The 288,358-nt window shown below is 46.9% G+C and overlaps 2 protein-coding genes across 3 annotated transcripts; one reads left to right on the top strand and one right to left on the bottom strand.

The window, feature by feature from the left end:
* The first annotated feature begins 23,101 nt into the window (after window positions 1–23,101).
* Window positions 23,102–74,212, top strand: SIM2 (SIM bHLH transcription factor 2). Its single transcript, XM_032865349.1, has 11 exons — window positions 23,102–23,734; window positions 32,466–32,548; window positions 35,608–35,697; window positions 42,609–42,717; window positions 46,735–46,820; window positions 48,790–48,989; window positions 53,670–53,776; window positions 67,949–68,096; window positions 69,675–69,843; window positions 70,666–71,074; window positions 73,319–74,212. Exons 1-11 carry the CDS (start codon window positions 23,560–23,562, stop codon window positions 73,774–73,776), a joined length of 2,034 nt encoding a protein of 677 aa, XP_032721240.1. The 5' UTR covers window positions 23,102–23,559; the 3' UTR covers window positions 73,777–74,212.
* Window positions 74,213–78,501: 4,289 nt separating this feature from the next.
* On the bottom strand, window positions 78,502–279,761 carry HLCS (holocarboxylase synthetase). 2 transcript variants are annotated; one of them, XM_032865347.1, is made up of 11 exons: window positions 279,560–279,761; window positions 275,965–276,102; window positions 261,177–261,339; window positions 258,399–259,345; window positions 252,922–253,104; window positions 224,736–225,007; window positions 91,820–91,887; window positions 90,219–90,379; window positions 85,089–85,203; window positions 82,427–82,640; window positions 78,502–80,280 (listed from the first exon to the last, which is right to left on the bottom strand). In XM_032865347.1, the coding sequence occupies exons 1-11, from the start codon at window positions 279,752–279,754 to the stop codon at window positions 80,109–80,111; spliced, it is 2,628 nt and encodes an 875-aa protein (XP_032721238.1). In that variant the 5' UTR covers window positions 279,755–279,761; the 3' UTR covers window positions 78,502–80,108. The 2 variants fall into 2 exon arrangements, with proteins under 2 accessions (XP_032721238.1, XP_032721239.1); XM_032865348.1 differs by lacking the exon at window positions 275,965–276,102.
* Window positions 279,762–288,358: the final 8,597 nt, after the last annotated feature.

Below are 288,358 nucleotides of genomic sequence, written 5' to 3'. Positions count from 1 at the left end.
AGCCTGAGACATCAGAAGTCCTGGCAGGTTCTGCCTTTACATCTTCGGGAGCCTTGAGCTGCCTCACTGGAAGTGCAGCTACCTACCCTGCTGACAAAAGTACATGGAGAAGCCAGAGGAGAGAGAGGGAACCAGGATTCCATGGAAAAAGAAAGGCCCAGCCACCCAGATTCAAGCTGGTCCAGACTTCTAGATGCCCCTGATACCCAACGTTCTGGAAATTAGCCTCCAGCTTTGTCTCCCTCCTTCCCATCCCAGAACCTGGTTCTTCAGTCTAGAGGCCATAGTACCTTCTCAATCCCAGGGCACTCACCCAGAGGCAGCTCTCCTCAAGCAGTCCTGCCAGGGGCTCCTGTCACAGGTGGGTGAGCCGTCTTGGATGTCTCAGCCTGGTCGAGGGCCGAGAGGACTGCAGCCCCAGGCGAGATCACATTGAGCTGAAGAGCCACCCAGCTGATCCCCAGTCTACTCACAGAACCACAAGCAGATGAGGTATCAACCAACCTGAGAAAGATCTCCTTGCAGATATAGGCACTACAGGCAAAACCATGTCGAGTTGCACGGTGGATTATCAGTTCCTGTTCTCAGTAGATGAGCTGACAATAATAAATTATTTAGACAGATATGAGTAGGAGATTTACAGAGCATCCAGACAATAGTTAACTCTTCTTAGGTCTTAGTATCTAGGTTTCCAATTTTGTTAATCACACACAAGGAGTGCTGCTTCTTTTTCTTCTTCTTCACCTTGTTTTACACCTGTGTAAATAAAACTACAAATCAAATAAAGAAAATATCAAGTTAATGAATATGGAAATGAAAATATCATAAAAACAAACCCATGTGGTTAACTGTGTGCCTTAGGGCCAGAAACTTGACCACTAGGTGGAACTGTAGAAACAAAACAACATCTCATTTATGGGTAATCATGGACATCTCAGGCCATGAGGAGAAAAGCACCTCAGATCTGAGACAAACAAACTAAAACAGGGTCAGCAAAATCAAGGGAACCTTGTGACTTCCCTGTAAGGTACTAACTGCCAAGCAGAAATAACTTGATCCCAGACTTTTGTGATGCTGCTGTTTGGAAACTGGTCAGGATTCTTGTGGATGTGAGAATCATGTGAAAAATTTGCTGTTTTTCTTTTTTTTTAAGATTTTATTTATTTATTTATTTATTTGACAGAGAGAGAGATCACAAGTAGGCAGAGAGGCAGGCAGAGGGAGAGGGGGAATCAGATCCCCGTTGAGCAGAGAGCCTGATGCGGGGCTTGAACCCAGGATCCTGGGATCTTGACCTGAGCCAAAGGCAGAGGCTTAACCGACTGAGCCACCCAGGTGCCCAAAAATTTTGCTGTTTTTCTACTGTGCACAAACTAACTGTAATCTCAGTAGCCTTGGTAGTTTTTTTTTTTTTCCTTTAAATTCCTGTTGTATTTTGTATGATAACCTCAGGGAGAAAATATTGACAAGAAAGCAAGAGTAGGACCTAAAAGGAAAATATGAGAATTAAGTGAGTATCTATATGCTGGACAGCCATATTCCTCCCACTCACTCCCCAGAACATTGGATAAAAGGTGTTTTTTCTCCAGGCAAGAAACTGGAAAATTTGTCCCTGAAGAAACTAAATAGGTCCAGTGAAAAGACACAGGTATTAACAATTGGGAACCCCCCCAATGAGAAAACCAGATAACCTCTCAATCACCCTACGATGAAGCCCCACTACCCACATGTCCCACCTACATCTATAGGGCTTCCAATCAGAGTTCTTTTCTGACATGTGGACAAACCAGTATCTCTCCCTTTTGTTTTTGTTCTCCATGTTTTCCTCTGTTCTGTTTTTTTGCTTTGTTTTGTTTTATCGAATAAGACGTCATCCTCTAATATCATGTTAGACACTTTTTTTCTAGCATTCTAACATGAGATGGCAAAAAAAAAACCAGAAAAAAGAAAAAAAAGACAAGTGTGGGAGCAGAAGAAAACATCAAGAATTTATATATCAAAATTCTCCAAGAGAATATAATACATCTATAAAACAAGAACAGGGTGACAGAAAATAAGGCATAGCCAAAGAACAAGAATGAGGCCCTAGAAAGTAATGATATATTAACTAAAATGAAAAATTCAATAGTTGGATGAGGAGAGTTGAAAAAATATCCCAGAAAGTAGGATAAAATATCAAAGAGGTAACTAAGAGAAGAAGGTATGAATGAAAATCAGAAAACCAATGCAGAAGTCAACATGCAACAACAGGAGTTCTGTAAAAGACAGATAATACAAAGAGGAAGAAATCATCAAAGGAAGAATCCCCACAGGGCACCTGGTTGGCTCAGTGAGTTAAGTGTCCAACTCTTGATTTCAACTCAGGTCATGATCTCAGGGTCATGGGATTGAGGCCCACGATGGACTCTGTGCTCAACATGGAGTCTGCTTGAGATTCTCTCCCTCCTTCTGCTCCCCTCCCCTCACTTGCTCTCTCTCTCTCTAAAAAATAAACAAACAGATAAAATCTTTTAAAAAAAGAAGTTTGTAGACCTTAAAAAAAGAAAGAATACCCACAACAATTGTCATCACCAAAGAGCATGATTTTCCAGATTGAACATTCCAGAGAGAATCCAGCACAATGAAGGGTGGGGGAGGCCCCATCAAAGATTAAAAAACAAAAAAACGTAACTTTCAGAGAGGCAAAAACAGTACAATTTTTAGGAATTAGAATGACATCCACTGCTCAATAGCAATGTTAGAAGCTGGAAGACAGTAAAGGAATACACTCACAGTTCTGAAGAAAAATTTCCAATGTAGAATTCTATAATTAGTCAAACTAGCAACTCAAGGAGGAGGGAAGGATGAAGACACAAATATGTGAAATCTTAAAATTATGTCTTCCCATGAATCCTTTCTCAGGAAGCTAATTAGGGTGTGCTTTACTCAATGAGAAACAAGCCAAGTGAGCCAAAGGGGTGAGAAAGAGAGAAAGGCAGAGGGAGAAGGAGAAAGAGAGAGAGAGAGAGGAGACACAAAGTGGAAGAGAGAGAGAGAGAGGAGGAAGAGGGACAGAGAGAGAAGGAGGAAGAGAGACAGGGAGAGAGAGAGAAGAGACAAAGAGTGGGAGAGAGAGGAAGAGTGAGAGAGAGGGAGAGAGAGAAGAAAGAGAGGAAGAGAGAGAAGGAGGAAGAGAGAGAGAGAGAACTAACACATAGGAGACACAGGGTGTCAGAGCCTAGTAGGGTTTGATGAGAAACAAGGTTTTATACGTCCTCAAAGTAGTTCCCTCACAAATACTTACTAATGAAAGAGGGAATAGGATTCTTTTATGGTAGAGAAGCCTTAATCAAATGATTATAATCAAGTATAATTATAAGAAATAAATGATTATATCACCTTAATCAAATTACCAAATTTAGAGTCAACAGGCAATGAAAGTCATGCACCCCTGGGTGGGAGGCAGGGAGCACACAGCCCTCTTGCGGGAGATGTGCTGCCTGGATCTAATCAGGAAAAACAACAGACAGAAAGGTTGAGGGACTGTTTCAGATTAAAGGACACTAATGAGACATGACAGCTAAATGTAACACATGATCCTAGATTAGATCCTGGACCCGGGGTAGGGGTGGTGGTGGGGGGGGTAGTTATAAAGAACATTATTGGGAAAATTGATGAACTATGAATATAAGCTCTGGATTAAATAATAGTACCAGGGTTATAACAGTAAATTCCCTAGTTTTAATCATTGTATTAAAGTTAGGGAAGGCACTACTCTTTTTCTTAGAAAATACACATTGAGTATTTGGGGGGCAAAAGGGCATAAGGTCTCCAATTTATTTTAAAATGATTCAGAGAGAGAGGGAGTGAGTGAGTGAATAATCAAATAGGAGGAGATGAAAACTAGTGGTGCATCTAGGTAAAGGGCTTATGAGGGCTTCTCACAGGATTCTTGTAACACTTTTGTAAGCTCGCAAATCTGTAAAAAGTAAAAGTTACAGAAAGTCTCATTCTTTTCATTTAGAGTTCATGTCCATTAAAGTTTGCATTTTATGGTTAAAAATGTAGCTTTACTAATGGCATAAACTGAAATGTGTTACCTATTTTTTAAAAATAAAGTAAAATGTGTTAACTAGAATCGAATTAAAATGTAAAAACTTAAAAAAATAAATAAATAAAATGCAAAGTACCTGAGAGGTTAAATAGTATCCACCCAGATGTATGCTGCAGGCTAATCAACTTCCCTATGCCTCACTTTTCACAACTGTAAAATGGACTAATAACAGTACATATTAGTTTAGATGACAGGTTTTGAGGACTATGTAAGGTAAAATGTGTAGCATCCACTCCACACACACACGAAAAAGCTCACTCTGAGAAACATACCCTCATAGACAGAACTCCTCCCTTGCTCTGGCATCTCAGACCTCAGCATACAAAGTGATACTCTGTGACTTATTCATGTATATGCCTGATATTAAGAATCCTATACGGGGGCTCCTGGGTGGCTCAGTCAGTTAAGCACTCGCCTTCAGCTCAGGTCATGATCTTAGAGTCCTGGGATTGAGACCCATATCAGACTCCCTGCTTCTCCCTCTCCTCCCCTTTCCTCCCCACTCATGCTCTCTGTCGCTATCTTTGTTTCTCTGTCTCAAATAAATAAAATCTTTAAAAAAAAAAAAAAGAATCCTGTGCAGCAAGAATGTGACAAGAGCCCTGTGTAGTTCTGACATGTTCCACTAGTTCTTTTTCCCCCCATTGATTTCTTTACATTTCTGAAGTGTCCCAAGCAGCCGTTTATACAGAGAACAAAGGCAAGCTTCTAGGCATGTTTCTCTCTAAACACAGTACAAAGGAGCAGGTGGGGTGGGGGGAGACTAAGAGGCACATCCCTCAGTCACTGGGCTTCCAAAAGCGATGCACCTGAGAGAGTCACCTGGTGGTCTGCCGACATGAGCCTCGAATACAGGAAATGCCATATTTGACTTCTATTTATGATAAAGTATCAGAGCAAACTTTGTGCTAAGAACAAGTACAAAAACCGGGTAAGAGACAAGAAGCAACTGTCTGAGAACGCAGAGAGCAGCCCAGACGGACCGGCTTTATCCTGCGGAGATCCTGGAGTAGAGAGAAATGCATGGAGGCAGAAGCCAGACTGACCCTACTTTCTCCCTTGGAACCTTCCAGCTTGAAGTACTGGCTATGCGTGATGAGTGAAAAGTGTTGGGGTCGGCCTGAGGTTTGCATCGGTCTCGTGGAAAAATATAACTGAGTTTAGGACAGCCAAGACAGCCAGTGCTTGAGGATCAAAAATCCCAGGAAAGAGAAAAACAGTGGAGATGAGAACTTGACATTCTACATGGCTTTGGCCTGCAGTATATGCTGTACAGAGGTGACACACAGATCGGGAGGTGGCTTGTAAAGAGGTTAACAATCTAAGTGGAGCTATCAATGGTTTTGTGGATTCAGTAGTATAACTCCCAAAATCATGTCCTCCCAGAACCGCAGCAAGTGACCTTATTTGGACACGTAGTTCAGTTAGTATCTTGGGGTGAAAGTATCCTGATTTAGAACGGGCCCTAAATCCAATGACAGTGTCCTCAGAAGAAGAGACAAGGACACAAGGCAAGGCTGTGTGACGGCAGAGGCAGAGCCTGGAGAGACCCGAGCACAAGCCAACGAACGCCTCGGGTCACCTGAAGCTAGAAGAGGCAAGAAAGGATCTTCCCGCAGACCCTTAGAGGGAGCATGGCCTGATGGCCCTTGATTCCTGGCCTCCAGAACTGGGAGAGAAGACATTTCTGTTGCTTAAGCCACCAAGTGTGTGGTGATCTGTTAGGGCAGCCCCAGAAACCTGCGAGCAAGGGAAAGCAGGTTCAGTGTGAACTCCAGAATAGACCTTCTCAAGGATGAAAATGAGAGAAAAGTCCGTATGAAACGTGTAGAACAGGGATGTCTTGGTGGCCCAATGGGTTGGGCCTCTGCCTTCAACTCAGGTAGCAATCGAGCTCAGGTCCTGAGCAGAAAGCAACAGGCTTTCTGCTCGGAGGGGAACCTGCTTCCCCCCTCCCCTGACTGCCTCTCTGCCTACTTGTGATCTCTCTTTCTCTCTCTCTGTGTCAAATAAATAAATAAAATCTTAAAAAAAAAAAAAGAAAGAAAGAAAGAAAGAAACGTGTAGAACATAGCGTAGGGAGCTAACACAGGTTCCTCGCAGCAGGGAAGACATGATGGAGAGGATGGAGAGAAGCAATACTGGAAGACAGACCAGCTGAGAAGTCCCCCAAATGGACAAAAAACATCAGAGAGGATAAATTATTTGTGGAAAAACCAGTCAAACCGATAAAAACCAAAGACTGACAGGCTAGAGAAAAAACCATCATATTCAAAGGGGGAATAATTATGCGGACAACTGAATTTTCAGAGGAATAACAGAAGCCAAAAGATACTGAAATTGAAAGAACCCTATTCACTCCATGGGAGAAAACAGCCTCTACCAAAACGCCGCAGCAAACATCAGAAATATCCCAAGCTTTCCCCTGGAGACAGAGAATAAGGAAAGGATGTCTGTTCTAAGCACTCCTTTCCAAAATTGTATTGGAGGTCTAGTTACCACAGTGGGCAATCAATAAATAAAAGATACAATGATTGTAAAGCATGAAAATGTAACTATCCGCCCAACATGCCTTTGGGCGACAGAGGAAGTGGCCTGTCTCCAGTCCCTGAGGCAGGTCGCAGGTGTGTCCTGACACGCCTCTGTGGGATGCCCTTAGCTGTGGGTTCCAGCAGCAGGTCCCTGGGAGGAGAGATGGCTGGCTCCATGTAGCCACCTGGGGCCCCAGCGGAGTCTGTGGTTCCGTGGCTGGAAGGAGGAGGGTTGCACGCAGGCTCACTGAGTCCCATAGTGGGGCCCTTGGGCACCTCTGAGGGTCTGTACTCACCCTGAAAATACACACATCCCCAGGGGGAAAGTGACAATAAATAGCAAACAATACACACAAACACATACCATGGTGACAGATGGAAAGACCACAGGAAAGAGGAAAAAGATGTATAGTTTTATTACCTTCAATGTCAGTTTTTCCCGCTTTTTGAACAAGAGGTCTCACATTTTTGTTGTGCACTGGGCCCTGCAAATCTTGTAGATGGCCCTGCGTCCCTTTGTTCCTCAAGGCACAGCCTAGACCAGCTGAAGTCTCAGAGGTAAGAGAAGGGAAGGGGGAGGCCACACCCAAGTGATTGAACCCCGGGGACTATCTTCTTGAGGAGGTCCGGAAGTCACCTCGCAGCCCCGGCTTTGGTCTCTAATGAACTCCTGAAATCGTGCTCAGGGGCCGGACATGAGCAGCTTAACTATCCATGCTCTCCTTCAGATGCGTCTTTAAATTTCCAAGTGGCTTGGTATGCATTTCTTATTTTAAAGATTTTATTTGTTCATTTGAGAGAGAGAGAAAAAAAAAAAGGGGGGCAGAGGGAGAGGGATAAGCAGACTCCCCACTGAACGCAGAGCCCGACATGGGCTCCATCCCATGGCCCTGAGATCATGACCCAAGCCAAAATCAAGAGTCAGTCACTCAACCGACTGAGCCACCCAGGCACCCCAGTTTGGTATGTGTTTCTAAAAGATAAGAACATTTCGAAAGCAGATCGTCACAGTACCATTATCATACCTACAAGACGGACAGCGATACTTTGACAGCATCAAATATGCAGTCTGTGTTCACATTTCCCTGGTTTTCTCCTACATTTTTACCAGGTGATTTTCCTGCGTTCAGATGCCAAGTTTCTAGCTTGCATGTGGGTCGTTTGTCTACGGTCCTTTCATCCTGAAGTTCCCTCCCCGTCCGCACCCCCCCAGCCTTTTATCCTTACCATTTATTTGTCAAATAACCACTCTCCTATAGAACCACTCTCCTATAGTCTTTCACATTCTAGATTTGCTGGTAGCATTCCCTGATGTCTTTTAACGTATTTCTCTGTCCCTGTGTTTCCTGAAAACCGGTAGATGGTCTAGTTAGGGACCGAATCAGATTCAGAGTTGATGTTTCTCGGCAAGGCTCTTTTATAAGGGATGTATATACACCCTCAGGAGGCAGGTAAGTTCTCTGAATTTTCCTCAGTGCAGTCTCCATCTCTTTCCCTCAGCCTCCTCAGACCCCCTTCTGCCCCCACGGTTAGCAGCCACTGACAGGTAGGTGATAGGTGAGGAAATCTGTAACTTAATCCGAAGTTTAAAAAATGGTATCCTAATTCCATCCTCTCTTCTTTTATATTAGCCAGACTGTTTCTATGGAGACAGAATTTCCCCCGTTAACCATTTGTTTACCTGGAGATGTAATTCAGACCTATTTCCAGCATACGTGTTCTTTACTATTATTTTTTTCCTTTACAACTGAATCCACAATTAGTTCCATTTCTTGGGCTGTCTGGTTCAGTCTAAAGACCCACATTATCACGATATCTAATGATTCCTTTCTGAGTCAGATGCACTCACGAATTCTGTGATTTGTCTTCATTTTCCACTAACTTTTCTTTTTTTTAAATATTTTTAAATTTTTTAAGTAATCTCTACTCCCAATGTAGGGCTCGAACCCACAACCCCAAGATCAAGAGTCCCAAGCTCTTCCGACTGAGCCAGCCAGGCGGCCTCACTGACTTTTCTTAATTCATTAGGGAAGGATGCACTAAAATATTCAAAGAATTAAGCAGACCTCGCCGAACAAGCCAAGAGCACAGCATGCTGCGTCTATACCGTGGGCTAGCGTCTATACCGTGTCAAAATCATCTTTCGTCCTCTAAGGCACCGGAGACCAGGTGTGATGGGTTATGCCCAGCATACGAGCACACGATAAGTAAAGTCAGGTGCGTGAGAATCAAGGGCAAGTGTGACCTGGTCATAGAAGAGGCACAGATCCTCTCAGAAGGCTCTCAGATGCTCGCAGGCATCCTGAATGTTGGATTCAGGATGGACATTCAATCATCTGCTGGACCGCCCTGCCCCAGGGACACCAGGGCAGCTGTGAATGACAGCTGGGATATCCCCCCTCAACCTGGAACTTCCTCATTTTCTACCGGGGTACCAGGAGAACTGGGGGATGAGCATGGCTCTGTGGACACGCACTTCCTGAATCCAAGTAATTGATATTCGCCCTGCACGTCTTCCGATTCAGAATATCCAGGGACGTGCAAGTATTTTGTTTATTCTACGGTTATTACTTCAGCCTTTTAGCATTTGACACTGTGAGCCGAACTCATGTTTAATGAATGAACCCTGGGAAAATTTGACTGATGGGACAAATCACTGATTTTTTTTAAGGGAGAGTTCGTAATTTTCAGACTAGACTCAAACTGGCAGAAACAGTCTTCGAGTGAAAGTGGCAGGAGCAAGTCTCTGCAAACTGAGTTAACTCACCAAGGACTGTACGGGAAAGGACACCTCTCTGAGTCAGTAATCTTGGCTCGTGCTCCTCCTGACCCATTAAATTATACAAGGGCATCAGTCACTGAAAGCTAAAAATAACACTTTGCGGGCCTTGCCAGAGAGTTCTGATAGCTCCATTGGGAACTTTCCATGCTCTTGTGACAGACCAGCATCCACTGGTGTAGTCATAAGAAAAAAATAAGAATTGAGTTCCTTGCCTTGGTTTTTCTAGCAATTGCCACGTGGACAGCCTGTTTGGCCTTTGATGATAACCCCACTCTGGTCACATTGATTTGGCAAATATTTACTGGCCATCCACTGCGTGCCTGGTACAGCGCTGGGGGCTAGGGGTAAAGAGGCGCATGTGACAGACAGAACATGGGCCCCAGGGCCATGAGATCTGGCCCCTAGACCAGCCTCGGTACTTACTGGCTGTGTGGTTTGGAACCAAGTCTCAAAAATCATGTCGGCCCTAGGCTTTGGCAGGGTTCCTAGTGAAAGCAGCACTCCGCACTAAGTTAGTAAGAGCTGGATTACATCCCAGCTCTGTCCCTCACCAACTGTACGGCAGGAACCTGTGGTCACTTAGAAACAGAAAGGAAGCAGCAGCAGCTGGAACGGGAGAGCGAAAGGGAGGTAGGAGGGAAATCACATGTTATAATTTCTTCTTCTCTTTACTCAGGGTGTACCTTTCATGTATCAAATATAACAGCGCACGCAAGTCTGAACTACACTGCTCGACGCATTCTTCATACCAATCCCATGCAACTACCACCTAGATCAAGATATGGGACGTTCCCAGCACATATCCCAGGAGATACAACTTTGAAAGTGAAAAGTACCAAAAGTCTAATCTCGGGACTTATGTACGGTTCACGTGTCCATCCTGCGAGCTTCGGAGCCACTTTCCGAGCGGTGGAGATGAGTCTGCAGTCTCTCTTCCCATCCTTCTGCTGACCGACAGTGCTACTTAAGGACTGGTCTGCTGGACATGGGGCTGATTGAGGCTGTGAGTCTGGCTCGGAACAGAGTCGGAATGTGTACTAAGCTAACTGGTCCATCCAGGGACGCAACCCACCATCTTGCCCTCTTCTGAATATAAAACTCAGAGGTACTAGTCGCCCCAGCCAGACTTTCTTTGTTGTAAAATTTGCTAAATATTTATCATAAAATGACTACGTGGTCAGAATAAAGGCTGGAGGGAAATGCCAGTATTATCCACAGCAGCTGAATGGCAAAAACAACTTAAATGTTCATCAACAGATCCATGGAGGAACCAAACGTGGACTATCCCCAGCAGAATATGATTTGCTGGGGGACCCGGGTGGTTCAGTGGGTTAAAGCCTCTGCCCTCAGCTCAGGTCATGATCCCAGGGTCCTGGGATCGAGCCCCGCATCGGGCTCTCTGCTCAGCAGGGAGCCTGCTTCCCCCTCTCTCTCTGCCTCCTCTCTGCCTACTTGTGATCTCTGTCTGTCAAATAAATAAATAAAACCTTTTTTAAAAAAAGAATATGATTTGCTGTAAAAAGGAATGAAATATTCATACACACTACAACACATATGCTACAACTTTGATGCCAAGTGAAAGAAGTCAGACACAGAAGACCACATGCTGTATGATTCTATTCATATGAAAGTCCCAAGCAGGGAAATCCGGAGAGAGAAAGTAGGTTAGTGATGGCTTAGGGCTGGTGGTGGGGGCAGGAAGATAGGGATTTAATAGCCAATGGGTATTTTTTTGGAGAGGAAAATGGAAATGTTCTAAAACTGTGCTGTGAAGATGGCTGTACACATCTCTGAATGGACCAGAAACCACTGAATTGTGTATTGTAAATGGGTGAATAGGATGGTCCATGATTGTATCTCGATGAAGTTGCCTTTTTAAGAAATGAAGGGAATAAAAAGTAAATGGAAAGATTATTCACAGTCTTTCTGCCCAAAGATACTCATGATCAATGCTTTGGGGGATATCTTTCTGGTGCTCGTCTCCCCATAGTTCTATTGTTTTTTGCTGGTGATCACACATTTCATAGTATTGGCACACTTTCCAACATATGCTGGTCAGGATTTAGTTGCCAACGAGAGAAAGTGGTTTAGGCAGAAAGAGATCTGATGGAAGAACTTTGGTGCTTCTGGAACTACTGTTAGTCCTGGAGGAGAGGCTGGCTCTCCAGGGGTGGAGAACACATCAGGAAGGGCTGGCCGAACCCGTCATGCCCGCGTGAGCTATCAGCCAGGGATGAGAAAAACCACCACTGGCACTGCCAGCTTTAGCACAACTCAACTGGGCTCCATGCTGACAGACACACACTCACACATGCGCACACACACACACACCAAAAACATATTCACTGGGGCGCCTGGCTGGCTCAGTCAGTGGAGTGTGCTGACTCTTGATCTAGGGGTTGTGAGTTCGAGCCCCAAGTTGGGTGCAGATAGACCTTCAAAATAAAATCTTAAAAACGTATGTATTTATTTTAGAGAGAGAGAGAGAGAACAGGGAGAGAGGCAGAGGGAGGGAATCTCAAGCAGACTCCCTGCTGACCCGGGAGTCCGACGTGGGGCTTGATCTCATGAACTATGAGATCATGACTTGAGTCAAAATCAGGAGTCAGATGCTCCACCAACTGAGCCACTCGGGCGCCCCTAAAAGTAAGATCTTAAAATAAAACCAAACAACCATATTCACTGATCGTGCCGACCAGCAGAAACCACAGAGGTGCCAGAAGTGTGACTTCCACTTTACTTCTCAAAGAAGTGCATTTCATGGTCACACTTAATTCACACCAGGAACCCTAGCTGCCAGGCAGCCTGAGAAATATGACTGCGTGCTAGGATCCATACTCTAGGAAGGTACTTACCATGCCGTGTTGTTATAAACTTATCATTTTTCATAGCTACATAAGTTTTCATTAACTATATAGATATATATCAATCCATATATAAGGATATCCATGTATACAGTATATAGGATTTTATATTATTGGATCCAATATATCAGATATTCATCTATTTATATACAGATAGATAAGTAGATCTATTATACATACGTATGGATAGACTGTTCATTATTATATATGTTATATAGTATATATATAGACTGTGATTAGATATTAGGATAGACTGTTTCCAGAGCTTAAAATTATCAGTATTAATATTCCAAAGCTTAATAATAAAAATAATGCTGTAATGATAATGCCAGGAGTAGCAGCTATGGTTTACTGAATACGTCCTTTGTCTAGGCAGTGAGCGAGGCCCTTCACATTCGCTGTATGTGTCTTTCTTTTTTTAGTTAAGCTCATAACCTCCTTATGAGGTAGCTCTTAGCCCCATTGTACAGATAACAAAACTGAGGCATGAAGAGAAGTTAAAGCCCAACGTGACACAGCAAAGCTTATGCCCTTAACCATTACACAAATACGCATGAAAAAAGGTCTTTTTCATTTTGGAAATGCTTTCCATATCGCAAATAATCAGAAACAGAATTAGTGGTTCAATACCTGGGGACATGTGGAAGGCCTCTGGCACATAGTAGCAGGTCAGAGTCTTAATCAGAGCATTATGGGGACTGAGAATGACTTCCATGGCAGGAGCTCACTTTTATCATGCAAATGCCTGGCTGGGTGCCTGGCACACTGTGGCCACCCGAGGGATGTTTCCCCAATGAGTAACAGCTTGTGTGCAAGCAGGAGTGGTGAGGGCTCCCCAATTCAAAGAACTGAATTCCTTTCATGGGGTAAAGTACAAGCAGCTTCTAACTCAGTCCAGCTCTAGTCCGCAGTGAATAATGAGTGCCCAGAACACACAGCCCTGATCCGTTTCTTTCAGCCGCCCTCACGCTGAGTCACCGCACAGGCCCGTCACTTTGTTGACTGTGAAGAGTCTAAAATGACCAAATAAGTCACACCACATGCCTCCGACGGACCACGCATGCGGCTGGAAAGTGCATCTGTTCTTTTAGGTATATGCACGGGAGCATTTTTTAACAAGTGCAACCCCTTCCTCGGCTTGGATTATTTAAGAAGTCGACTGTCTTATTAAATGCTGATTCTCCGTGGAAACATTAGCAACCGACATGCATTGTCCCAGTCCCAATGCCCGAATAAGACCGTGAACCCGATACCTTCGCAAGCTGCCTCGCTGGGGGAGGCCACTTAACAGCCCTCAGATGCCCAGCTCTACTCTGCTGTCAGGAAGCAGCTGTACCCACCTAACTAACTACCAGCTTAAGAGGTTCATAATGCTGAAACCTCGGGACCTCCATATACTGTTTTCCCCGGCAGAGCAAAGTTCCATGACAGGATGGTTTGTCTTGAGAGAGTCACTGCAGAGGAGCCAAAAAACCTGCTGGACATCAGCTGACCTATAACCAGGTGGGTTTCTATTCCAAAAGATTCATTCTGTCTTTCCAACTCTGTCCCATGGGATTGCCACCGTCTTTATTTCCCTTAAAAAAAAATCCTAAGATGATGAACGACACTCCTTTTAGTGCTACCTTACCCACTTCTTGGAGTGTACTATTTGGGGGTCTTCGGAGGGATGGAATTATAACTTTCATTATCAATGTAGAAATACCTAGAAGGGCGCCTGGTGGCTCAGTGGGTTAAGCACCTGCTTTCTGCTCAGGTCATGATCCCTGCCTCCCACCTCCCTCCCCCCAACAGGCTCCCTGCTCAGCCAGGAACCTGCTTCTCCTTCTCTCCCTTCCCTCTCCCTTACCCCCTCTCCAGCTCATGCTCTTGCTCTCTCTCTACTCTTTCTCTCTCTCAAATAAATAAATAAAATCTTAAAAAGAAAAGAAAAGAAATACCTGGAGAAAGCAGGGATGTCCTTTGGCTCCTATCCCACTGCCGCTCTCACATCTAGAAGCTCTATCAGGTCCTCCTGGCACAGAGTAGAGCTGGGAGGCAATATGACCCAACCAGACCTTAATGATTTTATTTCTTCCACATGGCCTGAGAACATGTTTGAACATCACTTGCCATAATTTTTCTGGTGATTTCTATGAATCATTTTTTAATTATGAATAATGTCTTTAGAGACACTCCTGAGAAATTTCACCCCAAGTTCCCTTGACAAACATCCCATAAAGCATCTGAAATGAAGCAGCTTCCACGACCAACACAGAAAATCAATGCTAAAGCATGAATTCCTAAAAGATCCATTAGTCAGCTTTGCAGGGAAGGGAGCTCAAGATTCACACACGCAAAAGGTTGCTGAGAAATACAAGAACAAACAAAACCAGAAAAAGACATTTACTGTCAAATAACATTCAAAGGATTTTTGTACAAATGCAGATCTTCTAACTACAGATGGAGTCTTTTTTTTTTTTCTTCTAGCTGGAAATTTTCTGTGTCTAAAATTATTGCCTTTCTACCCTCAGCTGAAGGTTTTCAGCTCTTTCAGGATCTGCTATGGCTATGGCACAAAGGACCCTATCCTCTTGGCTCAATCCAAGCCACTCAGAAATTAAAATATTTGTGTTAGATAGTGAGCGTGAATTTCCATTTCTGGGATTTACTTTCAGAAAACCCAACTGCTGGATCTCAAACAATCAAGCAAGGTCTAAGTACCCTTAAAGGACAGCCGGACTGGGTATTGGCCCTGGGATTCCAGCACTTTCTGCAGGCGCCGCTCTCCTGGCTTCCACTTTCCTTGCCTGTCAGTGTTGACACCTTCTCCAAAAACATGGTGTAGACTACTGGCTAAACAGAGATGCAGATAAGCCCATTAGATTTCAGTGGAGTACCCTTTAGGTTGCTTACCCAGGGAGGTGTTTTCTGGTCAATTATTTTAAGTAGACTTCAATAAACATTAAGATTATTTGTGCATGGGTAATAATGGCACTGATCTATTTCCTCTGTGGCCTCCAACTACCCAGGAAGTAAAGCCGAGTCACTTAGGCGCTTTACTCTACCAGTGCTCACTACCTTGTTTAAAGTGCTTAAAAGGTGTTTGGAGCTGTCGCTCTTCCCACCCACCCCTCAAGGGCTGACAGTTCCCAAACAAGTAGAAAATGGCACCTGTGGCCTCGCCAGGTGCAGCCAGCGTGTACATCGTCACTGAACCGTGCTCCTGGGATGCCGGGCACCTCTGCGCTCTTCCTTACCCCAGGCCTGCTTACATTTGTTCAAAAGTTAGATTTTTCAATAAAATCTTCCAAGTAGCCACCTTTCTGGTGCCCGCATTATCCGGGCAGAAGCTGGAGACTATAGGATCTGTCCACTATTTTTTTTTTTAATCTTTCCACTATTAAAAGCAAGATAGAGGGGCCCCTGACTGACTCAGTCCGTAACGCATGCGGCTCTTGGATCTTGGAATTCTGAGTTCAAGCTCCACGGTGGGCGCAGAGTTTACATTAAAATAACAATAATAATATAAAGAAAAAATAAATAAAATTAAATACAAGGTTAAAACTAGGTCTCTCACACCACCCTAATTAAGCTGTTTAATGGGTTTCGACTTGGGGAGGGGAGTAGCACCTGCACGGTTCCACCGAGCCAGGAGGGCACCCTGACCGCCCTTCCCGTAATGAGAAAAGTTAGGAGAAGGGTCCCCTGAATGTGCAAACTTGGGCATCCGGCGAGGAAGGCGCCGGAGGGCTCACCCCGGAGAGGGGGTGGGGCACAGAGTATTCCTCTGTGAGATTAAATAATGCCTTTGTCGACACCCGCGGGGCGAAAAGAGCGTTAGTGGAATAACCAGAATTATTGTTTCCGCCCTCTCAAAACTGAAGACGGTGCTGGACTTGGGGCATAAAATATTCACAAGTCGCATGATTTGAATCTGCCTTGTAGTTTATCAGCTAACCGCTCCTTTTGCCAGGGAAAATATCCTTGGATTGAGAAGAACTGCTGATTTTTAGTTATTCGTTTTACGCGAAAACGTGTTTTATTTACCCCGTGCCTTCTCTTCCAGGGTATTTGCTTTGGCACATAAAAGGCATTGTCTCAGTTAAAAGAGGACGAGGGACGGTGGAGATCCCCAGTTGAGGACCATACGAGAATTCCCTCCAAGAAGACTGAGCCGCTGACCCTGAGAATTTTGACTCCAGATGCGAGCTAAGTGCGCGTGAGATGGGAGTGGCCCACGGGGCTTTAGAGAGACCCAGATGAAAGCACAATTTCATCTTCAATTTCCTCTAGATAACCGCCCCCCACAGGCACCGGGTTCTGTCGTCTCCCACCGGTGCCGCGCGCACCCCATCTTCCTCTGGTCTCCACTTTCCTCGTGAAAAGAATCTGGGAGGGAGGGGCGCAGCCGAAGCCAAGCAACCCGAGTGGGAAAGGTGGAGGTGGGCACCGGCGGCAAGTGCCAGGGCGAGGACCATGTCCTGACGGCCGCAAGCAGGCACCGGATCTTCACACACACCTCCCGTCCGACGCGCACAACCACTCGCGCCCCAGCGCGCCGCACGCCCCTCGCCCTAGGCGAACCGAGGCCCACCCCCGCGGACGCTGCGCCCTCGCTGTGAGCGCTGAGAGTGCGCGCACTCGTGCGCTTCCCACTCCTTGTGCAGTGCGCCCTCTCCGTGCGCTCGGTGCCCCCCAACCTGCGTGTGTACTGACACCACCCCCCACACCCGGTGTGCTCCGCGCTGCCAATGCTCACTGAGCCTTCCACGCTCCACGCGGACCGAGCCCCTCGGGCGGCCGTGCGCATTGCGCCCCCTTCCGCCAACCCGCGCACGCAGCGTTTCTAACCACGCGGACAGTCCCGGGACTGCGCCCGAAAGAGGCGGGACCACGCGGCAAAGTACGACTGAAACATACCGATCCTGAGCCCGCACGCAGCGCGGGACTCCCGAGTCCCTTCTGCAGAATCAAGACCTCTAGCGTCAGAGAAGCCTGACTCTCGCCCCCCTCCTGCCGCCGGTGTCCCCAAGTGTGGCCTGCAGCTCCCAAAGCTGGGTTTCGGCCCGGGGTGGGGAGGGCTGGAGAGGGGTCCCGCCACAGCCTCCCTGCCTGGCCAGGTGGGGTGCGCTCTCCATGCGGCCGCGGCAGATCTAAAGTCGGGCTTTGGCGCGCGGGGAACCTCCGATGCGGGACTGCTCTCTGCCGTGGGAGTCGCCTCCTTCTCCTCCCCGGAGAGAAGAGGGTGTTCCTGGACACACACCTCTCAGGAAACCCGCCTACCGCGCCGGCCTGTGCAAGAAAGTAAAAAATGAAAACCTTTTCTAACTAGTAAGAGGCTCACGACCCGGGTTGGGGCGGCCTCGCGTCCCAGGCCGGGCTGGAAAGGGCCAACTCAGCCCGCACGCCAGCTTTTCTCTCTCTAACCAACCACAAATGAATTAGCATACCTCTTTTTACAGAATTGTTTAGATTAGGGGGAAGGTTCCCCCATATTCACTTTGCTTTGCAAATAACCCTGTTATATTAATTAAATGAAACGCGTTTGTATCCTCAAAGTACAGTAATAGCCCTATTCTGTAGTTAGCCTTTTGTTAAAGACCTGCTAGGGGCAAAAAAAAAAAAAAAAAAAAAAAAATTAAGCCCATCAGGTTTCTGCTCTTTGATGTGCAGAAATATTTATCTCTGGTGGATATTTTCTTTCGTTTTCTAAAGGAAATTTTTGGTGGATGTTTTTGAAAGACGGTTTCAACGCGGTCGTTAATGAACTAACTGGTTTTCAGATTTCAAGGTGGTATGTAATTGGTATAACCACTGAGGAATTTCAGCGCATGCCGGACTGTTAAGACTCCTCCAGCTCAAAGGTTTCCAGGCACGACCCCCAGCTGGCTGGAGGCGAAAAGCGGGGCTTTGCGGGGAGCCAATGGGCAACCTCTTCCCAGAACTGTGATTTTTGAGGTGCTGTTTCTGTTAAGCGAGGCCAGGAGTCCTCAGGAGGAGGACTGTGGAGGCTTCAGGTGGTCGAGTCCTGGAAGGGTGGCGTTAGGTGGGCGCAGGTCACTCCTTACCCATCTCTCTCTCTCTGCCAAGGATTCCTTTCTGTCCCTGAACTCTGAACTTGGCACAGGCTACTGCCTGAGCTCCAGGGGTAAATCGCCCTCCCTGAAGAACGTTGGGAGTCTGAGTGCATTGGGAAGGGCACGGAGAATGGAGAGAAATTGGGGCCAGTCGTGGGAGAAAGGGAAGGAAAATGCAAAGGACAGGCTACCCTCTCACCTGTAGGTAAAAGTTAGAAGAAACGAGTGGTTCTTTTTTACCCGAAACCAGTGCGGCTTCTGTGGCCCCCTGTGTCCCATGCTCGGGGACTTTGCTAATCACTATAATTAATTAACCTGTGACACTGTTTTTCTTCTCCTAAACGCATCACCCTGAGGGAGGGAGAGAAGTGGGCAGCAGCTATTCCATTCCTAGGTGAAGAGGCATTGCCATGACCCAAGGCCTCCAGACCCCAATCTCAAGACCCAAAATTGTCCTAGGTAACTGAATCCGAAGAAAAGGACCATGCTCTTTTCAGAATCCCAGAGAACTGAGTCAACTGAAAGCAGGCCCAGGTAGGAACCCAGAAGATGGGAATTAGCCCCCATAGCCCCACTCTGGAATGCCCCCTTCTCTTGCCTCCCCACCCCAAAACCATACCTAGGGCACCATGCTGAGGACCAAAGACCGGCAGGAAGAGCTCCCTGGACCCCAAGCTCAAGGGTGGCTCTGCCCTCCTTACTGCATATAATCAGAGATCCTGCCCACCGAGCTGAAAGCTAACAACTTTCTCCAAAGGAGTAACTTCCAGTGAAAGAATTTCTTAAAAACAAAACAAAACAAACAAAAAACAGGTAAAGTTCTCTTTCTCTACTTGGAAATACATGAGCAGAGCCAGTTACTGTCTAGACCTCTGGAGGAATGGACTCACTAAGAAATAGCTCAGGCTACCTTGAATTACTTTTCAACAATGAGCGGTGATATTGGAATTGTCGCCTGATCCTTTCCGGCAGTAGCAATGACTCCAGGAAAAGCTGGTGGTATCTCCATGGGGCTTACCCAAGCAACAGAGTGAAAAATCAGAGTACTCTTTCCGGTAGCTCAGACCCAAAACTCCTCCAAGCCATGGTAGTCATATACGTGATGCCAGAGTCAAGCTAATCTTCTGGAGTAACCATATCTTGCTAGTTGTGTAGGAAAAGGCTTATAAATGGAATGGACTCTAATTTCTCTAGTCCTGGATTTTCTGTTGCCCCGTTTTGCTCCCGCAGTTGGCATTCTCCTTAACTACCACTCAGAGAGGATGCCCACCATCTCCCCCACACTGCTAGGGAGGGGAGGAGTTCTCTCCCTGCCCCCACCTCCTTAGTGATGGTCTCTGACCCCCTTCTGCCACTGCAGCAGCCTCTCCCGGAGCCCATCCCGGGTAGAACATCTGCGCGTTTCCCCCTTGATCTCACTCGAAAGTCGGTTTCCGCGGGGGATGGGCCTCAGGTAGGCGCCGGGCACGGCCTGGGCAAAAACAGTTGCGGAGCATCTGAAGCGGAAAATCCAAGCAGATGTGGGGCGGCCTGGGCCCGCCCCTTTCCTCTTGGGGCCTCAATTTCTTCCAGATCACTTTCCTAATGGAAAATTTCTAATAGGTGGCGGGTATGTAGAGGCGTGCTGGTGCACCTCGGGGTGCGCCAAAGCCTGTGAGGCAGGACTGGCGGGGGGGTTGGGGGGATGGGGGGTGGTGAACAGGCCGTCCTCCCCAAGCTTGCTGACCTCAGTGTGTCGGCCCCCCACTCCTTCCTACAAGCCCTCTTCCTGCCCCCAGCTTCCCTTCATTCTAGATTCTGCAGGCTCCTTCCAGGCCAGCAGGGGAACTACTGTTTTTGGGTGATGCCCCGACTTCAGGGTCTTTCGTGGCTGCTATACTTCTCCCCCGCAGGCTTGTCTCTGTGCTCTGGGGGAGGCACTGGGAGGTAGCGCCAAAGCATAGACCTGGAAGTCCCCTCTGCACAAAGAGCCCTGAGAAAGGGACACGCAGCAGGTGTCCCAACCAGTGGCCACCGCTGACGCCCTTGATCACTCTAATAAGCACGATTAATGCTTTTCCCACATTACACAGCGCCTGTGGGTGTCCCTATAGAGGTCCGAGGATTTCCTTCCGATAGAAAGAGCTCTGGAACAGACCTAACCAGGAACGCACGGGGGAGGGGAGCGTTCTTCTTTCTCTATTCCATGCAGAAGTCACTGTCCTTACCACCCAGGAAACCTCGAGGTCTGCGTCCAAGTGCTTTGGGAACTTTCGATGACGAGGGCGGCGGAGGGAGCCCAGACCCGTACTGGCCTGCGTGTGTGTGTCTCTCTTGAATGAACGTTTTGGGGGTTATACAGTGCCCGTTTTGGCGTCTGCTGAGGCAGACTCTAGGGTTGGAAGTGTCCCACACCCACAATTCTACGAGTCTTCCAAACGCTCCCTTATGCCACCTCTCGAACCCCGCGACTCAGACCGGTCCGGCTGATGCGAGAGCAGCGGCGGTGAAGATGAGATCATGAGATCTCAAATACTCTTTCCCGGAAAATCCGGGAAATTTGGTTTAAGAAAAGTTTCTGTTCTTCTCACTTGTTGGGTCTCTCCCACTTCCACTTAGCCATGTTTCTGCGCTCTGAGTAATCCCTTTCAAGCCTAGGAGGAATTCTCTAGGGTCCATAATTGAGGATCGGAAATCGTGGGGGTGAGGGAAGCGTTAAATCCTCCCGAAGCCAGGAAAGTACCGGAGCACACTCACAGGCGGCCTTCGCAGCCTGCGGCGGGCCCGAGCCCGCATTTCCTTCTTCTTGGAGCCCCTTCTCCGGGTAGCCTGGAGACGACAACTGTCTGCGGAGTCAGGCGCGAGATTCCGGGCAGGGAAGCGGGCCCCGCGCCCTGCGTTTGGGTACTGCGTACCCTCACCTCTCGCGCGCTGTCCAGACCCTTCTGAACGCACCGCAGGAAACACGAAAGTGCTCCTAGATCCAAAACCCCAAGGGAAAGTGCTGCGCTCGGCATGGGGGCGGCGGGGGGGCCACCAACTCCGAAACTCGGGCTGCTCGGGGATTTCGGAGCGCCAGCCCCGGGAGCCAAGGCCACCTCTGAGGGTTCCGCTGGGCGCGGGGCTGCCGGCTCGTGGTTAAGCCGGAGTCTGCGCACACGGTCTCGCCCACCGAGGGAGCTAAGACGCCTCCAACGCTGTCGAACTTGTCCCCTTCAAAGGGATCCCCGAAAAGGTCAGGAGCGCCCGCAGCAGAATTCGTGGTCCATTTCTCGGCCCCCCAGGCGTGAGGGAGGGAGGCGGGTCCCGGGTCAGCCAGAGCGCGGAACAGCAGGCTCGCATCCGACTGGGAGGGAAAGACCGGGCCGCTGAAACGGAGATCCTAGAGCGGAGCACCGCAGCCCCCGCTTCTCTCCTCCTCCCGGAGCCAACCTCAAAATCGGGCGCGCCACAGTCGTACAGTCTGTGCCACTCGGCCGAGGTACCTGCAAGACCCCGTGCCCTGAGTCCACCACAGCTGCCCTCTGACCCCACGCGCGGAGGAAGCCAGCGTCCTCCTAGCGCGCCGGTCCGCACGGTGGCCGTAGTTTTCCAACTGCTACGAGGGTGAGAGTCGGTGCGACCGTCGGGGATTGGAGGAGAGCCGTCCCGGGGGTGGCGTGAGAGTGGGTACGAGGACTCGCGGCCCAGTGTGGACCCGAGGGAAAAGCACCAGGACGCCCTATGGCTGTGTCCCCAAGTGCGCCTTCCTACTCCAACTGCTTCCTGGCCCACCTCCTCGGGCCCTACCAATTCTCACTCCATTATTCCCGCTCGGCCACCCCCGGCCCTGAAGAACCCGCCCCAGCCGCGATTCCCCGCAATTCCGGCAGCACCGAGTCCGGCTGCGGGAGAGGGGACTGTTGTACCCTGTGCCCGCCAACGCCCTGGGCGAGGCCTGGTCTCTAGGCTTGGCTCCCCGGCCCACTCCTTTCGTCCGGCCCGCGTATCCCCGCGGCCTGCAGCCCCTCCGCGAAGGCGCCGATCTTCAGCTCCGCTGTTTCGAGGTGGGAAAGGGCCGGAGGGGCAAAAGGGGCAGAGGCTCTCTCCCGCCCTTTCCTGAGGGAGGGAGTCTTCCCTTCGGGCCTACCCCCTTTCTGCCCTCGGACCTGCAAAGTGGGGAAGGAAGGGCGCGGGACCCGCGCGAGGCTCGGAGGACTGAGTCCTCCCCGGAACGGCACATGCCGGCGGGTCAAGCCGCCTCCTTTCGGCCGCGCGCGCCCAGGACTTGTCCAGGAGCCACCCGGAGGCTTGGGCATCCCTCCCTCCCTTCCGTTCCTCCCCACCGCCCGTCCTAGCGCCCAGGTCCCGCGACCCGCTGGCGGGAGTCGGTCCCCAGGGCGCGCCGTGTGCACTTACCGAGACTTCCTCGAGGCCGGGAGCGCGCGGGCCTCTCCTGGGAGAATCCCTGGAGGCCGCGACGCGGAGGCGCGCCTGCGACTCCTCGGCCGCGGCGGGGTCGGGAGGCGAGATTCGCCGCCCCCCCCCCCCCCCCGGTCCCCCCCCCCCCCCCCCCCCCCCCCCGGCCGCGGTGGCCGAGTGCTCCGCCCGAAGGCGGGTCCGCCATAAACAAACGCGGCTCGGTCGCACGTGGACCGCGGAGCTGCTGCGACTCGCGACAGATCGCGGGCTTCGGGCGCCGCGTCTCCAGGCAAAGGGAGCCGCCAGGGAGGGCAGGAGAGCGCGCCCGGGCCCGGCCCCAGCCGCCTCCGCCCCAGCTCCCCTCCGCTCCCCTCCGCTCCATGGCTCCGCGGCCGCCGCCCATGCCGCCCTCCAGCCCGCAGGGGCCTCGCGGCAGCGGGTACGAACACTCCGTCAAGGACTAAGCGGCACCGCTGCCTCCTCGCTGGCTCCGCTCCGCTTCCTAGGGAAAGCCGAGACGCGAGAGCCGGGAGGGAGAAGGGAAGAGTGAGCAGAAGCGAGCGGAAAGTCGGGCTCTTGGCACCGCGGGACAGCACAGCCGGGAGGAGGCTGCGCCCGGAGCGGCGGGCGGAGCGCGCAGCGGCGCCGCCCGGTTGCGCCGAGCGCCGGGGCCCGGCGGCTGCGGAAAAGCTACTCGGTGCCCCGGGCCTCCCCGCGCACCTGCCCCGGGCGGTGCCCCCGACTCACTTGGCCCCCGGAGTTCCCTTCCCCATCCCCGCCCCTGCAGCCGCAGCGGGGCTCCGCGGACCTGGAGCACAGCCGGGTCTAATATGCCCGGAGCCGAGGCGCGATGAAGGAGAAGTCCAAGAATGCGGCCAAGACCAGGAGGGAGAAGGAAAATGGCGAGTTTTATGAGCTGGCCAAGCTGCTCCCGCTGCCGTCGGCCATCACCTCGCAGCTGGACAAGGCGTCTATCATCCGACTCACCACCAGCTACTTGAAGATGCGGGCCGTCTTCCCCGAAGGTGAGGCCGCAGGTGGGCGGCCGAGAGCCTCGGCCCAAACGGGGAGCTGGAGCTGGATTGGAGCGCCAGTGCAGGGGAGTCTTGGGGAGGCCGCGCCGGGAGCTTCGGCTCCTGTTGGAGAGAGGAGGAAGGGTCTTGGCGCCGTGGGGACTAGACCGTGTTCTGGCCCAAGTGTGGACCCAGCGAATCAGGAATTGTTTTGTGATCGTGCTGCTCCGTTCTGGTTTCCCTCCCTCTTTTCTTTTCTCTTGTTTCTTTTCTCTTTCCTTTGCTTTCCTTTTCTTTTTCTTTCTTCATTTCTTTAACTCCCCCCTTTTATTTTTTCCTTCTTTCATTCCTATCTTTTTTTCTGCGGAAGGGACGCGTGTGCCCCCCAGCCAGAAGTGAGAGGGGCTTGCTGCTCCTGGCCTGGGAGAGAGTGGAGTGCATGAGGAGGCCCAGGCCCTGAAGGCCCTTTGGGGCTGGGGCCTCAGATTTGGGCCTCTCTGCCTGACTCTTCTTTGCTCCCTTGGGGCTGGGCGGGGCAGGTCAGGGTAGGAGAGACCGAAAGTAGGTGAGCAGAAACCTTGCAGGAGAAAGGACTAGTACGAAAATGGCAGGCGGGCCGGCCAGAGCACAGTCTTCTTTTCCTGATCGGAATTATAAACCAGAGGGGCAGGTGCCACGCGGAGCAAGGGTCACCAGGATCCATGGGTCCCGCACACTGCGGTGGTAAGTAATGGCGTGCCGGCCAGCATTCCCTGCTAGCACATGGCCTGCAGAGAACCGTGGCTGCCAGGCTGGGCACTTCTGAGCAACGGGGCTGGGGACGCCTGGTCACCGCAGAGCTCTCTTTGGTGTCCGGGTGTTTCTGAACTGATCACTTTTCAGCGTCTGTCCCCAGCCAGGGTGGCCGCAGCCTGGCCCGCGAGATTCTGACACTCAGCTGGGGCTGGGACGCTGTGAGTGGGGGCCTGCTGGGCACTCCAAGGCTTCTGGGCCGCAGAGCCACTGGAGCCGTGTGGAGCTCCGGAAGCCGGTGGCGGAGTAGAAACAACTTCATCTGCAGGACACCAGACAGTGGCTACACTGTAGGGACAGGTGTCCTTTGGATGCAGGGTGACTCCATTAAGGCGGTGCCTGGTCAGGCCATCGACCAGAAGTCAGTAAGCTTGACCTTTGCGTTGGTTGCTTCTTAAGCCTGTTAGAAGTAATTGGCTCCGGGTTGGAGCTGCGTTTCACACTGCCTCTCCTGGGTGGAGGAGGGCCAGTTACGCTGCTTGACCTGCAGCCCTGCATCTCAGCTGGCCAGAGAATTTAGGGGGGCCCCCTCCCAGAAGCAACTGGTAGCCTAGCTTAGCCTTTGCCTCCCAGCTGGGCCATGCAGCCTCCAGCGCATTCCTCTCTGGTGCAGGAGCCTCGGACCTGAACCTCCACCCCAGCCCCACACCCCTTCTTTCCTCTTCCAACCCCAGTATAAAGCCATGTCCCACTCCAGCCCCTCCTACTGGAAGTTACCAAGCAGATGGTCACTATTAGTGTGCCTAAGGGTGACCCCTTTACCAGAGAAATAGAAAATTAAAATTAGAAGAGAATTGGCTTTTATGAGAGCTGAGTCTCCTTCCCAGTCGGGAAGGAGTGGTGGTGAGCCGGTTTTTGTTTTTCTTTCTTTCTTTTTAAATTTTATCTATTTTCTCCCCTCTCCCCAAAGTGAGTTGTTTCTTAATTTGCATGCCGCAAGCAGGTGGGGAACCAGGACAGGACCCTGGCCTCCTCTCACGTCCCCACTGGAAATAAACACATTAGAAGCCAGAATTGGGATAGTAAATGGTTTGTTACCAATGATTTCCAGTAAGCCAGAAATTAGAAAGGGAGGCCTGGGGAAAGAGGGCTAATTGTAAGCCATTTATTGTTTAGAGAATTTCCAGGAAAGCCTGCTAAAAATTGGGAAGTGTTGGGTATAGGGCAGGTTTTAAAAATTGGAGCTGGGTGCCCTAACTCTGAGAAATGAGTCTCCAAAGCCTTTGAGCCCAGAATTACTTGGCCCTGCGCCCTTTGCAGAGGTGGGCTTGCAGAGGTGGGCTTGCAGAGGTGGTCCAGGACTCGATCACCAGGCCCTTGTGCTTTGTTGGGTAGTGGTCTGGTTGAGGGGTGGCCTGTATGCCTCCTGGGGGTGACTATCACTGTTGGAACTTAGGGTGGAGTAGGGGGCCCAGGACTCCTCATTTCATTCAGAGGCCTGGGGCCTGCAGCTCTGGGTGCTGGCACTGCTCCCCTCAAGTCAGTCCGGGGCACAGAGTTGTAAAGCTGGATGCCTAGGCGGAGAAAGAGGCGTTTAGAGAGACCTCAATTATGCAAAGTAACTGGCTCACCATTCCGGTAGCTCCGCAAAAGGCGGTGTGCGGAAGCTGAGCTGTAATTGATTTAGCCTCTGGTCTGGAGCCCGGGTGTGCGCCGGGGAATGGAATAGGGCCTGGGGGAGCCGCGGGGATCTGGGCGTCAGCATCCGGGAGGTTTAGGGCCAACACAGGCTTGCGCGGCGGTGAGACCTCCCGGATCTGCTCCAACTCTCGGCTGCGGACTGAGAGGTGTCGAGTGAAACGGGTATCTCGAGCTTGGTCTCGCTGATCCGTAGTCACGGAGCAAGAGGGATGTGTGGGTGCAGAAGGGTCTAGAGGCCAAGTTAGGACTTCGGGGGCCAGAAAATGCGTAGCACATTTGGAAGGAACCACAGGCATCGCAGACTAAGCCTCCGGCCCAGAGGAAATTGAGGCCAGAGAAGGATGGGCCTTTTCCAGGGTCCCACAGCAAGGGCAAGAGCAAGCAGTCGCTGCGCGGGGAGGCCACTGGCCATGGCTCTTTTCATCCTGAGACCACCTGGGCCAGAGGAAAGATAGAGGAGCTCGGAGGAGTCCCACACAGGGGCAGAAAGAGGCCAACGTGGACGCTCCCCATGGAGGTCAGACTGCAAGCTTGGGGGTGCTGACAACTTACACAGCCTGTTCAAGGTTCTGCTCCGTTAAGCTGCCCCACCTAGACCTCCCGCTCCTTGTCTGCAAAATGGGCCCATTAAGAACTCCATGCCTGTGCAAGTTTCCTGGAAATAAGTGTGAGGAACCAGGTAGTGAAGGTGGAAATCAAAGGTGTTCTTACTCCACTCACTTTGTCCTGGGAGTGCACGCTGTTTCCGGAGCCAGACATGGCTTAGATGGCAGGGCGCCCCGTCTCTGTGCACCTCTGGGACTCACCGTGTGCAGTTGGAAGTCTGCTATTTTCTGCTCCCCTTAATAGCTAAAAAATGGGAGGTAGACAGGGAAGAGGACAGGCTGGCTTTGGAAGTGTACTCAGAATTGAAAACTCAGTACTTTCACTGGTGGCTGGGAAGGCCTGCGGCACTCAGGGCTCAGAGAAGGGCTGGGGCCACGATTTGCCGGCCCTCTTTGCGCTGTGGCCTTCCCTTCAGGAGAGGGGGCTCTTTGGAAGCACAGAGGCACCGGGTGGGAGGGCGCTGCCGCTCTCTGGCCATAGCTGCATGGTGATGGGCCAAGCGGGACGCAAGACGAGTTTCTCCCTCAGGTGATGTACTCAGGGCCTCAGGACGCCGGAGTCAGAGCCCCAAGAACTCCAAGGCCCATCCGGTTGCTTAGGCTTCTTCCTAGGAGCCAGGACTCTGGATTCGGATTTGACCCCCAGCAGTGGGGTAGGGGGTGGTGTCCCTTTTGGACCCTTGCACGCAGACAGCTGACAGGAGGGACTGGCCTGTGGTCCCAGCTGAGGAATGGAGATGGAAACTGAGGCGGACTGCCCCCCCCACACACAGAACACAGCCCCTCCCCCTCCTTTCCCAGACCTGAAAACTCCGGACAGGTGGGGAGGGAGGGAGAACAGGGGAAGGGAGTGCAACACTGTCAGGCTCACACAAAAATACTGGGGGTTGAGGCCGGAATCACTCCAGCGGTGGAATTGGTCTGGGTTTAGAGCCAGGCAGACCGCTAGAAACTGTTGTCCCGGATGGAAACGCTTTGATTTAGAGGGTCCGGTGAGAAGAAAACCGCCCTTAACCTAAACAGATCCGAGCCCTTTCTCTACCGAAGCCCGAAATCATGTAGATTTTAAAAAGAAAACAAGCGAACTTATTTTTTTGAGTAATGTGACGCTTGACAGCCACACTGGGAGAGCTCCCAGTCCCCGAGCAGGAAGCTGTGAGCTGTGGGCGGCGGCGAAGGGAACTCGGGGTGCAGGGGGCGCCCTAGCCATTGGAGGCGGGAACCGGAGCGCGCTAGAGCCGCGGATTCAGCCGCGGGCGGCCAGAAGCCGGGCCTCGGCCGGGGCGCTCGGAGGCGCGGGCGGAAAGCCGCTCCGGGTGGCGCCGGGCCCCCAGCGCTCCTCCGTGCGGGCCGCGGCCGGGCCTCCGTCCCAACCCCCGAGGACTGGGCGTTAGGCGCTGGGGGCCCGGGCCTTGCGTCTGTTGTCTGAGCACGTACTCTGGCCGGCGGCCAGGCGAGGCCAGGCTGGAAGCCCCCTCCCTTCCCGTCCCGCGGGCCCGGCGAGGGCTTCTTAGGGCGTCCCCACGACCCCGCTTCACACCCCGCTCCGGGCCCGCCGTGCGTGGGTTTGGGAAAAGGCCCAAAGGCCGGGCTTCTCGGGGGCCCCGGACAGAACGAAGCATTCCGAGGCCGGACGCTGAAGTGCTCGGAGGAGCCCCAGAACCGTGACCGTGTAAGGGGCCCTGCAGTCGGGCGAGGAAGGGACGCCAGCTAGGGGCTCCCCCAGGGTGGGAGGCGGCAGCACGGCCCCCGGCTCCAGCGTTACAACCTCGCCCGGGCGCGCTATGCCCCGTAGCCCCGGGCGGAGCCCCTGAGCCGGCCGCCCCGCGGCTGGTAATGCTCCGGAAACCGGGTTGCAAACACCCGCGGGGCGACCCGCAACCCGCGCCCCTGCCCTGGCGTGGGGGTGTCGCGGTGGAGAAGCTGAGCAGCCGCCCGTAGTCCCCGCCTCAGCCCTGCGCGCACCCTTCTCGACTTTGGAGTAGTCTGCGGTCAGCCAGTGTGACCTTGTGTCCTCAGACGGCCCACGATTTTCAAGAGGCCACACTCCCCGATAACACGCTTCCTTCCCCCGCAAGGGCCTAGTAATTTGGGGGAGGGGAGGAGGAGGAGAGGGCCGGAGGCAGGGAAGGAGTGGGAAGGCCAGAGAAGGCTGGACCAATGTGGTGGCCCCACCGCTGCCTTTCAGGGGACCCAGCGCTTTGCTCAGCACCCTCTGGTTTCCTGCGTTTAATCCTACAATATCCTCCCTCACTTTAGAGTTGAGAAATAAATGTTAGAGGTCAGGGCAATAGCTGGAGATCAGACCAGCCAGACTGGCCAAGCCGGGGAGTGGGGGCAGAAGGAAGTGAGATACCCCTGTGTCCCCTGGGGGCTCCAGAAATGTCCTTCCTGGATTTTGGATTTTTCTCAATCTCAGATCCAATTTTTCCATGGACGGGTGGTGGCAGGGTTAGAAGATCCCCTATTAACCCCATTTAGTTTTCAGAAGATCCCTCTGAGGAGTGTTCTTGTCACCATGTCAGATACCCAAGGTTGCGTTCCAGAAACCGCTGTCCATCTCGGGAGTTCTTATCACTCCAGACCCTTTCTCTGGGGCTGGACAGCAGGTATGAAACAGCTGTTTGTTGACTGACTAACTGAGCACCCAGCGAGGAAGGACCACGTTTAGACAGCTTCGGTGGCGGGAGAGCCTGGTAAAGTTTAAACCAGTCAGCCAGTCAGCCAAGTAGTCAAGTTTGCATGCTAAGGTGCGGGTACCCACAAATGGGGGAAAGAGGACTCCTGGTTCCCTTTCTCTTCTGATCCAGTGGCTGACCTCTTCCCCCAGGACCTGGCCGTCTAAATTCCCAGTAGCAGGGAGTGCCCAATGGATTTCCCTGCTGACACATGTAGGGCAATTGGGATAGCAAACCTTTTGGTAGGGGATCGCAGGCCAGGTTTGGGGTGCTTCTGGCCATCCGCCGGCTGCGTCCCCCACAGTCAGTGGAGGGTGGGCACTCCCAGGATCTGGTGAGGCCACAGATGAGCTTGGAAGAGCTTAGCTCAGTCTCACCTGTCTCTCATTTCTCAAACAAATAAAGCCCTTTGTTAAGCCCAGATATGGGTCCGATGCCCAGCGCCTCACTTTTGGGGGGATATCTACGGCTTTACACGTACCAAGACCGATTTTTGGTTCTAGTTACAAACCTTACCTTATTTTGCCTCTGCGTTCAGCCCAAAGTAGATTTTTATGGGCGGAGTGTAAAGGTCTCACCCACATAGGTTTCTAATACAAGTGCTGACGGCACCTTGCCTGGGCTGAGATGGCACGGGGACCAGATGACTGAGGGGAAACCTGGCTGTGACCGCCGCCACTTCAGGCTAGGTCCAGAAGGTGGATTCAGACCAAAGATTTACTGGCAAAGCAGAGGTGTCAGGACATTATAGGAAAAATTACAGTGATATAAGAGAACAGGCTCTCTTGAAGTATCCAGGTATTTGATTTATATGAAAAATTGTCCTGTGTACTCAGTGCAATTTTGCATGTAAGGCCAGAGCCTTCTTCCACAAGGCTTTTGGGAGAGCTGGGCAGGGCAATCCTGGTTTGGGTCTGACCCTTCCCAGAGGTACAGACTTCCCCAGGTCACCTGGCTGTGGACACTACAAGAAGCCTAATCTGGGAGGCCAAGTTCACTTTTCCCACTGAGCCAGGCAAGGCTAGTGTGATGCAAACCAGGGGAAGGACCCAGGAGTTGGGTAGAGGACAGGGCACGGTGGTCCATTTTTGGAAATCAGGATTCCTGGGTCTTTATTAAATTCTTTTTTCATTCAAGTCCCAGGGTTTTAAAATTTTTGTTCTTTCCATTTCTCCTTAATGGAGTAAATGTTGACCCCACCAAGCCATCCTGCCCAGATGGGGGCCCGGGGAAGACCTGCTGGTGAGAGCCAGCGGTGCCCTACTATGGGCACCTTGGAAGTGAAATTGGGCAGACAGTGATTAACTGGGATTAAGAAGACACCTCTGTTCACGTAGTGGTGGCTGAGGGGCTGCGATGGTGTTTGGGGAATCAGGATATGTGGAATTTAGTCACTTCCTTATGGATAAGGATAAACTCCTAATTCCTACAGTTTAGGAGGAGAAATTAAAGGTCATCCCTTTTTTTGCTGAACAGAGTTTGCAAGGAATGATCTCCAAAACCTCTTGGGGCGGGGGAGAGGTGGGCTGGGCCCCCAGGTCCTCTGGGGCCAGGCAGCTCCTTCGTGCTTGGGGTGGAAACCTCCAGAAGCCCAGATTCCAGATACCTGCGAAGACAGCAGGGGAAGACCCAGAGTGTCCAAGCAGCGCCTTTCCAGGCCACCCACTCGCCGCAGCCCTCTTTGGGGAGTTTTGTGGTCTGGAGAATGGTCCCCAAATTCGCTGAGACTAGTGGAGGTTCCCCATCCCGCCCGCCCGTCCTGCTCTGGCTTCGCCACCAGCACTCCCCGGGCGCAGCGGGCAGGGTCCGGTCTTGCGTGCAGTTCTGGGTGAAAGAGAGGAGAACCAATCGACTTACCTGCAGTGGGACCCATAGCTCACCCCGCAGGGGTCGCAGCCACGGGGCAGGGTGGACAGTGCATGAGTGGGCCTGGAGCCTGGGGCCACCTTCTCCGCTGGAGGCAATGGCAGGCTGAGGACAGGAATCCCCGGCCTTTTCCACCTTGCTCCTGGCTGGTCGCTCTAACTGGATGGTTGCTGCTGAGGGTTCTCCCACGTGGCACTTAGTACTGAACCCTTGCCTGGCTTTCCTGCTTTCTTCTGAATATGCAGAGAAGGCTTGGGGTTTCTGGGGGTCACAGCAGTTGAGTCAGGAACACAGAGGAGGAGGCTTCTCTGGGCAGAGCCACCATTCTGCTGGTGTGTCTCCTGAAACACTTGTGACCTTCAGGGAAGTGGTTGGGGGAAGAAGGGGGTGGGGGGGTAGTTAAGAACTGGGGAACCCTAATTATGTGGCAGCAGATCCCTTTCAGTTATCCTCGAGTACCTACAAGACTCCCACCGCCTTCGGCCCATCCCCCACCAGGCCTTGGGTGCGTTTGGAGCTCGCTCTCCGGAAGGTGGCAGGTAACCCGTTGTGAGGCGCCTGCGAGGGCTGCGGGGTCCGAGGGGTTATGTGAGGTTTAAAAATAAAACAAACCTTTTTTTTTTTTTTTTTTTTTTTTTTTTATGCTAGAAAAGCTGCCTCCTGGGCGGCTAGGGCTTTTCGCCTGGGCCTGTCTTTAGGAAAATGCAGTTGCCGGGGACACAGTGAAGGGAGGGAGTGAGGGAGGGTTCTTGGGGAAATATTTACAGGTCAAATCGATATCCCCGTTTGGCTTCGAGGATGGCCGATTTCAAAGCAGATTAGATTACTTTATGGCATTTCAAATAAAACGGCAATTTCAGAGCCGTGAGCACGTGGGCGACCCACGGGAGCGATGGGCCCGGCGAGCTCAGCGCGCCCTGGGGGCGCTGGGACCCAAGGCCTCGGCGGGAACATCTCCTCTGGCCTTTTTTTCTCTTTAATCCAGGGCAAAGGGGCGATGGCAAGAACACAGACGGCGGCCTGCGGGGCCCAGGGGACGGCAGGGGCGACGCTCGGAATTCCAGCCGGCCACCGCGCGCGGTCCCGAAGTTCCGCGTGCTCTGCGGGGCGTGGGGGCCTCTCGATCGGCGCTGCGGTTTACCGATTTGCTTTATTCCCCAGGTTTAGGAGACGCGTGGGGACAGCCAAGCCGCGCCGGGCCCCTGGACAGCGTCGCCAAGGAGCTGGGATCGCACTTGCTTCAGGTAAAGCCTCCTTTGCCGGGAGGGAGGAGCGCAGCCACCGCCTGAGGCGCTGATCCGCGCCGGGTGGGGGCCCCCTTCTGACTCTGCCCTCCCAATCTCCACGTCCTTTCCCAAGGACCCCTGGGTGGATCCCGAGGCCACCATCAGGCTGCAGAAGTCGTCAAGGCGAGAGACAGCTTCTGGACCTCGAGACAATTGGCTACCTCCCCACCCTCTGTCCATGCATGCTCTTTGGAGGTCGGGACTGGGGTGGACTCAGTCCAACCAGAGTAACCTCCGGTCAGCCCCACCCTGACCCCGCATCTCACCGCGTCCCAGCCCTAGTACTCTACAGCTCACGAGACCTAGGCCTAAGGACGCCCGTGGGCGCGCCGTTCTTTCCAACCTTACTTCCTTTAGCAAACTTTTATGGAGCGCTTGCTCTGTGCCAGACGCTGTGCCAGGCGCTTGAGCCAAAGAAGAAGTGATCCGGGTGCTCTGAGCCAGAGTGCGGCAGTCCTAAAGCCTTTGACAATAGTGCATGTTTGGAGGGGATGCAATAAAAGAGATGTAAAATGGTACCTGTAACAGAATATTAAGTTAGCATTTACTGAGAACTTACTACTGATCAGATTCTGTTTTAAATCTTCTTGAATCCGGGTGCGTCATCGTCCACCTAGAGTAGGCTCTATTTTGAGCTCCATTGTCTCAAAGGAGGAAATTGAGGTACAGAGAGCTTAAGCACCTTGCCTGAGGTCACACAGCAAGTGCTGGAGCGCGGTTCAACCCAAGTCCTCCAGTTCTCGAGAGCTCCAGGTCAGGACCTGGTGCGGCCTCCGGGGTCACCTGGCTCAGGGAGGGACCCCTTGCTTGGTTTGTGGTCAGCAACTTACAGCCCTCAGCTCGGAGCTATTTAGCCTTCCGTCGGTAAACCGCTCGTGGCCTGGGGTTTCCCCCGCAGGGTCTGCGGCTCTGGCAGGCAAGGCGAGCGCACGGCAGACCATTTCCAAGTCCGCGGCTGGCGCTGGGTGGGGACCGCAACGCCTCTTGTCTCCGAATCTTTCAGATGCCCTTTACAGAGCCTCATCAACGGCCCGATTCATTCCCCCCGTCCGTCATTTGTCTCTGCCATCGAAAAATGCTTACCAAGAGCTCTTTTGCATTTCCTCCTTCTAGTTTGTGTTTTCTTTAACAGAAAAAAAAAAAAAAGTGTTGGCGGCAGTACGCAGTCAGCCAAGAGCACCGCATTTCGAAAAAAGCGGATCTTTTCAAAACCCCTTTCCCCAAATGTCTAGTATGATTTTTTTTTTTTAAATGCATGCTCGGGGCAAGAGAAGATCCCGAGGAATATTTGAAACCTGAAGCTTTTACAGCATAAAGCAAGCGATGTGGTGGCCAGGCGGGGAAATGGCGCTCTTGGAGTCCTTCCCGCGCCCTGCGCTCACCCGCTTGCTCACTCCCAGCTCCGAGCGCCGCCGCCGCCGTATTTCGCTGGTTTGATACTCCTGCAGGCTAAAAGTGACACTAACATCAGGGACAAGTGAGTGAAAACCTGGCGGGTATAGTCATCACGCCTGGGTTCCTCCACCGTCCATTTCTCTAACTCTGGAATGTTGTGCCAAGGGGCGTGTTTACTGTTAATATACCTTCAAGCGAATCAGGTCATTTGAAGCTATGAAGACATACCCCAAATTTTCCATTAAAGACATTATTTTTTTGGCTACTGCTGGCAACTCTCAGAATTTAATTATGATATATTTTTTTTCTTTTTCTCCCGCATGGCTGTCAGATACCGTTTCAATAAATGTATCTCTTTAACGATTTTGGAGTTGAGCAAGGGTGTAAAATGTGCCAAAACGTTTATAACTGTAGAAATTGCTGTATAGTTTATATTTCTGAAACGGAATTTAGTTGGGAAAATACTTTATAGCTGAGTTAGACAGGAGAAAGTAAGGCTTAAAATCAAGAAGTTGATTCCAATGTCCGTGTAGGTTAGGGTGTTGATAGTTTAGCTGGCAAAGGATTTTCACAGTAAAACTGTATTTGAGACACAGAATGTAAGGATATCTTTCAAGTTTCACTTCTGCTACATTCTTTGTAGGCCCCCCTCCAAAGAGGGGGCAGATTTAGAAAAACCGAAGGTAATCTGGTTTCAATTACATGTTGTAAAAATAGAATTTGTGGCCAGAAATTAATTTGGAATATTTTTTATGGGGGCAGCGTTGTGGGGTGTATGGACCGCTCACCAACTTTATTGCTTTTCTTTGGTTCTGGATCTAAAATATGAATGGGTAAATAAAAATGCAGTTTCCTTTTTCAAAAATAATTTAGCCTTTTCATCCTTGCCACATATAAATATAATCATTACCCTTTTATTTGTCTTAATTAGCTCTTAAAATTTTACTTTATTTTTTTGAGGGCTAGCCAACTTAAGCAATATCATTTAGGTAGTTTTAATTTTTCAGAAATTGATACTTTTTCTCCTCGAATTTTGCAAAAGTTATTTGATCTCTTGCAAATTCTAAGTAGTTAATTCTGTAGACATAGTCTGTTAAAAATAACCGGGTAGTTTATTTTCAGGGGAGTGGTAGTGTTTGGAATTTATTATTCAAATGGTACTTAGGGGGTAACTAGAAAATTGTGGCAAATAAAGTATATGTCCTGGTGGTATAAAGGACTGCCAATTATGACATAAAATGGTCTATATAGTGGTGGGTTTCCCCCTAAGTACCATAGAACTCCGGATTTGCGCTAAGTGCTAAAATAACCCTAAACAATAAAACTACTGCATTTAAACTGAGCACGTTAGGAGTTCTCCAGTGTTTTGCGTGATTTTTGTGATGTGGATGTAAGATTGTTTTTAAAGTTCTTTAAAAGCATTTGAGAGCCTGGCCCCAGGAATTAAACCTTCAGTGTTATAACCTGAAACCCTTTTTAGGGCCCTGGGCTGGTCTTGCATTTGACAAGTATGTATGGATGATAATATGGGATACATTCCTCTACCTCAGTGACAGTACAATTACGAGGTTTCACTCTACTGTGTAACTATCATCTCTTAACCTTGGCACTCTCTTTTACAGACTTTGGATGGATTTGTTTTCGTGGTAGCATCTGATGGCAAAATCATGTATATATCGGAAACAGCTTCTGTGCATTTGGGCTTGTCGCAGGTAGGTATTACCTGGTTTTAGATACAACCAAAATATTAAAGCAAGTGTCGACAGATCTTAACCCAGCCTGTAAGTGATTCTGTTCAAGCGTCTGCTTTTGTGTATGAAATAATCCAAAATTGCAAAATCATCTTCTTAGGCTATCCCGCAGAGCTTTTCTTCATGTTGCATTTCCCAGTTTTACTTTCTTTTTTCCTTTGGGATTAATGAGCGGTGTATCCTTGCAACGGCCAGCTTTGTTCCAAGATCCTGTCTGATAGCCTGGACTCTGCCTATACAGTAACAGTCTGCTGCTAACAAGAGCTTCACAAAGGGAGATTTTTCAGTGCACGCTTGCGGGGCTGCACGTGGTCTTGTGAGTTGCCATGAAAGCGAGAGGAAAACTGATGTCGGACATGGATTTTCTGCAGACTGTGCTTTGGGAGAGAGAGAAGGAGTGGGGGGTAGATTTATGAGTGTTCACATGGAATTCAGGGTAATTTTTCCTGAGTTTTTCCAGTTCAGTGGTCGTTTCAGTAAAGCATTTTATATGCTTGTGATAGAAACTCGTAAAACTCAGTTTACTACTGTTTTGCACAGCGAGGTCCTGTTTTCTCTAGAACATTTAAATATTACTGATTTTTCTGGAACTGTCTCCTAAAAAGGGGTTCATCCCGTCAAGGAAAGAGGTGCGCTTGGCTTTATCTATTCCGATCAAGCCAAAGGTTTTGGGGGGGAAATTCAGCTGCTCTCGGGGCTCCTCGGAATGGAGGGAGGGGAGGAGTCCGATGGTGGCCCTTCACGTTTGCATTTCCGATTTAACAAGCGTGGTCTGAGGTTCTAAAATTCACATTTTTAAAAATACATCTAAGGATTAAATGCTTCTTTATATTGTGACTTATCAGAATGCTTTTTTTTTTTTTTCATCACGACTGAAGACACACTAGAATTAATTAGAGACAGGAAATGGGCTCCTGGGAGGCAGACGATTAATCTGTGTTACACCAGCCCCCTCTGTAGTTAAGCCAAAATAAAACACGTCAATTAACAGGGCTGGAGTTTTTTCATGGAAAAACAAAATTCCCAATTTGGGAAACCTGCATCTGGTGTATTCCTTTTCTTTTTCTGCCAACGCATTTTTTTAAACTTGCCGTTTGTTTACAACCATCTCTTCTAATATGGGTATATCCTTATCCATGCCCAAAGGGGTTTCTGTGCCTCTCTTTCTTATATATAGTCTTTTTCCTTTCCTCCTCTCTTCCTTTACTAAACCAGGTCTCCCAGCTAAGACTTGCTAAGGCTGGGTTCTTACACTTCTATGACTGATGGTGTTAGTACACTAGTGGGAAGGGAAATACTGTTGGGAACATGAAGTCTACTATTTATATGTTTTTCAAGGTTGTTATGCTCTGAATTTCCACGATGCCCTATTTAGAATTGTTTAAACCCCTTTAGTTGTAACCAGTCTGGTGTCTAACCTTCGTTCTATCTGTGGCTGAAAGATTTTGAGCAGATTACTTGATTTTTCAATTGTAATTTATCGAACCTTTAGTTAGTCTTATAAAAATATCACAAAAAAGATAAAGCATCTCACCTCCTTTAAACAGGACTGGACAAAGATAAAACAGGTACAGTCACTATTTTCAGACATTAAATTTAGATCTGAGCTCCCTAGCAGTCAAAGCAAAAAGGGAAATGCCCAGTTATATGTTTTCATTGTCTGGTAGGGCAGGTTCTTAGCCTCTCTGAACCATCACTTAAATAAGAAAATCCTGCCTGATTTTCTCTTTCAGGATTGTGGTAAGAACTATATCAAAGTACCCACTTTATGTGTTTTATAAATAATAGGGAGCTATGCAAAATCCAAGTGTCCCCAGTTTCATTAGAACTGTACTTCCAGTAGCACAAAAGTTGCTTCGGATAGTGTTCTGTGGTGGGCACATATTGGGGCTGACTAGTCCTGTGGAATATTCTGGCTCATCAGAAGACCCTGTGCACGTCCCAGGACTCCAGATGACTCAGGCTACTTCTTCTAGCATCCTACAACTCTCTGTCATTTTCCTCTTTTTATTTGGGAAATGAAATTGACCATTTGTGAGCACAATAATTAAGAATGAACAAAATATTGGAGAGGTGACAAGTTGCCTCCTGTTCCTGAGTGAACTCTACAAAAGGAAATCTAAGGAGAATCCCAATTAAAATTACATTTCCTTTTGGTCATAATGCAGCAATAAAACCTGGTGTCCTCATTTTGAAAGAGGAGGGAGTTCTACGCTCCCGTCATTTTTCAGTTTTTCAAGAATGTCGTAGAGATGCCTTTTGTCTGTATGTTGCCGGCCAGGAAGAAGTGTCAGTTTAAAAAATGATAAACCAAACTGACTGCGTAGAGCGACTGATCCCCCCCCCAACCAACCCAGTCTCTTGGCGGGACTGTCTCACTATCAGTCTCCAGCTACAAAAACACTTTAGTGCAGACACGAGTCCTCGTTTGTGTCTGGGGAGTGTTCCACATTGAACTGTTTAAATAAGCAACAGCAAACCTTTCCTTCCAATCTGCCTCCTGCTCACGATTAACTCTGCAGAAGGAAATCTAGGCAGAATTATGGTGTGTATTTTTTCTGTCTTCTTTACTTAAATAGTAAAATGAAGTATTAAATAGGATGTCAAGAACTTCTCCCCTTAAAAAATTTTTTATACCTTTTAAATTATTTTTTATTAGTAGTAAGAAGTCAGGCAAATATGTCAAACATGAAAACTTTATTAAAATAGGCTTACGGGTTTTTAAAAAAATTTTTTTTAAATCCTCAGAGATGAAAGTGTTAAGAAAATTCTATCCAGTAGGCCCAGTAACCCTTTAAACAGATTTTCTGTTGGAGAACGACAATACTAATACTTATATTTACATAGTGTCCGTCTCTGTTCCAAGAACTTTCAATTACTCTTAGTGACATTATCTCATTAAGTAACAATATCTTTCCCATTAATTCAGGGTTAAACTCTACGTTAGCAGCTCCTGGGGAACCTAAGCTCTTAGGTTTGTCATAACTGTGTGATAATTCACAACAAAGCAATTAAAAAAAAAAATCTGCACTACCTAAATAAGTATCTGAATCATCTATTTGAGACTATAAAAATCATTCTTTGTTTTATAAGTCCGTCCTAATTCTCAAGGCCTTATATTGAACTTTCTTTTTTTAAGATTTTGTTTATTTATTTGACAGACTGATCACAAGTAGGCAGAGAGGCAGGCAGAGAGATTGGCGGGGATGGGAGCAGGCTCCCTGCAGAGCAGAGAGCCCGATGAGGGGCTCGATCCCAGGACCCTGGGACCATGACCTGAGCTGAAGGCAGAGGCTTTTTAACCCCTGAGCCAGCCAGGCGCTTGTTTTATTGAACTTTTTAAAAACAAGTGTGGGAGTAACAAATCTGGCAGTGTTTATTATTTTTGCTTTTAAATGAGTAATCATGGTGATCCTCGCTGTCAGACTTCAGGACCAAAGAGTGAGAGAGAGAACCACAAAATACAAGTTGTGTCCTCAGCTCACGGTCCAAGTGTGGGGAAACAGAGTCAGACTACAGGCTTGAAAATTCTCCCTGGTCTATGTGTACACAATGATACATAATAATTCATGTAGCCAGATTTAGATCTGTTTGGAAGAGGTAGAGTTACGGAAGCACTCTTTACCCACGCAAGTTTATTAGGTGGTTGGTTCCATGGGTTTTGGTTGATGTAATTAACTTACTTATATTGGAAGAAGGGGGGAAAAAGCCCCCTGTATACCCGCTGTGTATTTCCGTGGCCTCTTGGAAGCATCCCTGTGTTGAAATTTCTTCACCAGAGTCACGTATGTTACATAGCATCTAGGTAACTAATGTAAATTTTCAAATAACTGTAGATATGTGTGAAATGGCCGTTTCTGAGACATGTAAAGGAAAATATAATATTGGAGATTGTGGCCGGAACTACAGCCGTAAAAATAGCCATGATATTGTTTGGTGTCATAAGACCTAATCCTTTCACTTTTGAAATAAAGAGAAAGGACAACGTTTTATGTTTGTTGACATAACTTGAACTCTGAAATCCAAACCATCTTTTTTTTTTTTTAATGCTTAATTTACCATAGTCAGCAAAACACCCAAAGCAGAGTAATGTGTGTTTCCAGAGTACTGGGTGACTTTCCCCTTCCAACCCAAAATATATCCATTTAGTGCAGTATTTATCATATGTAGTTTTCTTGGCAGGAAGGAAAGCTATTCAGCAAAACATAAAAACGTTCTTAGTAGGAAAGCAATTCATTTTGTAGTTAGCAGGGTCTTACAAATACTAAACTATCACATTGAGGTTCTGTTTTAATAAGGTTGATATATGAGATCTGGGGAGTTTTATAGCGACAACCATAATTTTTTTTTTTTTTTGGTGAGGTGGTCACATTTCTTCCAACCATTCAAAAGCAGGAATAGATATGTAAATACAGGAAACACCATGTCAACCATAATTTTGAGTCAAGGTCAGCCCTGTTTTATCATTCCAAAATTTGTTCTTTAAAAACATTTCCGTTATGTGAAGACCATTTTACTTCCTGGGCAGGCTTGGAGTTTATAATTGAAGCAAGGATTCAGAAAATCAAGCCTCTTAAATCATGGACCTTCTCTGTCCTCATTCTCCAAATGCATGTGGTGAGAATGGGGTCTTTGAGGACAGATGAAGCTACTCTGGGATTAAAACGCGAATCGAATCCTTGTAAGGACAGTTGCAAATGTTCTTGCGAGTACATAAATATACTTTCTCTGAAGAGACATGGGGTACTTTTTTCTGATGAACTTGGAGCAAACCAGAATGCTCTTTTTTTCCCCCTAAAAATGTGGGTAAGGGAGAAATGATAGGCCCGCACACAAAAAATTCTCTCTCATTACTTTTTCATTTTAAAAATAAGCCATTGAAATTGTGAATCAATTTTTTAAAAGACTCCCTTATTGATTAGCCTCTGTCACTCTCCACATGACAGAGTTTCACAAGGAATTTCTGTCACGGGCTTCAGGAAAAGAGGACATGGTCCTGTCCCGAAGGGCTGACTTAGCACTTGCTGGTTTATCGATATTTTTTAAGGATGAAATGATTTGAAAGACGGCTATGTAGTTCTTAATCCTTACTGTGTTTGATGAACTCACGTAATAACTTTGGTCGTTGGCAAATCCCCTTTAGGGTCAAGTGGGGAGGTAGGGAGGCTTCTCTGTATCTCATGATTCTCTCCGTTCTTCTGTAGGCATAACATTGGCAAGAGAATCCCATGAATAATGCAGAAAACAGAACTGCCAAAGCCCTTTCAGGGACAAGATTACTTAGCAGGCCAGAAGCATAATTTGTTCTGAATAAAATGGTAACTCCTATGTCTTAACAAATGGCAAAACCTGGCCAGAGGACTGGGGTAAATTCCGTCACCTCTCCATGGCCGCTCAGTCCCAGGGAAGGAGCTGGTGGCCCTGATGCTAATTTGGAACCGTGGCTCCCAGGAGAAGCTGGGCCTCACGTTGCCTGGCTGCGGTTGTCCTGCTGCGTGAGGTAGCTGGGTCAGAGCTGCCTCCTGACTGGAGATCGTGTTGTCTCCACTCTGACGGAGACCGGGGAGCCTCCCAACAAAACGCAGGGCACGATGCACTTAAAAATAACAAGGGGGTGCTTGGGGACAAGACTGCCTTTGCTCTTTTAGCTTGCCCTCTCCCTGTGAGGCAGAGCTGAGAAAGAGTCGGAGTCGGACCTGTCCATGGCTCCCTGCCCTCCGAGGGCAGTTTCTCACGCTCTCAGTTTCCATCCCCCTGGGCCGTGGGGATCCTTCAGGCCGCGGTGGAAGACAGATCCCTGCCCTGGGCTCCCGCTGCCTCACTCTTCTTGTCTGTGGCATTGTATCTCTAAGACAGGGCCCGCCCACCACTGCTCAGAAGGCCCTTCTGATGGTCTTAGTCTCTGGAACATTGTCTGGCACCGCCCATCTTGGAATGATGGGCCAGGGCATCCTGGCCATCACATGACATCTAACATCCCCTATCGTGGCATTTATGTTTGGGAGAACAATAGGAAAGTTCTCAAACTTCGGCACTGATTTGCCAGGAATCTCTGTGGAACGATCGCCATGCTGGTGTTGTCCTAGAGAACCCCGTCCCTGCAAAGGGCCTGCCGTCGTGTCCTCTGCAGGGTGTGTACCTGGAAGTAGGTGGTGTCCAAAGGTTGGGGTCACGACCCCTGGAAATAACCACGGTGTCACTTGGCTGTCTGGAGCAGGCCCGAATCCCCACAGGTCACACAGCTGCCCTGCCGCACCCGTGGGCAGGAGCCATTGGATGACCAGTCATCCCAGAGTCAGAGGGCTGGGACACGTTTCTGGCAACGTGAAAGAGGCCTGGCGGTGCCTGAGGGGCGCAGCTTGGAGCTGATGGAGAAAGGGCCCTTGTCGGAAGGCGAGGTCTCCTCGAGGGCAGTGGAGACCCCGCGGGTCACACCTGCTCAGTCTCAGAGAGGACGCGGCTCTCGCAGGGACCACAGTCTGGACTTGGCAGCTGGTGTCCCGGCTGGCCAGGCCCCTCTGGCTCCACCCGGGCCCTGGCTCCGGTCTGCTGTATGTAAGCTGCCTCTTGTGTAAAGGACACTGCCCGGGGCCGTGGCGGGGGCGGTGGGGGCGGGGTCACCCACCTCGATGGCACACCTTTCCATCCTTCCCGTCCCAGTTCCTCCTGCTCAGGACCGTCCCCACGTGGTGGATGGTTCAGAGCGTGGCTCGATAAAAGATCCATGTTTCTGCAGGTGGAGAGGGTGTGGGCTGTGAGCAGAGGTCGGAGCTCTGACGCTGGATGTGTCTCCCTAATGCGCACCTTCCCCTCCCCGACCTGCGTGGAGGTCCCCGGGAGGATTTCTGACCCCTCCCTTCCCTCTGTGGCAGGTGGAGCTCACCGGCAACAGCATCTATGAATACATCCATCCTTCCGACCACGACGAGATGACAGCCGTCCTAGCAGCCCACCAGCCCCTTCACCATCACCTGCTCCAAGGTATTTCCTCCAGACGCGAAGAAACCAGAATGAAAACCATACCACGCTCTTCAGCGTGACTCGAGGGTTTGCTTCCCGTGCTGCCAGGGGGAAACGTGACTGGGACTGCCCCAATGGGCCTCTCCAGCACACACGCAGCGTGGGGGGTTTGCTTTCATGTCTCTATCCTTTGAAGCAACACTACTGATCCCATGTCTTGTGCCAGAGACCAGGACAGGCGCTGGTGGGAGGTAAAGTGAAGCGATCAAGATGTGCTCTTGGTTCAGAATTCCAGGAACGCACGTCTGTCCCTGGGCTTCCTGACCAGAGGGTCCCTGGTAGAACTCAGGGGGTCTGTGAAACGGTGTGGGGAGAATTACATCTTTATTCTGTCTGGTTGGAATGTAGCATTTCCTTTGCTTATGGATTATGGGCAGTATGCCATCTCTCTCACTCTGCCGGTGGCTTCGCCAACGAGTCACACACATTTTTCATTTCACTTCATAGTTCTCCCAGGTGTTTAAACTTATCACTTACGCTCATCGAGACTTCAAAATTCCAGGAGTTACGAGGCCGGCTGCTGGCTGTTGTTATTTAATGTGTGAATAAAGCAGCACATTTATAACAAAATCACCACTTGTTTTATTACCAAAAAATATTACCAAAAATACTTTGGTAACTGTTTTAATACAGTTGAGTTGGTTCCATTTGTGATCTCCTATACTTTTATCTTCTGCATTTAAAAACATTATTCTGGGGACGCCTGCGCGCTTCAGTTGGTTAACCCTCTGCCTTCGGCTCAGGTCATGATCCTAGGGTCCTGGGATCGAGCCCAGCATCGGGCTCCCTGCTCTGCGGGAAGCCTGCTTCTCCCTCTCCTACTCCCCCTGCTTGTGTTCCCTCTCACTCTCTCTCTCTCAAATAAATAAATTTAAAAATCTTTTTAAAAAAGATTTTATTTATTTATTTGACAGACAAAGATCACAATTAAGCAGAGAGGCAGGCAGAGAGAGAGGAAGGGAAGCAGGCTCTCTGCTCAGCAGAGAGCCCGATGTGGGGCTCGATCCCAGGATGCTGGGATCATGACCTGAGCCGAAGGCAGAGGCTTTAACCCACTGAACCACCCAGGTGCCCCTAAAAAATATTTTTTTAAAAGGTTTTATTTATTTGACACACAGATAGAGATCACAAGCAGGCAGAGCATCAGGCAGAGGGAGAGGGAGAAGTAGGCTCCCCGCTAAGCGGAGAGTCCGATGTGGGGCTGGATCCCAGGACCCTCAGATCATGACCTGCGCCGAAGGCAGACGCTTAACTGACTGAGCCACCCAGTTGCCCCTAAATTTAAAAATCTTAAAAAAAAAAGTTACTCTGGTTAGGAACCTAACCAGAGTAACTTTTGTGCCATGGCACGAATGAGTTAAGAAGCTCCTGTCCAGATGGAGGCAGGTCCACCTCCCTGGCCTGACACCACGTGGGGACACGATCCCCCACCTGATGTTCCCATTACTGAACACGGATGGATTGGGGTCCTACCGCCATAAGCGCGTGTAAGGACATAATGTGTGATTGTTCAGGGGAGGATGTGGAGCACATTGTTACACAGATGACTCCCTAAATTACAGTCGCCGTGCATGCTAGGAAAACGACCTTGTTCTGGGGTGCTGGCCCTTTAACTCCCTCTCTCTGACAAGCCAATGACACCAACCAGCATGATGCTCAGTGGGTCTCTTGTCTGCTGTGGATTATGGTATCCCAGCTGGGCCAAAATTCCCCACAGAAAAGAATGCAAAAGCAGAGACCTCAAGCGTGGGGTGGGGTGGCCCACAGGTGAAAACGGCCTCCTCCTAGGAGGGGCTGTTCTAAGGCTAGAAGGAGGGACTGCAGAAGAGTGCGCTCGGCTTGAAAATCACTTCGGGTACAGCTCTGTGGCTCCCGTGTTCTCAGCCCCAGACATAGTCATTGAGCGTCTTTTCCTTACCAAGGAGAGAGATTTCTGTGCTGGTTTCTGAAATGAGGTGGGGGCTTCCTTGTAGCTATGGTCCGTAACTCTCTCTCTTTTTTAAAGATTTATTTTATTTTATTTTATTTATTATTTATATTATATATAATATAAATATTTATTTATTTTTATTTTATTTCAAAATTTATTTATTTATTTATTTGAGAGAGAAAAAGAGAGTGTGAGCATGCGCTGGGGGGGGTGCAGAGGGAGAGGGATAAGTAGACGCCCCACTGAGCAGTGATCCTGATGTGGGGCTCAATCCGGGGGCTTGATCCCAGGACCCTGGGACCATGACCTGAGCAGAAGGCAGACATTTAACCAACTGAGCCACCCAGGCACCCCACTATGGTCTGTAACTCTTAAGTCCTTGCAAACAGTCTGGCCAGCTCAGTGCACACAGATAAGCTCGGAAGAAGTAATTTCTAGCAAAATGAGGGCTGGCCAGGAATAGAGTACCTGAGTCTCATTCTTTCACTACGGGGTTGTTTAACGCTGGAAAAGGCTGCAGGAGTCTTAGAGAATTCCTAAAAACATTCTGTTGTTATTGTTCTAGAAAGTTCCACAGTGTTAGTACGCAGGAATGGAATTTCTCCCACGAGCTCTGGTTTCATGTCAGCCTTCCATGTCATAGCTATAAATTGTTTATAAAATGACAGCAAACGGTATCTTGGAAATACCATAAGACCCTTCCAATCCCAGTCCCCGTGTGGTTTATGTCTGAGGTGTAGCAACCACACAAGAGAAGCACGACGCTCCAGGAAAGATGGGGATGCCACCCGACTATGCAAGGTCTGAGGTTCACGGACACTGGGACTGGTCCCCGGCTTCTTGTCCACAGAGCTGGTTTTCTGCCTCTGAGCTCCTCCCCTTCCCCGCTGCTTCCTGGTTGTTGTGCTGTTGGCTTTTTCCATACTGGATGTTTCATTACTGGGTGAAGGTGTTTAGCCCCGAGTGTCCACACCTCAGTGCATAGCTGGAAATGGTGCAGACAGGCAGGCGTGTTCCCGAAAAGCCTTTATGCCTCACAGATCCTGGCCCGCTGCAGAGGAATTGTGGATAAATGTGGCTGCCCCTCCAATGGGGGGCGGGGCGGGGGGACAAGGAGCCTCACAGGCCATTCCCTTGCTCCCCCTGGGTAGGGGCAGGGGGCACTGCCTCCACTCCTAATGGTAACCTTTCTTTAAAAATTAATTTATTAACTGCCACCAAGTAGCTGTTCATTAGGAGTGGACTGACCTCACCCTTACCAGGGGCGTGGATGCATCATTCCGGAGAATGGGCGTCTGTTCACTGAAGTATAGGGTGTTTCCTTAGGGAACTCACTTGTATTTGCAATAGTGAGGTTAAAGATGGGTGGGTGAGGCCTTCGGGCCAGCCAGGGAAAGACTGAATGGGGAGGGTCAGAGCCGTCAAGAAAGGAGGGGTGGTCAGACTGGGGCTATAGATGAGGGCAAAAGCTTTGATCTGGTCGACTGAGTGGGTCTGTTGGGTTCTTTTCCCCATTCCCTGGCAATCTCGGGCAGGATCGGTGCCCACGGGCTGCCTCCCTCTGCCGGAGAGAGGGCTGTGCCTGTGAGCCCTGACCCAGCATCCTCATCCCTGAGGAAGTCAGATGCCTCTGGGCCTTCCTGGCCAACTCAGACATCCTCCCCACGACTGGCCAAGGTGGTTCATTTGGCACCAGCCCTCTGCACACCTGCCCGGAGGGGACCACGGACGTGTGAGCAGGGCTGGGCCCGCTGCACTTAGAGTTCTCAACGCCGGCCCTGGGCTGGTGTCTCCCGAGTTCCCACCATGGCCACATTTCCGGCTGCCTACCTCTGGAGCACGTAGAAGCCACACCGGGACAGGGCCGGTCTCCCCACCCCACCCGGGGCCCAGCCGCAGGCGGAAGTCCCTGGGTTAGGGGCTGGGCGTTCTGGGATGGGGCCTCTGGCTGCCTGGTCTGGTCCTGAGGGTTGACTGAGGTCATGGGGACAAAATTGGGGCAAGCATCACAGGACAGTTGGCCCATCTAATGCCACTCCTGCTTTCAGAGTATGAGATAGAGAGGTCATTTTTCCTGCGGATGAAGTGTGTCTTGGCGAAAAGAAACGCGGGCCTGACATGCAGTGGATACAAGGTACGAGGAGCCTGGCGTGGCGGGAGGGAAGCGGGAGTTGGCGGTGGGTCTTCACGGCTTTAAGGGTTGCTTCCCTCGCAAGAGCATCTGCAGACAGCACGCACCGGGACCCAGACATCTCGTCCTGCCCCAGGCAGAACTTTCTAGGGAGGCTGCCCGCCCCAGCTCCTACAGCAGGTACGAGGATTGGTGTCCCGCAAGGATATACCAGGAGGACTGGATTTCATCGCATGAGACCAGGAATAAGTGTGGGCAAGGGTAGAACTTTCCTTTCCTGCAGTTTCCTCTTTGCTCGGGTCAGTGCCCCTGGAGCCTCCGCCCTCTAGTTACCGAGAACCCATGTGGTGGGGTCGCAGTGAACATGCAGAGAACAGAGGCGGTGCTCCTGCCCTGGAGCCTTTGACCAAACCCAGCGATGGCTGGGAGGTGCCTAATGGCAGAACCTGTTCTGAGGGCAAAGAGCTTTGGTCAGCCGACCCTCATCTCGTTAATTACCGGTCATCGCGGCCCGCAGAGGGGAGTCTTCCTGGCCCCACTTTATGATCATCAGGGACGCAAGCAGAGAAGGGACGAGACCGGTAGAAGGCCCTTGCGCTAAGGGGCAGAGCTCCTCCTGGCTGCCTTTCTTCACCAGACCTGGCCGCCTGTTCTGGCTCGCTCCAGAACCCAGGAGTCGGTCCCCTGACGAGTCCAGGGGATGGCGTGGTGCCTCCGTACCCGAGTCAGCCTCTCCCGGGTGGACGGGCAGGTTGGGAGACGTCAGGGCTGAGCATCGCCTTCCGAGCTTCTGAGTCCTCTCTGGAGCCTGAAGTGGCTGTTTCTCCCACCTTTGTCCTCTCTTTCTGGAATGCCCCTCCCGCCCTCCTCCCTACCACAGAAGCCTCCCTTTCAGCTTCTCCTCAGCACCCCCCCCCTTTGAACCCCACACTGAGCTCTTTCCTTTGACTTTCCCTTGCTCTGTTTGATAGTTTGGGGACACATTTCTTATTTGCTGGCCCAGACTCGAAGCCTATTTCGACCAAGGGTGGAGAACCCCCGGCGCTGTCCTCTACCCAACAGACTTGGGTCTTGAGTTATGTCTGCCACTTTTTAACCGTCTAATCTTAAGCAAAACAGATCACCTACCTTGTCCTTAGTTTCCTCATCAGTAAGATGCGACAGTGGACTGGACGGATTTTAAGATTTGTTGGGGCTCTAAAGAGTGAACGCATCCAGGAGTCCCGGAGGAACGTTTTGGAAAAGAGAATTTAAGATTTTAGCTGTTCGTTGCTGCTGTCATGGTGATCAGGATCCTTTCAAGATTTTACTGACTCTTAACTCATACAAATGCTGGCAACAGTGAGGCTGAAGGTTGCACCAGTGTTTCTGTCGGCCATTTGAAACCCTCTACATTCTCTCCTGCATGGTTTTTGGCTATAACAATCAGAGGTTTCCATATAGCCATTCCAGCTTAGTGTTCATTACAAGGGGATAGAATCTTGAGTTACAAATAAACAAAACAAAATAAAAATACGTTAAAGGAAGACCCTTGATTCTACTGAAAGAATTCTTCATTTACTGGTGGAATGGTGTAGCTTGTCGAGTGATGTAAGTGTCAAGTTAACATGTTGTCAAATCGAGTCGCACCGGGAGGCGATGAGCATCGTGGAGCCAACGGTCAGCTTCCCATGGTGCTTTCGTTGTGCCTCTGATAGTGACTTGGTGATGAGTTAATTATAGATAAACGCATTACAATTGGGGTCTTACCTTGTGGAGTTACTTGAGCAGAGTCAATTAGGTGAGACAACCCTGACATTCCATCATGATAGTTTCCTGAGAAAGAAGCACGTTGGCCTGACCGCTCAGTAGAGGCTGGGCGGGGCACTGTCCAGCACACTCGAGAAGGCAGGCAGGCCCCAAGCCAGGAGGAGTGGGTGTCAGTCTGACCCCTGGTCTGCCGGCAGCTGACTCTGCCCTCTGCTTTCCCCAGGTCATCCACTGCAGTGGCTACTTGAAGATCAGGCAGTATATGCTGGACATGTCCCAGTATGACTCTTGCTACCAGATCGTGGGGCTGGTGGCCGTGGGCCAGTCGCTGCCGCCCAGCGCTGTCACAGAGATCAAGCTGCACAGTAACATGTTCATGTTCAGGGCCAGCCTCGACCTGAAGCTGATCTTCCTGGATTCCAGGTGAGTTTGGCACCTGCTGTTCCTGCAGAGTTCCAGAAGACCCCGACGGTGGAAACTGCCCCGAGAGCTACCCTGTTAAGCCAAAATGTAATGAGGAATAAGTCATACTAAGAATGCAAGTGAGAGAAGTGCCTGGGTGGCTTGGTCAGTTGAGTGTCTGCCTTTGGCTCAGGTCATGATCCCGGGGTCCGGGGATCGAGCCCCACATTGGGCTGCCCGCTCAGCGGGGAGCCTGCTTCTCCCTCCCCCTTTGCTGCTCCCCCTACTCGTGCTCTTTCTCTCTCTCAAGAATGTGAGTTAGAAAGCGATTTAGTGGAACCAGGTCATGAGTTGAAAGACCTGCTATCAGCCGTAGGCCTCAGGGCATAGCTGCTTCTCCAGGTATCAGGTTTTAAATTATTTTATATTATTGACGTCTCCCTTCATCATCTCACTGGAGTAGGAACTGGAAATACGTGTTGTGGACACAAGTTTTTGAAGGCCCACGAGGTCGGGATTGTCTTGTATCTCCATGAAGTAGGTAGAACCTTACGATCGAAAGAACGTAGTAGTGTGTGTGGTGGGGTGGGGGGCTGCCCACGCAGGCTGGTGGGAGGCCATCCGAGCTGTGGTGGCCACCAGAGCTGAGGCTGCGAGCAGGCAGGCAGCCTTCCCTGGGGAAAGCTGTGGCCGCGACCTCATTGGGGGCCCCCGGCTGGCCCTGGCCTGGGAGGGCACCCCCGGCGGGCGGGGAGGGTCAAGATGCAGTGGCTCCAGACCCGGCTCTCTCAACCGTCGTTTCCCTTCTTACTTGAGGATGCCTGCCAGTCGGAAGGTCTGATCCCTGAGAGAGAAGGGAGCGTGAACGAGGCAGAAGAACTGATTTGTGTTCGCTGGGCCCACGGCAGCCTGCACGGGGGAGGGGGTTGCTGGAGCAGCCCAGCTGTCCCCCAGGGCAGCCCGCGGGCTTCACATGCCTGGAGGCCTGGGGCTTCTCTGGGCTTCCCTTGTCTGTGAAACAAGTCAGCCCTGCCCTGCCCACTGGGGTACCCACAGGCTGTTTAGGGCAAGTGAATTCTGAACCCAGACAGGAAGCATTTGTAAAAGTAAAAAGCCTGATGGGCCTGCAAGGTGAGTCATGCTGCCGCCTCACAGTCCCCTAGAGGAGGACTCGATGTTCAGAGACCCCACTTCTGCTTTTTGGTGTGTGTGGCTAAGCTTTCTGGGAGAGAGGAGATAGATACAGCTATATGTAAATACACACACACACACACACACACACACACATATATAGTTGTTAAGATTTGTAGATTTTTTTCCCCATCTTTTTAACTGTGGTAAAATATACATGCCATAAAATTGGTCATTTTAACCAGTTATGGGAGAAAACCACACATATTTGCTTAGGGCTGGGAAGAGAAGACACCAGTTAGCTTAGTTCGTCGTTAGCACACCTCAGAACCTCAGAACCCTGGAAAGGTAGAGAAGTGACAAGGTTGACATGACAGACTTGGCCTTTGTGCTCCTAGGAGCTCCAAGCAGAGTACGCATAACTCTTTGGGGGAAGGAGGACAGCCCCTTTGGGCCGGCAGACGCTGACAAATGCTGTTTCCTGCAGGGAAGACAGGCACCTGCCTGGAGGGGCCCAGGGTGGGTGGGCTGCCTGGGGTGTGGCAGAAGTGACAGCAGGCAGTGGTGGGAAGGGGTTCTTTCTGGATTCAGGAGGCACTTTTAAAAGTGAACTGAAAAGAGTTCCAGTCCTCCAGGTTCATTATTTTAGACACTTGGGGGAGGTTCTCCCTTGTTATGTCTGTCTCCTCCTAGTTTTCCTTTGAGGGTTCCAGGAAAAGCCTCTGAGGCTCAGTGAATTCTCTAGAAGATGAAAGAGGGAGGTCTCCCCGGAGAAGAGACTTCACGTCTTCTCAAATGGTTCAGTGCATGCAGCTTTGAAACAAGAAGGACAAGCGGAGGGCTTTGCGGAAGAGGGCATACAACGTGAGCTGACAGGCCAGACTGCTCGGGGAGGGAGCCTCAGGCATGGGCTTTCTTGAATGCCAGCATCCTTCCACCTCAGTGTGGGGGCCAGACCCCTGAGGTGAGTAGGAAAGAAAGACTGTGAACTTGCAGAAGACATCCTGTCTCTGCAGAAGTCCCCATGGTTCTCCCAGCTAAGTACCAGGAAGCTTCTAGCAAAGCATCTGAACTCCAGTCATCTAAGAGATGCTTAAGAGAGAGATGAGCTGGAGAATTCTTCACCCCACTCTGGTCTCTGGTCCATTGTAGCTCGGCTCTGAGAGGTCTCTGGGCTGGGGGATGTAAGCTCCTACATCCAAACCCCAGAGGCCACTGTGTGGGCTTGGCTTGAAGCCCAGCAGCCCTAGAGTCACAGGGGCCTGGGGGGTGGCCACTGGGCCCCCCACCCAGTGTAATCCCAGACACAACTGAACTCAGCGTAACCTGAAATTTGGTTCATAGGGGTTTTGTGGTATTTCACTTTGAAACTGTAGCTGGTGCTTTTGCTAAGGATGGGTGAACCCAGCCATGTTTGGGGTTTGGCAAATCCCTCTGACAGGTCTTCAGACACTGGAGGTTTGGAAAAAACCAGGAGGGCATGCTGCCAGACCCTTCTCTTTCCCTTTAATTTTTAAAACCAGCGTGCACTTTGATGAGAAACTTAATACATGTGTTTCTGATTCATTTACACGTTCGAGGCCGTTGTTCTGTAACTTTGCTTCCAAAGGGTCTGGGAAGCCTCTTTCATCCCCACACCATAGAGATGCCTGGTTTTCTTTCTGGGGGGATGCCAGGTCTCAGTTTTCCTGCCACACAGTTCGACTCCAGTGGGGCCTGAAGTCCTAGGTGGCCCTTAGACACATCCCCCGAGCCCTGAAAGGCTGTGGCAAGTTCCCTTTTCCACCTACCTCCAGCCCCATCTCCTTCCCACCCTGGAGGAACACCATGGAAATGTGTACACCAAATAGTGAGTAATTCCAGGGAAATATGAGGCTCCCGGAGATTTACAACCCGAAGCCCGCACAGAACTCAACAGAAAGGGGAGCAGGTTACAGAATGAAAGTGAGGTCAAGTTTCCCCATTTCATTTCTAGCCAACATTTCAGACAGAAATCAGGAGGACCTCCAGTCCTGGCCCAGCCTCAGGCCCCACCTCTGCCCCCCAGAACCGCCTCCCTTCCCTTAGAATCCTTCTTGTCCTCCTCTTTCATCTGTTCTTGAATATCTATCACCAAGACATTTGGGCCATCTCCTCCAAGGGCACAGCTCCCAGCTCAGTTGCCCAGGGCCTGAGGAACAACACCGTTGCCGCCTGCCCCTTTCACCTCTGGAGGGAGTGATCCGAAGGCCAGTGATGATGTGGGCTTGGACCTTGAGAGCTGCTTTTCTTCACAGAGCTGTTGTGGGGCCTCTTGAAGAGAATCTTCATTCCTGGGGTTTGATGAGAACAGAGAGGTGATAATGGCAAGAAAGCCCGGGGACATGCTGCCCTTTCGTCAGCAGACTGAAGGTTTACCTTGCAGTCATGCTATTTGTGGGGGCTGTTCTACTGGTTTCTGGGGGCTGCACCACGATGCTCCACTCATAGGAGGGGTCATTGGCTCCAGCTAGTCTGAATAAGCCACCGCCCAACCAGAGCGTCCTGAAACCACGGCATCCAGTGAGACATCAGGGCTCACACACTCCGTGTGAGGTTTCCGGATGTGGAACCCTCCTAGGTGGCCGTCAGTGGGTGAACAGACAAACGTAATATGATATCTACATGCGATAGAACATTACCCAACCATGAAAACGAACCACATCTATCACACGCCACAGCATGGGCAAACCCTGAAAACATGATGCCAGGTGAAAGAAGCCAGACAAAAGGACGTATGCCACATCATTTCACCCCTCTGCGATACCTGCTTTTTAAAATTTTTATTTATTTGTTTGTCAGAGAGAGAGTGATCGCACAAGCAGGGGGAGTGGCAGGCAGAGGCAGAGGAAGAAGCAGGCTTCCCACTGAGCAAGGAGCCGAATGTGGGGGACTCAATCCCAGGACCCCAGGATCATGACCTGAGCCAAAGGCAGCCGCTTAACCGACTGAGCCAGCCAGGCACCCCACTTGTAAGATATCTAGAATAGAAAGATTCATAGAGACAGAGGGAGAGTGAAGGTTACCTGGGTGCAGTGGGGAGTTCTGGAGCTGGAAAGGGTGCTGGTCCGACAACGTTGTGGATGTAGTTATTACACTAAATGTACACTTAAAAATGGTTAAAATGGCAAAGGTTTTCTACTATGCATATTTTACCATAACAAAAAAAACTAAAGGTTTCCATTGGACTGTTACCCAAAAGCCCCAGGAGAGTGGGTCTTTCTCCCACTATCAGCATCAAAGTTCAGGTGTAAGCGCCCCTGGAGAAGCTTCACCCCCAAAAAGGAAAACATGTTAAGCCATCAGATGTTCTTCTAGCCGGTGGTTTCAGAAGAACATTCCCGCTCACAAACCCTGCTACATCCTGCACAGGGCTAGAGTTCAAAGACTATCTTCTTGCAAAAAAGATCACTCAGTTTCCAAAACCAACATCAGCCCCCCTTCCCCTGAGCCTTTTAGCACTTGATTCGTAGGCCAGACCAGTATTAGTTTAAATGAAAGGCGATCTGCAGAGCCGCGTAACCCACGGAGCCACTGTCCGCCTCCCCCCAGGGTGACCGAGCTGACCGGGTATGAGCCGCAGGACCTGATCGAGAAGACCCTCTACCATCACGTGCACGGCTGTGACGTCTTCCACCTCCGCTACGCGCACCACCTCCGTGAGTACCGCTCCCTGGAGCCGCCGCTGGGCTGTGGGCGGGGCTCGCTGTGGGCGGGGCTCGCCGTGGGCGGGGCTCGCCGTGGGCGGGGCTCGCCGGGGCTTGGGCAGAGCGGGGAGGAGGCCCTTGTCGCGTACCATGGTCACCCGCTGTGCACACGTGGATTTTAAAAGTCCTGCGCACTCCATCCACCCCTCCATTAAGCACAGCTATTGGTCTGTTCTCAGCCGTCCGAGCTCACCTTCCGGTGATGTGGCGGGGGTGGGATGGTGCGGAAGCTCCTGGATTGGAGATGGTGGATTTACAACCTGAACGTCTCTATGACATCTGGACACCGGCTGCAAATGAGGGCAACCAGCAAAAGAACCAGCGCATACAGAGTCCTTACTATTGTCGGGCACTGGTTTAAGTGGTTAAATATGTTGCCAGCCCGGTGAGGGAGCTTCTCCTGTTCATAGCTTTCTTTTACTGCTGAGGAGGAGCTGAGGTTCAGAAAGGTTCTGCCACTTGCCTGGGGTCACACTGTGAGAGGCAGCAGGCGGTCTCTGACCGCTGTCCACCACCTGGTTGGCAAGCTCAGGGGAGACCCCAGGTTCCCAGGATGGGAGAAGTCAGCATGGAAAGAGGGAATAATCAGTATTCGATTCGCCAAAGCAGACAGTTGGATGAACATCTGCATGGCATGGGGGTGGGCCTCAAGTCACTGAAATGTTTAAAGAAGTGACACTTTTCTTCCGGAATCCAACTTGAGGCAGTAAAGAATTGGCATGGAGCAGGATACCTCATCTTCTCACGGTCCAGCCTTCCTGCCAATGGCCGGCTCAGGGGTGCTTGGTAAGGGGGTGGAGAAGGTTGGAGGAGCCGGATCTTCTCCTGCCCCCATTCTCCCTTTGCTTTGTGTTGATGAGAAGGCGTTTGAGGATAAGTGGCTGGTGTCAGGCTGAGGGTGGACGGCAGGTCAAGGACTGCTCGCTCTGGCCACATTGTCTGCCTGCCCAGCCGTCTCTCATCCCAGTGGGCATGGCAGTCACTAGGGTGTCGCTAGGCAGACTCACACAGCTTCTTCCTGCTCCCTTTTGATTCACAACAGCGAGGAGAGGTCGCCGTGCATGGACAGACTCAGAGTTGTGAGCCGCCTTTGTATTTCTTGTGTTTCAATAACCAAATCGTGATACAAACATCCCTGTCGTTCTTGAAAGCAGCTTGGTCAGGAAGCAACTGCTGACCATTTGGACGGGATCTATAGGTTGGCCTCGATCCTATGGGGGCTGGTACAGGGGTAGGGAGTGTCGATTACAGAATGAGTTATTGGGGAGACTTGCTTGGCAGAGAGTAAGCTGAGAGTATGTGCTCTAGAGTCACGAGAGTGGTCGGGAGATGAAGAGGCATCTGCTTTGAGGGTGTGGAGCAGCAGCATCACCACGGAACAATCTAGAAGGGAAGAGAGGCGTGAGGGTCCTCATCTCCACACCACCTGGGGTATACCCTGGGAGGGACATTCCCAGTCACCACCACTACAGGTGGGGAAGGCAGGCAGCTGCTCTGAAAGCCTCCACCCCACAGGTCCCCAGCCCCCTTCTATGGAGGCAGGAGCTCGTCAGGACCCCTGATACCCAGCAAGCCCTGATATCCCCTCAAATTACCTGCAGGAAGAGTTGCTCCTCAAAGTGGGGCTGTACTGGAGGACATTAGGTCTCTAAGCCCGGAGAATGAAAACTTATGGAATTAAAAGTCTTCATTTTAAATCTCATTTTTAAAAAAAGATTTTATTTATTTATTTGACAGACAGAGATCACAAGTAGGCAGAGAGGCAGGCAGAGAGAGAGGAGGAAGCAGGCTCCCTGCTGAGCAGAGAGCCCGATGCGGGGCTTGATCCCAGGACCTTAGACCATACCTGAGCCAAAGGCAGAGGCTTTAATCCACTGAACCACCCAGGCGCTCTCATTTCTTTTTTTTTTTTTTTTAAGATTTTATTTATTTGTCAGAGAGAGAGAGAGAGAATGCACAGCAAGGGGAGCACAGGCAGACGGAGAAGCACGCTTCCCACTGAGCAAGGAGCCTGACGTGGGGCTCGATCCCAGAACCTGGGATCATGACCTGAGCCAAAGGCAGACGCTTAACTGACTGAGCCACCCCGGCGTCCCTTAAATCTCATTTCTTATCTCTGTGCTACCTGGCTCATAGAGGGGAGCAGGGATTTTTTTTTCCCCCAGGGGAAATAAATATAATTTGCACTTTGGAAATGTAATGAAAGCCACAGTGATGATCAGCATGAGGCTCTTGTGACCCCGACACAGTCTAGATGCTTTGCATGTGTCCATTCTGACCTTTCGTCATTGAGGGGAGCTGGGCGGCCCTTATGCCCATTGCCCAGCAGAGCAGATGAGCCCCAGGGGTGGAGGCCTGTGGCCGGACAGCAGCTGAGCCAGACAGGACCGGGGTCCAGGCTTGTTTGGCTCTCAAGCCTTGAGCGGTTTCCGCCACAAGGTGGCTCTTAGACGTGGAGACATGGGCCCGTCTTTGCTGCATCAGGAACCCCAATCTTCCCAAACTCACCCGGCTTATGAAGGGACTTTATTTATTTGAGAGGTCCTCTGCAGTTTGTATGACAAATTCACCTTATCCCACTTAGAATTTGGTATTTCTAGATATCTCGACAAGGGAGCCCTGAAAGGGAACACATTCACAGGCTTCCAGGAGACACAAGGAAAAGACAGAAGCATTTAGAAACCAGAGGGAGCACGGTGGTTTTTAAATTTTCCCCAAATGCACTAGAATTGGTAAATCAAAGAAAATTAAAAATAGCAATACTGACAATGATTGCCATTGTGCAGTGACCTTTGCGACAGTGGAGAAACCACCACGGGGACAGGAGGTAGAGAGCATATCGCAGCCAGGCTGAGGGGAGATGGGGCGTGGCCGGGGGATCCGCCATGAGCCCCATGTCTGTCTCAGACTCCCTTGCCCAGCTTTTCCTGACATAAACTAGAGCACCTTCAACAGTGAGAAATAGCAGAGGCTCTTACCACAAATAGGGGCGGGAATTAGTCTTCCAGAGCTCACACCTTGGCTCCAGGATTGGAACATTCTTTGGATATCCCCTTCAGGAAAGCCATTAATTTTGCCTTCAAAGCTGGGACTCTCAGACGAAGAAAGGGGACGTATTCAACATGCGGAGCGTGGTTTTTGGAAGCCGGGTCTTTGTGGGTGTGGAGCTGGGGCGGTTTTGAAATCTCTGTGTTGTGAGGTAGCTGGGGCTCTGAGTCTCCTTCCCACGCACAGAACTGGGGCCAGAGGGGCCAACTCCGGGAGCCGACCCTGAGCCTAGAGTTCAAGGACAGCAGTTTATTTGGACAGTGGCCAAAACATGGTCAAGGGAGAGAGAAGTAAGTCACGGAGGGGAAGGAGTCTTAAGAGGGACTTGTCTGTCTGGGACTCAGTCATGGCGCCAAGGCGGGTGGGCTGAGGCATTTACGTTCCTGTTTCTGCCAGTCATCGGCTGATGGCCGCTCTCGGGGCTGTTAACCCCCAGCTCCCCCACATCTGTCAGCGTGGGCTCTGCCAGAGAAAGGCCTCAGGGGGGAGATGGGGCCGTCAGAAGTCGCTGGGTGCACTCCCTGGTGAGGGATGCGATGAGGCATCTGTCAGAGCGAACGTCCAAAGGGCTGTGTCTCGTCAGCCTACCCCCCGCCCCCCCGCGTTGGTCTCTAGGCTTCGAGAAGGTGTTCTCCGTCCAGCCCTCCCTCCACAAGCTGCTCCTCACCTCCCAGCCCAGGTGGTCATCTTGTCCTCGCAGGCACTGGTCACCTCTCTCTGAGGGGCCCTGTCACCCCCACAGCCCAGGGGCCCAGTTGGTCAGTTTGAGTGTTGTCCACACCCAGACTCCTGCCCCGTGGGAGCTGGGGGAAGCCAAGCCTCACCCCACTCTTTCCAGTTCTGTTTTCACTCCTCGTATGGTGTCATCTGCTATCACCTCTCCTCCAGGAGGATGTGTCCGGCTCCTTCCAGCCCTGCCTGCTTTCACCTCACGCTGTTCGGATCCTTATGGAGACTGTACTGGTCTGCTTGGGCCGCCATGACAAAATACCCCAGGCTTAAATCACAGAAATGTGTTTCCTCACAGTTCTGGAAGCTTGAAACTGAGATCAAGGTGTTGGCAGGGCTGGGTTCTCCGGAGGCCTCTGTCCTTGTCCTGTAGATGAGCGTCTTGTTCCTGTGGCCTCACGTGATCGTCCCTCTGTGTGTATCTGCGTCCTCATCTCTTTTAATTATAAGAACACCGGCCATATTGGATTAGGGTTCCCTCCCCCACCCCCGTCATTACTTCATTTTATTTCTGTTACTTCTTTAAAGCTCCTATCTCTAAATACAGTGACATTCTGAGGTACTGTGGGATGGGGCTTCAACATACGAATCTGGGTAGGACACAGTTCAGTGCATGACGGGGACTTTCTCTCAGAGCTCTGTGTCCTTTAGTAGACCCAGCTGGACAGGCCGGCTTCAGGGGGACGGGTGAGAGAAGTCTGAGAAGGCAGGATTCATCATTTGGAAACGTGACTTTTCAGTCCTGTCCCGTGGTGCTTCAGTAACTGATGGCAGAGCTCTGGGCCGGGCACCAGCCTCCTGCCGTCCAGGCTTCACCTAGATCCTGGATCCACACTGGGCCATGCCAACCTAGGACTCAAGTCCTTCATTCTCATCACAGCTGGAGCTGGCTTGTTGTTTGCCCCAGGAGGGCAGGCACGCCACTTCCTTTCTGCCACGACAGAAGGAGGCCAGAGATAGCCAGGACTATGGCGACCCTCAGAACTCCAAGGCCTTGGGGGGGGGCACTGGCCTCCTCTCCCAGGGGAACACACAGACACATCCGTCTTCGTAGTTGATGAGGTCACCGAGCACAGGAAACATCTGCCAGCACCCAGGGAAGTCACTGTCCAATTTTCCAAGGCCAGATTTTCTCCACACTGGCGTCCCAAACCCAGGAATCCCGGGAGATGGGGGCGAAGGCCTCTGCCAGCAGCAGGGTTAGACATAAGGCCGTGGTGGCTCTGGAGGAGCACAGTCAGCCAAATGGTTTTCACACATTGTTCAAAATATTATCTTAACCCAGAGCAGGGACCCACAGGGTCCAAAGAAAGCACAGCCCCTAAAGAAAGAGAATTCAACACCTTCCAGAAAGTTAGTTTCCTGAGGAGAAGCAGAACACGGGTTTCGTGAGATCAGAAAGACGGGGCTGGCATGGCCCTGGCACCTCGGCCTCTGTGTCCTTGTGGACCTGGGCCTTCCCTGCCAGTCAGACTGGGCCAGCACTTTCCCCTGAAGCTTCTGCAAGGACAAACAAACCCAGATCCTCTAGGGAATGTATTTGACCCACCCCAGCCCCCAAGCCTTCTCCTGACCACCATCCCGAGGTGGCTCTGCTGAATGTGGGCCCCAGCACAGGCCTGACAATCATGCGGCCTCAGGCCAATACACAGCTTGGGAAGGGACTGACATCTACGAACCTGATGATTTCTGTTGAGGGACACTGGACAGATTTCTCGTGGACACAGTAGTTCGGAAGAACTAGGATATCCACAAAGCTATTTGTACAAGATGGGCAGAGAATGTCCCCCTAGCTTTCTAGTTAGGCCCCTCTTCACAGTGGGCCCAGATCACAGAGAACACAGGCCATGTCCTATTGTCAAGACATTTCGATATCCCAGAAAGGCTTCAAAGTCTGAATGTGTGGTCTACAGAGTTCAAGAAATAACTGTTATAACAATATGATAGGACAGCTGGTAGACACCCATAGAGAACGTACCTTAAATGGCACATAGCCCAAATGTTTATGGGGCCAGGCCGGTGACATGTATGAATGGGCAGCTGGAGGGCAGTAGGGAGTGGCAGAGCCTGTGGCTAACGCCTGACCAGCCAAAGGCACCCAGAGTAACAACAGCACTGGGCCACCAGCAGAGCCCACCCATGAGCTTATGTGGTACATGGGACACCAGTTTGCCTAACTCTATGGAACAGGAGACAGAGGTCTTCAAATGAAAGATAAAGTTGAAAGGAGTTTCTAATCTACTGTGACCATTGCATTTTAAGTGACACTAGCCTCTGCTGCTAGCCTTGCTTGTCTCTGGACTGGGAATGGATGACTACGTTTAATTCATACTCAGATCCTTTTTTAGATCGTATCCTCCAAACAGAGTCTGGAGGTGGTAGTGCCTTGGTCCTGCAGGTGACGGTGTGGGGAGCCTGTGCATGAAGGGGGAACCACGAGCGATGGAGCAGTACAGAATCCTAGAAAGTGCAGCGTGATCCACGCGTCATCCTGATCCCTGGAAGCAGTTTGGGACATCTAGACATGTAGACTGTACCTTCGGGATACAGATGGGTCAGACTCAGCCCAGCTTCGGTGGTCGGTGCCACGATGTGACTCTTGGGGACATTCTTCCTGAAGGTGCTTCCGTGTCATCCTACCCATCCTACCCTCAGCGTGGAGCAGGGTATTGTGTGGGGAGCGTGCACGCCCCCTTCATGGGGCTTTCTTGAGTCTCACCGACCACCCCCTCGAGGCCGAGCCAGCCCAGAGGATAAGAGCAGGAGAAGCACGGGGATCGCACTCACCCATTTTCCCATGGAGGGTGTTATCCTGGCGGGGGCTGAACACAACGGAAATGCACTCGTGCACAGTTCTGGGGACCAGAAGTCTGAAGTGAACGTGTTGGCAGGGCTGGGCTCCCTTTGGGGCCTCGAGAGAGGATCCTTCCTGCCTCTTTCAGCATCTGCTGCTGCGGGTCCATCCCTCCAGTCTCTGCCTTGGCTGCTTTCCCCCACGACCCCTCCGCCGGCGTATGTCTTCTCCTCTTCTGTCTTAGAGGGGCATTTGTGTCAAGTAAAGCCCACCCCATTCCAGAACAATGTCGTCTTGAGATCTTTAACAATGACACCTGCAGAGACCCTTTTCCCAAATATGGTCACATTTGTAGGTTCCTTGGGTCAGAAGGCAGAACATATCTTTTGTGACAGGCATTTCTGGTGTCCTCTTCAGCTCTTCATATTCAAAACCAAATAGAAATTGTGCTCCAGGCCAAGGCTTACTGTCCTCTCAGAGGCCGAGAGGCCTAGTTGTGCCTTCACGAGGAATTCCAGAGGAACCGGGCAGGCCACCTGCTTTTCTGGATAGCAAATTTACGGAACCAGAATCTCTACCCCAAAGTGGCCTCAGAAAATCACGACCACTGGCCTCCATGCCAGCATGGGCCACCCTGATTTCGGAAATATCTTGGACCATGATGTTGGGGATATTATGTTTTGGAAGCTCCAGAGCCAAGACCTCTGCCCCCAGAGCTCACAGCTTAGGGGAGTCTCCAGCCTGGCCCTGTCCCTCACCTCCAGGCAGGGCCTTAGCTCATAGCCCTCCACCTCAGGATCGTTTCAGGCAGCCAATTAAGAATGACGGACTTGAGGGGGAGCTAGAGCAAACCAAGGAATGTTGTGACTAAGCATCTAAGATTTCAACTTGGATTGATACGTGGACTATCACCATGGGTCATAGAGAAGAACAAAATTCAGTGTCTATGTTTGTTTGGTCTCCGTATCTAAGCCCCATCCCAGCAGAGGCAGGAAGGGTCAGAAATAAAATCTCGGCAACTTCTCCCATTGGAATCCTAATATGAAATATTTGGGATAAGCTGGCTTTATTGTATCTGGCTTAGATGATTACGGATAGGTTTTAGTAATGTTGTAAGAAGTAAGGGAAGTATGGGGGTGCCTGGGTGGCTCATTTGGTTAAGTGTCCGGCTCTTGATTTCAGCCCAGGTCCCAATCTCCGGGTCGTGGGATTGAGCCCCACACTGGGCTCCACGCTCAGCATGGAGTCCGCTTGGGATTCTCTCTCCTTCTCCCTCTGCCCCTTCCTGCTGCACATGCGCGCTCGCTCTTTCTCGAAGGGGGAAAAAAAAAGAAAAGAAAGAAGGAAAGTATGAAGTACAAGGTAGGAAAAAGGAAAAGCATATAGTCTTATTGCCGGGGGCGCTATGGATACCACTAGGAACAGACTTCAAAGTTGAGGAGCCTCATAAGCATTTCTGTTGAGGTAGGAATGGCCACTTGGGAAATCCACATGTGGGACCCTTGTTGGATCTTACCGAATCTCTTTTGGGGCCAAAGGCAAATTGGTTGAGTCTTCCTTAACCTTCCACCTCTCCTTTCACATATAGCTACAGAGAACCTTCTGGAGGCTGCAGCCTTCTCCTCCCACAGGGGTCACTTGGAGGAAAGGGAGTCAGGACACCCAGCCTGGGGTTCAAGCTGTGCCCTCAAGATTTTTTGGCCCCACTTTCCAGTGATGCCTGGATCCCACAGTGGCATTCATGCAATGCATGCAAACCTGAGCTGGAAATAGAAACCATGGATTTTGCTGTTAAAAAAGCAAACCCCCAGGGCTGCCTGGGTGGCTCAGTGGGTTGAGCCTCTGCCTTCAGCTCAGGTCATGATCTCAGGGTCCTGGGATTGAGTCCCACATCGGGCTCTCTGCTAGGCAGGGAGCCTGCCTCTTCCTCCTCTCTCTCTCTCTCTCTCCTTGGGATCTCTCTCTGTCAAAATAAATTAAAAAAAAAAAATCCTAAAAAAAAAAAAAAAAAAAGCAAACCCCCAGGGGCGCCTGAGTGGCTCAGCAGGTTAAGCCTCTGCCTTCAGCTCAGGTCATGATCTCAGGGTCCTGGGTTCAAGCCCCACATCGGGCTCTCTGCTCAGTGGGGCCCCTGCTTCCCCCTCTCTCACTGCTTGCCTCTCTGCCTACTTGTGATCTTTCTCTGTCAAATAAATAAATAAAATCTTAAAAAAAAAAAAAGCAAACCCCAAGAGGAGAAACATTAGAAAGATAGCTCTTTGCTGCTACCTCTGTCTGTATTTTTCAGCATGGAATCTCACTCCTGTCAAGGGAGCCCACGCAAGTGCACATGCCAAGCCTGGGAAGAAGAGAGCTCGTGTCTGCCCTGTCGCAGAGAGCCCTGCCCCTCGTCTGGGTGGGATGGAGGTCCTGGGGCTAAGTAGGGAGCCTGTGGCCTGATTCGTGCTGCATTTCCACTTCCCGACCCCCACAAAAACGACTTAATCATGGGAAAAATAAGTGTTCACTTTCATTAAAAAATGAATACCTCCTTATTGTTGGAAATGTAGGCTATCAAGAAAAGCTGAGAAGAAAATGAAACTTACTTGTAATTTGACCAGTAGGTAATGAGAGTTAATATGTATCAAATCCTTGCTGTGGGTCTTTGCCACTGTTCTAAAGCTTCAAACAGGTTATCTATCCTCTCAGCAGCCAGGTGAGGTGGGGAGTATGATTATCCTCTTGTTCTAAATGGGAAACTGAGCCACAGCGGGTTAGTAACTTGTCCAACATCACACAGTTAGCTGGGGTGTATGTGTGTGTGTGCGTGTGTGTGCAATTTTTCCTACAGGTACTCTCTGCCCTTCTGAATCTTGTCTTTTTTTTTTTAATGAGACATAATTGACATGTAACATTACATATGTTTCAGGTGTACAACATAATGATTTGACATCTGTATGTGCTGCTACATGACCACAATGAATCTAGTTAACATCCATTACAGTATATAGTTATAATTTTTTTTCTTGTCTTGAGAGCTTGTAAGATCTACTCCCTTAACAACTTTCCATACATAATACAGTGTTATTAACTAAAGTCCCCATGCTAGACAGTACATACCCAGACTTATTTACTTTATTTTTTTAAAGATTTTATTTATTTGAGAGAGAGATCAAGAACACTAGTGGGGAGAGAGGCAGAGGGAGAAGCAGACTCTCTCCTGCACATGGAGCCCGACTCCAGGTTTGATCCTAGGACTCTGAGATCATGACCTGAGCTGAAGTCAGATGCTTAACTGAGCCACCCAGGCGTCCCTCCAAGACTGAAATAAACATTTCATAACTGGAAGTTTGTACCTCTTAACCCCTTTCACCCATTTCACTCGCCTGCCACCCCTCACCTTGGCAACCACCAACCACCGGTCTGTTCTCTGCATCTATGAACTTTTTTTTTTTTTTTTTTTTTTAGATTGCACATGTAAGTGCGGTGACATGGTATTTGTCTTGGACTTATCTTACTGAGGATAATACCTTCCGGGTCCACCCATGTTGTCCCGAATGGCAGGATTTCCTTCTTTTTTTAGTGTGTGTACATATATACACCACAATTTCTTTATCCGTTCATCCACAGATGGACACTTAGGGTGCTTTCGGTTTTTGTCTTTTGTAAATAATGCTGCAATGAACATGCAGGCACAGATGTCTTTTCAAGTTAGTATCTGTTTCCTTCAGAGAAATACCCAGAAGTGGAATTTCTGGATCAGATGGTAGTTCTGTCTTAAATTTTCTGAAGAATCTCCTTACTGTTTTCCATAGAGACTACACCAATTTACATTCCTACTGATAGGGCATAGGGGTTCCCTTTTCCCTACATCCTTGCCAACACTTGTCAAATCTTGTCTTTTTGATAGTAGTCATTCTAACAGGTGCGGGGTGATGTCTCCTATGATTCTGATCTGCATTTCCCTGACAATTAGTAATGTGATGAACTTTCTTGTGTACCTGTTGCCCACCTGTATGTCTTTGGGAAAATGTCAATTCAGACCCTCTGCCCAGTTTTCAGTTGGGCTGTTTTATTTATTTATTTTTGCTACTGAGTTGTGTGAGTTCTTTGTATATATTGGATATTGACCCCTTATCACATATATGATTTGCAAATATTTTCTCCCATTCGGTAGGTTGTTGATGGTTTCCTTTGCTGTGCAGAAGCTTTTCATTATGATGTAATGCTACTTTTTATTTTTGCTTTTCATATTTCAGGGAATTTTGGGGGGTTCCATACAAATTTTAGGGTTGTTTGTTCTGTTTTTTCGAAGGATGACACTGGAATTTTGATAAGGATTGCATTAAGTCTGTAGATTGCTCCAGGTGGTATGGGCATTTTATATGAATTCTTCCACTCCATGAACATGGGATACCTTTGCATTAATTTCTGTCTCCTTCAGTTTCTTTCATTAATGTCTGTAGTTTTTAGGGTCTTTCATCTCCTCAGTTAAGTTTATTCTTAGGTATTTTATTCTGTTTGATGTAATTTGTAAATGGGACTTTTTTTCTTAATTTCTCTTTCTAACAGTTCATTATTAATGTATAGAAACTCAACAGATTTTTGTATATTGATTTTATATCCTGCAGCTCTACTCAATTCATTTATTAGTTGTAAGAGTTTTTTGATGGAGTCTTTAGGGTCTTCTGTATATGTTGTATCATCTGCAAATAGTGACAATTTTACTTCTTCCTTTTCAGCTGGGTTGCCATTTATTTCTTCTTCTTCTTACCTAAGTGCTCGGCTAGCACTTCTGATTCTGTTGAATAAAAGTGGTGAGAGTGTTCCCCTGTTGAGTGTGGTGTTAGCTGTGAACTTGTCATGAATGGCTTTTATTATGTACAGTGGGCATTTATATCCCCACTTTGTTGAGAGGGTTTTTTTTTTTTTTAATCATAAATGGGTGTTGAATTTTCAAATGATTTTTCTGCACCTATTTTTATCCTTCACCTAGTTAGTGCGGTGTATCCTACCAATTGATTTGCAGATATTGAACCATCCTTGCATCCTGGACATAAATCCCGTTTGATCTTGGTGTGTGATCCTTTTAATGTATCATTGAATTCAGCTTGTTAATATTTTGTTGAGGATTTTTGCACCTATGTTCATCAGAGATATTGGCTGTAATTTCCCCTTTTTTGTGGTACCCTTGTCTGGTTTTGGTATCAGGGAATTGCTGGCCTCATAGATATGTCTGAAAGTATTCCCTCCTCCTCTGATTTTCCGAAGAGTTTGAAAAGGATTGATATTAACTCTCCTTTAAGCATTCGGTGAATTCACCAGTGAAGTCATCTGATCCTGCACTTTTGTTTGTTGGGAGGTTTGGATCACTGATTCAGTCTCCTTAATAGTAATCATTCCTGTTCAGAATTTCTGTTTCTTCATCTTTAGTCTTCATAGATTGTATGTTTCTAGCAGATTATCCATTTCTTCTAAGTTGTTCAATTTGTGGGCATGTAATTGTTCACAGCAGTCTCATATGATTTTCTTATTTCTGTGGTCTTGAATGTCTTATTTTCACTTATCATTATACCATACACATTCCCCATAATATTACAAAATTCATATTAATCAGTATTCCAATAGCTGCATAGTACTCCAAAATGTATTTACCATCTTCCCTAATTCTTAGGCAGTCAAGTCTCCCCCTCACTTTTTTCCCAGAATTATAAACAGAACTGCTTATAACAAGATCAATTATTAGAAGTGAAGTCATTATGTCAGTGGATATGAGCCATCAAACTGCTTCCCAGATGGACTATACCAATCCATGCTTCTCTCAATGCATGACAATGCCTCCCACCATACATTAGCTGACATCACCCATTGTCAGTTCATTATTTTCTTTGAGATACAATCCACATAGTATGAAACTCACCATTTTAACCATTTTCAGAGGTTTTCTGAATATTTACAGTGTCATGCAACTGTCACACTGAACTCTTTACTGAGTTCTAGAACATTTCCTTCATTCCAAGAAGAACCCTGGTACCCATCAGCAGTCACTCCTGGTGCTCCTCAACCCCCAAGTTCTGTCAACCACTAAGCTGCTTTTGGTCTCTACAGATGTGCCTGTTGTGGACATTTCACATAAATGGAACCATATAATATTTGTTTCTTTTTAAATGTCTGCTAATTTAATGAATGTTATCTAGCTTTGAACTAAGCAAATACATTGAACATTTGTTTCTCATTTATCTTTATTCTTTGGTGAATTGTTTTTTCAGGTCCTTTTCTCATATTACTTTTAGGGTCTTAATGTTTTCATTGATCCATGTGAACTCTTTATATATTAAGGCTTGTAGCTCTTTGACTATCATATTTGCAGTATTTTTTCTTCTGCACCAGAATACTTTACAGCAGGTGTTAAAATGGATGATAAAGAGGCACCCTTAATATGAAAAGCCACAAAAGGCAGTGGAGAACCCCAGGAGTGTTTGGGCAGATGGTGAGGAGGCTCTGCCTAGTGGCACAAGACGAGGGCTGAATTTCTGTGTCTGTGAGCCCCCAGGAGGTCCCTTCAGTGCCAACTAGTGCAAGCACAGAATTTGGCCACCTCCCCAAATCCCTGTTCAGATGGCTGCTAGTTAGGGCCCTAGGGCCAGCCCTGCTTTGAGAAGCAGGAATGCTCTATAGCCATGACCTGGGCATCAAGGGATGCATTTTAGATTTGTGCTGGCCTCCCCCTCCCTGGAGAAAGCTAACTGGGACTTTCTCCTCTCAACTGCCCACCCAGAGCTTCTGGCACTTTCCTTCCCCTCCAGCCTGTGCTCTCCAGGCCCTGAGAGAAATGAGTAGAGAGATTTTGGATGGGAGTGTGGCTTAGCAGTATGGAGTTTGCGCCCATGCGTGGAAGGTGGGCCTATAGGCCCAGTGTTAAGAAACTAGCCAAGCAGAGTTCTTTCCTACATATGCAACATAGGAAATTAACAGGCCCGGGGAAAAGTGGGGCTGACGGGAAGAAAATATAAAAGGCATCAGAACAGTAGTCTCTCTGTGAATACACACATGTTCTGGAGAGTAGCAAATACCAACAACAATTGACACTTGGTTGAATGTACTTATTATTTTGTTTAAATAACTACACCACCCCTCCCCCTGGTGCCTATTAAGGGTTTGGGGGATTAAGGGTTTGGGGGATTATAACATAATCATGGCATTTGGGAAACCGAAATGCAGAACCAATTTTATCGCTCTGCCAAGTGTAAATGTTGTATGGGGACTAATTGTTTTTCCCAATGAAATCAGTGACTATTACTTTTGATGGGGGAGGGGAGTGCTACTGAGACCCCTGGAAGCCATAGGTAAAAAAATCTTGCCTGCGTGCGTGTGTGCATGTGCGTGTGCGTGTGTGCGCATCCAAGCATGCACCTTCCTGTGGAGAAAGCCCATTCCTTTGTCAAGTTCTCAGAAGCGTCCTTGACCCCGAAAAGCTCCAGAACCGGGACTATGGGTTATTCGTGGGGGGCGATGTCCCTGAAGCTGGGGCCTGCTAACTGCCCCTCGGGACTCATGTCATCTTGTGCTTGCAGTGCTGGTGAAGGGCCAGGTCACCACCAAGTACTACCGGCTGCTGTCCAAGCTGGGCGGCTGGGTGTGGGTGCAGAGCTACGCCACCGTCGTGCACAACAGCCGCTCGTCCCGGCCGCACTGCATCGTGAGTGTCAATTATGTCCTCACGTAAGTCAGACGTATTTGTTTCCTTGCTCTCTCCTCCTCCCGTCCCTCATCAGTCCGCTCCCACAAGCACCATCGCTCCCTCTCTCTCTCTCTTTCCAAAACTGTTCATTTGTCTCCTGTTTTGTTTTTATTTGAACAATCTGTTCGTTTGGGAAGGGCCAAACTATTTCTGTACTCAGCACGGAGAGCCAGGCGCTGGGCATTGGGTGAACGCCGGAAAGGGAGCCCTGGCCCAGGCACAGCTGAAGATCAGACCACAGAGACCAGCTGTGGGGGGGGGCAGGGGCAGGGGGCAGGTGCCCTTGCCCTCCATCTTGCACAGAACGTATAGGCGATGTATCTCCAGGACCAGGAATATGAATTTATGCTCTTTGTGTCCACAAATGTCGGGGTCATCTTGTGCGCTCCTGCCATGTGGGACAGGAGCTATCTCACATCTTTTCCTGTCTTTCTAGACAGCCCATTGCAGATAATGATGAGCGTTTGGCCCCTTTAAAAATCCCTGAAGGTCAAGTTCAGTTGCATATACTTTTTTCTAAAAAGATTTTATTTATTTAACAGACAGAGATCACAAGTTGGTAGAGAGGCAGGCAGAGAGAGAGGAGGAAGCAGGCTCCCTGCTGAGCAGAGAGCCCAATGCAGGGCTTGATCCCAGGACCCTGGATCATGACCTGGACCGAAGGAAGAGGCTTTAACCCACTGAGCCATCCAGGCGCCCCATCAGTTGCATATACTTTCAAGACCATTAGGCACAGCAGGACATGGGTCTCCCTGGGACCACACATTACTGTGGACCCACCATGGCTACTGTATGTGAAATCACCTGTACCCAGCTCTGGCCCTGAACTTGATGTCCAGGCTGTCCCCCAGCCCTACCCGGAACAAGGTCCTCGAGTGTCCTCTAGAGCAGGAAGGATTTAGGCTCTCAGATCTTTCATAGAATGACCAGGTCGCTGGTTTCTTGATTTTGTTTTTGATTTTTTAGAACTAGAGGTGATTTTAACAAAACTGTAGGGAGGAAAGCATTTTGGCCCCTTCATGATTCTTCCTAAGCAGCCCAGTGGCTGGTACTCCGGGGAGCTTCCTCACCCCTCCAACCACGAACATGACATTGCCGAGTTAGGTCTTCAGGGCACAAGCTGGCGCCTGTTGTGGAAATGGACGAGGCTGGCAGTCAGGCTCCTGGACCCTTGCTGGTCTCCCACCCACGCCTCCCTGGGTGCTAACTGAATGATAAGTAGTGCTTCTGCCCTTTCCTTCTGCCCTGACACGCTTCCTCATGGCCCATCGTGTCACTGGGAAACGTGTTTGGGAGCTACAGGATGCAAGAGCGCCAAAGTGAAACCCCCCCACCCCGCTATTCCTGCCACATACACTGACCTCACAGCATTGCCCAAGCCTTCAGGGGGGCTTTTCTCACGAGGGTGGGCTGCTCTCTGCTCAAGTCCTGTCCCACCCAACCTCAGTGGTCTGCTGTGCTGGAGGCCCGGGAACGCACCCGCTCAGGGGCTGGGGCCGGGGAAGCCGCCCTTCCCCCGCAGCCCGCTGGACAGGACTTGTCCTGCTCTTGCTTCTCAGGGAGATCGAATACAAGGAGCTGCAGCTGTCCCTGGACCAGGTGTCCACGTCCAAGTGCCAGGACTCCTGGAGGACTGCCTTGTCTACCTCACAAGAAACTAGGAAATCAGCTAAACCCAAAAACACGAAGATGAAGACAAAGCTGAGAACAAACCCTTACCCCTCACAGGTAAGCCCGGGGGGGACTGCTGGGGCTGGATGCAGCAGGCACCCGGCCGGGGGTGGGTGAGGGTGTTCAGGACCACCAGCCCGTCCAAGAACACGGAGCCTCTGACCGCAGAGCGGGTCTCCCGGCCCAGAAGTTTCCCTGTGGCGTGTGGGCAAGTCCCCTGGGGATGTCCCGGGCACTTGGCAGAGACACAGCCTAGAGGCACGTGAAACTAACATCTGGGAGGGCTCGTGAGGTCTAGGAAAAAAAAGACTAAATTAAGAAGGCACATCAGCTTGCTGGGTTCCATGTTAAAGTGGCTTAGCGCATTGTGTTTCCACAGCATTTATTTTTTAACGAGAACCTTCCTTTTTTTTTTTTTTAAAGATTTTATTTATTTATTTGACAGAGAGTGAGCGAGAGAGGGAACACAAGCAGGGGGAGCGGTAGAGGGAGAAGCAGGCTTCCCACTGGACAGAGAGCCCGATGGAGGGCTTGATCCCAGCACCTTGGGATCATGACCTGAGCTGAAGGCAGTCACTTAATGACTGAGTTACCCAGGCTCTCCTTTTTTTTTTTTTTTAAGTGTAGTTTGTAACCTCTAGTAGAAAGTGTGTGTGTGTGTGTGTGTGTGTGTTTGTGGCATGTGGTCAGCTTGGGCTCGGGAGACCTCCTCCCACACAGGGACTGGGTCACTGTGTACTGTTGGCTGTGCACCTGTCCCCAGTGGGGCCTCCCCGCTGTGGCCGCGCCCAGGGATGTAACTAAGTCCTAGAGGGTCAGGTCTGGTGAGGCCGGAGGGGTCTCTCACCGGCCCCTTCATCCGTCTTCCTTCCCATGCAGCAATACAGCTCGTTCCAAATGGACAAACTGGAATGCAGCCAGCTGGGAAACTGGAGAGCCAGCCCCCCGGCAAACACCCCGGCACCCCCAGAACAGCAGCTCCATTCAGAAAGCAGTGACCTTTTGTACGCCCCGTCCTACAGCCTGCCCTTCTCCTACCATTATGGACACTTCCCTCTGGACTCTCACGTCTTTAGCAGCAAAAAACCAATGTTGCCAGCCAAATTTGGGCAGCCCCAAGGATCCCCGTGTGAGGTGGCACGCTTTTTCCTGAGCACCCTGCCAGCCAGTGGTGAATGCCAGTGGCATTACGCCAACCCCCTAGTGCCTAGCAGCCCGACTCCAGCTAAAAGCCTTTCTGAGTCGCCAGTGAACACTGCTCGGCACAGCCTTGTGCCAAACTACGAAGGTGGGTCATGTTTGCACGAGGGGAGGGGGCAGGACTGTAAACAGCGGCGGTGCTGGCGGTGGGTGGCAAATGGAAAAAGGATCCTCACACTTTGGGCCAACTTTTCCTTTTTCTGCTTATAAGTAGGAGTTGCTACACTTTCCTGCTCTCAATGAGAGGAGCTTCACGAGAGGGAGAGAAGCAGGGTGACCGAGTCTGTGTGCCTCTCGTGGCACCGGTGACAGCATAGAGGGCAGAGGAACCCAGGGATTCAGCCACCCTCCATAGAATCCCTGGCCTCATTTGCTCCCCAAGAGGGAGACAAAGTGATTTTCAAACCCAGCTCCTGGGTTTGAGAATGCTGCAACCGCAGTTATTTTACAAGACTACTCTCCCACTCCACCCAAAAATGAATATGGGACGCTGCTGGTTTGCTTCCCAAGCCAGTTTTCAAAGTGTGGAAAAGAGTGGTAAAAATTCCTGAGCTCAAAGACAGAAGTGTCACTCACCAACCCAGGGCAAATTACGTAAACACTCCATGACTCAGTTTCTTCATCTGTAAAATGGGATCATAACCCATGCGATATGCCTACTACCCCAGGGATTGGCCAGCACCAGTGGTTCAACAACAGAGAGAGAGGAATGGCCCCTACCCCAGCCCTTCCTGGTCGCAGACAAGCAAATGTCCTCTGTGGATGTGCCATCAGCATCCCCAGGCCCAGACAGACTCCTGTTTGCTCACTGGACCAACCCCAGGCAGAGGGTAGGTAGGGGTTGAGAGGTAGTTGCGAGAGGTACACTCCTGTTTCATGCAGAACTAACTACTGCTCAGAGGGTAGCCCACGATGGTTCGAATTTCCTGCATTGACTCCTACATTCAGGGTGAATGTGACATACTCAGAAAAGAAACACCTGCCTCAAGAGAAGAGCTTTTTGGAGCCCCCTCCTTCCCCTCTAACTTTCTCTCTTTGGAAGCAGGTAGGGCTCTGTTCCTCCTTGGGTTGCTTGGGGCAATCTCTTGCTCAGACTCTGTCTTTACAAGGCTGAGACACATTTTTTTCTCTAAACCTGAGAAGAGGGGTAGATTGTAGGAGAAAGCAAACCATGTTGGAGATTACTAGGACATGTTTTTCCGAAGTAGGCAGCTTAGAAAAGAACACACCAGCGACTAGGGCAATGCAAACCTGCCTTCTGGTCTGGGCCAGTGCTTGGAGCCACCAGGTCCTCAGTTTTGGACAGACAGCCGACAGCGCACGGGGTCACTCCAATAACCAAGGAAGGGATTTTCCCCAATGACCAGAAAGGCAAAGCTAAGAGGCTTGATAACAGCTGAAAATATTATTCACTTGAGGTTGATCTGAAAGAATTCTTTTTGTTTGGCCAATGATATAACCAACACACAGTATCACATATATTTTTAAATTGCTATTTTGAAAGTGAAAGAGGTTAATAAGGAGCTCATTTGTCATACCCTTGGTAAAAATGGGCCAAATTTGGGGGCAATTCGTGATCTACTTCCTAGTCTTCTTTGATATTAAAGGAAGACAAAGTTTGTCTTAAAGGAAAAAAAAAAAAAAGCAAAAGCAAAAAAAAAAAAACACAACCATAGGGAGCTAACTGATTGCGGGCACCTGATTAGTTTGGGTGGTTATGACCTTTAGTTAGGACATAATACTAAAAGGAGCAGGCGTGATTACCACCCACTGAGGGCTAAGCAGCAAAATAAAAGGTGTGAGAAAGAGGAAAAAAAAACAGGGTTGGCTGGGGTCACCTTACCCGGCAGGCAGTGGAAGCCTCCAAACCAACGCTGTCCAACATGGTAGCCAGTAGCCACGTGCAGCTCTCGCGCACGGAAATGTGGCCCGGGCACCGAGAGGTGCTGCTGTGTGTGCACGGCACTTCGAAGACAGAAACAAAGAATCAAGTATCTCGGGTCTTTGAAGGGTATTGATTCCACATGGGAAGAATCTGTTGGATACGTGGCATTTACACTGAGCAGCGGTTTCCGCGAATTCCACCTGTTTCTCTCCGCGCTGGAGCGCGACCTCCGGAGCGCGGCAATGTGCAGCCTGCACTGGACAGCGCGGGCCTGGGCGCGGAGGGGAAGGGGCCCAGGCGGCCGCGGTGCGGGGGGGGCGGGGGCGGGGCGCGCAGCGGGGGGCCGAGGGGGTAGTGGCGGCGTCCGGATCCGCCGGGTTGGAGCTGCTTTGGGCAGGTCCCCTTCATCCCCCGCGCGGGCGTCTAACGTGTCGCCTGTCCCCGCAGCGCCCGCCGCCGCCGCCGCGCGCAGGTTCGGCGAGGACACCGCGCCGCCGCCGCCACCGCCGCCGCCGCCGCCGCCGAGCTTCCCGAGCTGCGGCCACTACCGCGAGGAGCCCGCGCTGGGCCCGGCCAAGGCCGCCCGCCAGGCCGCCCGGGACGGGGCGCGGCTGGCGCTGACCCGCGCGGCGCCGGACTGCTGCGCGCCGCCGGCCCCCGAGCTCCCGGGCGCGCCTGCGCAGCTGCCCTTCGTGCTGCTCAACTACCACCGCGTGCTGGCCCGGCGCGGGCCGCTGGGGGGCGCTGCGCCCGGCGCACCCGCTCTGGCCGGCGGCCCCGGCGCCCCCGAGACGGCGGCCGGCGCGCTGCGGCCTCGGCCTTCCGGCCCCGCCGCCGCCTCGCCGCCCGGAGCGCCGCTGCCGCACTACCTGGGCGCCTCGGTCATCATCACCAACGGCAGGTGACGTCGCGCTGGGCTGCCCGCAGGGAGAAGCCATAGGCCAGGCCTCGGGCTCCCGTTCTCCAGAGCGCAGCCGAGTGGCGAGGGGCGAGCTGCAGACGCACGGTTTAAATTAATTTATGCAGAGACGACTATTTTACTAGAACTCCGCGGCCGCCTTCTAGATTTTTACGTAGATCCCGCAAACGCCGGTGCAGGGGACTGCGGCGCGGCCCGAGGCCGGGGGAGAAAGGCCCGCCGGACCGTTGTCCTCCCAGAGCCGGGCCCCCAAGGGGCGGGGCTGAGCGCCCCCCGCGTCCCGCGTGTGACCTCAGACTACCCCGTCGGGGGGCGGACTCGGGTGCCCCACCTTGCCATCGGGCTCGCGCGCCTCGCCTCGTCCCCGGTGCTCAGTAGCCGTCCCGCCGGGGGACCGCAGGAGCTCCCACCCCGCGGAGAGCACCCCCGTAGAGCGGAGAGCCCCCCCATGCGGTGAGACACGCCGGGCGGTGGCCCCCCCGGAAGGAGGCGGCCTCGGGAACTCAGCGCTCCTGGCGTCTTAAGGCAGGGTGTGAGGATTGAAGTCCCGCGCGTCGACGACAACTCTGACTTTGCAGGTCATTCACGAGTCTCATTAGAAGTTGTCGTTTTAATTTAAGCCTTTTCTGAGTACAAACATCATCAAGCCGAGACCAAGGGGGTGAAGGCACGTGGGGGTGCCCCACAAGCACGTTCATGAGCTTTCACTTCCTCCCAAGCCCTATGAACTCTCGATACCACCAAGAATAGCACCTTCCGAATAGATGAAATAGGCATTAAATGCAGAGCTAGAGAGAGCCAGGTGTTTTCTGAGAATGACACGTTGGATGATGAGGTGCCCAAGGCGACTGGCTACCCCTGTCGGGTTTGATTACAAGGCAGCATCCCTGTGGCCCACAAAGACCTGTAACTCCCTAGGCTCGGGTTTGCTACAAGTAATGCTAATAAAGTTAGTTAAATTGCATGTGCAATATGGAAAATTGTCAATGGACTGCGCCCTCGTGGAAGAAAGCTCGCTAGAGGGATGGTATAAAAATGGTGTATACATTTTCTTCAGCATTTCTTGCATTTTCTGCATAGCAAAAAACAAAAACAAAAAAAACCCTTCAACATGTCCTGTATGTAACAGGTGAACAGAAATCCTTTTATAAAGCACCAGCAGTGTTTAAAAAACAAACTTCCCTTCATTTTTGTCTTTTATATTTTTTGCTTCAAGATTTCACCATTTAAAAATCCCACCGTGCCTCTGAAATGGATTGGTGCATGGAACCACCGTCTTTCAATCTTTTCCACACTCTAAAACACGCCCTCCTCTCCCTGTTTCCAAAATGGTTTTCTTTCAGGAAACTCTGCGCCTTTCTGAGTGGAAAGAGTTTTCACAAATGTCTTTTTAAGTCCTCGTTGGCGAATCGAAGCGCACCTATATATAATTGACTGTTTGCAAAATCTGAGATGATTGCTTGCCAACCTGGTGTCACACTGAGGGTCTGCCTCATTCTTAGCAGGGCGTCAGGAGCCTTATGTAGGGGGTGACACTTGCAAACTTAGGAACAGGAGTCTGTCCTGCAGCAAAGGGACTGAGTCATAAGCATCCACCTCCCTACTGCACTTAGCGATACCTCATGAGCAGCTCTTTGTGCACACAGAAAATAAGCCTGGGGTATTATTTTTTTATGCTCACAAGTCCTGTCATTAAACCAGGATTCCTGAAAGGTGCGGTTTGATGAGCAGATATCACGTGACATTTTTCAATAAAGTACCACAAAATGCGTTTGTGTCTCCCTTGTTATTAATCATCGGGGGCTGTGTTCACGAGTAAATACAAACCACGAAAGCTTTCGAGCAGTTTAGGTTACTATGAAAAGATAAGACCATGATAGACTTGCAAATGATAACGTAAACAGTCTTAACAATGAGTGTGTGTATACTTGAAAAATGAAATGTGTACTAGGGAAAACTTCCTTGTCTAAACAAACCTAGGGGTTTTCATAGCCTAGAACACGAAGGAAGATTGCTACGCAAGCAAGCCGGCTTCAGGGCAGCTCAGTGCAAAGTTAACAGGAGTTACCATGGCAACCTAATATTGTTACCTCCATCTTTAAGAGTCTGCACATTTAAGCTGGGGATATCATTTCTTGACTTCTGGGAGGCTCTGGCAGGGTAAGAGGAAGCATTTTGACAAATATGACTCTCTTTCACAAAAAAAGAAAAAAAAACTGTAGTGGGTCCTAACCCGTTGACAAAAACGCCAGATCAAAAGGATTTGAGAAATAGACCCAGTTCAAGACTGGCCCGGCCCTCCAAGGGGCCTCCCAGGGAAAGGAATTCCTTTATGTTCATGGAAGCCCTTTCTAGAAAAGCCATTCCATTCATACCTTTGTAGAGAAGGGAACAGGGTGTGAAGAAGGCTGCTCTGGGGAAATCTGCAAGAGCTGGGTATTTTGCACCCCCTCACCTCCTACCCCTTTGTCCTTTTTAAAGTCCTATGGCCAAGCCTTCCCCCATGGACCCTAAGGACGGGAGAGGTTTATACAGTCAATGAATCCTATACAAAGTCTACCTGAAGTTGTAATTTTGTTGTAACTGTAAGACAGTTAAGGTACACTGTGGGGGCTGCTACAAATAATATGGGATAAAAAGAACATTTTCAAATAAATGCCAGAAAATTAGAGTAGTGTAAAATCTTAGTGAATCGTACCCCTTGGGTTATCGAAGATGCATTATTCAAGCTGTTCCTAAACTTAAGTATGATATATAAGGTTAAAACCTTGGGGGGAAAAAAACTCAAAAGCTAAGCGGTTCTTATAAAAAAGAGTAAGAACAATTCTACAAGAACAAAATCTGTTCGTATAGTAAATTTGTTGTTATATTAAATTTTTCAATTTAAAAATTTATATTAAATGGTTATATTAAATTTATTTCTCACTTCAGTTAAAAGGGGTCTTTTTTTTTTTTTTTTTTTTTTTTTACTTTGGGTTTTGCTAACTTTCATTCTTTGGAGTACTAAGATTTCTCTTTTGTATGACACTTAATACATTTGTCAAAAATAAATCAAAAACAACAAAGAAAGCACCCAACTTCTCAATACTTAGAAATACATACATATACCTTACTATGTAAAACTATTTATTTTGTAAAAATGTTTAAATATGAATAAAGATACTGTAACCAAGAGTAGTTGCCTATTTTGAAAAATGAAACTTGTGGTCAAAAGAACAACGAGCCCAAACTGTACAGAAAAATCTTAAAGTTTATTTTGGTAGACTTGCTTTTTATAGGCATTGGCTTAAAGTGATTACTTTTCTGAGACAGTTCTTTGGAAAAGGTAAAAATGCGAAGGTTTAAAATTTCAGATGTGCATAGTAATAAGCCAGGAATGAGGATTCTCCCGTTCTGCCTGTTAAGAGCAAAGAGATCTTCCAGAATGCAAGCCGAAAATGTCCGCCTGTGTATCCTGAAGCTGCTGGATGAGGCTGGCTTCTCTCCTGGTTCCCAGGCTCAAGGGTAGGGGCAAGTACACTGGCCATCCCCGCGGGTGTATGGGGGGGGCACGGACTGGAGGCTGCATGCGCCACCCCCCCACGTTTGTTCCCCACCCACCCCCCATCACCCACTTGATCCCACATCAGGCCAAGTCTGCAGGAGCAAACCCCACTGGCTATTTCAGACCAGACATGAATCCTTCAACTTCGCCCAAGGTCAAGGGGACGCTGCTTCAGCCAGGAAGGCCTTCTGGAAAATAAAATATGAACGAGGGAAAACTTTCTTGTGCATCTTCAGGGGGCGCTTTCCCACAGTTTCCCCTGAAATCTGCAGCCAACCCGCAAGGGAGGAGGTCTTGTTTAGTTTTGTTTTCTTTTTACATAACCAGGTAGATGCTCAAGGGCAGCCTCTAAACTTGGGAGCAAATCCAGTGTCCTGGCGATGCATGCCAATCCTGAGTTCAGTTGCCATGTTTTAAAGACTAGGAAGAAAATGGAACGTTTCTGTTAAGACCTGAAAGTTCCTTGAGATCGGAGATGGCCGGGTGCCCGAAGGCCCCCAATCCATGAGGGTAGTGTAGCAAGTAGATAATTTCCCTAATGCGAAGAGCTCTAAGGAAGATGCTTTTATTCAGCTATTCTCTAGGAAGCAGAATTTCATAAGTCTTTGGTTCACAGGAGGCAAGAGCGGGTTTACGGAAAACGTAGCATCTGCTTCGAGTCTCTATTTTGTCTCCCCCAAGACAACTGCGTGGCGGCACACGTAAGGAACAGTCTTGAAAGCACAGAGGCCAAGCCGTATGCCCGGAACATCTCCCATCTGCACTGACACGGCCACACATCATTAGTTTTAATTTACAGAAAGGAAATTAAATGATAACATTTTTTCCCCAAAGCAGAACTGTCTAGAACGGGACTTCAGCTTAAAACAAAACACAGCATGTTTTTCATTAAAGAACCCCCCAAAAGAAATTCAAACAGTACCAATGGCAGAGCCCTGAGAGACGACTGGCCTTATATTACAAAGTTTGAGAAATGAAACTTGCAACATTAGCCTGGAGATCTTTCCTCCTGACGATATTGTACAGATGCCCTCTCTAGGGTGAGTCCATTTGGTGATCCTGGGGGTGCTGTGGGCTTTGATTGAAACTTGTCACTAGTTCCAAACGAAGACTTGGACACTTAGGAGAGAGCAGTATTTTGGTATTTTTTGTTTTCATTTTTTTTGTGGTTTTTTTTTTTTTTTTTGAGAAAAATAGTTCTAATGGAAGCCTTATTTGCAAAAATTACTTCTGACGTTCTTTTAAAGTTACATTTCCAAAAAAACACATATGGGGTTGGTGTACTTAAGCAAACATGCTGTTTTTCCCCCCTTCCTATGGTGCTGCCTATGCCTAAGGTAGGCACATTTTATACTGAAAACCACAGTTTCTGGAATTAGCCCGACTGGAGGAAGCCGGTACTCGTGAACAATAAGGGGATTCTGTTCAAAGCTGAGAGCTCCATCCAGTTTTCCTTCCACTAATTTCAGTTGGGACTGGCAGGAAGAGAGAAAAGTGGGCAAAAAATCAGCCCTTTAAGGCTGAAAAGTAATGTGTCTGATTCCCAAGTTCAGCAGAGACAGGAGTGACATGGAAAAAGCATGGAGTGCATCTGGAAATCGCAAATGCATATCAAAAGGTTTCCTTTCTTTTGTTCTTCCACGGAGACTTTTAGGGCATCGATCTTGAACATCTTGAACATCTTCTTTTAAAGCTTCACACACACACACACACACACACACCCCCTCCCTCTTAAATGATGGTGCTCAGTATCAGTTGCATTTTGTTTCTCGGCAATTTAGGGAAGGGGGGGCAAAAAAATTATGACTTACAAATAAAATGCCACGTACATGTACATTCTGTACACCAAATGGTCTTTCCGGAATGCTCCAGATTTCAAAGTGAGCCTACAATGGGCTTAAAAGCTCCAAATCCTCCGTGGTGTGTGGGATGAGTGAGTCTTCTCTCCAGCTGCTGGGGCCCAATCATCCACCCCACAAGCACGGGAGGCCTAATCGTGGATCTTGAACTTGATCCCATCCCTTCAGAATCTGCAGTAATTCAAACTTACGAAAAAGAAGCTCATAGATTCTTGTCGAAGTAACTAACTGATTTCCTCTACAAGGTTACTGCAACCACGCCGGGGACACCCATCTCGGGCACCGTTGCTGGACCGCCAAACCCCCGGGCTCAGAGTCAATGCTCAGAAGTCTACCAACTCTTTTCTCATTAACAAAGAAAAATAAAACCACCACCAAGTGCCAACGTGTGTTTCTCTAGGAAAACCCCTCCCTGAATGTTCATAAAGGGTGTCACCAAACCTCTGCTCCATCACCGGTCTGGGCCTGGACGCTATTTTTGATTTGTTTTTTAATAGTCTGGAGTGCAGGTCTTGGCTACTGGGGAAACAGCTGAATTATTCCGTTGCTGTTTTCCAAATAAAAACTTTTTTTTTTTTTTTTTTTTTTTTTTTTGGTCAATAAACACACATCCAAGCCCAAGAGGGGAAAAGGATTTCACACGTGCGGCCGTGCCTCACCTGAAATAAGTCTCCGCTTGCCATCCCTCCGCCCTAGGACGTCTGCGAACGCCAAGGGAAAGGGCAGCAGACAGATCAACATGAAGGAATTACGCGGGTTAATTGGAAGGAGGCCACTCTCGCTCACAACTCTAAAACCGTTTTCCAGATCCTCGGGCTAGGAAAGGGCGGTGGGAATGACCTGGAATACTCACTGGGGCGGCTCTGCAGGCCCTCTCACTGCCCGGGGGCAGCCCCCTGCAGGCCCCCAGGCCCGCTACTGCTGTTTGGGGAGGATGAGGTTTCTCAGCATGTCGAAGGAGTTGCCGTCGGGATGCACGGTCACCACCTTGCCGTCATTCTCCTCGACCTGAAGGAACCCGGAGTCATCCAGGCCGACTATCCACACCTCTGGCCCCTCCAGGCCTCCCAGGCGGACCCGCTGGCCACTGTATGTGAGGAACAGCAGAGAGTCAGCGGGAAAAGTAATGCAGCGTCTGGAGACAGGCGGCTAAGTACTCACCCCTCCCGCGGGGAGGGGGGGATGGGGAGGGGGTGGGTGGGAGAGAGAAAACGCTTTGACTTTCACTGGTCCTGCCTGAACTATTTTGCTAGCTACTAGAAAATCAGGGTGATGGAACTGGGGATGGGAACTTCTACCAATGGGGAGCGTGGCCTTGCTCCTAATTCCCATCATCTGACCATCCGGATGGTGATTTATCCCACTTGCTCCCCCCATCCAGCACTTTTAAGAACCGCTGTGCCATTTTAGGTGTTTGGGTTGAGGCTGGGGAAAAAGCTGAGCTGGAAAGCGGATTTTCTAAAACAAAGCTGGTACCATCAACAGCAAGTTGAACTCACTCTAACGCTGCTGCTTCCTTTTTTTTTTTTAATACAAGGCTGTAATTTTTTTTTTTTAAAGATCTCATCTATTTATTTGACAGACAACGATCACAAGTAGGCAGAGAGGCAGGCAAAGAGAGAGGAGGAAGCAGGCTCCCTGTCAAGCAGAGAGTCCGATGCGGGACTTGATCTCAGGACCCTGGGATCATGACCTGAGCCAAAGTCAGAGGCTTAACCCACTGAGCCACCCAGGCACCCCTAACGCTGCTTCTTTTAATATTTTCCAAATTCACCTGTCAAGTCACATGCCTGTTAATAGTTTCTAAAATAGAGGGTCCACCCCAGTGCTCCCCACCCCCCCTTATTTTCATTTGGAAGAATTTTAAACCTACAGAAAAGTTGAAGACACAGGACAAGGACCCCAGAATCCCCCTTTGCTTATATTCACACCAACTGATAACATTTTCCATATTCGCTTTCTCTCTTCATGCGCACACACACACACACACACACACATGCTTTTTTGCTGACATTTAAAAATAAGTTGCAGGCATCATGACACTTTATACTTAAATACTTCAGCATGTACCTCCTAAGAACAATCTCCCACAAAACCAGAATGCCATTATCACCCTCGAGAAACCTAATCTCCATACAACAACATCTAGCAGATAGTTCATGTTTAAATTTCCCCATTGCCCCATTAATATCATTTGTGGTGATTTCGGCTCATCCAGGAGCTAATTATGAATCACATTTTGCATTTAGTTGTCATGCCTCTTTACTCTCAAACAAACCTCCAACCTTCTTTTTATTTTGTGTGTTTGAAGACCTGGACATTTGTGATGTGTTAGCGGCCTACTGGTATCCACCACGCTTCTCAGGCTCCAAGTGCCCGCAGACCCCCTAAAGCACGTGTTAAAACACGAATGTTCAGCCAGCCTCAGAGTTTCTGATTTAGGCGGTCCATTTCTAACAAGTTCCCAGGTGAGGGTGCTCCCGCCCCCCTGGGGGATCTCACTTTGAAAACGGTTGTTATCTAGAATGTTCTAGAATTTTTTTTTTTTTTTAGAATGTTCTAGAATTTAACAAGTGTTTGTTTCCTCATGTTAGGCTCCACTTAAACATGCCAGAAAACACTCAGGTGAGGCTGTGTCCTGCCCACAGGATCCCACCAGCAGGCACGGGATGCCAGTCCCACCCCCCCCCCCCCCCCCCCCCCGTATTGCTGATGGTAACTCGCTCAACATGGTGGATGCCAGTTTTCTCCATCAGAAAGGTAAAAAATAATTATCTAGGGGTGCCTGGGTGTCTTAGTGGGTTAAAGCCTCTGCTTTTGAGGCCCGCATCGGGCTCTCTGCTCAGCAGGGAGCCTGCTTCCTCCTCTCTCTGCCTGCCTCTCTGCCTACTTGTGATCTCTGTCAAGTATACAAATAAAATCTTTAAAAAAAAATATCTAGGGGCACCTGAGGGGTGCGGTCGGTTAAGCGTCTGACTCTTGCTGTCAGCTCAGGTCGTGATGGTGGGGTCGTGGGATGGAGCCCCGAGCTGAGCTCCAAGCTTGGTGCAGAGTCTGCCTGAGACTCTCCCTTTCCCTCTGTGCCTCCCCCTGCTTGTGCGTGCTCTCTCTCCAAAATAAATAAATCTTTAAAAAAAATTTATCTAGATCTGTGCTTAGTTTCCTGTTTTAGGATACTGAACAAGTCACTTAATGAAGACATTTTAAAAGGAGGAGGATGGGCCAGCACTGACCTGTGTACCCAATACTTATAATAAAGGGGAAGGACACCATTGGGCCCTTTGTCCTGAAAGGTGTCGATCAGTTTCTCTAGCACAGTCACGGTTCTGGCGATGAGACCATCGGTTCTTAAGGGCTTCAACTCTGCCCTGTGTTGCTTATTGTATTCTGTGATGAGATCATTGATGCAGATGGTGGGGTTGCTGTTACTCACGTTAAATCCGCAGCCTACGCAAAAACAGTAGAAAAACATGAGCAGCTCAATGTACTGAGGGCGTCGCACGTTCCTCTCAACCCCCTGGAAGAACTTCCAGCCTTTATAACCGACTCTCTGCTTCCTTTCCCTCATTTCAAATTTACCATCTCTGGCCACTTAAAGAATGACTTATTGGGGCACCTGGGGCGGGGGGTGCCATTGGTTGAGTGCCCAACTCTCAGTCTCAGCTCAGGTCGTGATCTCAGAGTCATGAGATCGAGCCCCGCATGGGGTTCCCCGTTCAACACAGTGTCTGCTTAACATTCTTTCTCCTTCTCCCTGTGCCCCACTCCCTGCATCCTACTCTCGCTCTCTCCAATGAATAAATAAATCTTAAAAAGTAAATGAATGACTTGTGTCTTTGGGACCATCTTCCTTTTCATTGTTCCTTTATTATCCTTGTCCAAGGATTATCCTCGTCCACCCCAACCTTGCTGCAGATCGGTTTGCTGTGAGGGGGGAACCCAGCCAGATTCGATTCAGTTAAACAGAAGCTCTGAACGGGGCAAAGCTCCTTGGAATGGCCTCTGAAACAGTGCTTCCCGGGGTCTTGCTAAGAACTGTGGCTCTGCACTGAGCCCAAGAGAAAGTAAAACCTACCATTTCTTTTCCGACTTGAATAACAAAACACATGCCTGAAAATACAGAATCTCCCTCAGATCTTAAGGCGTAAACTCTGGATTCAGAGATTTCAAACCTTGGTCATGGCATAACCCTAGAACATATCCTTTCCTGCGTGATCCCTGGAAGTCTTTGGTGCTAGGGTTACGCTGCTGGCAGGGGGCCAACCCGTGTTCAGTGGCTCTTTCATAGGGCCCCTAACCCAGAGCTTCAGGAAAGGGAGTCACCGGCAGTGGGTCTGAACGGGCTCGTCTCTGCTGTGACTTAATACTGCCATCCGCTCCAGGAGAGTGGGAGTCTTTGAGAAGCCAAACCTCGGTTTTCAACAGGGCCCTCAATCAACCTCAAAGAGGTCTTCCATAAGAAATGAAATATTGCAGGAACTAAGCAGTGAGACACTCTTGTTTTCAGTGCCTCTGAGACAAAAATTCCCCAAATCCTCGCCTCCGACAGAATGATGACATTTACAAGAACAGGAGAGAACAGTATTCTTCGGAAGATGTTCTGGGCCATTTTCAGTGTGAAGGGAAGGACAGATTGGCCTCAGTGTGGGGGGTGGGGGTTGGTTTTTGTTGTTTTTTTTTAATATGCTGGCTATTAAAATATAAAGCAATGTAAATTACATCTGGAAAAAGAGAGTAAGTAACTCCGGCAACAGGAAAGAATCGGCAATTCTTCATTTGTTCTCCAACAACACACAGTACTGGAGCGTAAGGCATTCAATTAAGCGCATATGGTGCTGGAAAACCTCCCTTCTGTTCAGAAAATTCAGAGTCCTGGGGAAAACAGCCGCACTGACTACTGGCAACTCAGGCCATGTCTTTCCATGGACAAGAGGGCACCCCTCCTGGGGACGGACTCTTTCCCCCTCTCCCCCATCACATCCCATGGCCTTAAGAATTGAAATAAAAAACACGAGTTCCCCCTACAGGACCATGTTTCCTTTCCCCGACACTGACAGAAGCCATCCGCAGACCTCCTCGATATCTCTGGGCACTGCCCTGGAACATTTGCATCTAGCCTAGTGAACGCATTTAAAAATGGGACGCAGAGCTGGAGGCTGAAACAGCTGGCCCAGAGTAACATTGCCAGTTGGTGGCAGAGCTGGAAACCAGCTTTGCACTTTCTGGCTGGTACTTCCCCAAAACACATCATCACACGTTTTCCTGCCCATTACTCATTTCTGAACAGTAAGTTCTCCCGGACATTAGGGAGAAGCTGAGTGTCAGAGGGGCGGGAGCCCAAAAACTTCTGAAACTGTGTCTGCATCCTTCTTGCCTGATGTGGATGTGCTGAGGGGAAATGGGATTCTGTACCCGACCTTGACCAGTCTGGAGCGTCTTCTGAAGGTCAAATAACAAAAAACCAAAAAAAGTCCAAAAACCCACGCAACTTTTTCACGGCTGAAGAAGGTTCAATTGAGAATGCAAAAAGCACCAGCAGCCCCATCCTTGAAGTTAGCTTTCTTTTCTTATTACAAAATGGCATATTAAATGTTTATTTTCACCACTTCTAATTCGACAAGAAGCCGGCGTGTGGAGAGGTGCAGGAAAAAGCCTGTTTGATGTGGTACCGATTTGGTGGTTTCCATGGCCAGAGACAGGAACGCTAAACCTCTGGACGGGGCTTTCAACCAATCTGGCCTGTTTTGCATACATATTGTGCTCCGTAACTCAAGACTCAAAAGAAAAAGTAATCCCATATGATAATCCACTCCCCTCAAGGTAGTCATGTAGAAACCATTTTTATTTTTGTTTTTCTTCATTGAAAAATGTGGACGAAAGGCTTTCACAACTCACCAATGAGTATATAAAATGTTTCTCCCAAAAGCGTCGAGTTAACCAGAACTCCACCAAGCTTCATGAGGTCACTGTAATAAATATCGTTGGGCCATTTCACTCGTAGGTTGATATCCTAAAGGGAAATGTGCACGTTAATCAAGCCATCACGGGACACAAAGGGGCCGAGAGCGGTCATCCAGCTAAAAGGAAGATGAGTGGGAGACTCTGGAATCTTATGGAACATAGGATCTCATCCTTGCCTCTTGTTCTGATGGCCAGTCCCTTCTTTGGGACAATCCAGTGGTCAAGGACCACCTTGGGGCCAGGAGAGAGACCTACAGATGATACCTGGCGTAATAAATCTGGCATTCTCGCCACAGCCCCGCACTCTCCATTATCCCAGGTTGATGGCAGCCCTGAGCCCAGGAAGCCTAGTGGTGCCATTTACCCAATGGTATTTGATCCCTTTGGGTCTCTGTGTCTCGTTTTGGTAATTCTCACATTTCAAACTTTGCAGCCTTTGTATGGTGATCTGTGATCTGTAATGACGACTGGCTGAAGGTTCCAATGATGGTGACCATTTTTTGGCCGTAAAGTATCTTTTAATCAACGTATGTAAGTACACTGTTTTTTGAACAGAATGCTATTACACACTTAATAGACCACGGTGTGGGGTAAATGTGACTTTTATATGCCTCCGGAGACCAAAACTCTATTGTGGTGATTTGGAACCGAACCTGCAATGTCTTCAAGGCATCCCCGTGTCAACAGCCACCCCCACTGAGTGCCTACTGTGTGCGGGGGGCAAGGCGCAGGGAGACCGAAATACATGCAGGGTTCTTTTCCCTTAAGGAGCTCACGCTCAAGAGAGAAAGATGCCCCAAGTTAACCACTGTCACCAAGGGTGGGTAGAAATGTCTCAAGTAAAATCCTAGAGAGATACAGAGAAAGAACCCGGTTCACCAGGTTATCACCAAAGGCCTCAACCAACTGCCTACAGCCAACAGGTAACAGAACAGATTTGTTCTGAGGCTCGCTGCCTCTGTCTAGAGGCAAACCTGGGCAGCCTGGCCTGGGCCTCCCAGTCACGGTCACAGTGGAATGGTCCAAGGGCGGACACTGCCTTGAGCTGGGCCCCCCTGACCTCCACCTCCTGCTGTAACTTTAAGCAGGGACACAGAGACTGGGTGAGACCCAGTGGATGCCAGAGCTGGGGCTGGGAGCCAGGTGGTGCCACGTGTAGGGAGAAGAAGAAAATCTGGAAGAAAGACACTCAGCGGAATAAACCAAAAGACCGCAGAGTATCAGGTGGCCTCCGATCCCACAAAGCTGGCTCTTCCTTCCCTGAGGGCCTGCCCGGCACCGAGCCCCACTTCAGCACTGGTCTGTAGGTTACTTACACCAAATTCACGTGGGAGTACTAGTTTCACTTCTATTTAAACAAGGAAGACACTGAAGCGGGGAGAGACGGCCTGGCTTGCCTGAGGTTACACTTAGAAGCGGCAGAGCTGGGATTCGAACCCGGGGCTTTCTGATACCAGCCCCCCCACACCCCGCCCCTGGTGCTTAACACTAGCTATGTAGCCTGCTGCAAGCAAGACATTCCTTTCTTTTCCTCCAACAAAGCCTTCTTTGCATGGTGGCCAGATGGAATGCGTTTCTGTTCTTCAGAAGCTAGTCTGCCTTAGCAGAACACTCTAGGTGGGAGAAGAAAGCAGAAGCACCAAAGAACAAAAGTGTAAGTAAGCGGAGGGTGTGCACCAGGACCTGTAACCGGCAGGGAGTTTCGTGTTTTTTTCTGTGGTTGAACAGGGATCTCAATGGGATGCATTCTGCCACCTTGTCCCAGGGGACGCCAGGCAATACAGGAGGCATTTCTGGTCACTCTCCCAGGTCCCTTTCTTTGTCCTCTCTTGCCCTTCTGGGTCATCCCCACGCCCAGCACAGTCCCTGCCCAGGCCTGGAAACTGCTCCCTCGGCATGGAAGCGGCAGCTCCGCTCTCCTCTGTGCTGGTCCTGCCCCTGGGCACCTGTTTTATTTCACATTTTTGGACCTAGTTAGTGAATGCTGCAGCTTATGGAATCGTGGGTTCTCGTGCAAGTAAACAATGCCCTCTATTTCAAGACGCAGAGAAAGGCTGTGTGCTTCTGTCTCACTAGCTCAATCATTTGTTCGAACAGCTGCAGCGGGCCTCCCAGGCATACGGCACCGTGGTAGGCCCTTTGGAACAGGCAGAAAACTAATCCTGCGTTCAAGTCGCTGGTTAGTTTACAGGAGATGGCACAGGGACATGAATCACTCTGCTTTCGAGCGATCCGTGCGAGACACTGTAAAAGCAGCTCAGAACTGCAAAATGCCGCAAGGTTACTCAGAGGAGGGAGTTTGTAGCCAGAGGTTTCTGGTAATGGCATCGGAGCTGGGCCTCCCAGGGCAAACAGAACTTGCAGGTGCGGGGAAGACAGCAGAAGCAGGAATGTGGGGGTGGAGGGCTCCAGGCGCCCAGCGGGGACCTTGCGGACAGAAGGAACTGCGGGACAGACAGCAGGCAACGCCACTCGGATTCTGGAAGGAACAGCAGGCGTTCCCGGGACACCAGTTCTGGTCCAGGGAGACGGTCGCGATCTGTGTGCTGACAGGGACATCTGGCCAAGGACGTAAGAAAGGCAAACTATGCAACTGGGGCCTATTCCAACCATCCTGGAGCTTTACTGTGTAGGCCAAACGGCTCTGTCCAAAAGAAACACTAAGGGGGAGGGGAGGCTGGGGATGGGGTAACTGGATGGGCATTAAGGGGGGCATGTGACGGAATGAGCACTGGGTGCTGTAGGCAACTGACGAGTCACTACAATCTACCCCGGAAACTAATAATACAATATATGTTCATTAAATTGAATTTATATAAAAAATTTTAGAAAATACTAAGGAAGTAAATCCTAAAAGTTCTCATTGCAAGGGAAGAAAATGCTTTTTGGGTGACTCTAGGAGGTGAAGGAGGTTAACTTGATGCGGTAATTAGTCCACAATATATGTATGCCAAGTCATTACGCTGCGCACCTCAAATTTACATGGCACAGTTTGTTAATTCTATCTCAGTAAAACTGAAAGTAAAATAAAGCCAGAATAAACTCAATCCCAAACCAAAGTCACACCACACAGGTGAGATTGAGCTGCGCAAATGCAGAAACAGGACAGGAACTTGGGTTGGAGCTCCTCAAGGAGGAGGAGGAGGCGTACCCCCCAGCCACCCCCCTTCCCAGAGGGCAAGCTTCCCACCTCCCATCTCGCTGCCCACAGTGCCTGGCACAGCCTCCCTGCCCAGGAGGTGCTCAGAGAATGCTCGCTCAGTTAACATGCGAGGCTACAAGGTCACGATCAAAGCCAGGAAAAGCCAAACAGACTAACTTAAATTTTAAATTTTATTTATATATTTTTCTTGTTTCCTACCATTTTTTAAATTTCCTTTTTAAAATTTAAATCCAATTAATTAACATGGAGTGTATTATTAGTTTCAGAGATAGAGTTCAGTGATTCATCAGTCTTATTTAACCCCCAGTGCTCATTTCATCACATGCCCTCTTTAATGTCCATCACCCAGTTACCTCTTCCCCCACCCCCTCCCACAATTTTTTTTTAAGAAGATAATAATGCTTTATAATAGTTTACATGAAATGATTAATGCTATTTTTTGCATGCTTTTCTTAATATTCTTCCTTTTTTAGAATATAATGCTTTATGATACATGAAATTGATAAATATTTTTGTGCATGTTTTTCTTAGCATTGTTCTTTTTTAAAAAACCTATTTAAATTCAATTTAGTTAACATATAGTATATTCTTAGCTTCAGGAGTAGAATTTAGTGATTCATCAGTTGCATATAACACTCAGCACTTGAGGGTTGCTGGAGGGGAATGGATGGGGGGATGGGGTAATTGGGTGATGGGCATTAAGGAGGGCACTTGATGTAAACTTTAAATTTTTTAAAAAAATTTTATTTATTTACTGGTCAGAGAGAGTGAGCGAGCATAAGAAGGGGGAATGGCAGGCAGAGAAGCAGGCTCCCCGCTGAGCAGGGAGTCTGATGTGGGACGCGATTCCAGGACCCTGGGATCATGACCTGAGCCTAAGGCAGACGTTCAACCGACTGAGCCACCCAGGCAGCCCGATGTAAATTTTAAATTATTTTCCTAAGACTAATGAACCTGCTGCTAGGATTAAAAATATGTGCCCCACGACAGAACTTTATCTTCTCAACTACCTTCTATGAGGCTGACCTGAGAAGGTGTGTGAGAGCCGGAGGAGCCCAGGCCCCCCGGATATAGAGCGCAAGCATGCTGAACGCTGTTATAAATGTCACATTCCAGCGTGCGTGCCAGGGACTCGACGTGATCTGGGAAACACACACCCTAGTCCTACTCACGGTGACCATGAGGCCACGACCACATTGGATGGGAGGACAGCTTAAACACGAGGTCAGGCCCCTTTGAAAGTCATGATCTTAGCTTCTCGCTTCAGGAATTAATACTATAATTGTGTTCAGTTTGATGCAAGAAATGTAGGTGGGAGGGAGGCTGGGGAGGAACCTCCTTTTGATATTCACATGAAATTCGTCTAAGAAAACTGCATTAATCACCCTCTTCCTTGTCTCCTTACTAACTGATACAGAAGCATCGATGGTAATGATGAAGCAGGCACCTCTGTCCCTACGGTGGGGAGCAGACACCCCAAATGAACCCACATGTTGAACCTGGGCAGCCACAGACCAGAGCTGTTCTGCTGAGCACAGACGGTGCTAAATGAAGATAGGGAGTGAGAAGGCTGTTTAGCTCCATACAATAAGCTTTTTCACCAGGAGACACGACAGTGTGGATGTCAGTCTGATGTGCTTCAGTTAAAGGAGGGTGAAAAAAAGGGGCTTGCCCTAAGATGCTCGAGCAACCTGACAATAGCACAGAAAGGGAATTCTGGGAAATAAACCCATCCCGGTGCCACTCTAAGAGCTGACGATGCTTTTAAAACTCCAGGAGCGAGCACTCTGCTGCCAGCTTGGCCAAGAGCAGCCTGCAACTCTACACGCACCATCCACACACCAACCCCAACTGAGATCTGCACGCAGGGTGGGTTTGCAGGGTGGGCGGATCTCACGTACCTGGTACTCAGGGATGGACCTCACTGCCTCCACCACGGCCAGGGACATCAGATGCTGGACGAATGGGATCCTCTGTCCCAGCTGGGATCTCAGCGGGATGGAGATGAGCAGGGTAGACAGGGCGCACCCCAAGGGGCTCAGCCAAGCGTTCGCTCCCCGCCCTGGAAAACAGAGGTCCCCATCAGGAAAGCGGCCACCTTGCCTCGTGGACAGTCACATGCACGGCGCCCGAAAACGGGCCCCAGACTCAGAGCCCCACGTGTGATCGGCCCGCACTGATGAAGATGCTTGGAGGTTCTGGGGCTGACTCAAGAACAGAGAAGCGTTTTAAAGTCTGGTGCTGTGTTGCTGAACGGTTTCTGGTAAGTCGTGGAGTGTTCTGCCTCCGTAAGCAGATCATTTACGCTTTGATGATTCAAAGTCCTACAGGGTCTAAACATGACTGTCAGCTTAATTGTCACCATCTGGTAATGCCGGCAAAAACAGAGACAGTGGGGAAACTGGGCCGGGTCTGTCCTGGTCCAGGAGAGGTCCTGACACCACAGTTTAGAAGTGACCCATATTGTGGTGATGGTCCCACAACCCTATGAAAATATTAAAGACCTCAGAATTGTATACTTGAATTGGGGGAACTGTATGGTCTGTGAGTTATATCTCACTGTTATATGGGGAGGAAGAAAGGAAGCAGACTTTAGAAAGTAATCTCTGATATTAACTCTCAGAATTATTTTTCCTAAAATAGAAGAAAAGAAAATGCTCAAAACGAGAGGAAGTTCTTCTACATTCTTTTTTTTAACCACCATATTGAGCCCCCCTACCCCACCCCAGCTTTGGATAAAATGAATTTTCTCTTTGAGTTATGTTCAAAAGATGTGTTCAAAGGAAAGAAGTGGAAAACAGTGAATTTCTTATTTCGTTCCTCCTTCTGAGAAAGGCATAAGAGCGTTTGGGTTGGCCTGGCACCCCGGGGGCGGGGGTAGGGGGGCCAAGTGCCTCCGGGAGGACCCCCGAGCACGGAATCTGCTTGCGGTTGGACCCTGGGTGGATTCTGGGAGGATGTGGGCTCTCGTTTCCGAGGGTCAGCAGGTGGCGGAAGCTGGGGGCAGCTGTTGGCTTCTCTGCGGTCACTTAGTGAAGGGGCACTGACCACTGGTCATGGACTTTCCCGTGCGGCTGGGATGGGGGCTGGCAGACGAAAGGGCTCTCCACAGGACACTCAACAGGGACCCAGAAGGCATCTCCCAGAGAACCTTCGGGCAAATAAATGTCTCTGTAACACAGTAACGATTCACACACTTGCAATGCTTACAATGTGTCTGAAAGAATTTACAAGATGTAGGTGACGGAATGTTAAAAGCATCCCCAGCGAATGTCCCGCGATTAATAACCATCCCGGTTCAAAAGAAAGCTTTAATTGTACCAAGACTCAGCCTTTTGATCAGTTTCCCTCCCTCTTCCTCCATTTTCAGGGGTATGAAAACAAGCACTCCTGACTTGAGTCTTCTCCGTGATCAGCACACCCTCCCAATCGGCAATCTGGCCACGAGAGTCGCAGATTTTAGAAAACAGAGCGACAGAAACGATAACAAAAGATGACTGACCTTTGCCCTGCGTTTGGCGGACTGCGATGGCTATTAACCCCATTTCCTGCGGAATCTCAAACATCAACCTGCAAACGGTGGGAAAGACTGGTCAGCCAGAACAGGGACACGACCGCGGAGCTTACGGACCCTGTTTGCACTCATCTGCAGGGGTGCGTGGGGAAGAAAAAGGGCCATTTCCCAGGTCTCAAGGGCTACTGACCCCATTCCCAGCCTCTGATAACATAGGAGAAGAGACTAAAAAAACACCCTTGAAACAAAAAAGAGTGGGGTTGGGGGTGCCCACCTGAGCTGTTAGTTCATTTAAGATGTTTTTGATTTGGGGGCACCTGGGTGGCTCAGTCCTTAAGTGTCTGCCTTTGGCTCAGGTCATGATCCCAGGGTCCTGGGATCGAACCCCACATCGGGTTCCCTGCTCAACAGGAAGCCTGCTTCCCCCTCTCCCACTCCCCCGCTTGTGTTCCCTCTCTCGTGTGTCTCTCTGTCAAATAAATAAATAAAATCCTGGAAAAAAAAAAAAGGATGTTGTTCGATTCTATTTCTTTGGAATATCCTATTGAGACGTTCTTTCTTTCCCCCCTGATGTGGTGTCCCTTCTCCGAGTGACAACTAGCAGTTCCTGACATTTGTTTCTACTTACGGTGTGTTTCTGTCCGAACACTAGAACATAATCATAACAGAAGTTTCTGATTATTCAGAAAGCCAATATGGTGGCAATAAAGCCGTTTAAAAGATACACTATCCCCTGAGAACTAATTATGTTTTAACTATAGTAAATAAATCTACACCTTCTGAGAAGTCCGAGAACCTTGGATCATTTCAGGCTGGAGTTCTGCTTTTAAAATGGTTTCATTTAAAAGAATGCAAACTTCCCTTTGGGGATAGGTAGGAAAGTGCCTTATATCTCCACCAAATGAGTCAACATTAACCATTTTTTTTTTTTTCCAGAAAAGGAAAGTGTGGGGGGCAGGGGGAATCCCTCACACGGAGAATTTCCTCCCAGCTACTTTCTACATATTTTAACTCTGTGTTAGGAAGGCTTTCCTGTGCATTCCCACAAGGTGCTGACCAGGTCCTGAGCGGGCATGGTTCATGGTAGGATTTATGAAACAGAGCAAAAATCAGGTTGGTTCACTGTCTGTGCAGGTGCTGGGACTCTCTGAAATACTTTTGGGGGAGGGAAGAGGCGGGGGAGGGAGGAGAGAGAGACAGAGAGATGGTATCTGTAGGAAGCTTCCAATAAGTTTCCAGGGTTCTACAGCACTCCCCGAGCCGAGGAGAAAGGGCCCTGAACCCCTGATCTGGTGGTTCTTCCGCTGCTCTCAGGGCTCAGGGTAGGGGGTTGGGGGGGTCTACAAGGGATAAGAGGAGAAACACACTTAGAAGCAGGGAGCAACAACACAGTGCCTCCCTGAGCACTGCCGGCCGGCAGAGCTCGGCACCCGCGTGTGCAGACCGTTGTCACAGGGAGCCCAGAGGACCCCCTCGCTTGCTAAGAGGAGCAGGGCCACGTCGGGTGGGGGCGGCGGGTGCCACCGGCAAGGGGCATTCCCAGCGAGCAGGCCGCCCTCCGTACGCGTGCCAAGCCCACTTTCATCGTGCAAGAAGCACAGCTCCAGAAGTATTTCTCTTGGACCCCATGAATAAGCCACTGAGACCGGCCGTTCTTGTACACTCTTGGGCTCCAAGAATAAAGCGTCCTTTTCTTGGGCTGGACCAGCGGGAAACAGAGAAGGAATCTTTGTCCGTGCGGGGACGTAACACTGTCTTCTTGGAACCTCATGCTTTCCAGAAAGTTCCTCAAACCCCTCCCTCACCTGGGCTCCGAAGGCTGCGGGTGGCAGCTCATGCACTTTTCTAGGGGAGCGGGTGGGGGATGACTTAGCACGTGGTGAGCAGATTGCAAAAGCGCTCTCAATGGCAGGCCATCTAGGATGTTCTTTAAATAAACACATAGACAGTAGACAGTCGTGTGCACAGCCAGGGATGGTGATGGTGGAATTAGGCGAGGGGGTGGGGGGGTAGTTTAGAAACCAAACACAGACTTCTAGAACAAAGAGAAATGATTAAGGGAACATATGCAGTCAACTGCCGGAGGTTTGGCATCAGTTAACAGGGCATATTGATGAGAAGACGGAGTTTGTGCAGCTGAAGGCCAAGAGGAAATTTCTGCAAGGAGGGGACAACGGGGGAGGGAGGTAAGCTCAGTCTGAGACAACTGGAGGCCGCCAGATTTATTTGCGCTATCTGAGATAACTCTAGAGCCAAACCACACGGCTCACGGTCAACAAAGAGGCATTTATGAACTTCACGAATTTTGCATTTCTGAAAATGAAGTCGCTTGAGTTTGCTTTAGCAGAAAGGAGACACCAGATATGCCTTCCCATCCTGGCCTGGGAATATTCTCGAAAAAGGAAAAAAGAAAAAAAAAAAAGAAAAGAAAAGAAAAGAAAGGAGGGGGTGACATAGCAATTGGGTCCCTGCTGCTGTGGAGTTTCTTTTCTGGTTTGCGAAGGATGTGGAATGAGAGGTTTCGGAGACCGGCAGATCAGTGCGCTCCCTTGAGTTTTCCAACGGGGCATGCGGGAAAAGGGCTCTGTCACTTTGCCAATGTGACCACTTTGGTTCCTGAGGACTTCACAGCAGCTAGTGGGTGCCCTGCCAACGGGAACACGCTCCATTTCACCAGGTGGTTGGAATAAAGCTTCAAGAATTAAGACTAAGCTAGAAGACAGGCCAGTAGGAACGTGTGTGAAAATTCTGAAGGAACAATTTAAATTCAGACCCAGGCGATCCATTTGGGGGGAATTCAAACCCAAGGAAACAGTCCACATTCCCCACAGTGCTACCAAAGTAAAAATGTGGGAATAACTTAAATGTTCAACAGGGAAACGTTGAGTACGTTGTGGCAGGTGAGGTCAACCGAATAATTCACGGTCATTAAAAATGATAGTTATGAGGAGCGTGTGGGAAGAAAGGCTTGCAACACTCTGCTAAATTAAAAAACCTAAATATACAAAACGACATATACTTTTATTCCAACTACATAAAACTCAGAGAAAAGGGAGGGAAGGAGATTTATTTAAGCTTTATTTATTATTTATTAGGCCTTATTACCATGATTTTTTAATTTTTTATATGTTTATATTTTACTTATTTTTTAAAAAGATTTTATTTATTTGACAGAGAGAGAGAGAGAGAGAGATCACAAGAAGGCAGAGAGGCATCCCGATGATTTTTTATTTTAAAATTTCTTTAAGATGATTGGTTATCCTTAAAAATTATTCCAAAAAATTCTGACAAAAAAAAGCATGGTTTTTAATGTTTAGAGATATTATTAGTAATTAAGTCTTCATAAATATTTCTAAGAAAAGAACTAAAAGATCTGCTTTAAAATTAAATAAGACAGGGGCCCCTGGGTGGCTCAGTGGGTTAAGCCTCTGCCTTCGGCTCAGGTCATGACCTCAGGGTCCTGAGATCCCCCCCCACCCCCGAATCGGGATCTCTGCTCAGCGGGGAGCCTGCTTCCCCCTCTCTCTGCCTGCCTCTCTGCCTACTTGTGATTTCTCTCTCTCTCAAATAAATAAATAAAATCTTTTAAAAAAATTAAATTAAATTAAGTAAGACAGTAAGAGTTATCTATAGCACCCATTTTATTATGAGCAAAAGTGTTTTGATACTTTTAAGGAGTAGAAATTCTTAAAACCAATCTGTTCATTTACTTGCAACCAGAGCCTTAAAAATTTTACACCTTCTGACCCAGTGACCATCTTTCCAGGAATGCATCCGTAGTAGTATTCAGACTGGGAAACAAAATAACTCAGGGGCCCAGCTGTTCATCACAGCCTCACTATGTGAAAAGTTGGAAACAACATGAAAACCTCATAGCATCCTCATATGAACACTATCAACTAGCCATCAGTGATACAGGCAAGAAGCCCACTGGACGCCGACAGGTGATTTAATCAGAAGGCAAAACCCTATACACAGCATGGATCTAATGATGTCTTAAAATACACTTTTTTAAGTTGCTGAGAAATACAGCACAAGGGGCGCCTGGGTGGGTCAGTCGGTTAGGCATCTGCTTTCGGCTCAGGTCTTGATGTCATGATCCCAGGGTCCTGGGATCAAGCCCTATGCTCAGCAGGGAGCCTGCTTCTCCCTCTCCCCCTGCTTGTGCTCTCACTCTCTTGAAAATAAATAAAATCTTAAAAAGAAAATACAGCACAGTATTAGCTCTGGTTATTTTGAGGAGTGTAATTATTTGGAAAAAAAAAAACAACCACCAACAACAGAAAAGTACAAAGCAGAAAATAAGTCCCCCTTCTCACTAAAAGTGTATAATCTTCTAAACTTTCTCCTCTTTTAAACAAATACACAGATACATTTTACAAACTTAGTTTCTGATGATTGGAGCAATTCCTCACTGTGGAGCTATGAAAATGATGCTGTATACCAGGTCCAGTTCCAGACATTCTCATCACACAGACAATAAAGAGGGAACGCTTGGAAGTAGCACGTTTGGTCCCACTTATGTAAGCTGTTTCTTCCCATGTGCATTTCTAGAAGCACACAGGACACACAGCAGCATCCCCAGAAGATGGATGTGGAACCAGCACATCGCGATTTCAGTTTCTTCTTTACGTCGTCCCCTGTCATCTCTGGGCGGGGAGATCTCAAGCGGCTTTTATTTTCTTCTTTATCCTTTTCTGGGTTTCCTAGTATTTCTACACTCGGGGTGCATTCATTTTACAACCAGGAAAAACGTTATTTTAAAAAAGATGTGTTTAAACTCAGCTTTGCTCTAAGTGGGTCAAGCACGCACCCGCCCGCTTCCTGCTTGAACAAGCTCATCTCTTTGGAGAGACTGTAGTTTTGCGACGCAAGGGCAGCCCACCCGCTGGGTTTTTGCCAGGCTCGCTGCATGGACGCCCCCTCCCACCCCCCGAAATGTACACGGTGCAGGTTCACTGGTGCCTGCCCCTCACTCCCCCTCCCTGGGGAGCCTGAGCCCCGAGCACTGCTGACCGGCTGAGTCTGCTCACTGTCCCTGCACAGATGGCCTCTGGGCTGGGGAGGCGGCGTGCCTGAGGCCACCGGCATCCTTGGGCCACAGAGGAGCTTCATCGACTCGTGTTCTTGACGCACAGGCTGTGTCTTTTCTTTGATGTCTTTTCCCCCTGGTAGTTTCAGCTCTGGCATCTCCTTTATTCTTGGTGTTCACAAAGACACACTGTCAGACAGCACCCCCCTACCCACCATGCTTTCTGTAAAAAAGAACCCAGTTAAGGGGGTAGGGATGAGGCAGGAGGAGGACCCAGAAAGTAAGACGTTTATAAGTCCCTATTTCTGATTTTTAAAGACTTTCCTGGAAGATAAATTCCCGCTATTCATAACCCCAGTGACACCTACGTAGTTCAAAGGAAACAGCACTAGACTTCATTTCAGAAACTTTCAAAAATACACGAGACGGCAAACGCCAACCATCATATTCAGGCAGTACTTTTTTTAAAGTTAAAAAGCTAAAATTTCGAAGATATTTTTGTTTTTAAAAGTCGGATTCTATCCATGCAATCGATTTTTTTTTTTTTTAAAGCTGCCTTCAATGTAAGAATGTGCAGCACTGTTTTTAGGGAAAAAAGCACAGCAGTTTTTGTAACACCACGGGAAACGGAGTGAGGAGCGTGGAGGGCTCTGGGATGCCGCGGGGACTTCTGAACGGGCAGCGAGGCGTGTGGGTGCAAAGCTGGGGTTGACAGTCCCAAGGAAGCACGGTGCCACCCAGGGACCTGGAGACGTTGGGGGAGTAGGTGGGGGGGGCGGGACTCCTGGCAGGAAAGGACAGGTTTCCCAGGAACTTTGCAAACACCCCAGCAGAGCAAAGTCACACAGGGAATCAGATCAAGATTCAAATCAAATCCCAGCGTTGGTGAAACTGACATCGAGGAAGGGGCTCCCTCTCTCTAAATCTCTCGGGTCACTCGGGAAACGGAACATTTCTTCTGGTTTCCATAAGAAGGAAACAGAATACAGGCGGGGGCTTGGCACTAGGTGGGTGCTTAAACACAGCGTTTTCTCTTTGTTGCGTGGATCCTAGAACTTCCTGCTGTCAGAAGACCTCCCGTGACTCCTTCCTGGGGTTAAAGAAGACGGTGGTCAGGAAGAGGGGGAAGCAGTGGAATGTGTGCATGTTTTAGGACTCTTCAAAAATGCTAGAGATAATGGCCTCTCCCCTGTACATCCCCCCATTCTTATCTAGACATGCACTGACATCTGCGCACGGGGCTACAAAGCATTTAGACTGACACTGGTAATTGGGGTTGGAAAATACTCCCTTTCAGTTCTCGGGTCTCTGAACCCCCTCAGTGAAGCTATAAACTGTTGGTTGAAATAGCTATTTGGCTGAATTTTACTTATTTATTTATAAGGTGTTTTGTTTTTTTTTTTTAATTTGAAAGAGAGAGAGAGAGAAATCACAAGTAGGGGGAGTGGCAGAGGGAGAGGGAGAAGCAGGCTCCCTGCTGAGCAGGAAGCCCAAGGTGGGGCTCGATCCCAGGACCAGGGGCTCATGACTTGAGCCGAAGGCAGACACTCCACCGACTGAGCCACCCAGTTGTCCCTAACGGGCTGACTTTTTTAAAGACCGCACTTTCAGGCGCCCGCGTGGCTCAGTGGGTTACGCCTCTGCCTTCAGCTCAGGTCATGATCTCAGGGTCCTGGGATCGAGCCCCGCATCAGGCTCTCTGCTCATCAGGGAGCCTGCTTCCTCCTCTCTCTCTCTCTGCCTGCCTCTCTGCCTACTTGTGATCTCTCTCTGTCAAATAAATAAATAAATTCTAAAAAAAAAAAAATGACAGCACTTTTAGGTGATTACTTGCCGTTCATTTTGGCGGCTGACGCACAGAGGCACAGAAATACAGCAGTTCGGTTAACATATTCTTCCCTTATCTTCTGGCTTTGACATTTAAAGCTCTAACAACCTGTTACCAGTCCACTCTTGGAATACGGTAAATAAATACACTTTACATCCTGTTCGCTGTCCTCTGTCTTGGTGTTCAACTGTAGGCGAAATGGGAATTTGGACGACCCCCCCTCCGGGACCCCCCAGAAGCAAAGGCCCCACCCGTACCTCTGTTGAAGGAGGCCGGTGGGTCGGACCCTCTGGTGGAGATGCTGTTTAATTCCGGTATCTCCTAGCATGGCAACCACTCCCGGGTCTTCCGCTAATGTCCCCCCTCCACCACATCATGATTGCACCTCCACTACTAAATAATTTCATGGCTCGCAGGAAGAAGGCCTGTGGATCCAGCATTCAGAAAGGGGCAACTGTCTAGCAGGCCAAGCATTTATCGATGCTGGTCAGTATTATCCAATCCAGATGAACACACGCCACTATTTCTTACCCCAACATTAGACCTGAGCATCACCTCTTTCTACCTTGGATACAGTTACAGAATTTGCAGGTAGACAGGAGGCTATGTATTTGGAGACCATCATGGCACCACCAGCTATGTCAGTGACCGTGTCCAACAGCAGTCCCGACCCTAGATCCTCCCCTCCTGGACGCCAGCCTTCCCTGTACTACCAAACACAGGAACTTAGACAATGTGCTAAGCCCTCCACTAAGAGTTATAGGATCTTCTCAACCCACCACTCAGGCCAATCAGAGTCCATCCCCTGCAGCTGGATGTGGAGGGGCTCCCCACGGAGCGTGTCCACAGCCATCGCCACGAGTCATCTACCCCAACAGAGGGCCTTCTGCTGGGAGGCAGGGCTGCCAGCTCGGGAGACAGATGCTGGTGCTTCTTGAGGACGTGGCGAGCCAACATCTGGGAACTGTTTTCCTGCAGGCACTGGGTAGACTTTCAACCTATGAGGAATTCCTACATGACTCTCCCTTGGCACCCAGATTTCCCAAATATTCACTCCTTACCACATAGGTTGTTCCGTCTGTCTGTCCGTCCCTCTTTTTTCTTCCCTGAACTATGTGAGAGTAGCAGCCATCACATCTCTTTATCCCTCTGTATGTCAGTGTGTCTTTCCTAAAAATTAAGGGCTTATTTTATGTAATCAGAGTACAATGATCAAAATCGGGAACTTCATACTGTGATATAACACTATTATCTAATCTGGGGGTCAGCAAACTTATCCTATGAAAAGTCAGGCAGTAAACAGCTTAATTTTTGCGAGCCACTGGGTTTCTGTAGGAACTGTTCAGCCCCACAGTCCAGGCACAGAAAGCAGCCACAGACGACACATAAATAAGTGTGGCTGTGTTCAGCAAAACTTTATAGACACAGAAATTTAAATTTTGGGGCACCAGGGTGGCTCCATCATTAAGCGTCTGCCTTCAGATAAGGTCATGATCCCGGGGTCCTCGGATCAAGTCCTGCATCAGGCTCCCTGGTCAGCGGGAAACCTGCTTCTCCCTCTCCCACTCCCCGTTTGTGTTCCCTCTCTCCCTATGTCTCTCTCTGTCAAATAAATAAAATCTTAAAACAAAAAGTGATGTAAATTTCATATACTGTTCATGTGTCACAACATAGTGTTTTAAAAAAATTAATAGACTTAATTAAAAAATATTTTTAAAGATTTTATTTATTTATTTGACAGAGAGAGACACAGCGAGAGAGGAAACACAAGCGGGGGAGTGGGAGAGGGAGAAGCAGGCCTCCTGCCACTAAGCAGGGAGCCCGATGCGGGGCTCGATCCCAGGACCCCGAGATCATGACCTGAGCCAAAGGCAGAGGCTTAACCCACTGAGTCACCCAGACGCCCCAGGGCCATGGTTTAATATTAGGTTCACTCTTTGTACGGCACAACCTCACAGGTTTGGACAAACATACACCCCCTAAGTGGAACAGTTCCCGGCACCCCAACCATTCATCCTCCCCCTTTTCCTCCTCCCAACCCCTGATGGCTTCATCGTCTCTGCAGTTCTGCCTTTCCCAGAACGTCGTAGAGATTTTATTCTTTACATTTTGTTCCCAATCATTTAAAAATGTAAAAACCACTCTGAGCTCGTAAGTGGTACAAAGACGGGCAGCCAGCCAGATTTGGCCCGAGGACCACAGTCTGCCAAGTCCTGATCTCATCTACAGAATGTATTCAAATTTCACCCACTGCCCGAACAATGCCCTGGACGGTAAAGCACAACCTTCCTTCTGGTTTGGGATCGAACCCAGATCACTTGGTGAGGTTAGCTGTCACCTCCCTTGACTGGCTTCCATTCTTTAGTCTTTGTCTTTCATGATCCAGACCTTTTTGGAAGAGTGTTTGACATTACGGGTATTTTGTTTTTTTGTTTGTTTTTAAGATTTTATTCATTTATTTGACAGAGATCACAAGTAGGCAGAGAAGCAAGCAGAGAGAGAGAGAGAGGAGGAAGCAGGCTCTCTGCTGAGCAGAGAGCCCGATGTGGGACTCCATCCCAGGACCCTGGGATCATGACCTGAGCCGAGGGCAGAGGCCTTAACCCACTGAGCCACCCAGGCACCCCACGGGTATTTTGTAAAATGCCTCTTGATTTAGACGATCTGGAATCTCCTCCTGATGGGACTCAGGCCAGCATCTTGGGCAAGAACAAAGTTCTTAGCGAGGCTGCATCCTTCCTGGTGCATCATGTCGGGAGGCCCCTGCAGATGCAGGGTTCCGTGTTGGTGAGTTAATCCTCATCCACTCAGTTAAGATGGTATGTGCCAGGTTTTCCACCGCAAAGTTACTATTTTTCCATCGTAATTAACAAGTACTTGTGGAGAGATCAATATCATGTTTCTCATAACATGCAACCTACTAGTTTTAGCATCCGGGGTCCAATCTCACTTGAATAGATTATTCCATGGTTGCCAAATAATGATTTGGTTTCATGAGTTCTTCTGTGTTTACTGGGCGGGATGCTACTGTGAGGAAGACCCCGTTTCTCCCTCACTTATTTATCTATTTATTTATGTCAGAATGGATTTAGGGATTCATATTTGATTTAACAGATTACATGTTTTCCTGTCATTATTTATTTTGATGCTCAAAACTGCCCCAGATTTGGCAGGTGGAAGCTCCTTGAGGCTGGTGCCTGGGTCCTGTTGACATGTCCCTGTCATCTTTCAGCAGTTCCTTACTTTCTGGCATAAGAAGAAGTTCCTGATTCACTTTCAAATTTCTCCGTCCCAGCCTTGGAATCAGCCTTTTTTCCACAGAGCTCTGGTTCCTTCTAGCAAAAAATGACATTTATGTATTTATGTATTTATTTATTTGAGAGACAGGGGTGGGGAAAGCAAGAGGGAGAGAGAGAATCTCAAGCAGACTTCACACTGAGCACAGAGCCCAAGTGGGGCCCTATCCCACGACCCTGAGATAATGACCTGAGCTGAAATCAGGAGTCAGATGCTTAAACTGACTGAGCCACCCAGGCACCCTGCATAATAATGACATTTATAATACAGATCTGGATACTAGGAAATAGCAAAAAAGTGTGTTTCCTTCCTTACTTCCTTTTTTCCTTCCTTCCTCCCTCTGACCCCACCTCCCACCCCATCCATCCATCCATCCATCCATCCATCCATCCACCTTAAAAACCGCTGAAGTCCACTGAAAACTCCAATTCTAATTCAACACTACATGGTCCATTCTATTCTCCATCTTTCTATGTTTGTAACTTCCTTCTCCAATAATGAGAAATCTGGCTCCCATTATCTCAGATATTTTTACTTATTTGCTCAACACTGTAATACACAGAAAGTGGCTTCAGAACTGCAGACCCCATGCTACTGTGAAAAACAAACTCACTAACCAGCCTTCAGTATTTGTCTGAAGTTCTTTTTTGTCTCTAGCCTGAGGGTGCACAGTCGAACTCTGTGTTTACAAATTCCTTGGGCTCCTTCTTCGTGTCTTTCACTTTAGTGTGGTTGCGTTATTCATCTAAAATAAGGTCAGGCTTAATTGTACGTCTGTGTCCCATTATAAGGTCGCTCCTCCCATCCTTGTTTTTTTCCTATTGTAATTTCTTGTTTCTTTCTTATTCTTGGTTCTGAGAATCAGAACTACACAGAAAAGCCTACTGAGAAGTGTCACCTCGTCTATACCCAGAACTCTCCCTCCAACTCCTTTCTGTAAATAACAATTCAACTGATGTCATTAGTTTCTGACTTATTCTTCCAGGTCCTTCCTTCTACACAAACGAATGGATATGTGCACACTATTTCCTTTTCTCCCTTGCAGAAAGTTACCACGTTGCAGATACTCATGGTCTTTTGTGGGTTTGTTTTTTTTCCCCACTCACTATGACCTGGAAACACTCTGAATTCTTAGAGCTCTTCCCCATTCTCTTCCAAAGCTGAGGAGTGTCCCCTGTGTGCATGTAGCACGGCTTATTCAACAACCGTCTTACAGATCGGCATTTAGGTCATCTCCGAGAGACAGCAGACTGAATACCTTCATTCTCACATATTTTTGTTGAAGTGGATCTTCGGGTAAATTCCTAGGACTGGGATGCAGGGTCAGAAGGCGAATGTGTATGTAGCTTTGTGAGATGCTGCGGGAGTCCCTGCATTACGAATGAAACGACAACACGGATGGCACACCTGTGCCCCCACCACCTCACCAGTACAGCATGACGTCACACCTTTTCCATTTTAGCCGTGTGAGCTGGTGTTCAGTGTAGTTGTAATTTGCATTTCTCTTACCTGTGAGCTTTTCCTATGTGTAAGAGCCATTTATAGATATAGTATGTGTGAATTACCTGTTCATGTCTTTTCGCCTATTTTTAAACGGGCATTATCTATCAGGGAATGGTCTTGCTTTATCTGTGGCGTCTTGCCAATATCTTCTCCCAGGTTATTGTCTTCTGATTTTGTTTATGGTGTTTTTGGTTTTTTTTTTACCATGCAAAAATGTTTGATTTTTTTCTTCTATTTATGTAACTGGATGTATCACTCTTTTACTGCCTCTTGTTTTTGTGTTTCTTCAGAGCCTACACCCAAGTTCCATAGGAACTCATCCACTTGTTTCTGATATTTATAGGATTTCACTTTAAGTTTAAATCCCTGATCAATTTGGGGTTTATTTTTATGAATGGTGAAAGGGATGGGTCTGATTTTGTCCTTTCCCCCCAAAAAATATCTGTCAAATTGTCCAGGATCATTTGTTTGAAAGTCTACCTTTGGCCTACAAATTTGAGACGTCACCGTTATCAAATACTACATTTCTCTATGCACTTGGATCCATTTCTAGACTTTCTATTTCTTTCTGCTAGTCTTTCCATTTATTTATTTATTTATTTTACTTTTTTTTTTTTTTTTAAAGACCCCATTTATTTAATTGAGAGAGAGGATGAGAGAGAGAGAGAGAGCATGAGAAGAAGGAGGGTCAGAGGGAGAAGCAGACTCCCTGCCAAGCAGGGAGCCCAATGTAGTACTTGATCCCAGGACTCCAGAATCATGACCTGAGCCAACGGCAGTCGCCCAACCAACTGAGCCACCCAGGTGCTCCTGGTCTTTCCATTTATTCACATGCCAATATCATGCTGCTTTAATTATAGAAGCTTTATAGTGTGTTTTAAGATCCAGCAAGGCTAGTAACTCCTCATGGCTTTTCATTTTCATTATTTTCCTGACTTATTGCATATTTACTTTTCTAAACAAATGTTAGCATCTATTTGCCTAGCTTATTGGTTTTAAAAATGGTATTTTTTGCATAAGTGCATTAAAGGTATAAATTAACTTAGGGAAAGGGGTGCCTGAGTGGCTCAGTCAGTTGAGCATCTGCCTTCGGCTCAGGTCACGATCCCAGTGTCCTGGGATCGAGCCCCGCATCAGGCTCTCTGCTCAGTTGCAGGGAGATGCTTCTCCCTCTCCCACTCCCCCTACTTGTGTTCCCTCTCTCGCTGTGTCTCTCTCTGTCAAATAAATAAATAAAATCTTTTAAAAGAATTAACTTGGGGAGGACTGATATTTTGGTGATCTCAAACTGTCCTATCTACCAGCAGGCAACATCTTACATTTTTTCCAGGTTACTTTTGTGGATTTCAGACATATTTCAAAATCATCTCATGTAAATTTTACACATTATTTTTGGTTAAGTTCATTCATTAGGTATTTTATCTTATCTCTTGCTATTGTGATTGCATACCATAATATCTTTTGCTGGTTACTATTTGTATATACAAAGACTATAGATTCCCACACATTAATTTTATATCTTGCTCTCTCATTGAATTCTTTTATTGTTCGAGTTAGAGAACCAATGATTCTCTAAGGTGTTCCAGGCATACTATTATAACATCTGCAAATAGAGATAGTTGTTCTTCCTTTTCAGTTATGCCTCTATTTGGATTGGCCAATACCTTACAAGCAATGTTAAGTAGAAGTAGAGATAGTGACTACCCTCCTTGCCTTGTTTCTGTCCTTAGTGGAACCCTTAGTTTTTAGGGTTCCTCCACTAAGACCCTATCTTTAGTATTCACACACACATGCAATCACATTAAGAAAAAACCCATTAATTCTTATTTTGGGAATATATTTATCAAGACAGGATGTTGAATTTTATGAAATGCTTTTTCAGCATTTATGGAGACAACCATATGTTTTTCCTCCTCCACTCTATTAACATATTAAAGAACTAACATAGCTATAAATATATTAATTTGTTTTTTCCAATATCAAACCAACCTTGCCCTCCTGGAAAAAAATATTTGATCACGGTATGTTATTTTCTTAATGTGGTGCTGGATTCTGTTTCTTAATATTTTTTACTTCCATATCAAGGGTCAGAAATGATACTCAGAAATGATACAAAAAAAAAGAAATTTTTTTGTGTTGTCTTTAACAGATTTAACATATTATCTACTTCCTTAAAGAGGATCTGAGTTTTTTTCTTCATTTGCTTTGTGGCCATGCTCTCTCTACTGAAGTCTTGCCTATCAGCAAGAATGAAAAAGTTTTGGCTAATGATCCTATAGGACAATTCCTAGAGAAGCCTTTTCTATTTCTTCTTGAAATGGCTTTCATACTCCTGGTCTGCCTCAAATCTCTTTGCGTCTGCAGTTCTGTGTCATTCACAACATGTGGGGATCAACCAGTGAGTCCCATTACCACGGACTAAGTTAAGGAATTTATGCCTATGAATCTGAACTGAGGCTTCCCCCTCACCCGCCAACTGTCAGGCTAGACACGCACTGGACTTTCTCAGGAAGGTATGCACCAGGTCTGGTAGAGATCAGCCAGAATGATCAGGTCTCCTGACATTTCACAGAGCATTCCTCACATTTAACAAGACACAGGTCACAAGTGAAACCATTTGAAGAGTCTCAATCATCTCCATTAAAACTTTAGAAAAAAACTGAGAACATACTTAGATGTTTTGTGCTGCATTTTTCACTCAGTTTTAAAAGAGGACTCAGTCTTTATTAAAAACCACCAAGCTCAACCAAGGTGGGATCCTGACCATAGAGTCAAGGTCATAGAATCAAAGGTGCCTCTAGGGTTAGGTCCTCTAACAAAGACGCACGTCGGAACCTGCTGTGGAGTTTTAAGGAAACAAAAACAAAAACAAAACACATAGATGTTAAGGCCTCATCTTAGACCCATCGAATCCCAAACTCCAGAGAGACTGGCTATGCCCTAAGTAATCAGGATACAGGTGGTCCAGAGGCTGGTGTCCTGAAACCATTGCACCAAAAGCTATTTCTCAATAATTTTTTAAAAAAATTCTATTTCTTGAAAAATCCCCAGAGCTACAACATTAAAGGGTGCCCTTCTCCTCTGGCCATCACAGCTCCTGAAATAAAGTATTGCATTTTTTTTTTCTATCCCCTAAGATAACACAGAAACATGCTCACAAATGAGGAGATTTTATTTTCTAGAGCTAAGGTGGCGATTGGTAGTTAAGGACAAGGGGAAAGAGGGAAAGACATGAGGGACTGGAATCAGACAGAAAGTGTACACCACTGAGTGCCACTGTATACAAGACTGTGACTTGGAAAAGTCTGAGTTCCTTGTTAGTGTTCTGTTCCCCTAGACTGACTTCTTTCACAGGTACCAGAGGTCAAGCCTGAGTAGTTTTCAGCCCCATGAAGCATGTTAAGGGACAGGACAGTCTCAGTCTCTCCTTCTCCCTCTCTGTCTCTCTCTCTCTCACACACACACACACGACATTTGCACTCGTGGTCACTACCTCATTATGACAGGCTTCCAACAGTAAGGACATCAGCCAACACAGCACCGTTTTCCCCCCACTATAAAAATTTCTCCAAGCCCCGGGCACCTGGTTGGCTCAGTTGATTAAGCATCTGACTCTTGATTCCAGCTCAAGTCATGATCTCAGGGTTATGGGATCGAGCCACGCATCAGGCTCTGTGCTCAGTGGGGGGAGTCTGCTATCCTCTTTCCATTTTCCCCTGCCCCTCCCCCACCACTCACAATTTCGCTCTCTCTCTAAAATAAATAAATCTTTAAAAAAAAAGGAATTTCCTCAAGGTCTTGTGAGCTAATTAATTAATGAGCCATGTATCTTCAATCACAGGTAAAGAGTAAGTCTTTAGGTCCTCAGAAAGTATAGCAAGGTTACTGCATAATCCAATGGTATCATTTACTGAGCACCCAACCATGCAATTTTTTTTCACTTCAACAATCCAGTGGCTCTCGTGATGGTCATTGCCACGTGGTCTCATTTTACTCACGAGGAAGTGGAGGCTGCAGAGGTTAATGGCCTGGTGAGGTCCCAGAACAGTTAAAACTTTGCCTGGATCCGAGGCCCACTCTGTGAGTCACTACCAAAAAAAGCAAAACAAAACAAAACAAAAAAACTCTCCTTTTACCACAACAAAATTTGAAGGTAGAAATGCCACCAGTCTCTTAAAATGCATTTTCGAGTTGTGGAAGTCCGGCGATCCTGGGGGTTACATGCTTTCCTGGAAAGTTATGAAAATGTACACCCAACATGGAAAATCAGAATGGGGTTCCCGCATTTTTTTTAAAGAATTAAAATAGAGTCATCTTAAATTTAAAAAAAAAAAAAAAAAAGGAAAACCATTACACTTGCCCCAAAGTCCGTTTGCTGAGCGCTTGCCTGCCTGAGTGGGCGCTTTCCCTACTCTGTGAGCATTCATTCTTGTTTCAAAAATGCCAATCTTTCTTCACCAAATTTACATCAAAACTCGCATTGTTTCTTTACCTACAGAGCCAAGGGGCTGCTGACAGAGCCGGGCACACAAAGCGACGAGAAGGTAATGAATTTCTTCCTCTAGAAAGGGGGGCTCCGCCCTGCCACTCAGGCCCTCACGGGGGCCCCTCTTTCCACCCCAATACCACTGCCGCTTGGAGGATAATTAGGAGCACGAATTTCCTGCCCTGCCAGCTGGTCTCCAAACCATTGCTTCTTTCACCACCTTGCTGCCCCCTATATCACCCTTCCCCTCTCTCTCTCCCGGCCCAGGCCTCTCTCCAGGGCCCTCCTCGCACCCCACCCGGCCGGAGATCAAGCAGCATGTCAGAGCTCGTTCACCAGGAAGCTTAGCACCAGCTTAACTCTCCATTCACTGGGACAAGGGGCCCCTTTCTTTAATGCACGGCTTTGCTCCCAGAGACGCTGGGTTTACGGCCCCTGTGAACTCAACCTGGTTCAGCATCCAATTCTAGAACAGGGTTTCGTGCAAATGGTTATTTTCCAACCCGCCCCGCTCCCCGGCTGCATTTTCGACCCAACCCCGCTGGCCCCCTTGAGGCCAGCTTCTGGGGAGGCTCGGTGCCGGCAGCCCACCTAATATCCTGCTCCTTTGCTCAATTCTTCTATTGTTTCGGCAAATGTTAGCATTAATTCTCCAACATTTCCCAGCTCTACTATCGCATCAACTGCAAAAAGAGCGAGTTTCTCTTCTTTTCCGATTTGTACTCTCGTAGTTGATGTCTGTCGTCTACTGAACGTGGCTGATATCCCTAGGATGATATCCAGCACCGGGGGAGATAGTGGACTTCTGGTCTTGTTCCTGGTCTTTGTGAAAATACACTGAGTGCGTCTCCATCAAGTGGGACACCAGCTCTAGGATCCAGTGGATCTCACTCACTTTCTCCCAACACCGGGTCTCAGCCTCTCCTCTCACAGATCCCCTCATAGGCTCTGGGAAACACTGTTTCAGGCCCAGGAGGGGCAAAGGATCCGCTGAATGGCTGGTCTCTGGAGACACCCTCAACCCAGGTGGGCTCCGACCTCCTACCCTCACCTCCGCAAGCTTTCCCTGCATCTCAGCTGGAGAACGTCTGTCTCCCGGACAGCTGCAGGGAGCGACCATATAGAACATTACAGGACGGGCAATATCCTTGCCCTGATTCCAACAAGATACTTGTGCACACAGAGAAGGAGGAGCAGATGGAAAGTCAGTTTTCCTGGGGTTTCCCGGGAATTTTCTCTCCTGATAACTACCTTCATCCTGCCTTTTGCTGCCCCTTTAAAGAGAAAAGGGCTTCCCACGTGTTAATTGTTGAGCGTTTTTACTGCCCTTTTATTTTGCTTGACATCTGATAATCAATCTTCTGTATATGTTTATATACGCTTTTCTAGTTAAACTTTTTTTTTTTTTTAATCTAAAAAACATAGTACCATACCGCCAAAGGTGTCAGGAAACGCGCTCAAATAAGGACGGGCTCCAAAGACCGCCCTGCCAACGAAATGCCAGTAAAACCTGAAACCCGGTTCAGACACACTGGGAAGGTTCCAACATTTAAGACTTAAAGAACTTCTTTATTCCAGTAAATCAGCTTCCCTGTGAATACCATCAAAATCCTATGCTTTAATGGGTGAGGGGCTATCAGAGGAACGGGTGGAGAAGGAAAGGATTTGGACAAGTACGAAATTTAATTTAAAAACTATTATGAGAAGTTTAATTTCCCCTCCCCCAACCAAATACATAAATCTTTCCCATGAATTTTCTTTGTTTCATTTTTCTTAAAAAAAAAAAAAAAAAAAAACCACTTTTTAAAAGCATCCTGAACCATTAGAAGCCATGAACAGGGTAAGTCAGTGGAATGGAATTTTTAATTACAAATATTTATTTACTGGATTCCTAATCATTAAAACGCCATGTCAGATAGACAGGGGAATGCAAAGGAATTTTGCCTCCCCCTTACCTCCCCACTCCCTCCCCCGCCCCCCCATCCATGAGGGATGAGGCGCCGCTTTGATCTCAATGCAGAAACCGCAATGATGTCCCCATCTTTTGGGGGAGGACTGGGCCACTGACTCGAGCACCGCCACCAGCTTTTTGGTCACAAAAAGCCCAGGGGAGGTGCTTTGCTGGGGGCATCCATGGGGGTACCCTGCTGATGCTGAGCCCCAGTCTCCTCACAGATAAATCTGGACCCTACACTTTAACCCCCCAGGGCCCCTCGAGGAATGAGTGTGTCACACTGCCATGCATGCTGGGGGCATGTAGCTGACGTCAGCTCCTTCCCGCTGGGAAGGGGACATGAAGGAAGGGACACACGGCTCCTTGGCTGTACCTTTTCTAGGAAAGGAGGCGGCTCCACCTTCCAGTTTGAGCCATTTGTACAACAGGGCACACGGTACCCTGGTCGGAGGTGCTCAGAATGTTCTGGAGAAAGAGGAACCATCTGATCTTCCCTTCCCACCCCACTGGACTGAAGGGAAGCTTCAATGAAAAGCCCCATGAGAGCACCTGACCAAGCTCTCAAGGACTTGCTAAACACAGTGTTGTTCCCGGTCTGCAGCTGGTACACAGGGCACAGGGCACCTGTGCTGATGCGCAGGCTGGGGGCGGCCTCTGCTCTCAACCACCCACCCCCCCAAGAAGGGGTGTCAGGGCTCCTTGGGGAAACACCGCTGCCTTGTGCTTATTTCTTTTGCTTTCACCCCTCGGCGTGGCTCCGTTCTGATCCCAGGTATCTTCTGTCTTCATTTTGCTAGACTCACTCCTTTCCCTCAAGCCCCTAGTGGACTGTTCAGTGACCACGTCCCAGAAAAGTCAAAGCCATGGCATTTCGGGGGTGCCCAGGTGGCTCGGTCAGCAAAGCGTCTGCTGTCAGCTGAGGTGATGATCCCAGGGTCCTGAGATCAAGCCCTGCGTCGGGTTCCCTGCTCAGTGGGAAGCCTGCTTCTCCCTTGGCCCTGCCACTCCCCCTGCTTGTGCTCTCTCTCTCTGTCAAATAAATAAATAAAATCTTTTAAAAACAAACAAATAAAACCGTGGCATTTCCTGGAGACGCTACTTTGTCTTCCTGATGCTGTCTGGGTGCAGGCCCCTCTCTGTACCCATGCTCAATGCTTCAAGAAGCAACGTGCAGCAGGTCCCCAAGGAAAACACAGAAATGTCAGAGCTGGGGGCGCGCTGAGCTCACGATGGCTGAGCCACGCGTGGGGCAAAAGTGACACACCACGCCACCCTGTGTCAACAGAGTGGGCCCAAGTGACTTCAGCAGAAACGTGGGGATGGACACACCTCTAGACCTACTGCTAAACGTGGTCCCAGCAAACGACCCTCATAAAACCAAGAACAGTAAACGGAGCTTAACGTTCTAATGAAATCGAGATTGCTGGGTGTGCTTTCACAAAATGAAACTGCCTGGAACTTCTCATAACGCTTTTTACGATAAGCATTAAAATGCAAAGAGGAAGATGGAAGTTCCCGGTCCAGACTCAGTCTGTAATGAGCAGGAGCAGAGGCCTCGCAGGCGGGGTCCGGGAGAGAGGTGTGTGCACTGCATTACAGTCGGAGGTTATTATATAAAATGAGTGTGTTATTAAAAGGATCCTAAAGTCATAAAAAGTCGAAGTTATTTTTAGTGAGGATGAATAACTTCTTTGGTAAAAAATGAATAACTTGTATTATCTTGCTCCAGAGCACGGGGGAGCCCCGGAAGCTGTAACCCCGATTCCTCTACACGAGAGGGCTTTTGTTGCCAGTAGTTGGGTTTTGTCGTTTTTGTACGGCATTTCGTCTTGGAAAGATCGAGAACTCAGTCTTGAAGAAAGTTGGCGTGAAAGAATCCCTCCAATTAGCAAATGTGGACCTTGATTATCCTACTGGGAAAAGTCAACAGAAAGACCCATCTCCTCCCACCACGTCAGCCACGGACATGACGTGTTGTGTCCTTACTCTCAAACACCACACACCACCTCAACCACTTGATGCCACACAGAGAATGAGATCATTGGGTCAGACGACTGTGGTCTGATGCAGTGGGGAAAGAAAAGTTTTTCATGCAGTTCTCCTTTCAAATGCATTCAATTAATTGAACATATGCTAAAGTATGACTCTGGGCTTGAACTCCTCAAGTAATTTAAACATATTCCCCATAATTTTCTTTGTGTCCATAAACCAAGGGAATTCCAATTTAATCTCTGATGGGATAGTCATAAATTCTAAATGAGTGGAGATGAAATAACGTTCTCCTTTACATGGTCAGGAGAATGTAGGATATTTGATTTAGGAACGTACTCATGCTATAGACAGTTCAGAAAACAGCAATAAAAGACGTAATCATTCATCCTAACACAACGAAACCACTTTTCCATATTTCCTGGTCCTTTGTCAGATTTGTGTTTTAAGATTTTCATCTATGGGGCACCTGGGTGGCTCAGTGGGTTAAGCCTCTGCCTTCAGCTCAGGTCATGATCCCAGGGTCCTGGAATGGAGCCCCACATCGGGCTCTCTGCTCAGCAGGGAGCCTGCTTCTCCCCCTCTCTCTGCCTGTCTCTCTGCCTGTGACCTCTGTCAAATAAATAAATAAAATCTTTAAAACAAAACAACAAAAAAAGATTTCAATCTACTACCTCCTTATTTTAACTTACCTTTTAATTGATTTAAGAATTGCTCTATATTGTCTTTCTGTTGATGGTTAGTAATATCCCATTGAGTATGGGTTTCCCCATATATATTGCTATATATTTTCCCATATAATTCTTGAGTGTAGATTGCTACAAAGTAGGGTTATGGGATCCAAGGCTGGGACCTTCTTGTGCTCCCTAATGCTCGTTACCAAATCGCTCTTCAGAACATTTTTCCAAGGTGCACACTCCCATCAAGGTTTAAACTTGGTTTCAGAGTACCTGTCTCATTGTATCTTTGCCGATCTTGAACAGGATCACTAAAAAACAAATAAAAATTAATAAAAAATTTAAAACTCCATGGTTTTTGGTCATTTGTTTTTGTTTTTTTTGTCTTGGTTTGGTTTTTTTGGGCTAATTTAGTGGGTGACAAGCGTGTTCGGTGAATCGTGAAGAACTGTGAGGAAGTAGTGTCCTATGATTTTAGCTCGGCTCCTATATTCCAGAGTAAAGGCATCAAAATAATCACAGAGACATATTGTGTATGTGGCTGCCTTCCTCCGAGTCTTAGGTTTCTGCTCATCTGCAGAGAAAGATCCAGAAGGCAGGAGGAATGCTCCAATCTGTCAAGACTCAGACAGCAAGGTGGGTTGTCTGCCCTGGGAGGTGGGTCCGGCTATGCTGTATTACTGGTCTGGCGTCATTTCGCTCGGCCTGTGCAACACTTGAGTTTCCAGAAGCAGATGACAGAATTTTGGTGTTCTCTCCACTTAGAAAAACCATGAAGTCGGCAGAATTTTCTTCAGTAGTTCTGTTAATCATCATTGCCTATCTGTGTGGATTCGGCACAGATACGGCTTCTGGTTCTTCTTAGAGCTGAGAATTTGGGTGTTGGGCAACTTGCTTTGTATGCAGAATAAAATAAAACAACAAACAGGTGTGCCTTAGTGAGGTCCGGGCTTGCTTGTACTTACAGTGGGTTAAATAGGCCTTATCTAAGATCTTCTGAACATGAATCATTATAGGAAAGATTTTGCACGGGGGAGAAAACAGCAATGGACGTGTCCACAACAAAATCTGCACACATCTCGCTGGGCCTTGGGTGACCCTCTAAAACACTCTCCATTATAAAAAATTTCAAACACTCAGCAAGCAAAAAGAATGGTGTAAGGAGCCCCATGTGTGCGATCACTGTCGACAACCAATAAGGTCTTTAATGAGCGCAGACTGGAAGGAGGCGCCCCCCCCCCCCCGCCCCCGGCCCGGGCCCCGGCCCCGCATCCAGGCTTCCCAGCAGCCGCTGACTCTCCGTGATGCAGCTTCCAGCACTTGCGAGAAGCAGCGCCGCCAGCTGCCAAATTCCTGCTGGGTCGGCCAAGAGGTATGAACCAAAAATGAAAAAACACGAAGGACTTGTTTTTTAAAAGCAATACATCAAACATAAAAAGAGCTCTTTTGTATGAATTTCTGGTGTGGGAGCCAAAGAGAAAATCGTTCTCCCTCCCGGGAGGAAGCGGCTTGACCTCACCTGCAACTTTTCTCTTACAGTGTGGGTTTTTCTCACCCCATTAAATGTAACCTATTCTGGGTGGGTTTGTACCGTGTGGGAGAAAGAGGGAGTGATGGAGAAAATGCCCAAGGGAAGCGAAGTGCCCAAGGACGGGCTGGGGCTGCCACCATCGCTCTAGAAGGTGGGCCCTGGAGCCACATCCATGTGGGGGGGCAGGGCCACATAAGTGTGAGGGCACAAGGCCATGGGGATACGGCTGCTTCAAAGGTCCTGTCAGACACACAAGGGCACAAAGATCATGTTTCCATGGCCTCAGAAGTCATGTACACAACCCCCCACCCCTACCCTACAACACTCTTTACAAAAGGAAAGAGGGAAAAAAAAAAGAACAGAACAGGAAGAAAAACCAGGTTAGGATGGGGCCTCATCCCACCACTTAAAAAGAAACGGCCATTTGGGATGGTGGGAACAGGTTTCACACTGAAACCCGAAGGAAAGGCAGTAGAATCAAACCAGTGTTCTCGAAGGGTAGAGAAACAGGAGCGTGAACCCCTTAAAACCCAGCCGGGGAGCCCCGCCAGCTGTCAGGGCGCTCCAGACTGTGCCGCACGGAGCAGGAAAAGACAATGTCAGTACTGCGTCCCTAAATCCCCATCCCATTAACCAGGTGCCAATAGTGAAACCTACAGAAGGACCCCAGTTAAATCACCTGGCGGCTGCTCAGCCGGTTCCCAGCGCTCATCCCTGGGGACGGGCAGCCTTTTCTTCAGTCACACGGTCACGTGGCAGGAGAAGGAGCTCACTTTGGCATCCGTGTGACAAGGGACAGTGGCCATCTGCCTACACACTGTCCCTGTAGACTTGTTGCAGCAGAAGCCTCAGGGAGAACTGACAATCGGCCGTTTTAGACCTGCGAAAATGGCACTTTCCCGTGACTCAGACCAAGGAGGAGGAGAAGCAGCATCCGCTGATTTTTCTGACATCAGCGCCCAATGGAACTGCGGCATTGCGATCCTGCTGAGCCCTTGGGACAGTGCTGCAAGGTGGGGACCCTGAGACCCCGTGTGTGGATGAGACAACGCAAGGGATTGATCCCGGACCGCAGCTGGTAAGGGGCATGCCTGGTACCCACGACAAGTAACTGTTCCCAAATGAGGAAACCAACAGCCAGTGAACATCTCCTCACAGAGCTGCTGGGACGGGTGGCCGGCTTGGAGCAGCGACACAGCCAGAAGCCAGTGGGGGAGGCTGCAGGGAAAGAAGGCTGTGCAGTGCCAGATCCCGGCCCTTTCAGAGGGACTGAAACCCAAGGGCTATCTCCATCTTAACTGTGACAGTCCCCCTACTGGTTTGCTTTCATTTCCCTTTCCTTTCCTGGCGCAGGCACACGCTAAAACACATCTTTGGTGGGAGCCGCATCTGAGTTCTCCAAAACATCCGTCCGCTTAACCACACTGGGCTTGGAGGGATACGCGTGGCAATGCCCTCTGTTCCTGTTGCCTCATTCCCGAGCTTTGCCCTTGCCTCCCGATCGCACAGACATGCTCACAGTTAGACCTGAGCTCCTAACATACTTCATCTCCGATGAGATGACCTGTTCACAGGCTCGGCTGGTTTCTACAAGAGAAACCTTGACTCTTTAGGAACAAGTAAAAAGTTAAAGTCATTGAGACCTTTAATTACCCTTTCTAATGTTAACGTTCTATTTGCTTCTGGACGTTTCCTTAGGGACAAGCTCCTTTCTCTAGGCCCCTGCTTCTCCCGAGAGCTTGAAGGCCACGCTGAGGCTTGTGTCCCTGGAGACTCAAGGAGACACAGGGTAATGGGGCGCATACTCAGCCGTGCAGCAGTGTTACTCCCTGCGGCAAAAAGCCTGGGTGAGTGGATAGGTTAAAATGTCGTTTTTATATTAAAACAAATACACACCAGATTTACGGAGTAGAATTACCTATGGAGTGGGTGAATTCATAAGGTGACAATACAGTGAAAACAAAATAAAGCAGAGTAAAAGCATAGAGAAGGTCAAGGGAGGGGGTGTCTGTCAACTGTGTGCAGAATGGTCCGGCAGGGCCCCGTGGGTAAGACGTTTGTTCAAAGAGCTCCAGGAAGCCAGAGAGCATGCCATGAAGGTATCAGAGAGAGGAATGTTCCAGGCAGTGGAAACAGCAAGGCCAAAGGCCCCGGGTGGGTATGGGGAAAAACAAGGTGGCCTTGTACATTGTGAATGTGTGTAGGGGACAGCGACGGCTACAGGAATGTGGGTTGGGGATGGGGTGGGGCAGGTTTAGGGCTTTGAAGATCTGGATTCTGGATTTTATACTGAATGAAATAAGAAGCAATGTTGAGGCATTCTAAGCAGAGGGATGATATAATCTTCTTTAAAAAGATTCACCTGGCTCCTGTATGAAAAACACCTGGGAGGGAGTGCAGCGGTGGTGTCAGCGGTCACAGGGAATCGACCAGAAAGCCCTACAACCATGTCGGTGAGAGGCAAGGCTGCGTGGGCTGGCCTGGGAATGCCAGAAGCTGGAGGGGCAGCTGCCTTCTAGATCTTTCTAGATTGAGTTCCTGAAAGAGAGAGAGAGAGAAGGAGGGAGAGAAAGGAAGATAGAAAGGAAGGAAAGAGTCAAGGAGGAGTCCAAGATTTCTGGCCTGCACAACTGGGAGAAAGGGGACATGCCATTTGCGGAAAGGAGGAAGCCAGGTGCCGAGCAGGTGGAGGGTGGATTGGGCACTGGGTTTGGAAGCGGCAAGTATGAGAGGCCCTACTGGACCATCCAGTAGATCTAAGAGGCCGTGTGGACTTGAAGGGAGAAATCTGGACCAGGTTCTTCATTTGGGAGCCATTACTGTGGAGATGGTACACAGAGCCATGGGACCCAGTAAGGAAAGCTAGGTAATGAGTTGGACTGCAGAGGGAGGACGTCCGATTGGACGTCCTTGACTTTGACTTTGCTCTCTGGCAAAGGCTCCAGGCTGAGAATTCAGAACCCACAGCCCTGATTCCTTTCTCAGAAACACAAAGCGTGGTGACCATGTCAGGTCGACACACCTGAGCTGCCAACCCGGAGGAAAGGCGGGAACGCACCCCACCCCCGCTCTGAGACATGGATGGTGCTTGTTAACAAGTGTCCCCCACACACGCAGAGCAGGGCAGGAGGGACACAGGAGTCTGCTCCTGCGTGGCTCCTGCCTACTTTTTAAATACATTCAGAATCGGGAGTAAATGATGACCATATGCATCTTCCAAAATAACAATGACCTCTGACGAAAACTGCTGGAGATGACTTCAGTTTCTGTGCCACACACACTGCCTACATATAGTAGGTGCTCTGTAAATATATGATGTATGAATAACTATGTACATTTCTAACTGAAACCAGAAAATTTGGGACCGTGAATCCTCTGCAGCTCAACAAACATGCAAAATTACTATTTGGTGGCAGACAAATATCTATTTGGTGACAGAAGGACCCCGGGGATCCAACACCCCCGCCCGCATCCCCCTTTCATAGAATGAGACATGCTGCCTTAGGTAAACGAGCTCTGCTTCCCTTCCAGAAAAAATGAGGTTGGAACTCTTGCCATTGATTTCTCCCCTGGTGCCCCGTGCAGAGCAAATGCCCAGTAAATCGTAATGAATGTCCAATGAATGAGTGAATAAATATTCATTAAAAATTAACTGGACAGTTAATTTAGGTCACTCACTGGAAAAAAGAAAAACAGTGAAACTAGAAAAGTATCTTTTTAATTTGAAAGGTTAATTAAGGATAAAATTTTAAAAAAATATTTTGGTGGCTTAAGTAAACCAAACACAACGGGGGTTCTAAACAGTGGCGATCTGTAACTTGGAAAACATTCCATTATGCTCCACAAATGAGAAAAAAGAGAAGTTGCCTGACTTATTTCATGGTTCTAGTACAATTAATCTCAATCCTGAGTTAGTTAAGTAAGAAAACAAAATAACGCTCTCTTCGCTTATAAACGGAGAAGTGAAAATCCTAAATGAAATGCTGGCTAACCGAGTTCAACTACACGTCTTATGTATAATGCATTATTATAATCAAGTCGTGTTGATCCTAGAAATGCAAGGATGGTTTAACATCAGAAAAACCCATCAGTGGAACACACCACGAGGGCGAAACGGGAAAATCACAGGACTGTCCAGTGGATGCAGAAAACAGACGTGATACATGTCAGTGGGTCTGGGTCAATTCTCCAAATGACCTATTAGTCAGATGACTGATTTCCTAATTTACCAAATGTTCTGATTCCCCAAAGCATGTTTGGGTTGACTAAAACGGTACAGTGATTCGTGTTAGATGTATCGGCAGGCCTGTGGGAATGGCAGGGGACTGGAACTCAGACCATCTGCGACACAGGAAAGCCAAAAAGCCAGCAGGCTGCCAAACCAGCAAAGAATCCCAAGCACCAGTATATCCCTTCAGGCTTCCCGCAGAACCCACCAGACTGACCGGGGCCACTCCCAAGCAGGGAAGAAAAACTATTCACGGTTTTCTCCAGAGGACGTGCGTGGGTCCATGCTAACGAGCGGTAACTTCCAGAAGGAAGAATTCAGGAATGAGGAAAAGTAATGACTCATCTACAGAAAGTATCATTGGACCTAAATTAGCAAATTTATTATGTAAAAGTGACTTCTGATCACAGTCTCTCTAAATACCATCCCAATATGATTCATGGCGATGCCACCCAAAGGCAGTATTTTGTGCTATGTCTAAAACCTTCCGATTCGGCTTTAAAACAAACACATCTTTAGCAACACAACAGAGCGAAGTCAGAAAACAGCGTCAGTTCTATGCCCACGGTTTCAATAGCATTTAAGTCCAACATTTCATAAACATTATTACATTTATTTTCTCCTCGTTTTGCCGTATATTTTTGTTTTCATAAAGGGGGGACAGGTGTGCAAAGGAAGACTTACAATCAGCCTAGCATGCATTGGTGAGAAGTTTCCTATGTAAAAAGCCCTCTTTTCATACCTTTGCAAAAATGTCGAGAATTTCCCATTTGAACAGATTAAATGGGGGATTAAATGTGTCAGCACTCGTTTCCGGTGTGTATTTCGTTAGTTCAGTTTCTCAAAGCTCCACAGAGTCCGAGCCTGTTCAGCACACGGATGAATGAGAAGGCTAAGGAAAAGCCGCCAACACAGAATGCAGGCGTATATATCTTTTTTTTTTTTTTTTTTTTTTTTTTAGGATTTTACTTATTTAGGGCACCTGGGTGGTTCAGTGGGTTAAAGCCTCTGCTTTCAGCTCAGGTCATGATCCCAGGGTCCTGGGATCAAGGCCCGCATCGGGCTCTCTGCTCAGCAGGGAGCCTGCTTCCCTCTCTCTCTGCCTGCCTCTCTGCCTACTTGTGATCTCTGTCTGTCAAATAAGTAAAATCTTTAAAAAAAAAATTTTTACTTATTTATTTGACAGAGATCACAAGTAGGCAGAGAGGAGGAAGCAGGCTCCCTCCGGAGGAGAGAGGCCGCTGTGGGGCTCGATCCCAGGACCCTAGGATCATGACCCAAGCCGAAGACATAGGCTTTAACCCACTGAGCCACCCAGGCGCCCCAGCCGTATGTATCTTGACGAAACTCAGGATTCCAGAGGTCTCATCCTAGCCTGCTTCCTGCTTTCCTATTTTTGTGCCCTGACATAAGTTACCCAACGATGATCTACTGGGCAGCTACTACGTAACAGTATTCCAGAGAGCAAGAAACGTAGCGATAGACAAAGCAGGCTTACCTTCTGGCAGGAGGAGGCAGATATGAAACAAATATGCGAATAAATATATTCTATATCAGGCAGGTATGCAGTAATATACAAATAAATAAATATGCAAATAAATATATTCTATGTTGGGTTCGGGGGTGACGGAAGGGGCAGTGTTTGCAAAACGTTTGACATTCTGCAAAGACGGTTCAGGAAGGCCTGTATCACGAGCTGACATGCGAGCAGAGTCCTGAAGGAGTGAGAGTAGGAACAGCATCTGGGAGGAGAATGGTCCAGGCAGGGGAAGGAGAAGCCCGAAGGAGCTGAGGCAGGGAGGGTGCGCTTGCTGTGTCTGAGGCCCAACCCCCACGTGTGTGTGCATGGGTGCGGGTGCATGTAGGTCAGCCAGGCGGGGTTGGCGGTGGGGGTGGGGCGCCATCAGGTAGGGCTCCCGGGCAGGTGAGAACAGTGGATTTTCACGCAGCGTAACACTTCTGAGACGCACCCGTGTTCCTGTAGGTGCTCATCTTCTGCCCCTTGATACTGCTGGGGAGTAGCCCAGCCATTTGTTGGAGATTAGGAATAAAAGGGCTACGAACATCTGCATCCGGGTCTTTGCGTGGACACGTGTTTTCGTTTATCTCGGGTCAACCCCTAGGAGCCGCACTGCTCGGTCACATGGTGACCTACATGCACACACAGGGTGTGTGCCTGCGAGCATCTTGTCACATACTTCCTGGCATTCATCTTTTCTTTCAAGTGTCTGATCAATTCTTTTGCCTTTTTTTTTTTTTTTTTTTAATGGGGCTGTCTTCCTAACACTGAGTTGGAAGGCTTTTTATGTATCCTCGTTGCAACCTCTTTGCCAGGTGTGTGTTTTGCAAATATTTTCTCCCGGTCTGTGGCTTGCCTTTTTGTTTTCGTAACTGTCTTTTTTAGAAAAGGTTTTAGAAGTGTATATACGATGGGATATTACTCAGCCATCAAAAAGAATGAAATCTTGCCATTTGCAACAACAAGGTTGGAACTAGAGGGTATTAGGCTAAGCGAAATAAGTCAGTCAGAGAAAGACAAATACCATGTGATTTCACTCAATGTGGAATTTAAGAACCAAAACAGATGAACACAGGGGAAGGGCAGGGAAAAAAAAAGGACAAAATCAGAGAGCGAGAAAAACCGTAAGAGATCCTTAACTCTAGAAAACCAGCTGAGGGTTGCTGGAGGAGAGGAGGTGGGGGATGGGGTAACTGGGGAATGGGCATTAAGGAGGGTACTTGATGGAATGAGCTCTGGGTGTTCTATGCAACTGATTTCTACCTCTGAAACTAATAATACACTATATGTTAATTAATTGAATTTAAATAAACATTTTTTAAAAAGTTAAATAAAAAATCATTTTTTTTCAGGGCACCTGGGTGGCTCAGTGGCTTAAAGCCTCTGCCTTCGGCTCAGGTCATGGTCTCAGGGTCCTGGGATCGAGCCCCACGTTGGGCTCTCTGCTCTGCGGGGAGCCTGCTTCCCCCTCTCTCTCTGCCTGCCTCTCTGCCTATTGTGATACCTGTCTGTCAAATAAATAAACAAAATCTTTTTAAAAAATCATTTCTTTCCTTTATAATTCATGCTCTTTGTGTCTTGTTTAAGAAATTGTTCCCTACTCCAATGTCACAAAGATTTTCACTAACATTTTCTTCCAGAAGCTTAATAGTTTAGTTCTCATATTTAGGCTATGATCTGTTTTGAGTTCATTTTTTTCATATGGTACCAGGTAAAGGTTGATATTCATTTTCTCTTTTCCACACAGACACCCAGTTGTTGGACTGCGTTTCCCCCACTGAATGACCTTAGCCTCTTTACCAAAAATCAATTAGCCACGTAAATGTACGTGTGTTTCTGGGACTTCTCCTCTTCTGTTAACCTATACCTCGACCCTTCTGCCACTACACACACACACATATCTTGATTACTGGGGCAAGTTAATTTTAAGCTGTCACTTAGATACATAAAAATTAGATCTCTACGTGTAATTATAGTTTATTTACCTATCCAATCAGTGAATAAATCTGAGTATCTGAAGACCAGGAGAGATTGGAGGTGTAAATTTGGAAGCCATCAGTTCTGAGAGGATACTTATTTTATTTTTAAAGATTTCATTTATTTATTTGAGAGACAGAGAGAGAGCATGAGAGGCGGGAGGCCCGACATGGGACTTGATCCCTCGACTCCAGGATCATGACCTGAGCCAAAAGCAATTGCTTAACTGACTGAACCATCAAGATGCCCCTGAGAGGATATGTAAGGCAGGGGACAATCCCCAAGGCAAGGATGTCCCCAAACATGCCCTTTTTATCACACTCTGAGTTGCCCACACTAAGAAAGTGCACGACCTCTCTGATCCGTAAGCAAGGAAGCTCCTATCCCTAGCAATGTCAGCAGGGCCTAACGCCGCACTACCTAATTTGGATCCGCTAGATTTGCACGGAGCAAATCGAGTCCCAGATGTAGCCTGGAGACTTAGGGAGTCACTCCAGTCCCCACAACCTCACTTCTCCAATTTGGCGGGGGGGAGGCAATTCAGTAACAAACCAAAATCACAGGGTTGTGCATGAACAACTAACAACAGTAACATGTACACAAAATCCAGCCATCTTTCATTCTGCGGAAGGGTGTCTGAGAGGCACAGAATTCATTTCCACATTTGCTAACTGTGCTTAGTATCAGCGGCAGAGCACACATGTAAACCATTTCTGGACCATTCACCCCCAGTCTGAAAGAGCCCACAAGCTCTGAGGCCCGCCTGACCCCATCACCGCATCATCAGAGGGGCGTGGGGGGTGTCTGATGTACCAGCTGGGCTCCAGGCTGGTGTGCGGAGGTCAGCCCCGCAGAGCATCTCCTACTGAAAACAGATATCACGGACACAGGCACAGTGCTCAGCACACAGCAGGCACTCCATAAATACTTGGGAAGCAAGTAGACGTACGTGAAAACAATTTGTATCACAAGCTAAGACAAGAGAATCTGTAATCGGCCCCCCCCAGTAAAGTGACCATTGACATTACAGATTACAGATGTGAACAGATGTCATTGTAGCAGTGACGATGACAAGAATAGCTGAGCACCCCATCCCTGTGGGTCCCCATCTCAGCATTTCACACGACATGACTCAATCGTCTTAGCTAGACAGGTCGTACTATCATTAACTGTGTTTTACTGGTGAGGAAACAGGCTGGACGGTACTGGGACTCCTGTGGGAGGTCTGCATGTGTGGGGTCTCCCCAGCCTACGTGTTAGCCTCCAGCTGTCTTCCCAGTGTTTCCTTTACCTCAAACCTCAGATCCTATCTGTGAATTCCATTCCCATCATTCGTTATCTTAACACAACCTAACTCACATGACTTCAGGACACAAGCCCACTGGTTACAGAACCCACTCGGAAGCTTAGGGTTGGCTGCAAGTCTGTACCCTGGGTCGTGAATTTGGTCCACTTAGTTTTGGGGTGGGGAGCAGTGTTGAAATAAAGAGGCACAATTCGAACCTGAGGTCAGTTTATTAGAAAGCACGTGTGGCCACTGGGGCCGTATGGTCATGGCAGTACTTGTCTCCATGGGAGCTGGGACATTTTAGAACTCAGGTTCTTAACATGATTAGTGCCTCGGCTTAATTCACGTGGACCACATACTATTATAACACAGGGGAAGGGAGCGTGACAACCTAGAAAAGGGATAAATACACTTTTGTCTGATAATCCAGTGTTAACAGGTATGAAACCATGTTGAGAGAAAAAGCAAAGGTCTTACTTCCTGTGAGCTCCTGTCATCTCGCAGACTGTATGTCTGACACATCATGGGAAGGGCTTCATCAGCGACCGTTAATCTCCTTTTATGATTATGACTGTTTCCGGATGGAACTCCCCTTTCAGGGAGTCTATTTTCTCTTCTTGGTCAAGCTACGTACAGAAATTTAGTCAATCTTAAAGGACAGATCCAGTTCACCATGAGTAATTATGTTTTATTTGTAAAAACTGCAAACAGGTTGATTTTCACTTGTACTTTGGCAACCGTCTTATATATAAGACTTAAATGACAGTACATTATATTTATGGCGTATATAAAAACACAAGTACTCGGAGCACCTGACCTGGGTGACTCTGTTGGTTAAGCGCCTGACTCTTGGTTTTGGCTCAGGTCATGATCTCGGGGTCGTGAGATCGAGCCCTGTATTGGGCTCCGCACTGGGTGTGGAGCTTGCTTGAGATTCTCTCTCTCCTTCTCCCTCTGCCCCTCCCCCCAACCCTGCTCTCTCTTCCTCTAAAAAACAAAAACAAAAGAACAAGTACTTCCTATGCTAATATGGCAAATAATACTCTTTTCCCAAACTGTGATTATTCAGGGTAGGCTAACATTGGGTCAAACAGCCCCAAGGGCAGTGTGCCAAGACCAAAGCTAGCTAGACAGCTCTCCTCCAAGAGGTGACTCAGGGATGGGCCTCTTCCAGCTGGTAACTCTGCCGTTTTCCCACACGACCTCCAAAATCACAACAGGAGACTCTAATGGCCCAGGTCTGGAAGATGCATACTTGGGTCCATCCTGTCTGTCGTCCATCCGTGCGACACCAGCCCCCGAGAGTGTGGCTGTGTGCCCAGGAGGAAGGAATGTGAAGCAGAGTCGGGAACCACATCATAGAGTCCCTGACACATCTGCCTTGTATTTCACAAACGTTTGCACGGCAAATAAGTTATGTCTTATTTCCTTATCGTTAGAAAAAGCTACAAGGCTGCTGTGGTCACTGCCACTTTACAGAAGAAGAAACGAAGGCCTGGAGAAGTCATTTAGTGTCCAAGCAGATGAGAGTGACGTGGCGAAGACATACGTCCCCACCCCCGGATCCAGATCCCGAGCCCTCGCCACTGCTCGTGGCCCTGTACCAAACACCAAGAAGGCTGGACTGATGGAGCTTCCGAGATAGAACAGACTCACAGGAGAACTGGGGCTCGGTGTGATGTATCCCATGAAACAAGTCACGCGGGCGGGGTGGGCAACACAACGGTGCAGGCTGCCTCCTACGAGTAAGAAGTGGTGTGTCAACTACTGCAGGGAGTGTTTCAAAAATGAAAAAAGAATTACTATGGCAACTACCCCAAAATGCGACCTCTGGTTCTTATTTGGGAAGTTGAAGATACAGGTACAAATATAGAACAGTAAGATTCAAATGGAAGTTAATGATGTGAGGGGCGCCTGGGGGGCTCCGTCAGTGAAGCGTCTGCCTTTGGCGCAGGTCACGATCCCAGGGTCCTGGGATTGAGCCCTGCGTTGCTGGGCTCCCAGCTCAGTGGGGAGCCTGCTTCTCCCTCTGCCTCTGCCCCTCCCCCTGCTGGTGCTTGTGCTCTCTCTCAAATAAATAAAATCTTTAAAAAAAAAAAAAAAAGGAAAAGAAAATTAATGGGAAAGAGGAACTCTGTGCAACTGCAATCAGATTCCCGGCCCTCCATCTTCAACGAAAAGTGAGTCTCAAGAGTCACACTCATTGTCATGGTGACAAGGAGATGACAAGTGCTTGGAGACAGGACAGAACACACACTTTGGGGACTCAAAGCCTGAGGGGATCCGAGCCCGTCAGAGGAGTGGCTGGTCCTCCATGGACAAGATGGCCTTCCTGGTGGGAAGGGGTTCAAAGCACGCGCTTAGAGAACGTGGTCTGTACTGGTTGGCCAGGAGTGGGGCCGATGTACTTTCCACGGCTTCTTTCCCCATGTTCTCTATCCAGCATCAATATTTCCACGTTCGGGATGAAACAGATTTACCTCACATTTAAAGGAATGATTTTCTCCTTTCAAAACAAGAAGGCATGTGCAGTATCAAATCTGGGTTCCAGAAACCCTGGTGGAGGACGACCTGGTGTCCCAAACTTTCTTGCCAAGGTTCCAGTTTATGCCCACGAGGCCCGGAGCAACGTTCCGGATGTGGCGGCAGCCTTTGGCTCTGACGGGTTTTGGCTGCTAGATCTACATGGTGACTGATTTACTTCTCAATTTCAATTCTTTTTCCCTCCATCAAAATAATTCAACAAGAATCATTTCCATGGTTCCAAGGCAAAAATAGAAAAAACGAAAAGCTGTGATTAAAAAAACAAAAAGAGAAAAAGCCTGCAAACAGGTTTTGCTATCCAGCAGATGGCTATCCAACATCCCTTTCAGGAAATCGTCAGGTAGAACCAGGCCATGTAATGGGCAATTTGGTCTCGACTTCCCCATCAGGAAAAACGCCTGTGCACACGTACACACACATCCGCTCCCAGGCGAGCCCCGCACCAGACCATGAGCTTCTAGTGAGAACAAATTCCTGCAGGAGGGCAGTTTCCTTTTTGCTATACCAACATAATGCTTCATTACACCAAGACATAGCTCTCTCCGATCTGCCAGGTAAGCAAAGAACGAAGCTTAAAATTTAGAGTCACTTTTAACATGCTAAGCGTTTCCACCCAAGATCAATGTGTCCTACCAACCCCTTCCCATTCTGCGTTGGATTCCTCCCATGGCTGAGGTGCAAACTGGCCTTCCCAGAGGCCCGCTGGTTCTAGGCCAGTCCCCCAGGCTCAGTGCATGCTCCCAAGTGATACTGTGACAGCCACACAGCCAAACCCCCAGTCATACCCTGAGCTGCTGACACGGGCACAGGGTATGTCTCTACCTTTGTTTTATGGGCGTCACCAGAAAGAACTTCAGGTCACCTGTGGTCAGCAAATCCCGTTATTTATCTGGGTTGGAGAAGAAGCCAGAGGTAAGCCAGTGGACCTGCTCAAGGCCTCTTGAGTGGACCGTCCCCAAGTCCCCCGCCCCGGGCTAGGAACTGACAGACTGACCGAGCCCAGCTTCAGCTTCCCCAGGTGAGTGGGTCTCATGACGAAGCAAGATGTCACAATGAGCTAAGAGACTCTCACCCACCCTCTCCCTACACGCCGATCCCTCTGTCCGCCATGGTCCTCAACAGGCATGGGAGTCCCTTAGCTGGAATTGAGGAAGCATCTGTATTTCTTTTTTATGTATTAAATGCTGCAATATTAGGTAGCCTCTCTGATAAAATGTAAGACATCTCAGGTTCTCTGTGGTTCGTGGTGTTCTTTATGGGATTCCCCTGTGGAGTCAGCGAGACACAAGCCAACCCTGGTGTTGTCATTCCATCTGAGGTTGGCGATGTTTGACAGCTTACGAACCGTTTCTGTATTTTGTCTTCTCAACAGCTCTGCCAGCCAGAGCTGGGGATGATCATCTCCATTTCGCCGTGGAGCGAACCACGACACGGGGACACAAGGGCGGCCAGGGGGTACAGGATGCGGAGTTGACTTCCCACCCCGACAGGCTGGCTCCATACACACAAAGCCAAGCCAGAAACGGGACAACAGGTCAAGGTTTGGAATCGCACAGAGGCAACGCCAGTGGGATGTCCATCTTGAAAAATACAAACTTGGCAAAGATGAAAAAATGCTTCCAAATTTCAAAGGAAAAGACAGAAAACCCCTCATAGCGAACCCTGACTACCCGGTGGAAAAGAAAAGCGATGTGGAGGTAACGCCCCGAAAGGGGCTCAGATCAGCGCTGTCTCCCTGATCCCGGGCCACATGGATGTCCGAGCCCGCCCGGGACTGTGTGTGTACGGGAGGGCGGCAGGGAGGACATGACCACCTCGGCTCCGTGGCGGGTTAAGCAGCCTGATTGAACACTGCTGCTAATTAAGGGCCCCTCTCGTCTGGCAGGACCACCGGGCTACCTTCTGCACTCGTTCATGACCACGGCCCCTCGCTCAGAAATTAACTCTTGATGAGTGCAGACAGGGGCCCAGCTGGTCCTCCTGAGTCCTCCCAAACAGATAAATGAAGTGTGATAAGAAAGCCGCTGGCTGCCAAGGCAAGAAAGGCTCTCCGTGACCTCTTGCTAAAATCCAGAGTATACTTTTACAGTGACTTAATTCTCAGCTCTGGGGCCGCTAAACGCAGCCAGGAAGGATGTGAGTAGGCTGATGGCCACAGGGACAGCGCTGAGAAGTCCATCCCCAAATGTCCACTCATTAAGTACGAGCAGAAAGAATAAAGAGGCAATGGATGAGAAACTAATTTTCAGTTGGCCAGGATTTTCACTGGGGGTGAGGGGCTGTTTCTCTCCGTGACTCTTCACAGGTCTAAGGACAACGGTGGCCTTTATTACAGTCTGCAAATTGTACAATCGTTGCGCTCGGATTTAAAATATTAAACACTCACTTGCTACCACTTACAGAGGAAATCTCTCCCTCCAGCTCTGTTTAAGAAGGGGGAGATGGTGGCCTTTGTTGTCTGGGCATTACAGAAACTAGACAGAAAGACGTGTTCTGGTTCGCACAGCAAAACCACCGGTGTGGATGGGGCCAGAACCCAGAGGTCTCGCCACTCAGTAGGTCAGAGAATTCCCCCTTTTATCTCAGTAAGTCAACGGGTGGTGACTGGAGCGAGGACGCTGGGGACCATGCGTGGTCACTGACAGTCCCACTGCACTGGCCCCCCGTGACCAATGCTGAGTGTGGCCCGTGTGCGACATCCTCCTGGAGATGTGGCAAAGGACAGAGGGTGGGCTGTGAACCACTGCTCTGGGCTCTAGGTCACACTGAAGTCACACTGTCCTGTAACTTTTGACAGGAGCAGGGGCGATCTCCAAAGCAACAGGTGAAATGAGAGCACTAGTCAATTTGGTTTTTTGTTGACACGGCACAAAAGTGGTGACTGGGCCGGAGGCAAGACGGCAAGATGACGGAATGGGCAGGAAAGGCGTCTGATGCCTTGATGTAAAATCTTACCAAGAAAAGGATGCCATGGAGAACGTGCCAGAGTTCCCCAGGGACCGACGTGGAAGGGATGGAAGAAGGTAGGGGAAGTCCGTGAAGACACCTCATTGCTTCAGAGAGTGTATTAGTCATTGACTGCCATGTAACAAATTTACTCCAAACCTGGCAGCTGAAGACACATGTATTACCTCCCAGTTTTGGAAGGTCAGGACCCTGAGAGGTGCTTAGTGGGCTGCTTCTGGCTCAGTATCTCCCACAGGTGGCAAGGGAGGTGTCAGCTGGGCTGTGGTCATTTCAGAGCTTGACACCCACCAGCAGGCCTCAGGTTCTCACAGAATAAAACATCAGTTCCTAGCCACGTGGGCCTCGCCACAAGGTGACTGACCGCATGTCTGCTCGCCTCTCCCAGAGCAACTGCTCCAAGAAGAGGGAGTGAGAGAAGGCCAGTGAGACAGAAGCCACCATCCTCTTCGTAACCAACTCTCAGAAGTGATATCCCATTCCTTTTGCCATATTCTCTTTGTTAGAAGGGGGCCTGTAGGTCCAGCCCATACTCAAGGGGAGGGGCTTACAGAGGACCTGTCTACTGGAAGGCGGACAACACAGGGACCCTCGCGAAGATGGCTTACCAGACATTCCTCCTTCCTTGTTCCTTGGATCAACCCAGATGGATTCTTCCACAGTGAACCTCTACAGAGCATTTGTGGGCCACCATCATCATCTTCCCATTCAACGTCCTTTCAACATAAGTGAGACTATCTTCTCCCAAGGCATGGAGTTTGAAATATTTGGAAAACATAACACACACACCAGCATGATGCCATATTGGAGCACGGCTGCCCAGAGCTGGCAGCCCTGACAACGGACTCTTCGTGGTCACAGTTCCATACACCAGTAGCTGCTTCCCAGGGCTCAGCTCTGCACCCTTCCAGAAGGAAAGTTTGTGCAAAAGATACATCCTCACAGCAGTAACCACTAACATTTGTCGCGAGAGTCTGATGGCCAAGGACCGAGTCAGGACTTTGCACCCATTGGCACATCTAATCCTTATAAGGAGCCTACGCCATAAATGAGAAAGCAGGGATGGACCCCAGACGTGTAATTCCCACTGCTTGGGACCCCCCCCAATTTGTGTGAATAGTGATTAGCTCCTGGAGGCTCCCCATTGTGTTAAGGTGAGCGTCAGACACCAAGAGATCTCATGACTGAATGGTTCTCTTAGATGTCCATCACACAACAATATGCTTAGAAAATCTAAAGGAATTAGTAAAAAGCTATTCGAATAAAAAGAAATTTTAGTGAAGTGTCAAAATAGAGAATGTAGAAAAGCCAAGTGTTAATATGTAACTATGTACTAGTAACAGCTAAAAAATGAATCTTGTGATAACCCTCATTTGCTCATTGTAGAAAATTTGGAGAATGTACCAAAGTTAAGACTAGGATATTACGTCACTTAGGATTCTACCACCAAAAAACATTTTGGTGTATTTCCTTAAACCTTTTTTTCTATAATGTGTGGGTGTGTGAATTTTGTTTTGCTTTGTTTTAGTCATATTACAGTGGCTGAGAATTCTTTTTTTCACTTAGCACAACATCAGGAGAATTTTACTCATATTAAAATGTTCTTCAGGGAGCCTGGCTGGTTCCTTCAGTAGAGCATACAAGTCTTGATCTTGGTATTATAAGCTCAAGCCCTACATTGGGCATAGAGCCTAATTTAAAAAAAAAAAAAGAGAGAGAGAGAGAGAGGAAGAAGAAGAAAAAGAAGAGGAAAGAAAAGAACCAGGGCAAAATAAATGTCTTAAAAATTAGTTCCTCAAAAAATTCAATTTTAAATGGCTACTATCATATTATAACCTAATTTTAAAAATGATTTCCTTTTACTCATTTAATGGGTCACAAAATAAATAAAAATTTTGTTCCTGTTTCTCATTTCCTGCCTTTAACAAAAATTCTTTGAATATCCATTTCAATTCTTATGTTGGTTTTTTAGCTATATTTCTTTGCATTCTTAAGTGGCTGCACCAGGGATTATAATATACATCATAACTTTCATTGCCCACTTATACTTAATATTGTACCACTTCCTGTAAAATACAGAGATCTCAACAATAGAGGTTCATGCCGACCCTCTCGGTTGTTATAGGTACCATAGCTGCAAATGTTATAAGCCCCAAAAGATAGTTACAATTTTTGCTTTTAATAGTTACAGGATTGACAAAGAAATTGAGAGAGAAAAGCACAAAGGAAAAAAACAGTATTTTGTATTTACCCAAATATTTACCATTTTAGTTATTCTTCATTTTCCCCCAAGGGTCCCAAGTTCCGATCTGGTGTCCTTTCCCTCCAGCTTTAGGAAACTCCTCTAGCACTTCTTGAAATTCAGGTCTGCTGAGGATGAATTCTCATCATTTTCTTTATCTAACATGTCCTGATATTCTCTTCATTTTTTTTTTAAGATTTTATTTATTTATTTGACAGACAGAGATCACAAGCAGGCAGAGAGGCAGGCAGAGAGAGAGAGAGAGGAGGAAGCAGGCTCCCTGCAGAGCAGAGAGCCCGATGTGGGGCTCGATCCCAGGACCCTGGGATCATGACCTGAGCCGAAGGCAGAGGCTATAACCCACTGAGCCACCCAGGTGCCCCTCATTTTTTTTTAAGTAGGGGATTGAACATACGACCCTGAGATCAAGACCTGAGCTGAAATCAAGAGTCAGACACACTTAACTGACTGAACCCAGGCACCCACTTCATTATTTAAAAAATTTTTCAAAAAGTGGTAAAATACATACAATGAAATTTACTATTTTAACCATCGTTAAAGGTAAAATTCAGTGGCATGAAAAAATTCATGTTGTTGCACAACCATTACCACCAACCATCTCTGAAACTTTTGATCATCCTAATCCTTCACACTTGAAGGACTTTTTAATAGATGCAGAATTCTGAAATGAAAATGGCTGTCTTTTGGCTCTTTAAAGATGTTGTTCCCTTCTCCCCTGGCCCCGTGGCTCCCGAAGTCATCCCTTAATTGGACTACGGTTCCCTCGCATTGTTTCTCTCTTGTTGCTTTAGAGGTTTGCTTTTAACCTCTGGTTTTCAATAGTGTGAAAAAGTCAGCACAGGCTTCGCTGTATGTACTCAGTGTGACCCTCTTCAACCTCCTTCTATCTGCACATTTCCACTTTTCGTCAAATTTGGAAATGTTCAAGCCATTACTCATTCTAATATGTTTTTGCTGCCCCATCTCTGCTTTCTCTCTGCCATTTCCATTCGACCGTGAAGTCCACGTAAGTGACTATTTTATTTCAGGTACCGTATTTTCAGTTCTAGAATTTCCATTTGGTTCTTCATTGATCATTTCCACTTCTCTGCTGAGACAGCCTTTTTCCTTCATGGTGAGCTTACACTATTTTACTTCATTGAGCACAGTTCTAACAGTCACAGCAACACCCTCCTCGGCTCCTCCCAGTACCTGCTTCAGCTTGGGGCTGGGATCTGTTGATTCTCCTTTCCCCTAAGAGGATATCCTATTTTGGGGTTCTTCAACGGTAGAATATTTTAGCGTCATATTCCAGACATGACAAATGTTAAATTGCATAGATTCTGGATTTTCTTATTTTTCTTTGATGAATGTTTTTCTTTTTCTTTAAAGATTTTATTTACTTTTATTTGACAAAGAGAGACACAGTGAGAGAGGGAGTACAAGCAGGGGGAGGGGCAGAAGGAGAAGCAGGCTTCCTGCTGAGCAAGGAGCCTGATGCAGGGCTCGATCCCAGCACCCTGGGATCATGACCTCAGTCAAAGGCAGATGCTTAACAACTGAGCCCACCCAGGTGCCCTGTTTTCTTTCTTTTCTTTTTTTTTTTAAGATTTATTTATTTTATTGTAGAGAGAGAGAATGTGCATGTGATGGGGGGAGAGGCAGAGAGAGAAGGGGAGGGAGAAGCTCAAGCAGACTCCCCGCTGAATGCAGAGCCCCAGGCAGGGCTCAAATCCAGGACCCTCAGATCATGACCTGAGCCAAAACCAAGATTCAGATGCTTAACTGACTGAGCCACCCAGAACCCCCGAGTGTTGTTTCTTTTGTTTTGGTTGACAACTACCTTGGCTGAGCCAGAAATGCAAACTCTGTCCCTCTGGGCAGCAGCTTTAGTCTTAGTCCCGATCTTCTGTCATTACCTGAGGAGCTTTTAGTCTACTCCATGCATGCATGGTTCAACAGTTGAAGAAGTACATAGAATTTGGAGATGACTTCTCTGACCCCTTCACTGTCCTGCTAGCACCTGGCCTGGGCTTACTTTGGCTGGCTCTAGTCCATCCCTTTCCCAGGAGGGAGTCCCACAGAGCTGCCTGCTTCTGTTCACTGTTCAGTGACTCAGGGTAACTGCTTTTTGTATTATGCTCAGTTTGCCCAGTTATTTTCGGGGTGAGAGGGAAGAGTCTGGCAAGCTCTTGGTGCATCATTCTCAGAAGGAGAAGTTAAAGATCTCCATTTCTGAGTATCATTTGCCACTAAAAATAACCAAATTGGCCAAATCTGGACCAATTCCATAAAGAATAAGAACTGTGATCGATTATAAGATAATAATTCACAAGTCTATAGCACGAGCTGAGAGAGAGAGCCAAGACAGAGAACGAAAAAGAAGTAAATCACTCATTTGCTGCTCCCGGAGCGACGAGTGTATCAACTTCCCACTCTGAAAACAATTCTTTACAGAATAATATCAGTTAATAAATGAAGAAGGAAAAACAGGTAAGAAGAATCTCCAGTTTTGCAAACCTTAGAGAACTGGTTCAAGCAAGGATCGCTAAGGTTACCAGAGAACAGAATATTGTCTGGTGTGCCAATGTGAGGCTCTGTAGATTACTCACAGAAAGAGAACTTAACCGTGGAGAGAACAGGTAGTAAAGCTCCTCGCCAAGAGGCTGAACTTCGTATCAGTGAGAAAGGTACAATATGACGCGACATGAAACATAACACACAGCATCGCCTAGGAAGCTTCCCTTCCCAAAATATTTAACCTGAGTCAGATCAAATTTTTAGACCTAACTTCCAGTTTGCAAGAAATCCAGGGGCCACAGAAACAAAAACGTCACCACAAGGAAAAAAGCCCAATCCAGAATGTGGTGTATCCTTTCAGATAACTGCCCTGGGCTCTCCAAAACCTGGATGTTATTTTTTTTTTTTCTTTTAAGGGACAAAGAAATATAACAAACAAGTGTGATGCAAAATGATGATTGGGTCCTGGTTAGAAATAAACGGTAACATAAGACAATTTTTATGAAATTGAAGAAATTTAAGTATGAACTAGATACTACTGAGCTAGCATTTATATAAGAAATAGTGGTATTGTGCTTATGTAGCAGAAAATCTTTATTGGTAAGAGATGCATGTTGAAGCTTTTAGGGGTGATGCATAAAGAAGTCTACAATGTACTTGCAAATGCTGTATCTCAACAAATAAGCAAACAAAGGAAAAAAAAGACAAACTATAAACAGCTGCTGAAGCTAGGTGTTGGGCATTACTTACTGGTACACAGTGTACTGTTTCTTCAACTTTCCAGTATATTTCAATTTTTCCATCATAAAAATTTGGAGAAAAAGTTCCAGTTGACTCTTTTGGATGGTTCTGACTCCAAATCAGGGATGAAATCCAGAGGAAAGTGAGTTGTGGAGTCAACCTTGAAATGGCATCTAGGTGACCAGCCAACCATAGCCAGTCTCCACTCTGGAAGGAGCAGAGAAGAAGAATGGCTGGTAGGTAATGCCTGTCCCTCCAGGGTCTGTAACTTGCTGACCCATGCCTTTGGGAAAATAACATACAGCACCTCTGAGAATAAGGCTGGTCGGGATCACTGGATAAAAGTGAGGTTTCAGTGCTATTAATTCACATATTCATGATCACGTATTGACCTACAATATGCCAGATGCTGAGGTAAGCCCCAAGGCTATGTCCCAGCCTTCGTGGAACTACAGTCTAGTCAGAGAGAGAAAACAGGCTGTTGCAAACCAGTAGAATAAGCAGGATAATGAGTCCGTTATGGAGTGTTCGGGAATGCAAACATAGAAGGGGCAGCGGGGAGAAGGGGAGCACTACCCTGGCCATGGGGAGAAGACATCAGATCTCCTTCAGGAGAAACTAGTTGATGGACAGCATCCGGCCACTTCCAGGATAAAGTACAGCTCCAGGCCCACTTATGCAGGGTTAGTGTTGAGTAAATGAATTCGTGCATCTCCATCACCCATGCCTTCTTTGGTCCCCACGAGTACGTCAGATACCGTGATGCTCACATAGGTCTCAGTTCCAATAATCTAGTGCTCCCTAACTAACCATCCCAAACATCAGTGGTTTAAATCACTCCGTTATTTATTTGGCTCACAAATCTGCATTTGGGGCAGATGTAGGCAGTCCGGTACAGCTCCACTGGATGCAGAGGATCTGTTTCCAAGATGGCGCACACTCATGGCTAGTAGGTTGGTGCTAGCTGGGAGTTCCCCGAAGCTGGGCCAGAACTCAGTTTTCCACACAGCTATATAGGCTTCCTCTCAGCATGATCATTGGACTCAAGAGCAAGTGTCCCAAGAGACAATAAGTGAAAGACACCATTTCTTAAGGCCTGGGCCCAGAAACAAGCACACTGTCACTTCTACCATTCTATTGGTCAAGGCAGTCACAGAGCCCACCCAAATTCAAGGAGAGGGGACATGGCCCCACTCTACTCATGGAAGGATCAAGCCTAGCCACATCCTCTTCTTCTGAAATGGGCTGTTTAAGAACTAAAAAGGTGTATTTCCCTCAAACCATAGTATAGTGTATATGCATACACACACACACACATATCAATATCCACCCTGTCTGGATTTTTACCTGGAGGTTGGTAATAAATCACGGGCTTCCCTCACCAAGTAAAAGAAGGCTTTGAAAAGAATGCACATTGTCTTAAAGTGTGAGAACAAAACTGATGCAAGTTTCCTTAACTAAATCCGATGTTCATTCACTTACACAACATTTTTTTGAGCAATTACTCTATGTTGTCTTAGGGAATACAAAGATTAACCAAAAATGGCATTTTCAAATTTCTCACAATCAAGCAGGAAAACAAATACACACATTACAATTAACTCCAATGGGATGGAATTCAGGGATGCCAACAATGAGCAAAACCCAAGGAGCCAAAAAGAGAAGGGAAGGAAACACAGAGAAAGCTGACATTCTCCACATTTACCCCAACAGAAGTCAACTTAAATCTTCATCTCTCTCTGTCATCTCCAGCTGGGCTCCCAGCCCTATGAGCTAGCCAGACAGAACTCCAAAATCCAAAAATATTTAACATAGGATCCCTTTAAATTATACATCCTTAATAACATCAATATAATTTGAAAAACGACTGTTAATTTTATATAGTACTTAAAAACATAAAAAATCTATTTGTTGGGTCACCTGGGTGGCTCAGTCATTAAGCATCTGCCTTTGGCTCAGGTCATGATCCCAGGGTCCTGGGATTGAGCCCCGAAATCGGGCTCCCTGCTCGGTGGGAAGTCTGCTTCTCCCGCTCCCACTCCCCCTGCTTGTGTTCCCTCTCTCGCTGTCTCTCTCTCTCTCTCTGTCAGAGAGATGAATAAAACCTTAAAAAAAAAAATCTATTTGCTGAAACAATGTATGTATGAATGAGGTATAAACCCACCCCCCATGCCTACATGCCAGTAACTCTGACTTCTCCCAGTTCCTCACCCTGGTCTTGTCACCTCCAATTACAGACCTGAAACCAGCTCAGAGTATTAACATCTCACTGCCTGCCCCTCAATTATGTTTGGCTCAAATATCAGCTAGAAATTGACATTCATGTGCTGCTGAGACTATTTACTACCCAGGAACTTTGGTTGATTCCAGAAATCAACAAGAAGAATAATATCCTAAAGAATTATTATTATTATAAGCATCAGGAAAGATCAAAGGTTAAAGAATTTACTCCTGAAGATTTAAAGTACTTTATTTTTGTGACTTCTCTTAATCCTATCTCTCTATAAGACCCCCATCAACTCCTTCTGTCATTTAAAGTGTTAGCCATTAGGGAAATTCAAATCAAAACCACACCGAGGGGCACCTGGTGGGCTCAGTTGTTAAGTGTCTGCCTTTGGCTCAGGTCATGATCCCGGGGTCCTGGGATCAAGGCCCACATCAGGCTCCCGGCTCAGCGGGAAGCCTGCTTCTCCCTCTCCCACTCCCCCTGCTTGTATTTCCTCTCTCGCTGTCTCTCTCTCTCTGTCAAATAAATCAATAAAGTTAAAAACAACAACATATTGAGACACCACCTTACACCAGTTAGAAGGGCAAAAATTGACAAGGCAAGAAAAAACGTGTGTTGGAGAGGATGTGGATAAAGGGGAACCCTCTTACACTGTTGGTGGGAATGCAAGTTGGTGCAGCCACTTTGGAAAACAGTGGGGAGATTCCTCAAAAAAGTAAAAATAGAACTACCCTATGACCCTGCAATTACACTAGTGGGTATTTACCCCAAAGATACAGATGTAGTCAAAAGAAGGGTCATATGCACACCAATGTTCATACCAGCAATGGCCACAGTCACAGAACTATGGAAGGAGCCAAGATGTCCTTCAACAGATGAATGGATAAAGAAGATGTGGTCCATATATACAATGGAATATTACTCAGCCATCAGAAAGGATGAAGATCCAACTTTTGCATCAGCATGGATGGGACTGGAGGAGATTATGCTAAGTGAAGTAAGTCAAGCAGAGAAAGCCAATTATCATATGGTTTCCCTTATTTGTGGAATATAAGGAATAGCAAGGAGGACATTAGAAGGAAGGGAAAAATGAAGGGGGGAATTTAGAGGGGGGAGACAAACAATGGACTCCAGGACTCAAACTGAGGGTTTTAGAGGGAAGTGGGGTGGGGGGGATGGGTTAGCCCAGTGATGGGTATTAAGGAGAGCATATATTGCATGGAGCACTGGGTGTTATACATAAACAATGAATGGGGTTGTGGGATCCAGCCCCACGTCAGGCACCCTGCTCAGTGGGGAATCTGCTTCGCCCTCTCCCTCTGAGCTCTCTCAAATAAATAAACTCTCTCTCTCTCTCTCTCTCTCAAGTAAATAAAATCTTAAAAAAAAAAATTACGAAAAACAAAACAAATTTACGAAGCTCTCTTCCCACTTATGACACCAATATATAAATGTGTGAGTAATAATTAATCTCTAAACTTTCAAAATACCTGCTTTTTGTGCTCTCTCATGCTAGTGAACATAGCATTCAGGTCTGAAGAAGGTCAGCAGCAGAAGATGGTATGAGATAGTAGAAAGGGCCCAGGATGGGAGTTGAGATTCACAGCAGCTAGTGTGGACTGGCTGTTGGCCAGATGACTGGAGACACAAGCCAGCCCCTCTCCTGTCTTGGTTTTTTGTTTTTTGTTTTTTAAAAGATTTTATTTCTTCAAGTAATCTTTACACAATGTGGGGCTCAACCTCATAACCTCCAGATCAAGAGTCACATGCTCCACCAACTGAGCCAGCCAGGTGCCGCTCTCTGTCTTGTTCCTTAATGTGTAATACCAGAGGGATGGGGAAGAGCTTGCTAAGTCCCTTCCTCCTCTGAAATTCTGTGATTCTTGATTGTTCTAGGAATGGCCAGCACCAGGAACACTGAACAGCCCCTTCTCACCCTACCATGATCACTCTGCTTTAGTAGCAAATTGCAGGAGACACACTCTAGCGTCATGAACCCAGAGGAAGGTGTCCTACAAAGGACAAGGACAAAGCCAGGTCCAGGTGAAAACTACTGAGGTTTTATGGAATTGACTCTGCATCTAAAATCTACTTAGTAAAATTCTCCTCCCACTGACCTTCTTAGAGTCTGATCAAATTGGGAGATAATGGATTCCCAATGGAAAAATATCTGCCTCCTGTGGCATCATTTATCATTTTTGTAACACACACAGTATGTTAACTAACAACACTTTAAAGTTCCAGATATCCTTTATATCACTCCTGCTATAGTTTATCCTTTGACCTCTGAACACCGTGACTTGCAGGATATGACTGCCTAATACCAAATTATGTCTTAGAATTTTAATTTTTGAAATAAGTTTAAAAATAATTGTTATGTGAGGACTCATAAACTCTAAAATGTGTATCTTATTATCTTGACTCAAACTTTGTTTGTTTAAATGGCTAAGGAAATTATTTCAACAAACAATCTTCATCAAATTTAGTGAGTTTAAAATAAGAAATAACATACAGAAGAGTAAGCCAGAGACCATAAAACCAGGGGGGGGGGGCGGAAAGATGGAGAATGAAAAGTTCTTAAATTTTTCATCTCTGAAATGAGATATACAAGGAGTCTTGGGTTCCTGTTTTCTGGTAGTATTATGCTTCATGTATCTGCAAACATGTAAATGGCACGGGTAACTTTGTTGTAACTAAGAAGATCTCTTTACCAGATTATAAATCTAGCCGGCATTTCCCCACACAACCTCCTTCATGATACTAAGCAACGCAAACACACAGCCAAACAACCAGCATTTTAATATTCAAGTTCCCATTTCTTCCACCACATAATTTCCTGCAATAATCTCATTCATGTCTGAGGTCCAAAGGCATTCTTATTTACACTTTTCAGGTCAGTATGCCAATAGTAAGAAGACTCGTAGACTCGTTCTTGAAAGGCTGAGCTTCTCGAATGAGTCCTGAAAGAATTCTACTAACACTGCATATTTCCTCAAGAGGGATAACGTAAAAAAGCAAAATTTTAAGAAAATGGCTCTAATTCCATTTTCAGTTAAAAGCACTGGGAGATTTACAATGATCAAGTAATATGTCAATTTCTTTCAAATGTTGCCAACATTTGATGCCAACACAATTACAAGTTGGAAAAATGTGTAATGAATAAGGCAGCTCATAATTTCCCTTAGAATATGTATGTACAACTTATTAAGTGGCATAAAAAGCAAAGAGTCATGGCAAATGTTGAAACCCTAAATCTGAGTTTCATTGCTTTGGGGCCTTGGAGTCAAACTCCATCATCTGGAAGTACCTAACAATAAGAAATATTAGGTCACGAGCTGTTTTAGAAACACCTGCAGTACTTACATCTAATGAGGTGAATAAATGAGAGCTTCATGTTCCCCCATCAAATAAGAAAACTTAATAGTTAAATCTGACATAAGAAGCCCAAACTCGAACCCCATAGAAATGAAAACACTCACATGGAGGGCATTTTCTCTTCCAAATTTTGTGGCTCAGCTCTGCCAGCTCCCTTACCTAAAGCCACGTGGCAGAAAAATGTGCCCCCAATTCTAGAGCCGTATGGGTTTTTCCAGAGTAGGGCCTGTTTATCTGACCGTCTTTGGAGGCTCAGAAAGAATGGACAGAGCTTTCTCTCGATGTCTCCTGTCCTCACCCTCACCCCTCAAACATACCTACAGCCTCCATCAGAGGCAACACGCCACTGATATCTCGTTCGAAACCCCAAATCCCACTCCTTTCAAAGTATGAGTCAGGCCAAAGGCAGGACGTGAATGGATGACTCACGAGTCTTCCCCTGGAACCTGCCTGCATATCTTATCTACTAGTTCTTTCTCCCAAAGGGGAGATACTTTTGTTTCCTTCCAATGACAGTTGCCAGATCTCGCAAATAAAAAATACACAATGCCCAGTTAAAGGTGAATTTTAGATAAACAACAGATCATTTAGTAGTTTAAGTAGGTCCAAAAAGACTATTTTCTCTGGCAAACCTATGTAGAATAATCATAATAATAATAAAATGACATCTCGACTTCTTCCTGGAAGTCCAGGAAGTAGAGAAAGGCAGCTAGGAAGAATTAGAGGAGGGAAGTTAGAGGTGAGGAAAGGGAAAACAAAGAGAAAAGAAAGTTTTTAGCAGAATGGCATGTGGTGTTTCTCAGACTTTACTATGCACGCCAATTACCCAGGGATCTTATGAATTTGACGTGTGGACTCTGACCTGGTAGGCTCAGGGGGCCTCAGGTTTTCATCTTTTCTTAGGTGAAGCTGATGCAAAGATCATGCTCTCGGAAACCCAGCCAGACAAGATCGGGGGGCATGCAAATGGTGTGGGTAAGCAGTTGGTGAGGAGGAAGGAGGCCTGTGGTTTAAGCAGCTTTTCCAGCAGTTAAGGTTAAACACAAAGATCTAGTCTCTTCCAAATTCCCTTCTAATTTCCCACTTTGAGAGATAACCACTATCACCATACATACTAAGAAACAGCTTCCAAGCAAAAAACAAAAACACACACAAGACACCAAAAACAAAAGCATCGAACAATTTCAGACACGCACGCTTTCCATATCGTTGTTGAGAAACAAAGCAGCACACTTAAGAATCCAGCACAACAGCCTTGTCACTTTTCACCCCCCCGGGAAAAACAGGGTATATATTGCGCCAAATTTATCAATTCAGTGCTCTTCTCTTCAAGACCAGCTTGAGACCTCAGGCTTTGACCATGGCTTGGCCCTTGGGAGCAGCCTTTTGAGAGCCATCTGGAAAGCTGTCCAAGTCTCTCCCCTCCACGACCTGTTGCAGACACCATCTCCTGTTTCTCTTTTGCCTCCTGGAAGACAGGAGAGGCCTGGCTCGCCAAAGAACATCTCTTGTCGCTGACGGCCATGAGTCTGGTCTGTGTCTATGTTCCAGATGACGCTATCCCCACATGAGCTCAGATCTCAGGAGGCAAGGACTCCGTGGCCCCGTGCTCTAGCCACCCAGAGCTGTGGCCACATGTAAGTGCAGGCTCAGTGCACGCAGAAAAGTGGCTAGAAAAGAGGCAGACATTCTCTAAACTCTCTTTAGGTCTTAACTAGAAGAAAATACTCCAACATGTAAATTTCTCAAGGCCTGACTAGGCAGAGGGGAGCGTTTTTTCCACATGGGCACTTTTTTGCAGATCTGGACCCTGTTCAAAGGTGTTTATATTTGTTTGGTTTCCTGGGGGCGAGGGAGCAGGGCTGCTTCTGTTTTGGAGGTAATAAATGGAAACTACAGAAAAACGGGTGCACCGGGAACTGTCAGAACACGCAGGTAGGCAAGAGAGTGGACACAGCAGTGTGTGCGCCCATGCCGCTTTCTAAGAGTGATTTAGAGAAAAATTTTCCTTCTGGTTCAGCGGCTTAGCATATGGGCCAGGGGTGGACATCTATATTCAGGGACATAGGCCTATGAGATTCTTCTAGTGTCCTTGATGCCTTTGACTCGGAACAAAATAAACCCATTGGGAACCCAAGTAAACCACGGACCAGTCACCTTAGATTACCTTCTCCTATTCAGCTTCTCTAGTCCTAAAGCCAAGTCTCTAGCTAAGTCCAGGGACGGAGAGTTTGTATGTAAGTCGATGCTGCCACGGAAGGGGGTTGATGGAGATACTAACCTATCACAAGTATTTATTCTGGGAAGTGGAGACACACAGCTCTGGTTGGTGCCCACAGAGCCCTGATTCAGTAAGTCCTAAATGCAGGCACATACATTTATTTTATCATAAACACCCTGTTTTCCCCCTCACAAGAATTCATTATTCCAAAACCAACTGATGACCCCTCTCCCAACATTTCGGAAATGGAAATTACTTTTTTCCAGATGATGGAGAGCTCCCTCACTAGCACGTTAGGAGATCATGTCCCAAGAAGAAAAGAAGGTAAGAGACACAAACTGGTTTTATCATCGTCATGCCCACCAATAACAGGAGCAAGAAATACTTCCCAAAGTTCCTTTCTCTAAAGACTCTGCTAATGACAGCTCGATGTCATTTACGATGCTACAAAGGCACGTGCATTCATTAAGAGCCATACTTCACATTTGGAATCTGTATCTTTTCCTGGGCTTGTGATATGGGCTAGGATCCTCCCTTGTGACAGTGGGCAGGGACCCACAGCTCCCAGTCACAAAGTCACAGGGGGACATGACCCATGCGCTTACAACCATTCTGTACCCACACAACCATTCTGTTGTTCACTTTCAGCAGTTTTCAGTAAATTACATGTGCTAGTCAATCCTTCGTTATAAAACAGGCTTTGCGTTAGGCGATTTTGCCCAACTGTGGGCTAACGTTAAATGTTCTGAGCATGATTCAGGGAGGCTAGGTCCCGATGTCACATTCAGTAGGTTAGGTGTTTTAAATGCATTTTGGACTTAGGAGGATATTTTCAACCTACAATGGGTTTAATGGAACAGAACTCCATTGTAAATCAAGTAAGGGCAGAGTTTAACGGAATGTGACCCCAACAGAAGTCAAGGAAGAGCTGTAGTGATGGAAGGGACAGCCTAGCACCAGCACGAGGCTGTCCCCAGAAGAGGGTCAGAACATGACTGCACTCTCATGGAAGAGCAACGATTTCGCCAAAGGTGGGCGGGCCACGGTAACCCGAGCACCCCGCTCCCTGCTTTTTGCTTTATGCTCACAGATGTGAAAGAAGTAGGTGGTAGTGTTTCCTTTTCCATGACCAGTAACCTTTTCTTTCCTTTTTTTTAAAGCCTGACGATGACACTAATTATTTAAGCAAAGGATCACAGAAGTCAGCTGTCCCCATTGCTCAGATCCCAGTAAGATGTCCATGAGCAAAAATTAAAGTTGGCTCTCCTCCTTCCTGGCAATCATTCAGAGCAACCTTGTTTGGCTGTAATACACCATGGCCGTTGTAGCAACTTTCCAGAGCAAAGAGTGAGCATTTGAAAAAGGTTAAAATTAGATTAAAACGACTGAAGAAGCATTAGATAATAGGCTGCGTTACATGCCGTATTATTTTCAAAATGAAAAAAAAAAAAAAAGCCTACTTAATGTGGACTCTCCGGATATAAAGGTAGATTATAAACACGGACACTTTCCTCTTTACTCACATTTGGAACTACTCTGGTCTTCCCATTGTGCCTTTGCTCAGTCCGGACCTCATGGCTTTCCTCTGTCCTTCTCTCTAAAATTGAGTCTTTTTACCACATGACCCCAAATTCACCTTAATTTGATTTTCTGGGTTTACTGTGTTTTCATCTTCTAAGAACCGCTACTTATCTTGTGCCTTCACTGTGATCAGTTCTCCAACATTTGTTTGACAGGGGCTCAAGACTTAAAATTTTTTAAAAAGAAGAAGAATTTAAATCTCTTAATTCTCAAACACTCACCCACTCCGCACCCACGGGGGATTCTCCCTCGCCCCTCTCCTCCACCGCCTTCCCCACCCACGGCACTGGGCCTTCTTGTCTTCGACATCACGCAGTTCCCTGAATAAAGGAGGCGGCAGTTTTGTTACCAATGAAACGAACTTTATATTAGAGACATCCAAATTGGGTGGATTTGGTATAAGCTTCTTTCAAAAAAGTACTACTCCATTATGGGGAATGTTTATGCCTAAAAAGAAGATTCTGTGTCCCATTGTGTCAGAAGCTTTCAGAGCGCAATTGTTCAATTTGCAAACTGCAATTGGTTAACCAAGCTAAACTTAATTAGTCCAACGATCCTAGAGCCCACATCAAACCCCACTGTTTGATGTATTCTGCGAGGTGTCCAAGCCGCCTACAGCTGTCTAAGTGCCACAATGAAAAGGCAGCTAGGCTTAGGTCTGGGAACTGAAATGAGCTGTTCTAAGTGGGGCTTTTCTTCCATTTTCTGAGGCTGCACTGCTCTGACCTTCTCCAAATCAATCCTTTGCGGATTAACATGTAAAGCAGTGTCGAATTAATTTCAGAAAGGGAATATGAGATCAGCCTGGGATCATACAAAACATCTAACTCCTAAACACACTAATGCTTCTCGCCATTCAATGAGAAGCTGTCAATAAAGGGAAAAAAGTCGGGGAGGGGGGCGGCCAGAGGATTTGAAGGTTGGGGCAATCTATCAGACTAGTTAGCGCATTGCCTACTTCTGTGGCATAGCTAATGCATTCCTCTAGAAGTTAATCCTATTTCTAAAGACCATCCCGCTAGGGGCACATAGGCCGTGATGAATGAGAACTAAAATGCATTAAAATTCTCAACAACTTCACCAAAAGGCACACTATTAGATTCTGAGTGTCTACAATAAGATGGTTCATTAAAAGTGCAGGTCTTAAAGAAACCGCTTTTGTCCCGACATACTGGGGAGAGAGGGTCCAGCGTGTCACTCCTGACACCTGCAGCCAAAATATTTTTACATTAGGTTGTCCGAGTAATCACACAAGAAATGCTACAGAAGACACCCAAGGAAGGCCCTTTTCCGAGAGCTGGCTTTAATACCGTTATTATGCGCCTACACTCGGGGGAGGCTGTGTGTTTCCACAGCATTAGCCGCACAACAGTGTCATTAAACCCACTTTTAAAAAATCAGACATGAAAGAGCATTTATTCAATTTCCCTTGAAGAAGCGGCAGTGTTTGAACACGTCCCTTTTTCTCCCATTGTATTTTGCTTGTACTCAATTAAGAGATAATTTAGCCATTTATCATGGTGTAGTTGGGGCTGAGCGCTCATATGGGCATGGAGTCCGGCCTGTCTTACAGGCAGAAATCTGGAACTATCTCCGGAAGAGAGCAGACAGTGGCGGGCCCGAGACTGACTGGAAATTCCATCTCCGAGTTAGGTTTTGGTCCCTGTCAATGGGCATGGGGAAAGGCTGAGAAGCCTCAAGAATGCCCTGAATTATAACGCAGCACTGATTCTAAAATCAGAAATGCCAGTGATGCAACACTGGGGACACTATGGAGCCCAAGGGAAGCAGCAGACGAGGGGACGCCCCAAGATAAAACGGCGGGGTCAGGGGCGCACACCCAGAGATGGGAGGGGCCCCATGCAGAGTATGTGTTGAATGAATGAATGAATGAATGAATGGACCAAGTTGGACTTGGTCCCTGGGCTCAGGACAGTGACAGCAACTCAACTGGCTCAGGTTCTGCAGAAGTTCATCCTCCATGTGAAACACACGGTCTGGAAGAGGGGCTCCCTGCGGAGGGGAGCCGGAGCACGGAGGGTGGGCGAACCACAGAAACGGTTGGGTGACCGTGTCCACTGCGTTTCTGGGCTTCACACCCGAGGCTTATGTCTAATCCTCACACTACTTCAGGAAGCTGGCATCTCTGTTTTACAGATGAAGCCCCTAGAGCTCAGAGAGGGCACGTCGGATGTTAAAGGTCACCCAGCTAGCGGGTGCCGGAGACAGGACTGAACTCAGATCTGTCCGACTCCAAAATCCAAACTCTTTCCACTTCTCTATGAAGAAAAGTCCTGTCCCTTGTAGAAAAAATACAGTATGGACTAACAGAATTCTTTAAAACATCACCGGTAATTCTATCACGTCACATGAGGATGTGAGTGAAACTACACTGAATCCCTTACCCCCAAACATGTGCCCCCCATCAGGTCTTCGATGCTACTCCCGTCTTCCACGCCGTGGTCTGGGCGGCTTTTGTCCTTTGATCACCACGAGAGAGGCAGCCCAAACCGCCCAGGACCCAGAAGGGGGTTTGCGCATGGCTGGCTGCCGGGTGGAGGAGGGGCGGGAGCAACATCAGTGCAAACACAGCACGAGGGGTGCACAGCTGGGAGGTGACCTGGTGGCCAGCCCTGGGCCAGCCCCGGGGCCTGGGACGTGAGGGTGCTCCAGCAAACACGTAAGACGATAAACCGAGTAGCACTCGGGGATGCACGGTCCCCCCATAAGAATGGGGGCAAAAATCCACTGAGCATATCACTTTACAGCAGAAGGGTTGTGAACTGGGACACAGGCCACCTGGGTGGTGGCAAAGCTAATTTCCCTGTAGTCTTACGGCATCCCAGGCAGGTGGGCACCGGGCGGTGGACGGACACACTTCCACTCCCGCAGCTCGGTCCCTCCTTCCGCACACAGTAGGAGTGCACGCAGAACAGAGAAAGAAAGAACAGAGAAAACAACTGTCCATATTTCACCGGTTTTGCTGACCCACGGCCATGCAGACTCGTAACAGTGTGCTGACGAGCTGCTAGATACTCCCGCCTGCGCTCATTCATTCGTTCCCTCAGGCAACTGGCTACGGCGATGACCATCGCCCCCACCAAAATACACTGCCTGGGAGACCGGGCCTTTGCCAGCTCTGCAGAACCTTCCTCCCCAAATGCCGTGGCTTGAGTTTTGCTCTAGCGTGACCTCAAGGTTATGCTACAAAAGCAAGGTTTCTGTACGTCTCTGACCTGGATGCTCACGCTGTCACCTCCTGGGCCCCTCATGGATGGTTTGTATGATGCTTAAGCATTTGCTTAAAACAAACAAACAAACAAAAAAGCCCCTTCAAGAATGTAGTCTGAAGAGACTGATGCCCGAGATTATCCTAAAATTGACATAAGGTTTAAGATATAAAGTCTAGGCTGTAAGAAGAAGACTCAAGAAGAAGGAAATGTATTCTTTGCAGCGGTCCATATACAATGGAATATTACTCAGCCAGCGGAAAGAATGAATATCTACCATTTGCATCAACATGGATGGGACTGGAGGGGATTATGCTGAGTGAAGTAAAGCAAGCAGAGAGATTCAATTACCGTATGGTTTCACTTATTTGTGGAACATAAGGAATAGCATGGAGGACATTAGGAGAAGGGGGGAAATCAGAGGGGGAGACGAACCATGAGAGATTATGGACTCTGGGAAACAAACTGAGGGTTTTAGAGAGGGGAGAGGGGTATGGGGATGGGTGAGCCTGGTGATGGGTGTTGAGGAGGGCTGGGATTGCATGGAGCACCGGGTGTTACATACAAACAGTGAATCATGGAACACGACATCAAAAACTAATGATGTAGTGTGTGGTGATTAACATAACACAATAAAAAGAAAATGTATTCATTACAATAAGAATTATGACCAGGGCACCTGGGTGGCTCAGTGGGTTAAGCCTCTGCCTTCAGCTCAGGTCATGATCTCAGGGTCCTGGGATCAAGGCCTGCATCGGGCTCTCTGCTCAGCCGAGAGCCTGCTTCCCCCTCCCCCATCTCTCTGCCTACTTGTGATCTATCTATCTCTCTCTCTCTCTCTGTCAAATAAATAAATAAATAAATATATTTTTTAAAAAGTTAAAAAAAAGAATTATGACCAACACAAAGGAAGGGAAGGGGAGGGGAGGAGAGGAAGAAGAAAGGGCCAAGAGGGGCAAGGAGGGAGGGGAGACACAAACACATGCGTGCAGGGTGTAGGGTTCCCCAGTATAAGCACCAGACCATCAGCTGGCCACCCTGATAAGCACAGACCCCGGAAGCCGGTGTCCTCACCTTCCCACCCACCAGTGAGCTACTGTCTCGCCATATACAAGTAATTTACAGTACTGCTGCTCCATCTCACGCAGATTAGGTGGTGATAAACGGTCAGTCCTCATCTAATGGGTGAAGCAGGCTTAACACATATCCATCAGACCTGATGTACTTTTTTAAAAAAGTTTTATTTATTTAAGTAATCTTTACACCCAACTTGGGCCCAAAATTCATGACCCTGAGATCAAGAATTAATTGCATGCTCTTCCAACTGATCTAGGCAGACACCTCTGATGGTTTTTCTTTCTTTTTAATAAATTTTTGAGTTTGGAAAAAATTTACATTTACATCGTTTTTAATGATACAGCAACTGCAGCGGTTTTCTTTGTGATGGGTTTAGTGAGTGTGATAGCCAGCAGCACACATACACAGGTTGCCCCAGTCAATCAATCAACAACTCGTTCGGGGATACAGAGACGTAGATACGGAGGGAGTATCTAGCTAATCCTTACCGTGAACTTTACTGCTGTTTTTAAAACATGGTGTTTTAAAAACATGGTTATGTGGGTCAATGACCCACACCTGGCAAGTGCCCAGAAAATGGAAGAATAAGAAAAGGACAAGAATCTAAATGTTTCGGTTTATTCATAGCAGGATAATGACTTAAAAGGCAAGTATTTTTAGAACTATCCTTAAGTATGGAATTTAATTCACAGGAAGGGTAAAAGAAATGAAAATACCCAAGTAAAAGTTAATATATGACTCAAGGATTTACCTGTGCTAGAGGCGAGGGCATAACTACTCAGATTTTCTTCTTCTCTGCTTTTTTCCCCCCTTTCTTTCTTTTTAAGGCACTGCCAAATATACTAGTGACGATAGATTTTTTTATCTAAGCCCCCACTGATTGCAGCATCCATCTCAATTTCAGAAGTGTTAAAATGTATATTTTAGAACTGGTGAAACAGTAATCAAATTAAATCCAAGATAACCCAAACCACGTCTCCTATTTATTTGGATCATAACGCACAATGCCAGGCAGAGAGTGGAAACTGGGTAAATATTTGCCAAATCAATGATGCTCTGGGAGGTAATACTCACGTGTTCAACCACAATTACTTGCATTTTGCTGACACACCACCTTCTCTCTCCTCTGAACTTACCTAGGCCTGGGCTACCCCTCTCCTATCTGTTTCACCATAAGGAATTAGGTCAATCATTACAGATACCTCTTCACTCTTTGTGATAATTTCCATGTCAACTGCAAATACTAATGTGTTAACTTTCTTCCACGACTCAAGAAGACTCACCCAATGCTTTCGGGTGCTCCAGACTTGCAAATATGTGTGTGTGTGTGAACTTGGTCTTCAGATGCATGGGCTGCACGTGTGCTCATCATCTGCGTCTTTCTGCATCTCATCATGGAGAGGGAGACAGCGTGTGTCCCAGTGTGCACCCATGTGCTGCAGGGCGAGGCACGTGCTCTGTCATTTGCTTCCTTGGTCTCCTACCACCGGAGGCACCGAGTCGGGTCGCTTGTGTAAACGAAACTCAACTGGGTTTTTGTGTTTGCGTTATCTAGATAAGTATTTTTCTCTGCATTTGAATTATGTAGACCAGGCCTATTTGGCTATTTCTTCCTCCCATCCACGGAAGACAAAACCTAATTTGTTGTCCTCAGAGGTTCTCTATGTACCTAACACCACAACCTCAAGAGAAATGAAAGAGAAGGCTGATGCCATGCTTGCTGCAATACCAATAAGGAGGATGGGAGACAGTGAATATAATTATTGCCAATTCTCAACAGAAAAAATGGGGGTACTAAGATACTGTCAACTCTCAACAGGAAAGTGGGGGTACTAAATACTAAGTATTTACTAAGTACTTAGTACCTAGTACTAACACATGGTCAATTCTCAACAGAAAATGGGGGTACTAAGTACTAAGTACTGTACTTAGTGCTTAATACTAAGATATTGTTGACTCTCAACAGAAAAGTGGGGGTACTAAATGCTAAGTATTTACTAAGTACTTAGTACCTAGTACTAACATATTGTCAATTCTCAATGGAAAAAAGTCAGGATATCAGAAACTCATGAACAGGCCACTTCACCTACTGGCTCCCAGGCAGCACAGATGGAGAGAGAAACCTTATTGTAGACGTTGTTGATGAACACCCATTAACAAGCCATCAAAGACGCATTTCAGCAAACAACCCATGGACTGCTTGCCTCCTCACCAGGCTTCCCTGCCACGTGACTGGATGCCATCTGGGATGGTCAAGGCCACACAGGATGCCACCTCTGCCACCTCATGTGGAATTTCTGCTTCTCCTAATTTTCTCCTGCCCACACATACATGGAGACTTTCTCCTTCAGGGACTTCACGAGAGCCAGAACCAAAGACAGAACCTGGGTGAGAGGTTCCAGCCCAGCGAAGAGAATACAGACACACGTGTACTCCGCCTAACCAGGACAGCAATGGAAACGACAACAGCAAAGGGCAGCGTTTTCCTCCCATTCCTGGGCCAGATTTAAATCAGTAACTTAGGGCTCGGACATCGAGGTGCGTCCATATGAATGCTGGTTATGTGGTTTTGTTAAAGCTCTTAACCATTGTATCATGTAACCCACGGCAGAGGGGGCAGGGGTCTATCTTATTACCGAGCTCAGACTGGGCTGGGTAGAGCAGCGTTTGTGGAAGCAGGGTACACATACCATGGTGGTTATTTAGGGCCATCTGAAATGACATTGGAAGCCTGGCTGTCAAAGGCCACCAGAACTCATCTGCAGTCAGAGCGGAGACTGTTTGACCTGCTGCGGAAGGGAGTTCACAGAGGAGCTACGGAACACCCTGGTAAGAGGGAGCTGGGAGCCACCTACCACAGACTTCAGGCTTGTGCTGACTGCTTCTATGGGGTCGTTATGGGTGGAACTGTGTCCCCCACCTTAAAAAAAAACATTAGAGTTCTGACCCTCAGGAGCTCAGAAATATGACCCTATTTTTGAAGTCGGGTTTTCACAGAAGTAAGTTAAAATGAGGTCGCTAGGGTAGATCCAAATCCAATTCGACTGATATCCTTATAAAGAGGGGAAATCTGGACAGACACACACAGGGAAGGTGATGTGAAGAACAGAAAGGGGGGTTGTGGGACTGGAGTGACAGAGCCACAGGCCAAGGGAGGCCAAGGACGGCCAGCCGCCACCAAAAGCTGGAAGGCACAAGAAAGGATCCTCACTTAGAGCCTTGAGAGGATACAGGGCCCTGGCAATACCTTGATTTTGAATTTCTAACCTTGAGAACTATGAGACAATAAATCTCCATTGTTGTAAGAAAAAAAAAATTGATCGGCCATTATGAAACTCTGAAAATTATACTGCCTAGATTTCAAATTACTTTAGCTTCCTATGAAAAAAAATAATTACAGGGGCGCCTAGGTGGCTCAGTCAGTTACGCATCTGCCTTCGGCTCAGGTCGTGATCCCAGGGATCGAGCCCCAGTTGGGCTCCCTGCTTAGCAGAGAAACTGCTTCTCCCTCTCCCTCTGCCTGCTGCTTCCCCTGCCTGTGCTCTCTCTCTCTCTCTTAAAAAAAAATATATATATTAGAGCCTGTGTGCCAACAATTCTTGAGATCTGTTTGGTTCTGACATGTGTGTGCACCTACATGCATTTATATTGTTCTAAGTGACTCTTTAGAAAGATAAGCTACTTCCGTTTTGCAAATCAGTTATACTTCTTGACTCAGTTAAAAGTCAGGAAGTGGTTTGGGGTCTCTCAGTGCTGCTCGGGATCTTGTGGATCCCCAGGTTCCTCCCAGTCCCAGGATTCCATCATTCTTTGAGCAGAACTAGCATCGCCGGGAGCACAGATGGGTGACTGTGACCATCACCCGGAGGCTCCATCAGAACATCGGTGATGCCACAGCACAGCTGTGGGGTTTTGGCTACGATGGAACAAGCTACAGGCTGGAAATCAGAACTATTTCAAGGATGAGAGACGCCTGCTTATGCGATATAGCTCGAGACAGTGAAGACAGGACTCGAAATCTGGCATTCTGCCACGCCGTACTTGGAGAGAAGAGGGAACAAGGAGCCAACAGTAAAGTGAGGGGCATCCTCTCCACACCACTGAGGACTCGAATTACCTGGAACTACCGGGAAGGGAGAGGAAAGCTGGTTCAACCACTGCAAGGGGCTAGAATAAATGATATACAAATATGAAGGAAATTGAGAGAATCCTACCAATTTCCATTCTGTTTGTTACGATTTTAATGTGAGAGGGACAGTGATGGGAAACCCATCAAAAATCGTGTTTTTGCATTATACTGCCCAATGAGTGAAATGATGCTTGACAAGTCTAGATGAATTTCAGTTTTTAGGCTGATATTTAAAATATATAATCACCTTTTACTACTAATGGTTTAAATACTTCTTCCAATGAATGAACCTTTTAATCTTTCTACCTCCCACTCCTAGCCCATTCTTTATTTTTCTCACGTGCTTAGAGTTCCAGAAATTGAGATTTCCCGTAAGCAGGTGGGTCACCAGACAGGAAGAGCTTCTCCGATGATCACACAGTGGTTTTTTCTTTATTTTTGTTTTGTTTCATTTTGTTGTTGTTTTGTTTCATGTTGTTCCTACTTCTTGATCTTTAAGATTTGGTGTTGTTTTTGTCAATTCCCTTAATTTCCATTCTACTATGTTGTTGGTGAGTTGTTTGTTCCAAACATACCAAACATCAATTTTAACTTTTTTTTTTTTTTAAGATTTTATTTATTTATTTGACAGGCGGAGATCACAAGTAGGCAGAGGCAGGCGGGGGGTGGGGGAAGCAGGCTCCCCGCTGAGCAGAGAGCCTGATGTGGGGCTCCATCCCAGGACCCTGGGATCATGACCTGAGCTGAAGGCAGAAGCTTTAACCCACTGAGCCACCCAGGTGCCCCTGATTTTAACTTCTTAAGGGACAAGCAAATCAATCCCATGCATGGCTGTTTATAATTTAGCATGAAAATATTCATTAAATGTAACTTAGAATACATACCTCCTCGAGCATAACCCTTCCTGCGGGACAAAAGCATGCCGGTGCTCCTGTAGGAAGGCATCCCTGGGAAAGGGGTTTTGGGAGCTGCAAAGCTGCTTGGGGAGCAGACGAGGAAAGGGCACCCCGGGCGTGCGATGCTGCTGTTTCAACGAGGACATAAAGGCAACAGCAAGGAGACACAAAGAAGGGTTGTCAGGCACTCGGGCCTGAGATGAAAGGAAAAGCCACGCTAAGTGTGGAATGGAAGAAGCACAGGAAATGATGGATCTCCGGTGCCTCCGTCAAGAGCCTTGTAACGCAAAGAGGAGCCTGGATTTGGTCCAGAGTCGGATGAAAATCTCTGCGGCACCTTATGGAGGAACTACCCCAGGAGAAGGGTTAGGGATGGAAGTGAGGCCAATAGGAGAAGCCTCTTCTGAAAATGAACTTTGGGGCCAAGAGGAGAGGCTAGAGGAGGAGGAAGGACCTGATCGCCCGATGACACACAGGGAAACAGGACGACAAAGCAGAGCCAACCCAGAATATGTGCCTTTGGTCCAAAGCCCACCTAAAGAAGACTTTGCTGACCACTGGAACAAAGAAGGAGGCCTGGCACCCCAAATGCTTCCGTCTTCCCTCTAGGTTGACTTCCTGTCCTGCAGCAGCTAAAAAAATTTAAAAAGGCATTCCCAGACTCCCTAAGGTGAGGCTTTGGAAGCAAATGACATAGATTTGCCATAAGATGTGCTCGCACGAGGTTTAGAAGGAAGAAGAGAGGCAGAGCCCCCCCACTGTCCACCTCCTGCCACTTGGGCTGTTGTACATCCAGTCCCCAAGTTGGTGGGAGCAGCCAGATTGAGTGTCCCAAGGCCACAAGGTCCCTGGCTTCCTGGGACCTGCCCCCTGGTCCCAGCCTTGCAGTATACTCCTGAGGTCAGCAGTGCTGGTGGTTCCCCAACCCCTCCCCTTCCTCAGGGTAGGCAACTTAGGTTGAGGTTAATGTAGGGCATGAAATCAGCCATCACACCTGGTTTGCTAAGATTTAACACGGAGCCAATGGGGTGGGGGGGAGGGAAGGTTTCGGAGAAGGGCGTCGGCCTTTGGAATGCCGAGGCCTGTGTGACCACTCTGCGGTAGGAGTGCCACTAGGAGTTGCCTTCCCCAAAGCTTTCTTAGCCCAAAACACCAAACAACCACCCTGTGATCTAAGAGATGTATGCGATGTCCCCCAGGCTATGTTTAGCAGAACTCACAGAACACGCAGATTAGCATATCCTATCCTTCCATAAACAGATCCTCCCGCTTCCAGTAAGACCCCCGTGTCACACATCACATACTTGAGATTTGTGATTATCCTGAAGGACCAATAAAGGTGGGAGCAAAGAAGAGAAGAGGGTCTTCGTCTCTGAGCATTGACCCCCTTGGCTTCTCCTCTCTTTGACAGCAAAGTTTGGAGTAATCTTTTCATCCATCAGTACAGGGATTGCTGGCCATTCCTGGCAGTTTTCTAGGTCATTCTTGGAGCTAGCCCAGAGTCAGTACCTCAAGCCTTCTTACTGAGTCCCCCAAGTACTCAATCACCAGCATCCAGTCCCTTCCCACTCAAGAGACCTAGAACCAAGCCTGACCACCATGTCCCCACTGCGTCCTCCTTCATCTCCAACCAGATAAAGCGTGAAGTTCTATCATGTGACATTTTCCAGAATGGTTACATCCAATTTTACTTTATGTCACACACTGAAAGTAGCCTTTTCACAACAGCATGAATAATACAAATCATTAATACCATTTTACCAAACAAGGAAGCTTGTCCAAGTTTACACGCTCAGCAACAGAGCAGAGGTTACTACCTCCCAGTTGAGGTTTACATGGTGAATACAGAACAGATAATCAAATGAGAGAAAGAGAAGTAATGGACGTAATAAAAGGCCCAGGGTTGGCTTTATAAGTATAAACACAAATTGGGCATGTTTGTAGGCAAGAGGAAAAAAGAAGAGAAGAGGAAGGATAGTCACATGTGTGGCTGAAAAAAATGCTGATGGGAGGTCTATTAACGGAGAGGGGATGGTGTACTCAGGAGGAATGAAGAGATATGGGAGGATCCAGACGTTTGGGGGCAGGCTGAGAAAGGCAGGTGCCTGGTACGAGCCACGGGGGGGTTACGCTCAAACTCTGTTGTGAGGGTGAAAAAAAGATGAGGGGTGAAACATTACGGAGAATATTAAGGTCACCCAGAGCTCTTCGGTGAGCATATTCAACTGGGACGTGTAAAATGCTGCCGCACTGGAAAAGATCAGCAAGTAATCCCCGAGGTAGAAAGAAACTCAGTTGATGAGCGTATGTCTACAGAATTCCCCTGTTCTGAGGACTGAAGAAAGGATACTACATTTTGTTGTCTGTGTGAGCTCCAGGCTAAGGCAGGAGGTTCCGATGGAACTGAGTAAAACCAGATACCAGGACAGAGCATACCACCAAAGGGGGGGAAGTACCTTTACCAAGACTAAATTTCTTGAATCTTTACACATCTGTTTCCCAAGAGCTCAGTGCTTGGGACGCTGGTGGTACTCAGAAGTCTGTGGAATGAAGGAGTGGTTATGCTTTGCTAGGGCACCCAGGACCAACACCGTGCAAATGCTGAAGGATGTGTCGAGGGAAGCTGCTTGAGAGAGACCTTTCTTTCCTTCATTATTCCTTTTTTACAAAGCGGTAATGGCCTATTCAGCAAATTTTTTTTTCTGACTATAACAGGGAATGTAGTACCATATTTTCACTCATAGCAAAAACAATCCACATTAGAAGGGGTCCACCAGAGCTAATTTTTTAAGTGGATAAGCCATTAAAGATACCAAGTAGATTACAATTGATCCCTAGCATAAAAGTTGTGATCAATAAAAAACAATCTGTAAATTTGATTGCAGAAATCCTTTTTACTTAAGTCCACCATGAGTATAATTTTCAGGATCACTCCTTTGATCTCACTTACTGGAAAAGAAAATGTAATGAAAATATGGCCGCAGGGCTGAGTTTTCAAAAAATTACAAAATGCCTCTCTTTAAATGTTGAACCGTTCATGGAAGACAACTCGGTAATCATCAGACCACACTGCTAATCATGGAAAATGTATGATTAAAGAGCCCCTTGGGATCTAGCTGAGCTCCCAGCATGCTTTATTTAACTGGTTCCAACAGACCCTTACTGGTTTTCATGGTTTGGCAAATTTACACGTTGTCCTTTGGCTCCATGCAACGAGGATTTAATTCACCTGGCGTCCATTTCTTCTCCCCTCACATATTATGCATCTGTTGCCAATCCTTGGACTAAACTCCCGTGAAACTCCAGATAACATACCAAACCACACTTACTGCTTTACCTCCTACCACTGTCTGGATGCTCAGTTTGCGAGCAAGGAACATCAGCGCTCACCTTCCCGCTGCACCTCCCCTCCCACTCGGCCACCCATACGTCACCAAATTTCATGACTTAATAGTCTCCGTTAAGTAGCAGCCATTGTATCTTTTGTTATCTGGTCTACAGGTTAATTTTAGAAGCTCAAACATATCAGCTTTTTATGTTATGACACATAATTGACATTAGTACCTACACAGTTATTATTTGTTGCAGAGCCAAAGAGTGAGCTAGAATTACATTTCCTTCTCAATGGGATCACTGTGCCATCTAATGGAGAATGTCTCTCATTTCAAAATAAAAAATATACCTTTTTTTTTTTTTAATATTCCAACAGATACTCTTATGTAGTGGATTGGGAATGGTGGCCTCCCAAAACATATGTCCATGTGTCCTCATCCTTGGAAACTGTGAATGCTACCTTATTCTAAAAAAGTTCTTTTGCTGATGAGATCATGCTGGATTACCCATAAGAGCCCTAAAGCCAATGACTAGTGTCTTTATAAGATGCAGAAGAAGGAAAGACACAAACACACAGAGGAAGAGGAAGGTAGAGACTGGAATGACGTGGCCACAAGCCAAGGAAGCCAGCAACCACCAGAAGCTGAAAGAGGCAAAGACCAGATTCTCCCCCACAGAGGCTCCAGAGAGAGAGAGAGCACAGCCCTTGACAACACCTTGATTTCAGACCTCTGGCCTCCAGAACTGGAAGAGAATAAATTTCTGTTGTTTTAAGCTGCTCCGTTTGTGGTGATTTGTTAGAGCAGCTCTAAGAAACCAGTATACATATCCAGATTTTACTACGCTCCTAACCACAGTACGTACATACACACACCATCAATTTCTTTTTTGTTTCAGAGAATTTTCTCCTGGAGTAGTCTCTCCTGTTGCATTCTGCATGGGCAAATTTAGGCCTCCTGTATCGGACTGTCTTCCCAGAACTGCCTTTTGATGCTTTCATGATTGGACCCTTGGACCCACTATTTTCTGAACCTGATGCTTTCATCTTTCTAGGTTTCCTTTTATGTTTTGCTACGGCATAACTTCAAGTAACTTCCTTAAAAAGGATATACATTAAGCTGACTTTCTGAGTCTTTGAGTGTCCCCAAATCCTTTTACCTACGTTCAAATTCAATTGACTATCTGGACAGAAACAAAACTCTAAACTCAAAACCCGGAGGGTATTATGTTAAGTGAAATAAGTCAGACTGGGAAAGACAAATAGCATATGATTTCACTCATATGTGGAATCTAAAAGAAAAAAAAACCCAAATGAATAAACAAACAAAAAGCAGAATCAGATGTATAAATCCACAGAATAAACAGAGAGCTGCGAGATGGGAGGAGTGATGGAAGTGGGTAAAATGGGTGAAGGGCAGCGGGAGATACAGGCTTCCAGTTACGGAATGAATAAGCTATGGGAATAAAAGGTACAGCACGAAGAGTATTATCTATGATACTGTCATAGTGCTCTGTGGGGACAGACGGCAGCTGCATCTGTGGGGGACATAGTCTAATGTACAAACTTGCCCAATCACTAAGTTGTACACCTGAAACTAATAAAAAAAATTCCAGAGTCAAAATTATTTTATTTTGAAACATTAGCACTACCAATTCTCATTCCCTTGTAGATATTTATATTTATCCTTCTCTGGAAGTTTTTAGAATATTCCTTTTATCCTTGGTTCCTAAAATTTCACACTGATATGTCCAGGTACGTCTTTTTTAAAATCCACTCTGCTTGGTTTTCCAGAAGGCTTCTCGACATGAAGAGTCAAGTCTTCAAGTATTATTTATCTGAAAAGCACCCCACACCTTTTTCTCTAGTCTCCCTCTTTCTTATTGGTTGCCGAGGGCTATCCGATAGAACTTTCTGCAAAAGAAATTTTCTGTACATCTTCACTATCCAATTTTATAGCTGCTAACTATCTATGGTTATTGAGTCATTGAAATGAGGCTAAGGAAGTAAGGAACTGAATTCAAAATTTAGCATTTATTAAATTTAAATGGCCACAAGCAGCTAGTTTTAGCCCTTATCTAGAACATTTTCTGGACTGTATCTTTACTCTGACAGTTGCCATACATTTCCAATATTATAACTCTTTAACAGAATTTTATTACTTTAAGAATGAAATATTCTAAAAAAAAAAAAAGAATGAAATATTCTAGACTATCCATACCCTAATTAGAGGTTTGTAAATTCTGTTCTTTCACTAAATTAGCTCTTTTTCATTGGTAGTCATTTTTCTTCTTTATCCTGGTCTTTTTCATTGTAAGGTTTAGTAACACATTTGGTGATACTTGGTTTTCCATTCATATTCAAATCTGCAGCAATAAAAAGACTCATGGACATTAGAAGACAATTCTCCAAAGATATTTTCACATTTCTGCACAGTCCAGGCATTCACATCAGAGTACTGGCCAACATGATTGACTAGAAAACATTCCTTGGAAGCTACAGACAGTATATTGCTCTGGAGAAATTTAGACATATCTCCCCTGGGGCCATTTGTTTACATTCCAGGGTAGTAAATACCCAGGGATCTTCCATGTTCTTCCCCTCTTCTCCCCGTCCCTCCTCTTCTGAGAGAAGACTTGCTTATATTCTAAAGTCAGTCTCTGTCTCTCTCTCTCTTCCTGCAGAGGGAAGGAGGGGGAGGTCACGCCACCCACCCCATAGAGGTTCCAAGCCTCATAATTCTGGGATTCCTTTCCTGTGGCACAACGCAGCTGCGTATGCAGGATACCATGGACAGAATTGTGTCCCCCACACCAAAATTCATATGCTGAAGTCATAACCACCAGTATCTCAGAATGTGACTTTGTTTGGAGACTGCGTCTTTATAGAGATGATTCAGTTAAAATGAGGACCTTGGGGTGGTCCTTAATCAAATATGACTGGTGTCTACCATCAATCCATACTAAGAAATCTGGACACAGACACTTACAGAGGGGAAACAATGTGAAGACACAGGGGGAACACGGCCATCTACAAGCCAAGGAGAGAGGCCTTCCCTCACAGCCTTCAAAAGGAACCAGTCCAACTGACACTTGATCTCAGACTTCTAGCTTCCAGAATTGTAAGAAAATAAATTTCTGTTATCAAGAGACCTAGTCTGTGGTTCTTTGTTACCACAGCGCTATAAAACAAACACACAGGGGTAATATTAGCCTTGCACTGTGTCATCCTATGGAGACTGGAGCACCAAGAATCTCTGTATTACAAGGTCTGCTCTATGATTCAGAAATCTCACGTTTCCCTTCAAAACAGATCTGTCTACCTGTGTGTTGTGTATGTGTACATATATGTATACATTACATATATTTTATATATATACACAAAAACAGCAGGAAGCTCTGTATGATATACAGGGTTTGTCAACAGACAAGTTTCACTTTATTGAAAGAAGGACACTGGGGACCCTTCAATTCCAGGATGAGGAGGGCTTTACTCTGTGATACTAATGTCATACTAACTGCCCTAGTTATCATCAGAAGGTCATTTCACTTCTTTAAAGATAAGAATTGGATGAATATTTTGCTTGGGATAAAACTACCTGCCATTCGCAGAGGGGGCAGAGGAGAGAGGATATTGACAACTAATACAGCCAGGCCCTGTTTTCAGCCCTCTAAAGCAGATACTCTCCAAGTGCAGAGCTCCCGAGTGCTCTACCAGAGAGATCAACCCCTCCACAGTCACGGGTCTCCACGTGTCCCCTAGGTTTCATCAGCACCAGCTTTCCATCTGCTTTCCATCTTCCAGAAATTGATTTAAATCTCATCTGCTGATAACCACCTTTTACATTCTTTGATATTGTAGATGTTGAACTCATGTACAGTCATTTTAATGGGGGCTCAAGGACAGAAAATAAACGTGCGTGCAGACCGCCATGTTGAAATACAAGTGCCAATAGTTTTTCTTAAATATTGTTTCTTGATATGAAATCAAATATAGGCCCAGTTATCTTAACAACAAATTAATCTTCTCAAGTAGCTAAATGAACACGTGACCTGTTATACAATACCACTTTTTCAAGTGATATGGAAAAATCTTAAGAAAAATAGGAGAATCAGGAGCACCTGGGTGGCTCAGTGGGTTAAGCCTCTGCCTTCGGCTCAGGTCATGATCTCAGGGTCCTGGAATCAAGGCTCACATCGGTTTCTCTGCTCAGTGAGGAGCCTGCTTCTCCCTCTCCCTCTGCCTGCCTCTCTGCCTACTTGTGATCTCTCTCTCTCTGTCAAATAAATAAATAAAATCTTAAAAAAAAAAAAAAAGGAAGAAAAATAGGAGAAACAGAAATCTTCGGGGGTAGCCCGAGGAAGGAAAGCGGTTAAAAGTTTCAGAATACAGGGGCACCTGGGTGGCTCAGTGGGTTCAAGCCTCTGCTTTCGGCTCAGGTCATGATCCCAGGGTCCCGGGATCGAGCCCCGCATCGGGCTCTCTGCTCAGTGGGGAGCTCTTCCTCCTCTCTCTCTCTCTGCCTGCCTCTCTGACTACTTGTGATCTGTCTGTCAAATAATTTTTTTTTTTAAAGTTCCAGAATACAGAAATAAAGCTCTTCCATCAAAAGAGCTATTTTTGTCTGGAAACTGAAAATTATTATATATTATATATATATATATTAGCATTTAGGTATTGAGTAGTTTGGAGTTAGGTGTTTTTTACAGGTATTAGGAAATAACTTTAAATTTTAAAAAAATAGTTTCTTATATTCTCAGTTCCAGAACTGGGTTCTGAATCATCCCCTCTCAGGAAGTTTACTAGTAGTGTTCCACAATGATTTGTCTTCATCTGTGAGCATCAGAATAATTGAGCAGATAGAAGACAAGCCGCCTGGGACACCTGGGTGGCTCAGACAGTTAAGTGGCCACTTCTTGATTTCAACTCAGGTCATGATCTCAGGGTCCTGGGATGGAGCCCTGTGTTGGGCTCTGCGCTCAGCAGGGAGTCTGCTTAAGGATTCTTTCTCTCTCCCTCTCCCTCTGCCCCACTCAAACGTGTGCTCTCTCTCACTCTAAGTAAATAAATCTTAAAAAAAAAAAGACAAGCAGCCTGAGATCTAGAACACAGCTAAGCTCTATAGCTTAGCTGTTCAGCCCTCCAACCGCCATGGTGAAAGGAAAAAAACTCCTCTCAATTCCCCAAGGTATGTGTTCTTGCACATAAACTGACATTTAGGCTCAGGTTGATCCCGAAGGCCTGGTCCTTCGAAGCCAAGCAAGCAAGTCCCAGCCAGGCAGCCAGCAACAGTGCTCACCAGTGCCCTGTCCACTGCTTGGGGAGTGGCCTTCTGGCTTTTGTGTGACCAAACCTATAACCTAATAAAAAGGTGAAAAGGTCAAAGAAATGCCTCAAGAGGAGAAAGAGGATGGAAAGAAAACGCAAGGATTCACCCCACTGTCTACTTGACCGGAACCCCAACAAGCAGAGTATCACGCTAGAAAATCTTGCTGAAGAAGCTAATGGAGATCACAGAAGTGGGAAGTTTTCTCTTCATCATCGGACTCAGTTAATACCTGAACAGAGCCGGTTAGAAATGAAACAACAAAGTCAGCGGATGCCAGAGCTCCTGACTTCACCTGCGGCCAAGACAAGGGTTCCTTTGGACAGAGGTAGACTATTGTACCCCAGGCATGGCTCTGGGCACTTTTTCAGCCACTGCTCACTTAATACTCACAACACATTATCCTCGCTTCACACACAAGGGAAACGAGGCACAGAGAGATGAATAACTCAACTAGCAAGCTAGAAGTCGCACAGCCAGTGAGTGGCAGATCCTCAGACCTGATACGGACAGTCATGCCCTAACTCCTTGCTCATCATTTGCTTTCAACATTACCTCTACTCTCATTTAAAAAATGGATATTAGGGGTGCCTGGGTGGCTCAGTGGGTTAAAGCCTCTGCCTTCGGCTCAGGTCATGATCCCAGGGTCCTGGGATCAAGCCCCGCATCAGGCTCTCTGCTCAGCAGGGAGCCTGCTTCCTCGTCTCTATCTGCCTCTCTGCCTATTTGTGATCTCTGCCTGTCAAATAAATAAATAACATCTTTAACAAAAAAACTTTAAAAAATGGATATTATGCCAACTTTAGTCAGCAAAATGTGTGCTCAAAAGAAGGCGGGGGCAAAAAAAACAAAAAACACTTTCCCTCAAAAAGTAGCCCCCACAGCAGCATGAACCTCGTTAAGAACCGCAAGTAAGTCCCGGATTCACAGCCACCTTCTCTAGCACCGACCTTTGGTCTTCCTGTTTGGATGACTAAGGGAAGGGTAGGACTTCGCTCATTTTCCAGCTTCTGGAACGGCCAAAGACGTGAACTTTTTCCCCTTGGAGGGTGAGTCACAGAGACAGCACAGAACCCCCCGAAAAAGTAGGAAACCTTGTAACAAACCTTTTGAAACAAACATTAAAATACTTGATTCGGACCTGATCCTATAGGGAGATCTCGACATTATAAAATATGATACTCATATTCATGAATATAGTAATATGCTATGAACAGTAAGGAGAGGAGGAGGGGGGAGGAAGGAGAGGGGGAGGATGGGGAAGAGGGAGGAGAGAGAAGGGAGGAAGAGGAGGGGGGAATAGAGCAGCCAAGCTGGAAGGGGAAGCATCAGATAAAACGAAGGGAAAAGTTCCAAAGTAAGAAAGTGGTCGAGGACCCAACCACTCCCACACCAGAGTTATGACCGAAGTAACCGCCCCTCGAAAGTATTTCCAGCTACCCAAATTAGCCCAGAAACTAGGGGCCTGAGTTTTGAGAAGCGAAGATTGTCCTTCCCATGCTTCCCCCGACCGGAGAGATTTGCTGGATTCTCGACTTATCACGGGGCAGAGGGCAGCTCTGCAGGAACACCAGGGGCCCCGCGTTTCTTCACACTGAGGTTATCGCATTCCAAACGCGGAAGTGCATTTTCCTCTTTCCCCTGCGGTTGTGAGACGTGCGAAGGAGGAAGTAACTCAGCGCGCGTGTGCCCCAATCTGACCCGCCGAAGGCCAGAGACCACGCAATTCAAGACAGGGAGCATGCGCAGTGGACTGCAGGAGCAACCAAGTCCAAGCGCGACCTACCATGAGTAAGACCGAGCGTCAGTGACTTATTATCGCGAGAAGACCGAACATCCCTGAAATATCGCGAAAGGACCAAGCGTCAGTGACCTATCGCGAGAGTGCCATGAGCAGGAGCAAGCGGAAGTAGGATTCTGCGAGCCCATCTGTGCGCTGTAGGTGAGCCGGCACCTTGAGGCCGTATAAGGAGACTCTTCCAGTTCGTACTTCTAAGGCTTCACATTCTGCATTCAAAAAGAAGTTGGAAGGCTGAGAAACAAGAGCAAGTTCTTAAGAAATGGGGACTTACCCATCAGGAGCTGCATGACATCGGGAACAGGTGGAGCGCCGGCCCCCAGCGGGCTTGGAAGACTTCTCAAGGAGACGGCGGTGCTCCTGGATGCCCCGAGGAAGGTCTTCAGCCTCCTGTCTGCTGACCGTCAAGAACCCCATTCGGAACCCAAGTACTGGGGAGGAGCTGTTTTCCAGCAGAGCAGGCAACTGCTTCCAAGATGAAAAACCGAGGGATTCCAAGGCGCCTGACTCAGACTATCAGTAAAGCAAATTACGGTTTTGTCTTTTCTAAATATTGTGACAAAGACTTTAATTTCACATTATGTCAAGAGTTTTATGGAGCCAAGAAACTTTCCAGTACTGAATACTCCTTATACGAATCCCGCAGAAATCAGGCGGCAAAAGCAGCAATCATAACTATCACCTTTGGGGTCAAAATTCTGATTAAAACCAACTGACAACTAAAGTGTATTTTATTAGCAGTAAGATTAAATGCAGAGCATATGTCAAAGCTGTAATATGAAGTCACAATTTCTCTAGATTACAGCTGGAAGCAGTAATTTTATAACTCTGCCCCTCACTAGCCCATAAATCCAAATATAGTTGAGACAGCTACTCTGGACTGCAGGGCGCTATCCCTGCTCAGTGCAAGGCCGGGGGAAGGCGCTGCTCTCCGTGGGGCCTCAGTCCCTCAGCAAGGCCATGCCAGGGCTCCCTGCTCCCCTTGTTTATGGACCTGGGCATGTCTCCCAATCCAGGGCTGAGATCAGGTGTCACAGGAGTACAGGGCTTCTGCACGCCCGGATCAGCTGTCCCCAGGCAGGCATGCCACTTGAGTGGTCTAATTAGCCACTATAAAGAGGTCCTGTTTTGCCAGCAATAATGAGCACCAGGACATTTTTAGACACAAAAATATCTGTTCAGGCATATCAGAGAGGTGCGCGCTTTCTGTGGCTTTCCGTGGGCCTCTTCATGCTTTAGTCACAGTGGCAAAGAGCTGATTCCCATCTTTTCAAATCCAACCAGGAGTCACCTGGCTTATATCCATTCTCTAGCTACCTCTACCCATATCGAACTCATCTTCTTACTCAATAATGGCATGCAAATATGCCCGTGGCCTCTCCCAATCCCTATGCCCAATGCCACTGTCTGAATTTCAGGTTTGTTATGGTTTGCTATGATTAGGGAGACAGCCTCCAAAAACTTTCCCTGAGTCAATCAACCACTACTCCCAGCCACTATCACAAGATTGTTCTGGAACACAGCCCTGCTTACATAGCTCCATTCTCAGATGGATGGACAGCACATCACGGTCAGCCCTTCCATCCAGGAGAGTTAGTCTGTTTTTCCACTGTAAGACAGGAACAAGAACCATGCTCACTCTGAGGCTATGACAGGACTGCCCTTTGGTTTACCAGTACAGTGAAAATCTTGATGTTAAAAAAGAAAAAAAGGGGGGGGGCAGTAAGTGTCAAGGAATGATCGACAGTTCTTTCTCATGTAGGAATTATACCAAAGATGTCTGATGACCAACGATCGACGTACACAATCTGGACGGCACCTGATGTTCTTAATACTGAGATCTGACTTTACTGTTCAGAAAGATTCCTATAAGGGTTTTGTGATGTGCTCATTCTGGCAGCACACATACTAAAAGTTTTGTGAAGACCTAAAGCATGACAAAAACTGTGTACTATATTAGATGGGTTTTTATAATCTGAAAACCCCTTTCAATAGAAATCTCTACTAATAGGTAACTCAAAATCTCCCCAAATACACTGGAACAAGTTTTATACCTTTAAAAATACAACACCCAAGACAATATCTTGGCTATGTCCATGCCAAGGAAAAGCCCAAAGAGAATTGAAAGTGGCTGAATCCCAGAGAAAACATTTTCTTAATCAAGAGGGAATTAATGTTTAATTTATCTAGTGGGTGCTGTTACCGTAACCTCTTAATATCAAGCTCCCCAAAGTACCAGCAGGAATGGAATGATAATTTTAAAAAAAAAAATTCTCTTTGCAGTAAGGTTAGTCCATAGAAGAACAAACATGAATAAGATCCACAGTGGTCAAACACGAAGAAATGAGTGGTAATTTTTACACATTGGAAGTGTTGGTTTTTCATAAAAATATAATTTTGGAGAAATGTGCAAGTCAGCTGCAATCAGGAACCCTGTATCAAGCTCAGTAATGAAAGCCACTTTTGTCTCGGTGGACTCAGACCAGCCCAGCCCCTGCTGAAACCCTGATACGCTGTAGAGCTAATATCCAAGTTCTTACAGTGGGGGTTGGGGGTGGGAGGATGGGGAATGGAACAAAATATAAGTTGAAAACAAAATGAATATGTTTCCTGAAACAAAGCCAAAATCTGAATAATCCTTAGGTAATGACCATATGCAGTCGATAGTTTCCCAAGTTTTTCTTTCCCCACTTCTTAAGTAACATGGGACTCTGGGCCAATTTTTCAAGCCAGAGAATACTTGGGAACTATTTTTAGGTCATTTCATCCTCCTTTTAGTTGACTAGTGTAACCTGGGTGGCAGTTGGATTTCAAAGCAGCAAAGGCCGGCATGCCTGGGCTCCCCCTGCCTCCAGCACCAGGGTGTAAGCCTTCACCCTCCCAGGAAATTGGCCGGTGAGATTTCATTGCCCTTCCTGCCATCAGCTTCTTGGTAATGCGAGTTTTCTTTCCTTATGTAGTGGGTTGAATGGTGGTACCTCCTGTCCCCCCATATATATGCTCATGTCCTGATCCCCAGACCCTCTGACTGTTTTCTCATTTGGAAAGAAGGTCTTAGTAGATACAACTAGAGATCTAGAGGTGAGGTCATCCTGAAACCCAAGGGGGGCTCTAAATCCAATAATATTTGTCCTTGTAAGAGACAGGAGAGGAAAAGATACAGACACACGGAGGACAAGCCCACATGAAGACCCAGGCAGAGACGGAATGATGAATCTATGAGGCAGAAAAACTCCAGGAACTGCCAGAAGAAGCTGGAAGGTGCAAAGAACAGATATTCCCCAGGAGATTTCAGAGGGAGTGTGGCCCTGCCAACACCTAGACTTCAGGCTCCTGCCCTCCAGAACTGTGAAAGAATAATTTTCTGTTGTTTTAAGCCACCAGTTATGGTAATTTGTTTCAGCAGCCCCCCAGAAACTAATACATTCCAGATACACAGATAAACTATTCTCATTTCTGAGCAGCCAAGAAATATCACTCCCAACCGTAACAGGAACCAACCTCTCATCTTCATGGCAACCTAAGCATTTGGTCTCTAAAATTAAATGGAAATGAAATGAACACTGCTTTACGGAGTCAACCGCTGTGCAAGTACCCATGGTTGGAAAGACACAAGAGGTCCGTGGACAGCACTAGCGTGTCCCTTCATGAAATAATGACACACTTTTCTGTACTGCTTTAGTAAATACTGGATTAAAAGGGGGGAAAGCTTGTTTCACTCACACATGGATGGCTATCTTTCAGAAATGGGTCGGAAACTGTTGACCATCTTTCTTAGATTCCCATGTGAGGAGGTTGGCCTGAAAGGGGCCCAACACTAAAATCCCTCCACACACATTTTTAATGACTCATTATTTTGTGAGAATTTGCTTTTCTTTCTGTAACAGTCCCCACCTTATCTGCAGTTTTGCTTTCTGTAGTTTCAGTTATCCGTGATCAGCCAGAGTCCAGAAGTGGATTCCCCTTCTCACATGTCATCAGAAGGCCTATAGTAGCCTAACGCTAGGTCAAGTGCCTACATCACTCACCTGCCTCCGTCTCCTCACAGAGGCACTGTATCATCTCCCGTCATTGCAAGACAAAGGGTGAGTGCAGTACAATAACATATCTGGAGAGAGAGACCACATTCATGTAACTTTCAAAGAGTATTGTTACCATTGTTCTATTGTATTATTCATCACTGTTGTCAGTCTCTCTCTGTGTCTAATTTATAAGTTAAACTCTATCACAGGTACGTGTGTACACGAAAAAACACATTACATACAACTGACCCTTGAACAACATGAGTTTGAACCACGCAGGTCCGCTTGTATGTGGATTTTTGTACAGAGCAGCATTATAAACACATTTTTTTCCTTATAGTTTTCTTCTTTTTTAAGATTTTATTTACTTATTTGACAGACAGAGATCACAAATAGGCAGAGAGGCAGGCAGAGAGAGAGGAAGGGAAGCAGGCTCCCTGGCGAGCAGAGAGCCCGATGTGGGGCTCAATCCCAGGACCCTGGGATCATGATCTGAGCTGAAGGCAGAGGCTTTAACCCACTGAGCCACCCAGGTGCCCCTCCTTATAATTTTCTTAATAACGTTTATTACTTTATTCTAAGGATACAGTCTATAGTACAACATACGAAATATGTGTTTATTGTCTATGCTGTTGGTAAGGTGTCAGTCAACATTAGGCTACTAGTAGTTAAGTCTCAAAGACGTCAAAAGTTATGCAGGGATCAGTGCCCCAGTGTCTGCACTGTTTAAGGGCCAACTGGGTAGGGTCTGGTACTATCCACAGTGTCACACATCCACTGGAGGTCTTCGAACATACCCCCATGGGTAAGGAGGGGGATACTATTTTATATACACACACAGGCACACTTTAGTTCAATTAAAAGCGCAATTCTTGGATGGAGGTAGAAGACAGGTAGCAGCCCAGGGAGGAAAGTCCAGCGGGAGGACAGATGGCAGGAGAGGCTTCCAAGTCCCCAAGGAGAAGAGATGTACACAAGATAGAAGAACTTGAAAGTCGATGCTCAAAACGTGCACAAAGGAAACTAACAGGCACATCACAGAAGAAATCCAAGTGGCCAGAAAGCTCACAGGAAGATGGTTCAACTCAGTATTCACATCCTACATGCATGTTTTTGAAAATTCCACAGTGTTTGAAGATACAGGAAAACTCCTCAAACCCAAGTACGGATCTGAAATGATGTTATACGGATGTTTTCCAGCCCAACTGCATTAACATGAGTAAAACTCAAGAGAGCACAATACTGCCTATTAGCTTGATAAATTCTAAAGCTAACATTTATTTCACTGGGTGCCAAAACTACTGAATAACAAAAGTGTTATTTAGCTTATAAATGGTCTCCTTGTAATTTGTTAGCACAAGTGCTTTCCAAGGGAGGAAGAAAAAAACCCTCAAAATATAAACAAACTCTAATATTAGTAAGACCCCCATTACTTACAAAAAAGGTAAAGGATGGATCTGAAATAGCTCATAAACAGAAAAAGTATGTGTGGCTTGATTTACGGAACATATAACACGTTAGAGATTTACTTATCCTGGTAGGAATTTCATGGCTAATTTTTACATAATCACAGAATGAGATGGGCACATTGCCTAACACTTATATTTGGTTTCAGACAAAAATTACTAGTCCCAAATATAAAAATCACCTCTCTCTAGAAAAAGGGAGTGGTTTTTAAGTCCATCTATCTTTACTGGTTTTTTTTTAAAGATTTTATTTATTTGACAGAGAGAGAGATCACAAGTAGGCAGAGAGGCAGGCAGAGAGAGAGGGGGAAGCAGGCTCCCTGCCGAGCAGAGAGCCCGATGTGGGGCTCGATCCCAGGACCCTGAGATCATGACCTGAGCTGAAGGCAGAGGCTTAACCCACTGAGCCACCCAGGGACCCCTATCTTTACTGTTGAAGCAGTTTTGCTTCCATTGCTATCGATAGGAACTAAATTAACAGTGTCCATAGGAACATATTCAAATATCTTAAGAGTCCCCTGCATCTTAATATATTATTATTGATTAAAATGGATAAATTATTTCTTTTGAAGTATTTATAGATTGTTCATGTTAGAATTATGATATGCAAAGATGATAAATTTCTCCCATATTCTTTTTTAAAGACTTTATTTATTAGAGAGAGAGAGGAGCAAGAGAAGGGGTGGGGAGGGGCAGAAGGAGAAGGAAAAGCAGATTTCCTGCTGAGCAGGGAGCCCAAGACTGGAGACTTAGGGCTCAATCCCAGACTCGGAGACCATGACCTGAGCAGAAGGCAGACACCCAGGTGCCCCTCCCATATTTTAAAATTAAAGCTATCATCATGGTAAAGATAAAAGGAGATTATAAAATAATGTTCCTAAAGGATGAGAAGGAAATACATATTATAAATAACAATACTGCCTTTAAATTAAGTTTGTAATCTTTAAAAAAAATCCATTAAGATTTTCATTTTTCTCAGAGGGATGGGGAACTGATATGAAATTACAACTATTTGGGAAGGGTGAATTTTACAGTATGTGAATTATATCTCTATTAAAAAATGAGAAAACCTTAGACACACAAACAAGCACACAGAATGCTCAAGGGATATTTATTTTCCATCTAACTGCTATAAATTAAAGGTATTTCTTAAGTTGCCAAAAATATTTAAACTCATTTGGCTTATACTTAACTGTCCTATCTGCAAACAAAATAAACAACACAAAAGTAAGCCACTGTCTGAATATTAGGAACAACTTGGAATGTGAGTGAAGATAAGACAATAAATTAGTCCCAGACCACCAGCACATTGCTTACTATTACTACAGGAACAGTAAAATGCTATGTACGTTTGAGGCCTGAATAAAGAACAACAATAATGGGCTCCCGTGTTATCTAGAAGTCACATACTGCGAGTTCCTTGGAAGGCAGGAGGATTTAGTCAGGCCCTGAATATAGCAAAGGGCTGCTCAATATGGTAGCTAAGAGCATAGGAGTCAACAGCCTAGGCTGGGATTTGGGTCTGTCCTCAGTCACATACCACCTTGGACAAATTAGATCACCTTAGTTGCAAGTCTTCTGGTCTGTAAAACGGGCATAATATAATTTACAACTCTTGTGAACTAATGCATGTGAAAGTACCAGTCACGATACCCAGCTCACAGCAGACAATTACAAATGCTGGTCGTGTCCCGTGGTTGGACTGGCTCTCCTCCACGGCCACCAGGTTAGGCCGGGCATCCTAGAAATAACACGGGGTCATCAAACAAGAATGCCAGTGGTAACCTTGAAAGTCTCCCGACCCTGAATCACATACACAGCTGGCAGGGAAACTGTTTTTGCAGAATGAGCCCCAAACACTGAGGCTGACGAGTGTATACCTTATAAGCCCAACAATTCCGCTCCTGGAGGGGCGCCTGGGTGACTCAGTCGTTAAGTGTCTGTGGTCAGCTCAGGTCATGATCCCAGAGTCCTGGGATCGAGCCCTGCATTGGGCTCCCTGCTCAGCAGGAAGCCTGCTTCTCCCTCTCCCATTCTCCCTGCTTGTGTTCCCTCTCTCATTCGCTCTGTCAAATAAATAAATAAAATCTTAAAAAAAAAAAAAAAACTTCTGCTCCTGGGTATACAACATACAATTCTATTTATTCACCCAAAGAACAAGACTGTTCATAACTGGTAATAGCTCCAAACCAGAAATGACCTGGGAGCCCATCAGTAGTAGAATGGATAAACAAATTGTGGAATTTTCACCCAGTGGAGTACAAAATAGCAGTTAGGACAAAGTGAGCACGTGTACTGACAGGGAGGAACACAGAGTCCCCGCTGTCCGTTTCCACACCTGTTGAGTACAAAAGCTGGGCAGAACTTAGATGGTGGCAGTGCAGTGCCTCTCAGAGGGGAACAATGACCAGAAGCGACGATGACAGGTGCCTCTGGGATGCCAGACCCTGTTAATTCTTATCTGGTTACATGCATGAGTTCAGTATGTAAAAATTCAAATGCTGCCCCTTAGGATATCCGTATTTTTCTGTATGCATATTACACTTCCGTAAAAAAAAAAAAAATTTTCATCTACCTCTACGGCTGATAAGAACAGAAAATCTGTACCCCACTCAAGGCCACACACCGAGAGCAGCCTGTAACACTCTAGTCCCAGCCCTGAATGCCACTGGCCTACACTAATCAGCCTAACCACCTACTGGGAGGGGACACCTGCCAGATGCAACACTTTCTCCCACCCATTTTTTTTTTAAAGATTTTATTTATTTGGGAGAGAGAGAGATCATAAGTAGGCAGAGAGGCAAGCGGGGGCGGGGGAAAGCAGGCTCCCCACTGAGCAGAGAGCCTGATGTGGGACTCGATCCCAGGACCCCGAGATCATGACCTGAGCCAAAGGCAGCGGCTTAATCCACTGAGCCACCCAGGCGCCCCCCACCCATGATTTCTTCACTCACTTCTAAGCCCGGAATATTCCTGTGGCTTTCCGCATGTTTGAAACCAGGCATTTTTCCCTGCCGTATTTCTTCAGTTCTAGACTTTGGCTATCATCTGTATGGGTCCAATCCTCAGATTAAAAAAAACACAGCTCAGGGGCACCTGGGTGGCTCAGTGGGTTAAGCCGCTGCCTTCGGCTCAGGTCATGATCTCAGGGTCTGGGATCGCATCCCGCATCGGGCTCTTTGCTCAGCTTCCCTCTCTCTCTCTGCCTGCCTCTCCATCTACTTGTGATCTCTCTCTCTCAAATAAATAAATAAAATCTGTAAAAAATACATTAAAAAGTAAAAAAAAAAAAAAAAGCAATGACAGTAATTTTTAAAAAACACACACATACACACACAGCTCAGGATACAGAGCTAAAATGAACCTACTGACACCAAAGATCTTTCCATTAACCACCCCTTACCTCAGGCAAGTCATTCAAAATAAGTATCCATGTTAAAGATACAACTTTAAAGAAATGACTCCTTAAAGGATTAATTTATTTGTAAGCAACTGAAATGAATGCTAGCGATTTACAGAATTTTCTAGTTATCAGGCATACATCACACCGTATCAACCTTAGTAAAATTTATAAATACATGCAAAGTTCTTTTAAAATGGAAAGCGAGTGGAAAAAACAAAGTTCTCTGAAGTTTTGTACCGTCAGTTCTAAAACACCAAAATGACTGTTTCTTCGGGCCTCTATGCATAAGAAAGAGCTTCTTTTTTCAAGGAAATACATCCTCAAGAATACTTTAGTCGTTAAGCATCTGCCTTCAGCTCAGGTGGTGATCTCAGGGTCCTGGGATCGAGCTCCGCATCGGGTTCCCTGCTCTGCGGGGAGCCTGCTTCTCCCTCTCCCACTCTCCCTACTTGTGTTCCCTCTCTGGCTCTCTCTCTCTGTGTGTCAAATAAATAAATAAAATCTTAAAAAAAAAAAATACTTCAGTCAACAATGCCTCCTCCCACAGGTGGAACAAAGGGGATTCTTTAGGGCAAAGGAACTACTGTGCGTGATAGTGTAATAGTGGACGTTTGTACAAACCCAAAGACAAAGAGGGAACAGTAACAATGTAAATGATACTTACAATTAATAATGTCTCAATATAGATTCATCAGCTCTAACAAAGGTACAGCACTAACTTAAGATGTTAATAACAGCAAACTAGAGGCAGGGAGAGAAAAGGGAGGGAATATATGGGAATTCTGTACCTTCTGTTTAATTTTTTTGTAAACCTAAAACCTAAGAAATGAAGTCTATTCATTAAAAATAAATGAATAAATAATGCTCCCTCCCAGCTTTTAAGTTGTTCACATTTCTACCTTGCTGGTTTTTCAGGAAGTGCCTCCTTTAGAACATAGAAATAAAGAACAAAAGCTTTCACACATTGTCAAGGGTTTTTACAGTTGTCCACGCAAACATCTTTCCCCCACGGTTAGTGACTACACAAACGTCATTTTTAAAAATTCACTACAGAGGACGACTGTCTTGGGGTGTTTTGTACCAGGCTGGCATGCCGTTCTTCTGTGTAAGAAAATATAATGCAAAACGTATTCAAATAAAAGCGAGAATAGGGGTCGACTTTAATACCTCAGGGAGAAATCCGATCGATTGGGTCCATAAGAAAAGATGTATGCATTAGGTGCTCCCTAATTACGGCTGCTTTGGTGGGCAGCAGCGTTGGTGAAACAGATGTTGCAGACCTATTAAAGAAGTGGTTTCAAACATCTGCTTACAATTTTAAGGCAATTGTAAATACAGCAGGGAAGGTCAGTTGGGCCAATTAAGGCCAACGTGCAAATCCACCACCGCCGCTCTCTTTTCAAGCTTACGTGGACTTGGTTTTTTATGCTATTTTCAACCACATTCTTTTTTAAAGCATGGGAAATGGGTTTAATAACAACTTCTGTCCATTTTGATTGTGATATATTTTTTTTAATAGCAACAAACTTTCTGTTCCAGGCCTTGGCTGCACACCTTTTTTGTAAGGATGACTCCGTTTTCCTTTCCTTTCCCTTCCACGCTCACAGCTGCTGCTCAGCTCCCGGCCGGCCGCGGGGGTCTGCTGCTACAAGCTCCCAGGGAGGTGAGGAATGAGCAGAATGAACCAGGGCAGGCGTCACTTCCAGAAAAGTCAGCACTGTGACATGCAACGTAGCAGTCTTAGCTCGGCTGACCTTGCGACGGGGAGCGGCTGCTACTTCTACCATGAGCAACCTCACCAGCCCTAGTTAGAAAACCATCATGTGTACAACCAGCGAAACAGGGGCAAACGTTACTCCCTCTAATCTCAGTGAGCAAAAACTGAAACTGCCCTACAGTATGAAAGGCTCAGGCACGTCAGAGGTGATACTGGGAGCTCGCTTCTAGGAAATTCTAGGCCGGTGCTCCAAGGCCCAAGGCTCCCGTGCTGCCCAACAGCGGGCCCCGGAGTGCAGCAAGACTCAGAGGGAGACACAAGTCAGCAAAGAGGAGGGGTGTCCGTCCCCAACTCTACTAGGTGATTTTTCCTAAAGCTGGAAGTTTAGTGGTTTTATTTTTAGGATGGCTAAGTAGGTATAAAAAATAAGCCTGACCCACCTTCTTTTCCATAAGCTGAATGATGGCCCTCAGGCATATTTTACCCCCCTGCCTTTTTTTTGGTGACCCAGACCACTGAATTATTCTCTTTAGAGAGAAGGAAAAAAAGCAAGATTAGACAAACCTGAATTCAAATTCTGCACATTCCAGCTGAGAGACCTTTTGTTTCCTCATCTGTAAAATGGGAGTACAGCCACCTTCTGGAGCATTACAAGCTGATACACAGTAGGCACTCAATAAATGTTCTTCTCCTAAAGTTGTACACAGTAAGCATTCAATAAATGCTAGGTTTCTGCCCTCCTTCTAAGACCCTCAGGACTTCCACCAAGACATCTGCAAGGGACCAGGATGGTTCTCTTGAGTTTCTCTTTGTTCGTCTGAGGGGAAGGGTCTATTCCATTTCTTCTATTGTCAATGTTATTATTATTGTTTGCTCTGCTTTTGATGAAACTAAAAAAGAGACCGGAGAGCGAAAACATGAATGAGTTCTAGAAAAAGATTCCTTCAGGCAGGAGGGATCGGAAGAAATAGCATTAAGAACGACAACAAAAATGCTGAACGAGAGTCAGGATAACCCAGAGAAACTGAAGTTGGGGAAGAACTTTCTCTTCTCATGTGCCCCTTTTTCCTTTTCAACCTTGAGGCTCGGCTCACTCAGGCCTGAGCAAGAATAAAGAGGCCCGCTTGTCTACACAACTGCTAAATCTGAAAGCAAATAGCTCAACTCCGTGTGCTTCTTCAGCAACATTCCTGTCAATAAACCCCGTCTTTGCTCAATCAGTCCGACAATGCGGGACTTAGAGCGGCCGGTCATCTCGCGGCCGGCCGGCCGGCGCGTTTCCACAAGGCCATTCCACGAACAGCCCTCGCGACTTTTGTAGACTTTTCGAAAACACAAAAATCTCATTCCTTTGGCTCACTGTGTTGGATACCCAGCTTAAACTAATTTTAAACCCCCTCCCGCCCCCCGCTTTTAAAACGGTGATAGCTGGAACACCACCCCGACTGCAATGTGACTGTACTTTTCTCTCTTGCAATAAGTCACCGCAGTCCTGTAAGTGAGGAGCTTTGGGCTGGAACGTCAGGGGTGCACCAGATTACCTGGGGTTACAGTGTACGAGTGACATCGGATGCTAGGAATCTTTTAACATCGAAATAAAAAGATTGCCTTAAAGAAAAAAAATCACAGTTTAGCACAGGAGCCGGTATAAAAAGTGATGGGTTAGAAAAAGCTGGTAGTCATAGCAGCGCACTAAATTCAAGATCATCTGAGCTCTAGTCCAGATGCACATCTAGGAATCATTTTTTTAAAAAATGTCATCTGCCAATGGAATCAGCACAGAAAGTTCTAGGCAGCATTAACAGTAGATACAAATTTTAGCATCTTACTATCCAAATAAATTAGTCTCAATTTGTTAGAACTGCAAATAAGTAATGGATATCCAAGGTACCTCAGTAGAAATTCTCAAAAACCATTTTTATTTAGAATATTGCATAGGGTAAACTGCAAAACCCAAAATAATATTTGGGCCAAAACTCCAAAGAGCTGGGACATCCCTGAGCTAGAAGACAAGACCAGCAACTTCCTAACACTCTGCATTGCAAAAACATTGGCTCCCCATTTTCCTTCAACAGGATTTATTATTTTTTCTTCCTGTGTTATACCAACAATATATACTCACAGAAGAAATTTTAGACAATTCAAAAAAATCACAAGGAAGGTGGGGATGTCTCCCATAATCCCATCACCCAAAGAAAACTGCCTTTCACATGCTCTAGCCCACTTTGCTCCTCTTTCAAGGCATGCACAGACCTTTTTATTAAGTAACAGGGTCATACTATGGGTATTGGTTTTTTATCTTTTTTTTTTTTTTTTTTTTTTTTGCTTATGCCCATTATACAACAGTTACATAGATATAAAATCCAACCTCCTATTCCTAGGCACTGAGACAGTCTCTGGGTTTCTGTTCACTAAAAAGTAGAGCAAATGAACGCACGGACTTGTGTGCCTACTTTATCTTCTTGGGTTAAATTCGACAAACAGAATTATTGGGTCAAAATACATGCACCTTCTAAGGCATGCATTACACAAGACACACCAGGAAGGCTGCATTAACTCTGTACCAACAGCGTGGAAATACCAATTTTCCCACACCTTTGCCCAAATACTTCTTAATCTTCACAGTTTAGCATGCAAAAATTATGTATTTTTTCATTTTTATTAATAATGACATTCAGATGTGTTTCCACGCTTTTACTGGTCACCTGATTGCTTCCATTGGGAAGTGACTGATTTACTTCCTTTACCCATTTTCCAATTGTGGAACGTTTTTTGTGTACTGAAAACATTAACCCTTTGATTACTTTTTGTGTTCCAAATATGTTTTCTCCATCAGTCACCCACTTCGTGGTGTTATTTGGCATACGGAATTCTACTACTATAGAGAAATGCACCAACCTTTCCTTTTATCATTTTCCTTGGGTTTTAAAGCTTCAAAAGAGCTTTCCTATCCCAAGAGCAAATAAACAATCTGTTTTACATATTGAACTAATATCGGGAGGGCACGGATTTTGATTGCAATGACTGAGAGGGGCAAAGCAGAGTTAAGGAAAGAAAGAAGAAATCCCAGAGGAGCGAGAAAGAGGTGAGAAGGCTTCTAAAAATAACATTTGGCAGACATCGACTAAATGCAAGTCTAATTTGCTTCTTAGTTAATGAAGGAGAAACCGGAGGTGGTGAAGGAATGAAAGGCCCATTCTAGAATGGAAATAATAAAATCCCCTCTGAAGACAATAACAACATTCTTGTTATACACGGAAAGCTAATCCTAAAATAATAAAGAATATATTGCTATAACAGCCCTGTGAATAAATTCCATTTAAGCGATGTTATTTTAACAATGACCCAGAAAATGTTGAACGAAAGTAGTTTGTTATGTGCCCAGTTTGGGGGGGATAAAATCCCACTCAGAGAACCCCAGGTTCTCAGTAACAAACCTGGAAAAGGCCTCTTTGTCTGCAATCGGTTCATCAATAATTGTGTGCCAGGAGGCTCACTCGTTGCTGTTTGCAAAGAGACTAGCCACAAACGTATGTGCTTATGCTTATAAATGCCACTGATTTCAGAAGGGGAAGGATCTATGAAATGTCATCATTTGATCCAGTTGTTAAACATAATCATAATCTCAGGGCGCCTGGGTGGCTCAGGTTAAGGCGTTGCCTTCGGCTCAGGTCATGGGATCGAGTCCCGCATCGGGCTCTCTGCTCAGTGGGGAGACTGCTTCCCCCTCTCTCTCTCTCTCTCTGCCTGCCTCTCTGCCTACTTGTGATCTCTCTCTGTCAAATAAATAAATAAAATCTTTAAAAAAAAATAATCATAATCTCAGCAGGGTCAAACAGAAAAGAATGACTTTGGCAGCTTTCAACCAAAGCCCTGCACCTCCTTCCTGTGGCTAGAGGAGCCCCTGAGGGCGTCTGGGAGGGAGGAGGACATGGAAGCCAGAGGGCATGGGCAGGAGTGCCCAAGCATCCTCCTGCCCGCCCAAGCTGCTGGATTGTGTCTCCGCCCCCGTTCACTTTCGAACGCACCCCTTCCAGCCTCGTCCTTTGAACTCCCCCATGCTTTTGTCGGCTACCCAAGGTCCAGCTTCCAAGCCATTCTTTTTCTGGCCAAGTGACACAAGGCCATCTGTTTGGCCGGCAATCACCAACCCTGACTTGTACAAACTCTGAAGTCATTTCTGACACAATTTAAAGCTCACGTTGATGCAAAATGTCCTCAGCCCGGAAGTACACACACTCTATTAAAAAGCTACCTTGAGGGCGCCTGGGCGGCTCGGTCGGTGGAGCATGCGACTCTTGATCTCAGCGTTGTGGGTTTGAGCCCCACGCTGGGTGCAGAGATTACTAACATAAATAAATAAAATTTTTTTAAAAATAAAATCAATAAAAAGCTACCTTGTCTCAGCTCTTTCTTTCCCTGTACATCTCACAAGGTTTTACATTCAATTTTGTTCCTTTCGCGGTCTTCTCTTCATGCTCCGCTCCCCTCCCTAAAATGGGTCTGGTGGGAGAGGCGAGGGGAGAGAGCAGAGGTCCTTTTCTGTTCTTTCTCATAAGGTATGGTATGGCTGCAAGCAGCCTTCCTGTAGTACTTCTTTCTTTCCTGCAAGTATGTTAAAGAGTATGTCACACATGGATTTACACCTAGACGTTGCTGTTGACCTTTCCATAAGAATGCACTCTCTCTGCGTGCAATAAAGGACTTGGAACCAAGAGTGGGCAGAAGGCAGACGTGGCGGTGACCCCACGGCAGCTCACCATTCTGGCCTCGGTGCCCCTGTGTGTGGGGAGGTGTTTTCCAGAACTCAGAAGGCTACAGCACAGGTGGGTCCTCAAGCCTGCAGGACCTCCACCCCAGCTGGGGAGTTGGGGAAAATGCGGGAGACCACCCTCTCTGCCCTGCACTTTGGGGCTCCCGTCCCTCCCCAGACGGACTGGGCTGTCCCAGGGAGCCTGCTCCTGGAGGCTGGCCCCGAGATTAGCCCAGAGATGGATCCACTTCCCCCCGGCATAGAGCTGGGGGTGGGGGGCAGTCCTCCAGCTCCGGGGTGACGGGGTGGACTAGAAACCATTCAGTTGAAAACCGGTTGTATTTTCTCCCAGCAGAAGCTTTTCTGTGCACCCCTCTCCTGACCCTCCTCCAAAAACAAGGCTACAGAGTAAAGCAAGATTTTCAACAGTCAGGTTAAGAGCGTTCTACATTTTAGAAACATATATTTGAAAATTTAAAATTGCGAAGACTAGAACCCAATTTACACCATGATTGCGTTGACTCCTAAGCAAAGTTCAGAGAGTTTTTAAGCTAACATTGTGCGCTCTGGAGCCAGTGCGTGAACCTCGTCGTTACTTCTACTGGAAAGATGCTCCTGGGGAGCTGTTCATTCTCATCAGATTTCTGTTATGAAGATCTGGAAGGAATTCCTGTCTGGTCTCACCGCTAAGAATTCTACTTTCACCTAAGTATCTCTATTTTAATCTTCTCACCGCTAAGAATTCTACTTTCACCTAAGTATCTCTATTTTAATCTGCGACATGCTTACAGAGCAGACTTTGTCCTTTACATAAGCTGTTAGCAAATTCAAAGAAAAAATACATGACTCTGATAAGATAACTAAGATTAAGGGAAAATTACCCAGGAATTGCCTCTGGCTTACCTTGACAAGAAGCCACATGGGACTGGGGGTTCATTCCTTCTCTCAACCTCCTGAGAGAAAGGAGGGCCGCAGGAAAGGCCTCCCCAGCTTCCGGTGGGCCCCCAAGTTTCCTGTGCAAGGTAGCTGGATTTCCCAGACAACTAAACAGCTGTCACCTGGGGTCCTGCTGCTTCGTGCCAGGTCATCTGCTGTCCCACTGACAAGGGGGCTCTTACCTGTCCCATGTGAAACAAGAGTTAAGAGGGGAACAGTGTCCCTCCCCAGAACGTATATCCTCTTCATTCCAGCACAGCCAGTATGCCTCTCCCCTAGCGACCAAAAATATCGGGGACCTGATCCTGGGCTAGTAAGTTTCCCTCTACAACCTGATTCTTTTTTTTCTTTTTCTTTTTCTCTTTTTAAAGATTTATTTATTTATTTGCCAGAGAGACAAAGAGACAGACAGCAAGAGAGGTAACATAAGGAGCGGGAGTGGGAGAGGGAGAAGCAGGCTCTCCGGTGAGTAGGGAGCCCAACGTGGGGCTCGATCCCAAGACCCTGGGATCATGAGCCAAAGGCAGACGCTTAACAACTGAGCCACCCAGGCGCCCCTACAACCTGATTCTTAAGCCATACCCTGTGGCCTTAAGGCCCCACCTACATCCTGGTGCACAACACGCACCTTCTGCAAAGGGACCACCCTGCCTCACAACAAGCCTTGGGGACAGATAGCTATGTTGTTATTTTGCCTATAGTTTTTATGCGTTCCTACCACTGCTGCAGTGTCTCCGCAAACACTGTGTGTCTCTACCATTGCTTCTCCTCTCTCCCTCCCAATTGTAGTTCAGGATCTGACAGATTTCAGCATCCTCATAAACTGCCTTAAATAAGTCTCAGGAAAGAGCAGAGCAGAAGAGGGGGAGAGAAAGATAGGAAGAGGGAGAAAAACTATGAATTCTCTAACTTCCAAATGCAAGCCCAACTTTTTACACATTCTTTGGCTTTCTAGGACTCAGTGCACACCATAGTTATGAGATTCTCAAAATCAAAGAGGATGGAAAATGTTCTAAAATACAGCCATCTTTAAACGGGCAAAGTATCTTTCTTTTTTTTACTTTATTTTACTTATTTGACAGAGAGAGATCACAAGTAGGCAGAGAGAGAGGGGAAGCACGCTCCCTGTTGAGCAGAGAGCCTGATGTGGGCCTCGATCCCAGAACCCTGGGATCATGACCTGAGCCGAAGGCAGAGGCTTAACCCACGGAGCCACCCAGGTGCCCAATGGGCAAAGTATCTTTCTAAAAGGGCATGAGGGCACATCAGCTTTAAGGGCAAATATCCCCAGAGCTCCCAACTTGCCATAAGCATTCTCTCTTAACACAAGTCTATTTCAGAATGGGCTTGGAGTCCAGGCACACACAAGCTCTACCTTTAAATCTCCTCTTAAAACCACTGCCTCCCTCCCATGTGACAAGGAAAGGATAACCTCTCATCCTCCCCAGGCCTATTGGAGGGGCACAGCCTGGGATATAAAAACCTCCTAGATGGGTAACAAAGGAGAAATGCAAAATATTGATGACTGTAAAAAGATCCTTTAATCGAACACCACAAACCAGAGATCATTTCTCATCATAGACCCATTTTGGTAAGTGCAAAGTGTGGCATTTAGAAATGAAGTATTTGGATCCATGTTGCATTGTTCCAGATTGAGGAAGGTCCTAGGGTCGGGCAGAGGGTGTGAAGACAGCTTTCACTTTATCCTGCTCCTTCCGTGACCGCGCCGCTATTCAAGAATGCTTTACACCCAGAGAAATGCCAAAGAGAGCTATTTAAGATAGGGCACCTTACTCCATCCAGGGGGCAAACTGCATGCCTCATTTCATCTTCAAATTGGAAAGAAGTGAGATGTGGTCACTGAGGCATAAACGCTAACACGTTCCCCTAAATTGGAAAAGGAAAGTGGACTTTCTAAAGAAAGTCTTGTTCGGCCAAGTGGTTTGTCGGTGAGGACTGGCTTTGCCCATTAGATCTCATGGCAGGTGTCATCTCCCCAAATCAGAAGAAGGCAGTCAGTAGCTCCGAGGTGTTTATGAAAGTATATTTTAAACATGGGATAAAATAAAAGCATTTTGTTTAAAAATGTCTATTGTGTTGATGAAGATGTATTAAAATTATTCCCAGTTTCTCAACTACTATTGAGTAGAGGAAGCAAGGTGTCTTTAAATGAACCAATAACCAGTGAAATGGTAACAATTCGGTAAATAATAGTCGAGTTTCTCGATATCCTTGGTAGATCGGGTAGTTTCCAGTTTTTTTGTATTCAACAAAACTGGCGGCGGACCTTGACAGATGGGTAAAAATAGCCAAGAAGAGAGAAAATTTAATTTGTAGCATACAACTTGAAAACCTTTTAAAAAAAAAACCCGAGTTTTTTAAAGCATTTTGACAATGTTATTCAAGAAGAAGAAAAAATCCTTCCATTCCCATCTACGTTTTTATATGAAGAAAGTTTCTCCTTGGCTGCACATCTAAAAAAGAAGAAAATTAATGCAGAACAGTCTCATTCTGTCAAAAAGTCATGTCCGTCCACAGAAAACGGAACTGAAACCAATGACCCGATCCATTTCATTCAGAACTCTATTCCCACTAAAAACTTAGGTATGTTTAATAAGCATTTGTCAAAATTTACAGTGTATTTGTTCTTTTTATGTTGTATACTATTCATCTTGATAAGGAGAATTCAATCCATAAGAATTTTTTATCTAATTTAAAGCCTGACGTTCACAGAAGATTGCACAGTGTTGTTGCAGAGAAACATACTAGGATGATCAATAAAAGACTTTCAAGCATCTATGTGTACTACATTAAGTATAAAATTCTATAGGGGAAAGGGCACCTGGGTGGCTCAGTGGGTTAAGCCTCTGCCTTCAGCTCAGGTCATGATCTCAGGGTTCTGGGATCGAGCCCCGCATCAGGCTCTCTGCTCAGTGGGGAGCCTGCTTCCCCCTCTCTCTCTGCCTGCCTCTCTGCCTACTTGTGGTGTCTCTCTCTCTCTGTATCAAATAAATAAATAAAATCTTTTTAAAAAATTCTATGGGGGAAGTAGAATGGCAACAGAATTTCAAGGAGATAAAACAACGACATAAAGTTTTGACTAGTAAAGAACAACTCCATATAGTTTTTCACAGATGACAACAGGCCTAAAAGAGGTACGGCATTTAGGTTCATGGATAAATCTTAGAGATGCTACGCTCTTGAACATCAATGTTCATCATATGTGGAAAATCCTATCCTTCGCAATGATTTAAACTTCAGATGAAAACTGTTAGATGTCAAATAAGCCACGTGTAAGGGGATTTACAGATTTTCAAAAGTATTTTGGGGGACACAAATGAGAAAGAGTTTGACAACCACAGTACATCAGTGTCCCATTCACGCCTCCACCACAGCTCCCTCCCACCTGAGGCAGGCGGGTCCTGGGTACAGCGAGGGATGCTTAGGAGGATGTCCCCATCAAGTGTCACAGTAAGCATCGGAAAGAGATGCAGACCGGAGGGCTCGTTGGAGCTCTGCAGGAGTGACTTCTTGGTATTGCTCTGACAACACAATGTTTCAGAACAGAAGTAGAACCTCAGCAGACTCTTGGGGTGGTGGGGACAGGGACAATCCGACCAAGAGCACTCCCTTTTCATCATGCCTGAAGAAGGCACCAGCCTTCCTCCTCTTTGTAAGAGGATGGCCAGTAATTTGAACAAGTTGAGGGAGGAAAAAGCTGAATGAGACATATTCATTGAGGAAACCCACGTCACAAAGCAGTCCCCAGAGCAGAGGTCCTCCATGGGCGGACTGCCCCCTAGGGGACATTTCAGAATGCTATTTTTGGGGGGGTTGTTCTAGTGACTAGAATTTAGTGCTCAGAGGGTGGAGAGACTCCCACTGTCCTGCAGTGCACAATCAGACCCTCCCACCTGCTAAAACAAAAATGCAATGTCCGGCTGGTCACTCACAGATGAAAAACTTGTTCATAATGATCTGCCACGAGAACCTCATTTTATGTTTACCTGTAAACAAAAAGAACCTTCTGTACAGTTGTTATCACAGTCTTAATTTCCCAAGGATGTTACCACCATATAAATCAAGGAGACGTGAGTGAAGTCCAAACAAAGTAGAGAGATGTTTCCCATTATATAAAATCACATCACCTAAGGCAACACCATTTGCAGTGTCTGAACTGCCAAAGGCCACACGCCATCGTGAGCTAGTCTGCAGCTCGGCCATCATACGCCCAATTTCCGTGCAGGTGCATCAAACGACCTCACTGTCTGCTCCAACACTCGCCTGTGAGCATGTATTAAAATGCACATTTCCGGGGGTGCCTCAGTTGGTTAAGCAACTGCCTTCAGCTCAGGTCATGATCCTGGAGTCCCAGGATCGAGTCCCACATTGGGCGCCCTGCTCGGCAGAGAGTCTGCTTCTCCCTGACCCCTCCCCTCTCATTCTCTCTCTCTCTCTCTTGCTCTCAAATAAACAAATAAAATATTGTTTTTTTAAAAAATGCACATTACTGGGGCACCTGGGTGGCTCAGTGGGTTAAAGCCTCTGCCTTCGGCTCAGGTCATGATCTCAGGGTCCTGGGATCGAGCCCCGCATTGGGCTCTCTGCTCAGCAGGGAGCCTGCTTCCTCCTCTCTCTCTCTCTTCCTGCCTCTCTGCCTACTTGTGATCTCTGTCAAATAAATAAATAAAAATCTTTAAAAAAATAAAAATAAAAATGCACATTACTTTTTGTCTGTTTTATTATGTTTAGATTATATTAATTTTTCCTTTTCCTTTTTTCTTTTAAAGTAATCTCTACACCCAACATGGGGCTTGACCTCAAGATGCCAAGATCAAGAGCCAGGCGCTCCTAGGATATTATATTAATGTTTAAAATTATGTGTGTAGATTGGCTAGATGGTCCAAGAATTTAACTTTAAGGGGTTAAATGACAGCAATACAAAATATTGTAGGGTGGGGACAAGATGAACCTTTCACTTAGGCTAAGGGAAAGAAGCCAGGCACAAAGGGCCAAGTGTGATACAATTCCACCCATATGAAACATCCAGATTAGGCAAATCTGTAGGGCTTGCGGAGGGCTGGGAGGAGGACTATGAGGGGGATGGGGTTTCTCTTTGGGGTGAGGAAAACGTTCTCAAATTGACTGTGGTGATGGTTCCACATGTGCAAATATACTAAAAACCACTGAATTATACAGTTTAAATGGTTGAATTATATAATTCACAACCTATTATCTCAAAAAAGCCGGTGGGGGAGAAAAAAAACAAAAGAACGTTGGTATGGATCTAATTTTGTTGGCAACCACGACTTCATTGAGAGTCATTCCCACAGCAAGTTGCCGCTGGAGACAAGGCAGGCCCGAACACTGTGGCGGGATTCCCGCCGGGTTAAAACCGTGCTTGAACTTAAGGAACATTTCTGGTATTTAGACTGTGGACGGCTTCGGTTTTAAAGGATACGCAAATGGCAATAATCCTAGGTGAGATTTTCTAAAATGGGATCTATCTCAGATTAGAAGGAAACTCTGTGGCTTCTCTGGTCGAGAAAGACATAAATAACACACACCGTGCCAACAGCAGCCCTCTGAAACCCTCCAGAGCCAATTAACACTTGGAAAAAGCATTAAAACACAACCTGTTGTAGGAAGTACATCGTCAGGCGACATAATGAAGCCCCCACAGCAACAAAAGGAAAAATAGAAGGAAAAAAAAATACATGAATGCCCAAATAGCACCCACCACCAATAATCACCTAGTTAAGAGAAAACCACATCTAGGGATCGTGTTCCCTCACCTCTAGTTATGAGGTGGGTATGAGCCAGAGCATGAAATGGCTAATGTATTTTGAAATCAGAAAACTAGCTCCAAGGAACTAAGAAACCACACAGACACGCACACACACGGACTCACACATACCGCGTACTTTTCCCGGGTGACGTCATACTTTGCCTGAAATGCACATGTTTGTTAACGCAGGCCGTTCTCCCATCGCGTGCTGCATGTGAGCTGGACCTCACGCAGGTGGGAACCGCGTCCCCGTGAACCCTGACAAAGCAAGGTCATGGCCCCTTCCTAGCCAGGCACCCAAGGCATGACCGTCCTACGTTAGTTGCTTCAACAACATGAACAAACCTTTAGATCCTTTCTCCTTCCCTTTCTTTCTGTCCAGCTCTATCCCAGAGCTGGAGCTGGGAAGGCAGGAGGCAGGTGTAGGGGTAGGAGAAGCACACAGGACCTCCAGCTCCTGGCTCTGCCCTCTCATCACTCGTCCTGTTCCAAAGAGGCCCCCAAGAATTCATGTTGGCATTTTGTCTGCGCACATATGTGACGGAGTCTGGCCCGGCTCTGAGACCAGCCAGCTGGGGCGAGCCCTTGGTAAAACAGTGTGCCATCGTACTGAGGCCTGGCATCGACCCCCACTTTGTTCGCCCACCACAAACCTCCAGGGTCCTCCTGGGGCTCGCTACATGCTCAGAGCTCTGTCCCTGTTGGCATCTCAGGGGCTCAATTTCTACTTGCTTTGTACAAGTTCCCCTTGTCAAAGCGAGGTGGCCCTCTTTACTCCATAGAGGCCCAGCTCTTAGCTTGCCATCACTGAGCTGGGGGCCCTGGTTAGTTTCTAATTTATTATCATACTTGAAACATTTCCACTAAATAGTGAAATTCATTAAAATTTCTATAAAAATCCCATTGGTTCCCCTTACACTTAAGCAACCTCATCTCATCATGGGCATGACTACGTATCCTGTTTGTTGTCTTCTACTCTCTCCCATTTTCACAGTCAATTCTTTAACCCAGCTGGAATCTGTTTGGCTATATCTCCAAAACACAGAAAATTCCAAAAGTAGCTACTAAGCTAAGCACGACTTGAACTATAAAATTGGGACTCTCCCTCCCCACCTTTTCTAAGAGGAGTCACAAGGTTGGTAAAATTGAGGTTGGAAGATCAATCTCATAAAACACAGAGGATTGAGGACTAACCATCCAAACAGCCCTGAGTGTGATTTCTAAATGCATCCGCTCATTCAACAAACATTTGCAGAGTCCCCACCTTGCCCAGGCTCGAGGGACACGGCAGTACACAAATCCCTGATCTTGAGAGCTTTAAGTTTTGGAAAGAGAGGATAAACAAGGACAGGAGGTTAGACAGAAGCGTGGACAGGGGTCTCTGGGGTGGGTTGGCACCTGCTGTCATCAGGGTGGCCTCGGGGACATCTGAGATCCACAGGGAGACAGAGCAGCCAGCATATGCATGGGCAGCGCCTTCCAGCGACCGATCGCATATGCACCACACACTCATAACCTAACACTCACCTCCCAAGTGAATGGGCTCATTAACTCTCCTCTCAATCCTCTCCAGGCTCTGATCTGCTGGGACCGGTTTCCCACGGGGTTTGTGATCGCCCCTTAGCCCCCCACCCCTTTCTGGTGGCTTGAACTTCACCATCTCTCACATCCTTCCTTACCTGACTTGGTTTTCCATCATCTCAGCAAAATGCCCATGAAACTCTCTGGCTTTTCCCAGTTTCTGGGTCTGGACTTGCCCCCACAACTCCCCACCGTGCGCCCCACAGACTCTCGCGTGGTCCACAAGAGGGAAACGAGGGCGGCAGCTGCCATCTGGTTGGTCTGCTTAAGTGGACTGAAACGTCACATAAGCAGAAGGACCGAGGATTTTTTTTCACTCTTTTAAGCTCAAGAGTTTGTCTCAAAACTACAGCCAGTAGGGCCTTACTGCACAGTGCAGGGACCTCTCTGCGGAAGGGCCTAACACCCTTTGCTTTTTATTAACTGCTTGTGATACAGGCTGATCCCTCAGCCTTTTGAATAGAGTTTAGACTGAAATTGTAAGGATGGTGAACAAGGAATATTAAGTATCAAAGTCAGGCTTCGTGAACCACTCTTCCCGCGTGTGTCCATGTGGAAGCCTCTGGCAGCAACGGGGCTTAACTTAACAGCGTGAGGGAAATGGGGAGATAGTCTAGGAATCCTCAGTCAGGCCACGGAGGTGAACGGCTGCCACGAGGACGACACTGACCCAAACCTCATCCTAGAATTGCTCCTTGCAGGTCACATATTTATTGAACCAGCATTTATCCAGAGCCCAGGACTCAGGATTCAGGTCAGAATTAGCAGGACAAGAACACACACCTGTACCCTGTGCGGAGTACATGCTGGAGGACGGGTTAATTTTCATGGAGTACCTGCTCTGTCCCTGGTATCAAATTTTGTGTTTGATTTCATCTTATTCTGTCTGGGTAGGCATTATTATTCCTGATTTTTCAGGTAAGGAAACTAAACAGAGAGAAGTCCTAACAGTTCCCCAAGGTCACCCAGGTAGCACATGGTAGAACAGGCTCCTCAGACTCCAAAACCACGCCCCTCCAGGAAGTCAGGCCCTTCAGGGAGGCCACGCCCCCCCGAAAGCCACGCCCCTCCCAGAAGCAGTGCTCCTTCCCCAAACTGGCCATCTAAGACAAGGTTTGAATTAATGAAGTGGGAAGAACTAGTAGAACCAACGGGCAGGGAAAACCACTGATGCTTCATTGTTAATAAGACCCCGCAACCTCAAGTTTTCTCTGGAGGCGTTCAAATTTTAATTTAAGCTATTTTTAATTGAGAAAAATATGCCATAATGTTCCTGTTAATTTTTGTGTAAGTTAAAAAAAAAAAGCTGAATTACAACTTGAGCTTTATTTTAAAAGGAAAAGTGGCTGAAGAAACAGGTAATAAGTAAAAAAGAAACATATTTCTCTTAGAAATTCACCTGATACAGGGATTAAGGCATTTTTTTAAACCACGTCTAGTTTAGACATGGCACGTCTGGTATGATAGATGCTGTGTATGAATGGAAACAAGTTTAGGGTAATAAATGTTTCCCAGTGTTAAAATAAACACCTCAGCGGTTCAGATTTTGGCCAGGCAATTTCTCCACAGTAGGAGGCACTTATCTACTTTAACACTTCGCTACTTAGAAATTATCACTCAATCAATTACCATCTGCATGGGTTTATTTTTACAGAGAGCTTCAATAAAATGAGTGTGAAAATAAGTTAAACATATTCTATTCATTTTCTCAATTTTTCACCTCTCCCAATGGTAGATATGTTGACAGAAAAATTACTTCATTTTATTTCAGCAGACGTTTATGGAACGCTGACCAGGTTCTGTGCTAAGGGCTTGGAGACAGGATATGACAAAGAGGAATGAAATGCAGTCCCTGGTTGTTAAGGAGAGCGTATAAACCTACCTTATAACATGGCTGTGTCTCCACAGCCCAACTAGAGGCAAATGCAAGGAAATTCTGGACCCATAGCCTCAACAGCGCCCCCTTTATCCCCACGACCCCAAACCCTCTGCGCTCCGCCCAGATAATCTGCCAGTGACTGGTTATTCCCCGTGGGTCGTTAGTCACGCTGCTTGGCTGCTGCTTCCAGATACAGAAATAGTTTTTCGTTAAATAATGTTTACTAGATTTTTAAAGAGTACCTACCTACCTGTTGCATCACTTTTGACGTACACTTCTGAATTTATACACTACTTACTTTAAAAAAAAAATAACAGCTTCGTTGATATATAATTCAAATACCATATATTTACCCTTTTAAAGTGTTAAGATTCAGTGGTTTTAATATAGTCACAGAGCTGGGTGCCTCAGTTAAGCGTCTGGCTTTCTTGATTTCAGCTCAGGTCATGATCTCAGGGTCCTAAGACTGAGCCCCAGGACGGGCTCCACACCCGGTGGGGAGTCTGCTTGAGATTCTCGCTCCCTCTGCCCCTCCCCGACCCTGCTCAAACACGTGCAGACTCTCACTCTCTAAAATACAGATACAGATGTATTTACAGAATTGTGCAATCACCACCACTACCCGAATTCCAGAACATTCTCACACCGCAAAAAGAAAACCCCTACCCATAAGAGGTGCTCACCATTCCCCCACCCCATCCCCTGGCAACCACCCATTTACTTTGTATCTCTATGGATTTGTCTGTTCTGGACATTTCATATAAATAAAACCATACACGATCCGGTCTTTTGTGCCTGGCTTCTTCCAGTTAACATAATGTTATCATGGTTCCTCCATGTACTGTGTATCACAACCTCATTCTTTGTTATGCCTGAATAATATTCCGCTCTACAGACAGACCACATTTTGTTTATCCATTCACCCATGGATACCGATCTGGGTTGTTGGCTATTGTGGACAGTGATGCGTGTGTGCACAGGCAGCCAGACTGTCTCCCAGAGGATCGCCCCACTTTACAATCCCAGTAGCAGCATACGAGGGTTCCAAATTCTCCACCTCCTCTCTCTAATACTTCTGTATTGGAGGGCTGACAGGGTATCCCCCTGTGGGACCACTCGTCTCTAAGGCAGTGACTATCGTCATATCCAGCTGCAGTGGGGAAAGGACAGTCTGTCCTGCTGGAGGGTGAGAGGTCTCCCTCCAAGCTCTAGAAGCTCACACCCAGCCTCCCAACTCTGGTCAGTTACTCTCCCACCAAAGCAATGCTATCTCTGCTCGTATAAGGAATAAAGAGGTGCATGTGTTCAGGTAGGTATTTTCAATAATTTGAAATATTGGTTGTGACCGTCCCAAGAGGTGAAGACTAAATTTTTCTCCCCAGTGCCTTCTACGTAATACCTAAGCTGAGCACGGACAGTATGCCAGACATCGTTCTAAAGCATCACATAGTTCATTTAACCCATGTGACAACAGGAAAGTAGATACTCTTCTTTTTTAAGATTTTATTTATTTATTTATTTATTTATTTATTTATTTAAGAGACGGGGAAGAGAGAGCACAAGCAGGGGGGCGGCAGGCAGAGGGAGAGGGAGAAACTGGCTCCCCATTGAGCAGGGAGCCCCATGCAGGGCTGGATCCCAGGACCTCAAGTTCATGACCTGAGCCGAAGGCTGATGCTTGACAGACTGAGGCACCCAGGCACCCCTGAAAAGTAGGTATTCTTTCTCTAATTGACAATCCAGAAAATGAAAGAGAAAAGTTAGATACTGTCCACCCTGCCACAGTCACCCAGCAGCCACAAAGTCAGCTGTCGATCCTGGGCAGCCCAGCTCCACAGCCCCGAGGAGGGAACGAGCCTTTGACTCTCACTGCTGATTCCAGGGGCAGATGTAACTGTGCCGTTCAAGAGCCAGAAACGGGCATGAGGGAGTGAAAATGCACAGAGTGGGGTAATTCTCCAGCCTTTGCTTGACATCCAAAAAGCTTATAGGATGGAGGCTGGAAAGAGGGTAAGAATAAGATGAAAGAAGATGAGCCACAAGATGGTAACTGCTGATGGCGGGTGATAAACACACAGTTCACTGGAATATTCTGTCTGCTTCTGTACATACTGGAGATTTTCTATGCTAAAAAGTAAACTACGGTCTCAAAATATCTCCCTCAAGATATTCAGTAATCACAAAGGGAAAAACAGTAAGCCTACAGCAGATAATCTTGGCCAACTTAACCCTCACCTGGGGTCAAGGTTAGCCTGACGTAACAGACAGACATTGTGCACCAAGATGATGTACCAAGAAGAGTCCAGCGTCGGGATATTCATCCCCCAAATGCACAAAGTTCAACCTTATCATGAGAAAACCCCAGACAAACCCAAACCGAGAGGACTTCTGTAGATACTGACCAGTACTCTTCAAAAGTGTCAAGGTCGTGAAAGACAAGGAACCACAGAGGAACTGTCACAAACTGAAAGAGACCAAGGAGACATAACAAAAACGCAGGTGACATCTTAGATTGGCTCTCAAACAGAGAAAAGGTATCAGTGGAAAGACCAGTGAGAACCAGTAAGTTCTGCAACACTGGTTAATAGTTGTCCAGAAAGGAGTAGACATAGGACCCTACGCTACCCTTAGAAAGGCCTGCTTGCAAGGTGGTCTTTGCCTGGCTTCTGGGAACTTGGACTTTGGGGTTATTCTCACCATTGCCTGACTTATAGGGTAGCTTACTGTGCCAATGCTGTCCGTTCAAACAACATGGTTTATGCTGAACATTTTCTTTCCCTCTGGGACTCTAAAATGTTGATGTGAACCAGGCAGAGGGGATCTACATGACCCGCCTCCCCAGTAAACATCCTGAGCACTGCCTCTGATGAGCTTCTCTGGTAGATAGCTTCTTTATCTGTTGTCCACTGCTCATTGCTGGAGAAATTAAGTGTGTCCCATGTGAACCCATAGGAGAAGACACTTGAAGCTGGCACCCAGTTTCCTCCAAGCTTCACCCATATACCTTTCCCCTTTTTTTTTGCTCTGTATTTCCCCTGATTTTGCTCTGTATCCTCCCAGTGTAATAAAGGAAAGCCATGAGTAGGACTGCATGTCCTGTGGGTCTCCTGGTCAATCAGCGGGGGCAGTCCTCGGAACCCCCGATACAGTAGCAGTACCAAGAGGAATTTCTTGCATCTGATACACTTTCTGTGGTTTTGTCAGATCTTAACATACGGGGAAGCTATGTAGGGGAAAGCTTTACAGAAATTGTTTTTGCATGATCCATTAATTATCTCAAAAAGTTAATTATACTTTTTCTTACTCCACCAGTAATCCATGTCTGTGATGCAAAATTTGGAAAATACAGGTTGAGCCTAAAGAATAAAATAAGAATTCCTAAGAACCCGCCCTTTCCAAGAAAAGCAGTCAATGGGAAAAACAACGCCTCTTCCCCTGATGGGTTTCTCACCCACCAATCGCTCTCCCCAGAAGGCTACGGAGAAATAGTTTGGGGGATCCAACAGCGACGGCTGTGGGGAAGCGGGTTTTGGTAAAACGAAGTCAGACTTCATGGGTCCCACCAGGTTTAGTCAACACAGTTCAGCTGTGGACAAGCTTCCCCCTTTACCAATAAAAAATTTTGTCTGAAATTAATGATGGAAAAGTGAAATATGAACCAGCAGAGTATATAAAGATGCCACAGCAAACTGGGATCAGTAGTAATATAAAACAACATCTTTTTTTTAAGGTGATTCCTGGGGCGCCTGGGTGGCTCAGTCAGTTGAGTGTCCGACTCTTGATTTCAGCTCAGGTCATGGTCTCAGGTCGTGAGCTCGACCCCCGTGTCAGGCTCCCTGCTGGGCATGGAGTCTGCTTGGGATTCTCTCTCTCCCTCTCCCCGTCCCTTCCCCCACCCCACAAACAAACAAACAAACAAAAGATTGATTTTTGTAACAGAAAATAATAATGTTCAGGGACACCTGGGTGGCTCAGTGGGTTAAAGCCTCTGCCTTCGGCTCAGGTCGTGATCCCAGGGTCCTGGGATTAAGCCCTGCATCGGGCTCCCTGCTGGGCAGAGAGCCAGCTTCCTCCTCTCTCTCTGCCTGCTTCTCTGTCTACTTGTGATCTCTGTCTGTCAAATAAATGATAAAATTAAAAAAAAAAAAAAGAAAGAAAATAACAATGTTTCAAGACATGGTGCACATACATCAAAAAGACACAGGAATTATCTTGAAGCTCGGGAGGCCCTGGGGCAGTCTGGGACAGGGTGTGCACCAAAATAAAAACATCTAATGCATTAAGCCCTTGAACAAAATAAAAATCCACACATTTGTATTGACATAAACAAATGAATAAAGAATAAGAAAAGCTATTTCTTCTTCTTTTTTTTTTTTTAAGATTTTACTTTTAAGTTATCTCTACACCCAGCATGGGGCTCGAACTTACAACCTCAAGATCAAGAGTCACATGTGCCACTCACTGAGCCAGCCAGGCTCCCCAAGAAAAGCTATTTCCTTCACAGAAGGTCAACAAATAAATACCAAAGGAATAAATGAAAAACCATTTTGCTACCTGATTCCTACAAGAATCATAATAAAAATCTGGGGTGGAAGTTTGGAACAAGCCTCGAAGCATCTCCCCCCCCAGATTACTTAATGATTACTAATGGAAAATGGTGATCTGTGGGTTCCCCCTTCAGCAAGGGATGAAAATGAAGCTCGCCAGTGCGGGACGGCGGGGCGTCCTGAGCCCGCTGATGGGCTGCTCTGAGGACAGGACTTCACATGGGTTGTGTTCCTGCCCCAAACACCTGAATCGAATCCTGTGTTCCTCCCGGTGTCCACGCCAGGATGACAAAGGAAGGCTGCGGTAATGCCCCAGGTTGCAGCGGACTCTGGACACACGAGCGTCAGTGCAGCAAGCGATCCTGGGATAGGGCCAGACCACCACAGCGGACACGCCTGAGACGACGGGCAACATGTGAACGCACACCCTTAGCAAACGGCATTGTACCAACACTAAACTGCAGAGTGCGACAGCTGTGCTGTAGTGACGTGAACAGAAGGTCTTGTTCTTCGCATATCGGGGCAAGAGGGCGTGACGGCTCAGAACGGACAAACACACATGTGCGCACACACACACATACACACACGGGTGTGTATTTATTTACTCATTGAGTGCAAAAGAGAAAGCAAATGTGGCAAAATGTTAGCAATGGGTCAATCCTGACACTGACCTTGATTTCAAAGGAGAAAGTTTGAAGTAACACAAAACGGAAAAGGAAAGCAAGTTGCTGCTTGGAGAGGTTCCAGCAGACTCCGCAGTCACACTAAGGTCCCCCGCACAGGCATGGAGCTGAACGGCTCAGACGATGGGGCTGGAGCCGTGTGTACAGCGTGAAGCCACACAACGGAGGATTGAAAGTGTCAAACAGGGTGACAGACCTGGGTGGCTCAGTCGTAGAGCGTCTGCCTTCAGCACAGGTCATGATCCTGGGGTCCTGGGATCGAGCCCCACGTTGGGCTCTCTACTCAGCAGGAAGCCTGCTTCTCCCTCTCCCACTCCCCCTGCTTGTGGTCCCTCTCTCGCTGTGTCTTTCTCTGTCAAATAAATGAATAAAATCTTTTAAAAAATTTTTTAAAAATTAAAGTGTCAAATACAACTGTATGTTAATAACTGGAATTTAAATAAAAACATTAAAAAAAAAACACCACTGTCGAAGACAAAAGGGAAGAGAAGGCTTGGAGCTCCTGCCCCAAGAGGCCAGCACCAGCTGCCACCAAGAGCCACGGTGGCCACTCGGGAGAAGGCGTGGTTGCTGGCGGAAGAGGAGATGACCCCGGCGTTCCACTGGACCAGCAGGGAGGCCCCGACTGGAGACGGCGCTGACGGAGATCCACGTCACAGCTGGACTCTGCGCCCACAGGCAGGAGAGCAGGAGGGAGGGAGGCATGATCACTTGTGAGTGATGAATCTACTGACCTTCTCTGGCCTTGGGTCCCTCACCTGCCCAAGAGGAAGAGGGAGGCCCTGGAAAGCCCCTTAGGACAGCACTGTACTTAATAAAGGTCTCCTGACTTGCTGACTCCTGCAAAACTGGGAATTAAGCCAAAAAGGAGGCTTGGGATCCGTGAAAGAGGGGACCTCACAGAAGAGACACAAAGCTCTGTCCCCAGATGGTGGCAGAGGCGGGGGTCTCCAAAAAACACCAGTGCGGCAGGCCTAGAGGAAGGCTGCAGGAGAGGGGAACGGAAGCCGGCAAACGCAGTATGTGGGAAATAACCTTGGTAAGTTGCGTTAAGTGTTGGGGTGTGTGTGTGTGTATGTGTGTGTGTGTGTACACAATTCAGTGGCTCTTAGCATATCCTAAAAGTTGTACAACCACCATCGTTATATAATTCCAGAATATTTTTATCAACTCCCCCCGCCCAAAATAACCCCATGCCCATCATTAGCATTCAGTCCCTGTATCCCCCAACTGCCAAGCCCTGGCAACTACTAGTCTTCTTTCTGTCTGTAAGGATTAATCTATTCTGGACATTAATGTAAATGGGATCCTACAATGCACAGTCATCCGCATAATGTTTCAGCATAATGTTTTCAAGTCCATCCATGTAGTATCATGGATCGATCAGGGCTTCCTTTCTTTTTATGGCTGAATCATACTCTGTTAATGGACGGACCCCATTTCGCGAATGCATTCATCTACTGATGGGCCTTGGATTGCTTCCGCCAGTTGGCTACTCTGAATAATGTTGCTCTATATATCCACCTACGGGTTTTCATGTGGATGTATGTTTCATTTCTCTTGGGTAGATCCCTAGGAGCCAGATGCTGGGTCATACGGGAACTCTATGTTTAAATTTTGAGGAACCACCCGTGTGTTTCACAAAGCCACTGTCACATTTTCCATTGCTATTAGCAGTGTAGGAGGGTTCCAATTCCTCCACACCCTCACAGACACCTGTCACTGTGCGTGTCTCTTACCATAGCTATGGTGGAGGGTACGAGGTGGTATCTCCTCATCGTTTGGATTCGCAGTTCCCTGATGCCTAATGAAGTCGAGCATTTTTTTGTGTGCTTACACAAGTTTCCAAGATTTTCCATATCCTTTCACATCTCCCATTCTGCCCTACCAGCTCAGAAATGCTCAGTATCCATGTGTCTCACCCTCCTGGTCTCTGGGTCTTCCCGCCTCCCAGGCACCGCCGGGGAGCCCTACAGAACCGGCAATCTCGGCTTGCAGACCCAGACGGGGATCGGAGAACCTGTAATCAATCACGTACGGGTTTGACAGACAGTAGGAGGCAGAGGCAGGGCTAGGTGGCTCGCCAAAGCAAAAGCAACTCATGATGGATGAAGTGAAACCCCAAGGTCTCCGGACAATTCTTTCCGCCAAGCCAAGCCACACCCCTGAGTCAACACCTGCTACAATTCCGCACATCCCACGGGCCAAAAAGGTACACGCAACTGCAACACGAGTGCTCATTCGTCTCCCAGGCCTGATGTGGCACAAACAGAACACAGATCCTGCCCCTGGGCGAGCACGGGGAGCGGCGGCACACAGGAGCCCGTGGGATGTGGAGATGCCTGGAGGTCGAAGGAGAGCGCTCCTGACGCTACCCAGGGACACAGACGAGGCATCCAGAGCAGACCGCAGACCGAGCTTGCCGGGAGGGCACGAATCAGATAGGAAACAGTGGGGAAGACGTTTAGGCAGTGGGAATAGCACATTCAAAGGTCCAGTGTCAGGACATAGCAGGTGTTTTAGTGAGACTGAAAGGAGTAGCAGGGTCACGGGCAGGGACGTAGGCAGACCCCAGGGCTGAAAAGAAAGAGATCGCTGCCTCCCTGAACATCATATAGACTTTTTTTCAGCAAAGTTACGAGAACTGAAAATCACTATAAAACCACTACCTAAACTCATTCAGTATTCTCTTTGTATTATTTCTTCTTGGAGAAGTTTTACTGCTAAAGACCAAAGAATGCACATTAACCCCCTACCACAGGGTTAAGAACTGCTAGGATAACTTGGGGAACGCTGCTGTGTGCCCCAAAGCAGTGGTCTTCAAATCTTCAGCTTGCATATCACCCTAAAAAGTTACAAGAAACTATGTTTCATATATTTTTAAGTTGACATATAAAAGTTTTCAGTAGAAGCTTGGATAGGTGCAAAGAATGGAATTTTTGGCTTGGGGCAGAAACTGGTATTTTAAATAGAACTATTATATCACTCTTTTAAATGTATTCCATGGAATCAAAGTGGTGTGTTTCCCACCATCATCTATTTAAAAAGTACATGAACAGGGGAGCCTGGGTTGCTCAGTTGGTTAAGCATCTGTCTTTGGCTCAGGTCATGGTCTCAGGGTCCTGAGATCCAGCCCTGTATCAGGCTCCCTGCTCAGTGGGGAGTCTGCTTCTCCCACTCCTCGGCTGCTTCCCACCCCCGCTTGTGCTCACTCTCACTTGCTCTCTCTATCAAATAAATGAATAAAATATAAATAAATAAATAAATAGTACATGAACAAATTTTGTCAGTCAGAAATTTTTATTCCTTTTTCTCCATCAACAAAATTCCATTTCCCCTCCAGAATCTCATCCTAATAAAACCATCTTCTGCTTGAAAGTCTTAATCTCCCTGCATTACTTGTCTACAATAAAGATATGTATGCAAAAACTGACATTTTTAATTGTTTTACTTCTGTGACCTATATATTAATTTTTTTTATTCTAGGATGATTTATAGTTTATAATTAGCAATAGCACAGAATTGATCAACACATCAACGCTTCAAATTTTGATAAAAACATAACACATAAAAACTTGGAATCCACTGGAAATACATATGTTAAGAAATGAACGGGTTCTTCTTCTTTACTGCACACCCGGCTGGAGATTACTTACTGCTGATGAGACAGGAAACAACCCCGAGTCCATCCCTACGTTCCATTCTTGTAGATTAAACATTGGGAAACCTTATTCACATAGGTCAGTATGGGGAAATTGGATTGCAGCAAGGTATTGCAGCAAGGTCACTCCACTCTTTAAACTCCTTCCAAAGCATTTGCCCAAAATCACACCCTTGTCTATCATCAAAGAACCTCTTTGAATGAGGTCAGCTGACAGACCGGTTAGGTTCTCCTTCCGCTGGGTCTAAAGGGCTGGAAACCACCGAGGTGGCATTCAATGTCTCACCTCAATATATATTTTTTAAAGATTTTATTATTTATTTGACAGAGAGAGAGATCACAAGTAGGCAGAGAGGCAGATGGGGCGGGTGAGGGGGAGCAGGCTCCCTACAGAGCAGAGAGCCCAATGCGAGGCTCCATCCCAGGACTCAGAGATCATGACCTGGGCCGAAGGCAGAGGCTTAACCCACGGAGCCACCCAGGCGCCCCTCCCCTCAGTATTTCACATGGCACTTGTGTTTGCCTCCCCAGAGGCTGCTGCAGCTGGGGCAAGCCTCCCTCCACAAAAAAAAAGGGTGGGTGGGTGCGTGGGTGGGGGTAAAACACACCTGAGGCCCCACTGCAGGCATGGGTTTCAGGCAGGAGTCTGCACAGAGGCTGCGGGTCTGAAACCTGAACCTCCCCACTCACCCCGAGCCCAGAAAGCGCCACTGCAAGACCACTGCTCCAAGGCACGCGTCTGCAGACGGTCCAACCGTCTGCACCGGTCCAACCTGGAAAGGAGGCTTTGTTCCTGTGGACACCAAGAACAGACGGGGAATTGAGGATGAAGCAAGGACAGAAAAGGGTGATAAAAAGACCAGGAAGGGCTTTAAAAAAAAAAACCAAAAAACAAAAAAACCAAGCCAAGCTGCACACATCCGAATTCCGCTGCCGGCCCGGTGGAAAGTACACGGACCGAAAGCGTTCGCCTTCCTTGGCTGTCTCCTGCCACTGCCACTTCTCCCTCACTGCACCCCGGAATCTCCTGTCTTGGCCCGCCGTGTTCTGCTCTCGTTGTTCTGGAAGCAGAGGGCCATCCTTTCAACCGCAGATTTTCCAAATGAGCAGTAAATGGGATAGAACGTTCTGACTATGCCGTCACCAGCATTCTGATGTGGTCTCATAACTCAAAATTATTCCCTCTCATACGCACTTGATATGACATCAGCTACCACACAAGTTTTTAATACACAGTAAGCAGATGGCCCCAGGAACTTCCCTCGTATCTCACATCTGGTATTGTACTCCATATAAGGTGTGAGTCCGATTTTTTAATAAAAACATGGCCTGAGCTTGTAAAAGTTCAAGTAAAATATACCTCTAAAACTGCTGTATTTAATTTCCAGTCATGAAAGTCTAAAACTATTGTAAAATAATACTCAACCTCTTTCATAGATCTGTTCAACGAAGCTTAAAACTGCTTTCCTTTCAGAAAGGCAAAGAGCTTCATAACCAACAGCTTCTTGAATTCACATGTGCTATCTTACTTTCGTGAGTCTGAACTGCATAGATTTTATAACCTTTCAATCTGGACAAAATTAGTTTGGTTAGTAGCACAGAGTTAATAACGTACTGACGTTTCTGGGGAGTGGGGTTGGGGGCGGGAAGGGACGGGGGAAGGGAAAAGCAGAATCGCTGAAAATGAAATCATGTCGGTCACCTGACACTTGGAAGAAATTAATCTTGCTTTCGAAATGAAATTTAAGAAATTCATGCTAGCAAGATAAAGACATCAACAAACACGCAGGCGACCATAAACACGCTTCTCTGATTAAACGCCCATTTTCGGCTATGTTACCGCACTTACACAGGGTGGTGTGTAAGGAAGTGTGTCTACGAGAAACCTGTGCGAGTTCAAGCTCACAGCCGTGCAGCTGACCAGACGGACCTAAGCGGCTACGCCCGCACTGCGTCTCCTGCTCCGGGCTATGAAAGGCGCAGTTCCTTTAATTAAGACAACTGTTATGATCGGAGCAAATCCACAGCGGAAACACAGGGATCACATTCCTTCGATCATAAATTCCTCAAAAGCAATCTTGCTCTAAAGGCAGCTGGTTCTAAATCAAAAGGTAACTTTCATTTCCTTTAAATAATTCGGTTTCATCTTTAACTAGCATCTTCAACCATAGATTTTTAAATCGTTACTAAATTGGGTAACTAAGTAGAAATAAATGAGTATTAGGCACTGGCTATAAAACAAAGCCAAAAAGTTGAGCAGTTTAAAAAAAAAAAAAGTGTTCTGTTCTAACGAATCAACTCTGTAATAAATATTTCTCCAAAGAACTTTCATCCTAGTGTTTCATTTTTCTTTTGCGGGGGGAGGGGAGGCTGTGGGGCAGGGAGGGTGCCGTTAGCCTCCCTTGTCAGAATTAAAATGCAAGCATCAGCCGACAGGCCACTGTACAGAAACAGGTTCTCTCAAATTCTGAGGGCCAAAGTGTAAACTGGCGTGTGTACTGGGTTTGGGAGGCAGTTTAAGAAAAGCTATCCAGACTAAGACACCGTTGATGACCAGCTCCCACGGGGGAGAGACGTCACCCATGTCCATAACGACAGTGTGATGCAGTGGGCATCGCAACACCCAATCTAAGAGCAAAAGGTAGAAATCAGCTAACTATGCAGTAGGAAGAAATGACTGGACATAAAAGCGGCCTATTCTTGCTGTGGAATATCATGCAGCAGCAAAAAGGAAACACCATAACAAGCGAGTCTCCAAGATACCTGGTGAATGACGGAATATTGCAGCCGGGAAGACAGAGAGCCGTGCACCCAAATCTATTCCCCCTTCTTCCCAGCTCCCCCTGCATCTCCTTTCAGCCGAGCTGGCTCGGACCAGGCTCTTGCCAAAGGATGGCCAGGGCGTGCCACTCTAGGCCTGTTTAAGAGAAAATCTCTGGCCCTCTATTTCCACCCTTCTGCCATTCCCACCAGCTGGACAACGACCAGTCTGACCTAGAAAGCCACATGTTATAAGACACAGCGCCACTGTCAGCCTGGGTCCCCGAATGACTGCAAGGAACGCGGCAGCCCAGTGACCTTGGCTACTTATCCTGGACTCTCGCATGAGGCAGAACTAAATGCCTTTCCTTTAAAGCCAAATTGTTGGATATCTCTGCTATACAGCGACTCAGACTTTTATCTCAGTATAGAAGCATAGCATCAGACACCTCTTATATAATACGATATAGGAAAGCCTTGAAAAAGACAGATCAACCTCCCCACAGTGGTAGGAATGAGGGATGGGAAGTGCCCGGGAGAAAAATGGGAGAAACAGGATTGTGGTGAATTTTAACCTTAGTTGCAATGTTTAATTTTACGAAAGCAACATACATCCGTGTGTAACAGAGATCATTTGAAAAATGAAAACGATCTACACAATTTTACGATTTTCAGTACCGATGACACCGTTCCTCTGCATTCCCCACTGAGCTTATATTTTGAACTCAACATAACTCTAGCAAATACATCTTTCCACAAAGCAGAAAGGAAATGACAACCAAATAACAACTGTAATGGAGAAAAGCATCATGAAAAGATTGCTTGCCTGTCACCCATACCCCCAAAAGGAGTGCCCGGCACAAGCAGAGAACTTTGCCTCGATGGAGTGTGGTCCTGCCTGTCTGGGGTCACCAGACCCTGGAAGCGGCCCATCTCCCCAGGCCAGGAGTGGCCCCAGGCTTCGCCAGGAGCTGGGGAGGAGACATGGAAAGGTTTAGGGCAGCCCCTCCTCCTGCAAGCTGCACTTTTCTTCCCATGAAAAATGGAGAGATTGTGTCTGGGCTCTGACTCCTTGGATTCATGCTTTGGCTGGAATGTTTAAGGGCAAAATTGCAACTTTTTTTTTTTTTTTTTTTTTTTTTTTTAATGATCTGAGTCCATTTTTTCGGGGAGAGAGGTTTAGGTGTAGACGAGTTCCTTCCAGCTATCTCCTGATGTGCCAGAAAAGGGATTTTGATTTCCAAATCCCATTTCTTTTCTACAGATTACCTATGTAAACTGCATTTTGCGTTTTCACAACCCCCTTTGCCATTAAAAAGAAAACACACACACACACACAAAAAAAAACCACTGGGAGAACGAGATGCCACGCTGAAGAAGTTTCATGCTACTCAAAGAAAAACTACCTTGGGTGATTTTTGTCTTTACCAGATGAACTTATTCCTATTAAACCAGCCGCCCCATAAGAAAGTCTTTTTCTGATACCACAGCCTGATTTTGTTAATCCTTCACTCTGAATTTGCTGACATCCTTAATCTCGTGTTTATATCGGAGGAGTTTCACAGGCTGAGAACTTTGGCGTTCCCTTCAAGGAGTACATCAAATCCAAGGCCCCTATTGTTAAAAAAAGAGGGGTCATCCCTTAGAAGGACTTTATGAACGATTAGGGAGCCTGATTTCTTGAGGACTAAAGCAGGGGTAGGAGTAGCAGAGACCCACCTTCAAAATAAAAGCTTTGACCCCAGTTACCTATGGCAACCCCAAACGGCAAGGACTCGGAAGACTGAAAGCTGCTTGCTGCGATTTCCAAATTAATTCCACACCAAGCACGTGCCGTTCCTTTAAGGGACTTCAGAGATTGATCCTGAAGGACTGACAGTGGTGGGATCTGGCTGCTTCATTTGTGAGCAACACAGTGTCTGGCCGCCACCAACCCGGCCACAAGCTCCATCTGACCACCGTGTCCCCTTGGATGTACTCTGAACACCACAGAGGAGCAGAGAGGGGGATAAAAGAGAAATTTCAGAACGTTCTTATCTGTGGGCCTTGTACAGAGTCTCAGCAAACAGTCCCTCTCGGGGTATTAGCCGTTCGCTTATTACCTTTATTAGCTACTACTCACTGGGATCTCCACCCAAATGAGCACACTGCGCCTTCCCATTTCCTCAAATATCTTCCCAGAAAAGAGTTCACGAATAATGTAAAAACTAAACTATCAAGGAGAAAGCAGCAGCATTAGTACCTGGGTCATCATTAATTCAGCCATTGGCAAAGCTGCTCGATTTGGAGATAAAAAGGGTTTTCCTCTCAGTCTCCTCCCAGAGGTCACTGATAAGGAATCAGAGCTGAAAGTGTTCCTTAAAATCATAAGGATGGGGGCGAGGGGGTTTGCTTCACAACAAAACATCACATAAGGAAAAAAAAAATTTTTTTTTAAGATTTATTTGAAAGAGAGAGAGAGCATGCTCGAGTGCAAGGGCAGTGAGAGGCAGAGAGAGAATCTGCAACTTGACCGCAGAGCCTGACTCGGGGCTCGAACCCACAACCCTGAGATCATGACCTGAGCCAAAATCAAGAGTCAGACGCTTCAACAACTAAGTCACCCCCAGCCCCATTATCTTAAAATATCTTAAAATTATCTTATTTTTAATAATAAGATTTAATAAATTATTATCTTAAAATATCTTAAAAGACTAGTTACGAGAAGAATTCCCAATAACATTTTGAGCTAGAGATATCCAACACTAAAATCCGAACACTCCGAGAAGAAGGCCACCTCCTCCCAGGGCTGCCAAGACTGCCTGAAAGGACGTTGGCAGGAGGGTCTGGAAAACAGCATCTGAGGAAGAAGGGAATTCGGCACCTGCCCCCCTCTCCCGCCTCCGGCGAGAGCCTTGGAGAGGCTCTTTTGAGCAACTGTGGAGTAAAATTACCTCAGAATATACATTAATGAGAATATTTGAAATAACGAGAACGCTGCTAATTAGATCTTCTCTTTTTTAACACGAGGCTGAGAGCTTTACGGCAACCCTGAGACCCGCTGTGTGCCCAGCAGGGAGCCTCCCCCATGGCACACACTTGTAAAGGCCATGACAGCAGGCTGGGCGATACGAGGTGTGAGAAATGAAAACTTTATGTGCAGACAAATTTAGATTTTTAAAATATTTTCACGAGGGGCATAAATAAAGAGAAATTAGGCCACTGGGATTTCAGAAAACGAGAATACAGACTGCGATTTTTGTTTTAAATTTTAGTACTCAGAATACCCAATACCTAAGGAGTAAATAATCCGGCAAGTCACCAGAAGGAACACTTCAATGTTAACTTAATACTTTTCATCTACCTTGAGCGATTTTGTTCAAGGAAGGGGCGGGGGGGAGTTGTGCACGATTTAAGTAAATGAAGGACGACAAGGAATGCGGGAAACGACACGCATTTCCTTTTACGATGTGGCTGTCATCTATAACCAAGCGTTTACACAATTGCAATTTTCGCAAATTCATTTTGAGTATACTAGCGTGACTACTTTTACAGTTCTTCCACGGCGAGTCGCTTATTACAAAAAATAAGGACACGTTACGGCAAAGGTAAATTTTGGAGCGAACACGCACGTGCCACCCAGCAACAGTCTACTATTAATACTCTGTTATACTTCGTACGTATCTATCAGCTAGACTAGGTGTCTACTTAACTGTTTTTTGCATTTCAACATCAATTTCAGACAGCCCCCTCTTAAGACTTAAGCCTGCATTTAACTAGAGTTCAATATTTTAGTTCATATGTAAAACTTACCTGCAGTGATATTGTAAGATCTGCTGGTTGGTTGGTTTGTTTGTTTTAAAATTTTATTTACTTATTTTAGAGAAAGAGAGAGAGCATCAGGAAGTGAGGGGTGGAAGGTGGGAGGAGGAGGCAAAGAGAGAGAGTCTGAAACAGACTCCCCACTGAGCATAGAATCCAACACAGGGCTCGATCTCGTGGACCCGAGATCACGAACTGAGCCGAAACCAAGAGTTGGATGCCACCCAGGTGCCCCGAGATCTCTGCTGGGTTTTGACAAATGTATACAGCCCGTTACTAAAAGCTCTATGGAAATGAGAAGCAGTACCATCACTCAAAGGTTCCTCCTGTCCTTCTTGGTTGATCTCCACCCCGATCCCCTAGAGACAAGCCCTCTTCTGGATCTCCTCCCACCGCAGACTGGATCTGCCTGCTCTAGGACCACACGAAATGGAGTAAAACACAAGGTACTAGTTGGCGGAAGGCTCGTTTGTGCATAAAGTTTCTTGAGATTCCCACAAGCTGATGCATGTATCAACTGTCCATCCTTTTTGTTTGCAGAGTGATATTCTTGTATGAATATGCTACAATGTATCCATTCATGTTTGATAGACATTTGGGTTGTTTCCAGGTTTGGGCTAATAAAAATCAAGCTGCTATCAACAATGACATACAAGTCGTTGTAAAGACATATATTTTCAGACGGTGTAGGGCTGTTGGGTCAGTAATGAAGTCCATGTTTACTTTTCTAAAAAACTGTCATGTCGTTTTTCCAAAGTGGGTGCATCACTTTAAATTCCCACCAACAATATGATGTTTAAGAATTGTGGTTGTTCTGCATCCTTACCAATATTTGGTGTGATCAGTCTTTTCTATTTTTAGCTAATCTGATAGGTATGGTGGGCCAGTAGTGATGTGTATCTCATTCTGGCTTTAATTTGCATTTTCCTGAAGACAGAAATTGTTAAGGATCTTCCACGTGCTTACTTGGCTGCTGGCACTCCTATTGGGTCACGTGTTGTTCAAATGTTTTAACTGAGCTGTTGTCTGACTTTTGAGTTGTAGGCGTTCTTTATGTATCAGAGATACCGGGTTTTTGTCAAATGTGTGTTTGTGCAAACATCTCCCAGCATGTGGCTTATCTATTTGTTTTACCACTAGCTTTTCGAAGACCATAGCATTTTCATTTTTATAAAGTCTCACTGTCAATTTTTTTTTCTTTTATGGTACTGCTTTCTGTAACCAGTTTATGAAATCTCTGCCTATCACTAAGTTATGAAGATATTCTCTTTTCCTTTAGAAGTATTATAATTTTAGCTCTTGGTTTAAGGTCTGTGATCAATCTCAAATCAATTTCAGTGTGTGAGGTGAGGTAGGGGTTAAAATTTACTTATTTTCCTATGGACTGTGTTTTTGGTTATGCTAGCACCATTTCCTTTTTCTTTTTTTTTTTTTTTTTTTTTGAAGATTTTTATTTATTTATTTGACAGAGAAAGAACAAGAGAGCACAAGCAGAGGGAAGAGGCAGAGGGAGAGGGAAAAACAGACCCCGGACTGGACAAGGAGCCCAACAGGAAGGGGGTGGTGGGGGCTCCATCCCAGGACCCCGAGATCATAACCTGAGCTGAAAGCAGATGCTTCACCAACTGAGCCACCCAGGCACCCCAGTCGGCATCATTTCTTGAAAGACTTTCCTTCCTCTACTGGATTGCTTTGACAACTATGTCAAAAATCAATGGCCAATTAAGGGCAGGTCTATTTCTGCAATAATCTATTCTATTGATCTATTTCTTGTTAATGCCAATACCATGTACTTCGATTACTACAATTTTACAGTAAGTCTTAGAGTCAGAGAGTAGGATTTATCCAACTTTGTTCCTACTCAAAATTACTTTCTCCATTATAGTGTCCTTGCATATTTTTATGTAAATTATATGCAAATTTTGGCATCAGCTTATACATTTCTACTGAAATGCCTCCTGCGATTTTCATTAAACATATATTGAATCCATAAATCAATTTAAAGCAAACTGGCATCTTAATACTGAGTCTTCTCTTCCAAAATCATGGAATCTCAATTTATTTAGATATTCCTTAACATCAAAAAAGTTTCTAATTTCTATTGTGATTTCTTCCTCGTCCCATAGATTTAGATGTGTGCTGTTTAATTTTAAAATATTTGTGATTTTCCTAGATACATTTTTGTACTAACTTCTCATTTGATTCCATTGTGGACAGAGAAAGTACTTGCTCTATGTGAGTTCAATCACTTTATTTTTATGGAGACTTATTTCATGGCCCAGCATATAATCTACCTTCGTGAATATACCATGTGCACTTGAAGAAACATGCGTTCAGTGGATGTCATGTTCTATAAACACCAATTAGGTAATGAGAGTTGAAAGTGTTATTCAGATCTTTTATGCTTTTCACTATTTTCGGTTAGTTGTTCTACCACCTGTTAAGAAAGTGGTATTAAAATCTCCAACTGAAGGCGAGCCCGGCTAGCTCAGTCGGTAGAGCATGAGACTCTTAAAATCTCCAACTGTGATTGTGAACTTTTCTATTTTTCTCTTTAATTCTGTCATTTTTTTGAAGCTCTGTTATCAGGTAAATACACGTCTATGACTGTTACATCTTCTCAATGAATTGACCCTTTTATCATTACAAAATCCCCCTCTTTATCTCTCCTACTTCTTTGTCCTGAAGTCTGTTATACTGGATGTTAATAAAGTCACTCCAGCCTTCTTAACTTGCTGTTTGCATGTATCTTTTTCCATCCTTTTGCTTTTAACCTCTTTATGTCTTTATAAATAAGTGCGTCTTAAAGACAAGATATAATCAGGTCTTGCTTTTTTTTTTTTTTTTTAATCCATTCTGACACTCTGACTTTTAACCACAGTGCTTAGTCGATTAGCACTTCGCTGAATTAGAAAAATGACTTTGTTCATTTTTGGCTTTTCCTTCTATTTTTCATTCCAATATTCCTTTTTTTGTTGCCTTCTTTTGGATTATTTAGATACTTTAATTTACCTATTGGCTTTTTAGCTATTCCTCTTTGCCTTATGTTTTTAAAGATTTCTTTTAATTAATTTATTTAAAGAGAGAAAGAGGAGGGGCAGAGGGAGAGAGAAAGAAAAGATCTCCCTGTTGAGCCCGGAGCCTGATGTGGGACTTGATCTCATGACCCTGAGATCATGACCTGACCCTTCACTGAATGAGCTACCCAGCTGCCCCTTTGTCTTATATTTTTAGTGGTTACTCCAGGGATTACAATATAAATGCTTAATTTACACACCTACCAAGTTTACACCATTTTGCATCAGATGTAGAAATACTGCCACCACATATTAGTTCCATTTAGCCCCTTTCTAGTGTCCTTTATTGTTTATGTCCTAGTTGTCACACGCACGATTATCAGCATGCACAAGATTACGCAGGACGATGTTATAATTTTTGCTTTGAACAGTCATATATGGCACGCCTGGGTGGCTCAGTTGGTTAAGTGCCTGCCTTTGGCTCAGGTCATGATCCCAGGGTCCTGAGTTCCAGTCCCGCATAGGGCTTCCTGCTCAGCAGGGAGTCTGCTTCTTCCTCTGCCTGCTGCTCCCCCACTGGTGGATATTCTTTCTCTGACAAGTAAAATCTTTGATAGATAAATAAATAAAAATTTTAAAAATAAAGTCGTGTGTGTGTGTATTTAAAGATTTTACTTAATTATTTGAGAAAGTGAGAGCAAGAGGGAGAGAGAGCATGAGCAGGGTGAAGGTCAGAGCTGCAAGCATACAAGCCGCTGAGCAGAGAGCCCGATGCGGGGCTCGATCCCAGGACTTGAGATCATGACCTGAGCTGAAGGCAGAGGCTTCACCTCCTGAGCCACCCAGGCACCACAACAGTCATATGTGTTTTAAAGAAATTAAGTGGAGGAAAGTATTTCAACTTTACTTGGACATTTGCCATTTTGTTCCTTCTCGAAGGATCCAAGTTTCCCTCCGGCATATTTCCCCTTGCCTTCTGGAACTCCCGTTGGCATTCTACCCAGCAGATCTGCACTATAACAAATCGTCTTGGTGTTCTCTTACCTGGGGATGTATTTTGCCTTTGTTGGTGAAGCCTGTTTTTGCTGGGTGTAGAATTTCCAGGTTGATAGGGTTTTTCTTTGAGCCCTTTAAACATACCATTCCACTTTCTTCAGGCTTCCATGATTTCTGATGAGAAATCGTGCACATTCAACTCATCGTTCTTCTGCACGTAAAGTGATGTTTTCCTCAGGCTGCTCTCAGTTTTTTCCCGTTATCTTTGTCTTCACCAGTTTGACTCTGATGTGCCTAGGTATATTTTCGCCAGATTTATCCTGCTCGGAGTTTGCTAACATATTGAGCTTGCCAATTCATGTCTTTTACCAATGTGGGAGATCATTTGGCCATTGTTTGCTCAAATATTTCTTTCTGTCTCATTCTGTCTCTCTTCTCATGGGATGCCAATTACTATACATTGGATATTTTTAGATTATCCCACAGGTTCCTGAGGCTTACTTTTTTTTTTTTTTTTTTTTTAGTCTTTTCCTCTCTTCTTCAAACTGGGTAATTATTATTATTCTATTTTCAAGTTCACAGAACTGGAGAACATGAGGAAGGTCTAATTAAATTCCTATGGCCAATCTTTGAAGGATTACTATAAGCTCGAGAAGTTAAAAGAAACATGCCATTGTAATTTTCAAAGGAAACTGTACTAACCAGAGATGTCCTATCCCTGCTGAAATTCAAGGAAATAAGGAAATTACTACTACAGAGTACTTAGGACTGCTTGAGTACCAGAAACTAAACTGGGACTTTAACATATACCCTTGTATTTAACCCAGATCACAGCCCAGTAATACAGGTATTACTGTCTGTGTTTTACAGATAATGGTACGGAAGAACAAACAAGTTAAGTAAGACGTCCCACTAGTAAGCTCAAGACCTGAGAACTTCAACTTATGACTCCTACTATATCCCTTTCCACAAAAAATCTCCTAACAAACTTAAGAAACTCACCAAGAATTAGATATGTCTGCTAACCTGATTTCCTTTTGCAACAGGATTAGCATTTACAGAGATGCTGGAAGGGTGGAGGATATGGTGTGCTAGCATTTCAGCAAACCACCTGTAGTAATATAGTATTAGGGGCTAAGAATTTAGGCTCTCTAATAAACCTTTTAAATGCTGGTTCTACCATTTAACTCATCATGTGGCCCTAGCCAAGACATTTCAACCCTCTAAGCCATTGCTCCCTCGTTTCTTAAAATGGGAACTATAATATTACCTATCTCCTAGGGTCCTGGTAAAGTGAATGGGAAAAATGCACATAAGACCCAGTACCTGCCACACAGCACATGCCAAGTTAATGTGAGCCGTTGTGAAGGCACAACATCGCTGTGGACGGAAGATGAGCTAATGGGAAATTATTGTACCATCGTGATGAAATAATATGAAACATTATAAACAACAAGTATTATTAGCCTCATCCTGTTCAACTTCTATCAACGTCTACTTTTGTTCTATAATTTTCCAATTATCTTTTGGAAAAGAAATATTATAATGGGGTCACTAAAGAATTATACAGAACCGCTGCTTAAAAAAGAAATATGCTTGTTATTTGGAATAGAAAAACACTGGAAATGACACAAGAACATTCGCTGGAGATTGCCTAAATAAATCATGCTCAAACTGCATCTACAGAACAAAAGCCATGTTTGTAGCAGATGGTCTGATTGCCTGGGAAGTGATCATTTCATAAACAACATAATCACAGTCTCACATGTATCATGTTGGAGGAAAACAGACTAGAAGAAAATATACCAAAAGATTAATATGATTATTTATAGGTAGTGGGGTTATAGATGATTTTCATTTCCTTAGCAGAAATTACTATGTTGTCTAGTTTCCTATAATGGCCAAGAATTCTTTTTATAGCCAAGAAATAGTTTCAGAAAAAATAATTAGTTTTATGTACCTTGACTGGCTTTATTGTCAAGGCTCTTGGTCCTGCAGACCTAAGTTTCCATCTCCAACACGGTGATGGAACTGAATGTTCATTACTGCAGATGCTTAGAGAAAAGGTGATATGGGGATTAACGGACCCAATAACAATCTTCAAATATTTTAAACTCTGAACTAATTAACAGATCCTTTACGTATCATTCGGGAGAAAGCGAAATACATTTTCTCTTCTTGGATCCACGGTCAGATTTCCTTTTTTGGAATGGGATGGGTTTTGAAGGACCCGTCTCAGGAGACAGCACTCACCCTGAGATGCTGGAATGAGCTGCCGGAAGGTCTAACAGCTCAATGAGTATTTGTAAATTGAACAAGGGCCAGAAAGTTGCTCACCATCCAGGACTCAGGACACATCTGAAACAGTGCAGAGGGCACTGAGGCAGCAGAGGGTGACAGGGCACTGGCCTTTCGGGTACGCACCCCGCCCCCCACTGATCTGAGCGACCACGAGAGTTTTGGTATACACCGTTGGTCTGATTTCAGGTTTATAAGAGGTCAAACCCTTCATCCTATCCCAACTATGACCACATTGTGCCGAACAAATCTGGTCTGTTTCATGACAGTTTTCCAGGTGCCACAGCAAAAAAGTAAACCTGCCCCCCCCCAATCTTAACCATGGCCTCTACCTCTACTGGCCCACAGCAGAGCCCCAAGAGGGGCCTCCGAGGACCTTCAACAGTTCGGAGGCACCACACTTTGCAACAAAAGAAGGGAAGGGAACCAAAAGGAACGCCACCTAAGCTGAAAGCTACAGAAAGCCTTTTAACTGAGCTTCTAAACAAAAGCAGAAACAATCCTCTGTAAGCGGAGGTTCACATCAGAGAACCACAATCCTGAGAGGCAACAGGCAAGTGTCCTGCACTACCTTCATGGATAAGAGCGGAGTGTTAAAAATCAAAATTACATTTCATTTTGGTGACGTTTAGAAAAGAGCAGGTGCCATAGGGTATCTTCAGAAGTCAGGAGGATACTGAAGGGGCCCAAACAAAATCTCCAGGAAAGCAGGATGAAAGCCCCTCAAACTCCGCACCATCGTTCAAATACACACAATCCGCACCCCGACTCCAGGGCCGGTTCTAGGCTGTGTTCATGAGCCGAGCGAGCTCCAATGAAAGCTCAAAATCTGAAATGTTGACCAAGACTTCATAGAAGACAACTATGCCCCTGCCCCACCTCCCCCACCCCATTCCCACCACTGCCCCCCACCACTCCCCTCCCCTCTCAGAGCACTGCTAAGGGGTTCAGGAACTGAAGGGCATTCTCCACCAAAGCTGAGATCCCCTCTTGGAGCCTGGGCATCTGAGACCCAAGCTAGTCCAGCGGAAAGGCCCCCTCAGACATCACTCATCTGTAACCGGAGACATCTGAAGAAGCAGTGGATAATCACCCCGAGACAACAGCCACTCAGCTTCACGGGCCAGGGGACCCCCCCAGGTTTCCCTGGGCTCCAGAGGGGGCCACGGCCACTCAGTCCTCATGGTCAGTCTGGGGAAGTCGGGACACTGAATGGTGCTGAGTTTTACGAACGATACGCATATAACATTGACGTGACATATAATAACAACCAAAGAAACACCGTATAATCCCTTCGTCATACAGTTGTACCTACAGGAGGAGAAAGACCTTATCTCGTAGCAGATAAACTAAAATCCCCATTGCCTTAGATCTTCTTGGAACAAGGCAGGGTATAAAAAGAAACAGTCCAGAGGTGCTGGGTGGCTGTGGGTAAAACATCTGACTCTTGATTTTGGCTCAGGTCATGATCTCGGGGTCCTGGGATTGGGCCCGCATCAGGCTCCACGCTCAGCACAGACACTGCTTGAGATTCTCTCTCCCTGTCCCTACCCTGCTCGCACTCCCTCTCTAAATACATAAATAAAATCTTTTTAAATAAATTAATTACTTAAAATTAAAGTTTAAGAGCACTTGGGTGGCTCCGTTGGTTGGGTGACTGCCTTCGGCTTAGGTCATGATCCTGGAGTTCCGGAATCGAGTCCCCAATCGGGCTCCCTGCTCAGCGGAGAGCCTGCTTCTCCCTCTCACCCTCCCCCTTCTCATGCTCTCTCTCTCTCAGTCTTTCTCAAATAAATAAATAAATAAAATAAAGTTTCATCCCTCTGGCATACATACATCTCCTTCTTTAAAAAAAAAAAAATAATTTTTTTTTTAAAAAACAAAGAAGGAAGGAAAGGAAGTCCAGCCAACCAGTCAGCCTGCCACTAATATTTAACTGTCCCCATCAGCTGGGCCCGAGTGTCCAGGTGACAGGAACTTGGGTACTTTCTTGGCTAGTGGTCCCCACACCCGTGCCCTAAGAGACGTGGGCTCTAGAAGGCTCCCCAGCCCCATCCGTACAGGCAGGTAGTTCATGTAAAAACGGGCTTTACTGCTCAACATAGATATACATAAGATTAAGCCACAGATCTAGTATAACCCTCTCGTTTTACAGATAAGGAAACAGATCCAGAGAATTCGGCGGGTTCACCCAACATCGCACAGCTGGTGTGTGGGAACAACACAGATAAATTACAGCCTAAGCTTCCAAGGTGACTGACACTGCCGTCCCACCATGTAGTTCCATTTGGGGGTAACTTCTGTGCACACACATGAGCCAATTTTAACCTGTGAAAACCACAGTAGCATCCAGGTGACCTCCGGAACCAAAGGCTAGAAAAAGAGGTAGGGACAGACCTCATGATAATCCCTTACTCTCCTCTTTGTCTCCCCTGCCCTTCCCACATCCCAACAAAATGCTTCTCTGCCAGGCAATGACTTCATCATTTTCCTTCTCACTCATTTGAATACTCTTGTGGGAGAGCCAAACGAAAAATGAAAATGATGAATGAGCCCTTGTGCAATGCAGAAAAAATGCGGTGTCTGGGTCTCAGGGTGACGGAACGCCCCTCATGCCAAAACAGAACACGCTTCTTTCCAAAACAGAAAGCAGGAACAAGGGCATTTCAGAGCTCCGAGTGTGTTTGGACACATGGTAGGTGTGTAAAAGATTTTAAAGGGGCAGATGAAAGCAAATCAGCCCTCACCTCCAAAGCAGGTAAGTGTTTTTATGTGAAAGGAAAACAGAAATTTTTCTAAGTGAGTCACAAAGCCATGTCGGGGGAGAAATGGGAATGGGGCAGAGGTATGCAGAACTGGGCGAGGGAAAAAGATCGGCTTGATCACCTAACACATTTTTACTAAAACAAATGTTTGACCCCACAGCTCAGCCTCTATCCCCGCTCCCGTGTATTCGGGTAAGTGCCCATACTTGAATGATCACAAACACGAAATCTGAAGAATATTTAAAATTTTTCCACGTAGAAACCAATGTTAATTCATGAACTGAGTTTCACTTTTTTAAACTGAAGTATATTGGACAGAAGACAGTATATAAACCGGAGATGTCGATGTTAATTTGATACAATGATATACTGCAGCATGATTGCTATCGTGGCGATAACTGGCACCTCTAATACATTACTTATCATTTCTGTTTTTTTGTTTTGTTTCGTTTTATTGTCTTAAGTAGGCTCCATGCCCAACACGGGGCTCGAATTCACAACCCTGAGATCAAGACTCAGACGCTTTACTGACTGAGCCACCCAGGTGCCCCTCACATTACTAATCCTTTCTTTTCAGTGGTTGGAGTGGTTAGGTTCTAGTCTTGAAGCGAGTTTGACGATTACAATATGGTACTGTTGTCTCCGTTCACTGTGCTGTGCATTAGGTCATGAGGACTTATTTGAGAGCTTGAGGACTTCTCGTCGCAAACCTGTGCCCTTAAACAACACCTGTTCTGGCCCCCCATCCCCACCATTCTACCTCTGTTCTGGCTTTTTTAGATTCCACACAGAAGTGATAGCACAGAATGCTTAATTTTTCTCCATCTGACTTCTCTCGTTAACAAGATGTCCTGTCCATGTTGTCACATAACCAAGTTTTCAAAATGCTGCTTTCTTGTCATGCATTTTTTTCTGGCACGAGAACATGGGGACACATTCTCAATCTTCATTTCTGCAGTTTCCAAGGAGGCGGCTGTCAGCAGTCCCCATCTGGAGAGAGCACCCCTCACCCACTCCATGTCGGACACCGAGGCAAGGGCTCCCCATTTCACCCCTTCCTCTGACCCTCTCAACGTGAGTGCCATTCCTATGAGGGGGCATCACAACAGTTTGCTTATTTGAAGATGAGAAGTCATGGAATTTGCCAACGATGCTCGGGGGCCTGTGACGCTGTCACTATCCCAGGGTGCCCTGCCCAGTGTAAGCCAGATTTCTCGTCCGCCCACTCTGGGCCCTCCTAGGACATGTCACTAAGAAACCACTCCTCTGCACTCAGTAACTGAGAGTGAACACATTCCCAACCATCACAGGACACGGTTCACGTCTCAACTGCAGCCAGCCCTGGGCTTTCTGGCTAAGACACATCTGAACTGGGGAGAAACAAGTTGGGAATCGGCTATCACCTTCTTTACTGGAGGCCTTTTCCAACCCCAAACCTTACTTTATTTCCCTTTGTGAAATAAAGCATTTATTATTATAATATTATAATGTAATATTATATTCCCCTATTTTATCACTCGTTCGAAATAACAGAGGCATCTGACAAAATGAATGTCAAGTATAGTATCCAGCAAGCCATTCTGCAGAGTAGGAAGCATGTGAGGTGTTTAACGCCACTCAGGACCATCGCGCGACATCAAACACAGGCACTTCCAACCAGTGCGAGAGGTTTGGGGGCTCAAGGAAGATGTGGGACCGATGAAAATGTTCAAAGAGTCAAAATTCTGGCTGTTTCCAAAAGCCTACTGTTATCTGTGCAAACGATAAATTGTGAAGATTTCAAAAAAGAATAAATTTGATTTAAAACGGGGGGTTACTGGCGCCACATATTTTAAGGGTAACACAAACATAGACGACGGACTATGTTTTCTCATCTTTCAAGAAAAGCTGGACTAAAACAACCCATTGCTGGCAAAAAAAGTAACTCGTGATGAGCCTTCATGCTTCTTGCATGACGAGAAAAAGCTCCCAAAACCTTCTGTAAAAACTCCACCCCAAGAAAACACGTATTACAACAGGGGGCAAAGACAATGCTGATCTGTTTCACAGACACTCATGGCACTGCCACCGAAAAGCTCAAAAGAAACAATGAATGACTCTGAAGCTTAAAGAATAGCGATCAGCATGCACTCTCTGTGCTGGGAGCTTTGCAGACAAGTCTCAGTACCTCCTCCCCAGATCCTGGGGCAGATGCAGGCCCCTGGAAGGAAGGTCTCCCGTGTCTGCTGTCTTTCCTCCCCGGGTTCCAGAGCCCACTGCAAAGGCCTGCACACGGCTGGTGCTGAAGAGAAATCAGCTGAGCAACTAAATTTAAAAAGAAAAAATGAAGAAGAAAACAGAGCCTGGGACCAGGGACATCACACAGATGAGGAAATGGTGGCTTGCGTGGTTTCTGATTTACCCAAGGTCACTCAAGTAGTAAAAGGCAGAAGTGGAATTCCAACCCAGGACAGGAATACCGCATCCCAAGATCTAAACCCCTAGGTCAAACCAAGAGTCTATCCTCAGTAATCAGAAGGGAGTGAACCATGGGGAACTAAGTGCTTCTGCAAATACTTCCCACAATGGATACCTTACCATCGTGTCTAGGGATTTTGTTTGTGGTTTTGTCTGATTTTGTTCTGTTTTTTTTCTTTTTTTCCCCTGGAAATCTGGTATACCATCAAGAGATTAAAGCACCACCATCAAGAACACGGAAGGACTGTGCTGTGTGTTTGGGAGAAGGCGCCCGACGAAGAGCTTCTGCTGGGTGGGGTGCGTGGCAGAAACCCCGCCATGGCTGGGCAGCCCGTCCTGTGTGCCCCTGAAACCAGTGATGTTCACCGCTCACATGGCTTCCCTGGACAGTGACCTTCTCCCTCACTCTTCTGAACCGTAAAACCTGGGATGCTTCAGGTTATCCAACTGCTAAATGTGCTTAACGGTAGGAGAGAGACAAAGAAGGTCCAATTCTAATGAAGCTGCCCTCTAGAGCACATGCTGTCACTACTACAAAATGGCACACCGTGCAATGAGTTCACCCTAGTTAAAAAGAAAAAAAATCAGCTACACGACGTGAAAGCCAACATCCTAAAGCACTAGAAATTAATGGGGAGGCATCTCTGGGAAAATAATGGGTCACTTCATAATTCAATTCCAGGAGCGTGGCATGTGAAAGGTTAACTTATTCAGGTGTTGAATTGGGGCAAAAAAAAAAAAAAAGGCATTTGATGGAGAACTTGCCAGAAGAGTCAGCCCTTCAGTCGTGACCTCTGGAGTGAAAGGCTGGAGTTACATTCGAAACCTCAATTTAGAAGTAAACATTAAAATGAAGGTTTCTTTAAAATTCTCCAATAATTTTCACTTTAAAAGTATCAAATTGGCCTATAAAAAAAAAAAAAAGCTCACACTAATTACGCCAAAGCAATCAACTCCTTAAAAACCCTTTATTTCACAATTACACCAACATCCCATTAATTTGGGACACTTGTGCTTTATATTTATTCTTCGCTCATTACCTGTGTGCACATTAAGAGTACACCAATAACACAATACAGGCATTAATATGTAAAACATCAACAAAAGCCATCTGGAAAGCTAATGAATAATCAAGGGATTTCAAATTAAACTACAGAATTTTCCCTTAGAATCTTTAGGACAACACTGTCAAGTTCAATCTATTTACTTCGCCTCCAGAATCAATTTTTCAAACCTTATGACAGGTCTAATCGCTTCCACCTGTGTCTCTCGCTTGACTCTTGACTGGCATGCTACCAGCCAGGGTGGAAATGTAGACAAAGACCCCTATTAGGATCCGGCTGTTTCTCTACTGTGAGGTCACTCAGCCATTAAATTAGTTCCAGCCCAATTTCTGTCTCTCAGGCCTCGACTTCAGGGGAGGAGGGCGCGCAGGAGAGCGGGTTAAGGGAGCAGAACGGGAAGAGCAGAAAAGGGGAGAGAGATGTTTGGGACTGAGCGGACACACATGCAGAGAGGCGAAAAGCGAGCACGGGCCCCAAATTCTGAAACAAAAATACTCTTTCTCAAATGATGGTGGCCATTCTCCCCAGTGCGATTTCCCCCAAAATATTTTCAAAAATGCTGTGCTGGGATTGTTTTTCCTCTTCGTTCCCTTTGCTCGCAGAAGTCCACTGTCTCCCACGCGAAGGGAGCCTAACTGCCAAAACCATTTCAGCCCTCCAGAGGTGCTGGCGAGAGGCTGGCTGCTGAAAGAGGCAGACCCGGGAAGATGACCCGATCATGAGAGCGTCCAGCGCCCCAGATCTCACAGCTGAGGAGAGCAAGGCCCAGGGAAAGGATACTGCCATAGTTACAGAGCCAGATGGTGATAAAATATTCAGTTCCAGCACTTTCCCTACCAGACCGGGAGATTTATGGCATCAGGAATGATGACTGACACACAGTGACGGCTCATAAGAAAGTCACTGACCAGTCTATTTCCTTCCCTATATCACCTTACCGACTGCACACTTCTCTCTGCCCAAACCCCTCGCACTCAGAACAAGAAGCGTGCACACAACGTGTCCGAGCTGAATGTGCACTGTGAGCTGATTCTTCCAATGCACTGTAAGGCCCGGGGCACCCTTCTCCATCATTCTCCCTCAAGAGCCTAACACAGTGCCTGGCATAGAGAAGGTACGCCATAAACGCTTACTCTATGAATGAAGGCAAACTTAAGCCGGAGCAATCAAAGAACTTAAACAATATTTAAAAAAAAAGACAAAAACGTATTTAATAAGGAAATCTATATTACTCTTTACAAATAAAAAAGAGTCCGCCCTTGGTCTGTTTACTGAGGATATATAAGTATGCAGAGGAAATCAGTATAAACAAGTCTGTGGCCATCTGGCTCCCCACAAACCATGGCTTCACATATGCGTTACTTCAATATCTGACAGCGACTCAGTCATCAAAAAAGTCATCAAAAAAGATGATATGCGTCAAAATCTAATAAGGGACAACTCCAAAATTATCACGACTCAGTTATTCCCAAGCTCTCGCTCTACGGCCTAGTCTAATGCCTTCCCCACAGCAGAGACTTGTCACAAGATGGGACAGAAGGTGGTTTCCCAACCACGCCGCATCTCTCCATGCCAGCGATGGACGGTGCTAACCCTTCGCCCCCACTGGTGCAGACCCCCACCATCACCTGTAGCTCACATCTGCAAACAGCTTCCGGGGTACACAGCTGTAGGATGTGACCGGGGGACACAGTAAAGTTCACTGGCCCAGATGCAGTACTGAGCCCATGTCCTTAGGACTCCATCCAACTCGCTGAGCTAACTGGTCACAGGAAAACCTACCAGGAAATTGGGCAGAAGGAAAAAGAAAGGTGTCGAATGGCAATCAAAGCCAGCATCGAATCCAAAACGTTACCATGACGACACAGTAGAAAACATATTTCAGGCTCAGAAACACATGCCAGGGAGCACAACTGGAGCAGGAACATGGGGTGAAATCACGCATCCTCATCAGCCCGGTGGGCAGCTGAGCCAAGTGTGACTACTGGGGGACCAGCGCTCGCTGACATGGTGAGGGGGAGCCCACAGGCCCTTCCAGTGCCTTGATCTAGTTGCTAGCAAGCAGCTCCCTTATGTCCCCTGGTTGCTCCCTTCCCCCCGAGCTCCTGCCCCTCTCCCGGTTTACTAACACCTTTAACATTCCCAGCTCAGGGACAGAGGGGAGGTGGCGCGGGGCTTCAGCCCCTGCCTGCTTTCATACTTGGAGATCAGATGAAAGCTTTCACCGTCTGTCTCAGGGCCACGGTAGCTTAGCCGGGTGTGTAGTCAAAGAAGAACAGACGGTGCCCTCCGAACTGTCTGTCGGGAGAGAAATTTCCAGATCGCCCTAGATTTGCACTAGTGACCTAAGAAAAATACCCCTAATGGCACCGAGTAAGCGGTGAGACAGAATCAGCGTGAGTATTCGAGTAACTGTTTTCAGCCACGACGTTAGATCTTGGAGGCACTGGGGCTATCACGACGTGAATGCTATTTAAAGGTCTCCAGCTATCTTTCTGAACAGTCTGACTAATAAAAAGTACATGCTTGGGACAAAGGCTTCTAATTCTCCTCCATATCTGTTCTCCACTCCTCCCTAGCGTTCAGACCCCGATTTTCAGTGGATTCATGGATGCTGAGTAGAAAGACCACATTTATTTCCCAGCCTTCTTTGTGGGTGGATATGGTCATGTGCTTAAATCCCAGCCTGAGAACATACACAAAAATGTCATGAGCAACTTCTGGAAGGAGTCCTAAGAGTGGAACCACACCCTTCTCACCCCTCCTCCCTAGTGCTGGCTAAGACGAGAACATAAATGTCGGGGTTACCACTTGATGAGGAGGGCCGAGGAACTCAGCTGCATCCTTGACAGGGTGGGCCGCACGCTGGCCGACCCTGGGCTGCCCGTCTTGGCCTCTCTGGTTTATGGGACAGAGAAATAACCCTAAGGCTCAAACCAGTTTGAAACACTTTGACATGGATGGATGCCTGTCTAATCCTAACCGACCTAGAGGCTGGTACCTGGATGGAGTGTATCGAGGCTCTAGTCTCTCGCATGTCACAAGAAATGCAGCCTGAGAGGGAGGGTCATCGGGGCAGGGAACGGTAGACGAGAACATACGTCTCGAAGGTTCGTAAGTAGACACGGCTCCCATCAAACAGCGGCAGAGCACTTGCTAGGAGCCTGGCTTTCTAGAGCTTGGGAGGAAGACCGTGCAGCTGTTAGAAGCGATACCATCACAGGGACCAGCTCGGAACACTCACGAGAACAGTGTTTCTATCCCTGACACTCTCAGCAAAGTTCCCCGTAAGAGACACGACCTCCCCAGGAGCTGGCCGGGCTCAAAGGATGGAAAAGAAAACAGATCTGACAAGCGGCCGGCGACCAGCAGGCTGCACTGGAGCCTCTGGGTGGTGCCGGCAGCACCCACAGGTGGGAAGACGGACGCCTCGCCACAGACAGCCCGCAGCCTCGTGCCAAAGATGCTATCAAGGGATCACCCCTGGCACGGTTTCATTCAGCCAAGGGACCCGCCACCTGACTGAGAGAGGAGTTGGGCAGAGTATCAGGGCCATTAAAAGACCAGAGTTTTTAGGCTAAAAATCTCAACTCCTGGTAAGAGCTTTGTTGGTTATTCACACAGAACCATTCGAGGCCTACCAAAGTTTTCAGAAACTTCTATCTCTTTAGAAACCATAAGGCTGACCAAAAAGGCTGTCATTTCACCCTAAGAACAATAATACTCAGAAACCCTCACTGAGAGTGGGTGTCAGAAGGCCATCCCTCTGATGCACAACTCAATGTGTTAGAGTTCAAGACCCTCCCAAAAGGCAAAGTCACAACCCCAAGGACACCAGGCCCAAGGGCACGACCAGGAAACCTACCTAGCGCCTGTGGAGGGCACCCTTCCTCTCGCTGCCCTGGGAGATTCCACCGTCCCCATCTCAGCCCCTGCAGCCAGGGGCAGAGGACACATCTGTTTTAAGTAGGAGATTGCCAAAGAAGGTTCCATCCCCAGAGATCCTGAATCTGCTCGAGAGGAAGTAAACAAGCAGGCTGGTAGGGCTGCCTTCCTGGAGGAGGGGGTGAGAGTTTTAGATCGGGGGAGTGGGGGGCAGCTACAACACGGATATTTGGGACTGTGGCAGACATTGCTGGCTGTTCCCCATGGCGGACCTCCCACTCCCTTCTTAGGAAAAGAACTCCCAATTTTTAGCTGCCACAAGTCCCCACAGGTGGGTGGGAGAGCCAGAGAAAAAAGATTTTGGAAACTTTATAATAAGATCTATTATCTAACTTAAATTTTACTTCTATTCCAGACCCTGAGGAAAGAGCCACAGAAGTGACAGATACAAAGACAGAAACACACATGGAGTTCAAACCCAGGACATGCTTTTGGAAATTCTTGTTCTGCATAACGGGCCTATGGATGTGGTCGGTTCACAAAATCAATTCCGTATATGGTAAATTCTGATACGTAGCTTTCCACATGCTGGTATGATACTAGAGTTTGACTCTGATGACCCTAGGTACTAAAAATACTGTATGAATCTGGTCAATACATGTAAAGTATATTGAAGCAGTGTCTGGAAGATAAAAGCTTTCAATACATGTTAGCTGCTATTATTATTAACGTCATTATTATTATTATCATTACCACAAGAGACTGTGCTTCCAGGAGGAGAGCCCACTTGGGATCAAATATAATATGAGCTAGAGACATGGTTTTGGTCTGGGGCACGTCGGTGGCTCAGTCAGTTAAGAGTCTGACTCTTGACTTTGGCTCAGGTCATGATCTCAGGGTCCTGGGATCAAGTCCCGCATCAGGACCCCCACTCAGTGCGGAGTTTGCTAGTCTTTCTGCAGTCTCTCTATCTCTCCCCCTGCCCCTCCCCTCTGCTCTCTCACACTCTCTTTCTCTCTCTCAAATATATAAATAAATCTGGGACGCCTGGGTGGCTCAGTTGGTTAAGCAGCTGCCTTCGGCTCAGGTCATGATCCCAGAGTCCTGGGATCGAGTCCCACATCAGGCTCCTTGCTCATCAGGGAGCCTGCTTCTCCCTCTGCCTCTGCCTGCCATTCTGTCTGCCTGTGCTCGCTCTCTCTCTCTCTCTGGCAAATAAATAAATAAAATCTTAAAAAAAAAATATATATATATATATAAATAAATCTTAAAAAAAAAAAAAGAAGAAGAAAAGAAATGGCCTTGGTCTTATTCTTTGAAAGGAATAAGCCCTATGTTTCATTTATCATTTCACGGTCCCTTTGTGGACAACTGAGTTTTCAGCATCAAGGTGACCTCTTCAAGTTCCTTCTCCTAAAAAAGGCTACAGCCCATCCACCCCACCCCACCCCGGGCACTGCTCAGCAGGCTTGCTGACGCACGAAGCTGCAGTGAGTAACTTTATCTCACCGAGTTCGGAAGGAAGCCATGCAAGCCGTGGAAGAGGACATCTGTACGTTTTGGTGAACAGCCACTCTTTATTTAGGTGGGACCAGCTCTGCGCCAAGCGGAAGGATTAATCATTAATCATCAAAGCTATTTCATTCTCCATGCTTTACAGAGACCAGGCAAGAAGAGAGACAAAGACGCTTCCTAAATGCCCTTGGAAAAGCCAAAATATTTTCCTCTTTTGTAAAAATAAAAACTCGTAATCCTACAGAAGGTTCTGACTCTGCTATTGTCCTGCTCAGCTATACACTTTTACAGACTTAAATTGCCTAAGACAGAATGTTTAAAAAAAAAAAAAATTCAGTATCAAAAAGGAACTTACCACTGTTCAAGGGTACTAAAGCAGTATAATTACACAGCATTTTTTTTCTATCCTAAAACAAGTGCTCACCAGCATGTAAGGAAACGCAACCATCTGATAACACAGGGGACGGGCCAGGGGACGGGTCACCCACTCAAGGCTGGCAGCCCGCTTCATAATCACTGCCCACTACACGAGCTCAGAGACCGTCATTCCGGTGGTTCAAGATCGTCACAACATAAAATATTCTTCACTTATTGCCCAAAAACAATGGGCAAGAAGTGACAACGTTTTTCTTTTTTTTTTTTTTTTTAAGATTTTTTTTTTTTATTTATTTGAGAGAAAGAGAGAAATTGAGAGAGCACGAGCTGGGGGAGGGGGAGAAGGAGAAGCAGGTTCCCTGCCGAGCAGAGAGCCTGACGTGGGGCTCAATCCCAGGACCCTGGGACCACGATAAGCCCAAGGCAGACGCTTAACCAACTGAGCCCCCCAGGCGTCCCATGATGTGCCAATATTTCTCCATCAAAATTTAATCTTCCAAAATCTTATGTCAAATGCCACATCTGATTTTTTATTTGGAAAATATGATGATAATAGGTCACCTTTTCAATACAAATGGTGTTCTCCTGGGCAACAACGGATTTCAGAGTTAGCGGCCTCAAGTAATGATTCTTCCATATACAAACGCAGACTTCCTCCTTCTCAGAGGAGGGCAGGGGACCGGGTAGGAGGAGAGGCAGGAGAGGGAGGGAACGCTAAAAAAAAAAGTACCTATGACAACACAAAATAACACAGCAAACAAGAACTGTTCGCGACCATGGCTCCCACTCCCCTCCGCTATACCCACCTCGCTCCACGGACCCTTCTCCACGAATGCCTTCTCTACACACTAGTCACACAAAACCGCTCACTCCATGGCTTTGAGGATAACAGTCAAGAAAATTCTAAGCTGATCTCATCATTCCATGGCAACATATTATCAAATTCCAGAAATTACTAAGAAAGACCAAAATATTTCCCTATGGTGAATTATGTCTGCATCTAATTGTACAGTCCATGAGTGAAAATGCCAGAAACTGTGAATCCAGTGGGGTTTTGCAGGGGGGCGGTGTCTTACATTCCTGAAATTTTAGTCCCATGTTGAAGGAAGATGCTTTTCTTTTTCCCCTAAAGATTTTATTTATTTATCTGATAGAGAGAGACACAGTGAGAGAGGGAACACAAGCATGGGGAGCGGGAGAGGAAGAAGCAGGCTTCCCGCTGAGCAGGAGCCCGATGCGGGGCTCGATCCCAGGACCCTGGGATCACGACCCAAGCTGAAGGCAGACACCCAAAGAGTGAGCCCCCCAGGCATCCCAGGAAGATGCCTTTTTTATTCACTCCCTCTATAAGCCAACTTTTTAAACTATCTCAAAAAGGAATATTGGTTAATACTAATTTAAGACTAAAACAAATTCCTTTCATCTGTTTGCCATTTTTTAAACTTTAACCAAAGTCCATGAAACAGAAAAAATAAGAAAGATAACTCAGAATAAATCTCGAATATTTAAACTGGATTAGAGAGCGCCTGCAAAACGTACTGGATAGGGAACATATCAAAATGGGTTTCCAAAAGTACAAAGTTTCCGATTCGTTTCAGTCGAACACAGCTCGTGTGTTGTTGAAATGACCTGTCCGAATGCCCCCGCAAAACGTCTTCCACTAAGTGTTGAATGCTGATTACGACAACACAAAAATAAAATGATGGCCTGAGTAATAACACCACTGCTTAAAGATATTTTTCCGTAGTTTTCTCCAAGGATCATCTGCAAGGCCAACCACTACGGGAAGAGGTCACAAGACACAAAATCCCCTTGCTTTCAAATACAAACCTGGGATCAAGGAACATTTTTAAGCTTTTCTTCCTACATTTTACCCCTCTAGGACAAGGGTACTCCCCCTTGCTAATGGGCTCACTGAGAGTTCTCCTTCACCTCTACGCCCTTCTCCCCCAGCACTGGCCAGACGGGACAGTCAACGCCACTGGGCTCCTCCAACAGGTGCACAATATCTGGCCAGAACTTACCCGTCTAGAAGGTTCATCGTGGTTGGCGCCACTTCGGCAAACAGAATCACTTTTCCGAGTCGCTTAGTCTGCAGATTCTGTCGGTAGATGTCTAGGTTAAAATTTTCCGAAGAGAAGGCCTGCACGTCAGTCACCACGGGTAGAGCAGATGGCGTGATTTCCATTTCAGACGTGTAGGATGAGAGAAACTTAAGGGAGAGCTTGCTGGATTTTATGACTCCTTCAGGATCTGCGTGCTTCCCCAGCCACCGCCTAAGAGGATCCCAGATTTCCTGTGTTAGAAAGAAATGAAAAGGCTGTAATTCGGCAGTACACGAGGAGATGGTAGCCTTTCCCTAAAACGCCATTTCGGTAATGTAAGTATTTCCTAAGTCGTGATCAGTAAGAGCTGTGGGAACATATTCTGGATGTCTGTGCTATCATACAGCAGACAGTAAGTGTACGCAACAGGCGTTTCTCGATAAATACGGTACAGGGCTGTAAATGTATTTTCTCTTTCTTACCCTTTTCTTCATCACCTTTTCTTTACTCTAGCTTCCCTTCTCGTGAGGATACCGTACAGAATACACAAAGCACACAAAATGCATGTTAATCGACTGTTTATGCCACTGGTAAGGTTTTTGGTCAATAGTCCGCTATGGCTAGTTAAGTTTTCGGGGAGTCAAGGTTATATGTTTTTGGGGAGTCGAGGTTATATGCTGCGGATTTTCGGCAGCACCGGTGGGGGACGGGGTGGAGGGGAGTCCCTTTATCCCCACATTGTTCAAGAGTCAATGGTAAATTGTTCAGAAGCCACAATCCAAAGAAATACACACAGCACCTTATTAAACTTTCTATCTTACATAATACCCCAAATCCTTAAAAGTCTTCTCCAGGTCTGGAGTTCATCAGTAATTCTCTAGTCTGTGCCTTTTGCAGAAAATGTACAGCTTTAAACTTTCACGCCTTAAGGAAATTCATTATACTAGTTGGGGAAATATTATAAAATGCCCGTGACAGGAGTCACAGAAGACAAGGGACTAAGACAGGAGCATTCGCTGTCCCACTCTGGAGGACCTCTACCTCTCCTCCTAGACAAGCTGACCCCCACCAGCCACTGACAGGGCACCAGCAGCGGGAAACGTGACTTTCCCATGGGGAAATGATGGGGAACCCAACAGCTGCTTTCTCTTTGTCCAAATACGGGTCCAGGGGGTTGGGAGGGAGGCAGAACCTACCAGAAACCTTGCCTCGCCCAGAACGGAGCTCTCTATTCTTATCTCTACCACAAGAAGGGGTCCTGGAACCTCCCAGAAGGCTGTAACTTCCTCTTAGGCCCTGGAGGACCTCCCTCCGGAGTAGGCTAGGAGGTGGGAAACCAGGAAACTGTGGGATCAGGGGAGTCATCACCCCAAGAGGCCAACACCAAATGTATTAAGATCAGACAGTCACAGTAGACACAGATCCAGGCTGTTAGGTCACCTCCACGCAAACACCGGGCCTTTCGGAAGACAAAAGGTGCCCTTCTGCTAGCACAAGGGTATGCCCCAAAGGTGCACGTGGCCACAGAGAAGCAGCTTCCAAGATGAAATTTCACTGAGCTAAATTCAACTAGCACACCACTAAAACTCACTTCTTTTTTTTTTTTTAAGATTTTTATTTATTTATTTGACAGAGATCACAAGTAGACAGAGAGGCAGGCAGAGAAAGAGGAGGAAGCAGGCTCCCCGCTAACCAGAGAGCCTGATGCGGCACTCGATCCCAGGACCCTGGGATCATGACCTAGGCTGAAGGCAGAGGCTTTAAGCCACTGAGCCACCCAGGCACCCCTAAAACTCACTTCTGCTTGGCGAAACATACAGAGGACAGAAGAACAAGTTAAATAACGTCGGGAGGAAGGAATCAGAAGAAATCGAGAAGGTGAGACATGGCACAGAACAAACGGGCAAGTCAACATTACAGGGGCCCCAGGAGTAGAAGGGGGGTGCAAGTCTGCAGGAGGAGAGACGGCGAAAGACTCGATCAAATGCAATGAGCGGCTCCTCACCGCACTCTGGTTTGAACAGTGGAGCTGGAAGAGACATTTTGGGACAATAAGACATGTGAATCCAGACAGTGCGGCTCAGACAACAGAGGTTCACTGTCAGGTTCAGCAGGCGTGATCACAGGACCGTGGGGGCTTAGAAACACAGTCTTAATGTCAGAAATGTGTATGTGTCATGGTATCTGTGCTTTACCCCCAGAACAAATAAAGCAAATAAGGCAAAATGCTAATAACCGTTAAATTCAGCCCATGCATATTTGGGATATCTGTTACACTACTCTATTTTTCTCTAGATTTTAAAACTATCGTAATTAAAAGTAAAACAAAACAGGGGCACCTGAGTGGCTTAGTCAGTTAAGCGACCAACTCTTGGGTTTGGCTCAGGTCATGATTTCAGAGTCATGAGATAAAGCCCCGTGTGGGCTCTGTGCTCAGCACAGAGTCTGCTCGTCCTTCTCCCTCCCCTTTGGCTCCTCCCCCCACTCACACACACGCTCAGTCTCTCAAATACATAAAATCTATTAAAAAAATTTTTAAAGGTTAAAAAAAAAAGGTAAAACAAAATACAGAAATGGTAAAATAAACATTAACTGTTATAAAAATATCAGATTCAACCAAAATGTTTTGTCAATCCATTCATGCAACAAATGTTATGATATTCTGGGGTGCCTACCATATGGCAGACATTTTCATAGGTTCTGACGTTCAATAATGAACAAAGGCGCCAAAGTTCCCATCCTCAAAGGGCTTATAGTCTAGCATGGGAGTCAGATCATTTTTTTAAAATTCATCGGCACAAGACATAGAATGCCAGACAGTCACGAGTGCCAAGGAGAGATGATACACAGAGAAGACAGATAAGAAGTGCTGGAGGAAGGCCATCGTGGGGAGGACAGACGAACCCCGGCGGGAGGGAGGAGGGGAGGGTGGGACAACATAACCCATACAAGCCCATGGCTCTTTAGTTATGTAGAGGCTCCAAGGGGTGCATCATGAGGGAGGGAAGTGCCCGGAACACAGAGCAAGCCACAAGGAAGCCAAGGAGCCCAGAGGACAAGCCGGAGGGGCGCCCACGCTGTGCAAGGCCTGAAGGGCCACAGTGGGGACTGGGGTTTCCACTCTGGGGGCAACGAGGGGCCCTGGAGGCTTCGAGAAAGGGAGCGTGGTGACCTCCTGATCAGTCACCACGGGATCACTCACTCCAGTAAACTGCCCTGAGCGCAGATCAAGGGCGGGGGGACGTGGAAGCAGACACCGGCCAGGATGACTGCGGAGCTCCTGGGAGGGAGATGCCAACACCTGGACAGGTGTCACGGTAGCCTGCGACTGACGTAAAGGCTGCAAGACTCGCTGACAGATCACCCTCGGGATGTCAGAGGAAACAGGGAGTCAAAAATGAGCCCAAGCCACCAATTCAGCCAACTTTATATGTAAAACAAGGAAATGCAGGCTTCTCTTTAAAAATAAATAAATAAATAAGCCCAACACTTCAGACCGTAGCACCTGGAAGGAGGGGGACAGCCACCCAAAGCACCGAGACGGGAGGGAAGGAGCAGGCGTGGACGGGAAGAGCCGGTTCTGCGCACGTCACATTCGAGACCCTGGTTAGAAATGCACGGAGGCAGGGAATAAGCAGTAGGACAGAGTCAGGGATTTTGGGGGCGAGGTCCACACCGAGGACATAAATTTGGGGATCTTCAGACTGCAGATGATACTTTGAAGACAGCCCTAGTGACCTCATCTTAACTGGATTAGGCCTGCAAAGACCTTATTTCCAAAGAAGGACACATCAAAGGTTCTGGAGATTAGGACTTCAATGTACCTTTGTGGGGAAATAAAATTCAATCCACAACGGGTGTCAATGTTTAGATGTCAGGGAGACGAGGAGGAGTCTGCAAAGGAAAATCAAGCGTGAGTGTACAGGGTGCAGGAGGGTCTTGGGAATCCCAGGGCCGGGTTCCACAGGTGGCTAGAAGACAGGAAGATGGTGGCAGGGCAGTGAGAAGAGGGCTGAGCAGTTCCCACTGGACTCTGCAAGGCAGAGCCCATCAGGTACAGATAAGCCTGACGTTAACAGCGGGAGGAAAGAAACCACAGACTCCAAGAACTAAAAACTTTGGCAACGAGTTTCCTCTAAGGGAAAAAAAAGACTGGCGTAGTGGCTACAGAGGAAGGGAGCCTCCAAACAGGTATGGTTTGGTTAAATGAGAGAAATAACAGCATGTGTTTTAATGATGATGTGAACGGTCCAACCCAGAAAGGTAACAGGTGAACAGGTGAGTGCTGGATCCCGATGCTGAAGCAGAGAGGTCAGCTTCAGCAGCAGAGCCCTCACACACTGGGTACACAGGGGTCACATCCCCACTGGAGATACCAGGCTGCTTCCCCACTGGGTCGCAGCCCTCCCTCACCCCCGCTGGCTGCACAGCCATCCAAGACAGCCCTGGGAACTCATCTATGCTACCACTGTTCTGCTCCCAGGCGGCAGAGGAGTAGGTAGGAGTCCTGGGCTGAAGGCTGTTGATGTCATCTTCAGATTCCTTCTATTTTTTTCCTCAATAAATAAACAGCAAGATCATCAACTAAGAGTGAAAAGGAAGAAAGAGGTTTGAGAAGGCAAACTGAGAAAATGAGGAGAGCAGGGAAAATAAAAGGAGCAAGTGGAAGTGTCCAGGGTCCACTCCAGGTTAGTGTTTCTGAATTCAGAACGAGCAGGTGACACAATGCTGTGCTTTTATCCAGACACACTCAGCTACAGAGGTGCATGGAACAGATGCGGAGGAATCTGAGGGGCACATGAAGCAGCACAGTAACTGCCCTACTGCAAATGAGGCCCTGGTGGAGATATAAAGAGAAACAATGGGTAATCCTGGCTCAGGAGCTCACACCTCAGTGGGGAAGACAGCAAGAGGAGCACGCCAGGACAAAACAGAAGAGGACGGTTCCAGAGGGGAAAGCAAAGTACCCAGGAGGAGTGCAAACTAGGAAATGATTCTGTCTGAACAGGAAGCAGAAGAGTTGTCAGAAGACGGCAAGCAGAAGTGAGCCACCGGAAGCTACAGCTCTAACTTTCCATCTTTGCATGAAGAACTAAGAGAAATTTTATTTTTTTTTAAGATTTCATTTATTTATTTGAGAGAGAGAGAAAGAGCGCACAAGCAGAGGGAGTGGCAGAGGGTGAAGCAGGCTCCCTGCTTGGCAGGGAGCAGGGCTTGATCCCAGGACCCCGAGATCATGACCTGAGCCAAAGGCAGACGCTTAACCTACTGAGCCACCCAGGCGCCCTTCAAGATAAATTTTAAACCAAATATTCCCGGTTCACGGTTATTTCGTTGATATAAATTCGATTAGAGGAAGAAGACAGAATGAATTCATAATGTACAAAAGTAACTCTCTGTTATGGACTGAACATTTGTGGCCCCCGAGAATTCACAGTGAAACTGAAATCCCCCAGGTGATGGCAGTAGGAGGTGGGGGCCTCTGGCAGGTGATTAGGTCATACAGGTGGAGAGTCTTCCTGAATGGGATATGGGAACGGCCCTTCACAGAAGCAACTCCAGAGAGATCCCCCACCCTCTCCACCAAGCAGGGACGTGGCGAAAAGACAGCTCTCTGCACCCCAACACAGGGTTCTCACCAGAACCGAACATGCCAGCCCCTTGATCTCAGACCTGAAGACTCCAGAAGCGTGAGAAATAAATATCTGTTCTTTAAAAGCCACCTGGTCCACGCTATTAGGTCTTAGCGGCCTGAACTAAGCTACCTCCAAACCTCAAATCTGGCCATTAGTCATAACCAAGGCCTTCAACTCTGGCCAATGCCATTAAGGCATATAGCGAACAGATCTGAATTGCCTTCATCACATTCCCCAGGGCAGTCAGATGTCACAAGGCCACCACAAAGGCTGACGACACATATCGGTGAATAGGTTAAATCACAAAAATAAAGGGAAAATAATCTGGAAAACAAGTATTTCTTAACGAACTGCAGTTCTCATTAACCCAACCAGAGGACTACATGGTTACTCAGCAGCAACAGGCAATGTTAATCTCCATTCAAAGTCCATGAAACCGACAAGAAACAGCTGGTACCGGGTGTCTGGCTGGAGAATGAATGGGAATAAAGAATACGGGAATGGGAATTTCAGAACAGGAAAGAAGCGGGGAATCTCCTCTATGGGGAATTATCCAACGGGCCACCTCTACAGCATTCATCTAAGAAATACGCAAGGAACACCCACTATGTCTCAAAAATAGGGCCACAGCATAGAGACAGGTAGAAGGACGGGTATGCACACACACAACAACCTAGTAGGAGAAGCGCCTCAAAAATGCATTCAAACTAGTCAGATACACACATCCTTTGGCAAAATGGATCAACCTGCCCCGTCAGATTGAACTGCTTCTTCCAATCTGCATACATGTCAGGAGCCAGATTCTCAAGGAATTATATTATCACTGTTACATCTCCTGAGCCCGAAAGGGCTATTCCAAATTGTTTCTGAGAGCAATACTTCCGAGATGCGCGAAGATACAAAATAAAATCGATGAAAGCAAGGCACACGGGGTTTTTTCTTCTTAGCCTCTCTCACATAATCTCTCAAGACTCAACCAGAGCCAAGGAAATTACTCAGAATAAACGTAATCTAAAAGATATAAAAGGAGACCCAGAACCTCTTATGAAAGATAACTGTATACCATCTAAAATTCTCGTATTTTTTTTAAGATTTTATTTATTTATTTGAGAGAGAGAGAATGAGAGAGAGAGAGAGCTTAAGTGGAGAAAAGTCAGCAGGAGAAGCAGACTCCCTGTCAAGCAGGGAGCCCGATGCAGTACTCAATCCCGGGACTCCAAGATCATGACCTGAGTCGAAAGCAGTCACCCAACCAACTAAGCCACCCAGGCACCCTGCATAAGTATTTATATCCGCTATAGTGAAATACAACTTTAAGTCACCAAGTAAAACGGAGTACAGACGATGCACTTGGGCTCCTCCTCCCATCACCCCTGGAGAGGGGAATAAAATTCTGGTTTCCAAAACACATCAAAGCTACTACCTATTTGATGCCAGCCTGCCTGACACATCCTCTCAGATGCACTCAAGTTACGACTTACTACGGAAGTGGCCCCTAACATATGCAGGAAGAAAGAATTAATTCATGATTTTTGACTTAACTCTCCTAATGACCACCAACACCGTATGGAAGTGCTACCCACAAATCTACCTAATTTTTTAAATTAAATTACCAGAGTGTAGCAAAAATGTCACTTCTTTTGGGGAGACTATATATATTCCAAGAGGTAAAATGCAGAAAAGGCACTGATAAGAGATGGTCTTGATACGGATACATGAGCCTCAAAAAGAAATCTGAGATCTTTGAAAGCCACATCAGTCCTTTTGAAAACAAAACAACTGTTATCAAATTTCACCACAATGAAATTCATAAAAGCCTTCTAATTAGTGTTACTTTGTTAACATTTAAACCATAAGAATTTAGTATTTATCCTTCTCTAAGATTTCAAGCTATCTGAATACAATTCAAGTGAAACTAAAAACAGAATGTTTTATGGTCACATAAATGCTGGCCCTCTGAGTTAGCCACAGGAGTAGGGAAACACTAGCCAACCTCAAGAAAGGTGAATATGGCTTTATTTCTTATTGGGGCATGTTGCACGTGACATGAAAACCCCAAGGGATCCACACACAAAAAAGGTAATAGACTAGTAAGCGAGCTTAGCAAGGTTGCAAACTACAAGGTCAATACACAAAAATTGGGTGTGTTTCTATATACTAGCAATGAGTACTTGGAGTCTGAAATTTTATTTATTTATTTTTAAAGATTTTATTTATTTTTCAGAGAGAGCAAGCGCACACACAAGCAGGGGGAGTGGCAGGCAGAGGGAGAAGCAGGGAGCCAAGGATCCCCCCAGTACCCTGGGACCATGACCTGAGCCTTAGTCAGCCACTTAACTGACTGAGCCACCCAGGTGCCCCTGAAATTTCTTTTGTTTTAAATACCATTTTCAATCGCATCAATAGATCTGAAACATTTAGGGATAAATTAAACAAAATGTGTCAGACCCATACATTGAAAACTACAAAACACTCCTGAATTAAAAATTTTAAAAGCCCTAAATAATTGAAGAGATATACCATGTTCGTGAATCAGGAAACACCTTACTGTTAAGAAGGTGTCAATTCTTCTCCAAATTGATTTACAGATTCAATGCAATCCCAATTAAAATCCCAGGCTTTTTTTTGTAGAAATTGATAAGTTGATTCTAAAATTTGCACAGAAATGAAAAAGACCTAAAATGGCCAAACAATTTGGGGAAGCAAAGAGTTGGAAGTCTTACATTATCTGATTTCAAGACATTCAAAACCTGGAGCAATCCAGATAGTATGATATTATCATATAGATACAGATGCTGAAGCAGAACAGAGGCCAGAATCAGATCCTCACATACATATTCAAAATATTTTTGACAAAAGCACCAAGGTAATTCACTTGAAAATGGACCATCTTTCAGGATATGGTGCTGGAACAACTGAACATCCATATGCAAAAAACAAGACAAAACAAAACTGTGACCATTATACCTTCTGGGTACACAAAACTTGAAATGAATTGCAGACCCAAATATAGAACTTCCAAAATAAAATAAATGAGAGAAACTTTCTGACCTCGGGATAGGTAAAGCCCTTCTCAGATAAATCAAAAGCATGGGCCATAAAAGAAAAAAATAATAAATTGGATTTCATTAAAATTAAGAATTGCTGCTCATCGAGAGATATTGTTAAGAGAAAGGAAAAGACGACAGACTGAGAGAAACTATTCTCACTACATGGATCTGACAAAAGATCTGAATCCATACCATGAGAAGAACTCTTACATCAGAATTATAAAAAAACAAACAATCCAACTTAGAATACCAATGAACAGATTTTAACAGACACAACCTAAAACAAAACATCAGCTAGCCAATGAATACATGAGAAACCGCTGGGCATCATTTTCAATCCAAATCAAACCCACAATGAGCTACCACTACACACCCACTAGAAAGGATTAAATTTGAAATTCTGACAGTATCTAGTTTTGGCAAAGAAGTGATAACTGGAACTTTCGGAGATCACTGATGTGAATATAATACGGTACCATGAGGGGTCCTGGCATGGCTCAGTGAGTTAAGCATCCAACTCTTGATTCCGGCTTAGGTCATGATCTCAGGATTGTGGGATGGAGCCACCTAGTGGGCTCCACACTCAGTTGGGGAGTCTGCTTTTCTCCCTCTCCCTCTCTCTTTGCCTCTGTCCCTGCTCAGGCGCGCACGTGCGCGCGTTTTTTTTTTAAAATGGTACAATTCTGGAAAACAATCTGGCAGTTTCTTACCAAATAAAACATACACTTACCATATGACCCAGAAAATCTATTCCTAAGTATTTACCCAAGAGAAATAAAAACACACACCTACACAAAGACTTATACATGAATGGTCATAGCATAACTTCACTCACAATAGCCCAAAATCACAACCCAAATGTCCACTAACAAGTGAATGGGGAATAAAGTCACGGCTTATCTATATGATGCCAACACAATGTGGCAATAAAACGGAACAAACTACCCACATATGCAACAACGTGGGTGAATCTCAAAAACAGAATGCTGTTTAATCTAATTTAATTTATTTATTTGACACAGAGAGAGAGATCACAAGTAGGCAGAGAGGCAGGCAGAGGTGGGGGGAGGGAAGCAGGCTCCCCGCTGAGCAGAAAGCCCGATGTGGGGCTCGATCCCAGGACTCTGAGATCATGACCTGAGCCGAAGGCAGAGGCTTAACCCACTGAGCCACCCAGGCGCCCCTGTAATGCTGGTTTTTAAAAAAGAAAAGACAGAGAAGTATATACGGTATGGTTTAACTCGGATGAAATTTCAAAAAAAGACCAATTTAATCTACATACTGACAGAAAGCAGATCCAAGACTGCTGAAGCTGGTCATGGGGGTGCAGAGTGAGTGAGGGCTGACCGAGGAAGAGAAGGAGGGAATCTTGTAGGATTCTGGAATGTTCTCATTCTTAATTGTGATGGTGATTCCTCAGACATAAGCCCTACACTGAAAAGGGTGCATTTTCTTGAATATAAATCATACCTAAGTTGATTTTTAAAAAATGAATAATGACCAGCTCAAACGACACTAAAAAACTAAAGTCCGTGAGCCTCTCTAGTCACTCACGCCCAAAAAGCCCCATCATCCCAGCTTCTGAAGAAATGAACGCCTCCTTTTCCACTGAGTGCAAATTCACAGGAGTGGGTATCCTAAGGTGGGTTAACATATCACAACATCTGCTACGGGAAGTGCAACTGAGATCGAGGCGTACGGTATTCTGTGTGACATCACATTACAGCATTTCACCCCGTCTCTCGTCCTCTCCGCCACGTCCACCCATCTAACAAGACCCACGGGCTGAAACGCAGCCACACCTCTAACTCAGCGAAGGATTCAAAGCATTTACTGCCAACTGTTTGTGGGGGGCCGGGGGTCTCCTTTTCCCAAGAAATGCCAAATAACCGATCGTAACCAATAAAGGGTTTCTATCTCAGAGAACATTTGCCTCCTTGTAAATAATCGAATTAGTTGTGCTTGCCTCATAACACTGCCCGTTGCTAGGCAACCAGAAGTGGGCAAATCAGAAAACGAATCCACCAAGATATGGGATACAAGCTCTTTTTATGGGTGTCTCATGCTCCGTTAAATACCCTCCAGGAAACGGGAGCAGATCGTCCTCTACTCTCATGGCATTTATATGAAGCAACCCAATTCTTAGTATTTTCCGAACAAAATATTCACAGCCAATTTCACATGGATTCAGCGTCTGCATGCAAGTGACAAAGGCACACAGAACAGCGGATCTTTAAAATCAAAAGATGTCCCTCCTGGAAGGGCAGGACGGCTTCCGGTCCTGACCTCATTTAAGGCAGGGACTGCTCATTCGGCGACTTCTGGGCCGACTTTTATTTTGAGCAGCAGGACCAAGCAGAGGAGGATCTGAGACGCGTGTTCTCCTCCTTACCTGACCGGACCCCTATGCAGGTGCTTCTGTTCCAGCCCCACTGACCCCACTGCAGTTTGATGCCTAACCTGTCCAGATTCCTCTTTGGATAGCACTGCATCCCAGTCTGGATTCCCCAGACCCCTGCTTTCCTGTTCCCCCAAATATGCTCAGCCACCCGTCCCAAGCACTGCCGCCCTGGAATGAGTGGACTGGACCCAGAGGGGCTTCCAGCTTTAGCGACACACCACGAAACCAATCCAACCCCACCGACATCCAGGTCACCCACTGCCAAAAGACACCCACGTGGCCAAAGGAACCTACAGAGGATGCGTTTTCTTTAGGCCACTCATTTTGAACTAGCTGCTAACACTTAAAAATCAGGACATTTCACATCAAATATCCTGTCGCTTTGGAACAAATGCAAACTCTTTCCCACATGGCCATAACTGGCTGGGGCCAAGCGGCACCACCCTCATTACTTGGGGTCACACTCTCAGCTGGACTCTCAGATGCCACCTCTTCTGCCCCATAGACATTCGGGTTCGAGACCAGTCATCTTGGTCCTACATCAAGTGTCACATCAATGAGGCAAGATGTCCCAGGAGACCCTTGGGGATGCTTCTTTCCAGTTAGAGCCATCTCGATTCCTCAGAGTAAGTCTAGTGACAGAAGGACTCCAACTGGGAAGCCCCTCAAAGGCTAAACAGAGTATTGACATGGGGTCCAGCAATTCCATTCCCAGAATATACCCAAAAGAAGTGAAAGCAGGAACACAGAACTTGAACTTGAACACCAGTGTTCACAATAGTGATACTTGAACACCAACGTTCACGGCAACATTGTTCACAACGGCCAAGAGGGAGAAATAGTCCAAGTGTGACAGATGAATCGACAGACAAATGGACAAACGAAATGTGCTTGATACACACCGTAACGGAGTATGAATGAAACCACACAAAGGAATGAAGTTCTGACCGATGCTGTGTCAGGAATGGACCTTAAAACATGAAATAAGCCAGATACAAAGGGACAAATACCATGATTCTATTTATGTGAAATACCTAGCACAGGCAAATGCACAGAAACAGAGAGAAGAAGGGAGGTTCCCAGTAGCTGCGGCGAGAAAGGAATGGGGCGTTATCGATGAATGGGTACAGAGTTTCTGTTTGGGGTGATGACAGGGTTTTGGAAATAGTGGTGATGTTTACACAACCCTGTAGAGAAATCAATGCCACTAAATTCTATACTTAAAAACGGTTAATAGCATATTTGATGTTTCAATTATTTTAGCACAATAAGAAGAAGGGTCTTTGCTCTGCCCCCATCGATCTGCCCAGCATAAGGAGAGGACACGAAGGCGCAGCATGTGTGCTACCCAAGCCCTCAGCATGAATGACGCCCAAAGCACACAGGTGGTAAGTCAGAGCTGAAAGTGAACCCAAGGAGCCCAGTCTGCCTGGTTCCCAAATCCCCATGCTAACTCCTATCTCACAGTCCCCAGCAAGAGGACCTAACCCCAAGTAAAGTGACACAGGACCCGCCTACTTACTGTAAGCAAAATGTTGTTGGTATCACAAAGAAAGACACAATTCAGTATAACGTGGAACTATAAAGTTGTGTTGAAGTAGATATATGTGGCTTGGGGCCAGAATGCATGGGAGGGAGTAGAATGTTTGGCAATAGAAACTTAAATCTGGAGCCACGCGGGTGGCTCAGTGGGTTAAGCCTCTGCCTCGGCTCAGGTCATGATCTAAGGGCTCTGGGATCAAGCCCTGCATCAGGCTCCCTCCTCAACAGGGAGTCTGCTTCTCCCTCACATTCTCCCTCTATGTTCACGCTCTTTCAATATAAATTAATAAAACCCTGAAAAAGAAAATTAAATTTGAGCTTGGATCTACCATTAATTAATTAATTAATTAACTCTCCCCACTCAGGCAAGCCTAGACCAGGACATTTTCACAAAGAAACGAAGTTTTATCATTTCCGTGAGTTATCACTTACTACTCTGCTTTCCACTGGAAACCCTATACCCAGAAGGATTCCCCTGAAGGGCTGCTTAGGGAACTGTGGGCAGTTAAGAGAAGCAAAGAGCTAAGGGAAGGGGAAGGACCTGGGCCAGCACTGGGCCTGAGGGAGCAGGAGGCCAGAGCTGCCCACAGGGGTAGGAAGCCAAGAGGGCAAAGGAAATCTGTCCGCTTGCTCACCTCCTGCTCGTGCAGCCTTGGAACCGAGAGCCACCAGAGCCCGGGAAAGGGCAGAGAACGGGGTGGGGGGCGGGGGAGGGGGTAAACTGGGCAGGGGCCAACACACCTGCAGAGAGAGAACCCAGAGCTGCTCGGAGCCGGCTGGGGTGGGAGCGGGGGGTGACATGGGGGGAGGCCTCTCTCCGAAGTGACTGCCTCTCACAGACCGGCCCTGAGGCCCAGCGGCGAGATGAATTTCCACACGCGCCGATGCTTGGCTAGTGTCGAGACCACACCTGGGACGGTAACTCAGCAACGCCCAAGGACTTAGGACAGTTCCAAGTACCTCAATCCCAGCGACAGGAGTCCCTCGTGGGCTGGACTTGTCGCAGTCATTCCAGGTCCCCAGGCCTGGGACACCGTAGACGCTCAATAAACGTCTGTTGAGCGGCATTCCTTTTATTACGTGAGGGTATCGCCGGGTCGGACTTACTGCATTTTTTGTTACCTGCCAACTAGTGAAGACCACAAAAGGCTCGAGCGAGCAGTGAAACAGAGGTAATGAATCAGGCGTTTCTAACAAGGCTGCTTTTACGGGCATCACACCTCCGCGGGGCCGAACGGGCTCATGGTGGAGGTGCCGTCCATCCCGCAAGGGCGCCCAGCCCAAGGCAGCTGGGCCCAGCACTGACTGGGAGGGAGGCGCTCCGGGCCGGGGCTCCAGCACCGCTTGCACACGACAGCCACTAACTTCCACCGACGGGGCCCACGGGTTGGGGCTCCGCGTCCGCAGGAGCCTCCGGGGCCTTCATTAAGCCCGCCTGTGCGCACCGCCCGCCCTTCGTTCCCGTCCAACACAAACAGGCGGAGCGGGGCCACGGGCTGGAGGGGGAGCCAGGAAAGCCCGGGGCCCGGGGCCCAGCGTGAGTGGGGATGCCCGAGGCGGCCCGTCCTGCCCACACACCCGCAGCAGTGACCCACGACGCCCGGCCAGGCGCCGGCTGACGGCGAGGACCCATCCCCAACTGGACGCATCTCCAGCCAGCCCGGCCTCTGGCCCTCGAGTGCGCTGGGAGGGGAAGCCACAGACCTCGGGCCCTGGTGCAGAATCGGGTTCAGCAGCTCGGCTACCGGCCAGCCGGCTGGCACTGCCTGCTCCAGGCCTCAGTTTCCTCAACTGACCAATGTTGAATGCTCAGTGAAAACCGTGCTGGCATCTTGGGGATTCCAAAAGGAAGAAATACATGGTACCTGGAAAGGAGCGACCAAGCCGGCCTTTGGAGAAGGCCAGAAGCCTCCTGCTCCAGGCCACTCTTAGCAAAGATTCACCTGCTCAAGGGCTGTCACAGGGACAGTTCAGAGAACCCCGAGGCACACCAGCGGGGCCGGGGAGGGGCACAGGACACTGTCCTCGATGCGTTCACAGAAGGTACTCCTAGTTCCCAGCAAGGAGCAGCTGACCCACCAGCATGAACACAGTAGTTTCTAGACGGGAAAGCAGGTTACAGATAAAACCCTTCCGCCGTTCTCCTGAACTCCGCCTTGTCACTGGTCCTCAACAGCCGATTCTTTTAAACGGTTTCACATGGTTGTTTATGAAATGCCCATCATAGCTGAATAAACAGTGATGGAACTAGAGTGGACGGGCAGCCAGTCCGAGCTGGGTGGGCTGTTTGCTGCCAGCCTGTCCCCTGAGGCCCCTCGGGTGTCCCAGACCCCAGAGCAGGGGAAGCATTTCAGGACACATTAGTGGGAGAAGCCAAAACGCTTCGTAAGTGTTCAAACAAAACGCTCTCACTAAATGCCTGCTCTAGGCCAAATACTGGGAAGGGGCATAAAGATTAACAACATATGGGCCTTGCTTTCCAATGATCTTGTGTTACAGTTTAATGGGGCAGACAGATATTCACATAAATAATACAACAACGTTTGTACACTACTTACGGTTTCCCAAAAAGAAAAAAGTTCTTATGGAAGCAAGCAATCAGATCTTAAGTCCCCAAGTCACAATACTTGGCATAGAAAGTTGAAAGAAAAATTGTAAATCCTATACTCATGACGTGGACATCAGTGGAATTTCCCTACATCGAGGGTAGAAAACCTCTGCTGGGCATAAAAGATCAACCAGTTGCCCTCCTAACACGTGGCTCCAAGATGTTTTATGTTCTGTAATTCAGGATTTTTAAGATATCGCGTAAGAATTTTAGACACGCTGGCCCGTGTGAAGATGGGCTGTGCCCACAGCACAGCACAGCCCCGTAGGGTGATGACCAGCCATCCTGAACCACTACAAACCAGTAAGCTACCGGCTTTACGTCAAAGAAAGAAAACAAGCCCAAGGCCAAGTACAAACTAGCACCGCTCTCTTGCCAAGTCCTAGAAGCAACGATGTCAAGGCCTCATGTGCCCACAAATAACTTACAAGTTGTGTGCTTTGTGTTTTACTTAAAGGCAGTAAAGTATACATCTTCCAAAAAAAAACCACCAAAAAACAAAAAAACTTAATTTTATCAAGAAAAATGTAGCAAAATGTTAACAAGGGTGAACCAAGGTGAAGGCTACATGTGGTTTATGTACTGTCCTTTCACCCTTTCTTAGATTTTCTTTCTTCTTTTTTTTTTTTTTAAATAAAAAGCTGAAGTCAAACGAAGGGGGTTGCTCCTGAGGCTCTAAGTGCCCTCTGGCTCCGGCATTCGCCGTGTGTTTTGTTCTGCCATCAATCCTGGGAATCATCGGAGACACAGCCTTTGTAACAAAAAACTAAAAATTTAAAAAAAAAAATTTAAAAAAAACACAAAACCACCACCAAAAACACCTTCTAGCGTTTCACATTTTAGTTGACTCAGCATGACCCCTGCCTTGGGGCAAGGATGCTAAGGCCAATCTGGGTGAGAACACCTCCCCGAAAATCCACATTGCCATCGTCATGGGCCCTTCCTCCAGAGGCCCGGATCTGGAACAGTCCAAACGCAGGACCCGATCTCCCTGAACACAAACCCCAGTACGTTCGTGAAGCTTTTCTGTCGATGTGGAATCAGTGTATTAATAACAGCTTATTGGCACTGAATGAAAAACACACAAGTCTTAATCTTGGGTCTTGAATTGGGTCCAGGCCCTATGTAATACCTGGCTGGAAGGGATACAGCTGTAAGCATGCTTGGTGACTGGAGGCTACGTCGTGAGACCTGAGGTTTGCAACCAGGATTGGTAGCTTAACAAAATTTACTGGTTGTAGAGAAAGTAAACTTGCCTCTGGGGAGGTGAGCTCAGACTCACCATTCTGACAGCAGCCCCTGGTGGCCAGTTTAGTGAAAAGTGTTGGCTCTGATGCTTGAAAGCTCCGACCTTGCCTTAATGAAGGTTGCTGCAAGCAGACAGTCCACTCTAGGTAACAGCTGGGGGGTGATTAGGGAAGCAGCAAAAATTCAAACTACAGTACACCTTCGGGTCACGTAAATCACCAAGTCATTAGGTTACTGGTCACTTGCATTAAAAAAAAAAAAAAAAAGTGGTACTATCTTTCAAAAGTAGAAAAAAAAAAATGAGAATTCATTTTGAAAGGGCAAGGTAATAATACCAGGCAGGTAATACTGACCTTGGTTTGAAAATTAACCTCATTCCTTTATCGTGTAGAAAACCTGTACACAGTCAAGGAGCGCAGACTCCTATGGAAAGTAAAGCGTGTCCTGTCTGCTTCCCAACACAGCATCACCCTAATTTCCACACACCGAAGGCTGGGAATTCTTACGGCAATATAAGGAATTGCTCCGTGTGACAGAAACTTCTAGAAAATGCTATTAGTCCTTCAAAGAATAAAATTAAATAGTCAAGATTATAAGGGAAGCCCGATTTCTCGTGCTGCGGATTTACCGTTTTACTGAACGCAACTCGGAGAATGTTCTTGGGCTGACAGTGAGCTTCAGAGGGCGAGACCCTGTAAGAAGGGGAAGCCACAAGCTCCGAGCCCACCTCTTCGTAAGGTGCACTCCGTCCTCAGCCAGCAGAGAACAATCTGGAAACAATCTGGTGGGCAGCTGCTCTCATCAACAAACTGTTTATTGTAAGAAAGTGGCTGGGTCAAAGGCCAAACATCAACCTGAACCGAGAGCATACGGAGGAAAAATCAATGCCGTCCCCGCCGAAGAAACCAGGGCTTCTCGTGCAGAAGGGAGGGAGAGAGAGAAACTCCTGCCCAGCTCGGAACGCGCGGGCGCCAGACACATCGGCCGTATTTGTAGGCACGGTTGTGTTGCACGCTACTGCAAATGACTGTTTGCTGCTATTTTCAGAACAGCCTCATAACGAGGGCTAAAAAATGGCATTTCAAGCGACACAGAAATCTACTTTCTAAATCACTTCCCCCTAAAAGTTACACAGGCTTGTACCGAGCCGCTTCCTTCTTGCATCTGTCGTATAAGCGAACAAACGTGCCACTACACACTGCACGGACAACACGGCCCGTCTTTAAAGACGTCTCATCTGAAAATGGAGCACCAGCTGGGTACAAGATTACACGAAGGAACAGATTTATTCTAGGTGTATCGGCGGTATTCCGGTTAGGACTTTAAACAGAACTCTCGTCTTTTAGAAACACACACTAAAATATGTACAGGAGAAAGGTCTAATAGAAGTAGGTTTTGCTTCAAAATAATATGGAGAAGGAGTGGGCAGGAGGAGACAAAGACTGGCCAGAACAGAAACCTGTGAAGCAGAGTGATTGTGTTCATGAGTTCACTACATTTTCTGTTGACTTCTGCACATTTGAAATTTTATCTTTTTCTTTTTTTTTAACTTTTTTTTTTTTTACATTTGAAATTTTCTGCAAAACGTTTCCTTTGACGTGTGGGTACAGTCCAACAGTTACTACGAAAAAGAAAAAAAAAAATTTTCTTAAATATGAGGAAAGTATTAACCTCCCAACACAAATGCACGGATCCCCTGTAAGGACACACATGTGGCACAGTTATTACAAGGTGTCTGACAGGACCATTTCGGGGACGTCTGAAACAGAGCTGTTGTGTGCCTAGCCAAACCCTGGAGAGGTGGAAAGAGACCTCCTGTGTGTTCCCAGTGCGTTCGGGATCCGCTAGGACAGCGTCGGACAGCGACAGCGTCACAAGATGGCACTGAATTGTATTGGGGGCGTGAGAACATACGCGGGCTGGTAAGGAAACCCCACGGACACAAATCACCCCGTTTTTAAAAATAGCCAATTCAGGACACAGATTTTGAGACTGTAACTTGGTTGTAAATTTGAGGCTCCTATGCACTGCATTGATAATTCTTAAGTTAACAGCAAAACCAATCTGAGAAAGAACCCGAAGTAAATAAAGCGGAGGGCAAGACAGTCTTTCACTTAAATTAACTGTGCAAAGGCACCTACCAATGATTTCAGATTGAATAAAGATGAAAGATGAAAATGGTAATAACCACAAATTCTTACCAAAAAATGCATCCAAAGGAACTATTTTAAAGTTTTGTTTGTTTGTTTGTTTTTGTTTTGGGGTCTTTTTGTTTGTTTGTTTTGCATCTGATTGTTTTGCTGGGACCAGCATCAATACCGGAGTTCTGGAAAGAATGTGAAAGGTCATCTCATCTGCCCTCCCACAAGAGAACAGAGAAGATTTGGTCATGAGAATCTAGTGACACTGGGCTGTCCTTTAAAAAGCCACCTTGCGGGATAAACTCATTTGGCCAATCTGAGACAGCACGTGTAATCCCATCGGCACCGAAACAAAATACATGCAAAAGAGGAGACTCTTCAAAATCACAGACCTTGAACTTTTAAGACATTTCACAGACTAAAAAAGCCAGAGGAAAAACTTCAATCTTCATGCCTGTAGAAAGCACCAATCTAGACAATTCTAAGGCAGAAAAATCCCTCAAAAAACAAAGCATCGGGGTGCCTGGGTGGTTCAGCTGGTTAAGTGTCTGCTTTTGGCTCAGGTCATGATCTCGGAGTCCCCTGGGATGGGGCCCCGTGTTGGGCTCCCTGCTCAGCGGGGAGTCTGATTCTCCCTCTCCCCATGCCTCTGTTCCTCTCCCAGGCTTGTGCTCACAAGCTCCTTCTCTCAAATAAATAAAATCTTTTTTTTTAAATATTTTCTTTATTTATTTGACAGACAGAGATCACAAGTAGGCAGAGAGGCAGGCAGAGAGAGAGGAGGAAGCAGGCTCCCTGCTGAGCAGAGAGCCCGATGTGGGGCTCGATCCCAGAACCCTGGGATCATGACCTGAGCCAAAGGCAGAGGCTTTAACCCACTGAGCCACCCAGGTGCCCCTCAAATAAATAAAATCTTAAAAAAAAAAAAAAAAAAAAGGAGCATTGTTTTTTAATTTATGGAACCACAATTTGGTGTTTCTTTTAAAACCCCTATTTCCAGGGCGCCTGGGTGGCCCAGTGGGTTAAGCCTCTGCCTTCGGCTCAGGTCATGATCCCAGGGTCCTGGGATCAAGCCCCACATAGGGCTCTCTGCTCGGCGGGGAGCCTTCTTTCTCCTCTCTCTCTGCCTGCCTCTCTGCCTACTTGTAATCTCTGTCTGTCGAATAAATAAATAAATAAATAAATAAAACCTATTTCCTTATTTACTGAGAATAAAAACAGGGAGGCAGGTAAGTGGTGCCATCATCCAATTACTGACTGATAAACAGCTGTGTGGAGGATCTGTTTCTCCTCAAAGACAAGAAAACAACTTGTCAAATACTTTCCTATGGCGTTAGAAAAGGAAAACTTTACAAATTTTCTTAGAAGAATACTCACTTCTAATTTTCCTTTTCATTGCCAAACTTTTACATTGCCTATGGGAGGCAAGTGGGTTTAAACTGCACGTTTCCATAGTTCAGGGCACAGAAAAGCCTCACCCAGTACCAGTCCGCCTTTGCAAGAGATTCCATTTAGAATCTGAATTTAAACCTTGGAGGTAGGAGAGCCGAGTGCCAACACGATCCTTCTCTTGACCCAGAAGCCCTATCTCCCCACACCCAGACACAAGCACAGGAGACACACGTGAGAACTTACACCCACAGCACCAGATTATGTTGTCCATCTCCGTGTGCCAATGGGAAAGTACGTTTCCTTCTTAGCCGGAATCTGTAGATATTTTCACCTAGATCTTTTCTCATCCTCAGGGAAAAAGACCTCTCTGCATGGGAAGGTTCTATTTTAGCAATCTTATAGCATTTTCTAGAAGTTTTAGTTAAGGCAAACACAGGAATATATGCACATATTCAATTTATTCATTCGTTTATAATTTATTTATAGGTTAATTCACATGTTAAAATTGTAAAGACTCAAATACCACTAAAAATATCCATTGAAACAAATATTCTAAAGGCTCATTCAAAGCCACATTCCTCAAGTCACCCAATGGGGTCTGACTTCTAGAATTTTTTATGAGGGCCAGGATTTCCAACAAGCAATAAGAACCAAAATTACAGTCTATACTCCAGCGCTTCCACTGATTAGATAATTAAACCAAAGCCAGAAAATGTTTTAAGAAAGAAAAATATAACACAAGCAGGAGGATAATAGAGAGTTTTTCTAGAAACATCCAGTATCTGGAAGGCTGCGTGTGGTCAACCTCAGCACAGCAGCATCGGGGGAAATGCACCCACTTGTAGGCAGCCACGGGGAGCCAGAACAAGAACTCACGGAGTGATTACAGCATTCTCTTATCTCCGAGAACAGGAGACAGACAGACTAACCTTAGCCGAGTTTTCCTGCTGCCAAGCTGGCCCGCTTTCGCAAGGAAGCCAGAGAGATCTTCGCCTGGACGGCCCCAGCCAGCCTCCCTGCGGAGATCCAGGACCACCACCACCCTGGCACCCGGCTTGTCTCTACCCGCTCAGGCAGGGGAAATGAGATCACACACCATCTGGGGCCACAAATCCCCGTTTTGAAACCCCAAAACGTGATCAACATTTTTTCAAGACAGCACAATTCCCGGAGCGACATTCCCGAATTCTGAGCATGAATGGCAACAGAATGTGCTCCCCGCCTGTCATTCCCACGCCTGAAAACTTCAGGAGGGTTATGGATGGTGCTCAGGTCTCAGTGCCCAGCGCCACAGCAGCCACCACGGGCCCCACGGCTCCGCACCTGAGCTCCAGCGGGCCCCGTGGCCGTGCCCTCCGGCCCGGGGCCAGCATGGGCTCATTCCCTGGGATGCACTTTTTAGGCCTGGGAGACAAAAATCTGCCCCTAAGAATGTTGCAAGACTCCTAGAGACAGCTTCAATCGGCTTCCCCGGGAGGCAAGGCCATAATCCGTACCCGCTCACACATGACAGCTATTAGGGGAGCTGGTGTAGGAGACAGAAAGCATTTGGTCTTGGAGGACTTTTTATTCCAAAAGGGCCTGTTTCCCATCCACGGATCCGTGACTGCATAAGCGGTGGATATAAATAGTCTGAGGAAATAAAAGGGCCCTTCCTAGATAGGGTGCTACCCCCCCAAAGGAAACGGCAGGGATAGACACTCCCTCTCGCCTAACCCTCTTTCCCAGGCCAGCTGGGGAGACCTGAACTAGAACAGCACCCACTCCCAGTGGAAAACACCCAAAGCTGCGCCCACCGGTCTCTCCCATGAGCACCTTATCAGTCCCTGCCTGGGCTGCGGCCCAGACATAGTTATTCTGCAGGAGTCTATTGGAAACATGCTTGTGAAAATAACACGCAAATAACCAGTCGGTCTGTACAGTAGCTGTTTAAAAGCCTCTCCCTGAGAAAGACAGACTTAAACAGAAAGGCAGCTAAGGAAAACACCCCGCGTATTATCTCTTCTGCATGTCAGCATCAAAACCCATCATGTCACCTTTGCCACAGGTATTATGTTCCACAACAGGAAGTCAGTTAACAGAAACAAAACATTTCCAGTTTAGGCGAAGGAAGAAAGAAAGGAGAGAAAGGTGTATGAAAGACTCCTAAACATTCATAGCTATAAAAGCTTTTAAATGTTGGCTTTAATCTGCCAGCTGCTCTCTAGCTCGGGCCGTATTATAAAATAGCTCTCCCACCACCGTCAGCCACATGTCAAACGCCATTCAGGGCACACCTGGAATTCTGAGTTTCTCTCTAATTTGGATCTCGAAAAATTATTTTCTAAGCTGTGTGCTAAAGTAACACTAGAAGTTTCCATCTCATCATACTTATTTGAGATTCAGAACTAAGATTAAAGGCGGAGGGAGGCAGGGTGTCGTGCCAAATACTATGCTAAGACACGAAAAGCAAGTTTTGTTTTCTTTTAAAGAATTTTAATGAACTCCGAAAAATACATGAGATGCTTCCCTGCTCCACAGCCCGGCCTGCTCTCCCAAGGGGTGAGGACCCCTGCCCTGGCTTCCCACCTGTCAGGGCCACCATGAGATCCAGACGAGGCTGTAGACACCTGGGGAGGCACCTGGTTACCTACACCTCGTGCCACGAGATGGGAAAGTGGCTGTTTTCCAGAAACTTCCACAGAAAGGTCTCAAGCACAGTAGGCCCTCAGATGTTTGCTAAATGAGGAGATCAGTTAAAGAAGGAGGAAAAAGGACCATGTGGTATGATTTAGTCTCGGTTTCTTCCTAAAGCAACCAGCATCAGAAAAGCAACTCCCCGGATGGAAGGGACCGCACTCGGAAATTTTAATACATTTACAGATATCGGAACGACTCCTACCTGCTTTCTGGGTGGGGGAGGGGGCATTCCACGGCAAATGATCTGGGGCTGAATCCAAATGAAGAGTGATACTAGTTTTTGTTTTAAAGCATAGAGGACCCATCCCCACAACACCCACACTACCGAAATTACACACGTACACACAACATGACAATCTCTGCATGGCTGCTTTAAAAAGAATCCCAGTTGTCCCTTCTTGTTACGGTTATATCTCAACCCCGAGGCAAAGGAACCGCATACCCTCTCCGCATACCCTCTCTCAGGCAGGACTCCTGCCAACATCCTGCCTGCCTCCGGACGCCTCCGGACCATCAGCTACCAGCCATAAGGAACACCCAAAAGAATGCCAGCTTTGTCGTTTCAAAAAGCCCCAGACCCCAAGCAGTGGTGTCCCAGGGTAAGGGAACATGCCAGGCAGGCTGTGTGCAGTCCCATCCTCTCTCCTCTCCCCGGGATCAGCTTGCAGGATCGAAAGGGACCTACTGAGATCCCATCCCGGCTTGTCCCCATCAACCAGCTACCCCTCCAAGTGCAAACCCTCGAGCTCATGCACACCCTCGCCCGGCAGAGACAAAAATGGGAACAGAGCCCAGAGAAATGGAAGTAAGAGGGCCAGTTTTTCCATGGGACTTTAGGTGCTGCAAGGGAACGAGCTGTGTTTTTCTATCCAATTGGGGTCACACACACACACACAGGTCCCCTACAGGAAGGTGTATTCCTGCTACCTTCCCAGCAGCACCAGCGGCAACACTGGTGGCAGGAGATCAGTGTGGTGGCCGCCCAGAAATCTGCGGTCAGCCATGTGTCCTCTGAGTCTCTCACTCTGATCACACCTCCAGGAAGGAAGTTAATCTGTTTGAGAGGGCTCCCTGTGTAGACGTCAGCACAGCTGTGGTCTTCTCTGAGAAACAGTGCAAGGGGTTCCTTGAAGGAACATCCCAGCAGGGGTGGGGACACTCAACGACAAGCTTCCACCAGGACCCCCAGGACACCCAGAAGCACCTTCCACCCACAGGTGTGAATGCAGTGCTGAGCCCCCGGGGGCACCCACATGGGAAAGAGAGCCACGATTAAACCCAGCAGTATAGCCGTCACTGGCCGTCCACCAGAGTCGGGTCATTACTAACAAAGCTAACACTGTTAGAGTAATTAATACAGACGCTGATTATTAAATAAACTATCAATACCTATACACATCCTTATTTTTTTTTTTAAGTCCTTGCTTCTTAACATTCAAGCTGTGACCGTTTCTGGGATGCCTTCAGAGTCCAATAAGAGTAATCGTGTGCATTTTGAATAACTGGTTTTGCTCGTTACAAAAATGATACACGTACATTACAGAAAATTTAGAAAATACAGAAGTTTAGGGGCACCTGGGTAGCTCAGTGGGTTAAGCCTCTGCCTTCGGCTCAGGTCATGATCCCAGGGTCCTGGGATCAAGCCCCGCATCCGGCTCTCTACTCAGCAGGGAGCCTGCCTCACCCGCCCCATCTGCCTCTCTGCCTACTTGTAATCTCTGTCTGTCAAATAAATAAATAAAATCTTTAAAAAAAATAAAAAAGAAAATACAGAAGTTTAATATCACCACCCCGAACCCACCATCCAGAAATATACCCTAGAATCTGGATTTCCCTCCAGTCCCTTTTCTGTAGACACGTCTGTGGTGTCCACGTGTTGGTGGGTTTTGTTTGCTCAGACAGAGATAATTTTGCTGAGGCCTGAATTTCAATCCTGCCCCTGGGAGTTTTGGTTAAATGGGAAGTCCCTGGTCCCCCAGGGGCCAGCCTCAGCAGAGCCCTGCTTCCTCCTGGTGTCGTGCATGGGGATGCGTATGAGGCCACACGTGACTGGACTTTACAGGGGAAATCACATGCTGCTGTGGCGTGTGGGTGCCGGGAAAGGTCCCAGAACATACCCCCCACCCCACCCCAGCAAACGCTGAGAGTGGACTGTGCTTTGGGGGAGGGTTTATTCCTACCTCGATCACCATCTTATTGTTTTCCATTTGTATGGCAGTAACAGGGAAGCTCCCGGGTACCTCGTAAGTCTTCTGTACTTTGCACTCTAAGAGCGAGGGCCTCCGCACCGAGCTCTGCAAACACAGCTGGTAGGCAGCGAAACCATTCGGGTCACTCGCGTGTTTACTGTGTTCTTTCACGTTCCATCCTCGAACGGCGCTAGGACACAGCAAGATCCCTGAGGAAGGATGACTATTAACTGTGGCGCTGAAAGAAGTCCTGCAGACCCATAAGAAAGTGCCACCAATACAGCGGAATATGCGGAGCTGGTGCCAAGAGGGGAAAAAAAAAGGCTCCAAAGGCTTGCGGTCCAGGGGGTCTGTTCCCCGGGCAGCCTAGCTCAGCAGCGACACCGTGCGGTGAGAGGCGGTGGAGTCCCAACAGCACAGAGTGGGTTCCGGGAGCCCTGAGCCAGCGCAGGCATGGAAACTGCCGGGCCTGTAGGGGACAGATCTAAGGATGGGCCCTGGGGTACAGATGCCGGGAGGCCAACATCCTCTCCACGTGCCTTAATTCCAGGCAGATCCATGAGATCTAGTAGGAAGGCTACAGGAAAGAAAACTAAACAGAACGTACCACCCAGCTCTCTTCCCAGTCTGTCATCCCAAACGCTCTGCAAACGCTGAGCCACCTGCACAATGAAGGGCTAGAAGATGCTCCCAGATGTCTCCAGGTCGGCGTAAGGAGACGACCCCGAGGAATTACGCAGCTGCCTCCAGAAAGGCCATCGAGGGGGGGCTCAGTCTACCTTCACATTCATTGCACGATAAGTGTATTTCAGGAAAACATACTCTAACTCTCTGAATTCTTGTATTTCCTTTAACTGCAGATTCAAAGTCTTCTAGGAGGAGTCGATAAAATGAAGAAACGAGGACATACACAGCAACCGCACATTCACACCCTCGGTGCCTTGGGCTCCCCAAGAGAAAAGGAAGTCGGAGAAGAGCAGTCGGGAGAAAAAGCAAAATCCGCAGGAAAGATCCGAGGGCAACCAGACCAAGGGAAAATCCAAAAATGGGAAGAGAACATTTCTGAAACTTGCTCTTTCCCCAAGTTATTATGTAAAGAGGAACCTGGTAGGCTTGGAGTCTGTGTGGGGCATCTGTGTGTCCACATATAGAACAAATAACTTGCTGTAATCTCGTTCAACACTTCATTCCCAAGGTTTGTGAGTGAGGGTCCCCAATCACTAGGGGAAACGTATCCCCGCACCCACAGGCAGTCTGAAGAATGGAACAGACAAAACTAGGAAGCATCTACTGGTACAGTAATATAAGCAGACACACAACACAAACCCTCTGCTTAGGTGTTTCAGGTCATACCCACCCTAAAGAACCACGGAAATGCCTAGAGTTTCAACCTTGAGAACACGGTTTCCTCCTCACTGATACATCCAGAGGGGCAAGTCCCAAGACCAGTGCGGTCGGAATTCCCAGGAAAGACCACCGAGCACTGCCAAGGGCCAGCCTGGTCTATCTCGCTCCGGGACCTCAGAACAGCAGGCCTTTCCTCACATATCCAGTCTCAGCCCTCTAAGACCAGGAAAGGAAGGAGAGAGAAGATTTAGGAGAATAACAGTCACAGCTCCCCTGGGACCAGTAACCCTTACCCACGAGGCTCTGCCCCATCCCTCCACTGTGGGAGGATGGCAGGTGGGCTATGTATAGGAGGGGAAGTTCTGAGGACCCACTTTATTTTAATACAAGTCACAAGACGGATCTGTTGCTTTTCCTCCTATTAACTGAACATTGAAAATAGAGACAGACGATGTGGAGTTCTGAGTCCCGAGATAAAGGCACAAACCAAAGTCATACCATGAATCCCCAAGAGCACCCATTAAAAAAAGAGTCCTGGGCACCTGGCTGGCTCAGTCAGAAGAACATGGGACTCCTGATCTTGAGGGTTGTAAGTTCGAGTCCCACATTGGGTAAAGAGATTACTAAAATAGATAAACTTGAAAAAAAAATTTTAATAAGAAAATAAAATAAGGAGAGTGCAAACTGGCTAAACACCATAATGAAAATGCAATAAAGGGATACTTCCTAAATGAAAAAAAATCATCCGTTGTAATATCATTCATTTTTAAAATTTAAAACATTACCCGGTATCTTTTTAGGTATCAGGCACTTTTGGGTACATTATACACACGTAACCTATTAAAACTCCAAATTATCTAGTAATATTAATAATTGAACTGTCTTTTAAATAATATAATTTGTACCAAACTTTCACAGATATTATTTCTTGTGAACTTCATACAATCCCATAAGGTATCCTAATCTTTTTTATTTTTTAAGATTTTACTTATTTATTTGAGAGACAGACATCACAAGGAGACAGAGAGGCAGACAGAGAGAGAGCAAGGGAAGCAGGCTCCCTGCTGAGCAGAAAGCCCAATGCGGGGCTCAATCCCAGGACCCTGGGATCATGACCTGAGCTAAAGGCAGAGGCTTTAAGACTGAGCCACCCAGGCGCCCCAAGTTTTTTCTTTTCAAGGGCAAGCAGGTACGTCTGGTGTTTAAATTCAGCGGGATGATCAGGCATTTGCTGAAACTGCAGGGTTATATCACACTAAATTCACAAATTTCCCTATTAGGGGAGATAGGAAGAAGACCTCCGAATAATTTGCCACAATCAGTAAGAAACCGACAGCTTGGCAAAGCAAAGGCATTAGCAGGAGACACCCCAGAGAATCTGGCCAACTGCCCAAACCAGGTAACAACCACAGGCATCAAATGCAGACAAAGTCCAGGAAAACTCCTGAATACCTTCCCAGCTCCGCGGGCATTTTCCTTTCAGACACCACTAAACCCTAGGAACTGAACTCGGAGCCCCTTCTGCCACAAGATGGCAGACATCAGCACGAATGAAACGAAACTTGGGATTTTTCCCATCCAGACATTCCCTGAGAAAGACCCGGATCAAAACAAAGGTCTTTAATCCCAAATGAATCAACTGTGGTTTCCAAATACACTCTTGGCACATGAAAGAGTGACCCTATGCCCCCTAAAGTGGATAGGCCGTGCCCTTTCAGACAGAACAGCTTCTAAACTCCAACAGTCTTCTCTCCTTCCCTTGCACACAAACCCCAAAAATACCAGTTATACTTGGATATCTTTAAGATGGTTCCCGACCCCAAAGGCAAAAGAGAAACAGAAATCAAAATCGAGACCACGGAGAAACAACAGGGACACCACATGGAAGAGAGGCAACCGAGGCGTCCCCTTCCTGCCAGAGCAGACACTCACCTCGGCCGCAGGCAGCAAGTAAAGAGGTGTTAAGGCAGGAACTTGTTTTATGTCACAGTTTAGGCCGAGCGTTGTCAGTATCTCCCTAAGGACTTCATATCTTCTGATATTGCTTGATTTGAGCAGATCAAAGTCTTCCGGGGCTTGCACCGCTGCAGAACTGGGAGGCAGTTCTAAGTGCGCCTGAGGGAAAAAGACACCGCTTCGTAAGTCGTGAATCGGGGACACCTGCCGACCTTAGGAGAAACAGCGTTTCTCCTAACCTGTGTTTCTGAAAACCTCAACAGAAATCCTTCTGATCATCAACAGTATGTAAACGTTGAATTTGACCGTTTGGAGAGTCGTGACAAGCAGTAAAAAGATTCAAAGGAGCCGACTGAAATCGCGGCGGTCGGGCGGAAAGGCGGTGCTGGACACGAGCCTGGAGAGGAATCAGACTCTGTCCGGGTTCTGACTTGCACCACTAACCAGGGGACCCTGGTCAAGTTGCTTAACTTGATTAGTCGACAAACCACAGACCATAAGAGACTCTTAATGCTTACTGAGGGTTGCTGGAGGCGTGGGGTGGCTGGGTGATAGACACTGGAGAGGGTATGTGTTGTGGTGAGTGCTGTGAATTGTGGGAAACTGATGAATCACAGACCTGTGCCCCAGAAATAAGTGATGCATTATGTTAAAAAAAAAAACCAAAAACTTAGAAATAGGATTGTGCTGAGACGCCAACTAAAGTCACTCTTGAAGGGGCGCCTGGGTGGCTCAGTGGGTTAAGCCGCTGCCTTCGGCTCAGGTCATGATCTCAGGGTCCTGGGATCGAGCCCCGCATCGAGCTCTCTGCTCAGCGGGAAGCCTGCTTCTTCCTCTCTCTCTGCCTGCCTCTCTGCCTACTTGTGATCTCGGTCTGTCAAATAAATAAATAAAATCTTTAAAAAAAATAATAATAATAAAGTCGCTCTTGAACCCCAGGAGGCACGATGGGTCATGTGAAAACTCGCACCCTACATGTTAGTCATGACCACCGGGAAACAATACCAGGAAGGAGAGGAACCTCGTTCACCTTTGTAAGCATGTTTGCAGGCATTCAAATCGAAGAAGTGGGGTTTGGGGGACCCCAGAAATGCCCGCCCCACCACCCTCCCTCACCTGGATTGAATTTAAGATTCAGGACTTCATTTATCTAGTTCGGGTTTCGTGGTCCACTTAAAATTAAAACAGCCCCGTCTAGGGGCGCCTGGGTGGCTCAGGTAGTTCAGCAACTGCCTCGGGCTCAGGTCTTGATTTCAGGGTTTCTGGGACCAAGCCCCACATGGGGCTCCCTTCTCAGCAGGAGTCTGCTTATTCCTCTGCCCCTCCCCCTGCTCATGCTCTCTCTCTCTCTAATTAATAAAATCTTTTTAGAAAACAATAATAAATAAAAGAGCCCCACCAATCAACAGTCTGTCTTGTTCTGAAGGAACATGCTAGAACTTCCAGCTCCTTTCAGCTAGAAATTTCCAATCAGTGGTGTGTGCTTTGGTATAAACAAACAGACTAGAACTTCTCGTCCTCTTGAGATCAGATTTTAACCAGCCATTAGAGCCGTGGAAGGTGCCAGAATACTGAGCAACTTAAGCATGTTGGCTTTATTTTATTTCGCTTTTGCCAGGGATGAGCTGTGGATTCCTGTTGTACGCAGGGCTCCTGACCTGATGTTACAGGAACATGATGAAAACAAAAAGCAAGAGGTCAGCCTTCAGGCAATGTAATCTCTTTCAATTCCCACCAAAGACTTAACCAAGTCAAAAACACTGTCCAAATGTCCTGTCCAAAATGGTCCAAATGTGCAAAGTTGATGCCAATCTGAAAAGGTTCATAGAGACGGTCCAGCATGTCCCACGCTATGGCGGGCCAGCTGAGGGCTGCTCCTGTCGTCCAGGGGCAGGAGTGAGTCTGTCCTCCAAACAGCTGTGGAGAGAGACTCAGGCAGAGAAGAGAAATCCTTCAAGGCATCCGAATCCGAGTCCCTTTTATCCCTGCGTTCTCTCCCTAACTGCAGCCTCTCCTCCCCAGCGGACAAAGCCAGTGGTTCTCCTGGAGAGGACCCCTTACAGGTGGCAGAAATAAAACGAGTGACGTTCTTCCCCGACCTCGGCCCAGAGGAGAGGGCGTGAGTGTGAGGAATGACACACGTGCACCCCAGGCTAAGTGAACACAGAAGACCCAAGAAGCACCCAGAGTGAGGTATGTGGAACTCACAGTCACACATGAGTGAGGCCCAGGAGGAAAAGGAGGGCTCACCCTACAAGCAGACCTCCAGAGCTCCAGGAGGTAAGAGAAAGGACAGCCACTGGCGGGCCTGTTGGCTCAGTGGGTTAGGTGTCTACCTTCAGCTCCAGTCAGGATCTCAGGGTCCTGGGATCAAACCCCACATCAGGCTTCCTGCTCAGGGAAACTCTGCTTCTCCCTCTCCCTCTGCCCCTCCTGCTTGTGTTCTCTCTCACTTCTTTCTCAAATAAATAAAATCTTTAAAAAAAAAAAAATTAAGAGGGGCGCCTGGGTGGCTCAGTGGGTTAAAGCCTCCGCCTTCGGCTCAGGTCATGATCCCAGGGTCCTGGGATCGAGACCCGTGTCGGGCTCTCTGCTCACTGGGGAGCCTGCTTCCTCCTCCCTCTCTGTCTCTCTCTGTCTCTCTGCCTGCCTCTCTGCCTACTTGTGATCTCTCTCTGTCAAATAAATAAATAAAATCTTAAAAAAATAAAAATTTTAAAATTTTAAAAAATTAAGAAAGAATGAACAACCACTGGCGTTGTGTGAGGAGGGCTTTTGCAGGCTTTGACAGCTGCTGCTTTGACAACAGAAGCAGCGAGACCTCCTCCTGCTCTATACCTCAGTTCACAGGACAGACAGTGTCTGCTTCGGGATTTGCACTCCTGGTCCTCCGTGGGCCCCAACACGCACCTCATCCCCCAGCTAGAATACTGTTACCATACTGATGGGCCCATTTCTACACCTTGGCTTCTTCTAAAGTTAAGGCCTTTTGAACTAAAATCTCCAATCACAGACGGAGGGAGTGGAGGGCGGTTAGCTGCTTGTGGGCAGTAGCTAGAGGGTAGCAGGCCGCTAACACCCTACAGAGCATGGCCCGGAGGACTCCATGACAAAACGGGATCCACCTGAAACGTCAACAGCACCAGGGATGAGGAAATAAAAGTACTTTTAAGTCCATGTGGGCAACTTCGTGCCAAAGTCCTGGTCCATTCAATGATCCAATGTCAGCATTAACCTTCAGCCGTAAACCTCCCCTGCAAACGCAATCGTCACAGCAAGAACATGAGAATGTCCTTCCTCCTCGTGACGGGCAGTCAAGGCGTGCACATGCAGCTCCTTGGCCGCCAGACCACTGCCCACCACACGGCTGTGGTCTGCCCTTGAAGTGCTCTGCCCCTCTTACCGGGTTACATCATTACTCAATTTATTAGCAATGAAGACTGTGAAATTGACCAGGGAAAGAGGAAAACTAACCAGCCCACAGTAACATTCACTGGCCGCTCCTGGCGGCGAGGTATTGTAGTGACACCGGTCTGAGCCAAAAGCAGTGACCCTGTCACACAGAGACTGGAAGTCATTTAAAATCAAAAACGACATTCTAATCCTCTGAATCTGATTTTTGAAGCTGCATCATATTGCCTTTTTTTTTTTTTCTAGACCAATGCCTGCAGTATCAAATTTTATGACGGTAACAGGGTCAATTTAAATGGTGCGGCAAGTGCAATGGCCATGTCACTCAGAAAAATGGATTGCAGCGGTGCCGAATCAATTTTCTAGTACAAGTCTGCGCACAGAGGTGGTAAAAGTCACTATTCAAAACTGAAATATGGCTCTAGGAAGTCGGGTTTTTAAGTGGATTTTCTGAGAATGCACGGTTGCTATAGTTACCATCTTTGCAGAGAAAAAGATAAGAGGAACATTTATTACGCCTCCAAATGGATTCATGTGCTTTGTGGCCTACGTGAAACCAGCTTGGCTTGTATCGTTCATCTATCCTGCTGTCCAGATTTCTTAATTATATGCATCTTTGCCTGAGCATTATCTTAAGAACAAATGAATGGGCTTTGGGATAGTAAAGGAAGAAATTTATGACCCCCTGAAGAATGTTTGGTCAGAAAAGCCAAGAGACTTAGCTCCTAGGACAGCATATGAAATGAAAATAAATAACAAAAAAAGGAAACGATTCTCCAACTCAATAAAACAAAAAATCCCTATAATAAAATCTCTAACACTCATCCTGGGAACTATTTTGGGTAAAATATCTACATCTACTTAACTTTCTCTTTAGATAACAAATCCTTAAGGACAAGGGCTCATCTAACTCTAACAAAAACTTTCCACCTTAAAGCATTAAAAAGTTTGCAGTCGATGATCAGGAATTTGGAAACAGTCTATCCTGCTCCCACCGGCTTAAACAAACAAACAAAAAAGGAACAGGGGGGAAAAAGAAAGCGGGGACAAAAAACAGGAGATGAGCCAAAGGATTTGGGAAGAGGGGGGTAGCCTGACCCTTCCTTTCCCTTTCCACTTTCTCCTTACCTATATAGAGCTGAGACTTGAACAACGTGGGGGTGAGGGGCACCGACCTCTCTGTGCAGTGGAAAGTCCGCATATAACTTTCAACTCTCCAAAAACTTAACTACTAACAGCCTACTGTTAACTGGAAGCCTCACTGATAACATGGTCAATCATTTTGTATATTACACATATTATATACTCTATTCTCACAATAAAGTAAGCTGCAGAAAACCATGCAGAACAGAGAATACATTTAGAGTACTATATCGTATTTAGCCCAAAAATGCCGCACAAGTGGACCCACGTGGTTCAAAGCCATGTTATTCAAGGGTCAGTTGTATTAATGTGCCATAAATTTAAGCCGCTTCAATATCCTATCTGAAATTTTCTCGGCACTTAAAGATTGACAAAATCATGAAAGAACTAGGACTTAGTAAGTTTTCCACACTCACTACCACACAGTTGGTGGGCATTCACACAACCCCCGCCATCGGCTACGAGGTTGTAATGTGAGGGTTATTAGCACTGAAAATCACCAGCCCAAGGTGCTCTCAACTCCCTACATTAATTAAAAGGTTCGAGTATATCAACCACAGTCTGCTTTGAGACAAGAGAGTAGACTAATGCATTTTGGAAAGCTTATTACCAGCATAGATCAAAATGAGAGAATTTTCTAATTCTCGGTTAACCAGCAGCCCTTAATCAGCCATGACACCTTCTGCTGTGTTCCTCCATCCCGAGTGTTTTGGTGAAATGGTATATTCATGTGGCAGGAAAGCCCTCGTCTAAACCTATTCAGCATCAGCAAAAACTCCCAGCCAGGGATCCAAAGTGCCCAACAGAGCACAGACACTTGACCCTTTTGGTGTTTGGTCTTAAAGAGCAAACTCACTGTCAGGTCCCCAGAGATCCCCACACGGATGCCAGCTCCGTACCTGGCAAAGGACAGCTTCTCCTCCATGTTCTCCAAAAGGCACCTGCACTATCAGCCTGTCCTTGTCTTCATTCTCCAGGTGACCCTGGAGCTTGCCCAGGCTGTGGCGCTCCCCAGGGCCTTCCTCATAAATGAAGCCACTGCTCAGGACACTGAGCTTCACCTGGGTCTGGTCAGCCTTGGAGAAAACCAAGTTCTGGACTGTTTCCTCGAGCACACTCTTCCTCACCACCTGGAAGCCAGCAAACGTGAAGGACGAACACAGGCCTAACACCTTCCCTCCCTGGGAAAGGTAGGCCATGAACTTCTGGGCAAGGTCTTCGGGAATAGCCTCGCGGGTGGCAACGACCAACAACAGACAGTTGTCTGACCACGGGTCTCTGAGAGCACTTTCCCGTGACAGGTGGTAGAGCGTATAGTTGTCAGCGTCCACACAGTCAACCAGAATAGACCGGATCTCCTGGAACCTACCCAGGGATTCCTGGGGGGCAGAGCCCACGTAGAAGAGAATGTTGGGGGCCTTTCCCGTGACGTTGACTCTCCTCCCTTCTCTCTCCAGGCGGGTATCACCAGCAACATCCTCCAAACTGCCACTGTGATCGTAGGGCAGATCTGGAATGTTCTCTGCAGATGCAAACTTGACAGATTCGATGGTGCTGTTCTCAAGCTCGAGACACTCGTGGCAGCTAGACAGATGGAGGGGACAGTGCTCGACAGAGCCCACTTCTCTGTCACGGTCCCCAGCAGGCTCGCTGCCAGAGGCACCCCCTTTCCCCAGAGTGGGCTCTGCACCAAGAACCTTGGGGTCCTCTCTACCCACGCACGCCATAACGTCTGACTCAGGCTTACTCTCAGTGGAAGGTTTGGGATTCAGCTGTAGGGTCTGGGCTTGCTGATCTGAGGTCTGATCCTCAAGGGCCTTCAGAGTACAGTCCTGCAAGTGCACCGCTAAAACATGAACAGAAAAGACAATCATCAGTTCAAAACCTACCGGCGCTCTACGCACTCCATGACACCCGCTGCAGGGCAGCCCGCCCTCGGCGCCCACCTGCGTCCCCACCACAAGTCTGCAGCCTCCACTGGAACCTCTCCGTCGGGACCGGAACCCGGCACTGCTCCCACCTGCTGGGAGGGTGCGCCCGACCTTCCCCAGAGTGAAATTCCAAATCCCACATCTCCACAACACCTTTCCCTTGTGAATCAGAAGACCCAGATCCGTTTGGTGGCTGGCGAACAAAGTGGGAGATGTGGAGAGGAAACTGCCTACTTACTTACAGAATCAATTGCTTGGGTGTCAGTCTCCTATAAGGAAACTGAGAAACAAAAAAGGCACACATCTAGCATACCCAGGCAGAGCCCACGCAGAAGGGGCTCTTGGGACACTTCTTAGGATCAGTGGGGGGAAAAGTGTCTTCCCAGGATCCTATCTCAGGACCTGAATAGAAGTTTACAATCACTGATTCAAAAAACATTGATGGACCCCTTGCTATGCACCTGACATCGTATCAGGCATACGCACATGCCAAATGGGGAAATTAAGTGAGTTACAAGGATTTCCAGAGCTGGTAACAGTCATTTGCTCAAGATACAAATGAAGACTTTCAAGGACATAGAAACTCAATTTTTAAGTCTAATTAAGAAAGAACATTTTGGGGGCGCCTGGGTGGCTCAGTGGGTTGAGGCCTCTGCCTTCAGCTCAGGTCATGATCCCAGGGTCCTGGGATCGAGCCCCACATCAGGCTCTCTGCTCAGCAGGGAGCCTGTTTCCTCCTCTCCTTCTGCCTGCCTCTCCCCCTACTTGTGATCTCTGCCTGTCAAATAAATAAATAAAATCTTTAAAAGAAAAAAAAAAAAGAAAATATTTTGCATGTTTCCTGAAAAAAAGATGTATCCCAAAATATTGTGACATATATACATATATATAGTAAAAAACTCTTAGAATTAGAACTTTGTGCTTTCCATTCAGTCAAACTACAGTCTACGAACTTGTTATACTGTTTATAGACTGTGGAAAGCAAATGTTATATGGGTTCTACATTTGCACGCCATCTTGTGGATAATGCAATTATGGGAAATCCTTGTTTAAGAATTTTTTTTTTTAAATCTTCATTTTATTTATTTGACAGACAGAGATCACAAGTAGGCAGAGAGGCAGGCAGAGAGAGAGGAGGAAGCAGGCTCCCTGCGGAGCAGAGAGCCGGATGTGGGGCTCAATCCCAGGACCCTGGGATCATGACCCGAGCCAAAGGCAGAGGCTTTAACCCATGGAGCCACCCAGGCGCCCCCTTGTTTAAGAATTTTAAAAGCACTGGGGCGCCTGGGAAGCTCAGATGGTTAAGGGTCTGACTCTTGATCTCAGGGTTGTGAGTTCAAGCCCCATGTTGGGCCCAGCATGGAGCCCACTCAAAAAAAAAAAAAAAGAAAAAAAGAAATTGAAAAGCACTATCGATATACTTAGGGATAAGCATCTCAAAAAAAACTAATACACATGTATGAATCTCATACCGTTATAATTCTATCCAACCTACTGACCGCATTAAACTGAAGATAAGCATTTGCTTTACGCCACATTGAACAAGAGGGTTCAACAGTCTTTAAGCTAATAACCAATGGTCTCCCGATAAGACAGAAACATTCCTTTTTTTTAAGTTTTTATTTAGTTAAGTAGTGTCTATACCCAACATGGGGCTAAAACTCATGACCTAGAGATCACGAGTTGCCTGCTCTTCTGACCCAGCCAGCAGGTGCCCCCGATGGAAACACTTCCAGGGTCACGTACAAACGATCTTTTGAGGTACCAATCCATCAGCCATCTGGAGTCTGTCTTCCAGGAACGCCACACCCAGCTTACTGAAGTCATCCACGCTTGCTTCAGCGATTAACTGGTAAGGGTCCCCAGGTCTGTAAGCTAACGGCAAGCAGCAGTCCGACCACTTCACAATCTGAGAAAACACGAGTGAGGGAGGAGGAAGAGAAAGACAGTGAGATTGTTCTTCTCTAAAATAAGCAGATACTTTTCCCTTTAGTTCCCACCCCGAAGTTACGGTCAAACATAGTGAGTTACTGGAGACTGCATTTTATTACCATCAAAGTTGTTCTGGCTCCAACATTCTTATTTCTGACAACAGGGCTTCCAAAGCACTACATACAACCCTCTCTTTTATTTTTTTCTTTTTTTTTAATTTTGTATTTAAATTCAATTAGCCAACATGTGTGGCATTCAATAATTGATCAGTCGCGTGTAACACCCCGCACTCATCACCTCATGTGCCCTCCTTGATGCCCATCCCCCAGTGACCCCGTCCCTCTCTTTTAAGAGCAAGCAGTTGAAGGCTCCACTGCTTTGCAAGGAGCTGAAAGGGGAAAGGGCCATTTTCCAGCATGGAAATACATCAGTGTGCCCTTTAGTAACAGGAAATAGGAGAAAGCAACAGGTCCACAATATCCAGTGATTTATAATGTAACCTGTAGACCAGCTTTGCCCTGGTGTGGTCTGAGATCAGCTGCACTGGGACCCCCTCAGGCACATGTATGCACCTCCCCGTCCTGGGCCCCGAGCTCTCTCTGGAGCTCCTTACGCCCTGCACGCCTCAGCCCTGCAGCCTCAGCCCCGGAATTGGAAGTTCCACATGGGCCTTCCCCTCGATTCCTACAACTGGGAAAACAACTGTCAAGGACCATCCAGAGAGCTCCCGCCTGTCCCAATGCACATTCCCACCACAAGGGGGCAGGGAAACTGACCGCTAAAAAAACTCAGTCCTTGACGGGGGTGGGGGGGGGGGGGGGGAAGCGGGGGGGGGGTGGGGAGGGGGGGGGGGGGGGGGTGGGAAGGGGGCGGTGGGGGGGTTCTATGAGAAGAATGTGAACCTGGGATAAGAAGGGGAGCCCTGGGGGGTGGGTTAGGAGCCTGACTCTGGAGTCAAGGACCTGGGTCTGGGTCCAACTGGACTTTTCTTAGTTGCATGTCCTCAGGCAAGTCTCAGAATGTCTCATTCATAGAACAGGAATAATGATGTGAGCACCAGTCATCCTGTGGGTTTGCTGTGTTAACAAGATTCCAGAGTACATAATGCCACCAGCAGAGAGCCTGGGGCAGCAGAGTGCTCAATGATGAAAGCCACGATTTTTGGCTATTATGAATCTGGCTTTAAAAGCAAGTGGCTAGGTTGGGTGATGGACACTGGGGAGGGTATGCGCTACGGTGAGTGCTGTGAAGTGTGTAAGCCTGATGATTCACAGACCTGTACCCCTGGGGCAAATAACACATTATATGTTAATAAAAATATTTTTTTTTTAAAAAAGCAAGTGGATAGAGTGGTCTTTTTAAAAGATGCCATGAAGAATTTCCCTACTTCCCAAAACAAATCATCTCAGGAATACACTGCCCCAAATCTCATAATTGGAGATAAATAATTTTGAATTCCATTTTTTATACTGATAGGTTAAGTTTTTAGAACTAACTTTTGCTGAACAATGAGAAAGTGCTGATAATATCAATAAAACATCACCTTGAAAGCACTGAAGAAACGATTAGATAATGAAGCATGGTGGGCCCAACGCTGGGGTAAATCCTGACCCTGCGAGGGGAAAGGGAATTCCCATGAGCCAAGCCACCACTGCCTTGAGGGAACTTGCTCACCCAGGAAACGAGGGGTTCAAAAGTCGACAATTGGCATAAGGACAGAAAGACAGATCAGTGGAATAGAACTGAGAGCACAGAAACAAACACACATACACACCTACAGACAACTGATTTTGGACAAGGTTGCCAAGACAATTTAACAGCGACAGAACAATTTTTTCAACAGACAGTGCTGGTACAACGGGATATCCATATGCGAAAGAATGAAAACAGACCCCCTACCTCATGCAAAAGTCAAGTCAAACTGGGTCAATTCCTCCATATCAGAGCTAAAACTATAAAATTCTTAGAAGAAAACAGGTGTAAATTGTCATGACCTCAGACAAGGCAATGGTTTCGCAGACAGCATATCAATCTTGTACTTTTGAAAAAACCAGATAAATGGGACTTCATTAAAATCTGTGCTTCAACGAATAGCTTCAAGACAGTGGAAAGACAATCCACAAAATGGGAGAAAATATTTGCAAATAACATATCTGATAAAAAGACCTGTACCCACAATGTATAAAAATGTAGAAAGAAAGAACTCCTACAACAATAAAGACAAAACATCCAATTTAAAAATGGACAGAGGCAGGGCGCCTGGGTAGCTTAGTCGGTTAAGCATCTGTCTCCAGCTCAAGTCACACTCCCAGGGTCCTGGGATGGAGTCCTGCATTGGGCTCTCTGCTCAGCAGGGAATCGGCTTCTCCCTCTCCCTCCGCCCCTCCCCGCTGTTGGTGCTCTCTCACACATGCTCTCTCACTCTCTCTCTCTCAAATAAATGAGCAAACTTTTTAAAAAAAACGGACAAGGGATCTGATCAGACATTTCTCCAAAGAAAATATACGAATGGCAATAAGCCCTTGAGAATATGCACGACCTCCCTGATTAGTCATAGGGAAGCACAGATCAAAACCACGATGAGAAACTTCAGCTCTGCTGGGATGGGTATAATCAAAAGGATGGATTCCAACAAGTGTTGCTGAGGATGCCGAGAAATCAGAGCCCTACTGCACTGCTGGTGGAAATACAGAACGGCTTGGCCTCTTCGGGAAAGAGTGGTACAGCTCGAAAAGTTAAACACAGGGGTGCTAGGTGGCTGGAGCAGGGGCGGTACGCTCAGTTGGTTGAGCATCTGACTCTTCATTTCAACTCAGGTCATGATCTCAGGGTCAAGAACGAGCCCCACGTCAGGGCCTGAGCTCAGCATGGAGTCTGCTTGTCCCTCTCCCTCTGCTCCTACCCCCGCTCATGCTCTCTCTATCTCTAAAATAGATAAAATCTAAATAAATAAATAAATAAAAATTAAAAACTTGAACACAGAGTTACCAAAAGACCCAGCAATTGCACTTCCAGGTATATAACTAAAAGAACTGAAAATACATGTGCACACACAAAAGTTCTAAGTAGATGTTCATAACAGCATTATTCATAATAACCAAAGAGGGGGAACAACACAAAAGTCTATCAACAGATGAAGGGATACATAAAATGTATCTCTCCATACAACAGAGTATTATTCAGTCATGAGAAAAAGAATGAAATACTGATTCATGTCACAACGTTGATGAATCTTAAATACATCACATTAAGTGAAGGAAGCCAGTAACGAAAGGTCCCGTATTACAGACTCTACTTATATGAAATATCCAAAACAGACAAATCTAAAGAGTTAGCAAGTAGATGAGCAGTTGCCAGGCCAGGAAATGGGGAAGTGGAGGGTGGCCGCTGATGGATATGTGTTTCTTTTTGGGGTGATGAAAACAGCATTAGATAGTGGTAATTGCACAACCACTGAATTGTAATTGGATACTTCGAAAGGATGAGGTTTATGGCATACGCATTATATGTCAATTTTCTATTTTTTTAAGATTTTATTTATTTATTTGATAGAGAGATCACAAGTAGGCAGAGGGGCAGGCAGAAAAGGGGGGGAAAGTAGGCTCCCCGCCAGCAGAGAGCCTGATGCGGGGCTCGATCCCAGGACCCTGAGATCATGACCTGAGCCGAAGGCAGAGGCTTAATCCACTCAGCCACCCAGGCGCCCCATATGTAAATTTTAAAAAGAAAATAATCAAGGTAGTTTGCTTATTCCCACACTGCTCCTAGACAGCCTAGATAGTGGGAGGACTCCAGAACCCAAATGTTCCAGCTCCTCCTACTAACAGGTGTGTGACCCAAGCAAGTCACTCAAATTCTCTATGCTTGGGTTTCCTGTATGTAAGGGGGAAACAGTAAGATTACCCACCTCACAAGGTTACTGGGAGAGATAAATGGGAATGATGGGCAAAGTGCCTGGTCAACAGAGGAGCACTTACTATGCTAAACATGGCATCCTGAAAGCAGGTATTCTCGGCGGGGACCATATCCCCCGGGTGGTCAAAAACTGATTTGAGGGGCACCTGGGTGGTTCAGTGGGTTAAAGCCTCTGCCTTCAGCTCGGGTCATGGTCCCAGGGTCCTGGGATCGAGCCCCGCATCGGGCTCTCTGCTCAGCAGGGAGCCTGCTTCCTTCTCTCTCTGCCTGCCTCTCTGCCTACTTGTGACCTCTGTCAAATAAATAAATAAAATCTTTAAAAAAAAAAAAAAAAAGGTTGAAACCCACTAATGGGTCTAGAATATTTGGAGGAAGAGAACCCTCGGGATTTTCTTTAAGCTCTGCGGGTAGCCTTCCCTCCACCTGATTGCCCACTTGTCCACCTCCCACCAGACCTGGAGCCAGAAGGAGCAGGACTCCCCTGACTGGCGATTGGATGGGGCTCCACATTTCACACCCTCCGCCTCCGATCCGAGATGAGCGCGGACCTGACACTTGCAGGTATGTAGCTGATTTCCAGCTTGGAGGATGGAGGAAGGATGCCAGCTCAGGGGGATGAAAGGACAAACTCTGGCCTGGGCAAGAACTGACTCTGCAGGGGAGGGAGGGTGGGAACCGTGAAAGGGCCAGCGCCAGGCTAGCGCGTCTCTGTTTTCGGGGCTGTCGCAGGCAATGCATGCATGGAGGACAAACACTCAGCCAGAGGAGACCCAGCCCCACGTCCAGTTGTTCCAAAAGTTGATTCAGCCCCTGCTGGAGCGGGCACGGGTGTGGAGCTGGGCCTCAAAGCAAGCACCTCGTGTAAAAGGAGCCAATAATTAAATTCCCAGACACCCCTGAAGGAGAGACCTGGGAGTTAAACGAACCCGGGGAAGGACAGGAAGCGCCCAGAGAACAATACACACACGTCCTGATCAGGTTTCTCAACTCAGCCAGCTGATTCCCCACCTAAGTGCATTTCCTCTTTGTAGAAACATGGCCCGGGAGCCGCAGACCATGCAAACTCCCCAGGCGGCCGCATGTCCTCCATCAAAGCGACGTCAGGCTGTCACCCATGCATCCAGCACTGTTTGTCTAAAAGCAGACAGGGCGCTGCTGGTTTGCACTTCGAGGTGGAAACAAAGGGATTGAGAAAGAAAAGGGAAGTCAAACCAAAGGCTTACCCGGAAGATCAAAGGAGAGGAAGCCCCGGTCAGCCCCAAACAAAGGGATTTCCTGGCAGAAATCCCTTCCATAGGGGCACCTGGGCGCCTCAGTGGGTTAAAGCCTCTGCCTTCAACTCAGGTCATGATCTCAGGGTCCTAGGATCGAGCCCCGCATCGGGTCTCTGCTCAGCAGGAAGCCTGCTTCCTCCTCTCTCTCTGCCTGCCTCTGTCTACTTGTGATTTCTGTCTGTCAAATAAATAAATAAAATCTTTAAAAAAAAAAAAAAAAAGAAAGATCCTTTCCATAACCAAAGCTCGGGACTTGGGGTTACCTCGATGACAGGAGGCGGTGGTGGACCTGCTCTACTCAATACACGTCCTCGAGGAGGGCCCGGGGCCACTGGATTACATGTTCGGGGCGGCCTCCAGCGAACTGTCCTTCCCAAGGCTGCCTGCAGCACGTTGTGGGGGGGAGGGGGTAAGGAGGGGAGGATGAAGTTCTGCAGGCAAATGTGGGGGCAACTGTGGGAGCAGACATTGCAACAGGCAGCTGATCGTCCTCCACGGGGGAGGGGATGCTAGAACACGGGACCCGGATCTGCAGCCCAGTTTCAGGGCAGATGTGACCCTGAACGTATTTAGATGTCATCAACATTTTTTTTAAAGAGAGGGAGGGGGGCAAGCAGCAGAGAGAGAAGGAGAATCTCAAGCAGGCTCCACACCCAGAGGGAGGGCTCGATCTCACCACCCCGAGATCATGACCTGAACTGAAATCAAGAGTTGGACACGCAACCAACTGAGCCACCTAGGAGACACCAACGTCGACTGATTCAAACATTAAAGATCTTCTGAGAAAAAGACTGAGGTCTCCCAAGGGAGGAGACCTCGTGACTCCAGCAGCCACACCTACTTTCCCTGAGTATCCCACCTCTCTGCTGGCCCTGCAAATTCTGGCCCTGCACACTCCACCATCAGGGGAGCCAATTCCTTAAATAAATGTTTCTGGATCTCTCTCCCCACCACCTCCCTCCCCCCAATCCCTGCATGTATGTATATTTATATATACACATACACGTATATGGGCACACGTATGCTTTCTTTCTTCTAAACCAACTTAATTATAATTAATTGTACATGAGGTTTTTAAAATTTGTAGCGACAAACTGGATGAAGGAAGGTGAGACATGCAGAGACAGGAGGAATGTGAAACTCAGAGAGTGAGGGAAGGGGGTTACCTTGCAGCCTTCAGTTTGCAAATACAGAGGACAAAGGATGGCTACAAACTCCATTCTCACTCTCTATCATTTGAAAAGATAATATGCCCTACCATGTTTCAGGAGAGGGGTGCTGGAAAATCAAGTGACGGCATAAGGGACGTCAGAGGTGCATAGCAAGCAAAAGCTGACATGATCAGTGAAACCACGTCGTACTGCAGAACCGGGACTGACCAGACACCCCAGGAAAAAGGAGGTCCAGGGGCCTTAATTTGCCGAGTACCGGAGCCTCAGTCAGAAAATAAGAGAAAGACCCTTGCTGTCACAGACTGTTTACAGTGCTTGGGTCCTGGAGGAGTCCCATAGGCCCCTGAGGCCCCCATCTAAGGGCTACAGCATTAGCCTCCCCGACTGGTCACGGCCCACTTCCCGTGCCCATCCCAGCGATGCCGGTAAGCTGAGGAAGAAGTTTTAAAAGGCACCCCAAGTGTGGCGCGCCTGGGTGGTTCAGCTGGTTGGGCACCAGCCTTCGGCTCAGGTCTCAGGTCATGGTCCCAGGGTCCTGGGATTGAGCCCCGTGGTGCTCCCTACCCAGCGGGGAGGCTGCTTCTCCCTCTCCCACTGCCCTTCCCCCAGCTTGTGTGCATGCACGCGCGCGCTCTCTCTCTCTCTCTCACTCTCTCTGTCACTCTCAAGTAAGTAAATAGATGAATCTTAAAAAAAAAAAAAAAAAAAAAAAAAAGACATCCCAAGGGTTTTCGTTACCCACTGCGGTGTAACAAACCACCCAAAATGTAGTGGCTTCAGCTAATCATTTATTTTGTTCAGTCTCAATGCAGGCAGGGCTTGGCAGGGACAGCTCTGCTGTCAGCTCTGCTCCGGGAGGCTCGGGTCTGATCCCTGCACTGGGCCGGGATGCTCTACTTCCAGGACAGCTCCCTCACCCAGCCAGTGAGAGCTGCCCACCAGCTGGAGCGTCCTCGCTTGGCAGAGCAAGGGAGCTGAGTTCCAAGAGCCCAGGCAGAAGCTGCCACGTGCCCTACGATCTAGCCTTGGAAGTCCCAGAATGTCACGTGCACCACATCATACAGGACAATCCACTATCCTGAATCTCGGCCAGCTCCGGCTCCTCCCCTCTGTGTGAATGGCCCGTCCGAAGACGGACTTGCTCCTTCAGCCTGGGTCCCTGCACGAGAAGGATGCACAGAGCAGAGACCCAGCTTGAAATCGCTGCTGAGCCCACACATCAGCCAAGCAAGAAACCAAGATCTGTTGTTACAAGCCAGTGAGAGGCTAGGGTCATCTGTTACTTCAGCAAAGCTGACCAAAACAATGCACAAAATTGCATTCCTTACAGCAGCCCCTCCCCGAGCCCTTCCGCCCTATTCCCAATCTCCACGAGTGATCCCCCATCCACCAAAACCTACCGTCCCTAGGATAAAGCCCAAATTCTTAATGAGTGCGTATAAACCTTCCGTGATCTTTGCATTATGCGCATTTGCTGACTATCGAAGAATATTCAGCTCTGCTACGTAGAAAAACAAAGAGCGTGGACGGAACCCATACATCGAGTATGTAACTTACAAGACATGCTAAAGATCGAGGACATCAGTGGCACATACGTGTAATGAACACAGATAAAATGGAAAGAACAAAGGAAAGCACTACCCCTAGTCAGAGAGTCGTGGACAGGCCAAGTAAATCTTCAATATTATTAAGACACAAATCATGCCACCTCGGGACTGACAGTTAAGTCACCCTGAATCAGCCACCCATTAGGGCCCCACGTACAGTCTGCCTAGGAACGGATGAAAAGCACAGCTGGCACACAGGTCTCCCAGGCACACAAGTCCTGAGTCTCCCCAGCAGAACAAGCGTGCGCCAGCCACACACACCCTCCACCTGCCGAGCCCCCTGCTTTAACCTCCTCTCTGGCCCTTGCAGCTAATCCTAAGGGTCAGCTGACCCCAGATCTCTCCACGTGCTTCTTGTTGCGTGTTTTGAAATTATTCAACGAACTGTGTCATTCACGTACCTTAACTTGGTCTGCAAGCTTCTCTACTCTGTGACTGCTGGGGAACCCTGACTGGTCATGCTCTTTTTTTCTTTTAAGTAACCTCTACATCCAATGTGGGGCTCAATTCATAAGCCCAAGATAAAAGCTGCACGCTCTGTGGACGTAGCCAGCCGGGCGCCCCAGTTTTTAGAAGCTACTGCTGCATCTAGATAATTTCCCACACGACAGTCCAGCTCCATCGTTCTCCTCTGGCCTTATCTTGGGCCACGTCCCCAACTTATGTCTCTGTAGATGCAATTGTACTGAACCAGTCCTCAGGTGCAAACCTCTGTATCCTTCTGTACCTGCCATTCTGCTGGGAAGCCCTTCACTCCTCTGCACCAAATCCCTGTTTTTCCTTTGAAACTCATCTATAAGTTCTCATTAATTCTGCAGTTCTCATTTGGGTTGATTGCTTAATGGGATTTTGCTTTTGGGGGGGCTTCTATGAATCTATGTATCTTGTACTTAACTCTAAAGTCCTTTGAGTTTAACGGGGCCCTGAAATAGTAAATAGAAAATATATATGTAAGAAAGACTTTGAACTTGATACATGTCACATTTCTTTCATATTTCTAGGATTATGGAACTCTTACAGATATTTAAAATATCCTTTTTAATTTTGGATATCTCAAATGACGTTTTAAAAAATGTTTTTTAATTTTATTGACTTATTTGAGAGAGAGAGTGAGAGAGAGAGAAAGCACGAGGGGGGAGGGGCAAAGGGGGAAGGAGCAGCAGACTCCCTGCTGAGCTGGCGCCCCCCCCCCACCCCCACACCCTGGGATCATGACCTGAGCCAAAACCAAGAGTTGCACCTTTAACCAACTGAACCACCCAAGCACCCCTCAAATGACTTCCATTTGTGGTCATTCTATAGACTCCAACAACAAATAAATGAATCTTAGGAATTCAGTTTTTATTTACTCTTAAAGATTTTCTTTATTTATTTGACACATAGAGTGAAAGAGAGAGAGAGAGCACAAGCAGGAGGATGTATAAGGCAAAGGAAGAGGGAGAAGGAGGGTCTGTACTGAGCAAGGAGCCTGATGTGGGACTCGATCCCAGGACCCTGGGATCATGACCTGAGCCAAAGGCAGATGCTTAACTGACTGAGCCACCCCGGCGTCCCCGGAATTCAGTTTTGAAAAAATTGTAGCCTTCATATATTCATATTTTCATTAAGTCATTCATTAACGTATTTATTGAACATCTACTGTGTTCCACTTATTTTGCTAAGGTGCCACAACAAATACCAGTGGAGCATGGTAGATTCAGCTCAATTTTCAGTACATTCTGTAATAACATTAACAGCTTTGTTTAGTAAGAATTGATGACCCAAAAGTCATACATAATTCTTTTGTTGCCAAAAATTCACTCGCTATGAAGGCATTTATCCATTCATCTAGGGTTTATCAAGTGCCTATTATATGCCACATTGTGTGCCAGCGCTGGAGTTACATGTCCTATGGAGATACAAGGTGCATTCAGAGATGATGGTTCCTGTCAACTTGGGGAGCTCACAGTGTGGGAGGGAAGACAGCTAAGTAAATGAACAGTTAAAGTTCACCATGACAAGCGCAATGGGAGGGCATGGATTGGAGGGGTGGTAGGCAATCCACTGAGCCAGGTGCCTGAGATCAATTCCTTTTTAAGTTTTAAGGCCCAACTTATAAAAAGAAGTACAGTGTAATAGCCAGAGTGGTCAAAAAAATATCTCGGAATGTCTCCAGCTCTTGGTTGCGAGACCCACCAAAGCCTCTGATCGTAAATAAAATGAATTATCTGGATAGTAGCCGTCTTCCTTGGGGGGTAGGCATCTTTCTCCCTCAGAAAATTAAGAAGTAAGTCATTGCCATTAAGCAAGATCTTAAGTAAATCTTCATTAGAATGTATATTAAATGAAATAACTGTGAGAAATGCTAATTATCTCCCAAAATCTAGTCTTCCGTTCTTCCCTTCCCTTCCTTGTCTAGCGAGGACTGCAGTTCACAGCCTGCCCTGTGGCTAAGGGTACAGGTACATGAGGGGCCTGTGAAACTTCTGATCCGAGTTTTTAAAGAGGAAGCTGACTGGCCCTTATCCCCTCTCATCCCCCAACCTGAGGGCTAGAATGTGCATGAGGTTGACAACAGCAGCGGGGGTAAAAGGAACCAGCCCCTACCAAGAGAGTGAACGAGGGGCGCCTGGGTGGCTCAGTGGGTTAAGCCTCTGCCTTCGGCTCAGGTCATGATCTCAGGGTCCTGGCATCAGGCTCTCTGCTCAGCAGGGAGCCTGTTTCCCCTTTTCTCTCTCTGCCTGCCTTTCTGCCTACTTGTTCTCTCTCTCTCTGTCAAATAAATAAATAAATAAAATATTAAAAAAAAAAAAAAGGAGAGAGAGAGAGAGAGAGTGAACAAGACGGGCAGAGAGGAGATGAGGGCAACACACAGAAGGGAACTGGGTGCCTGGATGGCCTTACACAGCAGAACTGCCTCCCTGAGAGAGAAAGAAACTTCTAGCTTTTTGCTCTGCTGCGGTTCTGGGTCTCTGTTACAGTAGCTCTCTACATTAGCCTCTACCCTCCATAACACAGTAACTACGTTCCCTCAGATGCTCCACGTCTTTGAACCCCAGAAAGAGGTACAATTACGGAACAATAATTTAGGAACTCAAGAACAGAGCAGTCACATTTTGTGTTAAGGAATCTGCACATACTTTATGTAATGGCAATATTTTAGAAATCCCAGCGTTGGTTTTAAGCCGAAATCTTACTACATAACAAGTAATATTAGCATATCTAAGAAAACATCAAGCTTACTCTAAGTTTAATAATTTATAAGAATTATGTAAGTGTTCAGTAAGATGATGTTTGGTCACTCAGATGACTTATGTTATCTAAAAAGAAGTTGGTTTGGGGAGGCAGAAGGTAGGGGCAGGGGAGGTAGAATGCGTGGATAGACTCTGGGGGCTCACATAGGTACATGTTCCATTTCCATACTCAGTGGTGAATTCGTGGGTATTTATCATATAATTTCAAATTCATCAGCGAATGAGGGCCATGCAATGATGAGAGTACACTTTTGATCAAGGATTAGGATTAACCCAAGTCTGTCCGGCTAGAATCCAAAAATAAAATACGGTGGTTTTTTTGTTTTTGTTTTTTGTTTTTGTTTTTGTTTTAAAGATTTTATTTATTTATTTGACAGATGGAGATCACAAGTAGGCAGAGAGGCAGGCAGAGAGAGAGGAGGAAGCAGGCTCCCTGCTGAGCAGAGAGCCTGATTCGGGGCTCGATCCCAGGACCCTGGGATCATGACCTGAGCCGAAGGCAGAGGCTTTAACCCACTGAGCCACCCAGGCACCCCAAAATATAGTGTTTTAAGATATTTGAGCTTCTGAACAGGACAAATATTATTCAGAAATCCCATTAACCGTGATCACAAATTTTTGCTAAACTTCTAAGAATGGTAAATTAGGACTTAAAAGCCCAAATCGGGTTTGGTTTCCAATTATGTTACCATGAATGGATTCTTCATAGGTTTAAAAAAAAAAAAAAAAAAAGCCAAGTATTGGCACTTCCACAATTCAACCTAATTGATAACTTAATTTGTAATTTTAATACACTGAAAATCATTGTTTTAAACAAAAAGGAACTTTCTGAGTAGTCTTTTCCGCTTTAGTGAATGCTTGAGTTCACCAAAAAATTTCACATCACCAGTTGGCGTCCTTCTACTGAACACAGGAGAAGAGCCATGAGCATTGCTGGCTTGGCCTCGGGTTAATGTAAGCTTTGTTGTTATGACTAGGAAAAGGCAATGTCTAGATCTCTTTAAAACTACTAATGCATCCCTCTGGCTACTAGAAAGGGTATGGACACTGGTTAAAACTTTATCTGCCATTTAGCAGCTGATGGCTTTAGAAACGCCATTTAAGGGGCGCCTCGGTGTCTCAGTAGGTTAAGCGTCTGCCTTCAGCTCAGGTCATGATCCCAGGGTCCTGGGATCAAGTCCTGCATCAGGGCTCCCTGCTCAAATGGGGAGACAGCTTCTCCCTCTCCATCTGCCCCCCAACCCCCAGCTTGTGATCGCTCTCTCTCACTCACGCTTACTCTCAAATAAATAAAATCTTTAAAGAAAAAAGAAAGAAATGCCATTTAATCTTAAGGCTTCAGTTTTCTTCTCTTTAAAATGACAAGAATAGGGGTGCCTAGGTGGCTTAGTGGGTTAAAGCCTCTGCCTTTGGCTCAGGTCATGATCTCAGGGTCCTGGGATTGACCCCCACATCGGGCTCTCTGTTCGGGCAGGGAGCCTGCTTCCCCCGTCTCTCTGCCTGCCTCTCTGCCTACTTGTGATCTCTGTCACATAAATAAATAAAATTTTAAAAATAAATGAATTAAATAAATAAAATGACAAGAATAATATCATATAGAATTGGCTGGATAAATGGTATTATTATTATTATCCTAAGTCTATATAAGGCTCGATAAAACATCAGGAGGCTGCCCAAGGAAATGGAGCGCCACAGCACACTGACGGCTCTCAGGCCACCCAAACATAGTTTCTTGCTCTCCTTTAAATATCTTTACTATTTACTATTTACTATAGTTTACTATTTACTATAGTTTACTATATGTTTACTATACTATTTACTATTTACCTATTCAGTCTACCTTGAATTCTAGTCAATTTTTCTAGTCTTCCTGCTCTCTTCCTTTTCTCTCATCCCAATACAATGGCTTGAAGATGATGTTTGTAAAATGGAAATCCAGTGACGACGGCTACTATCGTCAGCAAAACCCCTGCTGGATTATCCAGGGGCTGGCAGGGATCACATGGTGGCTGAGTGAAGGCGGCGAGGCAAGGACTCAATGCAGACACCTGAAGGGGCTTAGGGTCAGACTTCCATGAACTTAAGGGCATGACCGTGTCTGGTGAGAAGCCATCCTCTGAAGCTTGAGCAACAGTGAGTTTCCTTGGATTTGTGTCTAGGAAGAGAACTCCGGCCATCAAGAGGAAAACCCATGGACACAAGACAGGACTACATTTCCACAGTTTAGACCAAAAGATCTGAAACGGAGCACGAAATGAGGAGTGGAAAAGAAGGAGGCGAGGGGAGACAGCCGGGGAGGGGCATCAGTAGAATTTGGACCTGCATGGCGGGAAGGATGCAGGAGATGAGACGAAAAACAGGTTGGGGTGTTCCTCTGAGACTCTCTTTTTTTTTTTCCCAGCAGAGAAATATATGCAACTACTTTTAGACAGGTTATGAAGTTGGAAGTGTTATCAAAATACTCCAGCGGAACTGGGTATTTACCCTAAAGATACAAACACAGTGATCCAAAGGGGCACGTGCACCCAAATGTTTATAGTAGCAATGTCCACGATAGCCAAACCATGGAAAGAGCCCAGATGTCCATCAGCAGATGAATGGATAAAGAAGACGTGGTATGTATATACAATGGAATACTATGCAGCCATCAAAAGAAATGAAATCTTGCCATTTTTGATGACGAGGATGGAACTAGAGGGTATTATGCTGAGCGAAATAAGTCAGTCAGAGAAAGATAATTATCATATGATCTCCCTGATATGAGGAAGTTGAGAGGCAACGTGGGGTGTTTGGGGGGTGGGAAAGGAATAAATGAAACAAGATTGGATCGGGAGGGAGACAAACCATAAGAGACTCTTAATCTCACAAAAAAAACTGAGGGTTGCCAGGGGGAAAGGGATAGGGAGAGGGGGGTGGGGTTATGGACATTGGGGAGGGTATGTGCTATGGTAAGTGCTGTGAAGTGTGTAAACCTGGCGCTTCACAGACCTGTACCCCTGGGGATAATAATACATTACATGTTTATAAAAAAAAAAAATTTTTTTAAAAAGAATACTCCAGAGGAGACATCTAGGAAATACATGGGGATAAAAGTTAACCACTCGGGCTGATTTGAAGAAGTGGAGGGACGGGCTAGATGTTCCTCGAGCAGCGCTGCCCAGTGCAAACATGACATAAGCCCCAAACACAAGCCACTCAGGCAGTTTTTCTAGCAGCCACGTTCAAAAAAGTAAAAAGAAACAGGTGAAAATAATTTTAATAATATTTTTTTCTTTAACCCAAAATGTCCACACAAAAAAACGGGGTCACAGAGGCCAGGAAAGAACAGGGGGGAAAATACAAATTTACTTTTGGTTAAGACAGTTTCCTTCTGAGACACAAGTTAAAAACATGTTACTCACGGTTTCTGAAGAGGACGACGGTCTCTGTAAACTCTCACCTTGCACCCAAATGCTCTCTGTCACAAATGCTATGTGCTCTGCCTCAAGTATAAAAGGAGACACAAGAAACAGGGCCCATTTGTTCAAGTCATCAACGGACTGGACAGAGGGAAAGAAATACACAAAAAGAGGATTCAATATCACTTCAAATCACAACAGCTACTTACATCAACTCGGGGACCTCCCCTCCTCTGTAATTCCAGGCAGGATCTAGATTAAGGTTACCAGACTCTCTCCTCCTACACACCACATTAACCCTGAGCCTCTGGTTGAACTGTGACTATTTAAACACCTGCAACATCCCCTTTTTTCGCAACTTTAACATCTCTAGGTATGTGCGATCCACCATTAATTCTGAAGCTGGGCTTACCCCCACCATTCCTTACTTCTTAGAGCATGAGGAGTTTCCCCAATCACAACTCAGACGCACATTTAAAAGTGGGGAGACTCAGGAGTGCGCGCTGGTCCAAAGCCACCCATTACTAATAGAAGCCTGGAGAACTCCTCTTCCACTTCCCCTAGCCATGATAGAGAGCATCGACATTGGTTATCAGAATGGATTTGTCCATTTATCTGTGCTCTCCCTACTGAAGCCTCTCTAAAAGGACAGTAAGTGGGGCACCTGGGTGGCTCAGTGGGTTAAAGCCTCTGCCTTCAGCTCAGATCATCATCTCAGGGTCCTGGGATTGAGCCCTGAGTCAGGCTCTCTGCTCAGCAGGGAGACTGCTTCCCCCTTTCCCTATGCCTGCCTCTCTGCCTACTTGTGATCTCTCTCTCTGTGTCAAATAAATAAATAAAATCTTTTAAAAATAAATAAATAAAATAAATTTAAAAAATAATAAAAGGACAGTAAGTGAATTTTGAAGGCTTTAACCCACTAAAAACAAGGCATATCCAGAGCAGAAAAGCTGACACCTAAGGGTACATGGGGTGAGCCCTTTCAACATCACCAAAACAGAAGGTCAGGCTCCACACCCCATTTACCAATTCAAACCTGCCCTTTTGATCTGGGAGGATCAAAAGGTGTTTCCACCTGGCCTAGTAACCTGGCACATGGTAAACTATTAATAAATGTCTACTAAACTAGTGAATGAATGAAAATTTGGAGGAGAGAAAACTCCTCTCCATGGATTAACGTAATTATCATTATAGCAGTTAACAACAAAGAACAGACTGTCTACCTTACTCAAACACAGAACTCGTGTATATTAAACAAAAAGCTTAAAATTTCAAATGTGTTTAAAGTCTTCGATTATAGTTATCAATATCGGTGGGAGCTCCAATTACATACACATATGCATTCTATGCATCTGATTCTAAATATATGAAGTAAGGAGATGACGAAGACAGAAGATTCATTTCTGTAAAGTCACTTCAGTCCAGGTAGACTGACAAAGTAGCTAGCCCACAAATCATTAGCCCCACCATATTTTATAGCTGAAATCAACGGTAGCTAATCATTAGTCAAATTTTCCGATAGCGGGCCTTAACCGTCAGAGCTGAAACCTAACAACCACTAACCACTTCTTCATTCACTGAAGTGAAGTCACTGAGTGACTATTCTAGGGCAAGCTGGAAGCTAAGCTAAAAAGACCCAATTCCTAGGGAGGAAAGGATAAAAACTGGAAATATGAAGGGTGATTTAAAGTGGATGTGGGGAGGGGCGCCTGGGTGGCTCAGTGGGTTAAGCCTCTGCTTAAGTCTCAGGTCATGATCTCAGGGTCCTGGGATCATGCATTGAGCTCTCTGCTCAGCAGGGAGCCTGCTTCCCCCTCTTTCTGCCTGCCTCTCTGCCTACTTGTAAATAAATAAATAAAATCTTTAAAAATAATAATAAATAAAGTGGATGAGGGCACAGCGCAGGCCTGTCCCATCTGGTGTGAAGCATGAGGAACATCCCCTTGAGACAATGATACCTGAGCATAACTCTAGGGTGGGGCAAGGTTAACTTCAAAAAGCAGGAGCACATCAGGTCATAGAATCCCTGAAAACCCAAGGCTAGCTTGGCAGGGGTGCCCCCACGGTAGGCTGGAGCAGTAGGAAAAAAGCTGAAAAGCAGTTACGGTAGATAACAGATCAGGAAAGTCATGGAGTCTTCCAAAAGTAAAACTTCTTCCAAGAAAATTAAAAATATTTACATCTCAACATTTTTGAAATGTTCAAAATGTTTACTCTAATTGAATTTTTTTTAAGATTTTATTTATTTGACAGAGAATGAACAAGCAGGGGGAGCAGCAGAGGGACAGGGAGAAGCAGGCTCCCCACTGAGCAGGGAGCCCAATGGAGGTCTCCATCGCAGGACCCCGGGATCATGACCTGAGCAGAAGGCAGACCCTTAACGGACTGAGCCACCCACGCACCCCTCTAACTGAAATCTTAAAGGTTATTTTTTTAAGTACACGAATCCAGATTGGAAACCACTGCAATAGAAAAACGCACCCTTCAATCTTTCCTTAGTTTGCTATCCCTCTCAATCTTGGTTCCTTGAGAGAATTAAGCCCTAATTAATGAACAGGGCCGTCAAGTGGAACGAGTGTCTCCTGACTCGCATCTAAGTGGTCCTAGCTCTGCACTCTCAGAATGGAGACAACAGTTACTCATTTTCGGTGGGTTATGGTATACCAACAGGGAAGGGTATCTGATGAGCTAGTAGCACCACAGAACTCCATACTTAGGCATACAACAAAGTATTCAAACCTGAGATAAGATTTTAATTCCCACGCGGGTGCTATGGTTTCGCACACTTAGAAAATCTTACTTTAACGCTAACCGACTTTCCGGAGGGAAGAGGAAAGGGAAACAAACCGATTAAAAGCAAATACTTCTAAGTGTTCATGAAAACAGTTATGTCAGCGGAAATCTGCGCAGACCGCACTGGGAGGTCCAGTCCCCCTCCAACAGCTGAGTGGACGGAACCGCGGTCCCCTTTACTGAAAGGGAACGGTTCTGCACAGACTGGACGACCGGCAGGCGAGCGGCTGCACCTGGCAGCTGTCAGGCTCAGCACCGGGTCAAAAACAAAGTCTGTGCGCAACCGAAGTCATACAGACGCGGAGACCATCCGTGGGGCGCCCTGGTGGGTAAAACTCGCGACCGACAGGGCCATTTTTGTGCCCTCAGAGATCTCGGAAAGAGACTGAGGATCTGCGGTCTTTCCGTGAAGTCAGGCTCAACCCGACCGCAGCCCGCAGTGGGGGAGGCCGTCAGAAGCGCACTCCAGGTGGGCAGCGCGGATCGCCAGACTTGCAAGGCAGGAGCCATGCCTTCCCATACCCTCGACCCGGCACGCCGGGGACAGGGGACGTGTCGCCGGTCGCAGCAGTTCCGGACCTCTGGTCCCCCGTCCGGGGTCCCCGAGGATATCGCACGCAGAGGTGCCCCCAAGCCCGCCCTCGGGACCCCAAGCCCGCGACCTCCAGCCTCGCATAGACCCGGCGCAGCGCGGGGCGGGCCGGCGCTTCCGGCAGCCTGAGCCCCGAGGCCGCGCCTCCCGCCGGCCCCGCCCCCCGCGCGCCCCCGGCCCCGCCCGCACCCCGCCAGCCCCGCGCCCGCCCACCTGGCTCTCGCCGACGCAGAAGACTCGGCCGCCGCGGCTCAGGCACACGCGGGCGTCCCGGGGCCGCGCGGCCGCGCCGCAGAAGGTGAAGGAGCAGCGCGAGGCGCGCAGCCGCTGCACCGTGGCGCGCACGAGCGCGGCCGGTCGGCGCCCCCAGCGCGCCCACAGGTACAGGTAGCACAGCGTGATGAGCATGACCGACCGGCCGGCCGGCGGCGGCGGGGCGCGACCCCCGCACGCTCGCACCTCGGGCGCTCCCCTCCCGCCCGGCCCCGCCCCACGCCCGCCCTGCGCGGGCCGGAAGAGGCCGCGCCATAGGGGTGAGGCCGCGCGGGCTGGGGAAGGCCGGCGGGGGCGGGAGCGGGGGTGGGGGTGAGTACGGAGGGAGGAGCGAGGCCTCGCTGGTGGGGGAGGGGTGGGGAGGGGTGGGGGAGGATGGAGGGAGGAGCGAGGCTTCGCTGGGGGCTGGCCAGGATGTAGGGAGGCCTCGCAGGGGCGTGGGTGGGTGAGGATGGAGGGAGGCTGCGCTGGGAGGAGGGAGGCCGCGCTGCGGGCAGCGGTGCGGTTGGAGGGAGAAGGGAGGGAGACCGCGCTTGCGGAGGGGGGCAGGAGCAGGGAGAGAGGAGGAAGGCCTCGCTTGGGGATGTTGAGGCTTGGAGGGAGGCTGAGCTGGGGCTGAGGGTGTGAGGATGGAGGGAGGCTGGGGGGCGCTAAGGTGGGGAACCGTGAGCTTGGGTGCTCCCACAACCCGACACTGGTGGGGGAGGGTGTGATGGAGGGAGAAAGGAGGCATAAGGGAAGAGGCGGCTGATAGGGTTGGCGAAGGACCAGGGGATTAGGCCCATTTGGCTGGTTTAAGCCAAAGTCCAGCTTCCCTTTCTTGGAGAGCTGGGAGGCAGATTGAAGAAGGGCCTGTGGGTATGTGTACATTAACTAGTAGTACCGTATGGGATTCAGCTAACACACGGCCTCTACGCTGTACTGCTGGGAAAATAAGGTGAGACTGGGTTTAATATATTATTCTAAGCCTTCTTGCAAAAAGGATTTTACAATAAATTACATAAATTCACAGTACAATTATACACACACACACACACACACACACACACATATGACTCTAAATATTTTAAAATAAGTACTGAAAATGAGTTGAAGATAGACCAGCACTAAAAAGACTGCCTGGTATTCATGTATATGTGAGTTACCAATGTGTGAGCATCCTAAAACCAGAAGAAGGGAAACTCATCAATTATGATTCAAGGTTCTTGTTCCCTAAGAGAAGCATAATTATTGTTGATGGTGACAGAGATTTCTCCCATGGAACCTCATTTGTTTTAAAAGGCATTTTGCAGGGTGCCTGGGTAGCTCAGTCCGTTAAGAATCAACTCTTGATTTCTGCATAGGTCATGATCTCAGGGTAGTGGGATTGAGACCGCTGTCAGGGTCCACATGCAGCAGAGAGTCTGCTTGAGATCGTGTGTGTGTGTGTGTGTGTGTGTGTGTGTGTGTGTCTCTTTCTCTCTCCCCTCTCCCTCCCCCCTCTCCCCACCCCTGCTACTTCCCCACCAGCTCATGTGTGCACTCTAATAAATAAATATATTTTTAGTGCTTGCTTCGGCAGCACATATAATAAATATTTTCTTTTAAAATAACAAAACACAGTTTGCAAAAAATCAGTGTCCCCAGCAACTCTGAAATGCAGCAAAGATTTTCCCTATGCTGCTTCCTACTCTGGCCTTTGCTATAAGTAGAAGGTCTAATGCAGTAGCAGTCAGGGACACCAATCCCAGGTCTTACTTAATCCAACGATAGACGTTTGAAGTGCCCTGACCATTTATTCATCTGCTTTAAATCAGTGGTCCAGAAAACCCACTTCTAGAACTTCAGATTTACAGTCAGGTGACAGAGGAACATTTTCTCAGTGTATACAGCAATAATAGATTTTAAAAGAGGGAGAGAATCGGAAAAGAAAGAATCAGCCTCAAAAACAAGGTAAGCATCACAGTAGACCAGAAATAGAAGGACAGTAAGTGATGGGCAGGGCTGAAGCCGTATCCTCCACTTCCCTGCAGGACAGTGGCAGTTGGAAAGGGAGTTCCCGCATGGTCACAAGGCCTAAAATTGTGTCATTGGGTCCTTGGAGGAAGGAAGGAATGAGTCCTCCTGAAGAAGGCCTTAGCCGTTCCAGGATAACACAGGCCTAACAAGTTAGGAATAAGAAAATGAAAAAGCTTTACAAAGTGATAAACCCTGAGGTTTTACCAGGCAAACCCTTCAGATAGCCTTCTTAGAATTAGCTGAATTATGATTCTAAGGACACACCCCCTCCACTCCAGCTAGGTATGAATAGGTCATCTCCTCTACCTGAAGGTCATCTCTAGTTCTTCCAAGTTCCTTAAGAGCTTTGCAGTCCCACCTTCCCAGATACCGTAACTCCATCGAGCTAGAATAGGAACTTTCCAGGTTAGCCCTTAGATGCTTCAGGATGTCATGGTCTCAGAAGACATCATGGGGAAAGGTAGGGGTCAATTCTGTGCACAGCTCTGGGTTATAAAGAATGGGGACCATGGTGGGTCTGAGAAGTTGGTGAACTGAGAAGTCGGTGAGGTCCTTTCTTGACCCTTGGACTGAGGAGCCCTGTTACCATTCAGACCCAGGAAGGAGCACAGGAAGGCAGAGGAGTAAGAGAAGTTAAACAGGCACATGGTGCTCTGTTCATGATCCCACCTAAAATAAGGATAACAGCTCAAGGATGGAGCTTATCATTCCTGGATAGCAAAGGAAAAGGGAAAGGATGCAAAAATAAGACATCAGGGGATCTCAGCTGTGTGCATACCTGATTCATCCCTTATAGTCCCTCGCAACTCAAAGTGTGGTCCCTGGACCAGCAACACTGGCATCACCCGGGAGTTCACAAGAAATGCAGAACCCCGGGCTCCACCCCAGACCCACTGAGTCAGCATCTGCCCTTCCACAAAATCCCCCAGGTGATTCACAAACATTAAAATTTCAGCAGCACTGTTGAAACCCACCTCTGTCTCTCCCTAGATTTGGGTTGCTCTGGACTCTCCACTAGACTATTCCAAACTGGTGTGGAGAACGGACTAGGAAAAGAACACAGACAAGGGATTCAGAAGCAAGACTGTCCTTCACTAGAACGTCACTGCAGAAAGGAATTGTGGCACTCACCTGCCAACAACCAACTCAGTAACCCATCACCATGCCTGGCTTCCTACAGGAAAAGCCAACTCCAAGTCTCCTGTCTGCCCCGAGGAGGCATGCCCTGGAAATGACGGTTTGGGGATAAGGCAGGGTGTTAACCAAGAGTATCCCTCACCCAGAGGAGCTGTCCTCCCCGCCCCCAGCCTCCATTAAATAGATCAACTGTTCCTCCCTAGGGGAAGCCTATCTTGCTGACAGTGGCTCTGTCTGCTCCCGGAAAGCACCCTGAACCCAAATGGCCAGAGCTGAATAGGACAGTTTGCCAAGGGATCCCAGACTAGCTGGAAGCGTTTAGTAGATGCTGAATTTTAAATAGGTCTCACTGTAAACAGCTCACATTTAGCAATGGAATTAGGGTCTCCACTTTATGTAGAAGAATTTATTCCCTCCACATCAGTGTTGGAGAGCTAAAAAAATTATATTCAGAGATCCCAGGGTCTCAAGAATGACCCATCTGTTTGAAAAAATATCCTCCATAAAAATGATTTAAATACACATTTAATGGAAATCATGAGGTTTCTGTTGGTAAAAGCTGTAACTTGAAGAGCTTTTCTTTGACTACTTGAACGTCTATGGTAATGTGTGTTTATGAGCCAGAAAGTGTCAGGGAAACTATCCGTATGTGCGGTTAACTGTTAAGTAAATTAAACTGTTTTAAACCAATAATCCTTTCCATTATTGTTTTAAACCCAAAAAGAAAAATTCAATTTGGATTGATAGAAACGAGCTACTGGCAAAAGAATAAATTAGAGCCTTGGGCTGTGATCAGGGAGGGCCTCAAAGGGGGAAAAAATTGTCATTTTAAATCTTGCTGATTAGGAAATTCCAGGCCTCATGGAGGTAGGAATCAAACAACCACCATCTCATCTTGGTCAAAGTTCAATTTTGGAATCCCAATTTTTAAAAACATTTGTTCCAAATAGGAAAATTTTGTATTAAATGCCTTGTAAAAAAATAAATTATTCCTTACATAATTAAGGAAGCTGAGAATGTATAATTTTTTAAAGATTTTTATTTATTTATTTGACAGAGAGAAATCACAAGTAGGCAGAGAGGCAGGCAGAGAGAGAGGGGGAAGCAGACTCCCCGCTCAGCAGAGAGCCTGATGCGGGGCTCGATCCCAGGACCCTGAGATCATGACCTGAGCCGAAGGCAGAGGCTTTAACCTACTGAGCCACCCAGGCGCCCTGAGAATGTATAATTTTAATTGCATTTTATTTTTATAAACTTTGGTTACTTTTCTAATAATGCTTTTGGAAGTTTTATATTTATCAGAACGACTCTAAGTTCTACACAGTCTGTAATTAGGGGCGCCTGGATGGCTCAATGGGTTAAGCACTTAACTTCTGCTCAGGTCATGATCTCAGGGTCCTGGGATGGAGCCCAGCCTGCCTGTGGAGCTCAGAGGAGTCCACTTCTCCCTCTCCTGCTGCCCCACCCCCTCATGCATGTGCACACTCCCTCTCTCAAATAAATAGATAAAATAAAATCTTTTTTTAAAAAAATACAGATAATAGAGGCACCTGGCTGGCTTAGCCAAAAGACACTTGATTTTGGGGTTGTGAGTTTGAGCCCCAGGTTGGATATGGAGGTTATTTAAAAAAAATAAAATGTCTATATATATACAGATAAAAAAGGCAAGATGTGAGTTGTGACCCAAGAATTAAAGGATGCTTTCACATAAAACCTTAAGAGCCTATATTTGATGTGTCATTATTTCTTAATTATATATATGCCAAATTAATTATATATATGCCAAAATACTAGCTATCTCCCTGCAGCAAAAATAAACATATCAACTGGTAGTAAGTAGGTCAAGATAAATGCTAACTGGGAAAACCATTTGAATTTATTCACTATAAATCTTGGTATAACAATATGTAATATATTGGTAAGAGAATGTTACATATATTTTAAAAGAACTAACTTTTAAGATAGGATTTATTTATCAACTACAAAATGTATTGATTCTAATATTATCAGTAATTCAGTAATAGGCAGAACCAGTTAGTTTGGCTAGAGATCACACACATGTGTATCTTATATTTTAAGTGACAGTACATGGACACAGTGAAGAGGAAATGAAACACAGCCTACAACACTGTTGTAGACTGAGCTGATTTCAAAGTGGAATGGCGAGGGGGCCTCCCTCCCCACTCCTTCACCATCTGGAGGGGACTGGGGACCGCCTGCTAAATTCCACTGCCTTATAAGAACTTGAAAGTGTCAACTATTAGAATACCAGCACCCTTAAGCTGAAAGCAGGATGAAAACAGTGGAACCAAACTCTCCATCAGGTGAATATGTAAGGAGGCACACCAAACCAGAGGTTATGAATTACTGGGATGCCTGGCTGGCTCAGTCAGTCGAGCTTGTGACTTTTGGTCTTGGGGCTGTGAGTTCGATTCCTCATTCCGGAAAGGAGGTAAGCTTCCAAAAAAAATAGGGTCATGTCAGAAGGATACAGGAGCCAACCCAAAGGGCCCCCCACTAACCAGGCATTAAATTAATGAAGAGCCATGAGATAATGATGATCCACAATAAAAGTTTTAAGTATTCTAAAAGACGTAGAACATAGTCAGCAGTGCTCATTTTTATTGATTATGTTTGTGTTACTGACTTCTTTATCCTATTGATGAAATTAGTAAACTGTACATTCTCCCTTTAGAAGGCTATTTCTGAGCCAAGGGAGAATCATCCGTACAAAGACCTCGGAAGCTGTGATACCAAAGCAGAGAGAGCCAGAATGCAGCCACATCTCTTTTTAAGGCTCCAGAAGAGTGGGTGGCTCAGTGGGTTAAGCCTCTGCCTTCGGCCTTGGGTCGTGATCTCAGGGTCCTTGGGATCAAGTCCCGAGTTGGGCTCTCTGCTCAGCGGGGAGCCTGCTTCCCCCTCTTCCTCTTCTCTCTCTCTGCCTCTCTGCCTATTTGTGATCTCTCTCTGTCAAATAAATAAACAAAATCTTAAAAAAAAAAGAAAGAAAGAAAGAAAAAAGGCTCTAGAAGAGTGAAATGGTCCTACTGTAACACAGTACAAGATGTCTTAGGTCCAAAGACCTTAAAAATCAGACAAATTTTGAGACTTGATCAGCCAGTGTGGTAAGGACAAGCTTCTCTGGGGCAGAATAAGTAAGGCTTTGATTTGAATCCAGGGGCTAAGTGAGATGACAGAATCACCTATGTGACCACAATAGATGGGATCTGGTGTCTCATAAAGACTGAGCAAAACTCTGATGATCAGTGATCCCCATTAACCAGGACAGTAAGTGTTTTCTTAAAAAAAAAAAAAAAAAAAACCATCTCTGAATCCAATAAAATTTTGAGTCAAATACTGACAGACTTAGAAGAAACCAAACCACAGATTCATATTTCTGGGTTAATAAGGAATCTGTGTGTATGTGTTTTCTGTATGCCTGAAATGTGTTAGAGAATGTGGCTATTTTAGGTTCAGCCTTCTAAATCTGACTTGAAATGGGTACTTGTAACTTGAAGCCTTACCGACTACAAACGGTATTGAAACATCTAAGAGAACATCAGGTTTGCCATACTGATAAGCTTAATTTGCTAGATTTATACAAATTGTTTAATCAGGCAGCTGAAGTACATTAAAAAAGGAAATTTAATTTTCCTTCCAGACAGGGATGCTGAATTCCCAGGGCAGGAGGACCCTTCCCTACCTCTTACCATGTCCATCTCTTGTTACAGATACAGTCTCTGCAAAAGCATCTCTATAAATAAGCAGATATAATTGTGTGTGTGGTAAGTCTCCAGAGCAGGAGGAAGCAACCAGTCCCCTATATAAGACGCTACTGCATGTCAGCATTTGGAGAGGGGCCCATACTCCACAAAATGATGGCTCCTGAATGTTTTCCTGGGCAAACACTATGACCCCATTCAGGGAGCCTTTTGAATCTCGTGACCACAAGGTCTGCCTTCCTTTCCATCCCCTGCTGGGCATCCCAAGCCCTCGTCTCTCTTGCCTGTGCCACTAGGCCCCCTTTCCTACTGGCCCTAGACCTGTAGCTTCTACCTGCATCACTCAAAGATCTGACCATTTTCAGTTGCCATCCGTTTCATCATTCTGCAGCATTTGCTTTCCTGACTAGGGTGTCCCTACCAGTCAGGTAGACAGAAACCACTATAGATACACTGTAGATTTGATATCGCAAATTGGCAACAGACGCAATGAAGGTGCCAACACACCAAACTGGGCATAGAACAGCGAGGCAGCCCAGAGAATAGAAATAGCAAAAGTCACTACCTACCCCCAAGGAGATGGGGTGACCTCAGCCTGGAGCCAGGGTCACCTGGTGAAACAGTCAACTTCACAGGGAAAACAGCTGGTGCTGGGGACCCTGCCAGAGCTAGAGAGAAGAGAGGAATTCCCCTGGCTTCTCCAGGCCTCTGGCCTCTGCCATCCCCCTTGACACACCTCTTTGGAAGCTAAACAAGAAGAGCCTCAAAGAGCCTCCTTCCTTTCGAATTGCTGGAGCGAGAAGGAAAGAGGCCGGGGTGCGAATGGGTCAGAGCCAGTCCTCTCTCAAACTCTTCCTTTGAGGTCTTTCAAAAGTCATTATCTGTTTCTGTGTCCATGTTATGGACTGAATTGTGTCCCCCCGATCCAAGCTCTAATGTTGAAATTCTAATCCCCAGTACCTCAAAATGTGACTGTATTTGGAAATGGGGGCCTTTAAAGTGGTGACTAAGGTAAAAGGAGGTCATGTGGGCAGGCTCTGGTCCAGGATAACTGGTATCCTTAGATTAGGACACAGATGTACACCAAGGGAAGATCACGTGAAGTGAAACCTTCAGAAGTAACAAACTTGCTGATACTTTAATCTTGGACGTCTAGCCTCTAGACCGTGAGGATGTGTACTTGGCCTGTTGAAATGCCCTAGTCTGTGGTACCTTGTTACGGCAGCTAGGGCAAACCGGTACATCCTAGCTCTCAGTGGTCCTTCCTCTGTCTCTCTCAGAGAGACTGTGCACCACTAGTCTAGAAGCAGTCTTTGCCCCCAGCTCTGGCCTCAGCTACGTTCTCTTCCAGGGTGGCTCGTTTGCTCTCCGGGTCTCAGTGGCCACCCCTTGGGGCACGATGTCCAGATGGCTCCAAGGCCACAATCCTTGTTTCTACATTTTTCACATGGACCCAGAATGTAGTCATCTTGGAGTCCTGCCTTCACCTCATGTCCTCTAGATCAGAGGGTGGCCTCTCCACCATCTCTTGAGAGTTTCATCTTTCCATCCCACCTTCTTCCAGTCCAAGCGCCCATTCTGCTCTCATCAGAACTAACATAATAAATAGCCTTCTGATGATTCCCCGTGGATCCCCTGCTTCCCGAGGCTCTGTAATCCAGCACATTGTGACTTTGTAAGGTCAACTCTGATCTCATCCACTCCCCTACTCAAACCCTTCATTGTCCAGCCCTGCCCACCAGGGAGTTCAACGTCTCACCTGGCATTCAAGACTCCACTGTACTCTGCTAGCCGGGTCTCCCCGCCACCCCTGCTCCCCGCCATCCAGCCGCTTGCTTACTCACTCCGCATCAGCACACCTTGCACTATGCTAATCACTGTG

This window comes from Lontra canadensis, unplaced genomic scaffold (assembly GCF_010015895.1).
Source record: "Lontra canadensis isolate GAN:19392208 unplaced genomic scaffold, GSC_riverotter_1.0 scaffold29, whole genome shotgun sequence".
Taxonomy (NCBI): Eukaryota; Metazoa; Chordata; class Mammalia; order Carnivora; family Mustelidae; genus Lontra; species Lontra canadensis.
The sequence above is the reverse complement of the archived record's forward strand: the minus strand, read 5'-3'. Positions and strand labels throughout refer to the sequence as shown.

What these genes read in the sequence shown, in the direction of transcription:
- HLCS (XM_032865347.1), bottom strand. Translation starts at nt 279,754, where the DNA reads ATGCTCATCACGCTGTGCTACCTGTACCTGTGGGCGCGCTGGGGGCGC. An exon ending in ACGATGAACCTTCTAGACGG is followed by an intron (nt 91,888 to 224,735) that starts GTAAGTTCTGGC and finishes CACCGTTTGCAG; the next exon opens with GTTGATGTTTGAGATTCCGC. An exon ending in GGTCCATCCCTGAGTACCAG is followed by an intron (nt 85,204 to 90,218) that starts GTACGTGAGATC and finishes ATTTCCCTTTAG; the next exon opens with GATATCAACCTACGAGTGAA.
- SIM2 (XM_032865349.1), top strand. Translation starts at nt 23,560, where the DNA reads ATGAAGGAGAAGTCCAAGAATGCGGCCAAGACCAGGAGGGAGAAGGAA. An exon ending in TGGGATCGCACTTGCTTCAG is followed by an intron (nt 32,549 to 35,607) that starts GTAAAGCCTCCT and finishes TCTCTTTTACAG; the next exon opens with ACTTTGGATGGATTTGTTTT. An exon ending in TGACATGCAGTGGATACAAG is followed by an intron (nt 46,821 to 48,789) that starts GTACGAGGAGCC and finishes TGCTTTCCCCAG; the next exon opens with GTCATCCACTGCAGTGGCTA.